Genomic DNA, 284,915 nt, shown 5'->3' on the forward strand with positions numbered 1-284,915 from the left:
CTTCTCAGTCATGCTGACACTTTTGGGTTTGGAAGGAATGTTTTATACCAAACTTTCATAACACCTAGGCACAAACCAAAACGAGCATCAACAGCCAGTCTGAAATCTCAAATGAATCTCAAATAATAACTCTATGCCTTCTCTTATCGGGTGATACCGATCAATGCCCTGGACCTCAGTTTATCACCAACACCATCAAATGGCCTATGCAGCCATGTTCCTCCTGCGAACATTAGATTAAGAGTTAAAGCAAAGGTCTGGTATGTTTGGAATACGTGCAGTGGATTCAACTAAAATGCAGTGAACCTGGCTTTGGGCAAGGGGTTAATGAAACGTATCTTTGCTGTCTGTGTGCTGTACCAGCTGGGTATGTGAGAATTGAAGGTGGAGTGTTACCAGAGGACTTACCTGGGGGGGGGGGGGGGGGGGAGTGCAGCGGGAGGATGGTAGTGCAGTAGGAGGCGAGTTACAAGTGAATCAGGAATTCAGTCAGGCCTTTGGGAAGAAAGGTTTACATTTTGTGCACTTCAACGTCCGAAGCCTACAGTCGTGACCAGAAGTTTTGAGAATGACACAAATATTAATTTCCACAAAGTTTGTTGCTTCAGCGTCTTTAGATATTTTTGTCAAATGTTACTATGGAATACTGAAGTATAATTACAAGCATTTCATAAGTGTCAAAGGCTTTTAATTACATGAAGTTGATGCAAAGAGTCAATATTTTCAGTGTTAACCCTTCTTTTTCAAGACCTCTGTAATCCGCCCTGGCATGCTATGCTGTCAATTAACTTCTGGGCCACATCCTGACTGATGTCAGCCCATTCTTGCATGGGTTTTTCTTTGTCCACCTGCCTCTTGAGGATTGACCACAAGTTCTCAATGAGATTATGGTCTGGGGAGTTTCCTGCCATGGACCCAAAATATTGATGTTTTGTTCCCCGAGCCACTTGGTTATCACTTTTGCCTTATGGCAAGGTGCTCCATCATGCTGGAAAAGACATTGTTCGTCACCAAACTGTTCCTGGATGGTTGGGAGAAGTTGCTCTCGGAGGATGTGTTGGTACCATTCTTTATTCATGGCTGTGTTCTTAGGCAAAAGTGTGAGCGAGCCCACTCCCTTGGCTGAGAAGCAACCCCACATATGAATGGTCTCAGGGTGCTTTACTGTTGGCATGACACAGGACTGATGGTAGCTCTCACCTTGTCTTCTCCGGACAAGCTTTTTTCCGGATGCCCCAAACAATCGGAGAGGGGATTCATCAGAAAAAATACTTTACCCCAGTCCTCAGCAGAGCCCTGTACCTTTTGCAGAATATCAGTCTGTCCCTGATGTTTTTCCTGGAGAGAAGTGGCTTCTTTGCTGCCCTTCTTGACCTCAGGCCATCCTCCAAAAGTCTTCGCCTCACTCTGCATGCAGATGCACTCATACCTGCCTGCTGCCATTCCTGAGTAAGCTCTGTACTGGTGGTGCCCCGATCCCGCAGCTGAATCAACTTTAGGAGACGGTCCTGACGCTTGCTGGACTTTCTTGGGAACCTTGAAGTCTATCCTTTTTGTGCAAAGCAATGATGACGGCACTTGTTTCCATGCAGGTAACCATGATTGACAGAGGAAGAACAATGATTCCAAGCACCACCCTCCTTTTGAAGCTTCCAGTCTGTTATTCAAACTCAATCAGCATGACAGAGTGATCTCCAGACTTGTCAACACTCACACCTGTGTTAACGAGAGAATCACTGACATGATGTCAGCTGGTCCTTTTGTGGCAGGGCTGAAATTCTGTTAATTTGCATGGCAAAGAGGGACTTTGCAATTCATCTGATCACTCTTCATAACATTCTGGAGTATATGCAAATTGCCATCATACAAACTGAGGCAGCAGACCTTGTGAACATTTATATTTGTGTCATTCTCAAAACTTTTGACCACGACTGTACTATCGAATTTCAATGAGATACGCCTGTTGGCTCGCAAATCAGAGGTGGGTGTCTTGTGTTTTACAAAGACATGGTTGCATTCATCAGTTTGAGACTCAAAAATGGAGACAGTAAGGATCAGAATCAGAAAGGTGGAGGGGATATGTGCATTTGTAAGATCGGACATAGCTTATAACGTCAGATCAGATTTACGCGTTGATCTGGAGATTGTCTGGCCACTCAATCAGAATGCATTATATGAAGGTCTTAAACTTGTGTTGTCAAACTGTAATGATTCTCTGCTGAAGGAAAAAAAATGATTAGGGGATTTCAATACTGATGTCTGCATAAAGGACTGAACATCAGGGGGAGATGGAATATAAAAAAGCAGAGGATGCCAATGAATTCAACTATTTTTTTAAACTTATTTTGCCAGCAAGCTGCCTGCCACCTGTTCTGGTTTGTATGGAAACGACCAAGTCAAGAACTATTATGCAGAGTAAGGGGTCCAGCCAAACTCTTTTTCTTTTGCAAAGGTAGCAACAGCCAAAATAGCCAGTATGCTAGCAGAGCTTAAATGCTCCAAAGCCAAAGGCCTGGATAATATTCCTGCAAGGTTTCTTAAAGATTCTGCTGAGCACATTGCCCCTTGTATTACGCATATTGTTAATCTCTCGCTTGAACAAGGCATCTTTCCCAGGGACATGAAACACACTAAAGTTATACCTCTGTATAAGAAGGCGATACAGTCTGACCCTGGTAATTATAGGCCTGTATCTATCCTCAGTATAACATCAAAGATACTGGAGAGAGTTGTACATGAGCAAATGTATAAATATGTCAACAAAGTCTAATGTATGATTTTCAGTCAGGTTTTAGAAAAATTCATATATACTCTACTGACTTCACCAGATTGATGAGGGAAATCTCTGTGGAATTGTACTGCTTGACCTACAGAAGGACTTTGATACAGTTAACCACTGTATCCTAATCTCCAAACTGGAGGCACTGGGGTTAAGCCATATTCCTCTAGGCTGGGTAAAGTCCTATTTATCAGGTAGGGAGTAAGTAGTAGAGGTTAATGGTTCACTGTCTCAGACAAATCCAATGAGTTGTGGCGCTCCGCAGGGGAGCATGCTTGGGCCTCTACTGTTTTTACTTTATATTAATAATATTTTTATTTCTTTATTTTACCTAGGCAAGTCAGTTAAGAACAAATTCTTATTTTCAATGACGGCCTAGGAACAGTGGGTTAGCTGCCTGTTCAGAGGCAAAACGAAAGATTTGTACCTTGTCAGCTCGGGGGTTTGAACTTGCAACCTTCCAGTTACTAGTCCAACGCTCTAACCACTAGGCTACCCTGCCACCCCATATGAAAGATGCTTGTTCTTGCCGTCTTCCTTTATGCGGATAACTCTACACTTCTGGTGTCTCACAAAAGTAAAACTATGTTGGAGAGTATATTTAGCACAGAGCTTACTAACATTAGCAAGTGGCTTGGAGATAAGCTATTTGGGAAAACTGAGGCAATTATTTTGGGATCCAGACCTAAATCGAATGGGTCCTCTAAAATCAGAGTGGAGTTAGGTTTTAGTAGTCAGCACCTCACCCCCTATGTTAGCTACCTGGGATGCATCCTTGATGGAAGCTTGGGAGGTGTGAGCATGGCAACTAAAGTGCGAGGAAAGGTTAATGCTAGGACTAAGTTTTTGTCCAGAAAGCCCAAGCTGCATGATAAGGACTTGAAAGTGCTAGCTCCTTCAATGCCATCTTGACGACGCTAGTACATCCTGGTTTGGGGGCTTATCCAAGCTTATGAAGGAGAAGCTCCAGATAGCCCAGAATAAGCTGATCAGGGTAGTATTGAATGTGAGTCCACGTACTCACATATGCAGGAGCTGCTTTCAGGAACTCAGCTGGCTGCCTGTTGAGGCTAGGGTATCCCAGATTAGACGGTTTGGTTTACTGTAGTATTTATGTTTCTGTGCCCAGATATCTAACTGATTCATTTCCCTGTGTTAGGGATGCACACAATCACAGCACCAGATCAGGTGTTTCTAATGTGTGCTTATACAGGTTCAGGAGTAATGATGGGAAAGGTACTTTCTTGTATACTGGAGCCCAGAGTGGAATGAGTTGCCTCTGCCCATAAAAACAACATCCTCTCTGGGTAGCTTAAAAATAAAGTATTATGGTTCCATATGAATGGCCCCTATGATGTAACTGCAATGAGATAGATGTTCTTCTTTGTTTTATTATCGAGCTGTCATACTGTGTTCCGTGTTCGATCTTGCCTAGCCATCTTGTCTCAAGAGGACCACAATGGAAATAAGTCCAACTTTTTGTGCGTTATCCTCAATGATTTACCTCATGTGTATATGCATGTATGGCTTCTTCAAGATTTGTGTGTGCTTGTTTATAAAAATGATTCAAATGAATAAACTAAACTAGTACATCATACACATTCATACCCTTATCTTTCACTTTCAGATGTTGGACCAAAACATTACGATACGGGTTTAAGTATCAATCCATCCAGTTGTTTGGGACACGATGAGGGAGCACCTGCTCAGCTTCCTAATGGTTTGAGTTGACATGGGCGGCAGCGCCTTTCTCTTGACGCCGGAGTTCCTGTGAGCTTGTAATCACTTCCTCCTATTAAGCACTCTGCATTGTTGGCCGACCTTGGCTCAGAGGCCCAACAGTGAGGGGCATCTGATTTCTCTTCCACCTGGCCCATTATTCCTGTGCCTAAGTCCCTTAAAATGTGACCATCTCTTTATCAAAAGCTGAAACATAGGCCTGCAGGTATTGCAGCAGGTTGTGCAAGGCAGGCCATCTTCTTGTTGATATTGTGGCAAAATACCAAGTGAAGCACAAGCAAAGCCATTTAAATCTCTGGTTGTTCTCAACCATGTTGGCTGCTTCTGTTAAGACCCACACTTCATCTCCATTGTGCATCTTACCTGTGTTGCTCTGACCACTAATATCCCAGCAGACAGAGCCTCAAGACCTTTAACCAATATTAGATGTACCCCAGCGGGGCTAAGTGGGAAGTAACAGAACTCTAGCTCTGTTGTCTGATGGTCTCGAGTCAACAGTGGTGGAATTGAACAAGGTGAACAAATCCCTCCAGTGATGCTTGTCATCTCTTTTGCAGGATGGTAAGCTGAAGGGTCATCTTTTTCTCCTGCTTTTGCTGATGACATGCAGAAACAACCCCAATGGCTGATGCTGTATTTGTGCTTTAACACTTTAAACTAAGGCTTTGCCAACTTCATGTTAATTAATGACGCTTGAATTCCGCTTAAGAGCTGAGGGGTGGACAGTGTCCTCAAGGTGTACAGCCTGCTGCATTGGTACTCAGACAATTTGTGGTGTCAACATTTGAATACTATAAAACAGGAGGCTTGCGCTTTGCCTAAATGAATTTACTGGCGTATCGGGTTCTGTTGGTGGGCCCATGGCCAGTCAGCCCGGAGTGATTAGCTCTGTCCTGTACCAGTCAAATCTCAAGGTAAAACCTTCTGAGACACATTACATCTGCCAAGAGGAGAGAATGCCAGGCCAGTGCCCTCTGTGTCCTATTACAGCGGTTACTCTACTCTCTAAGCCCATACTAGACTTTAAAATAAGGTTGGTACAGTAGATGGTGAACTGACATCCTAAAATGAATTGTTTAAATTGATTGGCTTTAGCCATCAGGAAGTGGAGGATTTCCAGGAGGTGAGACACCATTATACTGGATGCCCAAAAAATGTTTTCCTCAGAAGTGGAAGGCAAAGGCCAGAAATCACATTACTGCCCGATAGTGGCACAGGATTGAAAGCTGTGCTGAGTTAAAGGCATCATTGTAGAGTAAAGGCTGAATAGTTCCCTCTCGTGCCATGACATTGGCGAAGTGGTCCATTTCGAGAAGCAATCTGTGTTTCGTAAATCAAATAAGTAGGCTGCAGATTAGTGCATTAGCACTGAAATAGTGCAAGTTTCCTGCAATAACAGAAAAGTCCCATATGGTCTGACGTGGTAAAATATGGGTTATGAGTAAAGGCCAAAAAACAAAATCCTAATTGATATACCCTATACAAGCTTGTTCTATCCCCCCCAAAAAGTGCACACTTCCAATACGCATGAATTACTTAATCCACACAGTATGTTAAGGTAACATTACATGGTGGAGCTTGTAACATTACACAGTTCAATGATTGTTTGGAAATGACCACATTAAATCTGAATGAAAAATCCAAACAAATGCAATAAAACAATTACACATAATTGCATACAAATTAGACTGTTGGCTGTCTCACAAACTGTTGTATGCTATATTGAAAGATGGCCACATTCAAATGGTTCTCCCAATTATAACCACACAAATAAGATGGTTACATAATGGTTTTCAGACAAGACTAATACTGAAAGGCTAGGGTAATTTGATTGGTAGTCCATCCAGCAGAAAGTATTCACAGGATTTGGCTCAAGATCCGAGTTTACCTGAGCTCAGAAAGGTTTCTTCACAATACGTTGCATCCAAGTTACCTCATGACACGCTGCATACATGGGACAAACAGTAAACACAGCAAGTTACCTTTAAAAAGGCTCTGTTTTATTGGATTACAGCAGACAACTGGTTTTTGAAAAGAGTAACTGGTTTTTGAAAAGAGTAAGCAGGATCTTGGTATAAGTGGAGTATTTCTTGTTATACAGTGCCTTCAGAAAGTATTCAGACCCCTTGACTTTACACATTTTGTAAAGTTACAGCCTTAATCTAAATTGGATAAGTCCAATATACCCCCAATCTACACACAATACCTCAGAATGATAATGTAAAAACAGGTACATTTTTGCTAATTAAAAAACCTGAAATATCATATTTACAGAAGTATTCAGACCCTTTACTCAGTACTTTGTTGAAAACCTTTGGCAGGGATTACAGCCTTGAGTCTTCTTGGGTATGACGCTACAAGCTTGGCACACCTGTATTTGGGGAGTTTCTCTCTTTCTTCTCTGCAGATCCTCTCAAGCTCTGCCAGGTTGAATGGGGAGTGTTGCTGCGCAGCTATTTTCAGTTCTCTGCAGAGATGTTCGATCAGGTTCAAGTCCGGGCTCTGGTGGGACCACTCAAGGACATTCAGTGACTTGTCCCGAAGACACTCTTGCATTGTCTTGGCTGTGTGCTTAGGGGCGTTGTCATGTTGGAAGTTGAACCTACACCCTAGTCGGAGGTCCTGAGCATGTTTTCATCAAGGATCTCTCGAATCTTTGCTCTTTTTATCTTTGCCTTGATCCTGACTAGTCTCCCAGTCTTTGCTACTGAAAAACATCCAAAGCATTATGCTGCCAACACCATGCATCACCGTAGGGATGGTGCCAAGTTTCCGACAGACGTGGCACTTGGCATTCAGACCAAAGTGTTGAATCTTGGTTTCATCAGTCCAGAGAATCTTGATTCTCATGGCATGAGTCTTTAGGTGCCTTTTGGCAAACTCCAAGCAGGCTGTCATGTGCCTTTTACTGAGGAGTGGCTACCGTCTGGCCCCATATAGGCCTGATTGGTGGAGTGCTGCAGAGATGAGAGAACCTTCCAGAAGGACAACCATCTCCACAGAGGAACTCTGGAGCTCTTTCAGAGTGACCATCGGGTTCTTGGTCACCTCCCTGACCAAGGCACTTCTCCCGATTGATCAGTTTGGCCAGGCAGCCAGCTCTAGAAAGAGTCTTGGTGATTCAAAACATCTTCCATTTAAGAATGGAGGCCACTGTGTTCTTGGAGATCTTCAATGCTGAAATGTTTAATACATTTGCAAACATTTCTAAAAACCTGTTTTCACTTTGCCATTATGGGGTACTGTGTGCAGATTATAGGTCGACCAATTAATTGGAATGGCCGATTAATTAGGGCCGATTTCAAGTTTTCATAATCGGAAAGCGGTATTTATTTATTTTTCAAACCTTTTAATTATTTTAACTAGGTAAATTGTGTCACTTCTCTTGCAACAGAGTCAGGGTATATGCAGCAGTTTGGGCCGCTTGGCTCGTTTGAGAATTGTGTGAAGACTATTTCTTCCTAACAAAGACAGCCAACTTCGCCAAACGGGGGATGATTTAACAAAAGCACATTTGCGGAAAAAAGCACAATTGTTGCACGACTGTACTTAACCATAAACACTAATGCCTTTCTTAAAATCAATACACAGAAGCATATATTTTTAAACCTGCATATTTAGCTAAAAGAAATCCAGGTTAGCAGGCGATATTAACTCGGTGAAATTGTGTCACTTCTCTTGCGTTCATTGCGTTCATTGCACGCAGAGTCAGGGTAACAATTTGGACTGCTTGGCTTGTTGCGAACTAATATGCCAGAATTTTACATAATTATGACATAACATTGAAGGTTGTACAATGTAACACCAATATTTAGACTTAGGGATGCCACCTGATAAAATATGGAACGGTTCCGTATTTCAATGAAATAAACGTTTTGTTTTCGAAATGATAGTTTCCTGATTCGACCATATTAATGGCCAAAGGTTCGTCTTTTGTGTGTGTTATCTTATAATTAAGTCTATGATTTGATAGAGCAGTCTGACTGAGCGGTGGTAGGCAGCAGCAGGCTCGTAAGCATTCATTCAAACAGCACTTTCATGCGTTTTGCCAGCAGCTCTTCGCTGTGCTTCAAGCATTGAGCTGTTTATGACTTCAAGCCTTATCAACTCCCGAGATTAGGCTGGTGTAACCGATGTGAAATGGCTAGCTAGTTAGCGGGGTGCGCGCTAATAGCGTTTCAAACGTCACTCGCTCTGAGACTTGGAGTAGTTGTTCCCTTTGCTCTGCAAGGGCCGTGGATTTTGTGGAGGGATGGGTAACGATACTTCGAGGGTGGCTGTTGTCAATGTGTTCCTGGCTCGAGCCCAGGCAGGGGCGAGAGAGGGACGGAAGCTATACTGTTACACTGGCAATACTAAAGTGCCTATAAGAACATGCAATAGTTAAAGGTATATGAAATACAAATTGGTATAGAGAGAAATAGTCCTATACACTATATTAACTACAACCTAAAACCTTTTACCTTGGAATATTTAAGTCTCATTTTTAAAAAAGGAACCACCAGCTTTCATATGTTCTCATGTTCTGAGCAAAGAACTTAAACGTTAGTTTTTTTTACATGGCACATATTGCACTTTTACTTTCTTCCCCAACACTTTGTTTTTGCATTATTTAAACCAAATTGAACATGTTTCATTATTTATTTGAGGCTAAATGTATTTTTATTGATGTATTATATTAAGTTAAAATAAGTTTTCATTCAGTATTGTTGTAATTGTCATTAATGTAATACATAAAATAAAATAAATAAAAATAACCGGCCGATTAACCTGTTAATCCTACCCCCTACTTTTTCGAACATTCTGTTAAAAATCGTGCAACATTTCAGCGTCCTGCTACTCATGCCAGGAATATAGTATATGCATATGATTAGTATGTGTGGATAGAAAACACTCTGACGTTTCTAAAACTGGTTAAATCACAGCTGTGACTATAACAGAGCCTGCGTTTCATCGAAAAGCGGAAGAAAAACTGATCACTGAAAACTGGAAAAAGTATCAATGCGCCACTTGCATGTATTGTTAAATGGAAACCAAATTACCTGGAGCCGAGACTCAAATTCCTACAGCTTCCACACGATGTCACCAGTCTTGTCAATTGCCTAGGCTTTGTTTCTTGGTCAAACGAACAAGAGACAGGATGTTTTGGAGTAGAAATTTCTGAACATGATTTGAAGACGTGGAGCTATTGAATATACATCACCCCGTGATCAATTTGATAGATTATTAACGTTTACTAATACCTAAAGTTGCATTACAAAAGTATTTCGAAGTGTTTTGTGAAAGTTTATCGTCGACTTTTTTAATTAAAAAAAATGACGTTGAGTTATAAAACGCTGTTTTTTTCCTTGATCACACAGTCTTCATAGATCGATATATAGGCTATATATGGACCGATTTAATCGAAAAAATACCCAATAGTGATGTTTATGGGACATCTAGGAGTGCCGACAAAGAAGATCGTCAAAGGTAATGAATGTTTTATATTTTATTTCTGCGTTTTGTGTAGCGCCGACTATGCTAATTATTTTGTTTACGTCCCCTGCGGGTCTTTTGGGGTGTTGCATGCTATCAGATAATAGCTTCTCATGCTTTCGCCGAAAAGCATTTTAAAAATCTGACTTGTCTGGATTCACAACGAGTGTAGCTTTAATTCAGTACCCTGCATGTGTGTTTTAATGAACGTTTTGAGTTTTAACGAGTGCTATTAGCATTTAGCGTAGTGCATTTCCAGATGTCTAGATGGGACGCATGCGTCCCGGGTCGACCCAAGAGGGTCGATATTGGCTTTTCTGGTCCTCCAATAATCGGTATCGGCGTTGAAAAATCATAATCGGCCGACCTCTAGTGCAGATTACTGAAATGTTTTATTTAATCAATTTTAGAATAAGGCTGTAACGTAAAAAAATGTGGAAAAAGTCAAGGGGTCTGAATACTTTCTCGAAGGCACTATGTCCTGACCATGACACTAAAGCGGTACATAAAGAGCTTGTATTGGTTTGTTTCTAATGTCGGAATGGAACTAGCACTACTTCTATTAAGTCAACATGTACGTAGGTATAAAGGCTATTACAGATGTGTATGTTCATTTGCAGGACAACAAATAAATCAAAAGAGAAAGATTAGAATATGATACAGGCAGGCAACATGATTCTGGATTTGTTTCAATGTTATTATTTCTTTCTGGTTTTGCCACTGACCGTTTTTTTCTCGAACAATGATCCACAACATCACTTGGTCAAACAAGCATGTTCCTTACCAAAGTGCAGGTTGGCTTAGAGTCCAGGGAGTACAATAGCACTTCAGAACCGTAAATAGTTTGATTTGATATAAGTCCACCTGACAGGAGGGAACTGCAACGGAAGTTCAGCATTGGAAAATGGACTGAAGTATTGCCAACGGTTGTAGTGGTTCATGGTGTTTCATTACAAAATGTAGGACAGACCACTAAGATCCGCTGGAGCGAAAAAAAGGGGCAAGTTGCTCCCATTATAAAATGTAACAAAATTCCCCCAAAATTGTACAAATCTGTAGCAACACAGAAAAAATATATTTACAAGAACCCTTTTTTTAAAAGTGTAATAACACAGCAAATCCAGCTTTGGCACTCAACGATCACCACCTGGTCAGTGCTTCAGGCACACATTCAGTGCACTGTGCCTTCTACCTCATCCTAAATCACACACAACATTACCACCATGTTTTTGAAAACGTTCTACAAAGTTAACTCAACCTTGAGGAAATGTTGGGCACAAACTGGGATGGAACAAGCAAGAAATAATTTGTTCAGAAAATACAATATTCAATAATTAAACTCTTTCCTTTTCAGCTCCTGTGTGCAACTGACAGTGGCAACGGTTCGCACCTGCAAGGAAGAATTTTTTTCCCGTTATTACATTTTATACAATTGGCATAACACTTTCACAAGAGCCCTGATAATTCCCAAAAGGGATTAAAATGCTATTCTACTGCCAACAGTCAGGGCTCTCAGTGCCTTGGTCCCATTAGTAACTAGGACACGTTGTGAAATGCAGCTACTACAGTGAGAAAAACATGTCCTATTCTAGTGGCAGCAGGTAGCCTAGCGGTTAAGAGGTTGGGCTAGTAACCAAAAGGTTGCTGGTTCAAATCTCCAAGCTGACTAGGTGATAAGTCTGTCAATGTGCCCTTGAGCAAGGCACTTAGCCTTAATTGCTCCTGTAAGTTTCTCTGGATAAATGACTAAAATGTAAATGTCTACAAAACTAACAAATTAAGTTTGATACACTTTCTTACCCTTTATCCAGTCACCCTTCCAGAAGCATCCTGTCTTTGTCCGAGACCAGCTCCTTAGCACCCATGCGTGCATCCATCCCCTTGGTTTCCTCCATCCAGCTCCCGAACCCCTCTCGAGAGCCTCCATTTTGGCCACAATTCTGGCTGATATCAGATGTGTTTTGTCTCAATTTGCTGGCAAACCATTCCTTGATCTCCTGGCTGCTAAGACTGGCATGCTCAGTTAGCCTCCCAATATCCTCCACCTTGGGTGACTTTACTTCCTGGTAGCGCTGGATTATGCTGAAAGCATTCTCTGTGCTCAGTAGCGCCCCCTCGCCATTTTGCCCACTGCTGTTCAGTTTATGGAAAAACTCCATCCACTCCAAGGTCCCACTCTTCAGTGCTGACCTACTGTCCTTGAACCAGCGGACGATTTCTGTGCGAGCCAGGCTTGTCTGGGCCTCAAGCTGATTGTATTCTTCAGGGGAAGGCCACCGAGTTTGTGCAAAAACATCCTTCAGAAGAGCCAAGGATTTGCTGTCTAGAGGCACTGAGCAAGTGGTGGTGGGGGAAATGATGGCAAAGGGAGAGCTTCTTGGATGGCCACCTTGCTTGTGCACACCATTCAGCGGTCCGTGTTGTTGCTGACGCTTATCAACGTCGAGTCTCTTTGAGCCCATGGAGTTTAGAAGAGCTTGTTCAAGGTTGTCACGCAGCGCCCGGCGCTCTAAAAACCAGCTGTCAATTTCCTCCCGCGACAGTTGGGTTGCAGTCACTAGATTGTCAACGTCATTGTATGTTGGAGAGCTGTTTCTCTGGAAGTTCTCTTCTAGAATCTTCAACTGCTCAGAAGTCTTCCCTTTCATTCTCTCCAAGAGTGGAAATTGAGTCTGAACTGATTGTTGCTGTTCTGGTTTTGATGCTAGCTCATTGTACAACTGAAGAATGCCGTTCTGTGCATGAGGCCCTTGGTCATGAACCCACTTTGCATCCCCACGAGAGACACCATTGGCTTCCCCAAGAGGGGTGAGCACTTTGTCCTCTGAGAGACGTCCTCTGACATATCTGGCCTTCATCTCTGTTATTTGCATTTTTGTTTTCTTGCTGTCTTGGTAAAGGCTAGGGAGTTGGAACGGGCCCTTGAGGGGAGTCCACACGGACTGGATTATTGTTGGCCTCCTCACTTGAGGGGCAATGAGAGGGGGTGAGATTGGTAACTTTAAGTCTGAAGCCAATAGAGAGTGGGTGATTGGAAGTTTGTCTTTGGAAACTAATGAAGGAGGAGGCAGCATGTAACTCTTGAATTGAGGGTTGACAATAGGTCTCTTCATCTTAGGGAAGATTGGAGAAGGTGCCATTGGCAGCTTGTTTTTGGGGTTCACAAGTGGAGTGGCCAAGGGCAGTTTTCCTTTAGAAACCATGAGAGGTGCTGCCAAGGACCTTTTCATCTCCGAGGCGATAATAGGAAATGCTACAGATCTCTTTAATTCTGCGGGCACTGGGGGTGGGGCCATGAGAAGTCTCTCTTTTTGTGGAACTGGAGGAGGGGCCATTAGTATCTTCTCCTTTGGGTCTTCTGCAGGGGCCGCCATGGGGCGCTTTAATTCTGGGGCGAATGAAGGAGTTGTCAGGGGTCGCTTGAGAGGTTGCACAAAACTGGCTACAGTCACTGCAACAGGAGCACAGGTCATGATTGATCCATTAGCAATACTTGTCAGTACTAGATTAGACTGCCCAAAGCTAGTCTGAATAAGGGGCTGGGTGGCTTTGGCAGGCTGAGAAATTGGGGTAGGCAGAACGGTGAAGGTCTGATGTATGGGTGGGATGGAGCCATTAAACATTTTCTTCCTGGCTTCCTCAACTTCCTCTGGTGACCAGGTGATGCCTTGCTTTAGCCGTTGGGTAGTGAACCACACCTTTATTTGCTCCTCTGGGTGCTTGGATGCAGCAGTTAGCCAGGACAGCTCAGCATGGGTTGGGTAAGGGAATTTGTTAAAAGATGTCATTAGGGTTGTGTTATTGTCCAGTGAAGGATTATATTTGGTAGAGTTCAGAGGAACAGCAATTGTTGGTACAGAACAGAAGTTGGGTGGTCTTTGAAGCAATGGCATTACATACGAAAGCCCTTGAATGATTGTTGGTTCAGGGATGATCATTGTGCCGTTTATGTTCACAGCTGTGATTTGATCTTTTGGAATAAAGTTTTGCAACCTCTTTTCCAAATCATTCCCTTGGTAGAGGGACTGTATGTTGTCCATGTTTGGCTTTCCGATATTCCCCGTAATTGGTTTGCTCGGTGGAAAAGTGACAACTCCTTTTCCGTCTACAGTATTGCAGAGAACTGAATTGGTCTTGCCTTCGATTGTCTGCTCCAAGATAGTCTGGTTATTTATTTTTACCCTCTTGAACTTGAAGTTGGTCTCTCCAGGGTGTTGGGTCTCATTGTGGTCTGTAAGAGAGTCAAACTTTTTGGTGCTGAAGTTGCACACGGCACACAGATAGAGGGGGTTGAGTATGACATTGGGATGACTGGAGTCTACGTGCTCTTTGAAGTCGTTGAGTTTCTGGGTGGAGAAAGGACAGTATTTGCACTCGTAACTTCCATGCTGCCTCAGTTGGGGCATAGGATCAGCTTCCGCCACAACTTTTGTTTCAATCTCACTTCCTAGATCTTCTATAGTGTCTTGTACTGTATGGTCTTGATTTTCCACAGACTCTGAAGACCCATTGTTGGTCACATTGGCAGTGGACACTTCCATTTCTTCAGAGTCATCCTGCTCTATTATGTCACTAACCCGGATCATGCAGGGTGTGGAGGATTTCCTGCGACTGGACATTGCTGGTGACTGATGTGGGATGTTATTTGGGTCAGGGGGAGGGTAAGTCTCCAGTGTTTGAAGAAGACCCTGCTCCTCTACTGTCCTGGGTCTGCAGTGGTGTCTCCTGCGGACGTCAGCTCCCGTGTGCGGCTTCATGAGAGTTCATCACAGATGGCATTCACCTGGAATAAAAAGGGGAAAATAGGAAATGTTAAAAGGGGCAGTTGAAAAAAAGCTGAGGAATGGGGCTGGAGAAATGTAACCACTCAAACTCAGACAGAGCTATGGATGCAAGGTTTGACCATCCATTTAAACATGTTGTTTCGAGGCTATAGTGTTTGTTAACAAACAATTGAGTAAAACAAGCTTATATTTGGGGTTCTCATGGAGTGTGACAGTTAAACTAAGTTCAAGAGGCATTTCTAAAAATTATGTACCCATTGATTCTTGAAGAATATATCATTAAAGTCCAAAAATGTATGGAGCAACTACAGATTGGCCCTTTAACTGACATCACCTTTTATTTTCACTCTTGTAAAACTATAGCTGTACCACCTAATCTGGAAAAACAGTAAGTCTATAAATTCAACATATAATTCAATATCTACACAGAGTGGGCCTAAAATGCAGTACTGAGGTGTGACTTTCAGTACAAAGTTTAACTTCAAAGAAGCCAGACTGACATTCACACAAACTCAAAAGTGGAGAAGTTTGAGTGCCAAAAGAGTCTCACATTCAGGCATTCTGAAGTGTAACATGTACGCCAATGTGAGCACAAAGCAGAAGATAAACTAGGCCATGGCCTGAGTGAGACCGTTGTGATGGGGGGAGGAAGGGAGAGAAAATCTAAGACACATGATAACAAATGTATCTAATAATGACAGTATAACAAATTAGTGTATTAGCCATTTTAAGTCTTTAAACAAAACTATCACTTTTAGCTTTGTTGTTTTAATAAATAAACTTCTAGGCTACATGCAATGGTCCTACCCAAGCTAGCCTACACTTACTACATTATTACAATAATTAGGCCTACAGTACAATTACATTTTATTACCAACAAGCTGAACTAATTGCCTCTAGTTTTTTTGTTCAGGTTAATAGACAAAAGTTTAATTATGATGCCGTGTCACTATGCTTTTATCAATTGCACACCTAAGGTCAGTCTGACAAACTTTAAATCTAGAACGAAATACTCTGAACTTACACTCATGATCCCTGGAACTTTCAACACCAGTCTGAAAGTAGCATGACTATTGTCTGTAGGAAAACTACCATATAAACTCCGCAAAAGAAACATCCCTTTTCCAGGAACCTGTCTTTCAAAGATAATTTGAAAAATCCAAATAACTTCAGATCTTCATTGAAAAGGGTTTAAACACTGTTTCCCATGCTTGTTCAATGAACAACAAACAATTAATGAACATGCACCTGTGGAATGATCGTTAAGACACTAACAGCTTACAAGATGGTAGGCAATTAAGGTCACAGTTATGAAAACTTAGGACACTAAAGAGGACTTTCTACTGACTCTGAAAAACACCAAAAGAAAGATGCCCAGGGTCCCTGCTCATCATCGTGAACGTGCCTTAGGCATGCTGCAAAGAGGCATGAGGACTGCAGATGTGGCCAGGGCAATAAATTGCAATGTCCATACTGTGAGACACCTAAGACCGCGCTACAGGGAGACAGGACGGACAGCTGATCGTCCTTGCAATGGCAGACCATGTGTAGCATCACCTGCACAGGATCGGTACAACCGAACATCACACCTGCGGGACAGTTATAGGATGGCAACAACAACTGCCCAAGTTACACCAGGAAGGCACAATCCCTCCATCAGTGCTCATACTGTCCGCAATAGGCTGAGAGAGGCTGGACTGAGGGCTTGTAGGCGTGTTGTAAGGAAGGTCCTCACTGGCAACAACGTAGTCTACGGGCACAAACCAATCGTCGCTGGACCAGACAGGACTGGCAAAAAGTGCTCTTCACTGGCGAGTCGCGGTTGTGTCTCACCAGGGGTGATGGTCGCATTCGTGTTTATCGTTGAAGGAATGAGCATTACACCGAGGCCTGTACTCTGGAGCGGGATCGATTTGGAGGTGGAGGGTCCGTCATGGACTGGGGCGGTGTGTCACAGCATCATCAGACTGAGCTTGTTGTCATTGCAGGCAATCTCAACGCTGTGCGTTACATGGAAGACATCCTCCTCCCTCATGTGGTACCCTTCCTGCAGGCTCATCTTGACATGACCCTCCAGCATGACAATGCCACCAGCCATACTGCTCGTTCTGTGCGGTATGTACTGCAAGACAGGAATGTCAGTGTTCTGACATGGCCAGCGAAGAGCCTGGATCTCAATTGAATTGAGCACGTCTGGGATCTGTTGGAACAGAGGGTGAGGGCTCGGGCCATTCCCCCAAGAAATGTCCGGGAACTTTCAGGTGCCTTGGTGGAAGACTGGGGTAACATCTCACAACAAGAACTAGCAAATCTGGTGCAGTCCATGAAGAGGAGATGCACTGCAGTACTTAATGCATCTAGATACTGTTACTTTTGATTTTGACCCCCCCTTTGTTCAGGGACACATTATTCAATTTCTGTTAGTCACAAGTCTGTGAAACTTGTTCAGTCTATATATCCCAGTTGTTGATTCTTATGTTCATACAAATATTTACACATGTTAATAAGTTGCTGAAAATTAATAAGTTGCTTAGTTTGTATTCAGTAGCACCATGAGACGCATGACAAAAAGCATTGATCAATCATTCATTATCCACACAGGGCCTGAAACAGTAATTAGGCTACATAGTGTTAATGTGCCTCAAGGTGCACGGCACACCAAGACAAGACCATATGACTGCCTTCCTCAAGTTTGCATACAGTATTTACAATTCATGTGACGCAGAAAAAAAACACACCATGTTTTTCAAACGGAACTGACAGATCTAGGCCGATATTCAGTAATCAAAAGGAATATTGTTAATTGTAAAAAGCACAGCAACAGTGTCCTCAGCTCTAGGTCTGTCAATATGCTGGGCAGCAGGAATGATGTTGTCTTGCACCTTAAGAATGCAACATGCTAGGCATCTCGTCACCTCTACCTAAACAACAATCTATGGAATGGCCACAATTTTTTTTTTTTTTTAAATAAATATGGAAGATTGTTCGATCACACACTTGCCCCACAAATATTATCCAGCCTCATCAAGGGTACACTCTATTTATTCTACCCAAACTTGAATTGTCATGCCCATATTGCCCAGAACTGAATGATGAACTAAAACATGAATAAATAATTATATCAGTCCACCCTCATAAATGAAATAGATTCAGTGGCTCCTTATTAAAAATGAAAAAAAAAAAAACATCTAAAATAATTAGACTGCCTTCATTGCCATGGTGTCACTATGGCAACAGCCAAGGCAGCGAGGTGCCTTTCTGCTACCTCACCACTGCATATTAACGATTTCTTCTCACAGGTGCTAATTAGGCGAGGAGGGCTGTGGTCGAGCAGAGTTGGGGCCAGCCACAGTGAACAGCGTGTGGCAAGGGTCCTCCGCGAACCCCGTCGGGACGATCTATTCTGGCTGATCCGTGACGCTCGCCTGGGTAGGCCTTCTCCATGGAGGCGGCAGGGCTGGGCTGATCAAACATGCATGAGCCATTCTGTCTCGTGTCCTTTGGCAACTCTCAAAGCGCCAGTCAGCCACGGGGGACATAAGCCGGCCTCCAGACTGCCTGGGATATGACTTAAACCTCATCTGTGCATACTGGCCGATTAACACACTTCATAAATGGTGGCAACACTGACTGCCTAAAATCAGGGCAAGAAAATTCCCTCTAAAGAAGTCTGACAGTGACATATGCCAGGGATGTTCAGGGACCTATACCGTGGAAAAGACTAGCGCTGAAGATTTCTAAAATGGTGCGTTGAACTCTTCCGGTACCAGTTCAGAGAACAAACGCAATGCATCATCGTAGATGATCAATGTCCTGTACATCCAGAGCAGACTGTGTAAAACCCCAGAGGCAGCCTCTAAGTCACATACACGCAGCCCTGCCTCGCAGTCAGCTCTCTCAATCACAAGAGAAAACGACAGACAGCGAGAAAGTAAGAGGGGAGAGAGAAAAACAAGAAAAAAGACAGACAGTCAATCTGAGCATGTCATGTAGGGCTCAAACAAATTTGACAAGTGGATAATGGCATTTGTGATCGACTGTAAGCTAATTAGTAACACAAAAGGAACTTCCTAGTTACTATAAAACTATGATTATCAACACCAGTAAGGATAAAGATTCATAAACGATTTAGGCTGCACTTCCTAAAAGACGAGGCATAATTTGTCCTCAAATGAACGCAGGTTCATTCAGAGACATCGATCTTAGTTGTCCTCAAAGCTCAGAGAGCATCATGCAATCCAAACAAGCAGTTCTAGAAAAGATCGTGTTTTATTTTCCTGTGTAGTCATTTCCATATCAAAAGGTGGTGACTGACTGACATACAATATCAAAGTCCTCAAATAGTGCACTGCACTGAGGAAACGTTGCATGTGTCTGATTTCAAAAGCATGTTAAGTACAAGCTCATCGGCTAAATCTTGCTCTATTTGGTTAAACATTTTAAGAACTGCTTCGCCAGTGAGAGGAGACTAAACCCAAATTACAGAGCAGCTCATTCTCAATGAGACAGAAGAGTTTGAATGAGCACAGAATTAATTTAAATCTCATCAGGCCACCCTTTAATACCTTATCAGTTCTGCATGGAGACAGAGGTAATTGCATTAGTCCCCCTTTGGTGTTTCGTAAGTCAGTGTAGCCTATTTGAAGTGGTTAGACAGTTACCTTCTAGGGGAAGAGCTCATGGAGAAGTTATGCACTGTGCTGTTGTCTCTGGCAACATAGGTCGGGTTTAATATCTTCACACAGTGTAGAACTGTACATTATATACAGACTCCCACAAATCCAAAGCACGACGAGTCAAAACAAAAAACTAATTATACAAAACAAATGCAGTCACACAATGTAGACCACACAAATAGTATAGGCTATTCCATACTATTATGGAAGGATGTAATACAAATAAAAAACAGTATTTCCCCATAGCTATATAAATGTTAGGGGAAAGTCTGTGGCAGCATCAGTGTGTAAGGACTATTCCAAACAACTCTTACAACGTTTAATCATTACGCTCAGATTGATGCCCCTGAAACTTTGATGGCAGATTTGGGTCCAGGCTACTGGGGTTTAATTCTCCTCAGACGGCCATGGGACTGGCAGGTTGCTATGGAAACTGCCAAACCGGAGATAAGAGTGATTCAATCTCCTCCAAGACCTTTTGATGGCAATTGTTTCGCTCCGTTTGAATTTAGAGATGTGAGGGTGTTGTTCATACTTTTGAAGGACATTCATATAGATTTTGGTTCGGAGTATAATGGTCAAATTTTTGGCCAATGATAATTTGGTGACTAATATTCCTATTCCTTGTCCTTAGTCTTGATTATTCACGTTTATTCTCCTGCGAACATGTCTCAAACTAATGTCTCGACTGTCTCTTAGTTCATGAAAACATCTCTAAACTTGGTCTTTGAAATAAACTACAAACTAAACCACGGAGACAAACACAAGATCAGACAAAGGATTAGAAGTATGTTTAGGCAGGATCCCGTCCCGCCCACCTGTGAATAAAAGGGACGAAACCACATGACATCCACAGGGACTGCTGTTCTCCGAGAACAGAGGACTCCATCTTGTCTGCAAACTCCACACATTAAAGACATTTATTTCAAAAACGCCAGCCAAGCAGGGAAATAGTTTGGCTGCACATCCTGTGCTGCTTGTTTAAGCTCCGATCTGGAAAACGTTTTTTTTTTTCTTCTCCCCCCATGCTTTCCTCCTTACACCCCTGCAGACAAAGAAACCATTGATCCTTACATTGTGGTAAAGCAGGGTTTGTGGTCACTCTAAACAATGGCAAAAACGCAGGAAATGGTTTTCTGCTGACCACTGAACTGCGAATGAAAGGCTAAAACGTCCAGCGACTCAAAATAAAACGTTGGAGCTCGCTTATGAAAAGTTATGAAACAATACATTAGCCCATTAAAGTGTGACGCTGTAAACTGTGGTGGTGAAACCATTCATTTGTATATGTGTAAACAGACTGAGAAAAGGGCTACGTAAAGGACAGGAGCACGAGTGTGTGTGAGAGAGAGCTGGAAGGGGTATGTGCCGAATAACTGTGGTGGCCAGCTGCTTCTCTACATGTGGGGATGTCCAGCAGGAACTGGATCCAGTAGAGCGGCAGACTCCCATGGCTTCTTTCCCAGAGAGTTTAGAGGCAAAGCAACGTTGACGAATCCGAGGGGGTGTCTGGGGGGGGGGGGAGCCGAGAAGGGGGTCTGATGAAGACAAGGGGGAAGGAGTGGGCTGAGTTTTCGGCTGTTGTTCGACAGCAAATACGTATCTTTTGCCAGACACATGGTCTAAGGAACAAAACGGTATCAGAACTCGTAGTTCAAATGGGGACAACAGAATCTTCAGGCAGGCCTAAATGTTTATCTTTTTAATCAAATTAAATGAGACTAGTCTGTTTAAAATATAATGTCCACCCAACAGCGTATGCATGTAGGATACATGTGAGATCAAGTCACAAACACTGTCCATGCACAAATGAGACAGCAGACGTAAGTAAATTATGAGAGCAGTTAAAAATATACCTAAACATTGGCAAACAAAGTATGGAGAGCGGAATTAAGCCTCCCATGTACCCAGGACAAGCACACAGGTGAGACTCAAGGAGAAGCACAACATAGATCACTTGATGCCACAGAACCAATTGGGGAAAGCATTTGGTATTAACAAGGTGTGCTTGTCATCTTGTTAAAGTGATAAGGAAAAATTCTTCACTGCAGGTATGTTAATATACACTGTGTACAAAACATTAGGAACACCTGCTCTTTCCATGACAGACTGACCATGTGAAAGCTATGATCCCTTATGGATGTCACTTCAAATAAATCAGTGTAAATGAAGGGGAGGAGAAATGTTGAAGGGATTTTAAGTCTTGATACAACTGAGACATGGATTGTGTGTGTGTGTGCACCGTTCAGAGGGTGAATGGGCAAGAGAAAATATTTGTGCCTTTGAATGGGTTATGGTAGGTGCCAGGCGCACAGGTTTGTGTCAAGAAATACAACGCAGCAGGGTTTTTCAAGCTGAACAATTTCCTGTGTATCAAGAATGATCCACCACCCAAAGGACATCTAGACAACTTGACAACTGTGGGAAGCATTGGAGTCAACATGGATCAGCATCCCTGTGGAACGCTTGACAGAGTCCATGCCCCGACGAATTGAGTCTGTTCTGAGGGCAAAATGGGGGAGGGTGCAACTCAATATTAAAAGTGGTACAAGTATGAAGAAATATATATTTATTTAACAGTTCCCTACGTGGCTTTTAAAGTTGGTATTCTTCATGTTTGTATGCATAGCCATCTATTATGGCACTTTGAGTGGGAAGGCATAAAAATGCCCACCCCCTTGATTAATTATTAAATGTGGCCTTGATCAAGGGTACACACAGTAACTCCAGTTGCAGTAGGCAGCAGTGGCTGCTTGTCAGTGAATCGAGAGTCAACTTACCTGGGGACTCAGGACTTGGATTGATTGAAAGGGAAAACGTGCTGGCATGTCAGCTGTTGAAAGACCGGAGATATGGTTCCCAAGTCTAACTATGCACCAAAAATCACTGTTTTCCTGCCAAATATGAATTATTCTATGAGCCCTGGCCGGGTAGGAGACATTACTTGGGTGAACCGCTTTAACGGCGGAGGTCAAGGAGAACTAATATTGCGAAGTGTGAGACGGATCAAAGACTGTCACTGCAGCATGATGACCCATGGTGACGCATCGTTGCACAAATAAACATTCCCCAGATGGGTCTCGCTCCAACATTCAAATAAATACCGTAAAGTGTCAGTTGTTATGCGGCCCATTAATTACAGTGGAATTTCAAGTGAGCGCCAAACATCATATTCACTTATCTGTACCAAAAACCATTACTTCTATTAGATGGAAAAACAGACTAGATTCTATATTTTGTATGCTTGTTCTTCTGAAAAAGTCTGACACATCTACAATGAATTGTGAGGTAATTACTATATACAGTATTATATTGGTAACACTGAAGTTCCCTTTGCTGCATGTTGAACCATCTGACTAACCATCACAGGGATTTTTCTGCCATCAAAATCCTTGGGTGGGTTGCCTAGGCGTTTTTTTGGGCCACCAAACAGTGTAAAAATAATAATAATAATAATTTTCAGGATGGAAAAGCGCCTTCAGCCTAAATGACTAAAACCAGATATAAAGTATGTAAAATAAAGATTATGGGACTACATATTTTGTAATAATATAATATTTGAGAACTAACAAATTCACCAAAAAAATCTTGACAGCCAGGTAGAATCAAAAATTCCAAAAACAATGAATTTGGCAGTTTTGATTTGTTATTAAGTTTGAACAAAATTACATAGCATTAGCCAAGGTAAAATGCATAGAATTGAAGGAAATTAGCTTAAAAACTGCTAACATTTTTCTCAGCTCTATGGATAAACGTTTAGAATTTCAGGAAATTGCCTTAAATTCAAGAATGTCTACACCGCCAAGATGGGGGCCTCTAAAATGTACTCAAATTCAGCTGGGCCAACCACGCCCACCACCTTAGCCCCTTTTGATCCAGATATCCAGTGGAATCCAGTCGAACGAGAGGGGGTTATTGGGTCTGTAGGTCGGTTAGGACACTTCTGCACCACATATCCCCCACAGTGTGTTTGTGGTGTGCAAATAGAATGTCTCTTGAAGCAGACAAGTAAAACAGCTCATATCTAAAACAGAAATAACATACATTTGGAGACTTGTTAATCGAGCTTTTAGGCCTAGTTTTAATTGCATTAACAGCCTGTTACTTTCTCATTGACAAAAAAAAGGAAAACATTACATAGTTAGCTAGCTAGGCAAATAGATGTTTTGAAGTGTTTAAAAAGTAAATGCAGAGAAATGTTTACCATGGGAACTACCTGTGTTAAAATGCAGATTGATAGTTTTGTATTTGAAATAATAGCCTGCCCTACTCGATGCATGACTGAGAAGATTAAAATCAGCCAACTAATGTTAACTATGCTAGCTAGGAATAGTAGCTCGTATGCAGCTTTGTGCTGTGCATTCTGTTGAGTTTGCTGAATGGAAAATTTGACTTCTAATTGTTGCATATATTATGTTCAATATGTTTTAGATGAGCAGCTGTTTGCTTTGTTTGTATTTATAGCTATCTATTGTGATATTTACTGTATGCTGAGTGGGCTTAAAGCTGCATAGTGTGAACATGGCTTTGCCCATACCACATCCAAGGATGTTCTAAGGATAATATAAATTGAAAACTTGCAAATCTGATGTCAACGAAAGGTAGCGCCGTCTAAAGGACCTATTTCAACAAGCATAGCAATTACAACAGTAGAGTAGTACTTGTTTCCCCCCCTGAGCATCCCGCCCCCACCAGAGTGTTGCCCCGTTGTGAAAGGGCACTCACTGCACTTCCGCAGTAGGGTGGGGCTTCCCTTGGGGGGGGGGGGGTTGCCTATCTTGCTCCAGCTCCGCCTCCACTCTCTCCAGCTCCTTTTTGGTCTCCGGTCCAGCGGCACTCTGGGTAGTCTCCTCTGGAATCTGAGACGAGACAAGAATGTCAGTGGCAGGGGGGGGGGGGGGGGGTAGCTCGGAGGCAGAGCCCTGCCAAGGCCCTGAAAACTGCATCGCTTTGTGTTTGCCGAAAAATTGAAGGTTGTTACCTTGGAAACGTGCCGAAAGAAAGAGCCGGACAGCTTTGGAAGGTTATTTAAATGACAAACACCACCTGGGATGTATCGTTTCATTGCGCTTGACTTATCAGAATTAATCACATTACAACTTGTCAATGAACGCCGTTGGGAATTAAGCTCATCGCCGATACAGTTAGGCTACTTTAAAAAGTGTGTGCAAGACTGGGGTAAAACCAGGACCAGTTTATAACAATCAGCCCAAAGCGAGATGGAAGCTGTGTAAAATGGATCTAGGCAGCAAGCTGCTTATTCGAAGATGTAACAAACGAACCCGAAATTAAAATACACAGTGCATGTTATAAAAAATATACCGAAAATGTGTTACAGGATATCTATGGCACACAAAAACATAACGTCTTAACACGAACACGCTTAGCCTATGCCGCTCAAATTGCTCATCCATATATTTATATATTCTTATTATATTCCTTTACTTAGATGTGTGTATTAGGTATTTGTTGTGAAATTGTTAGATATGACTTGTTAGATATTGCTGCACTGTCGGGAACTAGAAGCACAAGCATTTCACTACACTCGCAATAACATCTGCTAAACACGTGTATGTGAACAATAACATTTGATTTGACATTTACAAAATGGAGTCATCCACCTAGGGCTGGGATGATACCAATATTGCAATCAATATATATATATATATATAAAACACGAAAGACCAAATTCTTTGGTCCTTTAAAAACCTGTGAATGTAAAATATTGTGCGCTATAGCTTGGAAAATAAATGTGTAACACTGGATGACAACATAATGATGGTTTCCAACAGTTTTCCCAAAGAAGTTAAATACGCTTCTTGTTTTGTTTCCTTGCCATGATAATAACTAGTCTCACGATACTGGGATCTTCCCAGCCTATGATCCACCCCACATACAGCACTTATGACAAGAGGGGCTGTGGACCATACAGTACAACCAGAGAGCAACTGAGATGCTCCCCCTCAGGATGAGGTCATTGCTACAGACAGAACACAACAACGCAGCTTTCAAGGGAGCTTAAGCCCAAAGAAGTGACATCATCCGTCCACCTGAAACGACTGCTTAGTCACCAACAGCATAGCATCCACATGTGAACCGCAGCAAGTGGTTGCCACATAGAACTACCTCCTACTCACCACTCAATGTATTGATAAACAAGTAGGCCTATTCAAGGTAATGTAGCTGCAATGAAATTCATTTTCTTTTGGAGAATCAAAATGTACCATTATTGAATGAAAACCACTGCACTCTCTCCACAAGGCTCGGCCTGTGATAACTACCAATAAATATGATGGTCCTGACAGCCCCTCCTGTTTGCCAGAATCGACAACCCTGAATTGAAGGTTCAGCCAAGGAGTACTTTACGCCTACGCCATGTGTTTACTTTTGAGGACACTGTTGGAGGCAGAGTTGAAGAGGAGAACAGTGTAAGGCTGTGTCCAAGCTTATGTCATTTCTGACCCTCAAATGAAGTCTTAAAGCAATAGAGCTGCTTTTGGAGGCAAATGTAGTTGATTATGGTTCTCTTCTCTTACACTGAATCATAATGTGAAATACAAAATGCTTTAGATAGCCAACTGCTGTTGAGAGATGTGGCCTACATTTAAATGTTCGGAATTTCACCATTTCACTAACAATGAGTCACTGAAATAAAAAATATTTAGCATATCTTAATTGGTGCTGGCAATTAATCGACTATGGTATTCAAAGCGAGCAGACAGATATTTTTTGTGTAAACAGAGGTATCTATGCAATGAATGATGTTGGGGAAGCTGCAGTAGATGGCTCTACACTACAGCCTCCATGGCTACAGTAGTTAGGTCCCACATGCAGCTCTCTGGGAAGAAACAGACCCACTTGATTCAGTGAGACAACAATGCAAATGCATTTACTGGAGCACTAAATATATTAATCTAATGCAGCATGCAGAACATTCTACTAGCCTTAGTCATAAAGTATTTACAGGATAGGTCTACCACACCTTGCTTGTTAGTCTGCAGGGCTGCATATTGCAAAATGGAGTAGGCTATGCGTGTTAACATCCAATTAGGCAAGCCCGGCATAGTGGAGGAGAGCAAAAACAAAGCTGCAGAATTTGAGCACTGGGCTTGTGATTTCCAGCTTTGCACATGCTCAGTTGGGGGGGGGGGGGGGGGCTCATCAGAGCACATTGTATTTGCACCACATGACTTGCACAAGTGCATGCTTGCCAAGCAGCTCTCTGGAGCTCACATTAACCAATACTTGTGCAAGCAGGAAATTCAAATAAGATGCAAATGAATTAATTCCTTGAGCTTGAACCAAAAATCGAGTAGTACCAGATTGAGCAGAAAAATGTTCGCTAAGGGCTAGTCTGAAGACAAAATGGAAATATATGTTTTTCTGATAAGAATATTAGACAATACTTAAATAATTCAAAACCAACAAGTAACTAATTGATCAACATAATATACATTTTAAAACTATTAACCCCATCTATCATTGGGCTTACATTATTAAGGATACAAAAAAATAACTACAAGAACAATAGTATAGGATTACTACTAGCCACTAATCTCACCATATCTGGCCCAGGCTATAGGAGTTTTGAGTCTATTTTTAGTGAGTGCAAACTGAGAAGTCATACAAGGGACAGGGCTTACAGAGATACAACATAATGGTGTCCTGAGACATTGTAGTGCAGGGATCCCCAATTTGGCCCGCAGGTGGTTTTACTTAGCCTTCTGATTTCATTGTTGGACATAAAAATAAATGTAAAAACACCGGAAAAATAATTTTAATGTGTAAAATATGTTAAAGGATTTCCACTCATATTAGACATGATCATAAACAACTGTAAGCAAGGTTTGAAATGATTATGTTTCAGTGAAATATGATATCTGTTTGGGCTTCCTGCAGTCAATTTTCACTCAACAAATGACTTGTAATTATGCTCCGGCCCGCCAACCATCCACTCAAGGGGAGGGAAAAAAAAGAAGAAATGTGTCCCGCGGCTGAATCTATACTGAACCAAAATATAAACATGCAGCAATTAATGATTTTACTGAGTTACAGTTCACAAAGGAAATCAGTCAACTGAAATACATTTATTAGGACCTAATCTATGGATTTCACATGACTAGGCAGGGGTGCAGCTATGGGTAGGCCTATGAGGGCATAAGCAATCCACTGGGGAGCCAGGCCCAGCCAATCAGAATGAGTTTTTCCCACAAAAGGGCTTTGTTACAGAAATACACAGTTTCATCAGCTGTCCGGGTGACTGGTCTCAGACAACCCAACAGGTAAAGAAGCAGGATGTGGAGGTCCTAGGCTGGCGTGGTTACATGTGGCATGCGGTTGGTTGTGAGGCTGGTTGGACCTACTGACAAATTTTCAAAAACAACATTGGTTTATGGTAGAGAAATTAACATTAAATTCTCTGGCAACAGATTTTGTGGACATTCCTGCAGTCAGCATGCCAATTGCACGCTCCCTCAACTTGAGACATTTGTGGATTTGTATAAAAAACTGCACATTTTAGAGTGGCCTTTTATTGTCCCCCAGCATAAGGTGCACCCGTTTAATGATTATGCTGTTTATCAGCTTCTTGATATACTACCGTCAGGTGGATGGATTATCTTGGCAAAGGAGAATTGTTCACTAACAGAGATGTAAACACATTTGTGCACAAAACCTTAGAGAAATATGCTGTGTGTGCATCAAACATTTCTGGGATTTTTTATTTCAGCTCATGAAACATGGGACCAACACTTTGATGATAATGCACAGACCCATGTTGCAAGGATCTGTACACAATTTCTGGAAGCTGAAAATGTCCTTGTTCTTCCATGGCCTGCATACTCACCAGACATATCACCCATTGAGCATGTTTGGGATGCTCTGGGAAGACGTGTACAACATTGTGTTCCAGTTTCCGCCACTATCCAGCAACTTTGCACAGCCATTGAAGATGAGTGGGACAACATTCCACAGGCCACAATCAACAGCCTGATCAACTCTATGCAAAGGAAACGTGTCGCGCTGCATGTGGAAAATTGTAGTCACACCAGACACTGTCAGGTTCTGAGCCACGACCCTACTTGTTTTTTTGCATCTTTTTTTAAAGGTATGTGTGACCAACAGATACATATCTGTAGTCCCAGTCATGTAAAAGCCATAGATTAGGACCTAATGAATGCATTTCAATTGACTGATTTCCTTGTAAGAACTGTAACTCAGTAAAATCTTTGAAATTCTTCCATGATGCATTTATAATTTTTATTCAGTAAAATGTATAAAATGAACAAAATCCACTGAGCAGATAGGGCACTTTCTCATAGGAAAACAAACAGGCAGGTGCTTGAGCACTGGTTGAGCCGTATCTGTGCACATGCCTGCTCCAGTGGTATTTTTGCATTTTGTATTTGTTTTAAACATGAGCTGGTAGAAATGTTTAGGACCAGGTCTTGCCAGTCACTGGTATAGCAGCGGTTGCAAAAAGCTGTACTGTACTGCCAATGTTATGTCAGCACTACTGCCCGTGTCTAAAGGCAGATGCACACTACAAGATTTTGGCCACGATCTAGCTTCCCAGACTACTTTTTGAGATCGGAGATAAAATACCCATGTCGTTGCCTACTTGGGGCGTCTGTCACCGACGCTCGCTTAATGTGAGTGGGTCAAAGATGCAATCTGAGGGCTACCAAACTCATCTTTGAGAAGTTCCGAACATCAATATATTTTCAAACATGTTTGAATGCTCTTGTAGAGTGAGATGTGCAATGACACGTTTTGAGAATGGTGATCAGCAACAGCCAATGAGAGTTTGCCAGAGGAAGCCAGTGAGATATTTCGCATCACCCAGAATGTGTAGACTCTCGAGCAGGAGCGATGACTACTACTAGTATGCGTTTGTACTTGCCTTTATTAACCAAAGTGTCAAATTGTTACAGCTCTGATGATCACAAGCTATGTTATTCAATTCAAAATGTTGGCTAGATATTTGAACTCTGTATGGCAAGCATGAATGTCTGACAAAGTTCACGCATGTTTTCGAGAATCCTCATGACCAAGTGAAGAATCTTGTAGTGTGTGACCATCTCTGTGCCACATCGTTTAGTGTGTGCACCACTACGTTGGCAACACACACACACAACTACTGGAAAGACAGTCATTTAATGTGTGAGGCTGAGCAATAGGAGGATTTAGAAAGTTGTGTAGTGTTCCCCCGGTTGAAGCTGGACGCAGTGATATAGGCTGGTGTGGATAAAATGCCAGGGCCGAATTCTTGTCCCAGTCCGCCACTGCTGGTGCAATTTACCACACTGCTGTCACCGGGCAGCATAGCCCGCGCTGCCAGTGTGCCACCACCAATCCATACCGCGGAAGGCGTCACCACATTTAACCCATCTGCCTGCCTGGCTGGCTAACTGCTGTAGCCAGGCTGCTAGCAAGCTAGTTTCAACCAGCTACGAGACAAATAAAACCAGAGCTATATAACAGTAGCAAGTAAAATGTACAATAACTAATTAGCGATAAGTAACGTTAGCTAGTTACCTAATCCAAATTGTGCCTCTTGTTACACAATACATATAACTAACGAATGCACGGTGACAATTAAGGAATAAAAAAATATTCACATAGTTAGGTACTGTACGTTTCGCTGGTGACAATAGGAAGGCTGTCTAATATGTAGGATGATTCACATTACTGTCCTATAGCTAGCTACTATAGTATAAACCCAGAACTTGTCCACACGCTTGACAAACGGAGGTCGAATCTTAAAATAATGATGGCACTATTTAACGAGTTAGCTAACTATGTAAACATAGACATTATAAAGCTAACCAGTTCAGAAGTAGTGTTGAAGCACGAATCTTTGTTTAGCACGTTTTCAAACTTCAGAAGTGAGTTGCTGGGTCGCTAGCTAGCTAGGTGACAAGGCAAGCTAAATGTCTAGCGTCAATACATTAAAAGGTGCCCACTTCAAATGGGCACAAAAAGTTAAAAACGTCAAAGTAAAAACATTTACTTAATTCTAAATGGTTACATATTTACCTAAACGAAAAGTAAATGTATGTATTGAAAGGGTAAACTATATACTTTTAAGGTTTTATTGGCATGATTTGATGGCAAGGTGATTCTAATTCAAGTGTGACAGCGCGCGAGTAGTGATGAAAGGGATGTCGCTAGCATAACCACACGAGCCGGGCAAACCAGGCTGCTATAGTCTAGCTTGCTACCAAACCGTTTATAACTTCATTTGAGGAATTTATTTGGCCAATATTCTTCACCGTTGTTGAAAAACTGTTTAATATAGTATTCTTACCTGCCTAGAGCCTTTTGTTGCTGGGACGATAAACTAGCAGTAAAATTCCCAATTGTAAGTAGTCGGTGGTAACGCGCATATTCCGCTGGTAATTCTAAAGATTCTGGCATATCCTAAAGACAACAGTAAAAAAAAAAAAGTAGTCGTTCATGATCTACGACAAAAACCACATGATGTTTTACGTCAGCATATATTTGCATACGACGCCAAAAATATGTTTCAGTCAAGTGCCATGAAAATGTATTTAAAAGTTAGATATGGCAATATACATTTGGAAATTGAAGACAATTGAACAAAATGTCTGAATTCCTCTGGTGAGTGGATTATATTCGAACGCATGTTCAAACATTGACCATACTACATATCAAATAACTTCCTGTGTATACCATAACCTACATAAGAAATAAAGTGTCACATCTACGCTGAAATGCACAATATAAATTCAAGTCATTTTCACATTTTCTCCATTGATTGGTTATATCCAATAAATCTTCATGAATCATGTTTTACTCAGTGGATTCTATGGGCATAGACTGCCAAAACTGTTAATTCATAATGTAGACTACCATGCATTGAGATAAGATATAGCAAAAATAAATATAAGGCAGACGAGACTATTTAGGCATAATATGAATAATATAAACCTAGCATTAACAATATTATGGGACATGAATCACATTAGAGATATGCTATATTAAATATATAGACCTAATATGGAAAATTGATTGTCAGGTATGGTCATCAGTGCAATTTACTTTGATGGGAGAAAGGCATCAGCCTAAAGTTCAGTGTTATAGCAATATAATTTTGCAATTTATATTGTCTGTGAACTTAATGTACATGACCAAATTCAACATAATAATGCAACATCAATGTGTCCACTGTCAAGCTCTTAGTGAAAACGTGACTGATAGCGACATCTTCTGTCCATACGGAGAATAGCAAGCAAGATGTATATACATTTATACAGTACACACAGCCAAGTCTAGGGATACCACCGTATCATACAATTTTAACTCTTAAAATGTCTATTTTGATATAAACAAATTGAAGAGGAGTATGTGGCTGACTGTCCTTGATGATTAGGCATTGATACTACAATAGGAATGTGACAAAAACCCTACAGTCAGTCTTAGGCTACTCCTCCGGATTCAGTGACCTTAAGACCGGGGGTGACATTGAATAAGCAGAGAGGTGGATGGCTACACTTTTGATGAAGCACATGGAGTTGGCCTCTAACTCTTTCTGTTATGATCTGATGAATTACAGAGGGGGGAAATAGGTGTGATAAATTGGGAGAAGAAGTTCTTTGCACTCCACTGCAGCACGGGTTGGCTCTCCTCATGCATAATTCATGAGGCCAAACTGGATCGCCATGGTGTCTGGGCACATTTACATACAAATGAGCTTTGAATTCATTATTTATACACCCCTCTGCTGCTGTCTTCGGCCGGCGTCTTCTTCCTCAGCTCCACTGATGTAGTGGATGCCAATTATAAATGTCACTACACAATACAGTATCAGTGTTATTGTAAGGCGAAGGAGTATGTTCTCTGCTAGTGTGTTTGAGCACTTAATCAAGTTTGTTGAAGTGATCATTTGCCTTCTTGTTTACAGTAACATTGTCAATTTATTGGTGCGTGGAGCAGGTTGACTGCACTATGTATTTTCTGCACGGTTGCGTCATCAGTCTTTTGATATTGTGTATATTCATATTCATGCAAGGATCCACATGGACTGCATAATAAGGCCTCTCTCACCGGGCATACCCCCTTGGCATTTTTCCTATTTTGTTGCATTACAACCTGTAATTTAGATGGATTTTTATTTGGATTTCATGCATTGGACATACAGAAAATAGTCCAAATTGGTGAAATTAAATGAAAAAAATAACTTGTTTCAAAACAATTTAAACCAGAAAAGTGGTGCGTGCCAATGTATTCACCTCCTTTGCTATGAAGCCCCTAAATAAGATCTGGTGCAACCCATTACCTTCAGAAGTCACATAATTGCTAAATAAAGTCCACCTGTGTGCAATCTAAGTGTCACATGATCTATCACATGATCTCAGTATATATACACCTGTTTTCTTAAAGGCCCCAGAATCTGCAACACCACTAAGCAAGGTGTGCCACCAAGCAAGCGTCACCATGAAGACCAAGGAGCTCGCCAAACAGGTCAGGGACAAAGTTGTGGAGAAGTACAGATCAGGTTTGGGTTATAAAAAAATATCAGAAACTTTGAACATCCCATGGAGCACCATTGAATCCATTATTCAAAAATGAAAAGAATATGTCACCACAACAAACCTGCCAAGAGGGGGCTGCCCACCAAACCTCACGGACCAGACAAGGAGGGCATTAATCAGAGAGGCATCAAAGAGACCAAAGATAACCCTGAAGGAGCTGTAAAGCTCCACAGCGGAGATTGGAGTATCTGTCCACTTTAATCTGTACACTTCACAGAGCTGGGCTTTACGGAAGAGTGGCCAGAAAAAATCCATTGCTTTTGGTGTTAGCCAAGAGGCATGTGGGAGACTTCCCAAACATATGGGAAAAGGTACTCTGGTCAGATGAGACTAAAATTGATCTTTTTGGCCATCAAGGAAAATGCTATGTCTGGCGCAAACCCAACACTTCTCATAACCCCGAGAACACCATTCCCACAATGAAGCATAGTGGTGGCAGCATCATGCTATGGAGATGTTTTTCATCGGCAGGGACTGGGAAATTGGTCAAAATTTAAGGAATGATGGATGGAGCTAAATGCAGGGAATATCTTGAGGGAAATCTGTTTCAGTCTTCCAGAGATTTGAAACTGGGACGGAGGTTCACCTTCCAGCAGGACATTGACCCTAAGCATACTGCTAAAGCAACACTCAAGTGGTTTAAGGGGAAACATTTAAATGTCTTGGAATGGCCTAGTCAAAGCCTAGACCTCAATCCAATTGAGAATCTGTGATATGACTTAAAGATTGCAGAACCCGTCCAACTTGAAGGAGCTGGAGCAGTTTTGACTTGAAGAATGGGCAAAAATCTCAGTGGCTAGATGTGCCAAGCTTATAGAGACATACCCCAAGAGACTTGCAGCTGTAATTGCTGCAAAAGGTGGCTCTACAAAGTATTGACTTTGGGGGGGGTGAATAGTTATGCACGCTCAAGTTTTTCTGTTTTTTTTGTCTTATTACTTGTTTGTGTCACTATAAAAAATATTGTGCATCTTCAAAGTGACACCAGGCCAAAGAAAATGTTTTGCAATTTTTTTGTATGTCCATTGTTACATCAATATTTTCTCTCCTTTTTGGAATATCTGAGAATATATTATTTATCTTGCTGTCTCCATCACAACGTTCCTTGACTAACCTGTACCCCTGCACATTGACTCGGTACCGGTACCGGTACCCCCGTATATATAGCCTCGTTATTGTTATTTTGTGTTACTTTAGTAAATCTTTTCTTAACTATTATTTGTATTGAAACTCTATTGTTGGTTAATGTAAGTAAGCATTTCAGTTAGGTCTACATCTATTGTATTTGACACGTGACATTATGTTTTGTATTTCATGTATGCTTTAAAGTCCGACATCTAAACGAAAATGATTGAAATCTCACTTTTTCTTCAGACAATCCACATCTATTTGTATTATCTATGGTCAACAGTCAGGGACTTCAGTAACATCCTTTGTTGGACCCAGTAATACCGTAAACAGGCACAACATCAGATTACCCCAAATCATGTGCCTTTTTATAAATTGTCTAAAGGGAGGCTAATTTAATTGAATGTGATTATGAAAATGTACTCTAATTACCCATGCTCTGATATATTAGAATCCAAATGACTACCCTATTGAAAATATTAGATTGTTTTCCAGGTTCAGTTTGGCCCTTCTAATGTCTTGTTCAAAACTGAAGAATGACTGTGGTAATCACATTCACCAGACCTATAGTCATGTAATCATCTGAGATAATGAAGTCCTTCAAATGTATGTATCCCATATATATATATATATATGCAGTATGTACGTATAGTACAGACATGTCTTTCCCGATCATGAATTATCTGAAAATCCACACTAGGTGGGGCACTAGGTCCAAACTTTACAATCTCAAGCTTATTTTCAGACTTGCCGATGTAAGTTTCTCACATTCTCTGACAGTTAAAGTAGAAGTAACAATAACATGTACATTTACAAAATGCTTCTGTACAACCGGACAACCCAAGCATTTGAGCAAATACCGTTCACTGGGAAAAACAGGTCTAAAACATGGTGATTGTGGCATCTTTATGTAGCGCCATGCCTCAATATGTCCTCGGAATGTACCTGTAAATTGCCTGGTTGTTAGTGTTGACAGCTCACACAGTAGAGAGCGAAACATCTGCCACTGTATCCTTCCCCAGGATGAGACTTCTCTTTCTTCACTTGACCTAAATACTTGGTAACCTAGTAGTGATCGTGACATGACTTGTCTGAAATCAGATAAAGAAAATCCTTATAGGGTGTATGTTTTTTGTGTGTTTGGGTTTGTGATAAGAGGGAGAGGGGGAGGGAGGGAGAGAGAGCAGGATACATTTATTTAAAAAACCTTTGACCATAGTGTATATATACAGTACCAGTCAAAAGTTTGGACACACCTACTCATTCCAGGGTTTTCTTTATTTTTACTATTTTCTACATTGTAGAATAATAGTGAAGAAACCAAAACTATGAAATAACACATATGGAATCATGTAGTAACTAAAAAAGTGTTAAACAAATCAAAATATATGTTATATTTGAGATTCTTCAAAGTATCCACCCTTTGCCTTGATGACAGCTTTGCACACCCTTGGTCTTCATGGTCAGCTCGTCATTCATTCGCCCCCACTTGGAGCGAAAAGGCAGACTTATGTACAGGGGCACCTGTCTGGTCTGGTCTGTCTGTCTGTCTGTGTCTGTCACCAGAGCCCACTTAGCAGCGTGACCCCAGGGGATCTAACACCTGGCCTGGAGACTTCCTGGGTGCAGATCATGTAATTATACCTCCCCTCAGGACGTGGCAGAAATAATAGCGAGGCAGACACTACTCTCACTCAGCAATTAGACAGAGGAAGAAAGTTTCTGGCTTCACAATGTTTCGGTGTGTGTCAGTTCCATTTGGTTGTAAGTAGGGCTGTGGCAGTCACTACATTTCTTCAGCCTGTGATTGTCAAGCAAATAACTGTCAGTGTCACGGTAATTGACAGTTAATTAACATAAACACATTTAGCACCTCCTGGCTTCCACAAGCCACTGATGCAGACCTTTGGAACATTTACATCATAAAAAGTCTAATAAATCCATGTAATATAGCCTACACATTCACAATAAATCCATTATTTATTTTAGACAGGTCTAAAGAAGCATGATATGAATAAAAAGTTGTCTATTTCAGAAGAACAGAATAGCATACTCTGAGTTGTCCTTATGTTAGGTCCTGATCTGGCTATGCCAAATGGCTGTGGGCTACACTAGTTAATTTAGCAGACAAGACTTGCTTGGAATTCCGTGACATTATTTTATATTAATGAAGAACACAATTGAATAAAGCTGAATAAAATAGAAAGGATATTTTCTCCAAACGATTTGAGGGAGTGCGCACATTCGGCTATTCTGTGTTGAGTGGTTGAGTGGTTAACAAAAAATAATTATTCCTACATGCTTAATTTAGAGTTATTAATGTAACTTACGTTGGGCTATATGTTTTAATTTTTAATACATTGTAAGGCTGCATGATGCGACTCTAATGATGATTTGAAGAAAGTCGCTTGAAAGGAACGAGCTCTGCTTTGTTTTTTTTGCACAGGCTGTACACACTACATCTGTCACTCAACAAGCAGGCGGTATCCCTTTTGTGTGGCCGTAATGCACCCTCATAAGCGCAAATGTTCTATTAGAACAGCATTCTCAAAAGCGACCGCAAATGCAATTATGCATATAATTCTGCATTTTTATAGTGAAAATGATCTTCCCCAAACTTGAAACTCACCCGCTGCTTATGTGTATACCTATCTATTTAGGCGCCTTTTACATTAGCTTTAAGTGTCTACACCCCTTGTAAAGTGGATTAATGAGCTACATTAAGAAGTTATTTGGCCACTTTAGTTGTGAAACAAACCATATCAAAACATTTAGGCCTATGGTCTAGGCTACATGAGGTATGCAGACTATGAAAAAAACCAACATTTTTTCTTATGCTGGACATAACTCAGAAGTTATAATATATCATTCACAAGTGATAGGCTGATATTGTTACCCATCACACTATTCTTGATTTAAGCTTGTCTTTACCTATACTAAATAGTTTGTGTGTGAAATTTGTTTTGATTTAGAATGGACCATTATCATGGAAACGAATGGAGGAAGCTTTTATTTAGTGGTTCATTTTCCTGCCAGCCAGTTTGGTTATATTTACAACAGGAGTATAGCCTATGTGCTTAATATTAGGAAAGTTGAGAAATAAATATACTAGGCCTAGCTGATGGGATCCTCCTCTTTTTAATAGAGGCCATCACACTGTTTTCTGGCGCAATTGCGTTGCCTATAGAAATGTTGAGCAACATGAGCTCATGGGCTCTTTGGAAGTGTTTGATTAGATTTTCGATTACATTTGCATTGATGTCAGAGTGATTAGAGGGACAATAGTATGCTGAGTACCAGGCAGTTAGCATGTTTTGTAGGCTACTAATGACCAGCAGCATCAGAGCTTGGAGAAGCCTAACTACTGTGACAGTCACATGGAATTTGATTGCCTTCATGACTCGTGACCGCAGGTGATGCAGTAATACGGTCACCGCAAAAGCCCTAGTTGTAAGTCCTGTGCGGTTCACGGATTAAAAAATAATTAAGTATTGCACACCGCTTGCTTACAAAGTTTCAGTGTGTGTGAGTGCATCCCTTTTCAAGTCCCGATAGCTGAGAGAACCACAACAAGGATTAAGGATGTCATCTAGAAGACTCTCAGCTATAGCAAGTACACATTGCTTTGGGGTTGCCATCTGTGTGTGTATACATTGCTTTGGGGTTGCCATCTGTGTGGGTCCTTTAGTAATGAAACATCTTATAACTGATCATGTAATTGAAGTTCTGCCATTGGTCCAATTGAAGTGCATTTTATTACTTGTTGGAGAAATCAAACACATCCATATGAACAAAGAAGCAGTGTTGAGAGTACCCACCGCAAATAATGGTTGTACTTCAATTTTATTGTTTGAAAAACCAATACCAAGTAAAAAATAAATTACTTCCTTGATTGAAACGTGTTCTGATGAGAGACACTAGAGTGGCCTGTTCCTCATAGTTAGTCTCTGGAGCTCTGCAAGGTGAATAGACCACAGGCCTAACAACTCATCACAATACTGTAGGCTGAACGTTCCTGTTCTGGAGACCATATTCCGAGACACTTGCAATAACAATAAACATACATTAAAAAAAGAAATATATTTTTCACATATTTAACTCATAATCTTGTTATATTACATGTTTAGCACCTTCTCAAACACCCTTTATTAAAGACATACATGTATAGTAAAAATACAAAGAGCAAAATGTTTGTACTGTAACACTGCAATGGGGGTATTAGTTGGGCTATATGGCTGGTAGCTTGAATGACCCTATCAAGATAAGAAAGCATATATTTTTATGTTGATATGTTGTTTCCCATGGGTGGGTAAAAATAGCATTATAAATTGATATGGAATAATTATATGTGAAACAAACACACATGCAAATATGACATTATGGGACATTTCATCAAAATAAATAATAATAGTCAAGTTTTGAACAGCTGGAGAATAACTGGTCATATTGAGTCTATTTATAATGTTAGTTGGATAGTTATCAATATAGGTAGTTGTATTCACTACAAATATCACCAAGTAGTATATCGTTAATATTATATTATATTTTCAAAATGTTCAAATAGTACTTGCTATCCACTCTTGCGTAATATCCTAGCAATAAAAGCTACAATTGAACAAAAATATTACTACTAAACTATACTATATTATACTATAATATACACTAGACTATAATATACTACACTACACTATAGGCCTATGTTCTTCCAGTATTTACTAAGCTCATAAACAAGCACTTGAAGTAAACCGTGACCAGGAAATTAATCTTTGCATGAAATTAGATGAATGCAGCACAGAGGTGGTAGGCTGAAAATGAAAAGAAAATAACAATACAATTGTATCTCTTGAAGTAACCGATTAACACACACAAAAATCTGACCACGCTACAACCAACAGTACAGATACCATATCTACACCACCAACCACAACACTTCCAGAAAGAAGAGGAGAAGATGGTCCCTCCCACTCTCTCCTCCAACCTCCTCCACCCTTCCTCTCCCTTATGTCCCTTTGACATTGACATCAGGCACTTAATGATAGTCCTTAGAACCCCCTTTGGATATTTATCCCTTTAACTGAACAGTCCCAACTCCTCAGTCGTGTGTCCCCGACCTCCTCAAGGCTCTCCTTAGCCTGCTCTCTCTCATGGGACCAACCATTTTCCTCTCCTCCGGCCCCTCTTCCTCTTTCTTCTTCTCCTTCTCCTCCTCCTCTTCAGCCAGGCTCCTGGAGGAGCGGTGGATCCCGGGGGACCTCAGCACCTCGTCGCCCTGAGTCAGGGCTGGGTTCTCGGGCTCGACTGGTCGGGGCGCTGGGTAGTTGGGCTGATAGTACTCGGAGGGGTAGCCCCCTGCGTCGTACCTATAGGGGTCCTCCTCCCCCGCCTCGTCATAGTTCTGGTAGACGTTGGGGGGCAATTGGACTAAGGGAAGATTGTGGTGGTCAGATGGGTCACCACCGTTGCCACCCTCTTTAGCCACCGCGGCCACCCCCAAAGCGTGCATTTGTTTGTTTGTTTTTGATTGGGTTAGCGGGACAGGAAGGAGGAAGAGACACACACGAGGAACAGTGTTAGCGACGACATCAAAGCGGCCAGAAGAGCTAAAGAGGGGTATGGATGAGCTACACTGACAGGGACAGGAGGTCTAAAGTGAATCTGTAATTAAATGTATGTGACAGCTTAACTGAGTAATGCATCAAATGACAATCAGTATTCAACTATTGGCTCCTTATAGAATATAAAAACTGTACACATTCGCTGCAGAAGCATAGAGAAGCCTTGGATAAAATAGTTTATATACACTTAGGTTGGTGTAATTACCACTCGTTTTTCAACCTCTCCACAAATGTATTGTTAACAAACTATAGTTTTGGCAAGTCGGTTTACTTTGTGCATGACACAAGTCATTTTTCCAACAATTGTTTACAGACAGATTATTTCACTGTATCACAATTCCAGTAGGTCAGAAGTTTACATACACTAAGTTGAATGTTCCTTTAAACAGCTTGGAAAATTCCAGAAAATGATTTAATGGCTTTAGAAGCTTCTGATAGGCTAATTGACATAATTTGAGTCAATTGGAGGTGTACCTGTGGATGTATTTCAAGGCCTACCTTCAAACTCAGTGCAATTTTCAAAAGCCTGAAGGTACCATGTTCATCTATACAAACAATAGTACGCAAGTATAAACACCATGGGACCACGCAACTGTCATACCATACTCTCTGCAGATGACTTCGTCAACCATTTTGAAAAGAAGGTCGACGACATCCGATCCTCGTTTGCTAAGTCAAACGACACCGCTGGTTCTGCTCACACTGCCCTACCCTGTGCTCTGACCTCTTTCTCCCCTCTCTCTCCAGATGAAATCTCACGTCTTGTGACGGCCGGCCGCCCAACAACCTGCCCGCTCGACCCTATCCCCTCCTCTCTTCTCCAGACCATTTCCGGAGACCTTCTCCCTTACCTCACCTCGCTCATCAACTTATCCCTGACCGCTGGCTACGTCCCTTCCGTCTTCAAGAGAGCGAGAGTTGCACCCCTTCTGAAAAAACCTACACTCGATCCCTCCGATGTCAACAACTACAGACCAGTATCCCTTCTTTCTTTTCTCTCCAAAACTCTTGAACGTGCCGTCCTTGGTCAGCTCTCCCGCTATCTCTCTCAGAATGACCTTCTTGATCCAAATCAGTCAGGTTTCAAGACTAGTCATTCAACTGAGACTGCTCTTCTCTGTATCACGGAGGCGCTCCGCACCGCTAAAGCTAACTCTCTCTCCTCTGCTCTCATCCTTCTAGACCTATCGGCTGCCTTCGATACTGTGAACCATCAGATCCTCCTCTCCACCCTCTCCGAGTTGGGCATCTCCGGCGCGGCCCACGCTTGGATTGCGTCCTACCTGACAGGTCGCTCCTACCAGGTGGCGTGGCGAGAATCTGTCTCCTCACCACGCGCTCTCACCACTGGTGTCCCCCAGGGCTCTGTTCTAGGCCCTCTCCTATTCTCGCTATACACCAAGTCACTTGGCTCTGTCATAACCTCACATGGTCTCTCCTATCATTGCTATGCTGACGACACACAATTAATCTTCTCCTTTCCCCCTTCTGATGACCAGGTGGCGAATCGCATCTCTGCATGTCTGGCAGACATATCAGTGTGGATGACGGATCACCACCTCAAGCTGAACTTCGGCAAGACGGAGCTGCTCTTCCTCCCGGGGAGGACTGCCCGTTCCATGATCTCGCCATCACGGTTGACAACTCCATTGTGTCCTCCTCCCAGAGCGCTAAGAACCTTGGCGTGATCCTGGACAACACCCTGTCGTTCTCAACTAACATCAAGGCGGTGGCCCGTTCCTGTAGGTTCATGCTCTACAACATCCGCAGAGTACGACCCTGCCTCACACAGGAAGCGGCGCAGGTCCTAATCCAGGCACTTATCATCTCCCGTCTGGATTACTGCAACTCGCTGTTGGCTGGGCTCCCTGCCTGTGCCATTAAACCCCTACAACTCATCCAGAACGCCGCAGCCCGTCTAGTGTTCAACCTTCCCAAGTTCTCTCACGTCACCCCGCTCCTCCGCTCTCTCCACTGGCTTCCAGTTGAAGCTCGCATCCGCTACAAGACCATGGTGCTTGCCTACGGAGCTGTGAGGGGAACGGCACCTCAGTACCTCCAGGCTCTGATCAGGCCCTACACCCAAATAAGGGCACTGCGTTCATCCACCTCTGGCCTGCTCGCCTCCCTACCACTGAGGAAGTACAGTTCCCGCTCAGCCCAGTCAAAACTGTTCGCTGCTCTGGCTCCCCAATGGTGGAACAAACTCCCTCACGACGCCAGGACAGTGGAGTCAATCACCACCTTCCGGAGACACCTGAAACCCCACCTCTTTAAGGAATACTTAGGATAGGATAAAGTAATCCTTCTCACCCCCCCCCCTTAAAATATTTAGATGCACTATTGTAAAGTGGCTGTTCCACTGGATGTCATAAGGTGAATGCACCAATTTTTAAGTCGCTCTGGATAAGAGCGTCTGCTAAATGACTTAAATGTAAATGTAATACCACTCCGGAAGGAGACGCGTTCTGTCTCCTAGAGATGAACGTACATTGGGGCGAAAAGTGCAAATCAATCCCAGAACAATAGCAAAGGATCTTGTGAAGATGGTGGAGGAAACAGGTACAAAAGTATCTATATCCACAGTAAAATGAGTCCTATATCAAATAGATGGCATCATGAGGAGGGAAAATTATGTGGATATATTGAAGCAACATCTCAAGTGTAACGATCGTCATATGAAGGAGTGGACCAAAACGCAGTGTGATAAGTATTCATGATAAATGTAATACTCAAAACACTCAAACAAAATAACAAAGAAGGAAAACGGAAACAGTCCTGTCAGGTGCAGACACTAAACAGAAAACAACTACCCACAAAACCCAAACGAAAAAGGACAACTTATATACAGTATGATCCCCAATCAGATACAACGATAGACAGCTAACTCTGATTGGGAACCACACCAACATAGAAATAAAGAAACTAGAATGCCCACTCTAGTCACACCCTGGCCTAACCAAAATAGAGAATAAAAACCTATCTATGCCCAGGGCGTGACATCAAGTCATCAGTCAGGAAGTTAAAGCTTGGTCGCAAATGAGTCTTCCAAATGGACAATGACCCCAAGTTGTGGCAAAATGGCTTAAGGACAACAAAGTCAAGGTATTGGAGTGGCCATCACAAAGCCCTGACCTCAATGCTATAGAACATTTGTGGGCAGAACTGAAAAGGCGAGTGCGAGCAAGGAGGCCTACAAACCTGACTCAGTTACACCAGCTCTGTCAGGAGGAATGGGCCAAAATTCACCCAACTTATTGTGGGAAGCTTGTCTACCCGAAATGTTTGACCCAAGTTAAACAATTTAAAAGGCAATACTACCAAATACTAATTGAGTGTATGTGAACTTCTGTCCCACTGGAAGGTGATGAAAAAAAAAACTGAAATAAATAATTCTCTATGGTATTATTCTGACATTTCACATTCTTAAAATAAAGTGGTGATCCTAACTGACCTAAGCCAGGGAATTGTTACTAGGATTAAATTTCAGGAATGGTGAAAAACTGAATTTAAATTTATTTGGCTAAGGTGTATATAAACTTCCAACTTCAACTGTATATATTAGTTTATATGGGGTGAGCTAAAAAAACATGCATTTATGGCTAAATTAGTTTTTGTGTCAGGCAGAATGTGTTTCTACAAATAGAGGGACAGCCTTATAGGAAACAAGGCAGTAGTCATTGCTGACAGTGATATAGCGAGGGAGTAGGGCCAAGGGACAAGCCTATCTACCCTAACATCTCCACTACAACCCTTTTGAATGCTGCTCACTACCCATACTGTTGGACTTGAGTAGGAGAAAGTAGCGAGAGAGAGAGGGATGACAGAAGCAGAGAGAGAGGGAGACACACACACATACCACAGGTCAGACAGATGAGACAAAATCATAAAGTCACCATGCTGGTATTACTCACACTGTGGAGTGCATGGAGAACACCGCAGGCCTTTTGAGCCATACAGTGTGCTCACCGTAATGCCTTTTCCTCAGAGAAAATGGCCCGATAGAGAAAGACATCATTGATGGGTGTCCATGCACACATGCATTTACAGTTCGGGCGCTATAGATTGTATCCACACTCACAATAACCATGTGTATTAGATGACAAACTATTGTTGAATAAATCATGATCACATGACTGTAAAGATGCAGAATTGTCTTTTTGAAACAATGTAGCCAAACTTGATGCAATAGTGTGGTCTGTTCATGCAAATACTGAAACATGACTTATCGTGATAAGACTTTGAGAGTTGATAGATACTTTGTTGGAATAACTATATCGCACATGTCACAAGCATTCACAGATATCTGTAGGGTCTATAGACGTTTAAACAAGCAGGCTTGTTTAAATTCAATTCCACAAGCTAAGATACTGGGATACTGAGATGGCAACATTTAAAAAAATATTCTCAGGTACCATTATATGAATTTAGCACATTGTAAGTCATTGTTTCCAAGCTGAATTCTGCATCTTGGTTACATTTTGTATTTCAAGGCTTAAATGGCAACAGGAACTAATGGATTCATAAATAAGCCATATGCTCACGGCCATTTTACTGTAAACCATCAGATAATAGAATGGGCTCATTATTTTCCTGAGCTGTCGTAAACAGAGAATAAAGAGCTCCCACTCATTTATTTTAATGAGTTTTGGTCCTGGGGTTAATCAAGTGGGTCTCAATACATTAGAATTCAAAGTCTATTGTGCATAAAGTAAATCAGAAAACAAATGCCAATTGCTTAAATATATCTCAGTATGGGCAACCACACTAAACTTGGTTAACTGGTAAGTTAGTCATACTATAGTGTAGGCAATTCTGAGAACTTCCTTTTCAAGATAAGTCAGATAGGTCATGTTGTCTTAGCTTCACCTTGAAATACAGTGTGGATAAGGGTGTGATTCGGGTCAACCCCATGGCGGATTTAACCCAATGAGACCTCTTTGCTCAGGTCTCCCTTTCAAAGAGCTTTAATTGGATTAAATGAGTTGATGATTGATTGACAGGGTATGATACAATAGGTCAGATACACAGACATGGAAACCCATTCTCAGAGAGTGCGTTCTCAGGTAAAGGTTATCTACACAACAAGCTGATGGCAACGCCAATGGAGTTCACTATGGCTAAACAATTAGATCTAATATATTGGACATTGATATTATAAAAATATCATGCTGCCTTGTGGTGTTTTGGTGTGTTTACAGTGGTAGGGGAGGATGAGGGTCATAATTACCTCCTACGTTGTAGCCCACGCAAGAGTTCTGGTCACAGTATCCAGGAGGTCCAGCCGACCCCACTGGTCCAGGGATACCCGGCCGCCCAGGAGTTCCAGGGTTCCCCGGCCGACCAGACGGACCCTGGCTACCTGTCCGCCCCTGACCCGTTGGTCCTGGAGGAGAATGGAAAAGGAGTGATGAGAGGGCGGAGAAATGTGGGGAGTGTGTTTTGATACAACAAATACATTTTCAATGAACAATTAAGGTTTTAACATTGAGCTAAATTCCGAAGTTAAATCATTATATGAAACGTTATGGCAAACCAATAAAACATGATGGCAATATTATTGTCTTCATTGTGACTAAGAACACTATATATTGAGGTAGAATTCATGAAGTTAAAGGGATTGTTCACCCAAATTACAAAATTACACATTGGTTTCCTTACCCTGTAAACAGTCTATGAAGAAGTTATGACAGCAATCCATGCTTTGGTTTAGTTTCCCTGGCACTGGTTCCACATGCTAACGTTTTAGCATTTGTGGCGCAAATCCCATTATTGTAAAGCTCAACAATCACTTATAGATGTTTTGAACATAATGTGTGAAAAATGCTACTATTCAATTCATGGGACCAATGTATTGAATTCAATTTATGCCCAAAAACGATAAAACATTACCATGTGGAAACAGTGCCAAGGAAACTAAATCAAAGCATGAATTGCTGTCATACCTTATCCATAGACTTCTTACAGGGTAAGGAAACGAATACGTCAACTTGTAATTTGGGTGAACTATCTAAATCTAGTGTGCTTTGAAATAGAAAACTAGCTAGAGTCCATAATTAAGCCACTGATTGGCCAAACATCTCTCCACAAAAGGAAGAGAATCAGCATATTTATCATTACCCAGCAGTCAGTATAAGCTTTTGTGCCTTTTCATCAGACCCAAAATGCTATTATCACTGAGCTGTCTCCATCAGGAAATGCAAAGGCTATGAATGTCCTTTTTCAAATATCCTTGGAGGCACTGATCTCGCGCATGCCAGACACCTACATGTTCTCCCAGTAGCGCTCCAAGTTCTCTCATGTAGACCAACCTGGCAACCACTCCAGGAGTTCAATCAACACACTGCGTCAGCTAGACTACAATCAATAAAGGAGTCAAATGCTATGCCCCCTAATCATGTTTAATTAAACCAGTAGGGGCAGCTTAATGAAAAACAACAAAACAACAAACAAACGTAAATTAAATCCAACTTGGGCTATCCTCTTCGTGTCATATTCTCCCCTTGAATCAAGAGGGAGACGCTTAATCAAAAAACAGATCGGATGACTTCCCATTTTCTAATCCACCCCCATAACAGATGTTGATTTCCTCTGCAGATGTTCAGTGGCAAAGGAAGTCCCTGGAGAAAAATTGAAGTTGGAAATGTGCATTTTTTCGTTTTTGGGGTGTTTTTCACCAGGCATTGTTTTGGTTACCTGGGGGTCCTACGGGGCCTCTGGGACCCTGGACTCCTACACCTGGGCTTCCCTTGTCACCCTTCTCTCCTGACAAACCTGGACAAACAGAGACAGAGGGTACACACACTTTGACAGAATTCAGAGAAGTGGGCATGCTTGTCTCCTTTCCATATTATATCACCTTCAGCACTACACGTGTCATGTCCAATAATGTAGATCTAGCCTAATATGTAATCATCTTTCTGATTCTATTAGTGATGTTTTCTTACATTACCTGCCGGTATCATTTACTGTAATATCTTCTCTCACAAGCTTATGGCACAGGCTACATGACTATATCTTTGCTCGATAGCTTGAGTTAAATCTGAGTCTCCTCTATTCAGTACCTCTGCCTCCTGGTTGTCCATTCTCTCCGTTGGACCCGGGGAACCCTGGTCTGCCCGCGGGCCCCTGCTCTCCCTGTGGTCCTTGGCCGCCCTGCCGCCCGGGCTCTCCTGGGGGTCCAGGAATGGTGCGGACCGAAACGGGTGCACTGGGGATGTGGTTGAGGATGGAGCTGTAGCGAGCCATGTGACCTGTGGGACAGACGTCAGACTGAGGTCAGTGGCGCATGAATGGATGCCAATGGCAAAATACATTTACACCATCACAGACAACACTCCTTTTTTTCAAACCGTACACCCCTTCTATAGAATACAATTACACAAGACCTGTGCAAACTCACATCAATACACACAAACCCGCACAGGAAGAGGGTCAGCTGAAGGATAAAAAAATACTCACTCTGTATCAGCTGCTCACAGACCTGCCGGGCGATTGCTTGGACCGATGCCTGGGATTGCAGGTCACCCTGGAGGCAAAAACACATGGTGACACCAAGACCATGGCTACAGATAACACTGTGTGTTTGATGTGTACAACCTGTTTCATCGATCCCACAGGTGACATTTCCTCCACCATTACTTGGGTAGAAAGCCTGCCAGTCGTGATTTTGGCATCAACTCTTTCGATTGGAAAACATGGCTGTTGTTGACAGGCATAGATGTTGCTTTTTGAGCCTTATATAAAAACCTTATTACCCATTCGCTGTTCGCTGTTATGGGCGAAACCAATCCATAAAGTACTTAACACTAGAACGATAGCTCTTTAAAAATATAACTGCTGTAAAGTAGAAAATCATTTCTACAGCTGAGTAACACAGCTCTAAAGCTTTAGCTTATAAAGTATGCATGAATAGGTCTTCTACAAAATGTGTTCTGGGTGCAGTACACCGTGTGATATGGCTCTTCAGAAAACTTGTTGTAATGGTAATTGTATACTGTCAGGCTGTCAGAGAACACCTACTGTATACTGCCTAGCTGAGGAGCAGCAATTACTTGAAAGGAGGGCATTATTTATCTTGAACATTGATGTTAAGCATCGAACACATACTTCACAGAATTACACTACATGACCAAAGGTATGTGGACACCTGCTTGTTGTACATCGCATTCCAAAATCTTGGGTATTAATATGGAGTTGGTCCCCCCTTTGCTGCTATAACAGCCTCTACTCTTCTGGGAAGGCTTTCCACTAGATGTTGGAACATTGTTGCGGGGACTTGCTTCCATTCAGCCACAAGAGCATTAGTGAGGTCGGGCACTGATGTTGTGCGTTTTGGCCTGGCTCGCAGTCGGAATTCCATTTCAATCAAATGTATTTATAAAGCCCTTTTTACATCAGACGATGTCACAAAGTGATATACAGAAACCCAGCCTAAAACCCAAACAGCAAGCAATGCAGATGTAGAAGCACGGTGAACAGGAAAAACTCCCTAGAAAGGAAGGATCCTAGGAAGAAACCTAGAGAGGAACTCGGCTCTGAGGAGTGGCCAGTCCTCTTCTAGCTGTGCCGGGTTGAGATTAAAACAGTACATGGCCAAGATGTTCAAATGTTCATATATAATAATCACAGTGGACAGTGGTTGTAGAGGTGCAACAGGTCAGAACCTCAGGAGTAAATGTCAGTTCATAGCCGAGCATTCAGTTTCATCCCAAAGGTGTTCGATGGGATAGAGGTCAGGGCTCTGTGCAAGCCAGTCAAGTTCTTCCACACCGATCTCAACAAACCATTTCTATATGGAGCTCACTTTGTGCACAGGGGCATTGTCATGCTGAAACAGGAACTGTTGCCACAAAGTTGGAAGCACAGAATGTTGTCTAGAAAGCTGTAGCGTTACGATTTCCCTTCACTGGAACAAGGGGCCTAGCCTGAACCATGAAAAACAGTCCCAGACCATTATTCCTCCACCAAACTTTACAGTAGGCACTATGCATTCGGGCAGGTACCAGATTTGACTGTTGGACAGCCAGATGGTGAAGCGTGATTCATCACTCCAGAGAGCGCATTTCCACTGCTCCAGAGTCCAATGGCCACGGGCTTTACACCACTCCAGTCGACACCTGGCATTGCACATGGTGACCTTAGGCTAGCTGAATCCACTAATTTGAAGGGGTGTCCACATACATTTGTATATATAGTACACTGTATATTATATAGAACAAGATAAGTATCATAAGATATCTCAATTCAATTGAATTTAATAAATGCTCTACTGGCATGAATGGGTGGTTGCCACGGTTGCCAAAGCAATGTATATGAAGTATTACATCAATTACCAATATGTTTGTTATCTCTATGACTTACTCTTTCTCCCTTCTCTCCTTTGTTTCCGGCGGAACCCTGCAACAGAACAAGAGGTAGAATGACAATGGACAGAAAACAATGAAGTACATTTACTGTACACATTTTTTGAGTTGTCCATTTTCTTTGCCATCTTTTTCTTTTCAAGAACTTGCATCAAGAAGTAGACATTTACCCCAGAGAAGTAAAAGCAATTTGGAAAGTTTAACAGAATTACAACAGACATTGAAAGCAGGTATGACAGGTATGAACAACTCTTCTTAGGAAAAAGCACTGCACAATGAACAGACGCTACCTTCAGTAAGCTAGGAGCTACCTTAAGCAAGCTAGCGTCATTATTTGAACCCTGCCATAACCATTTATCTGCATAGGTCATATAATGACAAATAATAACTATGCAGTACCAGTAATTACATCGTAATTACATAGTAGGCAAGAGTATGTAATTACTGCTAACCTTGTCTGGCTCTCAGCCAGAGAATGTTAGCATTTTGACGTCTGGGGGCACACCAATTAAAAAGGTGTCATCCTACAAATACCTTGATCTTTGGTTGGACGATAAGCTGTCCTACAAAGTTCACGTGAGGATTGTGATTGTGAGGATGTTTAAACTCAAATTGGGTTCTTATTCTTGTAACAAGGCTTTGCTTCCCATTTGAGGCCAGAAAGAAGCTTGTTCAAGCCACTTTTCTTTCTGTAATTGATTATGGTGACATATTGTATATATATGCATGCAGCCTGTTCTGTGTTAAAGAGACTGGACTCTGTTTATCATGCATCTTTGCGTTATGTTACAAATGCCAAGTCACTCACCCACCAGTGCACCTTATATCAAATGCAGGGCTAGACCTCGCTTTACATACGCAGACAGCTACATTTGTATTTCTTCATCTACAAAGCCCTTCTGGGTAGCCTGCTCTCCTTTCCCATCACCACCAGCAGTTCCCAGACGCGGTCTACTAGATGGTTGCTGCTAAAAGTCCCCAGGGCCATTGCCGAGTTAAGCAAGACTGCCATTCCGATTGTGCACCTGAGGCATGGAAGTCTGCAAAATATGCTGCACTTAGATATACTAGTGCCCCTTAGTGGGTTTATAACTCTGGCCCAAAACTCTGTTGAGGAGTGTAAATGTTTCCTCCAGGCCGGATGAGCACCTAATTACGTGTTGTTGTGCCGTTTGTATTGGTATGTTTAAATGTTGAATTGACTGCTGCTGCTTTCTTGGCCAGGTCTCCCCTTGCAAAAGAGACAATGTGTCTCAATGGGTTTCTTCCTGGTTAAATAAAGGTGAAAAAAATTATATATATATATATATATATATAAATACGTTAGTGCCTTGCAAGCCACCAATGTAGCTTAAAATGCATATTGCATATTGTCATGACATTTTAAAGCAATATGTTAAAGGTTAACTTAAACCGCCACAAACATATTCTGTTCCATAGTCATGATAGTGTTAGGTTAACCTCCGATTTTCTAACGAAAAGAGAGGCCATTGAGTGACACAAAAGTATGTTTTTCTGGCAACAATGTTGAAATAGACAACGACAAAATAAACTTAACAGCCGAAATAAAGGAAACACCAACATAAACCGTTGGGAAACCACGAGCGGGTAGAATAAACAGGATGCATAGATTCTACATGTGTCTGGAATAGGGGTGCGGTTCAGCTGTTTGTTCACCCGCACCTGCCCGCAATTGCTAATAACCCATTCGCAAACCGCACATTGGGGCGGCAGGTAACCTAGTAGTTAGAGCGGTTGGGCCAGTAACCGAAAGGTCGCTAGATCGAATCACCGAGCTGACAAGGTAAAAATCTGTCGTTCTGCCCCTGAAGAAGGCAGTTAACCCACTGTTCCTAGACTGTCGAATTTGTTCTTAACTGACTTACCTAGTTAAATAAAGGTACAAAAAAAAGTGTGACCCACTCAACCCTAACCCAAATATAGAATATGCGCGACAGTCAATGATGACATAATGATATTGTTTTTTTTACAGTGGGTGCATTTTTTGTTGTTGTTGCCCGATTTAGATACAGTTGAAGTCGGAAGTTTACATACACCTTAGCCAAATACATTTAAACTCAATTCCTGACATTTAATGCTAGTAAAAATTCCCTGTCTTAGGTCAGTTAGGATCACCACTTTATTCTAAGAATGTGAAATATCAGAATAATAGAAGAGAGTATTATTTATTTCAGCTTTTATTTCTTTCATCACATTCCCAGTGGGTCAGAGGTTAACATACACTCAATTAGTATTTGGTAGCATTGCCTTGAAATTGTTTAACTTGGGTCAAACGTTTCGGGTAGCCTTCCACAAGCTTCCCACAATAAGTTGGGTGAATTTTGGCCCATTCCTCCTGACAGAGCTGGTGCAACTAAGTCAGATTTGCAGGCCTCATTTCTCACACACGCTTTTTCAGTTCTGCCCACAAATTGTCTATAGGATTGAGGTCAGGGCTTTGTGATGGCCACTCCAATACCTTGACTTTGTTGTCCTTAAGCCATTTTGCCACAACTTTGGAAGTATGCTTGGGGTCATTGTCCATTTGGAAGACCCATTTGCGACCAAGCTTTAACTTCCTGACTGATGTCTTGATATGTTGCTTCAATATATCCACATAATTTTCCTACCTCATGATGCCATCTATTTTGTGAGGTGCACCAGTCCGTCCTGCAGCAAAGCACCCCCACAACATGATGCTGCCACCCCCGTGCTTCATGTTTGTGATGGTGTTCTTCGGCTTGCAAGCCTCCCCCCTTTTACCTCAAAACATAACAATGGTTATTATGGCCAAACAGTTCTATTTTTGTTTCATCAGACCAGAGGACAGTTCTCCAAAAAGTACGATCTTTGTCCCCATGTGCAGTTGCAAACTATAGTCTGGCTTTTTTTATGGCAGTTTTGGAGCAGTGGCTTCTTCCTTGCTGAGCGGCCTTTCAGGTTATGTCGATATAGGACTCGTTTTACTGTGGAAATAGATACTTTTGTAACTGTTTCCTCCAGCATCTTCACACGTTCCTTTGCTGTTGTTCTGGGGTTGATTTGCACTTTTCGCACCAAAGTAAGTTCCTCTCTAGGAAACAGAACACGTCTCCTTCCTGAGCGGTATGACGGCTGCGTGGTCCCATGGTGTTTATACTCGCGTACTATTTTTTTGTACAGATGAATGTGGTACCTTCAGGCGTTTGGAAATTGCTCCCAAGGATGAACCAGACTTGTGGAGGTCTACAATTTTTTTCTGAGGTCTTGGCCGATTTCATTAGATTTTCCCATGATGTCAAGCAAAGAGGCACCGAGTTTGAAGGTATGCCTTGAAATACATCCACAGGTACACCTCCAATTGACACAAACTATGTCAATTAGCCTATCAGAAGCTTTTAAAGCCATGACATCATTTTCTAGAATTTCCCAAGTTGTTTAAAGGCTTGGGAAATTTCCCAAGCTGTTTCCCTAGAAGACTAATTAAACCCATGCTCAACAGAATAATGTAGTAGATCGATAGAATGAATGCTTCAATCTAGTTGACATAGGTAAAGTTTTCTCTGTCATCTTTCGCGGAGCAAAGACTGGGGAGAAAATACAATGATGAAAAAATAAAAAACAGGAAAGATTTTCTGTGCAAAATATGATTTTTTTTGTGCTGGCTATTTGACACATGTGCAGTTAAACCCTAAAGCTTAGGCTTGTGCACTAATACCAGATAGTATAAATTAATGAAAGAAAAACCTCAATGTAGCCTGTATAAATTGCACAATAATTCTAATTATATTCTTAAGGTATTGTTTCTCTTTATTCAACCTGCCCCCCACCCACCTGCCATTCAGCCACACAATATTTATTGACCCTAAACATGTCCGCCACGTCGATATAACCGCGGGGACTGCGGGTTATGAGTCAACATGTGCATTACTAGTCTGGAACTCTTGTGGAGATCTGGGGACTGACTCACACATACACACACACACCCACACACCAAATACATGACCCTCAGTTGAGGCTGCTGAGGGGAGAATGGCTCATAATAATGCCTGGAATGGAGCAAATGGCATCAAACACAAGGAAATCGTGTTTTTGATGGATTTGATTCCGATCCAGCCATTACCATAAGCCCGTTCTCCCCAATTAAGGTGCCACCAACCTCCTGTGATGACCCTAAGCATAATGGATGATAATTGCTTAATTAACTCATGAACCACGCCTGTTTGGAGGCACCTGCTATCAATATACTTTGTATCCCTCATTAACTCAAGTGTTTCCTTGATTTTGGCAGTTACCTGAATATACAACGTCACATCAATGTTAAAGTAACATTAAGAACACATTAACTAGCTTCAATTACAGGTAGAAAATGGCGTGGACAATGTTCTCAAAGACGTTCAGGGACAATGCTCCTGTTGTGTCCTGAGACGTCAAGACATCCACTATTTGAATCCCCTACATTTAAAACAATCTCCTGAAGACTCCTTGGCTTCCGGCATCTCTGTCTATCACATCTCTGTCCACCAGACCAGACAGACAACAGGCGTGTCGATCCCAAATAGCAACCAGGCAGACACAATCCTGTTTGCATTACAGCATCACACACAGATAGCTTTAGAATGAATTTGGTGGACTTTGAGTGTCTATTAGTTTAGCAAAGTCCTTTTTCAAGCCTGGCGAACATAAAATACAGAACATATTTGACATACCTTCTCCTTACAATGTTATATTTTCTAGATGTAGAACTAGATGTATATATAGTTCCTTAAATGATTTCTCTGTCTCCGAATATCCCCTTTGAACTGTTATCCTTTCTCCCAGGTCTTTATACATACATAGAAATACGACATATTCCTGACCATGTGACCTGCCCTAGAATAATGCCTGGTGCTTGTTATAGTTTGTACATTTTATTGGTCAAGTCAGGCAGTCAGGAACAACTCTAGGTCCTAATTATGATATATATACTGTACTGTAGGACTATGGACAATATATTCATATATGACTTTGCTGTCTCCCAAAACCTACCTCCCAAATACTACACACAACGGGCAAAACCGTTTGAAATGACATCATGCTGACGTATCTGGTTGTAATGATGTAATTTCATCATTTCTGCTTGCTGGGTATTTCCCTAGCTAGAGGGTCAGCTCCTTAAGTAGTAACATGCATGGACATAGAGAGGTCAGATGACTCACAGGAGGTCCTTGGTCTCCCAGTGACCCTTGAGGTCCACTTGACCCTGGTGAGCCGGGAGCTCCTGGAGTGCCCTGTAGGTGAAGGAAGAGAAAAACACAAACAAACAAATTGTCACCTCACTGATTAAGCAATCACTCAAAGTTCCAATTTGTAACTTTCGTTTTCCCAGTGGTAACTTGAGGTACTACAAAAACATTTGGCCAAGAAACAAAACAAAAAACTGTTACATTCGCCAAGAAGCACAAACAAGTAACCTACAGGGACAGTACTGTTGACCAGAAAGTATTGTAAGTTGCAGATCACATTTTACAATTCAAAGCTACAGGATGAATGTATTTTATAATTCAATTCAATCAAGTTCATTCATCAGTCCCTGATGCTCCATCCACACACAATCTGACTTACCATAGTCCCTGGAGGACCTGTTCGCCCCTGGGGTCCATCTTTACCAGGCAGTCCCTGTGGAAAGGGGTTACATGTACAAATACATACCTATGAGACTGTGCTGTTACGCCAGCTCCTATACCATGACTTTATATTCACATAAAATCTATTCCTTTGGATTAAACAGACAAACAAGACCTTACCCGTGTTCCTGTTTGTCCCTCTCGACCTGGTGACCCAGGAGACCCAGGAATGCCCTGCAACCGTAGAGAGAGAGAGCATGTGAAAACAGAAAGGCCTGTTAAGGGTGTCAGCATGAATACATTTGTATTGACGGACTCAGTTGGTTGGACCATTATCCTAACTCATTACAGATAATTAATGTTGTGAGGCCTGAGCTGTTTGTAATACACAGTCTCTTGCATGACCTTCACAGCTGTCAAAGCCAAATTCCCTCACTCAGACACAACGGGTACTGAATGCCAATGGCATGACTCAAAGCCTATTACAAACAAAAACACACATCTCCCAACCTCTACAGTTATTGACAGGATCCAACTTAATTGGCTGAGTTCAGAGATTGATTATAATGAAAGTTCATGGCATCTTAGACATGAATCATTACAACAGAGGGGAAATAGCGATTGTTATTCTGTAAAAATGTCTTGTTACGGTCCAGGCAGGCGCTGCCCATAACCACAGATCTAGGATCAGATTGCCCTATCCGCTAATGCTCAGATTTACCATCAATTGGATGGGAAGACAGCTGACCCGTTATTATTGGTTAAGACCAACTTCTACCTTCTCCTTTTGCTACCTGTGCAAATCCGACATAACATAAACCAAAGGGGAGCAGTAGCCCTTCACACAAAACTCTCTCACCAGAACTCAGAATGACTTGTTCCTATTAACAGCTACATTACAGAGATAGAAATTAAATATGACATTCAAAGATCTCCCTTTGGTGCAATGGTGTCACTTGAATGTCATTTGAAGACTGAATGCCATTTTGTGATGATGGAAAGTGTGTCTGAAAGGGCAGGAAGTGAATGGTGGTCTTTACCTGTATTCCTGGAGCTCCAGCTGCACCCTTCTCACCTCTCTCTCCTGGACCACCCTGAAGTGTGAAAAAACAACAATAGACATCAACAGCAAATATCAAGCTTATTTGGAGGCTATTTCATAAGTTGGGGTCGTCACTATCTTGTCACCATCTGCGTTCGATTTACAAATGCCATTTGTTTCACAAGCTCTTACAGTAGCTGTACCTTAATAACCCTTAACTTGTTATGGCTGCAGGGGCAGTATTGAGTAGCTTGGATGAAAGGTGCCCAGAGCAAACGGCCTGCTCCTCAGACTCAGTTGCTAATATATGCATATTATTATTAGTATTGGATAGAAAACACTCTGAAGTTTCTAAAACTGTTTGAATGATGTCTGTGAGTATAACAGAACTCATATGGCAGGCAAAAACCTGTGAATAAATCCAAACAGGAAGTGAGAAATCTGAGGTTGGTATATTTTCAACCCAGGTCCTATTGAATTCACATTGGGATATGAATGAAGTTGCACTTCCTAGGGCTTCCACTAGATGTCAACCGTCTTTAGAAACTTGAATGAGGCTTCTGCTGTGTTGTGGGACTGAATAAGAGCTAAATGAGTGAGCTTATTGGCAGAGAGCCATTTCCTGGTCACGTGCATTCCACATGATATCGACTTGCGTTCTGTTGCTTCTGTAGACACAAAGGAATTCTCCGGGTTGGAACCTTATTGAAGATTTATGATAAAAACATCCTAATGATAGATTCTATACTTAGTTTGAAATGTTTCTTCGACTTATATAACTTTTGAAGTTTTTGTCTGAAGTTTTTGTCCAAACACACAAGTGTTTGGATATGTGTACCAACGCTAACAAAAGTAGATACTTGGACATAAATAACGAACATTATCGAACAAATCAAGCATTTATTGTGGAACTGCGATTCCTGGGAGTGCATTCTGATGAAGATCATCAAAGGTAAGGGAATATTTATCATGTCATTTCTGGTTTCTGTTGACTCCAACATGGCAGCTAATTTGATACATTTTCCGAGCGCCGTCTCAGATTATTGCATGGTTTGATTTTTCCGTAAAGTATTTTTGAAATCTGACACAGTGGTTGCATTAACCTCTCTAGGGTCCCACCTGGCCAACATCCAGTGAGATTGCAGAGCGCCAAATTCAAATTCAGAAAACATATTTTACATAGGTTTAAAGATGAACTTCTTGTGAATCCAACAACTGTGTCAGATATAAAAAATGCTTTACGGCGTTAGCATACCTTACGATTATTTGAGAACATAGCCTAGTAGACAAATCATTACAAACAGTAACCAGCCAAGCAGAAGAGTTACAAAACTCAGAAATAGAGATAAAATTAATCCCTTACCTTTGATGATCTTCATATGGTTGTACTCAGAAGACATTCATTTACTCAATAAATGTTCCTTTTGTTCAATAAAGTCTCTTTATAGCCAAAAACCTCAGTTTTGTTTGCATGTTTTCTTCAGTAATCCACAGGCTTAAACGCAGTCAAAACAGGCAAAAAAAAAATCTAAATTGTATCCGTAAAGTTCATAGAAACATGTCAAACGATGTTGATATTCAATCCTCAGGTTGTTTTTAGCCTAAATGATCTATAGTATTTCAACCGGACAATAACGTCGTCAATATAAAAGGTAAACAAGAAATGCACTCTCTCGGGATTGCACATGAAAAAGCTCTGTGACACGTCAGGGTCCACTCATTCAGACTAGTCTTACTCTCTCATTTATCAGAATACAAGCCTGAAACAATTTCTAAATACTGTTGACATCTAGTGGAAGGAATAGGAACTGCAATTTGAGTCCTAAGTCAATGGATACTGTAATGGCATTGAATAAAAAAATACAAAACCAACAACAACAAAAAACTTCTGGAATGGATTTTTCTCAGGTTTTTGCGTGCCAAATCAGTTCTGTTATACTCACAGACACTATTTTAACGGTTTTGGAAACTTTAGATTGTTTTCTATCCAAATCTACCAGTTATATGAATATTATATCTTCTGGGCCCGAGTAGCAGGCCATTTGATTTGGGCATGAGTTTCATCCAAAATTCCAGATGCTGCCCCCTACCCATATCCATGTGTATAACTTGTATTATCATCTACATTTATGATGAGTATTTCTGATCACTGGATGTTTTTGGAACTAGTGAACGTAACGCGCCAATGTAAACTCAGATTTTTTTTATATAAATATGAACTTTACCAAACAAAATATATATGTATTGTGTAACATGAAGTCCTATGAGTGCCATCTGATGAAGAACATCAAAGGTTAGTGATTCATTTTATCTCTATTTGTGCTTTTTGTGACTCCTCTCTTTGGCTGGAAAAATGGCTGGGTTTTTCTGTGGCTTGGTGGTGACCTTGTTTGTGGTGCTTTCGCCATAAAGCCTATTTGAAATCGGACACTGTGGTGGGATTAACAACAAAATAACCTATAAAACGGTATAAGATACATGTATGTTTGAGGAATTGTAATTATGAGATTTCTGTTGTTTTGAATTTGGCGCCCTGCACTTTCACTGGCTGTTGTCATATCCTCCCGTTAACAGGATTTCAGCCCTAAGATTAATAACCCTTAATGACCCTTACTGTCACCATAATCCTGAATTAACAACAAACAGATCATGTCATCGATATAGAATGTGTGTATGTTATACCATAGAGAAAAATGTACCATGTGTTGAAGCAAAATTTATTTATTACATTCTAATGTTTTTGTGGGTGAAAAATGGTTTTGTTACAGTCACTGGTAATCTTCCGCAGCTGACCAGTAACCTCTTCATACACCCTACAAAGGAGTGATTTGTTACTCGTTCCTTATCTCTAAAAGCCATCCAGGTTGAATTATTTGCCAGTCTGTTTTGGCTCTAAAGATCGGATCATTCCACTATCTTAGACACATCGGCTGTGAGAACCGGTTAGAACCTGGTTTTGTTTGTTTGAACGTTTAAAGGGAGTAGAGATAATGACCCTTAGCTCTTTTGTAAACTTGACTCTTTTTGAGGGTTAAGCAGCTCTTTGTGTAGGTGGAGTATATAAAGACTGAGTGACTTGTAAATAATCAAGATCCTCTCCGGGTTCATCCTGAGAGCCGATCTTCCTTGCAATTACTTGAATAAACTTCTTATTGCTGATAAAGGAGTTCTCCTGATTCCTTGAACAAGTTTTTCTCAACACACATGTTGGCTTAAACATTGCCTTAGTAAAGTTAAATCCATTAGATTACGATACATCCTTCCTCCTTTATGGCTTATGTTCAACATCAGTCCTTGAGAGAGAGAAAGAATCGACCTCTTGAGTATTACAACAGCTTTTACATGGTGGACTTTATAGCAGGCCTAGGTGAATCTGGTACTGTTTCTGTGTTATGTATGTCGGGAAACTAGACTCCTCTAATATGTGCAGTATTAGATGGTGTGTGTGAGCGTGTGTATGTGCATGCGTATGTGTGTGTGTCTTACCGGGGGGCCCATGATGGTGCGGCCGCTGGGGCCCTGGGGGCCAGGAGGCCCCTGCAGCCCAGGAGTGCCAGCGTCCCCAACTGGACCTATCGGGCCCTGTCATAGAGACAGAATAACACATTGATCAAATAGATTAGAATATAGTTAACAAAGAGATAAAGTGATCTATTTTTAATACAGATCTAGTTAAATCCCCTATTTTCTACAGCCATTACCTCTATGTAGTATGAAAGTAATAATTTTAAACAACAACAAAATACCAATTTGTGAATGTTGAACTGCTAGCTGGTAATATAGTACTATAAACATGTTTTAATGACATATAAGACCATAACACCGGAAGTGCAATCTAAGGCTTTCAAAAGTTGACGACATGAATATCAATAGTGTGCTGTGCGAGGTTTCGTGGAGGGCGAGCAATATGTTCATAAATCTTTTATTCCATACAACTGTCTTCATCCTTTATACATTATCTGACCCAGCTCTTGGCGGCTGAGGGGGCTTTAGGCTAACTCTGTGATTTAACTGCAAATCAGAGCGCCGTGAGGCAACTCTCTGTCAGTCTTGTCGTGAGCCAACCAGTCGCAGGCCATTGACTTTCATGGGGGCACGCTGCGTCTCCGACGAATATAAAATTCATGAGAGTAGGAAGACAGCATGGGCGCACTGCGAGGACGCCTGCATTACAAAGACCTTCCCATGCTGTAATAACACACCATTCAACCACCAGTGCAATTGTCTGGGACTTTCAAGACCCATGCAATCCCGAGTCGAATAGCGTGTGAGAGAATGAGATATGAATAAAAGATTAGAACTTTGCAGGGGGCATTTTCAGAGAGAGTGGGTTTTCAGCCAAGCATCGTATAAGGGATCTTTTATGGAAGAGAGGTATCCATCAATGTGGGTATGTGTCTGTCCACCCACTCAGTGCTTGTGGAATTCTAACATATCGTGGTTTCAGTTTTACAAGCTGCATTGACTTTCATTGGGTTTTTATTTACATGAGTGAGTGTGTGTGTGTGTGTGTGTACTGTACCACAGCTCCTGGTTCTCCACGGTCCCCTCTCCCTCCTCTGATCCCAGGACCTCCCTGTTGATAACACACAAACACACACCCTCTGTCACACACCATCAACATACTGTACGTATCACAGACATTAAAGACCCACTCTTTCAACACATCCTAAGCACGCTATCACACGCCGGGCCGGGTGTATGTACTGTAGCTATGTATATATCCCTCTCCATCTCCAAATGTCTGTTCATCTGGCACTGAATGCAATGAATGAGTTCCTAGCTCAACAACAGCTTTAAGTAACAAATGATGGTGATGAAGGAGAGACGAAGGGTCCTCACAGGGGGTCCAGTGGGGCCGGGGGGGCCTTTGCTGTCCTGTGTGCAGGTGCAGGCCCGGGGCATGGCAGGACAGTCCTCCTCCTTCCTCTGAGAGATGTGAGAAACACCACAATAACATGACTATGCTACTGTGCGACCAAATGACAATACATGGAACACAAGAGGACAATGAGCTAATGATTACGATAATGACCAAAGCATAATGATGGAAAAAAAGAGGATAACGACCACAAGACACAAAATGACATGATCCTACAACATGCAACTACACATTACAACAAAGGTTAGGGTCATTCCATGTCAGTCAGTAGATGAGATCAGTAGTGAGGCTTGAACTCACCAGACCAGGAAGCTCACAGCACTTGTCTCGGCTGGCCCAGGACGTGCTGCAGACGATGTCAAACGACTGCAGTTGAAACTGAGGACAAAAAGAACAACAAACACAGACATCTTTGTTTTATAGTGAACAAAAATGTAAACGCAACATGTAAAGTGTTGTAAAGCTTTGTGCACAAATTTGTTTTACATCCCTGTTAGTGAGCATTTCTCCTGTGCCAAGAAAATCCATCCACCTGACAGGTGTGGCATATCAAGAAGCTGATTAAATTCTCATGATCATTACACAGGTGCACCTTGTGCTGGGGACAATAAAAGGCCACTTGTCACACAACACAATGCCACAGATGTCTTATGTTTTGAGGGAGCGTGCAATTGGAATGCTGACTGCAGGAATGTTCACCAGAGCTGTTTCCAGATAATTTAATGTTAATTTCTCTACCATAAGCCCCCTCCAACATCATTTTAGAGAACACAATTCCATTTTATCAATGGCAATTTGAATGCACAGAGATACTGTGACAAGATCCTGAGTCCCATTGTCGTGCCATTCATCTGCCACCATCACCTCATGTTTCACAATGATAATACATGGCCCCATGTCACAAGGATCTGTACACAACTCCTGGAAGCTTAAAATGTCCCAGTTCTTCCATGGCCTGCATACTTACCAGAAATGTCACCCATTGAGCGCGTTTGGGATGCTCTGGATAGATGTGTACGACAGTGCTTTCCAGTTCCCGGCAATCTCCAGCAACTTTGCATAGCCATTGAAGATGAGTGGAACAACATTCCACTGGCCACAATCAACAGCCTGACCAACTCTATGCAAAGACACGTATGGAGCTGCATGAGGCAAATGGTGGTCACACCAGATACTGACTGGTTTCCTGATCCACACCCCTACCTTTATTTAAAGATATCTGTGAACAACAGATGCATATCTGTATTCCCAGTCATGTGAAATCCATAGTTTAGGGCCTAATGAATTGATTTAAATTGACTGATTTCCTTATATGAACTGTAACTCATGGATGTTGCGTCTAGATTATATACAGGTTGTGCTACTTTACTACTAGTCTCTTGATAAAACCAGCAGCAAGCTGCAGAACTCCTAAATAAGGCCTGAGCGAAAGTATGATAACTCTTCAGTATTACACATAGCTAATAGACTCGTTGCACAGCTCTTATTGAGGAGGAAGAATCAATAATTGGTCTCTCCAAACAGATTGCTCTGTTTTCTCCTCCTCTGCAGAACGGGGTCCATTTGAAAAAAAGGTGTGAAAAGTTTTTGTCAAAGGAAGAAAATGATCAAGCCTATCAGAGACTATCTAGCCATCTCACTGCTTTTCCTGTATGAGGATTGTCATGTTTGTCATTTATTATCATGTCTTGTCCCTGTGCTCCCCATGCTATTCGTTTCCCTCTGCTGGTCTTATTTGGTTCTTTCCCTCCTTCTATCCCTCTCTCTCCCCCTCCCTCTCTCACTCTCTCGCTCTCTCTTCTCTCTATCGTTCCGTTCCTGCTCCCAGCTGTTCCTATTCCCCTAATCATCATTTAGTCTTCCCACACCTGTTCCCGATCCTTTCCCCTGATTAGAGTCCCTATTTATTCCTTTGTGATCCGTTCCTGTCCCGTCGGTTCCTTGTTTTGTATTCACCATGCTGTGATTGTGTTTCGCCCTGTCCTGTCGTGTTTTTGCCTTCATCAGATGCTGCGTGTGAGCAGGTGGCTCTATCAACTACGGCCTGCGCCTACCCGGCGACCTGCAGTCTGTGGCCGCTTCTCTAGTTATTCCCCTCTACAGACTAGAGGATTTTTGTTATTCCCTGTTTGGATTTAAATAAACTCTGTTTCTGTTAAGTCGCTTTTGGGTCCTCTTTCACCTGCATGACAGAAGGAACCGACCAAGGAATGGACCCAGCGACTTCAGACGCTCGTTACACTGCCGTCGAGATCCAAGGAGCCATGCTCGGCAGACACGAGCAGGAATTGTCTGCTGCTCGCCATGCCGTGGAGAACCTGGCCGCTCAGGTTTCCGACCTCTCTGGACAGTTCCAGAGTCTACGTCTCGTGCCACCTGTTACTTCCTGGCCTGCCGAGCCTCCAGAACCTAGGGTTAATAACCCACCTTGCTACTCCGGGCAGCCCACTGAGTGCCGCTCCTTTCTCACGCAGTGTGAGATTGTGTTCTCTCTCCAACCCAACACATACTCTAGAGAGAGAGCTCGGGTTGCTTACGTCATTTCACTCCTTACTGGCCGGGCTCGAGAATGGGGCACAGCTATCTGGGAGGCAAGGGCTGATTGCTCTAACAAATTCCAGAACTTTAAAGAGGAGATGATTCGGGTTTTTGACCGTTCAGTTTTTGGTGGGGAGGCTTCTAGGGCCCTGGCTTCCTTATGCCAAGGTGAACGGTCCATAACGGATTATTCCATTGAGTTTCGCACTCTTGCTGCCTCTAGTGAGTGGAACGAGCCGGCGCTGCTCGCTCGTTTTCTGGAGGGACTCCACGCAGTGGTTAAGGATGAGATTCTCTCCCGGGAGGTTCCTTCAGATGTGGACTCTTTGATTGCTCTCGCCATCCGCATAGAACGACGGGTAGATCTTCGTCACCGGGCTCGTGGAAGAGAGCTCGCATCAACGGTGTTTCCCTGCTCCGCATCGCAACCATCTCCCTCCTCTGGCTTTGAGACTGAGCCCATGCAGCTGGGAGGGATTCGCATCTCGAATAAGGAGAGGGAACGGAGGATCACCAACCGCCTGTGCCTCTATTGCGGAGTTGCTGGACATTTTGTTAATTCATGTCCAGTAAAAGCCAGAGCTCATCTGTAAGCGGAGGGCTACAGGTGAGCGCAACTACTCAAGTCTCTCCATCAAGGTCCTGTACTACTTTGTCGGTCCACCTACGCTGGACCGGTTCGGTGCTACATGTAGTGCCTTGATAGACTCTGGGGCTGAGGGTTGTTTCATGGACGAAGCATGGGTTCGGAAACATGACATTCCTTTCAGAGAGTTAGATAAGCCTACGCCCATGTTCGCCTTAGATGGTAGTCATCTTCCCAGTATCAGATTTGAGACACTACCTTTAACCCTCACAGTATCTGGTAACCACAGTGAGACTATTTCTTTTTGATTTTCCGTTCACCGTTTACACCTGTTGTTTTGGGTCATCCCTGGCTAGTATGTCATAATCCTTCTATTAATTGGTCTAGTAATTCTATCCTATCCTGGAACGTTTCTTGTCATGTGAAGTGTTTAATGTCTGCCATCCCTCCCGTTTCTTCTGTCCCTACTTCTCAGGAGGAACCTGGCGATTTGACAGGAGTGCCGGAGGAATATCATGATCTGCGCACGGTCTTCAGTCGGTCCCGAGCCAACTCCCTTCCTCCTCACCGGTCGTATGATTGTAGTATTGATCTCCTTCCGGGGACCACTCCTCCTCGAGGTAGACTATACTCTCTGTCGGCTCCCGAACGTAAGGCTCTCGAGGATTATTTGTCTGTGTATCTTGACGCGGTACCATAGTGCCTTCTTCTTCTCCGGCCGGGCGGGGTTCTTTTTGTTAAGAAGAAGGACGGTACTCTGCGCCCCTGCGTGGATTATCGAGGGCTGAATGACATAACGGTTAAGAATCGTTATCCGCTTCCCTTATGTCATCAGCCTTCGAGATTCTGCAGGGAGCCAGGTGCTTTACTAAGTTGGACCTTCGTAACGCTTACCATCTCGTGCGCATCAGAGAGGGGGACGAGTGGAAAACGGCGTTTAACACTCCGTTAGGGCATTTTGAGTACCGGGTTCTGCCGTTCGGTCTCGCCAATGCGCCAGCTGTTTTTCAGGCATTAGTTAATGATGTTCTGAGAGACATGCTGAACATTTTTGTTTTTGTCTATCTTGACGATATCCTGATTTTTTCTCCGTCACTCGAGATTCATGTTCAGCACGTTCGACGTGTTCTACAGCGCCTTTTAGAGAATTGTCTCTACGTAAAGGCTGAGAAGTGCTCTTTTCATGTCTCCTCCGTTACTTTTCTCGGTTCCGTTATTTCCGCTGAAGGCATTCAGATGGATTCCGCTAAGGTCCAAGCTGTCAGTGATTGGCCCGTTCAAGGTCACGTGTCGAGTTGCAGCGCTTTTTAGGTTTCGCTAATTTCTATCGGCGTTTCATTCGTAATTTCGGTCAAGTTGCTGCCCCTCTCACAGCTCTTACTTCTGTCAAGACGTGTTTTAAGTGGTCCGGTTCCGCCCAGGGAGCTTTTGATCTTCTAAAAGAACGTTTTACGTCCGCTCCTATCCTCGTTACTCCTGACGTCACTAGACAATTCATTGTCGAGGTTGACGCTTCAGAGGTAGGCGTGGGAGCCATTCTATCCCAGCGCTTCCAGTCTGACGATAAGGTTCATCCTTGCGCTTATTTTTCTCATCGCCTGTCGCCATCTGAGCGCAACTATGATGTGGGTAACCGTGAACTGCTCGCCATCCGCTAGCCCTAGGCGAATGGCGACAGTGGTTGGAGGGGGGCGACCGTTCCTTTTGTCGTTTGGACAGACCATAAGAACCTTGAGTACATCCGTTCTGCCAAACGACTTAATGCCCGTCAAGCTCGTTGGGCGTTGTTTTTCGCTCGTTTCGAGTTTGTGATTTCTTACCGTCCGGGTAGCAAGAACACCAAGCCTGATGCCTTATCCCGTCTGTTTAGTTCTTCTGTGGCTTCTACTGATCCCGAGGGGATTCTTCCTTATGGGCGTGTTGTCGGGTTAACAGTCTGGGGAATTGAAAGACAGGTTAAGCAAGCACTCACGCACACTGCGTCGCCGCGCGCTTGTCCTAGTAACCTCCTTTTCGTTCCTGTTTCCACTCGTCTGGCTGTTCTTCAGTGGGCTCACTCTGCCAAGTTAGCTGGTCATCCCGGTGTTCGAGGCACTCTTGCGTCTATTCGCCAGCGCTTTGGTGGCCGACTCAGGAGCGTGACACGCGCCGCTTTCGTGGCTGCTTGTTCGGACTGCGCGCAGACTAAGTCGGGTAACTCTCCTCCTGCCGGTCGTCTCAGACCGCTCCCCATTCCTTCTCGACCATGGTCTCACATTGCCTTAGACTTCATTACCGGTCTGCCTTTGTCTGCGGGGAAGACTGTGATTCTGACGGTTGTCGATAGGTTCTCTAAGGCGGCACATTTCATTCCCCTCGCTAAACTTCCTTCCGCTAAGGAGACGGCACAAATCATTATTGAGAATGTATTCAGAATTCATGGCCTCCCGTTAGACGCCGTTTCAGACAGAGGCCCGCAATTCACGTCACAGTTTTGGAGGGAGTTCTGTCGTTGATTGGTGCGTCCGTCAGTCTCTCTTCCGGGTTTCATCCCCAGTCTAACGGTCAAGCAGAGAGGGCCAATCAGACGATTGGTCGCATACTACGCAGCCTTTCTTTCAGAAACCCTGCGTCTTGGGCAGAACAGCTCCCCTGGGCAGAATACGCTCACAATTCGCTTCCTTCGTCTGCTACCGGGTTATCTCCGTTTCAGAGTAGTCTGGGTTACCAGCCTCCTCTGTTCTCATCCCAGCTTGCCGAGTCCAGCGTTCCTCCGCTCAAGCGTTTGTCCAACGTTGTGAGCGCACCTGGAGGAGGGTGAGGTCTGCACTTTGCCGTTACAGGGCACAGACGGTGAGAGCCGCCAATAAACGCAGGATTAAGAGTCCAAGGTATTGTTGCGGCCAGAGAGTGTGGCTTTCCACTCGCAACCTTCCTCTTACGACAGCTTCTCGTAAGTTGACTCCGCGGTTCATTGGTCCGTTCCGTGTCTCCCAGGTCGTCAATCCTGTCGCTGTGCGACTGCTTCTTCCGCGACATCTTCGTCGCGTCCATCCTGTCTTCCATGTCTCCTGTGTTAAGCCCTTTCTTCGCACCCCCGTTCGTCTTCCCTCCCCCTCCCGTCCTTGTCGAGAGCGCACCTATTTACAAGGTACATAAGATCATGGACATGCGTTCTCGGGGACGGGGTCACCAATACCTAGTGGATTGGGAGGGTTACGGTCCTGAGGAGAGGAGTTGGGTCCCGTCTCGGGGCGTGCTGGACCGTTCACTCATCGATGATTTCCTCCGTTGCCGCCAGGATTCCTCCTCGAGTGCGCCAGGAGGCGCTCGGTGAGTGGGGGGTACTGTCATGTTTGTCATTTATTATCATGTCTTGTCCCTGTGCTCCCCATGCTATTCGTTTCCCTCTGCTGGTCTTATTTGGTTCTTTCCTCCTTCTATCCCTCTCTCTCCCCCTCCCTCTCTCACTCTCTCGCTCTCTCTTCTCTCTATCGTTCCGTTCCTGCTCCCAGCTGTTCCTATTCCCCAATCATCATTTAGTCTTCCCACACCTGTTCCCGATCCTTTCCCTGATTAGAGTCCCTATTTATTCCTTTGTGATCCGTTCCTGTCCCGTCGGTTCCTTGTTTTGTATTCACCATGCTGTGATTGTGTTTCGCCCTGTCCTGTCGTGTTTTTTGCCTTCATCAGATGCTGCGTGTGAGCAGGTGGCTCTATCAACTACGGCCTGCGCCTACCCGAAGCGACCTGCAGTCTGTGGCCGCTTCTCTAGTTATTCCCCTCTACAGACTAGAGGATTTTTGTTATTCCCTGTTTGGATTTAAATAAACTCTGTTTCTGTTAAGTCGCTTTTGGGTCCTCTTTCACCTGCATGACAAGGATATCTGGGCTATTTATGGAACTGGGCGATTGGTTATGAAAGTTCAGTTTGTAGTGTCTCTGTTTCTATGACTTGTTTATATTTAGTGGCAAATGGACCTTGAAGTGCTGATGTGATTATACTTCACTCAAACCCTCTGTCTTAATGCTGTTATAGGAATTCATAACCTAGGCCGTAGATAGTTTATCCACCAGTGTATTGGTTACTGTATGACACTAAACATCTTACTGTACTGTAAAGCACGTTAGAATTCAGCCCGGCTACACATGTAAAATAAGGTGAATCAAGAGGTTAAAAATGCATAGAAATCCAATTACGGAATGTTGACATGGATATTGAACGGGATGTCCTTAGAACTACAGTATATTCTAGTAATTCTATGTCAAAACAGCTGTGTCTGACTATAGGGCTTACCGGTGCAGAGTTGTCCTTCTTCCCCGGGAGCGCACCATTCGTCCCAGCACCTCCAGGCCATCTGTGGTAATGTTGCCCGCCGCGTTGATGGCCTTCTCCCCAACCAGCTTACAGTCGATGACAGCCTTGGCGTTGGTCTTGCTAATAGCCAGGTGCAGCTACAGGGAAGTTAAAGAACCAGACCTAGGTTAAAATCCTATTTGAAATCTTTCAAATACGTTGAGCGTTGCCAAAGCCTGCCTGGAGTGCCAGTTTGGCAGGGTTTACACTTTTGTGGCTATTCTATTGGTTCCATTGCACCAGGCAAGGTCAATCCTAAACACAGCTAAATTATCCTAAATGATTTAAAATAGTATTTGAACCCTGGTCTGTTTGGAACACAGACGCAGTGGGATTGAAACGTCTTATGTGTGAGTAATAAATCACTGGGCAGCATTAGAGTTGCGGGCGGACATACTTTTTTCCCTAATAGTCCAGAACGCAGACAGTGGTTCAAAGAGACAGAGGCTGTAAAATAAGGTCTGCTCTGAGAATTGCACCAGTCACTCGAAACGAGAGAGTCGGTTTTGAAGTCGGGTGACTTAAGACGTTTTTGTGACAAATAAAATATATATATATTTTTTACCCTTATCAAGCTTCTACTGTATGGTTCGTGGAAATGGGATGTCTCATGGGGAAATATATGGGAGAATTTCAAGACATTAGCAAAATCACATTTGGTGATTAGGCCTGGCTCGCAGTCGACATTCCAATTCATCCCAAATGTGTTCGATGAGGTTGAGGTCAGGGCTCTGTGCAGCAATATTCCCTAAAAAAATAGAGCAAATTTCAGGTCGGCTGAGCACGAACCTGAATGTTGTAAAAATTCTGTGCAACTTCCAGCGTGCATTTACTGTGAATACTGAGGCTGTACCCTCTAAGTTACAGTTTAAACAGTGGCCAAGAAGGCTACTGTGGCTATTGTATTATAGTATAGGCCTACCAGTGTCATGTTTGTCATTTATTATCATGTCTTGTCCCTGTGCTCCCCATGCTATTCGTTTCCCTCTGCTGGTCTTATTTGGTTCTTTCCCTCCTTCTATCCCTCTCTCTCCCCTCCCTCTCTCACTCTCTCGCTCTCTCTTCTCTATCGTTCCGTTCCTGCTCCCAGCTGTTCCTATTCCCCTAATCATCATTTAGTCTTCCCACACCTGTTCCCGATCCTTTCCCCTGATTAGAGTCCCTATTTATTCCTTTGTGATCCGTTCCTGTCCCGTCGGTTCCTCGTTTTGTATTCACCATGCTGTGATTGTGTTTCGCCCTGTCCTGTCGTGTTTTTGCCTTCATCAGATGCTGCGTGTGAGCAGGTGGCTCTATCAACTACGGCCTGCGCCTACCCGGCGACCTGCAGTCTGTGGCCGCTTCTCTAGTTATTCCCCTCTACAGACTAGAGGATTTTTGTTATTCCCTGTTTGGATTTAAATAAACTCTGTTTCTGTTAAGTCGCTTTTGGGTCCTCTTTCACCTGCATGACAGAAGGAACCGACCAAGGAATGGACCCAGCGACTTCAGACGCTCGTTACACTGCCGTCGAGATCCAAGGAGCCATGCTCGGCAGACACGAGCAGGAATTGTCTGCTGCTCGCCATGCCGTGGAGAACCTGGCCGCTCAGGTTTCCGACCTCTCTGGACAGTTCCAGAGTCTACGTCTCGTGCCACCTGTTACTTCCTGGCCTGCCGAGCCTCCAGAACCTAGGGTTAATAACCCACCTTGCTACTCCGGGCAGCCCACTGAGTGCCGCTCCTTTCTCACGCAGTGTGAGATTGTGTTCTCTCTCCAACCCAACACATACTCTAGAGAGAGAGCTCGGGTTGCTTACGTCATTTCACTCCTTACTGGCCGGGCTCGAGAATGGGGCACAGCTATCTGGGAGGCAAGGGCTGATTGCTCTAACAAATTCCAGAACTTTAAAGAGGAGATGATTCGGGTTTTTGACCGTTCAGTTTTTGGTGGGGAGGCTTCTAGGGCCCTGGCTTCCTTATGCCAAGGTGAACGGTCCATAACGGATTATTCCATTGAGTTTCGCACTCTTGCTGCCTCTAGTGAGTGGAACGAGCCGGCGCTGCTCGCTCGTTTTCTGGAGGGACTCCACGCAGTGGTTAAGGATGAGATTCTCTCCCGGGAGGTTCCTTCAGATGTGGACTCTTGATTGCTCTCGCCATCCGCATAGAACGACGGGTAGATCTTCGTCACCGGGCTCGTGGAAGAGAGCTCGCATCAACGGTGTTTCCCTGCTCCGCATCGCAACCATCTCCCTCCTCTGGCTTTGAGACTGAGCCCATGCAGCTGGGAGGGATTCGCATCTCGAATAAGGAGAGGGAACGGAGGATCACCAACCGCCTGTGCCTCTATTGCGGAGTTGCTGGACATTTTGTTAATTCATGTCCAGTAAAAGCCAGAGCTCATCTGTAAGCGGAGGGCTACAGGTGAGCGCAACTACTCAAGTCTCTCCATCAAGGTCCTGTACTACTTTGTCGGTCCACCTACGCTGGACCGGTTCGGGTGCTACATGTAGTGCCTTGATAGACTCTGGGGCTGAGGGTTGTTTCATGGACGAAGCATGGGTTCGGAAACATGACATTCCTTTCAGAGAGTTAGATAAGCCTACGCCCATGTTCGCCTTAGATGGTAGTCATCTTCCCAGTATCAGATTTGAGACACTACCTTTAACCCTCACAGTATCTGGTAACCACAGTGAGACTATTTCTTTTTTGATTTTCCGTTCACCGTTTACACCTGTTGTTTTGGGTCATCCCTGGCTAGTATGTCATAATCCTTCTATTAATTGGTCTAGTAATTCTATCCTATCCTGGAACGTTTCTTGTCATGTGAAGTGTTTAATGTCTGCCATCCCTCCCGTTTCTTCTGTCCCTACTTCTCAGGAGGAACCTGGCGATTTGACAGGAGTGCCGGAGGAATATCATGATCTGCGCACGGTCTTCAGTCGGTCCCGAGCCAACTCCCTTCCTCCTCACCGGTCGTATGATTGTAGTATTGATCTCCTTCCGGGGACCACTCCTCCTCGAGGTAGACTATACTCTCTGTCGGCTCCCGAACGTAAGGCTCTCGAGGATTATTTGTCTGTGTCTCTTGACGCCGGTACCATAGTGCCTTCTTCTTCTCCGGCCGGGGCGGGGTTCTTTTTGTTAAGAAGAAGGACGGTACTCTGCGCCCCTGCGTGGATTATCGAGGGCTGAATGACATAACGGTTAAGAATCGTTATCCGCTTCCCCTTATGTCATCAGCCTTCGAGATTCTGCAGGGAGCCAGGTGCTTTACTAAGTTGGACCTTCGTAACGCTTACCATCTCGTGCGCATCAGAGAGGGGGACGAGTGGAAAACGGCGTTTAACACTCCGTTAGGGCATTTTGAGTACCGGGTTCTGCCGTTCGGTCTCGCCAATGCGCCAGCTGTTTTTCAGGCATTAGTTAATGATGTTCTGAGAGACATGCTGAACATTTTTGTTTTTGTCTATCTTGACGATATCCTGATTTTTTCTCCGTCACTCGAGATTCATGTTCAGCACGTTCGACGTGTTCTACAGCGCCTTTTAGAGAATTGTCTCTACGTAAAGGCTGAGAAGTGCTCTTTTCATGTCTCCTCCGTTACTTTTCTCGGTTCCGTTATTTCCGCTGAAGGCATTCAGATGGATTCCGCTAAGGTCCAAGCTGTCAGTGATTGGCCCGTTCCAAGGTCACGTGTCGAGTTGCAGCGCTTTTTAGGTTTCGCTAATTTCTATCGGCGTTTCATTCGTAATTTCGGTCAAGTTGCTGCCCCTCTCACAGCTCTTACTTCTGTCAAGACGTGTTTTAAGTGGTCCGGTTCCGCCCAGGAGCTTTTGATCTTCTAAAAGAACGTTTTACGTCCGCTCCTATCCTCGTTACTCCTGACGTCACTAGACAATTCATTGTCGAGGTTGACGCTTCAGAGGTAGGCGTGGGAGCCATTCTATCCCAGCGCTTCCAGTCTGACGATAAGGTTCATCCTTGCGCTTATTTTTCTCATCGCCTGTCGCCATCTGAGCGCAACTATGATGTGGGTAACCGTGAACTGCTCGCCATCCGCTTAGCCCTAGGCGAATGGCGACAGTGGTTGGAGGGGGCGACCGTTCCTTTTGTCGTTTGGACAGACCATAAGAACCTTGAGTACATCCGTTCTGCCAAACGACTTAATGCCCGTCAAGCTCGTTGGGCGTTGTTTTTCGCTCGTTTCGAGTTTGTGATTTCTTACCGTCCGGGTAGCAAGAACACCAAGCCTGATGCCTTATCCCGTCTGTTTAGTTCTTCTGTGGCTTCTACTGATCCCGAGGGGATTCTTCCTTATGGGCGTGTTGTCGGGTTAACAGTCTGGGGAATTGAAAGACAGGTTAAGCAAGCACTCACGCACACTGCGTCGCCGCGCGCTTGTCCTAGTAACCTCCTTTTCGTTCCTGTTTCCACTCGTCTGGCTGTTCTTCAGTGGGCTCACTCTGCCAAGTTAGCTGGTCATCCCGGTGTTCGAGGCACTCTTGCGTCTATTCGCCAGCGCTTTTGGTGGCCGACTCAGGAGCGTGACACGCGCCGTTTCGTGGCTGCTTGTTCGGACTGCGCGCAGACTAAGTCGGGTAACTCTCCTCCTGCCGGTCGTCTCAGACCGCTCCCCATTCCTTCTCGACCATGGTCTCACATTGCCTTAGACTTCATTACCGGTCTGCCTTTGTCTGCGGGTAAGACTGTGATTCTGACGGTTGTCGATAGGTTCTCTAAGGCGGCACATTTCATTCCCCTCGCTAAACTTCCTTCCGCTAAGGAGACGGCACAAATCATTATTGAGAATGTATTCAGAATTCATGGCCTCCCGTTAGACGCCGTTTCAGACAGAGGCCCGCAATTCACGTCACAGTTTTGGAGGGAGTTCTGTCGTTTGATTGGTGCGTCCGTCAGTCTCTCTTCCGGGTTTCATCCCCAGTCTAACGGTCAAGCAGAGAGGGCCAATCAGACGATTGGTCGCATACTACGCAGCCTTCTTTCAGAAACCCTGCGTCTTGGGCAGAACAGCTCCCCTGGGCAGAATACGCTCACAATTCGCTTCCTTCGTCTGCTACCGGGTTATCTCCGTTTCAGAGTAGTCTGGGTTACCAGCCTCCTCTGTTCTCATCCCAGCTTGCCGAGTCCAGCGTTCCTCCGCTCAAGCGTTTGTCCAACGTTGTGAGCGCACCTGGAGGAGGGTGAGGTCTGCACTTTGCCGTTACAGGGCACAGACGGTGAGAGCCGCCAATAAACGCAGGATTAAGAGTCCAAGGTATTGTTGCGGCCAGAGAGTGTGGCTTTCCACTCGCAACCTTCCTCTTACGACAGCTTCTCGTAAGTTGACTCCGCGGTTCATTGGTCCGTTCCGTGTCTCCCAGGTCGTCAATCCTGTCGCTGTGCGACTGCTTCTTCCGCGACATCTTCGTCGCGTCCATCCTGTCTTCCATGTCTCCTGTGTTAAGCCCTTTCTTCGCACCCCGTTCGTCTTCCCTCCCCCTCCCGTCCTTGTCGAGAGCGCACCTATTTACAAGGTACATAAGATCATGGACATGCGTTCGGGACGGGGTCACCAATACCTAGTGGATTGGGAGGGTTACGGTCCTGAGGAGAGGAGTTGGGTTCCGTCTCGGGACGTGCTGGACCGTTCACTCATCGATGATTTCCTCCGTTGCCGCCAGGATTCCTCCTCGAGTGCGCCAGGAGGCGCCGGTGAGTGGGGGTACTGTCATGTTTGTCATTTATTATCATGTCTTGTCCCTGTGCTCCCCATGCTATTCGTTTCCCTCTGCTGGTCTTATTTGGTTCTTTCCTCCTTCTATCCCTCTCTCTCCCCCTCCCTCTCTCACTCTCTCGCTCTCTCTTCTCTCTATCGTTCCGTTCCTGCTCCCAGCTGTTCCTATTCCCCTAATCATCATTTAGTCTTCCCACACCTGTTCCCGATCCTTTCCCCTGATTAGAGTCCCTATTTATTCCTTTGTGATCCGTTCCTGTCCCGTCGGTTCCTCGTTTTGTATTCACCATGCTGTGATTGTGTTTCGCCCTGTCCTGTCGTGTTTTTGCCTTCATCAGATGCTGCGTGTGAGCAGGTGGCTCTATCAACTACGGCCTGCGCCTACCCGAAGCGACCTGCAGTCTGTGGCCGCTTCTCTAGTTATTCCCCTCTACAGACTAGAGGATTTTTGTTATTCCCTGTTTGGATTTAAATAAACTCTGTTTCTGTTAAGTCGCTTTTGGGTCCTCTTTCACCTGCATGACAACCAGATTGGCCTACTATCAAAAACAATGGAAAAAATGCATCCCATAACATTTTAACATGGAAATAGCTGTTTAATCATTCAGCCTACAGTAGCAGATAATGTGTGGTGTTCAATGTAGGCCTACATTCCATGAGACTTTTGAAAAAAGTCGGGCTTGACATTAACCTGTTTAGCCACCTGTCCTTCAGACAAGGAGGTGACTGAACATGTTGTTGTGTTGTTTGATGCAAGAAACCACTTTACAAAATAAAATCCTTTATTATTCCCATACCATTACTACAGAGAATCAGACAAATTATGCTACCCTCTGCCTATTGGCTACTTAGCTTATTCAAGCCTGTCTCAAAATACAACACTGCCCCTTTAAGACAAAAAAAGCTCTTTACCTCGCTTTTCAAAATGTACACCTTTTGTGCCCTTGTAGAAAGCAATCACTCCCCTATTGCTGACTACAAATGATCTGAAACTGGGCAATTAACTCACTAACTAGTAAAGGATATGAACAAAATGTGCACATGTGGCTACATGCAGCTCTTGCTTTGATCTCAAAACAAGCGCATGTACTCACGGATCCATATATGGCAATGGTCTACTGCAGGTCTGATTGGCTATGCCGCACTGGTCTGTGTAGAGTATGGTCTGGGTCATGCACAATAGAATCCTACTCCGATGCCTACAACAACATCTCTTGTATAGTTTGTTTTGTTTCGGTGTGTTGCATTGCAAGTGGCTTATATTGCATTGATTTGATCACAATTGCCACAGTAAAGGGAAATGTTGATAGTGTTAACTAACAGGGAAAAGTCTAGAAAGGGCTGATATTTACTCTGCGCGACCGTCTGCGGCAGTCTCGGGGGTACTGCACGCCTGCGCGCAGTTTAGAGGGAATACTGCTGTGCAGTCAAGTAATTACACACCAACCTCGAAAAACAATTTCTGTATGGACCTCGCTTTGTGCATAGGGGAATTGTCATACTAAACAGGAAAGGGCCTTCCCCAAACTGTTGCCACAAAGATGGAAGCACAGAATCAGCTAGAATGTCATTGTATGCTGTAGCACTAACATTTCTCTTCACTGGAACTAAGGGGCCTAGCCTGAACCATGAAAAGCAGACCCAGACCATCATTATTCCTCCTCCACCAAACTTTACAGTTGGCACTATGCATTCGGGCCGGTAGCATTCTCCTGGCATCCGCCAAACCTAGATTCGTCTGTCAGACTCCCAGATGGTGAAGTGTGATTCCTCACTCCAGAGAACGCGTTTCCACTGCTCCAGAGTCTAATGGCCGCGAGCTTTACACCACTCCAGCCGATGCCTGGCATTGCGCATGGTGATCATCACAATAACAGCACTTACAGTTGACCGGACAACTCTGGTAGGGCAGAAATTTGAAGAACTGACTTGTTGGAAAGGTGGCATCCTACAATGGCACCAGGTTGAAAGTCACTGAGCTCTTCAGTACGGGCCATTTTATTGTCAATGTTTGTCTATGGAGATTGCATGGCAGTGTGCTCAATTTTATACACCTGTCAGCAACAGGTGTGGATGAAATAGCCGAATCCACAAATTTGAAGGGGTGTCCACTTACTTTTGGCAATGTAGTGTATCTATTCTACCTGAATATCAAATGTAAATGTGTGTCTTTATGAAACATCACTTTCAGCTTTGTTGAAATTGGTGCATTACTATGCTAAAGCTCTGCTAATGATGGAACTGTAGCATTTCCTTTGCATTTACACCTTTGTTCCTACAAAAACAGATTCCTGATTAATCATTCGAATTAGACAACTTGAATCAGCAAAGTATCTGGCCATCAATCAGGTCTTCTTGAGAGGTAATCTAAAATGTTACCACATTATCACCAAAGTGCTGACAAGATTACACATGATAATACTTATGGATTGGCAGGGCAAAGAATTGCAGTAATCACTAGTAATAATTTGCTGAGGAAAAAGGCAACAGTGGTTAATTGAATACAGGCCATAGTCACTTTCAGTCATATCAAATCCCCCCTCCCTACATAGTTTAGTTTGTTTGGAAGAGGCTATGATTCAATTATGAGTATATTATTCTGGCAATATTGGAGTGCCAGCTTCATTCCACAAGGTTTGCATTTTAAAAAGAACAAAATGAATTTCACCAGATAGCAGGTGAAATATGAAGGGGATTCCTTGTGAATATCATAATGGCACCGTATTACCCACAGTATATGTTACTGCTACAGCCACACACTGTGAACTGGTCCAGTGTGGCTCAGTTGGTAGAGCACGGCACTTGCAACGCCAATGGTTGTGGGTTATAGTCCCACTGGGGCCACCCATACGTAAATGTATGCACGCATGGATGTAAGTCGCAATGAATAAAAGCGTCTGCTAAATGACATATAGTACTATTATTGTGCAGCAAAAAAAGTTGAAGCAATTTGAACAGTCATAACATAAGTGATTTACAAACTGCTCCAAAAAAGGTCTGTGTTTGTTTCAGGTCCTATATCTCACTCATGGATGATAAAGTTAGTTATCTGTAGACGGAGGATGATTATGACATTGGCAAGTGGGTGACCTGAATACGCTATCAGATAGCTGTGCCAGTGAAGAGATAAAGCACATCCTCATTCATTTTAGCAGCAGGCCATGGATGTGGGCAAAGGTATTGTAAGCTCCACTGACAGCCAGACAAGAGTGACTTAACATCACTCAACAAGCTGGCTTATAGCCAGGAAGCAGGACATTCTCTGAGGTGTTAGGGTGATGTTGTAGCATTTCGCGTTTGCACTGAGGAAGTAAGACAACAAGGAGTGCTTTTGAACTCTGACCTTGTGGAAACTGCCGTAGAAGAGCTTCTTGATTTCAGGTCCCTCGAAGGTCACAGTCTGAAACTGTCCTTTGTAGTCGTGGTTGAAGAAGGTGAGGGTCTTGCCACCGTCTAGAGTTGGAAAGAGAACCGTTTGACAGTATACAGTACAACTCGAATATAGTGAGGAATGTTCTCGTTTCAAATAGAGGAGGCACGGACGGTTTAGTAGACATTGTGCAATCTGAGCAACGGGATACCTTTTGAAAATGTAGCCTACATTGACAAAATGTTTGTGCTGCTCACAACTGATAAATGAGCAGAGACACCTGGGGAAATGTCCATTGCTTTGTCTATCTTATGACAGCAACCAAGTCCCAGCCCCGTCCCCCGGCATTCTACTCACTGTCCAGGATGACGCCCACCAGGGGCTCATTGTCCTTGTTGAGGATCTCCCACAATGCAAAGGGCTCTTTGGGGGTTTCAGGCAGCAGGCGGAACAGCATGGTGATGGTGTAATCGGAGGGCAAGCCCTCAGGGTGGATAAACCTGGAGTGGAAAGTTCACAGAACAATAGGCTCTAGTCTGAACGTACTGCAAGTTTTGTTGTACTGTAGCACCTTCACCGAGTTCAACTGTTGTTAAACACATTTTCAAATGCTGTTTCAACTTGCCAGTTAAATTCTTTCAATAGTGTCTTTCAATTCGAAAGAGAGGTTAGGAGCAGGAAGCTATTGTTTCTCCCTACTGTATTTGGACCACATTTGCTGCATTATAATTTGAGAATGGAACACAAAATGACTATGCTTTGTGTGATGTGGTGTGGGGATTGTTGCAGATAAAGGAGAGGAAATAGACCAGGCAAGGCCAGCTGTCTGTCATTATCACCACCTCTTCATTGTAATAACAGCATTGTTAGGCCACATGACATGAAAAGAGGATTCAATTCAGGGGAGTAGGGTTAGTTGTATGCTATAAGGTGATGTTTTTGTTATCATTGGGTAAGTGTTGCCAATACTTAAATACATTGTCATAAAGATATAATATATATGAAGTGTCATGTACTTGTGTTATGCAACCTGTATCATTGTAGTTCCTGACATTTTGTCACTTTGGACAAGAGCATCTACTAAATTCTACATGATTGATGGAAGATAATGCACTGTAATGCCTTTTAGTTAAGATGCTAGTTTCCATACTTGGTGGGCTGGGCGTGGAGGGAGTTGTTGTGCAGTCGAAAGCAGGGGAAGCTGTTGAAGGTGCCAGGCTCCATGGACACTCCTGATACACGTCCATACAGACCCTCCACCAGGCCAAACATCTCCATCATCCTGAAACCTGCAGCCACAACATAAACAACCGTGAGTCGGTGTAAAAGCAGATATATTCATACACAGTTGTCTACTGATCAGTAAAAATAATCTGTTTTATCATGACTTCTCAATACTGGGCTTCTACTTCTTATCATTAAAGATATTCTGACTTACTAGTCCACACGCGGAAACAGGCCATTTTACGCAGTGTTAATGGTACGGGTTGACACTTCAGAGTCCAGTGTTTGAAATTGTCTGCGTCAACTGTACTGTCCCTGTCCAGTTTACAGTGATGTTGTGCATAACAGTCATACTGGGGTCGGAACTAGTCAACGGGTCAGAGAGTAGAGGTGTGCCCTATATGCTAGGAGGCATGAAGAGGTTCTATAAGTAAGCATGCTCCAGTCTCTAACCTGGCAAGGTACTGCCACTCATCGCCACCGAAGGACAAGCTGAAAGACAAAACATTTATGTCACTCCATGGATAAAAATAGACGCAATAATATGCCCCTTCCCTGTTTCCAAATAACATGGATGTAGGACTCACTGGCAGTGGCAGCCTCACAAACAAAGGTGACCAGCTTTTCCTCAATTTTCTGGAAGGCGTCTAAATCGTCCACAAAGAAAACGTGTCTCTCGCTGGGCTTGCTGGCGATGCTCACCAGCTCCCCGTAGTCCGCATCCGCAAAACCAATGGCAAAGACAATGTACCCTGTGAAGAAGGCAAGCACACAGTATTGCCAATTGTGTGTAATGTGCATGCAAATCTAGAACATTTTGGTGGACTAACATATACAGATACTTTTTTTGTACCACCTTCTATTCAATTGAATTCTCGCATCATGTGCATTACCTTCCATCTGCATCTCTTTGGAGACCTTGTTGACATCGTCCTGAGAGCGCCCGTCAGTCAACACCACCACTACTTTGGGGATGCCCCTCCGGATCCCTCCCCCCACCGTGAAGATGGTGTCTTTCACATGCCGGATGGCTAGCCCTACAGTAAGAGAGAGAGAGAGAGAGAGAGAGAGAGAGAGAGAGAGAGAGAGAGAGAGAGAGAGAGAGAGAGAGAGAGAGAGAGGAGGAGGGGAAGATGAAGAGAGGAATTGCACTCAAAGTGAGATTGACAGCAGGATTTAGCCAGGTTACTTAGTAGAGGATCATGGTTTTGGGTTACCACTATCACTGTAAATGATTCAGCAAAAAATATACAATGTAGTTATTATTCCCACCCCACCTGCAATTATACACATTACACACAAATACAGCAGAATCAAAGGACAACACAATGCAACAATTATCATTACCAAGCGGACTTCTTTGTTGCACCCGTTTGGAAAAAAGAAAACATTGCTGGATGACTTGGAGAATGCATTATCGCTCCCCTTGGGGTTCCTGGGTTTGGTACTTAGAAACACTGATTAGTGACAGTGTCTCACTGTTCTCCGGAAGCCATGCTTGACAACTCTGGCCTGTCTGATTACAATGATGGATTCTTTTTTGGCAGGTTACAGCTGTCTCAATGGGATTCAGTTATCCTGTTAATTAACTGTTATGGGAGTCCCTTTAGAAATTCTAAGAAAAATCAATGGGGACTTAATGTATGCAGAGTAGTTATATGAAAACTCTTCATTGGTAGGGAGTGAATAAGGTTTGACAAAGGTTTGGCTTTGATAAAGTCTACTTGCCTGTCTTGGTGTTCCCTCCCTTGTAGGAGATGCGGTTAATGGCCTCTAGTAGCCTCTCCTTGTTGTCGTAGGAGTTGAGTTTGAACTCGGTTCTAGCATCGTCACTAAACTGGACAATGGCCACCTGGCAGGAGAAAGATACTATGAGTTTAATGAAAACTGGGGCATTGTTCATAAAAGCACAGGTGACACAAGAGTCAAATATAAATGTACCTTCATACATTTTAAGACCATTAATTACAATTTATTTGAGTATTTCACTACAGTACTGTAAATGTTAGCTTCAGGACCTCACCCATTGGTTGATCTAGGTGTCAATATTTACCTGAGTGCCATCTGGTCCAATGGTGTCAAGGGCTCCTGTGGTGCTGTACAGGAAGCGGATGATTTTCAGGAAGCTTTCATCCCCAATGCTCCAGGAGCCATCCACTAGGAACGCCAGGTCTGCCTTGGCTGCCTTGCAAACTGACATGAGAGAAGGAATGAGAGAAAGGAGCGAGAGAGGAGAGAGTGATAGAAGTAGAGAAAAGTAGGTGGAGGGAGGGAGGAGGAAGAGGGAGAGGGATGAGGAGAAATGAGGAAAGAGGGGAGAGGGATGAGGAGTGAGAAAAGGAGAGGAAAAGAGGGGAGAGAGTGGAAGAGTGAGAGAAAATAATATACAAACAGAGAAAGAGGGAGAGGGAGACTGAACAGGACATTTACATTTACAAGGCAATTAGAACATGCTCTTATCAAGAGCAATTTAAATTCAGTGCCCACAATAAGAGTTCCTACAATAGACAGCATATATAATACAAACTGACAAAGAAAGAGAACAATACACACACACACATACACACTCTAGCCTCAAAAGGCAGCAGTGGAAAAATCACAATGGAGAATAGAGAGAGCTTTCTCATTCTCCACAGGTTACGAGAGAGGAGCTGCGATGATTGGCAATTATCTCAACAACTTCCCTCTCGCATATCAGCGCCAGCCAGGGACAGATTGACCAGTAGAATACCTCATTTCCTGTTGTTTACTGTTCTGCTCTGTCATTTTCAAAGGAACCAAAAATAATAACCAAGTTGCTAGTACGTGGGAAGCAAAGTGAACTAAAAGTAGCGTTTGTTGATGTTTCCTAGGCATACAATGACAATAATAAAACAATAACAATTACAGGCTTGGAAGTTTCAACAGAGGGGACTGAGTTCTCAGTTAACTTTTACAAGACTCATCCCGGGAAAGCTGTGTAGGAAAAAAGAAAACTGCTAAGATTATCGTTCTCTAAAACAGCAAATAAAGTTAAAGTTTTACACATTTTCTACAAGTTTTTCTACAAGTATAATAATACATACATGCATGTGTTTGTTGGAGAATTGTAAATATTCTGAGATATTCTGACTTGAAACTCAAGACACAAGGTCACACAAGTTCCAGCTTATGGTATTATCTCAGACTAAAAAGCTCATATGTGATCGTTTTTGAAAGTCTGAATAGATTTGTGATTATTCTAAAAGCACATTAAACAGATTTACTATAATTTCAGATGTCTGTAGTCATGACCGTGCAATAGACACTGCATTACATGAACTTGTATTAGATTCACATGTTTGTGTCAGGAATCATTTGAGGTTTGAATGTCAGTCAGGGACCGGTTTAAAATTGACCAAGCAACCTGACAGAGTGATTTCCATGGTAACTGCCTGTTCCGAGGGCTCTTTAATTTACTCGAACCTTTCACCAAACAAAATTACAGTGCCTTCAGAAAGTATTCACGCCCCTTAAGTTTTTCCACATTTCCTTGTGTTACAGCGTGAATTTAAAATGGATTCAATTAAGATTGTTTTGTCACTGGCCTACACACAATCACACAATACCCCATGTTTAAGTGTAATTTCTTTGTTGTTGTTGACATTTTTTACAAATGAATTACACATGAATAGAGGAAAGGTCTTGAGTCAATAAGTATTCAACCCCTTTGTTACGGCAAGCCTAAATATGTTCAAGAGTAAACATCTGCTTAACAAGTCACGTTACAAGTTCCATGGACTCACTCGGTGTGCAATATTAGTGTTCAACATGATTTTTGAATGACTACCTCATCTCTGTACCCCACACATGCAATTATCTGTAAGGTTCCTCAGTCGAGCAGTGAATTTCAAACACAGATTCAACCACAAAGACCAGGGAGGTTTTCCAATGCATCTATTGGTAGATGGGTAAAAAAAAAGAAAAAAAGAAGCAGACATGAAATATCCATTTGAGCATGTTGAAGTTATTAATTACACTTTGGATGGTGTATCAATACACCCAGTCAAAGATACATGCGTCCTTCCTAACTCAGCTGCTAAGAGAGCAAGGAAATCGCTCAGGGATTTCAACATGAAGCATGCTGACTTTAAAACAGTTCCAGAGTTAAAGGCTGTGATAGGAGAAAACTGTGGATGAATCAACAACATTGTAGTTACTCCACAATGCTAACCTAATTGAGTGAAAAGAAGGAAGCCTGTACAGAATAAACATATTCCAAAACATGCATTCTGTTTGCAACAAGGCGTTAAAGTAATAATGCAAAAAGTCTGTCAAAGCAGATTTGGAAAATCTGTCAAAGCAAACTTTTTGTCCTGAATACAAAGTGTTAGGTTTGTGGCAAATCTAATACAACACATTACTGAGAACCACTCTCCATATTTTAAAGCATAGTGGTGGCTGCATCATGTTATGGGTATGCTTGTAATCATTAAGGACTGGGGAGTTTTCAGGATAAAAAAGAAACGGAATGGCGCTAAGCACAGGCAAAATCCTAGAGGTTCAGTCTGCTTTCCACCAGACACTGGGAGATGAATTCACCTTTCAGCTGGACATTAACCTCAAACAACAGGCCATATCTACACTGGAGCTACTTACCAAGAAGACAGTGAACGTTCCTGAGACCGCTGCGCCACTCGGGAGACCGATCAACAACCAATTTGACAGAGTTTTAAGTATTTTGAAAATAATAATGGGCAAATGTTGCACAATCCAGGTGTGGAAAGCTTTTAGAGACTTACCCAGAAAGACTCACAGCTGTAATCACTGCCAAAGGTGATTATAACATGTCTTGACTCTGGGGGTTGAATACTTATGTAATCAAGATATATTAGCGTTTATTTTTCAATCGTTTTTTTCAATGTTAGAAATGTTCTTCCACTTTGACATTACAGAGTATTTTGTGTAGATTGTTGACAAAACATTACAATTAATTCCATTTTAATCCCACTTTGTAACACAACAAAATGTGAAAAAAAGTCAAGGGATGTGAATACTTTCTGTAGACCCTGTATGTTAATTAAGGTTCATGCCACTCTAAGTGAGTTGAACAAAAATACATAGATAATCTACCATAGGGGATATCTCTACACTATCTATTTGCCGATGGGTGGGGACTTGTGAGCATTTGAGTGCAAAATTGCTGCGCTACATCACCCAGGTAGATGTTCACAATGGACAGTATTAGTACCCCTTACCCCATAAAGGAACACGAAGGGCTTTGAGGCAAAGCCAAAAGCACTATAGCTTACTAAACGCAATACAGACCTAAAGTTTTTCTCTCCAGCAGCCCAACCAAGCATCAGTGTTAACTAGGGGAAACACTGATGACATCGGTACTGGTCTACCAGATAGGAATGGAATGGACCACACTCGGACCAACAGGTAAGTGTTTACAACAGGCTTTTTGTCTTACCTTCCTTGGTTGAGGGTATGGTGGGAAGAGGGGTGGTAGTGGGCGGCCTGGTGGGTGCCGGGGTGGGAACAGGGACTGCATGAAAGCAATGACATAAGACACACACAAATCATTATGACATCCTCATTAGTTGTCTATGTCACCTCACCTAACCACATGCTTGGTGAGGCTTTCATTTACAGTAAAAATAAAAATGGCTACAGACAGAAGATACCACATTGATAATAGCATCAAACATAATATATATAATCAGTCACATGATAGAAGAATCAGAAGGAATTCAGAGAATAAATCCGAGATGGTAGCTTATGCTTAGCAGCATGCCGAGTTGATGATTAAGTTACCCATATACAGTAATTTGCTAGCTTGATCACTACCAACAGCGGCAGTCAAATTGAAATGAATTTAAACATTTTTTTCTAGCTCTGGAACCCTGCTGAAACTCGCATATACTTTACCGCCGTAGTTATTCAGCTACATGAAACTGGGAATTACTTTTGATAGCAGCCTGCAAGGCCGCCTGGGGAAACGCAGGGTAATTTAAAAAAGGCCTTTAGCTCTAATCTGCATCAAAACAAAGCTATAAATCAGTGTCTACACTTAAGAGTAAAGCAATTCAATGCAAACAAATGCCTGGTGGGTTAGAGAGAGTGCCTTGATTACTGTTGTGGTTGGCCACAGACCGAATCATGATTCATTCATGGGAGAGGCATTCAAGTGCCTCCCAGGAGGCTAATAATGTCTTGAAAATATTGTATATGTTGTGACTGTCTGTAAGACATGTTGATGTACTGTATGTTTGGTGTGGATAATGTTGTAACGACGTTGCTACAGTCTAGAGGGAATACTTTTTTTGTTTATGTTTTAACTAAAAACTTTGGGGCGCCAAAATAAATAACTTCGGGGCTGGTTTTGGCCGGCGTGCTGCCGGTTGCCGACCCTTGAGCTAGACTGTTGAGGTGATGTTGGAACTTATGTCGTCACAACATTGTAAGAATCCTTCCTGAGAATAGTAGCAAGACGGTTGTAGGGCTGTTGTAGAGTGTATACTAAGCAGCAGTTGATGGGGACACCTACAGGTTCTCTCTGTGGTGGTGACTGCAGGCCCCTCTGTGTCCTGGAGTTGGGCGTACACACTGATTTTGTACTGCGTGTTAGCCGTCAGGTCATTGAAGCAGTGCCGGGTGGCTCCTCCTCCCAGCCTTGCCTCCTGTTTATGTCCATCTAAAATGATGACAGAATAACCATCACAATATGCACTGAGTGTACGAAACAGGAAACTGTTGAGCATGAAAAACCCAGCAGCATTGCAGTTCTTCACACAAACCATGTATTAAGACCGGTGCCTCTTACACAAACTGTTCGGGGTTATTCAAATATCTGGCAACCCGAGCAGTGGCCTTTCCATGAGTAGAATCTCATTATGAGGTCTCCTGTGGAAGTGGAGGGTTCATTTCTCACCCCAGAATTTTAATTTCGGAACCTTCCCCTTAAGGCCTCAATTTAAGCCAATTTCACTCATACACCAAGGTGGTATTTTCTTTGGGTAATTATATATTTATCTAGCCATCATAAATCCTAATTTGGGCTTAATACCGGCTGATAGATCTAATATTTCAGGAGCTCCCAACGGTAATGCTGCAAAATTGCAATGTGCGAAACGCTACACGATAATAATGATGTTTGGGTCTCAGTGTTAAACTTGATGAATTGCTCGCATTATTTTCCTATTTGGCAGATGATACTCATATTGGGATCAACACAGCATTGATAAGACATTGACATTTTAAATGTTTCATTGCTGAAATATTCCATGCCATCTGTTGCATAAATCCCACTATATGCTAACTGTATATTAGGATAAATTGATCATTGAATGTCATAAATTGTCTAGAATTAGATTAATGCCAGGCTCTTTCATTAATTCAGGATGTATTTTGTTTTATCATATGGACTGGAATACTAAACTCAGCAAAAAAAGAAACGTCCTCTCACTGTCAACTGCATTTATTTTCAGCAAACTTAACATGTGTATATATTTGTATGAACATAACAAGATTCCACAACTGAGACATAAACTGAACAAGTTCCAGACATGTGACTAACAGAAATTGAATAATGTATCCCTGAACAAAGGGGGGGTCAAAATCAAAAGTAACAGTTAGTATCTGGTGTGGCCACCAGCTGCAATCAGTACTGCAGTGCATCTCCTCCTCATGGACTGCACCAGATTTGCCAGTTCAGTGCACCTGCACACTGACAGTTGGTTGGAAGTCTCACGTCTGTGAGGTGATAATTATGACTTAGAAGATAAAAGGCCCTTACAATATTTTCCTGAATATAATTTTTTGCCTCATAATGTTATGCTTTGTGGCAAATACCGTATCTAGTTAACTACAAGCTGAAACAGAAGTATCTGGAACTTCCCCTGTCAGAGTACATTGAACCAGAAACCCAATTGTTAATTTTTTTCCAAAAGTTGCAATGAGGTGCAATTACGGTCATCTGCATAACAAGTATATCTTGGCTAGCCAACGTTCACTTATTTAACCATAGGATATGTAAACGTCAACTAAGCTCGCCTGTTAAAAAGCCATGTAGGCCTAATGTATATTATTCGAAACTGAAACCCAAAATATAGCCCCCAGAGTCTGTCCTATTGATGTTATATCTTATGTTTTATACTGTATATAATATAGCATAATATAACATGGTATATCATAGCATTTTAATATTGTTCAAATGCTATGATATACAAATGACAATCCCCCAGTTCCTTATACAGTTCTGCTGGGGAAGTGTGAAATCCCTGTCGGTATTACAAGTGAATCTTCCTCCCTGCAGGTTTCCGTGTCCCAACCGAGATTCCCTGCCAGGAGCATAATTCCTGACCGGGATCACATGTGGATTCTAGGGAGGAGCTGACAGCCTTATCCACATGGAGACGTGTGGCCGCATGGTAATCACCTCCTTCCACTAGAGTGGCTGTGTCAGTCAGTGTGTGGGGAATACCAATGTGGATTTGGTTGCATATAGTGTACTGTACAGTGTACGCCTACACACAGAAGTAAGGGCATACTGTCAAGGAGAGGGTGTGGATATTGTGCTGCCATGACAAAAGACTTGCTTATATTAAGCTCAATACTGTAAAAAAAAAGGTTATTGGTTCAAATGGAACAGGGCAAATTTATGTGTGTATGTGTGTATGTGGTTGTGTGGTGCTGGGCACTCACTGAGCAGTGACTCGATGACCACACGGTACAGAGTGGCGTGGCGGTGGGAACTCCACTGGGCACACATGCTGTTCATCCTCACCTGGTAGGTGTTCAGATTGGTCACTCCCAGGTATACTGTGACAGAGAGACAGACAAAGAAAAAAAAATAGTGTGAGCAGACCAATCATACTGGAAGCCATTTCACAACAGGCCTAAGACTGAAAAGAATGTCTATGGATCAGTATTCAGTAGATTGTTGTGCTATACTGCAACATAGTGGAATGTAATCTTGTCATCGTGACTTGACTTTAACCAGAGCAGTGATGGTAAATACACCAGTGATACCTGCAGAAGTGACTAAATGATAAAGCCCTGCAATATAAACATATCCTTAACGATAATGAGCAGACATCTATCGTCAGGCAGTGCATCTATCGCCACACAGCATATGTCTCCATTTGGGTTGGACTCTAAACATACGGCGCAAAAGTTATTTGGGGAGTTGAAATATGGTGCCGGTATCTTACTCCTAATGTTCAGCAGTACAAATCCATTTATGCAAATGTTGCATGCATTTCTTAATCTCATTCTTGCATGCTGCTATCAATTTGAATATTTCAGTGGGACATACATTTGCAGTTACATTCCAAAATACAACATTATTTTTTAAAGAAATTATGAAACATATTGATGTGTTTTTTTCACTATCTATTCAAGGGTTTTTCAATGACAGACATGTATTTGTTTAACATCTGTCACTTGATGGTTTCATTTCAGAGAGACAAATAATCATGTTTTTTTGCAAAATATTTGCCTCAATCTCAGAGAAATAAGTAGACTGTTACATAATTCTTAACATACAATACAACAATTCATTGACTTTCACAAAGTAACTATACACATAAATGACTGTAAAACAAGGAGATCTTGAACATGACATTGAGCTATCCCCATGGTTTCTTACTGTAGTGCAGGGTTCATTAACATGCTCACTCTGTGTCAGTCAGGCATCAAACTCCACCCAAGAGACACCCCTATCCTGATTGCTATATCTCTAGCTATGCCCTTCAAATCACGCACTACCCAAGCGTGCTTTACTTAATTATCATGCACAAGGTGAGATCGTAGTTATGTGCAAACGAATGCGAGTCTCTAGTTTCCACTCCCCCTTCCAATCTGATTATCTGGGAGCTGCCAGCCCTAATAAGACAATGATCTCCGTTACAGTGCTGGGTTGCTGACACTGGTACTACATTAGGCACGCCTGCCTGGCCACTTGATATCATTGTGGTGGCTGCAGTCTCCGATGGAGTGAAGCTGTGATACTCAATAATTCGCACTGATTCAATCTCAGACAGCACCAGTTGACCTAGATGTAATCCAAACGATGCTTGCTGGGAAAGTTGGGGATTCAAATTAGAGACGGAGGCAGGTAGCCTAGTGGTTAACAGCGTTGGGGCAGCAACGCAAGGAAAGTTGTTAGTTTGAATCCCCGAGCCGACTAGATGAAAAATCTGTTGATGTTCCCTTGAGCAAGGCACTGAACTCCTAAGTAAGTCGCTATGGATAAGAGCGTCTGGAAAATGTAGAGGGGCCAACCTGGAAAGAGGATGATGAATAACGGAAGTGTATTTGACAAACATTGTGCCCCAATCACCTTGACAGTGATCAATGTGACCAGAAAGTGTTTCATAAATTAATTAAGTTTGTTATGCACAAAGGGGATAAGTAAGTAATTATGCAGTCACAGTATACACAGTATCCATTCTGGAGTCCTGCTCTACTTGGAGGTGTTGTGTTGAATCATCGATTAATTAACATATATCCATTCTCGAGTCCCATTCTACCTGGGGCTGCTGATAGTCTACTCACGTGTCCTGGCCTTGCCAGTGAGGGCCTCGCTGGAGCCGGTGGTGTAGGAGGCGATGACCCTGACGCCGTACTCTGTACCGCTCATCAGGTTCAGGATTAGCATGGTGTTCACGTCCTCGCCCACAAAGGTCTCCAGAGCAGGTCCCGGAGCTGTGAAAAAGAGAGGGTTTGGTGTGTGTGTGTGTGTGTGTGTGTGTGTGTGTGTGTGTGTGTGTGTGTGTGTGTGTGTGTGTGTGTGTGTGTGTGTGTGTGTGTGTGTGTGTGTGTGTGTGTGTGTGTGTGTGTGTGTGTGTGTGTGTGTGTGTGTGTGTGTGTGTGTGTGTGTGAGAAAGAGCTCACATTCACCACCACACATACTACAGCACACTGCTTGCAGATTTCAAAGGCTACTCTCGCCTAAGGAGCATTTAAGACGTTATTGATTTTTTGCAGCTGACTGTGATTGCTAGAATTTCATGAATACCACATTGTATTAAGTGTGAATTGGAGTTTGAGTAGTGGGTTGTCAGTCAGAAAACAGCTTTAGACATCATTGTGTGGAATGTTTTAACCATGTTTTGTGTCAAGGCGATTTTTCCATCTAGCAGATATATAAATAGGGTGGTAGGAATTTCTCTTTTACTAAACATTTCGTGCTTAGAAGGTGATGAACTGACCAGATCACATATGAGTGGGATCACAAGCGTAGGAGGTGGCCCAGAATATCATCCTTTGTAGTTAACACAATATATTGAATGAGGGTTCATGCACTTTCACAACATGTGTTTGTGTGTAGTAGTAGTAGTATTAGTAGTATTGGCATTAGTAGTAGTAGTGGGAGTAGTAGTAGTATTAGTATCAACAATAGTAATGGTTGTATTAGTATTAGTAGCAGTACTAGTAGTAATTGTAATTCATTGTAATTTGTAGTAGTAGTAGTAGTAGCAGTAGTAGCTGTAAGAGTAGTAGTTGTAGTAGTAGTTGTAAGAGTAGTAGTAGTAGTTGTAAGAGTAGTAGTAGTAGTTGTAAGAGTAGTAGTAGTAGTTGTAAGAGTAGTAGTAGTAGTAGTAGTAGTAGTATGATATATCTGTTTTATATGCAGCATTGATGTGTGTTGTAGGGTTTTTGTGGGTTAGGTGGGCTATCTTTTGAAATAAGCAGTACTGTGTGTGTGTGTGTGTGAGTGTGTGTGTGTGTACCAGAGATGGGTTTGTAGACGACCCTGTAGCCCATAGTTGGGGATGGGGGTGTGTCCCAGGTGATACGGAAGCGGTTGTACCATTCCTCCGACACTCTCAGGTTCCTAGGAGCAGACAGTGGCACTGCAGGATGAATGAAAGAGCAAGGGAAAGAGAGAATGAAATTAGAGATGGATAGAGGGGGGGAAAGTATGGAGACATGAGACAGACAGATATAGAGAAGGAATTCGAGGGAAAAAAAAGAGAGACAGACAGAGGGATAGAGAGAGATAAAGGCATAGTGCGAGTGAGCGATGGACAGAAAGAGAGAACAGAACACACTCAGAGAAAAGGTACATTTTCATCAAGTACAGTAATGAATTGTAGATGAGAAACTCTGTGTACATATGAGTCACTCAGTCTCCTGTCCTAAAAAGAGAAGCACGTTGGCAGTTCTAAACCCGATACACATCTGATGGGCTTTTAGATGACTAACTTTGAGTCACAGCCTCACAGCGTTGGACTGAATTACAACTGGATTCAGTAGTGTTAGCAGAACTTGTCCAGACCTGTTCCATACAATACAAATCATACACACACACACACACACAACCAATGTGACACGTCGTTTGAGGGATTAGTCTAATTTTTCATTCTTAAAGGGGACTGTCATTTTCAGAGCAGGGAAAATAAAAAGCAACTACTCATGTTTGCATTTGAGGAAGAATGTAAATGTGAAATCCATAAAAATGATTTCGCTAAGCTTCTGAAAACCTCCACAGGAGGAATTACCATCTCCTGTCAAATCAACAGTTTATTTAAGCCTAGGAGAGCTCCCTGATGTAGAGGTGAAGAGCTTCCATTGGATTATTCAGTATGTGTCAATGATATACAGAGCATGGCTATCTCACCTACGGTGAGGGTTCATGAACTACCTAACTAACTCATTCCCCATGTGCAACACTGGTTGTTTTACCTGCTGGGTCTTTAAAGTTCCATATTCCACATGAAAGAAGAATACAGAAGCACAGAGGCTTCCATTGTGCCGAAGAGAACAGAACACATATCTCAGAGTCCGAGCCTGTCACTAAAATGTCACCACGGAGAGAAGGTCATGCAGACAGACTTACAGGTGCGTCCCATGCGGCTGACACCGGGGCCATCTCCGTCGGTGTAGACCGGGGTGACCGTCACCTTGTACTCCGTGTCAGACAGCAGTGGCTGCAGCAGCAGGCTGTTCTGACCACCGGGGACCATTTTCTAGAACACAGATACACACACAACTGAAAATCACGATACTAGGATGAGGTTCTGGTATTGTCTGGAGTGGAGGCCGGTTAAGGGACATGCTGGGTCGATGTGACTGGTGATTAAATGTACTGGAGTTGTATCAGAGGAACAGATGAAGCTAGTAGGTAGCCTTGCACCAGACATGTGTGCTGTCTTTCCAACTCCCAAACTATGGTCATTGTTTGGCATGACATGTAGAGGTGAAGTCTGGGACCAGGCGAGCTAATAGGAGCTCTGTGATGGCTTTGTTTTTAGTGATAACAGAAAGATCAACTGATCTGATTTCTGTTTTCGCATCTTCATGTCCTTACGTCATGTGCAATAACGTGTGATAGTGAGTGAATGAACATGCTGTATTGGAGAAAACCATTCAGCAAATGACTGATTGAATTGAATTATTAAGGCCATGAAACAAAATTGAGCAGACACGAGATTAAGTTAATACTGTATCTAGGAGAAACTCTAGTCTAGGACTTTTAGGCAATCAGTGAATGACAAGAAAGAATACCTCCCCCAAATAGTTAAGAACATGTCAGGTCTACACTTGAGCAGAAAACTAGAATTTGAATCATACTGGCTCTGGTTGCGTATGAATCTTGGTATGTACATAATAAACATGAATTAAACTATTATTAATTCATATCCACATCTAATAGCTGACAGGAATATAGATTTAAACAGCAATTCATTGCAAAGTCATATAGGGGGTACTAACAGACAGAAATGTACATGAAGTTAGAAATCACAAATAATGCTACGCTTGCCTTCCTACAAAAGAAAACAAGTATGTTTTTTGGGGTACTTTGCCCCCAATTTATGTACAATTTTAATAATAAATAGACATCGAATTTGAAATGAAGGTATAGACTACCTAGACACTGATATCAGTAAATTTAATTGGGAAATAGTTTTTAAAATATACTTTTAAACTTTCAGGAGTTAGGCTATAGAAGTTAATTGAGTATTGCACAGTGCATAACTCGACATGTGAACACTGTGAATTCGTAATGCAGGCTGTCTAATTTCAGAATCACCTAGAATGTTTGTCATTTCTGGACTAAAGCCACTCCTCCTCTTCCCTCTCTCTCTCTCTCTCTCTCTCTCTCTCTCTCTCTCTCTCTCTCTCTCTCTCTCTCTCTCTCCCAGGCATCTTCTTTTTCTCTGTCTCTCTCTCATCCAATCTCCATTCCTCCTCTCATTCCTGTTTATCTTCGTCTCTCTCTCTCTCTCTCTCTCTGTCTCTCTCTCTCTCTCTCTCTCTCTCTCTCTCTCTCTCTCTCTCTCTCTCTCTCTCTCTCTCTCTCTCTCTCTCTCTCTCTCTCTCATCCACTCCCCATTCCTCCTTTCATTCCTGTTTGCATTCCGAGCGTGTGCGGTCTAGCCTTGCCTCCGTCCCAAAAAGTTTCACAGCCATGACAAGCGGCGAGCGGCGAGCTTGACAAATCAATTTCAGGCAAACGTGATGAAAATAGTAGTTAGCTTTTTCGAAGGGGGGGACCGCAGGACGGAGTGCGACCCGAATGGCCGAGTCCCAATGCCACCGCAGTTGCCAAATTAGATTATTTTTATTATGCGGGCGCTCCCTCATAAACTATTTATAATTTGGGCGGTTCAATCTAGTTTGGAATGAAGTATCTGTGAAGAATGCAAACTATCAATCGCATTGACTTTGCTACAGAGTAGAGCTGTGGGTTCCACTCTACTGCTTCTATTGCTGGGCTGGCCTTTAGTGAACTGTGATTGGATAGGAGTTGTTCAGGCTATGTGGTGCTGGAAGTTGCCGGTGATTTGAGAAACCAAATGCAAGGCTTCAGCGACTTTTCAGAGTTTTCCTGTACTATAGCATTGGACTAGGAATTAATTGTTGTTTTGTCATTGAAATCCTATTTGAAGACACGATTTCATTGTATTGTTTTCCATTATTATCTTTCAATGAGGCTGTAACATTGGCTTGGGACACCGCATCACAAAATCAGCAAGGTTCATCCAACAGATAAGTAATACTTATCGACTACATTCTCACCGGACTTCAACATTCTGATATCAATAGATAAGGAATCTGATTAAACACTATATCACTAGGCATCTGGCATAAACGCTTAAAGACTACCATACAACCCCAATCTCTAGGAAGTGTTTATGGAAGTGTTTGTGCGTGTGTGTGTGGGGTGGGGGGGTACTAACAGACAACAAAGTATCCTCTGTCTGCATCTTACCGTCTCCTCGGCACGATCGCCCCTGGCGGTGACATAGGCGACGCGGTACAGACGCACATTGCGGTCCTGCAGCTCCCAGGACACCTCCATGCTGAAGGTGGTGTGATCACTAAGCAGGAGGTTCCTCGCACCCAGATGCACAACTGGGAGAGGGAGGGAGAGAGGGAGATGGATAGAGGGAAGGCGGCATGGAGGAAAGGAGGGAGCGGGGGTACAGGAGGTTGGAGGAAGGTAGAAAAAGAGGGTAGTGAGGGTGGAGGGAGGGGGAAAAAGGGAAGCGAGGATGAGTTGAGAAATGGAGGTGGAAAATGGAGATAGGATAGAGACACCAGGTGGCTTTACTATGCAGACTGTGTGGTTGCATGCATACATTTGAATAAACACAATATTAATAGACTAATGATGCAACAGTGCAGAAAGAGAGGCCACACAAACACAGGGATCCTGATGAGATCATAGCTACATACAGGATGAAGAGTTTCAATCCAAAACTCTACATATCCATTTTCACAAATGTTGGTAAAGTTGCTTTTATTGATTAAATAAATTATTGGTGTATTTTTAAAGAGATTGGTGTATTTTTTCCCTATCTAATCATGGCATGGGGTTGTTCAATGACAGATGTGTTTAAAATCTATTACTTCATGGTTTAATTTCAGATACAAATAATCATGTTTTTTAAATGCTATATTTCCGCCTCACTCTCAGAGAAATAATTAGCACTGCTAGGTTTTACACAGTCAAATAACTACATTTGTCATAAAAAACTGTACAAATGATACATTCGTGACACCAACATATATATGTTCAGTAATATAAGATCTGTATGTAAAACATTTACATTTGACATTTTAGTCAGTTATCAGATGCTTTTATCCAGTGTGACTTACAGTAAGTGCATGTGTCTTAAGATAGCTAGCTGAGACAACCACATATCACAGTCAAATATACAGGATCCATACGTTCCATACCAGCCTATCAATGGATGTACAGCGTCTTGCAAAAAACACTTTCTCAAATCTATGAATAAAAAAATCGGAGAAAATGTATATTTTACCGACACATGAAGGTACCCATAAGCAATCGTTTCTGATGAAAAAACACAAATGAAGATTTTTGCGTTTTGGAAGTAAACTCTTTCCATTGATGAGGTGAATTGCAATTTCAAACCAAGTGAAAAGCACTATATAAATGCAATCCATTATCACTATTATACATTACTATCACTATTATAAACAACAGGACAAGCTGAGGAAATTACTATTAAAAGCTCTCACAAAATTACCTTTATAAAAATCGATACAGTATATGACCGAAAAAATACCTAGTTTACCTGCTGTGGTGGTAGCTCGTGTGGTAGTTGTGGTTGTAGTAGCTTTTGTGGTAGTCGTTGTTCTTGCCACTGAAAAACAGATACATTGGTCGGGTCAATCGATAAATCAATCAATTAATGAATACATTTTGATTTGTATAGTGAGCATTTCAGAAGAAGAATTAGAGGAGATATACACTATATATACAAAAGTATGTGAACACCCCTTCATATGAGTGGATTTGGCTATTTCATCCACATCTGTTGCTGACAGGTGTATAAAATTACACAGCCGTACAATATCCATAGACAAACATTGGCAGTAGAATAGCCTTACTAAAGAGCTCAATGACTTTCAACGTGGCACCGTCATAGGATGCTACCTTTCCAACAAGTCAGTTCTTCAAATTGTTGCCCTGCTAGAGCTGCCCCAGTCAACTGTAAGTGCTGTTATTGTGAAGTGGAAACATCTAGAAGCAACAACTGTGAAGTGGTAGGCCACACAAGCTCACAGAAGTGCATTGCAAAAATTGTCTGTCCTCGGTTGCAACACTCACTACCGAGTTCCAAACTGCCTCTGGAAGCAACGTCAGCACAAGAAGTCTTCGTTGGGAGCTTCGTGAAATGGGTTTCAATGACCTTCTTGACGATTCTGTACCTAAAACTTTGTGGCAATAGTTTGGGGAAGGCCCTTTCCTGTTTCAGCATGACAATGCTCCCCGAACTTGACTGGCCTGCACAGAGCCCTGACCTCAACCACATCGAACACCTTTGGGATGAATTGGAACGCTGAGTGCGAGCCAGGCCTAATCGCCTAACATCAGTGCCCGACCTCACTAATGCTCTTGTCGCTGAATGGAAGCAAGTCCCCGCAGCAATGTTCCAACATCTAGTGGAAAGCCTTCCCAGAAGAGTTGAGGCTGTTATAGCAGCAAGGGGGGGGGGGACCTACTCCATATTAATGCCCATGATATTGGAATGAGATGTTCGACGAGCAGGTGTCCATATACTTTTGGTCATGTAGTGTAGTTTTGACTTTAATGTCAATGTTAAAGCACAAAGGTGTTTCTCAAGAACAGTCTCAATGAACAATGCCCTGTAGCAAACATACAACACATGGGTAAAAAAGCTGTGTTGTGGACAAGCACGATTTTAACAAAGAGTAAGCAGTAGCACAGTGGCAACATTAAATCAATACAATAAACAATATAATCCCCAATGTTTAATTAACCCTGATTGGAGTGGAGTTTCCCTTAATTACCTGTTGACTCTGTGAGGGTCACGGCGTCGCTTTCCTCCTCGTTTCTAAAGACGGCAATCAGAGAGACTTCGTACTCAGTGATGGGCCTCAGTCCAGTCAGCAGGTGGCTGTTCCTGTTACCATTCACTAGCATCTAGAGAGGGGGAGGGATGGAGGGAAGGGGGGGATGTAGTGAGAAGTTGCGTCAAAAATGTCAGATATTTCTGCTGCTACCGAATGGGCTGGAATTCTACAGTCATCAAAAGGGCTTGAAAATAGCACTGTAGCCCATTCCTGCAGTCAATGACCAAAAGCGCCATCTGTGGCCACATGGGTGGAATGTTATTAATCGTTTTCATAATTTCAAAGTTAATAAAGATTATTTTTTTATAATCTATATCTGACATGGTGGAGGTATCTTCTTTTTGTAAGCCCATAACCATGTGTGTGAGGTGTTTAAACGCTCAGGGGTGTGATAGAAAGTATGCCGAGCAGGTTCCCAATAAGAAGCAGCTGTCTATCGTTTTCTCTGATTTGGAACCATACTTAGGTAGCCTGTTCCCACCTGTGTTGTGGGTAGTTGTTTTCTGTTTAGTGTGTTTTGCACCTGACGGAGCTGTTTCGGTTGTTCTCGTTTGTTACTTTGTATTCAGTTCTATTTAATAAATATGAACACGTACCACGCTGCATCTTGGTCCTCACCTTCTTCCACCAACGGCCGTTACACAGATAGACAGAAACACAGACAGAGAACTATCCATCCATTCAACTAAGCAACAGCCATCAGACACAGACCTCTTTAGTGTCTCCTCCTCTGGTTGGGGTCCAGGTGAGTCTGTAGAGGACCACGTCTTGGGCTGAGTGATCCCAGGTGACCCTGAAGCTCTCTGTGGAGACTTCACTGGTCTTTAGGTTCAGAGGCTCTGGGACTGTCTCTGGATTACACACAAAGGGTAAAGATGCCTCAAAATAATGGAAGGAGAGCTCCACTTCACTTTGCATATGAGTGGTCATATTCACAGTCTGAACTCACTTTTAGATACACTTTATCACATGTAAGAAACTGTTACATCAGTGTTTCATTTTCAAATACAGCTGGATAATTTGTTAGCACTTTCCATAGAAATAGAATGCCCACCCATCACGAAACGTTGAATTGAATGGGAATGTCCGTTCCCAATAATTATATTTCTATGGCACTTTCTACAAGCCACAGCATTTAAAGCCTTTTTTTGTGTATTATAAAGGCTGTTGTTGAAAGCCAAGAGCTGCCAATAGCATTGCTGATATGGGTAGAGACAGTCTTACTAGTGGTGAAGCTGTCAGTAAGGGGCTCTGCCTGGCCCTCGTCATAGATAGCAAAGATGGCCACCGTGTACTCTGTCAATGACGTCAGGTTCCTTAGCAACAGGGTGGTGATGCGGCCAACATCCATCTATAGCCACGGAAGAGAGAGGTCAGGGTTAACGGTCAGTGTGAGTCCCTCTATGTGACAATAAAACAGTATATATATTTTATTGAACTTATCTTAGAAATTTGGTATCCATTCCAGTGATGCCTACTTTTCTATAAATCAGTCAGCACCAGATTATATATCACAGTCTATCAGGTTTACATGTTTGCAAGAAAAGTTATTTCTTTAGGGGGAAAGTCCGCAACATTAATATTAACACGATCTATTCATGGGTTTAAAGTCATGCTACGTTATTGGCCAAGTGCCGTGAGCTCTCACCTCATTGGTCTGCACTCCGTTTGTCTTGACGTACATGATGCGGTAGCCGTTGGCCTTCTTGGACGTCGCCTCCCAGGTGAGCCTGGCCGAGCTGTGGTCGACGTCGGAGAAGCGCAGGTTCCGCGCCGGGGTCAGGGGTACTGGGAGATGAGGAGGGGTAGAGAACAGGAACACGGGTCAACCCTAATATAGTTGTAATTAAACACAATAACCTGAGTCACCCTCCCGCAGGTGCATGACGCGAGTGACTCTTTTTGATTGAGAGTTCCTCTCCGAGGAAAATAAAAGGGCAGAAGAATGGCCTTTTGCGGACAAAGTACATTCTCTGGCAGAGTTAGAATTTAACAAGGACCTTTAGGTAGAGCTAGAAGTCCTGCTTAAAATTACTCCTGTTCTTTCTTGCTGCGGATCATTCTCTTCAATTTAAATGAGGGTCAGCGTTTAGCTTTAGACGCAGGCAGCATGAAAAGGATGCAGTGAAGGTGGACTGGGTTCATGAGGGAATTGTACATTTTAAAAAGTTGGAGAGGAGGGTATTAAAGTTTGGCAAGGATCTATTCCTACTATACTTCAATGCTGTCATTTATTAAATGTTATTAAATGTGATAGATCACTCCAAAACATCAGTTTGTCAAATGTTTACAGATGTCCTAAGTGGTCTAATGTTGAGATGAGTTGAGAACACACAATCTGTTATTTAGATCATGTTACATACCTCCATTCCAAATGAACTGGACATACTAGCAGCATTTGTAGACAGTGTTTATCTTTCCCATTCTTTTGGGGTGGAGATAAATAGGCTGGATCTACACCACATCCCAAAAAGTTTAATTCAGGAGTGAACTGTTCCTTTTTTTGAAGGCACTGTCCTGTTCCCTTAAAACAGACAGAATGTCTAAGGAACTACTTTCTGAAATGTTTTCAAGCCTCTGTATATCTACAACACATGTCGTGACACCACCCTTAGAAGCGCTCAAAGAAGGACAATAACACATTAACTAGCAAGGTGGTGACTGACAGTTGGTCAACGTCAACACTAAATTGATGCAACCGTAATAGCTCTGAAACACAAAATTAGCACAAACACCGTTTTGTCAGCCTGTTTGTTACGTCTTGCTCTAAAGCTTGACAGGGCTTGACATCAAGATGCAGGCAGAAGTATGCAAATTCACTAGGCCTGATGGCTAACAAAACATCTAAATACCTACAGTAAGTAAAAAATAAAATAAAAATATGGACACACTTTCTCATTCCAGGGTTTTAAAGTATTTAAAAAAGATATACATTGTAGAATAGTGAAAACATCAAATCTATGAAATAACACACATGGAATTGTGTAGTAACCAAAAAAGTGTTATAATTGAGATTCTTCAAAGTAGCCACCCTTTGCCTTGATGACAGTTTTGCACACTCTTGGCATTCTCTCAACCAGCTTCATCTGGAATGCTTTTCCAACAGTCTTGAAGTAGTTGCCACATACACGAGTACTTTTTTGGCTGCTTTTCCTTCACTCTGCGGTCCAACTCATCCCAAACCATCTCAATTGGGTTGAGGTTGGGTGATTGTGGAGGACAGGTCATCTCATGCAGCACTCCATCACTCTCCTTCTTGGTCAAATAGCCCTTACACAGCCTGGAGGTGTGTTGGGTCATTGTCCTGTTGAAAAACAAATGACAGTCCCACTAAAAGCAAACTAGATGGGATGGCATATGGCTGCAGAAAGCTGTGGTAGACATGTTGGTTAAGTGTGCCTTGAATTCTAAATAAATCACCAACAGGGTCACCAGCAAAGCACCCCCACACCATCACACGTCCTCCTGCATGCTTCACGGTGGGAACTACACAAGCAGAGATCATCCATTCACCTACTTTCAAACTTGGACTCATCAGACCAAAGGACAGATTTCCACCAGTCTAATGTCCATTGCTCGTGTTTCTTGGCCCAAGCAAGTCTCTTCTTCTTATTGGTGTCCTTTAGTAATGGTTTCTTTGCAGAAATTCGACCTGAAGGCCTGATTCACACAGTCTACTCTGAACAATCGATGTTGAGATATGTCTGTTACTTGAACTCTGTGAAGCATTTATTTGGACTGCAATTTCTTATCCACTGCAGCAGAGGTAAGTCTTGTGTCTTCCATTCCTGTGGCTGTCCTCATGAGAGCCAGTTTCATCATAGCGCTTGATGGTTTTTGCAACTGCAGTTGAAGAAACTTTCAAAGTTCTTGAAATGTTCCGGATTGACTGACCTTCATGTCTTAAAGTAATGATGGACTGTCTTTTCTCTTTGCTTATTTGAGCTGTTCTTCCCATAATATGGACCACATAGGGCTATCTTCTGTATACCACCCCTACCTTGTCAAAACACAACTGATTGGCTTAAACGCATTAAGGAAAGAAAGTTCACATATTCATTTTTAATACATTCCAGGTGACTACCTCATGAAGCTTATTGAGAGAATGCCAAGAGTGTGCAAAGCTGTCATCAAGCCAAAGGGTGGCTATTTGAAGAATCTCAAATATAAAATATATTTTGATTTGTTTAACACTTTTTTGGTTACTATGTGATTCCATATGTGTTATTTCATAGTTGTGATGTCTTCACTACTAGCCTACAATGTAAAAATGAAAAAAAAAAAAATGAAAATAGTACAAATAAAGAAAACCCCTGGAATGAGTACGTGTGTCCAAACTTTTGCCTGGTACTGTATATGTGTGTCTGCTTATTCATAATGTATATGAATCTGTGTGTACACGTGCATGCGTATGAGTGTATGAGGTGGTTACTCACGCGTGGTCTCCTGACTGGTCATAGGGTCACTGGCCTCCTCTCCGTACATGGCGTACACGGTCACTGTGTACTCTGTGTCTGGAGTCAGGTTCTCCAGTTCCACTTCGTTCACAGTCTCAGCCACTTTCACCTGCACAAACAGTCATCAGAGACCTTAGACAGGGTGACAGACAGGTATGCAGAGAGGTTGGCAAGGAGCAAGATATATACAGGGGGTTGATAGAGACAGAATATCAACCATCAAACAGACAAGGGCAAGGCAGTCACACCGCCAGATAAAGTGGCAGACAGCCAGACGTGATACACGAGGGTGTGAAAAAAAGTGCCTTTTCCTGCATTTTACAGAATGAACCATATTACCCCAAGATTGCATTTGTTTTAGGCTATTCTATATAGAGGCTGCAGATTGTAACTAAACAACCCAGATATGCACGTCAAACCTGTCTGGATCAATCGACAACAGTCGATGTAACATTTAGCACAAAAACTTCAAGCATCACTTTGAGAAAAAGAGAAAAAAGCCCTGGAAGCCATGTTGTGCCCCAACAGGCTGAGCAAGTGAAACTGTGAACCTGAACTGATTACTGTGCCTGGAGGGAGTGTTCTTTTTTAATGAGCACTAACAGGATGGGTGGAATTTGAGCGGTAGAGGACTTTGCCCTCATTTTCTTCCCCCCCCCTTTCACTGTACTAGTTACAATGTATTCTAAACATTTCCTTGCTTTGAGTCTAAATTCCCTCCCTTGCTCCCTTGCTTCTTTATTTTCCTCTGTATTTAAATTTAGCCACTCCATTTCTTAAATCCTCTTCTCTCTCTTTCCCTCTCCATCTGTGCTTTGGATTATACTTCTTCTTTCCTTTTCTTTCTGACAGTCTTTTCCCCTTCTCTATTTTCCTCTTCTTTATTTTACCATCTCATTCCTCTTCTCTCTCATTCCTCTCATCCTCCTTTCTCTATCCTCTCCGTCCTCCCTTTGCTCTCTTTTTTCTCTCACCTCTTTCTCGTCGGCGGCGTCTCCCTCGGTCAGTGGAGCATAGAGGATCATGTAGCCAGAAGCCCCCTCTGCGACCCTCCAGCGGGCTCTCATGCTATTGTGGGTGATGTCAAACAGCTCCAGGTTGTTCACCATGGGTAGGGCCACTGTGACACACAAGGGTTATACAGGGGTCACGCCATAGAATTACTACAACAGCCAACAACATTCAAGTCAACATTCAGGATTACAATTCTATAGTAGTCATATTGAGTGTACCAATGAGGGTGCAGTCAAATTAGTCAGAGGGGCTTTGTCCGTTCTAGTCATTTTATTTATTTGGGTCACACACAGCTCACACAGGGTTGAGACAAGGTCCTGACTTAGACCAGTAGACCAGGTTTAGCAAAACCCTCCTTATGGAGAGCTAAAATCAAATAAAATGTTATGTCACATGCTTTGTAAAAAACAGGTGCAGACTAAGAGTGAAATGATTACCTACTGCATTGCAGGTTTTTGCTCCAGCCCTGCTCTGTCTAAGACAGCTGATTGTACTCTAATTAAGGTCCTGGTGTGCAGCTGATCAGGGGTTAGCAGTAGGAAGTGGGTTAGGACACAGTTACACTATCAGTCCATTTCACTAGCAGTCCATTATTCATATCCCAGCAGCAGCAGGGCCAGGTGCTCAGAGTGCCAGTAGGGAGTGATTGCTCACAGGTGGGATAGATTACCTAGCTGAGAAGCTGATTGGAAGTAGCCTCCTGACCCGGCAGGGTTTTCACATTTGTGTCTGAATCCTTTTTCCTTAGGTTGGCATGCCTTTTTGTTTTTCCTTTTGTAGACTATTATCTTTGTCCCCATTTGAACCTAATAACTTGCTTGTGCTGGCTGACTACGGAGTCCCAACTGAGCTCTCCCTGGACCTTGGTGAGTAGGCTATACTGTCTCCACTAGGGACAAAGACATACAACACAATGCTCGCTTACCTCAAGGTTACAGACTCGTTAGCATGTCCTAGCTTCCCTTGATTGAGTTTATATACATTCTTAGAAAAAAAGGTGCTATCTAGAACCTAAAGTGGTTCATTAGCAATCCCCATAGGAGAACCATTTGAAAAATATTTTTTGGGGTTCCACGAAGAACCCTTTTCAGTTTCGTAACATACTAAGAGGAAAAGCAAAGATAAAATTGTAAACAATTTGGCATAATTCACAATTCACACAGCAAAGAAATCTCCATTTCTGTTAATCTGTTTGACCAAGAGTGGCCATAGCCCCTCCCTTAACCTGTCTAGAGAAATACATAAATGGTGGGCCTAAACGCAATACGGGCTACTTAAGCGCCAAAAAGTGAGAGCCTTTACAGATTTACTGGATGTCGTAAATTGTCTTACTTCCTCCTCCATCTGTATGTCAGTCTTGACAGCGGTAGGTTACTCACCATCCCCATTAACTTTGAGACAAGGTCAATTGTGTACTTAGTATTCACAGATATCCATGGGGGGATTTCATTGCCATTCATCAACTTCTAGTCACCACTAAATTAGATGAGATTCAGTTTTGTAACTAGACTTACATGTGGTAGTGCTGCCTCGGAGGGCCTCGCTAGCTGAGCTGGCATAGATGGCGAACACAGCCACCTGGTACTCAGTCAGGGAGAGGAGGTAGTTGAGCACTACCGTGTCCACTGTGCCCTGCACCACCTTCTCCTCGGGCTGGCCCCCGCTGGCAGGGTAGAACACCACCCGGTACTTCTCCACCGTGCCAGGGGCGTGGGTCCACGACACCCGGAAACTCCTGGCCGTCACTTCCGAGGTCACCAGGTCTCTGGGAGCGGCCATGGTGACTTCTGGGCCTGTGTCGCCTGAGAGATTGTAGAGTGAGAGAAGAATGAGAGAAAGGAAGGGAGGATGTAGAATGGCAGAGGAAATAGAAAGGGTTAGAAGATGTAGGGTGGCAGAGGAAATAGAAAGGGTTAGAAGATGTAGGATGGCAGAGGAAATAGAAAGGGTTAGAAGATGTAGGGCGGCAGAGGAAATAGAAAGGGTTAGAAGATGTAGGATGGCAGAGGAAATAGAAAGGGTTAGAAGATGTAGGATGGCAGAGGAAATAGAAAGGGTTAGAAGATGTAGGATGGCAGAGGATATAGAAAAGGTTAGAAGATGTAGGATGACAGAGGACATCGAAAGGGTTAGAAGATGTAGGGCGGCAGAGGACATAGAAAGGATGGGAGGATGAGGGGATGGATGTGTTTGCTTTCCGGTGGATCTGTCCAAAATCAATGAAGTGTCACTATTTAAACAATGTCTGCTTGTACAAAGGTATACAATGTGACTAAATGTCTATATAATCCCAGGTATTGGAAGCTATTTGTTTTTTTACAAGTAACCATTCAAATACTAAAATAAAAATATTGTACTTGTTTTGGGCTGTGTAGTTGAAAATACAAAAATACACAGAAAACAATTTTAAATACCAGATACTCAAATACACATGTATTTGAACCTAGGTCTGGATGTGACATTCTCAATTCTCTTTTCTGAATCTACTACTCTACTTTGAATCTGGCTCACCTTTGATGGCCTTGTCAAGCTGTTCGACCCGGTCACAGACGGTCCTGGTCAGACCCTCCACGATGGAGCTCATGACGCTGAAGTCAGCCACGTTGTAGACGTGCGTCTCCTCTGGAGGAGAGCCAATGGCCTTCAGCTCTTTCTCATCGGCGTTCTTCACACCTTTATAGAGGGGGAGAGAGAGTGAGAGAGGGAGAGAAAGAGAGATGTTTCCCATGCCAATAAAGCCCTTTGAATTGAGAGAGAGAGATGAGTAGATTGAGACATCTCTAGATTACATATCACTACACTGGGCAGGTGTCAGAACAGGTGGCTTCACATTCAAACCAGATTTCCCAAATACTGTATAAATGTGAAAGGTGAAAGAATGCTCTCCATCCGTCAAGAAAAGTGCATCTGCATTCAATCTGTTTAACTACAGTAGTATATGAGCATGTAGAGAGAACTAAGATGAGGCTTTGTCTCATACCAATGGCAAACAGCTCTATTCCCGCCTCTCTCAGACTCCGTGCCGGGGGTTGGACATCGTCTTGAGACTTCCCATCTGTGATCAGGATTCCAATTTTGGGAACGCCGGCCCTGGATCCGGACTCGGGTTTGTAACTGTTCTCAAGGATGTACGTCAATGCAAGACCTACAGTAGAGAAGATCAGCATACTGTCTAACTCTTGCATACACAGGGGTTCTTGAGGACTGTCACATACAGTATTAGCGTCTTTGTTGGGTTAATGGGTTCCTGGCTAAATCTCTAAGATATCGTCAAAATGTAATGGAAAATGGATTGTCAATCAGGTTATCTGGACATGTAATAAAATGTGGTAGAATAACATCATGAGCGTAATTTGCTGCCGGGTGGGTAATGTGTATTATGTGGAGTTCAGTAGTATTACAGAGTACAGAGGAAGAAAGGATTCCTTTCCAGTACCCGTCAGTGTGTTCCCTCCTTTGTAAGGAAGGTTCTTCACAGCGTCGATGACTGCTTCTTTGGTGGTGAAAGTGTTCAGGTGCCACTCAATCCTGGGATCACCACTATACTGGGCCAGACCTGTGCAAAGGGAATCAACACTCAGGGTAGCTTCTCTCAACGCACAAACACACGCTGTTACTGTACTGACGAGCATCTAATCATTTATTACCCAGATGAAATGCAGCAGCACAACGACACAGAAACTACAGTACCCGTGACTTGAGTGGGTGGGATAGAAAGGCTAATCATCTAATCATGAGCTCTTTAGCAACGCTGCTTTCTCATGCTTATAATTATAATGATGATGACAATGATAGGGAAACAACGTCACCAATGATGATGATAAAGAAACCAGTAAAATGACTCGCCTATCCGTGTCTTGTCAAACTCCACATGGAAGGCGCTAACCAGATTCTCCAGGAACATGCGGACCAGACGGAAGTTTATCCGTCCGATACTCCATGATCCGTCCACCAGGATCACAATATCCGCTATGGCCGGGGTCTTACACATGAACTGCTCTGTAAGGGAAAGATACACAGACGAGATTATGTTTAAACCAACATACTAATGACAAAGCATTCAAACAATAGCCTAGATAAAACACAAGAATATAAAACATACCACTACTGAGCGTAAAGGGGAAAGTAAGGTCACTGAAGAGAGTAACTTATCAAATAATGGTAAACTGAATCAAACAATAAATAATAAATAACTGAATCAAACAACAAAAAAGCATTTGTAATTCTTTGAAGTGCAGCTTAGGTCCAAAGCATTTGTTTATTCAGTTTAATACATCCTCCCACGAAATTCCCTGAAGGGCAATTTAGTGTATAATTCATGCAAAAATAATGCTAGTGCTCATGAATACACCCAGTCAATGAAGAGAAAATAGGCCTTGATTAGGTGCCATTTTATTTAGACACTCTATGCTACATAGCGTTTCACATAATAACATATCTCATTATGCCTCCTCTCACAATCTGTGCCGATCTATTAAAGTAGAGAGGCCTGTCATTAGACCATAAACAGACATGATGACAGGAATGTGCTGGATATTATCCTGATCCGACACACTCAGAGTGAGTGAAAGCCATTGAGCCAGAACTCTCTCTGTGTGGATTCAGAATGTTTCTGCAGGATATGCACAAATCTGCATTGAATACTGTATGTATCTTAAGTTCAGGAAAAAAATCAGGAAAGAAACTCTGACTTTCACAGTTCAGAAAACTGTCAGACTTTCAGAGTCTTATAGGAAATAATATACCCAGAATCAAGATTTTTTTTGTTGACAGTATATTTCTCCTATGCCAATTGTTGTGTGTGAGAATTGTGAAATTGGGTGACCAGCAAAGACACAGACAACTAGAATAGGGCAGCAGTTTATTGTTTAAAAGCAAAATACTGTAAAAGTAATCCAGCATTCCATCAGTCTTTATAGTGGATTACAATGATTGATTTCAGATTGTAAATTAGCTGTAGGTGGTATGTGCCACTTTTCCCATCGAGCGTTCAATGCACACAGCTGCAGTGGCACACAACTTCCGTCTGAGCTGAGAGGACCGATATCTTCTGGATGTTTTGCTCTACCTCTGGGGAGAGAGGATATACAGTATATAACATCAATGTAGAGAGCATCACTTAAACAATATTTCAATCAAGAATGTGTGGTTGGGTTCAAATCCATGCAAAAGATAAACATACTGTACATTACTCTGTTGGTTGGAAAAGATAGAATATATCATTCAATAACCATCTTATCCCCCAGATGTCGAACAAATACTTATCAGGCTGGAACATTTTATGCAATCTAGGGCAGAACTGCATTTTTTTAAGAGTTGTTTAATTTGCCATTGACAGAAACAGAGTGGTCTATCACTTCCTACAAGTCTATACCTTCTTGGAATTTCTGTTTCCAAACCAATCAATATCTCAGCATAATAGACCTTAGTAAAGGAAGTCAAACAAAAAGTGTTTTATGTGTGTCAACCTCATAAAAAAAACTCCTGTTTCCTGAACATTTAATTGAAGGGCAGGGCACCATTTTGGAGTGAATGAAAGAGCATTGTCTGAGTGCCTTTAATAGCAGGGCAGCAAACATAGCCAGGTGGATAGACGGTGGGAAGATGGGGAGTGAGAGTAGAACAAGACATCTCTAGATGACATATCACTACACTGAGTAGGTGTCACAACAGGTGGCTTCACATTCAAACCAGTTTTCCTGAATACACTATATATAAGAAATAAAATTGAGCACTCAGCCATGCGATTTTATTTTATTTCACCTTTATTTAACCAGGTAGGCTAGTTGAGAACAAGTTCTCATTCGATCTCCATAGACAGACAGTAGAATGGCCTTACTGAAGAGCTCAGTGACTTTCAACGTGGCACCATCATAGGATGCCACTTTTCCAAGAGAGGTATAGGAGGACAGAGGGTGGAGAGAGTGGTAGACACTATACAGACAGGCGGATAGGAGAAGGACACTGAAAGGCAGAGGGGATAGTAAGAATGGAGAAAGGGAGAGGGTTGAAAGAGGGACAGAGAGAGGGAGAGATTCCTTTAGAACATAGCTATTAGTGGAGGACCTCAGGCGCTTGTGGATCTGATGGGTCAACAGTCAAGGCCAAGCCGGGGTCAGGGTTAAGGCGACTGCGGTAATGCCTAGAGGGAGAGGGAGCCAAGAGTTCCCATTCCTCCATGTCAAAGCAGATCCATGCACCGCTCTCTCATCCGCATCCAGATTTATAATGTGTGCAATTTACAAACACAGAGGAGAGAAGTCACCATCGCCTCAAGATAAGGGCCTAACATTCCTCTCCAAAAACATGAAAGGGCAAAGTAGCTGTGTGCATCGGCTAGTAGCAGATTCCAAACATGTATGTCCACTAGGCAGATAACCTCAAAGGTCAGCTCATGAATCTACAGTATGAACATGGCAGGGTTAAAGTGATCGATTAGTGAAAGCTATTACGTGACAAAAGTGACACGTATGCACAGTACCAGTCAAAAGTTTGGACACACTTACTCATTCCAGAAATTTTTGTAGAATAATAGTGAAGACATCAAAACTATGAAATCACACATATGGAATCATGTAGTTAACAAAAAAGTAGCTACCCTTTGCCTAGATGACAGTAGTCACCTGGAATGCATTTCAAGTAACAGGTGTGACTTGTTAAAAAGTGAATTTGTGGAATTTATTTTCTTCTTAATGCGTTTGAGCCAATCAGTTGTGTTGTGACAAGATAGGGGTGGTATACAGAAGATAGCCCTATTTGGTAAAAGACCAAGTCCATATTATGGCAAGAACAGCTCAAATAAGCAAAGAGAAATTACAGTCCATCATTACTTTAAGACATGAAGGTCAGTCAATCTGGAAAATTTCGAGAACTTTGGAAGTTTCTTCTTCAAGTACAGTCACAAAAACCATCAAGTGCTATGATGAAACTGGCTCTCATGTAGCCCAAATAAATGCTTCACAGATGCTTCACAAATAAATGCTTCACAAGTAACAGACACATCTCAACATCAACTGTTCAGAAGAGACTGCGTGAATCAGGCCTTCATGGTCGAATTGCTGCAAAGAAACCCCTACTAAAGGACACCAATAAGAAGAAGAGACTTGCTTGGGCCAAGAAACATGAGCAATGGACATTAGACTGGTAGAAATATGTCCTTATGTCTGAGACTAAATTAGCTATTTTTGGTTCCAATCTCTGTGTCTTTGTGAGACGCAGAGTAGGTGAACGGATGATCTCTGCATGTGTGGTTCCCACCGTGAAGCATGGAGGAGGAGGTGTGATGGTGTGGGGTGCTTTGCTGGTGACACTGTCTGTCATTTATTTAGAATTCAAGGCACACTTAACCAATATGGCTACCACAGCATTCTGAAGCGATACGCCATCACATCTGGTTTGCGCTTAGTGGGACTGTCATTTGTTTTTCAACAGGACAATGACCCAACACACCTCCAGCCTGTGTAAGGGCTATTTGACCAAGAAGGAGAGTGATGGCGTGCCGCATCAGATGACCTGACCTCCACAATCAACAGACCTCCTCCCAATTGAGATGGGTTGGGATGAGTTGTTACGCAGAGTGAAGAAAAAGCAGCCAACAAGTGCTCAGCATTCGTGGGAACTTCTTCAAGACTGTTGAAAAAGCATCCCTCGTGAAGCTGCTTGAGAGAATGCCAAGAGTGTGCAAAGCTGTCATCAAGACAAAGGGTGGCAACTTTGAAGAATCTCAAATATAAAATATATTCTGGATTTGTTTAACACCTTTTTTTGGTTACTATACGATTCCATATGTGCTATTTCATAGTTTTGATGTTTTCACTATTATTCTACTATGTTGAAAATAGGGAGTCCCATAGGGCAGCGCACAATTGGCCCAGCTTCGTCCGCGTTTGGCAGGGGTAGGCCTTGCCTAGTTAAATAAAGGTTCAATAAAAAAATGAGTAGGTGTGTCCAAACTTTTGACTGGTACTGTATATACACACACATACTCACTTATTCATAAACACAGTGTACAAACCATTAGGAACACCTGACCTTTCCATGACATAGCTTTCAACTGGATTCAAATGGTCAATCTATGACACCTTCTTAATTCCACTTAAATCAGAGTAGATGATGGGGAGGAGATAGGTTAAAGAAGGACTTTTAAGCCTTAATACAATTGAATGGGTGAATGCAAGACAAAAGATTGAAGTGCCTTTGAACGGGGTATGGTATAGGTGCCAGACACACCTATTTGATTGTGCCAAGAACTGCAACGCTGCTGTCGACAGTTTCCCGTGTGTATAAAAGATGGTCCACCACCCAAAGGACATCCAGCCAACTTGACACAACTGTGGGAAGCATTGAAGTCAACATGGGCCAGCTGTCACGATGTTGAAGGTAAGTCAGGTGCAGGAGAGCAGAGATGGGTGATAACATGCGCACTTTATTCATGCCCAAGGAAAACAGCGATAACGCCCAAAGTACACAAACAGTACAATAAACAAAACACACGAGTCAAACACATACCCGGCGCAAACCAGCCTGATGCGAACCACATGTAACAAACAATTCCACACACAGACATGGGGGGAACAGAGGGTAAAATACATTTAATCAGATGAGGGAATGTGAACCAGGTGTGTGGAAAACCAAGACAAAACAAATGGAAAATAAAACGTGGAGCGGCGATGGCTAGAAGACCGGTGACGTCGACCGCCGCCTGAACAAGGAGAGGGGCCGACTATCAGTGGAAGTTGTGACACCAGAGTCCATGCAGAGTCCATGCCCCAATGAATTGAGGCTGTTCTAAGGGCAGAAGTGGGTGCAACTAGATATTAGGAAGGTATTCTTAATGTTCTGGACACTCAGTGTAAATAAGCAGGTAAGAAGAATATAAAATCTGGTCACATATACCATGAATTTATGCAACTGCTCCAAACAAACTAGCTCCCTCTGACAATAATAAATGTGATCAGCCAGTGGTCCCTCTGACAATAATACATGTGATCAGCCAGTGGTCCCTCTGACAATAAAAAATGTGATCAGCCAGTGGTCCCTCTGACAATAATACATGTGATCAGCCAGTGGTCCCTCTGACAATAATACATGTGATTAGCCAGTGGAGCTCCACACCAGCCCTCCTACCCGAGTGGCAAATCGAAGCCTAATAATCTCATAGGGTTGACATTATTCACAGGAGCTGTCTCCGAGGAGCTCTACCATACAGTGGAATAATGAAATAATGCAGAATAAACTACACTAAACAAAAATATAAATGCAACGTTTAAAATGTAGGTCCCATGTTTCATGAGCTGAAGCAAAAGATCCCAGACATTTTCCAAAACGCACAAGAAGCTTATTTCTCTCAAATTTTGTACACAAATTTGTTTACATTCCTGTTCGTGAGCATTTCTCCATTGCCAAGATAATCTATCAACGTGACAGGTGTGGAATAGCAAGAAGCTGATTAAACAGGATGATCATTATACATGTGCACCTTGTGCTGGGGACAATAAAAGGCCACTCTAAAACGTGCAGTTTTACATCTCAAATTTTGAGGGAGCGTTCAATTGGCATGCTGACTGCAGGAATGTCCACCAAAGCTGTTGCCAGAGAATCAAATGTTTATTTCTCTACCATAAGCTGCGTCCAACGTCTTGTGTGGGTGAGCGGTTTGCCGACGTCAACGTTGTGAACAGAGTACCTCATGGTGGCAGTAGGGTTATGGTATGGGCAGGCATAAACTATGGACATCGACCACGAATTGCATTTTATTGATGGCAATTTCAATGCACAGAGATACCATGACAAGATCCTGAGTCCCATTGTCGTGCCATTCATCCACCGCCATCACCTCATGTTTCAGCATGATAATGCACGGCCCCATGTCACAAGGATTTGTACACAATTCCTGGAAGCTGAAAATGTCCCAGTTATTTCAGTTCTTGGCCTGCATATTCACCAGACACGTCACCCACTGAGCATGTGTGGGATGCTCTGGAGCGACGTGTATAACAGCGTGTTCCAGTTCCCGCCAATATCCATCAACTTTGCACAGTCATTGAAGAGGAGAAGGACAACATTCTACAAGCCACAATCAACAGGCTGATCAACTCTATGTTAAGGAGATGTGTTGCGCTGCATGAGGCAAATGGTGGTCACACTAGATACTGACTGGTTTTCTGATCCACGTCCCTACCTTTCTTTTAAAGGAAAGGTATCTGTGACCAACAGATGCTTATCTGTATTCCCAGTCATGTGAAATCCATAGATTAGGGCCTAATTAATTGATTTTAATTGACTGATTTCCTTATATGAACTGTAACTCTGTACAATCTTTGAAATTGTTGCATGTTGCATTTATATTTTTGTTCAGTACATAAGGAGGAATCTCCATGCTTTCCTCCCACAGGCATCTCACAGACTACAGTAGAACCAATAATACAAGCCTCAATATAGCAATGCTAGTTTTCTCTTAATGTTATTGTAGTATATGGAATATGTGGCTGAAATATGTAAGGGATTAGATATGAGCAGTGCCTTATTAATAGTGATCGAATGGTGTATGGTTCATCTGTACGGTTCTTACTGGTTCATTGATATCAGATTATGATTGGTCTCTGGCATTCATAATTCTCTAGGGGATCCAGGTGGATTTTTCCTCATGCATTTATCTGAAAACAACGCAGGTATAGGCTAATGTTTTTCGATGGGTAACTTGAAAAGAATCGACTTAAAATCCTCGGCCTTATGAAGGATGTTATGACAGAAGAATCTCCCTTTTCTCCAATAAAATCCTAAATGTGTCTACAGAATGTATGGCCCTCTGTCTGCATATTTTCCACCGTACTTTCTCATACCATAAGCTTATGAATCTTATGAAGATGTTTAAGCTAAGAGGCCACACGGCCCCACTCCCAGTGAGTGATGGGACTACAGCGACTGGGGCAGAGTGGAACAGGTAAAGCCTCACCTCTGGGCATTGGCTTTGTGACTGTGAGGCGATGCAGCATACGAAGAAAGGGCCGTGCTGTCAACCAAGCGAGGATGTTACTCGTTTATCTGTCAGCCCCATACGGTAGAGAACCGAACAATGAGCAGACAATGTGACAACGTTCAGACGTTGTCGTGGGAACCCGGGGGAAATTACTGTAAGTCAAACTTGTCCTGCGAATATTCAAATGCACTTCTGTCGCTAGAAACAATTAACCACAGACTGGAGGAGTTGGGTGATGTGACAGCCACACTGACTCACACAACATCCTGGCAGGTGTTTGTGTGACATCTCAGAAAGTGTACACTCCCTCACTCACCCAAAACCAAAACCAATAACAACAAAGGAAACATCAACATTTTGACATAAGAAAACTGTCATCAAAAGTTCAAGCCTCAGAGGCTAAACACGTCCACTTAATGAATGATGCTGGTCAACAGAGGCCCATTCCCTCGGGCAATATGGACGTGATCAAGTGGCATCTTTTCTCTGGATGGGGTTGACTAGGTGACTTTAAAACGTGTGCCCGCCTAACTGCCTGAGAGCATCCGTCACCTGTCACATTCCTAACCCTTCTATTTCTACTTGGGACTCCAAATGACTCTGTCTGAATGTCAAGTTCCATTAATGAAGCTTTTTCTCCACGCTTCATAACTCAGTAAAGCCTGCACTTGCATTAATGGAATGCCAGACTCTCTCTCAGTTTAGGCCACAGCATTACTTTGCTCACTATCAATTTGCCTTTATCAACAGTGGATCCGTCTGCGATGAGGCACGCTCTGTTGATTCATCGTTCATCGTGATTTGTAGCATGGGGAAATGACATTGCGTTGAGTTGTTTGTTGATTGCTCATTTTGTACATAATGTATCCGGTAAGTTCGCTGTGGTCTGTATATGCATCAGCTAAAGCAGGGATGGGCAACTGATGGACCGCGGACCACTTTTTTGTAGGCCTGCAGATCAATGGTAGAATACACAAGGTGCAATTTCGAAATTTGGTTGTGCATCAGCAGTTTCTCTTGTTATGTCCGTCAATGACAGTCACTCAATTAGCCCATGTCAGCTAACATTATTTTTATTGGAATGTTAGTCTAGCGACCAGCTATCTAAATCATGGTCGAATTATCGACCTGAGGGCCACCATTGATCATCAGATATCATGTTAAAAAATGGAAACATTTGTCTCTACCCTTTGGCAAAAAGTGAAGAATTGCAGGAAATTAGCTGTAAAATTGCGAATTTATCTCTCCACCTCTTGGCAAAATGAGTAGAATTGCATGAAATTAGTTAACACGGGCCCCCAAAAGGCTAGGGCCGACTCTGACTGCATGTGTTGGTATGGATGTGGGTACGCAGCCCCTAATGATGAGTCCGATTTGCTGTGGCCTCCACCCCCATCAAAGTTGTCCATCCCTGAGCCATGTATAGTAAATGGGTTCCTTTCACCACAAGCTGACAGACCGAGCCAGCCAGGTGAATTTCTTTTGCAATGAAACTGTTATAAAACCTGTTATAATACCAACAAATGAATGACATAATACCTGTCACTCAATAGGAAGCTGTATCCCAAGAGTCCAGCATAAAAGTTGCAATGCTCCATTTGTCCATCAAATTATTTCCATTTCATAAGTGTTTCCTACGTGTCTTACGTGAACAGCACTACGGCTGAAGATCAAAAGTACTATACAGTCTGTTACCAAACTAATTAATTACAGGGAATTGTGTGTCTTTGACACTGAACAGAGAATTCCAACAGTTACATGACTTCAGCCTTAAAAAAACATGCCTGTGTCCATGGTTACAGAAATACAGTGAGGGAAAAAAGTATTTGATCCCCTGCTGATTTTGTACGTTTGCCCACTGACAACGAAATAATCAGTCTATAATTTTAATGGTAGGTTTATTTCAACAGTGAGAGACAGAATAACAACAAAATAATCCAGAAAAACTCTGCAAAACATGACTTAGTACTTGGTAAATACCCTTGTTGGCAATCACAGAGGTCAGACGTTTCTTGTAGTTGGCCACCAGGTTTGCACACATCTCAGGAGGGATTTTGTCCCACTCCCTCTTTGCAGATCTTCTCCAAGTCATTAAGGTTTCGAGGCTGACGTTTGGCAACTCAAACCTTCAGCTCCCTCCACAGATGTTCTATGGGATTAAAGGACCTTAATGTGCTTCTTCTTGAGCAACTCCTTTGTTGCCTTGGTCGTGTGTTTTGGGTCATTGTCATGCTGGAATACCCATCCACGACCCATTTTCAATGCCCTGGCTGAGGGAAGGAGGTTCTCACCCAAGATTTGACGGTACATGGCCCCGTCCATCGTCCCTTTGATGTGGTGATGATGTCCTGTTCCCTTACAGCCCCAAAGCAAAATGTTTGAAGGTGGGGATGGTGTTCTTGGGGTCATAGGCAGCATTCCTCCTCCTCCAAACACGGCGAGTTGAGTTGATGCCAAAGAGCTCCATTTTGGTCTCATCTGACCACAACACTTTCACCCAGTTGTCCTCTGAATCATTCAGATGTTCATTGGCAAACTTCAGACGGGCATGTATATGTGCTTTCTTGAGCAGGGGGACCTTGCGGGCGCTGCAGGATTTCAGTCCTTCACGGCGTAGTGTGTTACCGATTGTTTTCTTGGTGACTGGTCCCAGCTGCCTTGCGATCATTGACAAGATCCTCCCATGTAGTTCTGGGCTGATTCCTCACCGTTCTCATGATCATTGCAACTCCACGAGGTGAAATCTTGCATGGAACCCCAGGCAGGGGAAGATTGACAGTTCTTTTGTGTTTCTTCCATTTGTGAATAATCGCACCAACTGTTGTTACCTTCTCACCCAGCTGCTTGGCGATGGTCTTGTAGCCCATTCTAGTCTTGTGTAGGTCTACAATCTTGTCCCTGACATCCTTGGAGAATTCTTTGCCTTGTAAGTCGCTCTGGATAAGAGTGTCTGCTAAATGACTTAAATGTAAATGTAAATGAGAGTTTGGAATCTTCTGTGGACAGGTGTCTTTTATACAGGTAACAAACTGAGATTAAGAGCACTCCCTTTAAGAGTGTGCTCCTAATCTCAGCTCGTTACCTGTATAAAAGACACCTAGGAGCCAGAAATCTTTCTGATTGAGAGGGGGTCAAATACTTATTTCCCTCATTAAAATGCAAATCAATTTATAACATTATAGCATTTGACATGCGTTTTTCTGGATTTTTTTGTTGTTATTCTGTCTCTCACTGTTCAAATAAACCCACCATTAAAATTATAGATGGATCATTTCTTTGTCAGTGGGCAAACATACAAAATCAGCAGGGGATCAAATACTCTTTTCCCTCACTGTACCTCAGGTTGCTCTTATGTCTTGTGAAAATACTGTGTTTTCCAGACATCCAAGAGGATTAGGAAAGTTAGCCATGCTTCAAAACACTAGTTTGCACCTGTTATTGCTGAATTTGTGCTGTTTTACAAGGAATTTTTATTCACGACTGCACAGATATTTAATCTCATCTTAATCAACAAAAAAGCTAAATAACAACCTCCTCCTTCACTAAACAACCTCAAGACACCACTACCATAACATCTTCTGTCCCCATCTCTTAGCTGTTATTCATGAGCCTAGAGAGAACCTCTCTGTCCTCTAAGCAGCCCTGCCCGTAGGCTACTACAGACCACTAAATGTCTTCTATGCTTAAAATATAACCTGTGGTTCCTGGGGGCGACACTACAGCGCGTTAGGGTCCTCTGAAGAGTGGGGGGAATCAGGAGCAAGCTGTGATTTCATTATCTCGCCGGCCTCTCCGGATACAGTCCAATTACCTCCGTGTGAACAAATGACCGTGTAATTAAAGTTAAACAAATGGGTCATGTCATCGCAGCGTAATACTGTCTGGCAGCACAACCTCCCCCCAACCACCTATCCTCCTTGACCCCCAAGCGACAGGGCGGATGATAAGCTAATGCTATCTGCGCTAACTTGAGCAGGTGGCAGTGTAGCCAGCGGGAACTGAAAGCAGTCTAGCTGAAAGGTAAAGGATACGGTCTGGTACTGGTTGTGGTTATTGGTTCAGATGTACTGGTAACTGCGTATGCCGCTGCATATAGAATATACCTAAAAGCTGGAAGGGCAAACATAAACTGGAAAGAAATGAAAAGACGTTAAGTAATGCCTATGATAATGTTATGGCAGTGTAATATACCACATGGCACATACCCATATACTCATCTAGAGCCAAAAGGGGCTAAAAATCAACGTGTCATACATAAACTATGCCATTTTATCCCTTCACCGACTGACACCAATTACTTTTCGCTCAAAAATGTGTCAATCAACCCTGAGCCTCGGATCCCAAACCCCGGCCACTGCACAACATAAACGCTGCCATGGCGATGCATGAGTCATCCAGTCTTAATTACCTATATGTGTCCCTTATGACACCACCACCACCTCCGGAAGCGGCAACTCTGCCGAGCACGGCCCCAGAAACTTCAATTAGGGCATAAATATAGGGGCCTAATATCCTTCCTGGGCCCAGTTCAGAGAGGGTAGGCGTGGAGGTAAGTGCTAGGTTGTGTGGGACTGAGGCATCTGCCAGGCCTTGGGCACACCTTTATGCCCTATGGTATATCTGCACACCCAGGCAGGCAGGGAACTACAGGGGGTTTACTTAGCAAGCCTGGAGCCGTCCAAGAATGGGCCCCGTGATAACATAGCAAAGGTATTCTACAAGTGTGGGCAAGGAGATAGCTGTCTGTGTCAACTGTCTACATGCAATGGAGAGTGGAGAGCGAGAGGGCGAGAGAGAAGGAGGAAGGGGAAAGGGAGAGAAACAGTGAGGAGGAAGAAATTAGAGCTTGACAGGGAAAGAAAGAGTTTGGTGAAAGAAAGAAGATAGAGAGTGAAGGAGAAAGAAAAGCTGCATCATTATATCCATGTTATTTTCCCCTTCTGTCTTTTACTCATAGGCAATTTGAGCATTTTAAGAGACGGCAGGTGATCCATCGCAGACCTCAAAGCACCACAGGGATCCTTACACCACACTCCTTAACTGCAAAACACTTTTTGACACCTCAGCCAAATCATAGCTCTTTATGCCAGAAGCACAGACGATCCAAGTCACCATGAAACACAGACTCCACAGGAGTTTCATGAAAACTGTTACTATCTTTGTCTGAAAACAAACTCCTAAATCTACCACTAATAGCCTGTTTCAGCCCACCAACAGCTTTTACTATCACAGCTTTTTTGTTTTTTTAATTTAAAAAATATTGACACTGGTTACAGACAGGGAGCAATACTGTGGCAGACACTTTGAGATCAATCCTTTGTAAATAATCAATATTTAGTCCCCAGGTCTCTTTTATCTGTTTGAACTCAACTGGAAGGGTGTGTTAAAATACCTCTGCAACTATTGCATACATAACCTTTACCCTGACAGATGTTATTTCAGTTGGGGCTGAATCCTCCTATACAGTATTAGCCCTGAGACATAACTGTAGACTCTTGTAACATTACAGCTTTGTATCAGTGTCATGATGACTGGTTTTAAACTTTGTCATTCCAGATTTTAGATCCTAGCCGATCATTTACCATAACAGATTTATAACAACTTCATGCTCATTTTAAAAGGAAAACAGTTTCAGGCTTACCTTGGTTTTACGGAACACAGCAATCACAAGTAGATCATTGCTCCAAAATGCTTCAATATCCAGTGCTTTTGGTTTAATCAGATCCTCTCCGGCTCTGTCTGTTTCAGGACCACAAGACAGTGTCTGTGGTACCTCTGGTGTCTTGGAGTCCGATTACAAGTTTTGTTTACTGGGATCCAATGCAGACTTACTTTGTGGCAATTTCCAGCCCTGGAATTTCCTTCAAAGTCCACTTGAAATGAAGCCCATTGCAGTTGTTGCTCTAATGAGTGAGTGGGAATGAGGATCCTATTCAAGGCCTTTCTTCTTCAGAAAAGTTTGAACAAAAACATCACACGGGCAATGTTTTCTAATTGTCTCATCCACTCCCAATGAAAAATGTACAGCTGTCCACTCCACCACCAGGTATAGCCTCAGCACCAACCAAGAGCCCTTTGGAGCTTCAACTTACCTGTGTGTCTTCAAGCTAATCTTCTCCATGTTGATTTCTTGGTTGATTTGAAGACTGAGCCATGGCAATTTCCAGATTTCAGGTTGGTCACTCATACATCCCATACTTACCTTCAGATATCTCATTGTTCTCCTCTGTGACACTGGTGTCTTTCTGGTGTTTGGGGCGTACATTCTGGGGCTGTACGTTCTTAACGTCAGGCTCTGAAAGTTGGGCTGAAACAAACCAAACACAGTTCCATTGACACATACCTTAGAATACATTTTGTCAAATGTGTTGGAACAATGGCAATCACACAGACCAGCTATTACCTTTTGATTGAACAAGTTCATGAAATCATAGAATAGGTTGTGAAAGGTCGAAGGCTCTTCTCACCCTCAAATGTTCCTAGAAGTGGCTTGCTCTCCTGAGCACCTTTCACAGCAGTGACCTTGACTGTGTATAACTGTCTGGGGTCAAAGTCTATGATCACTTTGGCTTCCTTCTTTGTCACCTCTAGTTCAGTCTCCTCTGCATCTGGAATTGGGAGAAAGTAACAAACAAGACCAATCTTTGTAAATATTAATGAAATTGTTTTCACTTGTGTTCTGATTGTTTGTTTATTAAATACATTCTATTGAAAATTAGTTTACCATAATAAAAATATACTTTTTGGGATATTTTGACTATTTTGAAATCTCCTTTTCAGGTGGAATGTCAGGAATGACATTTGATGTTGCAATGAAGGATACCACTGGATACGGCAGTAAATGAACTAGGCAGCGGCTCAGCGGCTGCTGCAGGAGAAGTAAAGTGAGGCCTGTTCCAACACACCTGAATTACTTCAAGAAGCAGTATGCACAGTACACGGAGATACTCATTTGGACTCACTCCACTGTCTCTCTCTTCAAAAACAACTTAACAGGGCTGTGTGAAAACAGGAGAGAACGCACTCCCCGTGTAGCCTACTGATTCTAAATCAATTAATATAAATCGAGCCTGGCAGACCATTGAAGCACTTAAGGGAATGTGGCTAAAATGTACTATTTATGCATTGACCTTAGGTTTCATCCTTCATGTTTTGCATATCAGAACAGAACTACGGAATTACAATTATCCTGACATTTAACACTCGTCTTTAACTGCGTTCACTGTCACGTACAGTTCCTCCTTTGTTACTATTTTGATATAGCTGCTAAGCATGGCCCGAAGGCAACATGTTGCAAATGGAGGTGTGTAGGCATGTTGTAGAAATGGGGGTGTCAAGTCCTGTCAGGTCTTGCTTAAAGATGATGCGCCAATCATAGGTCATTCACAGGTATTATGGAGGCCTCATCTGACACAATTGGACCTTAGGACGCACCCCTATGAATGACTCAAACAATCTTGACCAATATTTCCGAATGTACCGGAGAATAATTGAAAAGCACTGATATTGTCTTTTTCAGCAAAATGTCTGTGTTGATACAGCACACTCAGTATATATTTATATTTGAGTCATTTTGCAGATGCTCTTATCCAGAGCGACTTACAGTTAGTGCATTTATCTTAAGATTGCTAGGTGGGACAACCACATATCACAGGCATAAAAATGTAAATTTTCCTCAATAACGTAGCTATCAGTAGAGTCAGAGCTAGTGGGGGTTGGGGGGGGGGGCGTGGGTGAAGGCTGTTTTTATGTCCTGCCCAATGCATTCTCGAAATAGTCAAATAGAAGGCGAGGAGGAATATTTAAGATACTGTTTGAAGAGGTAGGGTTTCAGAAGTTTTTGGAAGATGGGAAGGGAATCTGCTGTCCTAACTTCAGGGGGAAGCTGGTTCTACCATTGGGGTGCCAGGACAGAGAAGAGCTTGGACTGTGCTGAGCGGGAGCTGCCCTCCCGTATGGGTGGGAGGGCCAAGAGACATGATGTGGCAGAACGGAATGCTCGGGTTGGGATGTTGGGTTTGAGCATAGCCTGAAGGTAGGGAGGGGCAGTTCCTTTTGCTGTTCCGTAGGTAAACACCATGGTCTTGTGGTGGATGCGAGCTTCAACTGGAAGCCAGTGGAGTGTGCGGAGGAGCGGGGTGACATGAGAGAACTTGGGAAGGTTGAAAACCAGGCGGGCTGCTGCGTTCTGGATAAGTTGCAGGGGTTTTATGGCACCGCAGGGAGCCCAGCCAACAGCGAGTTGCAGGAGCCCAGATGGGAGAGGACACGCTTCCTGTGTGAGGTAGGGTCGTACTCTACGGATGTTGTAGAACATGAACCTGCAGGACCAGGTCACTGCTTTGATGTTTCCAGAGAATGACAGGGTGTTGTCCAGGGTCATACCAAAGTTCTTTGCACATTGGGAGGGGGGAGATGGTGGAGTGGTCAACCGTGATGGAGAGGAAGAGCAGTTCCATCTTGTTGAGTTTGAGCTTGAGGTGGTGGACCGACATCCAAGTTGATATATCTGCCAGGCACACAGAGATGCGTGTCGCCACCTTGGTGTCAGAAGGGGGGAAGGAGAAAAGTCGTTGAGTGTCATCGGCATAGCAATGATAGGAGAGACCATGTGAGGATATGACGGAGCCGAGTGACTTGGTATATAAAGAGAAGAGGAGAGGGCTTAGAACCGAGCCCTGGGGGACACCAGTAGGGAGAGTACGTGGTGCAGACCCAGATCCTCTCCACATCCCCTGGTAGGAGCGGCTGCCAGGTAGGATGTAATCCAAGAGTGTGCATTGCCTGAAACGCCCAGTCCTGAGAGGGTGGAGAGGAGGATCTGATGGTTCACGGTAACAAAGGAAGTGGATAGATCTAGGAGGATGAGAACAGAGGAGAGACAGTCAGCTTTGGCAGTGCGGAGAGCCTTCGTGACACAGAGAAGAACAGTCTCATTTGAATGACACGTCTTGAGGCCTGACTGGCTGGGGTCAAGAAGATCATTCTGAGAGAGATAACGAGAAAGTTGATCAGAGACAGCACGATCAAGTGTTTTGGAAAGAAAATAAAGAAGGGATACAGGTCTATAGTTTTTGATGTCAGATGAGTCGAGTGTTGTTTTCATGAGGAGGGGAACAAACCCGAGCCATTTTGAAGTCAGAGGGAACGAATCTAAGAAGATCTCCAGAGATGGTCTGGAGAAGGGATGGGGTTGAGCGGGCAGGTTGTCGGGCGGCCAGACCTCACTACTTGTAGGATTTAATCTGGAGAAAGAGGTCAAGGCGTAGGGTAGTTCTGTGTGAGTGAGATCAGTGGACTCAATAGGCTGAGTGAATGAGTAGTCGATGTCGTCAAACTTTTTCTCAAAGTGGATGACAAAGTTGTCCGCAGAGAGGGTTGGGGGGTGTAGGATTAAGGGGAAGGTGGAAGAGTTTCCTAGGGTTATAGGCAGAAGCTATAGGCAGAGATTTAGAATGGTAGAAAGTGGCTTTAGCAGCAGATACAGATAAAGAGAAGGTAGAGAGGAGGAAGTGAAAGGATGATAGGTCCTCCGAAGTTTAGCCCTGTTCTGTAAGCTCGCAATGAGTCACTCAGCCGCGGAGCAGGAGGGGAGGGCCGAGCCGGCCAGGAGAAATGGGGACAGTGTGAGTCATAGGATGTGGAAAGGGAGGCGAGTTGGGTTGAAGAGGCAGAATCCGGAGACAGGAGGGAGAAGGATTTAGCAGAAGGGAGAGATGATAGGATAGAAGATGAGAGTAGTTGGAGAGAGAGTGAAAAATTGCATGACCACCTGGGTAGGGGCTGAGTGGTTAGGGTTGGAGGAAAGGGAGACAGAAAAGGAAAATCAGAGACCTGGAGGGGGGGGGGTCCAGTGAGATTAGTAGGCGAGCAGCCTCTAGTAAAGATGAGGTTAAGCGTATTGCCTGTCTGGTGATTTGGAGGGGATTGGGAAAGGGTGAGGTCAAAAGAGGCAAGGAGGAGAAAGAGAGAGTTGGAAAGAAATACATTGAAGACAGATGTCGGGAGGTTGAAGTTGCCAAGTACGAAGAGCAGTGAGCCATCGTCAGGAAATGAGCTTATCAAGGTGTCAAGCTTATTGAGGAATTCTCCAAGGGCACCTGGTGGGTGATAAGATTACAATAATGTTAAGCTTGAGTGGACAAGTGACAGTGACAGCATGGAATTCAAATGAGATGGACAGGTGAGAGTGAGAAAAGAGAAAATCTCCACATGAGTAGACCTGTGCCACCACCGCGACAACCAGATGCTCTTGGACTATGAGAGAAAACATAGTCAGATGAAGAAAGAGCAGTTGAAGTAGCAGTGTTCTCTGGGGTAATCCTTGTCCCCGTCAGGGCCAAAAGGCCATAGGACTGAAGTGCAGCATAGGCTGAGATGAACTCTGGTTCTTGACTGCAGATTAATTTTACAGATTTTACAGATTAATTCTGCATCGTTACAGGGTTAAAACAACAACAACGTAAAGGGTTATTAAGTTTAGGTATTCATTTAAAGTGGTTAAGGTTACGGCTATGGTTTGGGGAAGGCTTAAAACAAAGTACTCATCAAGTACTCTCCCTGCTTGCTAGAGAATTGTGAACTGCCGAGGGGCAGTGATATAAGCAGCATGCTCTGGCTCTGAGCCTTGTGAGTTTGAGCCCAGTGCTATGCTATTTTTTTTGCCCCTAAACAAGCCGTCAGTAGGCTATCCTTACCCTAGTCCAACTATAACGAAAGCTGTTTCAACAGCAATGCTTTGGGTGTATTTCATGCATTAGCCAAGGAGCCTATCCATAAAAGATTTCTAAAATAATTGTCTACTTGTGAGGCTTTTGCATTATTCACAACTCACATAGGCCTACCTGCAGTGCAAACTCCTTTCGGCTTGTATCCGTCCCCATTTCCAAAACGCGCCTCTTGTCTGGTTACCAAAGACTCACTCCACCAAACATATTCAAATGATTCAGTCCTATAATGTGCTTATTGAGAACGTGCCTCACACATACAATACAATTTATGGTAGTCTAGTATTACTTTTTTTGGAGGAGAAGTGCGACGCTTAAATTCAAATCAAATGTATTTGTCACATACACATGGATAGCAGATGTTAATGCGAGTGTAGCGAAATGCTTGTGCTTCTAGTTCCAACAATGCAGTAATAACCAACGAGTAATCTAACCTAACAATTCCAAAACTACTACCTTATACACACAAGTGTAAAGGGATAAAGAATATGTACATAAAGATATATGAATTAGTGATGGTACAGAACGGCATAGGCAAGATGCAGTAGATGGTATTGAGTACAGTATATACATATCAGATGAGTAATGTAGGGTATGTAAACAAAGTGGCATAGTTTAAAGTGGCTAGTGATACATGTATTACATAAATATGCAGTAGATGATATAGAGTACAGTATATACATATACATATGAGATGAGTAATGTAGGGTATGTAAACATTATATTAAGTAGCATTGTTTAAAGTGGCTAGTGATATATTTTATATCAATTCCCATTATTAAAGAGGCTGGAGTTGAGTCAGTGTGTTGGCAGCAGCCACTCAATGTTAGTGGTGGCTGTTTAACAGTCTGATGGCCTTGAGATAGAAGCTGTTTTTCAGTCTCTCGGTCCCAGCTTTGATGCACCTGTACTGACCTCGTCTTCTGGATGATATCGGGGTGAACAGGCAGTGGCTCGGGTGGTTGTTGTCCTTGATGATCTTTATGGCCTTCCTGTGACATCGGGTGGTGTAGGTGTCCTGGAAGGCAGGTAGTTTGCCCCCCCCCGGTGATGCGTTGTGCAGACCTCACTACCCTCTGGAGAGCCTTACGGTTGTGGGCGGAGCAGTTGCCGTACCAGGAGGTGATACAGCCCGACAGGATGCTCTCGATTGTGCATCTGTAGAAGTTTGTGACAGGCCAAATTTCTTCAGCCTCCTGAGGTTGGAGAGGCGCTGCTGCGCTTTCTTCACAACGCTGTCTGTGTGGGTGGACCAATTCAGTTTGTCTGTGATGTGTACGCCGAGGAACTTAAAACTTACTACCCTCTCCACTACTGTCCCATCGATGTGGATAGGGGGGTGCTCCCTCTGCTGTTTCCTGAAGTTCACAATCATCTCCTTAATTTTGTTGACGTTGAGTGTGAGGTTATTTTCCTGACACCACACTCCGAGGGCCCTCACCTCCTCCCTGTAGGACGTCTCGTCATTGTTGGTAATCAAGCCTACCACTGTAGTGTCGTCCGCAAACTTGATGATTGAGTTGGAGGCGTGCATGGCCATGCAGTTGTGGGTGAACAGGGAGTACAGGAGAGGGCTCAGAATGCACCCTTGTGGGGCCCCAGTGTTGAGGATCTGCGGGGTGGAGATGTTGTTACCTACCCTCACCACCTGGGGCGGCCCGTCAGGAAGTCCAGTACCCAGTTGCACAGGGCGGGGTCGAGACCCAGGGTCTCGAGCTTGATGACGAGTTTGGAGGGTACTATGGTGTTAAATGCTGAGCTGTAGTCGATGAACAGCATTCTCACATAGGTCTTCCTCTTGTCCAGATGGGTTAGGGCAGTGTGCAGTGTGGTTGAGATTGCATCGTCTGTGGACCTATTTGGGCGGTAAGCAAATTGGAGTGGGTCTAAGGTGTCAGGTAGGGTGGAGGTGATATGGTCCTTGACTAGTCTCTCAAAGCACTTCATGATGACGGAAGTGAGTGCTACGGGGCAGTTGTTTAGCTCAGTTACCTTAGCTTTCTTGGGAACAGGGACAATGGTGGCCCTCTTGAAGCATGTGGGAACAGCAGACTGGGATAAGGATTGATTGAATATGTCCGTAAACACACCAGCCAGCTAGTCTGCGCATGCTCTGAGGACGCGGCTGGGGATGCCGTCTGGGCCTGCAGCCTTGCGAGGGTTAACACGTTTAAATGTTTTACTCACGTCGGCTGCAGTGAAGGAGAGTCCGCATGTTTTGGTTGCGGCCGTGTCAGTGCCACTGTATTGTCCTCAAAGCGGACAAAAAAGTTATTTAGTCTGCCTGGGAGCAAGACATCCTGGTCCGTGACGGGGCTGGTTTTCTTTTTGTAATCCATGATTGACTGTAGACCCTGCCACATACCTCTTGTGTCTGACCATTGAATTGCGACTCTACTTTGTCTCTATCCTGACACTTAGCTTGTTTGATTGCCTTGCGGAGGGAATAGCTACACTGTTTGTATTCGGTCATGTTTCCGGTCACCTTGCCCTGGTTAAAAGCAGTGGTTCGCGCTTTCAGTTTCACGCGAATGCTGCCATCAATCCACGGTTTCAGGTTTGGGAATGTTTTAATTGTTGTTATGGGAACGACATCTTCATAGCACTTTCTAATTAACTCCCTCCCCTGAATCAACGTATTCGTCAATGTTGTTGTTTGACGCAGTGCGGAACATATCCCAATCCACGTGACGGAAGCAGTCTTGGAGCGTGGAATCAGATTGGTCGGACCAGCGTTGAACAGACCTGAGCGCGGGAGCTTCTTGTTTTAGCTTCTGTCTGTAGACAGGGAGCAACAAAATGGAGTCGTGGTCAGCTTTTCCGAAAGGAAAAGGAGGCCTGTACTCGTTGAAGCCAATTTGAACAATGTTGACTGTCAACACTGTTACTATAGCCTATCCTATTTAATAAACTGTAGTATCAACCCACAATGGACTACGATGAAAATATTCCGTGCCCCCAGCAGCATTGGCGTTGACGACAATGCGAAGACTGTCAATAACCTACAGAACTTGGCACAACGGCATGCAATATTAATCCATGAAACGCGTTGATTGGCCAGTGAATGGCTAAGCCCTCGTCACACCTCAAATGTGTTAATTTGTCAAATCCCAGCCCTTTATTGCCACCGCCAGCTACTGCGCCTATAATTCTGGTTGTGAATATTTCTGACACACCCCTGAACCTATAATCCTACTGCCAGTGTTACTACCCACAATCTAGCGCGGCATTCAATTCCACCCCAATCATAATGGTTTATGTATGTCTGCGGGTGTTGCCCTGTGTCAAAGCAACTCTTCTTCAATGAACAAAGGCTCACTGACTAGCTTCTCTCAGGAGCTCCCATTTCAACCCACACAGAATGACAATTCTTACTGAGAAAGAGAGAGGAGTGAAATAGCATTATTTATTTGTTTTAATACTTTTAAAATACTTTTTAATGCGCTCGATTGAGCTTGCCTGGTGCAAAGAAACCAATGTAATAGTCACAAACCTTACCAATATGGTACTACAGGCAGACTCGATCAAAAGCGCATAGCATTTAAAAAGAGAAAACAAATATTATTTGAACACAGGTCTGGATGAAACGATTGAAATATCCTCTATTTTGCAGCTGGCATAAGGAGAAGTTCACCAGAGAAAGCTGGCTTGGTGGGGAGATGTGCTCCTTTAGCAGGGTGCCAGAGCTGGGATAAGATTGTGCCCCCACCCTGGCCTGCCTCAGGCAGTTTAGATACAGCTGCTTGTGCTCTGCTCACTGGCGCTTACTCCATCATCTTTATCAACACCAGATCAAGGCCAGGCAAGCCACTGGAGCTGCAGCTTTCCCCCTAGCTGCGGGTAAGGTACTGTAAGGACTCAAAGTAAAAGCCATGGTGGAATGTCATGGAGTCGATCTATACATTGGCAATTTATAAATATCTTACCTTAAGAACAACTTGAGAAGTGAAATGGTAGGCTGTACTACACATTGAGTCAAATTCGCCTAATACAGTGTTTCTCAAGTTGATACACGTCGTTGGCTTACTACGGGTATCAATCACAGTAATTAACATAGATTACAAAATGGATGTTTGGAATTCATTTCCAAACGTGATTATAAAATGGAGGGAAATCACATACTCTGAAGTACTCCTATTCCTTTACTGCAAGTGTGTGCCAAAGACATTGGCTATCTCACTCTCCTCATTTCTTCATGATCATTACCGATCAGTCTGTGTCTTCTTCAACTCCTACTCCAATTACCATTAATGAACTATAGTCAAACCTCCAGAAGCCATTCACGTCATAGGAGACGGGCTATAACCAGATGGCATCATCATCTGACATGTAATTGATATATAATTCCGTTTTTCTACACTGCAAGTATGAAGCCATTTGTGAAACACGGAATATAAGTTAGAAAGCGTAGTCCTTCAGGGCCAAATCGTAACTTGATTGTAACATTGCTGGACCTTACCTGATTGTGTGCTATAAATAAATCTGTAGCTTTCAAAGTCTCCTTTAGGCTCTTTCCACGACACATGCAGCTGGGTTGCGCTCAGGACCTTGAAACGAAGTCTTCGTGGAGTGGCAACTAGACAAAAAAAGACACAAAACACAATTTTTAACAATAATTGACTAACTCAAGAAACGTTTGTATATAATATTCAATAGTAATATTGAATGCATGGTTAATATGACACCAAGACAGTGGTTGGGGTTCAATCAAGTGTAAAAAACAATGTTCTTTGAAGAAACTGTCCGAATTCAGTAACTAGTAGAGTGCGACAGGTTTGGTGATTTATATTTTGCCAATGAAAATGCATGAAACTTGAGATTCCCGAGTTAAAAGTGATTATGAAACAGTTAGCAGCTAGATTGAACTCCAGCCAGAGTTTGGCGAGGTAACAGGCACTCCCATCTGTGTTTCAAGTCCTAAAAGATTGTATCTTGGCCAAATAACAAAGATACAGATTCAAAGAGTACCACAGATGTCACAAAAAAGCAGTCACATTCTCTCACTTTGCCATTGATAGCTCTCATGTCTCTTTTGGAGGGGGGGGTCTTTTGTGCAGCACTTATCTCAGCATCAAAGAACCATCCCTGATCTCATCATGATTGCATTTGGCCAGAGCAGTCGAATTGAGGGTGTATTACAAAGTGTGTGCTCTTTACTTTGAGGCCTTTTCAGAGGAGAATGTGACTTTTTTTCAATTGTAGCAGCGACAAAGGGAAAGGCACTGGAATAGCATCTATTCCTGTCTTCAAGAAGATATCTATCTGCAAGTAGAGCAATATACCACTTCACCACTTCCTCTTGGGTCAACATCCCACAGCTCCGCACAGAAGTTAATACTAGGCATGACCAAATCCCAGAGTAAAATAAAATACAAATAAACATTCCCATCTAATTTGGTAATAATGGAAAGTTCCGCAAACAGTCCCACAAACTTGTCTTGTTTGTGTCCTCATTAGGAGCAGGCAAGCTATCTGGTGCCAATGTATTCTTTAAATACCTTCACTATGACTGACATAAATGAGAGCGAAGCTCTACAGTTGAAACATACAGAATAATGATGTGTGTATGAGATTATATTTGGAGACATTGATGTAGGTATGGAAAGAATACATCCAAACACATAGAATGGAGTAACTCATCGGAAGGTAAAGAGCCCGGAGATGGTACATGGTGCAAACAGGCGAATAATAATACTGTACTGAGCTCACCAACCTGAAAATGGGGGGTGGGTATTCAGCAGGGCTTAACTCTCTCTGAAAAAAAGATCTTCTCTGAAGAATGTTGTTTCCCCGAATGAGAGAATTAGCATGTGTGTTGTTTGTGGGTTGTTGTTTTTTTTTAAACCTTCAGAGACTTGATGCATCACCATGTACAGTGAGCCAGGAAATTTCCCGAACAGACGTCTCAGACTAGTTGTACGCTCGGTAAACAACATCTCCGAGACAAAGGACTTGCCTGTGTGGAGATGGGCTTAAGTTCTCATATATTTTTCATAGCCATCTTGTGCAAGCAGCCAGCAGGCTGCGGAGGGTTTAAGAGGCCTCAAGTATCCATGGGGAGTTTGGAAGTCAGATACAGTACAGAAAGTTTAATGCATTTTAATTCATATGTAAGAATTAGTTATAAGAAGGGCCATTTTGGGTGAGATGCTGACACTGTAGGGATGGGCACGTGGCCACATGCCATTGGGTGACAGTGGCCTGTGTTCCCAGACATCCCTCCCTTGTCTATCGACCTCAAGGGCCGGATGCTTTCAGTTAAACCTCTTTAGTGCACTTTGAAGGAAACATCTATTGAAGCCCACTGACCGTACACTTTGAACTCTGACCTGTAAAAAGGACAGGTTGTTTACTTTAAACAAAGAGGCCAGCCCTTTTGAGCAGAAGGCTTCTGCCGACACCCAATGGATACTGTCCAAGGTGTAATGCTACAATACAACACAAAGCGGCACAATGCTGTAGCCCAGGTTAGCACAGTACAGGGTGGACTCTTAGCACAGGAATGCTGTGGTTCGTTTCACTTGAGGACTGGGCAACGGTGTCAAGACAAGCCCAGGTAAACAAACTGCAGCTGTTTGAGGGTGCAGTTCTTGTTTGTCTTCACATCAACAAGGATAAGGCCAAAGTCAGATATTGTTTGCAACATTGTATATATAGGCAAAGACCATAAGGGTAGGTAGTTCATGTAAAAGCATAATCTTGAAACACTTTAGTTGACTGCAAATGGAAAGTTAATGATGTGATTTTACACACAAAAATTTACTTATATTACCAGAAAATAGTGACTTTTCCCTTTGAAGTAAAATAATCACAAAGTGAAAGTGACACAAAGACAAAATGCTTTCGACAAAAGCGGCACATCAAATGAAATGTTAATGATGTGATTTTACACGCAAATATTTACTTATATTACCAGAAAATAGTGACTTTTCCCCTTTGAAGTAAAATAATCACAGTGACAGTGACACAGAGACAGACGCTTTGACAAAAGCAGCACATCAAAAAGACACACACGGGGCGACAGAGGATAAGAAGCAGCCTATATGATCGTGTTTACCTTGACCCTGAGCTGGAGCTGGTGCAGGTGAGAGAGAGATAAGAGCCAGACAGAGTAGAGGATTCCATACCCACGTCTTCAGTCCTGTAGCCGGCATCCTTCACACTGGTATAGGAGAGGAGCTCAGAAAACCTGACGAGACATCAAACGGAATGACAATGCCTGATGCCATTGAAAATAAATAGATAAGCTCCATTATTAAAGGAAGTCTAGAGGAACAGCTTGACTGGAAGTCGTGTAGTCTTCCAGTCATTGCTCTAACGCTAGTTATTGTTATCTATGCACTGTTGAAAATGGTGTTTTACCGGAATTTCAACCCCCAAAAATCTATGTAATGACGTATCAACGTGAAAAACTGATTTGGATTTGCCGAAAGTAATCAACGTAATGGCATTTTGTCTTTCTTTCACCCAACTTTTAATCCAATGACATGGTGATTCTTTTTTTTCTTAAAAAAAACATTTTATGTTGAATTCACGTTAGTTGAAAACTTAACCAAATATAAATCAAAACTAGACATTGAACTGAGGTATGTGCCCAGGTCATACCTGCTGAACAAGGGCTTACTACAATCTATTTTATTGTGATTGTTCAGGTTCACCATCAGCAATAGTTCTGGTAATTTTGCTTTAAACAGTATGTGTATATAGTCATTTTTAGATATACAGGGTAAAGTTGATGATTTCATTATGAGGACAGAAAGGAGCACTGCATGGCCAAAGCAAGAGGAAAAGAGAAGATCCCACCATAAAAACATCCAAATTGTCAAAATCATTCAATTTTGAGATGGGGGTGAAATCCAGAATTGTGCTATATATTCATTGGCTATGTCATAGCTGATTTGTAAACAATAAATATTGATATATTACTAGCTCAAACACTTAATCTGGTGGGGTGCTAGGCTACATTGCCGCCCTAATCTGATAGTGGTAGTGGGATGATATATACCTAGTCTCACTTATAACTCAGCTCAGGTGCCTACATAGTACATACAGTACGCCATAGATATACATAATTTACACACACACACACACACACACACACACACACACACACACACACACACACACACACACACACACACACACACACACACACACACACACACACACACACACACACACACACACACACACACACACACACACACAGAGAGAGTGAGTGAGTGAAGTCAGCTCAGACTGATTCAGCTCGGAGAGGCCCAGCTCATGAGCTTCATCAACAGCAGATTTTAGTTTATAATGGAAAATGAATGTCTTTATGCAACAAATGTTAGTGCATCGAATCGTATCACATCGAACTGAATCGCATCGATTTGTTCTCTAATCAAACTGAATTGTATGAATTGTTTCAAACTAAAACATGTCGTTCCTGTATCATATCGGAGCCCATGTATCTAGATAAGTATCGAAGTATCTTGAAATGGGAAATATGCACATCCCTAGAAGTTATAGAGCAATTTTATGAATATCATTGATAAACTTCAACTGTAGGTTGATAAAACAGTCCCATTTACATTTCAAATAGTTTGGAAAATAAGCTCAACAAAGCATCTAAACTTTGGCATAACCACAATGACACCCATAAATCATTCATAATGATATTTGAAACGTGGCATGTTCCTGCTGAGTACTGTGGCAGTAGTATCTTCTCAAACAAATGGAGGATGTAAAAAATAGATGAGCATGATGTCACACCTTTCTCTCAAACTCATGCAAACACTTCAGTAAGAATACTTCGTCATTAGGCTAGCTGGTATTTCAAAGCAGCACTTCAATTCGCCGTGCCTAATCTTTCTCCTCATCTACTCAATGTACCTAAATAGCCTTCTAATCTTGCCATTATGACAAATTGCAGGTGTACATGTAGGCTAACCTACAGGTAAACCGCAGTAGTAGTCCACAGTCCTCGGTGATGGTTCGTGGAGGCCTATAGATTTAGGGGAAAATGGAAAACGACTGTACATTATATTTTAATAATAAATGTGATAAACAAACAGTATCGACGAAGTACAAAAACAGATATAATAAATTGACTAAACCAAATGTGCATATATTGCCAAACGCGCCCCCACGACCACCACTGACAGGTGAGGTTCCGTGTTCTCGACCACTTCTACTTTTAAACGTGTTGTTATTAAAAACGGACTTCATCCCAAAACGAAAGAAAATATCTCATACCTTTTCAAAACATATGTTTACAGGTAATATTGCTCCCAAAGGACCCTTCCCGTGTGTCTTGCTTCGCGGGCTGTTGGCAAACTATCTTCAGCTCCTTCAGTTTCAGACTTGCTATGGTGGGTGTATCCCGTGCTGGTATTCATTCACCCATCCCTTGAGCGATTCATTCCTTCACCTCGTTTAATCTTGACTGAGGCAGAAAAATGTGTTTCGGCGGCAGCCAATATAAAAGAGGTGATAAGCTATGAAATGTGAATTCTGTTCTGACCGCCCCCAGGGCAGGCTACATGCGTTCACTCCTCGTCCGCGAGCTTTTTTTCAGGTATGTCTTTTTTCCCCCTAGCGCTTTCTGGTCCGCACGAGCGCTACCTGCTTGCAAATGTTCATTCCTCCTTTCAGGGGAGAATTTACTGATGTGGCTGAAATATTTGAGATAGCTTAATCAGCCAGCCATTTGGTAACTTGGCATATATTATTATTTAATGTTATTATTATTATTATTATATTACGCACACACAGACATAGATGAGTGTTGTTATGTAGGTTCACGATTATTTTAGTATTCTCAAGACCTGAAAATGCAACAATTTCAGGTTTCAAGGTTTTAATTGATAATACATCCTCATCTCTGCTCTGTTATCTGTTTGCATTCCATGTATCTGGCCATCACCATCACCAGGGTGCAGCAAGTTGTTCTTGTCTCAACATGCAATGGGACATGTATGAAAGTGTTGTATCAATACAGTACCAGTCAAAAGTTTGGACACACCTACTCATTCAAAGGGTTTTTCTTTATTTTCACTATTTTCTATATTGTAGAATAATAGTGAAGAAATCAAAACTACGAAATAACATATTATGTAGTAACCAAAAAAGTGTTTAACAAATCAAAATATATGTTATATTTGAGATTCTTCAAAGTTGCCACCCTTTGCCTTGATGACAGCCTTTGCACACTCTTGGCATTCTCTCAACCAATTGGGTTGAGGTCAGGTGACTGTGGAGGACAGGTCATCTGATGCAGCACTCCATCATTCTCCCTCTTTGTCAAATAGCCCTTACACAGCCTGGAGGTGTGTTGTGTCATTGTCCTGTCGAAAAACAAATGGTAGTCCAACTAAGCACAAACCAGATGTGATGGCGTATTGCTGAGGGATGCTGTGCAGAAAAAGCACCCCCACACCATCACACCTCCTCCTCCATGCTTCACAGTGGGAACCACACATGCGGAGATCATCCGTTCACCTACTCTGGGTCTCACAAAGACACGGCGGTTAGAACCAAAAATGCATAATTTGTACTCATCAGACCAAAGGACAGATTTCCACCGGTCTAATGTCTATTGCTCATTGCTAATTTTTCTTGGCTCATGCAAGTCTCTTATTATTATTGGTGTCCTTTAGTAGTGGTTTCTTTGCAGCAATTCGACCATGAAGGCCTGATTCACATAGTCTCCTCTGAACAGTTGATGTTGAGATGTGTCTGTTACTTGAACTCTGTGAAGCATTTATTTGGGCTGCAATCTGAGGTGCAGATAATTCTAATAAACTTGTCCTCTGCAGCAGAGGTAACTCTGGGTCTTCCTTTCCTGTGGTGGTCCTCATGAGAGACAGTTTCATCATAGCGCTTGATGGTTTTTGCGACTGCACTTGAAGAAACTGTCAAAGTTCTTAAAATTGTGACTGACCTTTATGTCTTTAAGAAATTGTGGACTGTCGTTTCTCTTTGCTTATTTGAGATGTTCTTGCCGTAATAATGGAATTTGTCTTTTACCAAATAGGGCTATCTTCTGTATACCCACCTTGTTACAACACAACTGATTGGCTCAAAGGCATTAAGGAAAGAAATTCTACAAATGAACTTTTAACAAGGCACACCTGTTAATTGAAATGCAGTGACTACCTCATGAAGCTGCTTGAGAGAATGCAGAGACTGTGCCAAGCTGTCATCGAGGTAAAGGGTGGCTACTTTGAAGAATCTCAAACTTAAAATATATTTAGATTTGTTTAACCATTGTTTTAGTTACTACATAATTCCATGTGTTATTTCATAGTTTTGATGTCTGCACTATTATTCTACAATGTAGAAAATTGTAAAAAATAAAGAAAAACCCTTGAATGAATAGGTGTGTCCAAACTTGTGTATGTACCATCAGTCTATAATGTATTTGATTGGTTGGGTAAGAAATAAAATAATTTCTGGAAAGTGACTTTGTTCAAATGAAATAACTACCTATCTTGACCACATTAAATGTGTTAATGCCTTTCATGATAGGCCCCTATCTGTGTCAAGTTAAGAGGTCAGTGCAATCCGGTATCTTTGGGACGTCCCTACCCTAAACCCTAACCCTAACCTTAACCCCTACCCTAACCTTAACCATAACCCTTACCTAGCCCTAACCTTAACCCTTAGCGTAACCATTTAAAATGTCAACTTCAATGGGGTAGTGACGTCCCAAGGATCCCGGATAGCACAGACACAAGTTAAGATTACAGTAAGTACCACTCACTTTGATCATGTTGCAGCAACCTTAATGCAACCTAGCATCTACTTCAAGAGGCCCGTCAGGTTACCCCCGAATTTGCCACTTTGGTGTTATGAGTGGAACAGCCTACTTTTCTTTTTTGAATGAATATCCAATGAAGTTTAATGTTTCACTCAATAAATATAGTATTTTTTTATTGAAATGGTTCCAAACACACAGGCTCTACTCTTGCTGTTGAAAAAGATAGTAGTTTTGACTTATCTGAGTAACTTCTAGATACTGTAGCTGTTTTTATTAGACCATCTCACAGCAAACTAGTGCCCACTCATCAATGGGCAGTTAACACATCATTGACTAAAGGCAGACTGTGACTGAATACAGTATGTTAGCATGGTTAGCCCTATGAAGTTATAGGGTCTACAAGAGCCCCTTGGGCTACACACCTTTCCCAGTTGACCCAATGTCGAATGTGTTTCTACAAGCACAGAGGGGTAGTTAGGTACGCTGTGTTTTATGCATCGCTATGACAGCAAGGTCACGGTCATGACAGAAGTGATAAAGAATCGTCTTTTTTTAAATCAATTACCTGTGGAATCCCTCTTCAACTCTTTTTATTGGAGGCCCCTTATGGGGTTAACATTCCTGCAGTTAGAGAATTCACAGTTGTTACTGTAGTTACTGTAGTTACAGTAGGATATGGTTACACTATATCACTTCCTCTTTTTGCTTTTGAATATCTTTGTGCGTTCATAATGCTGAGCTCATCACTAGATGGAGTTTGAAGAAGCTCCCAATGTCTGCCCTTGACACAAGCCCTGACCCATCTTAAGAGCATTCCATGCTACTGCACTTAAACCCGTGGCCCCTGAACTCTGATGAGGGCAGCAGAGGGGTTATCTTAACATAATTTTCCTACACTAACAGGCACCAATCTGGATATTTTAGTCATCTGTAGTGATAGCGACCCTACTAATATTGCAGGAAAAATATCATGCAGCTTGTGGTTTGTTATTGTAATATTATTGTGGCAAAAGTGACATCAAACAAACATGACAAACAAAACAACTTCTCAAAGTACTGGAAAGGTATTTCCAGTAAAAAGCCTGTAAAAGAGATTTGGATATTCAATGAGATCCAGTTGGGAAATATCAGTTGTATATATGGTACATACTGCCACCTGGTGGTCAGAGCCATATAGTCTGTTTACGTGATTGAATGTTGTTATAGTTCACATGCCATCTACAGATTTTATTGCACAATGCACATTCCTTGACCAGATATTATAACCACTTAATCTAGGAATGCCAATATGATCCTGTTGATCTTGATCTTCAAGGTTATTTGAACTTTTATTGCAGTTGAAAGTTCCCGTCAGGGTTCAATAAATGCTCTTACTTTATTGCTATTCGATTGAAGAGGTTACATTTCTATCCATAATATTGATTTTCTGGTGATGTTGCTAAAATAATTTGCTTCCGTTGACGTGAGCCCTGATTTTTAACAATAATAAGATTGATTATTTGCAAGTGATGAATCATGTTATTGCTTTAATATCATAAACATTTATTCAAATACACATTTGCTAACATTTTCCATTAAATTACTTTATTTTTATTAATTCATTGGCTAATTGAAATATTTTCACACTGATCAGACGCCAACACAAATTCAGATACTCTTTGCTGGCCTGGTCTGCACTAATACCCTTTAAAGATCAGTTGACCATAACAAATGTATAGGGTCGGGCTATATGGCTATATGAAAGTACAACTCCTTTAGTGCTTTGGGTCCTTTATACCTTGTGTTAGACTATGTGATCATGCATTACCCTTGACATATTTGACAAAATGCACAATATCACTGCCATAACCTATCTATGTGCATTAACATAACACACGGATTTGTTGTTTCAAAATAAAACATTTAAAAAAGGATTAACATGTTGATAGGCTACGACTGTTTGATTATTTGAACTTTTATCAGTATTGTGGGTTTCCAAGAAATATTGCAGTGGAATCAGAAACCAAGATGACATCCAAGCCTTTTTATGCAGTCGGAAAATATGTGATCTGCAGTTTGACAGTATTGTGCTATTTTCAGTCCAATATTTTTTTATTTCACCTTTATATGAATACAAGGTTTAAGTTACTCCCGCTACCAAACTTTAGCATTCAATGCCAAACATATTCCAAGCTAAATGCAAAGCTAAATCATCGAAAGAAATTCTACTGCTCTCAAAAACACCTCTGCCACGTCACAAAGTGCGGTGTTGTTGACAATATGTGCCACCTCACTTAATCAACAACACCCTAAGTACTTGTCTTTCTAGGAAGGAACCCTCCATTGGAGCAAACGAGGGAGTGGGTGGAAAAGCAAACAGCAGGCGCACAGGTCAAAAGTCTAAACTGCTGTGGGAGAGCAAAAAAAAAACACTAGCAGTATCCATGTTAACCACAGAACACTGGCCAGAGTCTCAGACTGATGATGTATGCACACACGGCTTCGCAGTGGGGCTCGTCAGTTTTCTGTTGCTGTGACCCCGCGTCTCAAGTCCATCATGTAGCTAAGTCCATTTGGCTCCATATCAAGGTCATAATGTATCTAGGGTTTTATTTCGGCCAATACAGTCCACATTCTTACTCTTAAGCTTTCGACCACCAAGAGCCAATGGGTTACTGAGGCCTTAAGTTGACTGTAACCGAATACAATACAACCTCATCCTCAGCAATCAGACTCCTCCATAACCTCCATGACCACGGTCCGCGATCCAGTGAGGATGAGGTTGCTGACCGTCTTGTAGTCCAGAGACAGGACGTCCAGACCATTGACAGAGACCACAAACTGGCGCACCTGGAAAACGGACTTTGGTCAAATACTGTACGTAACGAAGATCATTTATGAGAGCTGCACATAGCAGAGGAAGACTTAGTATTGTCTCCCAGTATAACAAATATATTGATTTGACAAAGCTATCAACCTGTAAGCCCTGGAGATGCTCTTTGCACTAAATGTCCCACAATGCCATGGTACTCACTTTCACTCCTACTGCTGCTGCAGGGCCGCTGGGGTCCACTGCCTGGATATGACATGGTCTACTCCCCCTGACCACGAAGCCCCAGCCCACCGCATCACCCACAATCTGGAGATAGATTGATCACATGACTTACAAAGGAATAGAATCGTGAAAAAAGGTTATGGATATCTTTGATATTTGGTTGTGTTTCATTGTTTTTGCATGAATAAGAGGGAACACTGTGGTAACGTACTGTAAACGTCCTCTTTATGTATGACCCTCCTGGTCTCCGAAGCTCCTCTGGACTTACATGTCTCTTTAGCACTGTCAATGGAGCAAAGACGCTGTTATCAAATGCTCAGTGTCATCACGAACAGTGGTGTTTAAATTGAATCTGTACAGCAGAGAGGACATGATACAGCTTTAGGTGAAGACCAGAGAGATTCTAACCTGATTTGGGGTTTGACAGCACAGGTGAGGTAGGACTAAGCATGGGACCTCTGTTACAATACCCGCTGTTGTCACTACTAAAACCGTTATCTTGCCCCCCGGACACCATCTTTCTTTCCTTAGATGGAGTGACTGAGAGAAAGAGAAGAAGAACATACAGAGTTGTCGCACAGAGAGCATAGACATGTTTTATGATTGAGAGTGATTGGCAAAGTGTACTGAGAGGAAAAAGCACGAATAACAAAAGGAGGCCACCATGTTATTCCTTCGGAAATGTCTCACACACACAGTCACACACTCCAGTTTCAGAACTGTTAGCTGTGCTGTAGTTCACAGTAGAACACATCAAACGCACACCACATACCCCACTGCCTCCCATTTCATATCTGAGTGTTATGAAAGAACAAAGTGTCTGCTGCTAATCAAACATAGCCACATAATGTGTTGTATGAACACTCCCTGAGTTGATTGATATCACGGTAACACTTCCTGACAAGCTTATATTTATACCAGCCTATACCAGCTATGGTTACTGTACTTGGTTACATAACAATCACCAACATGCTATTATGATGACATATAGAATAAAAGGTCAAATTCACCCCCAGTCAAACTCAATGTAATAATCCTTTCATCTGTGCTGGGTATCTCTTCTAAGTTGTAGTTGCATATAATTGGACTAATCTATAATTTTTCATCAATAAAATGGTTCTCAGTCTCACAAAAAAAGGAATAAACATGATCATTTAAAAATACTTAAGAGCACAAGTAGGAGTAAAAAGAGATCCTCATCCACTTGTGATACCATTGTATTCGTAGCACTCATATAGGTGAACTCAACACCAATGCTTATGACTTAACAAGAGACACAATATTACATTAGCCATAGCAAGTAAACCCTTTACAAGTTCAGTAAACCTACAATCTCCACCTTTCACGTATTTGCCTCGCGCAATAAAAGTTGCCCTTACCAGCTGTCCGAGGTCCCATCGTACAATTCTTCAAAGGTTTGCCAGCCAAAGTGCCAAGTAACTTGGGAAGGTTGCTGTCCACAATCGCTGATGATGTAGTCAGCTGTGGTGCTCCGGTATAAATGTTAAATGTTAACCCCCAGAGAGAGTAAACAGTCTAGGCTGGCCGGGAGGGAGTGGGAGGGGTTGAGGGATGACTTGTTGCCAGGCTATCCCAGGGTAGGCGATAAGAGATGAGAAAGGCATCTTGGGATCACTAATGCTCTAATGGAGGTAGGGAAAGAAACAGTGGAGTTTTCCACTGGTCACTGTGGTCAGGCAAGGTGGAGTGGAAGGACAGGACATTCTCTATTACACACACACGCACACAAACTGTAACGATTTTCGATGGTGGAAGGAGAGGAGGACCAAAGTGCAGCATGGTACGCATCCATAATAGCTTTTAATCACGAATGAACACACAAACAAAACCGATACACAAACAGTTCTGACAGGTGCAACAAACACTAACCAGAAAATAACTAGCCCCAAATCATAGTGGGAAAACAGGCTACCTAAGTATGGTTCTCAATCAGAGACAACGATCGACAGCTGTCTCTGATTGGGAACCATACCAGGCCAAACACAGAAATACAAAACCTAGAACAAAAACATAGAATGCCCACCACAACTCACGCCCTGACCAAACTAAAACAGAGACATAAAAAAGGAACTTAGGTCAGGGTGTGACACAAACACACACGCACACACACATTCTCTGTCATGGTACATGGATGAGAGACATGGTCAGTGGGAAGGTTCAACAACATCCATATCAACAATGACTACATCCACAATGACATATCGACAAACAAACTGATGATAATGGCCTTCTGTGAGATAAATCAAGAACATTCCTAGCTGTTGACAGCATGAGGTATTTGCCTCTACAAATATAATATTCAATATATTTACCCAATTACAGTTGAAGTCAGAAGTTTACATACACTTAGATTGGAGTCATTAAAACTTGTTTTTCAAATCACTCCACAAATATCTCTGTCTCCTAGAGATGAATGTACCTTGGTGCTAAAAGTGCAAATCAATCCCAGAACAACAGCAAAGGAACTTGTGAAGATGCTGGAGGAAACAGGTACAAAAGTATCTATTTCCACAGTAAAACGAGTTTTATATCGACATAACCTGAATGGCCGCTCAGCAAGGAAGAAGCCACTGCTCCAAAACCACCATAAAAAAGCCAGAATACAGTTTGCAACTGCACATGGGGACAAATATCATACTTTTTGGAGCAATGTCCTCTGGTCTGATGAAACAAAAATAGAACTCTTTGGCCATAATGACCATCATTATGTTTGGAGGAAAAAGGGGAGGCTTGCAAGCCGAAGAACACCATCCCAACCGTGAAGCATGTTGTGGGGGTGCTTTGGTGCAGGAGAGACTGGTGCTCTTCACAAAATAGATGGCTTCATGAGCTAGGAAAATTATGTGGATATATTGAAGCAACATCTCAAGACATCAGTTAAAGATTGGTCGCAAATGGGTCTTCCAAATGGACAATGACTCCAAGCATACTTCCAAAGTTGTGGCAAAATGGCTTAAGGACAGCTAAGTCAAGGTATTAGAGTGGCCATCACAAAGCCCTGACCTCAATCCTATAGAACATTTGTGGGCAGAACTGAAAAGGCATGTGCCAGCGAGGAGGCCTACCAACCTGACTCAGTTACAACAGCTCTGTCAGGAGGAATGGGCCAAAATTCACCCAACTTATTGTGGGAAGCTTGTGGAAGGCTACCTGAAGCATTTGACCCAAGTTAATTAACAATTTCAAGGCAATGCTACCAAATACTAATTGAGTGTATGTAAACTTCTGACCCACTGGAAATGTGATGAAAGAAAGAAATAAAATAAAGTGTATTGTATCATTTCAATGACAAACCAAGATGATCATCAAACCAAGATATTCATTGACCACACACCAACACTAAGTGCATCATGATCAGTTGTATAACATGATGACCTCTATTCTGTGGCTCCTTTGCCTGGTTGCCCAGCCAGAGAGCAATATCCAATAGCAATATCTCTCTCCTCTTTCATTGCTAAAATGTAGAGACATAATTCATAATGTATAGAGAGAGGTGAGTCGTGATCAATAGGCTTATAAATTCTGATATGGATGTCACACTGCCTGAGGTATTTAGAGAACATATAGCTCAATAACTTTACATAGGCCTTTTCTTACATGCAGATGTAGGATGATCACTCTTTTGTTGCTGAGAATCATCCAGGAAATGCAAACTCGTTGTGTATTCAAGGTTTAAAAAAGCTTCTAAAGTTTGTCATTTTAACTTTAAAATGTCAAACTTGATTTGCCTTAAAGAAAAATGCACCAGCCCCTATAAGAAAATGTCCATCGTTATAATCCACATAATAATTCACATTTTCTGTTGCTGCAGGATTATTTTCCTGCTGTAGCAAATTGGCTCAAATTAAGATCCTATGTCTGTAGACTTAGAGCTCCATTCAATAAATCCCAAATGTAGCGCTAAGCTCTTTCCCCATATGTCCCCAAATAAAACAACAGAATGTTCCTGGATATTATACTACTATTAGTAACAGTTAGGCTCTGCACAAAGGTAGATGCCTCCGGATTTCCGAAAACGTAGTGTGTGTGTGTAACTGTGCCCTAGAAGACGGTGTTTGGAGGGTATATATATACTGTATCCTCCAAACACTGGCTTCGAGGGGATTATCACTTTATTTTGATGAATTTATTCATACTATTTCATCCTTCCACAAGATATAGTCCTGACACAAGTCTTGGGTTGCTTCCCAAGCCGGTCGGTCGTTCATTCTATCGATTCAGTTGATTCTATCTTTCTGTTCTGTATCTATGGACGCGACACAGTTGTTAATTCTAAATGTTCCATTGCCATACTGGCAGGCAACGTTCTTATCATTTGCTTACTAGCTAGCCAGCTACGGCTAATTTACAGTCACTTCAAACAGTATAGCTGGAAAGGCCGCAAACTAGCTGCACTTCGTTTGTTTGACCTTTTTTCAATTGACATTTCTTTGTATATAACCATAAAAAGTATGCCAGCTGATTCATGACTGGCTGAGACACGACTGGCTGAGAAACGCTGCCTGTCCGTCTGTCTCGTCCTGACTCCCGGCACGTTCATTATTACGGGACATATTGAAACAATGTTGCAAATGTCAGAGAGATAGATAGCAAGGTTTATACAAATCTCTGCTGTTGAACACTAAATGTTAGTCTAAAAGAAGCGTGAGATAATGTCTAGATGCATTTTATAGTGGAGTTCAAGTTTATAAATTGTCTGGCTGGGCTGATGAGACAGTGGATTGCGCAGTCAGATGGAACAGAGTAAATTGGCATTTTAACGTTGTAGATTTAGACGGCGGTAACTTTTGGAATAGACACCGGCTGGAATATGCTTTGAACTAATCAGCATTCAGGATTAGAACCACCCGTTGTATAATAGTAAATACACTTGCTATGGCAGGTTTGACGGAATTCACACTGTACAGTACGTACCATACTGTGTGTCCCAACTCTCTTCATGTCCTATACTGTATGTGTCCCAACTTCCTTCAAGACATGTCTCTGTCTGTCCCCAGGTCAAGATGACCATAAAAGCCTGCACTGAACAGTGACAAAAACATAGAAGATAAGCTCAGTTTACAGAGCTGCAAGATGACCATACAGACAACATGACAGTATTACAACATCTGTACACCACATCTGTCATTGGCTTCATCAATAAGTGAATCGATGACGTTGCCCCCACAGTGACCGTACGTACATACCCCACCCAGAAATCATGGATTACAGGCAGCATCCGCACTGAGCTAAAGGCTAGAGCTGCCGCTTTAAAAGAGCGGGACTCTAACCCGGAAGCTTATAAGAAATCCCGCTATGCCCTCCGATGAACCATCAAACAGGCAAAGCGTCAATACAGGACTAAGATCAAGTCTTACAACACCGGCTCTGATGCTCTTCGGATGTGGCCGGGCCTGCAAACCATTACAGACTGCAAAGGGAAGCACAGCCGAGAGCTGCCCAGTGACACAAGCCTACCGGATGAGTTAAACTACTTCTATGCTCGCTTTGAGGCAAATAACACTGAAACACGCATGGGAGCACCAGCTGTACAGGAAGACTGTGTGATCACTCTCTCTGCAGCCGATGTAAGTAAGACCTTTAGACAGGTCAACATTCACAAGGCCGCAGGACCAGACGGATTATCAGGACGTATGCTGTGAGCATGCGCTGACCAACTAGCAAGTGTCTTCACTGACATTTTCAACCTCTCCCTGTACGAGTCTGAAATACCAACATTTTTTAAGCTGACCACCATAGTGCCTGAGCCCAAGAACACTAAGGTAACCTGCCTAAATGACTACCGACCTGTAGCACTCACTTCTGTAGCCATGAAGTGCTTTGAAAGGCCAGTCATGGCTCACATCAACACCATCATCCCAGAAACCCTAGACCCACTCCAATTTGCATACCGCCTCAACATATCCACAGATGATGCAGTCTCTTTTGCACTCCACACTGCCCTTTCCCACCTGGACAAAAGGAACACCTATGTGAGAATGCTATTCATTGACTACAGCTCAGCATTCAACACCATAGTGCCCTCAAAGCTCATCAATAAGCTAAGGTCCCTGGGACAAAACACCTCCCTCTGCAACTGGATCCTGGACTTCCTGACGGACCGCCCCCAGGTGGTAAGGGTAGGTAACAACACATCCGCCACGCTGTTCTTCATCACAGGGGCCCCTCAGGAGTGCGTGCTCAGCCCCCTCCTGTACTCCCTGTTCACTCATGACTGCACGACTGCAACACCATCATTAAATGCTGATGACACAACAGTGGTAGGCCTGATTACCGACAACAACGAGACAGCCTATAGGGAGGAGGTCAGAGACCTGGCCGTGTGGTGCCAGGACAACAACCTCTCCCTCAACGTGATCAAGACAAAGGAGATGATTGTGGACTACAGGAAAAAGAGGACCGAGCACGTCCCCATTCTCATCGACGGGGCTGCAATGGAGCAGGTTGAGCACTTCAAGTTCCTTGGTGTCCACATCACCAACAAACTAACATGGTCCATGCACACCATGACAATCGTGAAGCGGACACGACAAAACCTATTCCCCCTCAGAAAAGATTTGGCACGGGTCCTCAGATCCTCAAAACGTTCTACAGCTGCATCATTGAGAGCATCCTGACTGGTTGCATCACTGCCTGGTATAGCAACTGCTCGGCCTCCAACCGCAAAGCAGTACAGAGGGTAAGAGAGTAGATCACTGGGGCCAAGCTTCCTGCCATCCAGGACCTCTACACCAGGCAGTGTCAGAGAAAGGCCCTGAAAGTTGCCAAAGACTCCAGTCACCCTAGTCATAGACTGTTCTCTCTGCTACCACACGGCAAGCGGTACCAGAGCGCCAAGTCTAGGTCCAAAAGGCTTCTTAACAGCTTCTACCCCCAAGCCATAAGACTCCTGAACATCTAATCAAATGGCTACCCAGACTATTCGCATTGTCCCCCCCCCTTTAAGTATTTGTTACTTGTATCTCTTATTAGGGACTCGTAAGTAAGCATTTCGGCGCATGTGACTAATACAATTTGATTTAATTTAATTTGACAACATGACTTACTGTTTATCAGCACGTGTCCTACATTGGAACCACAAATTCAGTTTGGATTTGTCCTTGCTTTGTATCATGTGTAACAGAGTCCATCCCTGCTATAGGCCTACATGATAGCAATGGCAGGCGCACAGTGTCATTTCACAGTAATTTATACAGTGGGGCTTGTTTCAACAGTCAACACGTGCCACTTCTGTTTGTCTTATACATGGTTAATCATTTGCCATTTAAGGTCAGTTGGCAGACAGTTGAAGGAATGACAATTGTCAGGAGACAATGGTTGGTCAGTTGGATGTGTGATGGATGTGTGGTTGCATAATCAGTGGAGGCTGGTTGGGGGAGCTACAGGAGGACGGGCTCATTGTAATGTCTGTAATGGGATAAATGGAACAGTATCAAACATATGAAATCACATGTTTGACTCTGTTCCATTTATGTCATTCCAGCCTTTACAATGAGCCTTTCCTCTCATAGCCGTTACACCAGCCTCCCCTGATCATAATAAAGTGCTAATAATGCGATCATAGTTTGTAATTCTCTGCTAGAAACTTTTCAGTTTGATACCACTCTTTGAAGTTCAATATATTCTTTAGGCTCTTTATTGTCCTCTACTTTCGCAGACAGTCTCCATCCAAGATCTTTATACTAGTTCGGTGGGAATTATCGAGGACATCTACATTTTATTTATTTTATTTCACCTTTATTTAACCAGGTAGGCTAGTTGAGAACAAGTTCTCATTTACAACTGCGACCTGGCCAAGATAAAGCATAGCAGTGTGAACAGACAACACAGTTACACATGGAGTAAACAATAAACAAGTCAATAAATAACACAGTAGAAAAAAAGAGTCTATATACATTGTGTGCAAAAGGCATGAGGAGGTAGGCGAATAATTACAATTTTGCAGATTAACACTGGAGTGATAAATGATCAGATGGTCATGTGCAGGTAGAGATACTGGTGTGCAAAAGAGCAGAAAAGTAAATGAATTAAACAGTATGGGGATGAGGTAGGTAAATTGGGTGGGATATTTTACCGATGGACTATGTACAGCTGCAGCGATCGGTTAGCTGCTCAGATAGCAGATGTTTAAAGTTGGTGAGGGACAACAATGGAAGAAGTTAACTGACAAGTTTGATACCACCACCATACAAAAGTTAACTGACAAGCAGTCACGATCCAGCCAGGTTTATATTTGTAGTTGTACAGTAACAGTGCTTTTTAACAAAGACTCCTATGACCGTAGTTTACTCAGAAGTAGAAATGATGTTACCACTATTCACAATCAGTACCACTATTCACCAGCAGAGAGAATACGTTTCAAAATGAAGAGTTCAAGGGTCCCAGCGCAGATGGTAGAACATATGTTTCTGTACATTTATACCAGTGTCGGATTTAGACTTGTGAAATTGAGGACGATGGATGAAAATTATTTGGAAAAATACCTATTTTTAATCTAGCTGCCGACACTACAGCACCACGGTGCAACTTTGTTTAAAGCGGCAATCTGCAATTGCCACATCCATTTTTTGGACTTGTTAATGAAGGATATGTTCCAATTGATTCATGAAGAATTCAACTTATAACTGCCTCATGAGTTTAGTTCAACTGTTTAGTTCAACTGCATCAGAACCCAAAATATAAGCTTGTTTAATGTTTGTAAAGAAAGTAAATGTAAACAGACACTGCATAGCCTCAAACCATAGTTAACATGGTACTTTTGATATCATGGATGGTCAGTCCTTGCATCCATAGCTAAGTCTATACATTTGAGAGTGGTTACATTTCTCTAGCCCCATCTCTCAGCCTTTTACTGAAACTGAGGCAGGGTATTTCACTAGATGCTATTACAGTTTTTCTCAATTGCTAAAACACTATAACCCATTGGCTGAACAAAGTTCTCAGTTGCCTGGACTCAATTAGCTAATTATGCAGTCGGTTGTCAATACCTTAAACCATTTCACATGGTAAAACACAATTTGCAGATCTCACTTAGACTTTTCAGCAAAACTCTAAACACATTCTGCACTCTAATGCACATGTCATCCATACTGGTAAACACAAGTACAAATACAAATAGAGAACATATGTCATTGATTGAACACAACCACTCAAAATTGATTTAACCTGTTCCAAATGATGCGACACAACCAATATAAGCCAGTTCAGAGAGCAAACAGGTTGTTGAAGGAGAAAGTCTGAGAATGGAGACTGTAGTACAGTGCATTGTAGGCTGTATACTGTACAATGGACAAATTGTATGGCCCTGAACATTGTGCTCTCCATTTATTAACAGTACTGACTGCTCAATAGATTTTGACTGGTTGCAGGTTCATATCAAAAAAGAACAAGAATTACAGTATCACAGAGACAAAGGACAAGTTTGTGAGATGCAGGGTACAGTACTGTAAAAAAGAGGGGTACAAGGAGGAGGAAGAACAAAAAACAAAATTGCAAAGAGCAAAGCAGAGTAGTAATTTCTGATCAATTTTGAGCTACTATGATAGAACATGTTTTCGTTCATCAAAAGACAATGATGGAAAAATATGTTTTATTTTTAAATTAAAAATGTACTTCTCCCTGAGAATTGTATGTTTTGAACAATGTGTTTTCTATTTTTCGGTGTATTGTTTACTGACTGCTTGAGAGTGTATATCATTTTGATCACTTTGTTTATGATTTGAGAGCAGTGTTTGATTTTGAACACAGGTAAAACTGTTTTGAGGCGAATGTTTCATTCAGAGGTTATGTAACTAGTGCTTGAAGATGAGGTTTTGTGTTTAATTTTTTCAGGAAATGGAGCAAGGTTTCAGAAATTGTGTTTTGGCAATTGAGAAAAACTGTAAAAATGACTCTCTGCCCCAAATATCTTCTCCCAAATATTATTTTAAATTCTGAATCGCACATGTCAGTTCATTCAATCATTTGATTGGATGGGAAACATGTGGAATGCTACTGCAAGAGATCTGATTGGCTATCTGTTCATTCTTCCCTGGATAATGTAAAACATCCAAAAGACAAGTTACCTATCAAAACAGCAATGGTGGGAAGGTAGACCAGAAACTTGCAAAATGTCCCACCGATACGTTTAATAACTATAGAAAAATGGACAGATGAAGACACATGGGTGCTGAATGCAGTAGAACAGAAGGTAACATTCACGACATATGTATCAGATTGTGTCTGCTTATTGCATTGCTGCAACCGCGTCATCAGCTGTTTATATTAACAGTTTAAACCAGTTAGGTTTCAAACTCTTTGGCTAAACAAACTAATTGGGATTTAAGGAATGTGTCAATTATAAAGCAATGGACCGTTTTTAAATACTGAATGGGAACCTGGAGGAGGACAGAAAAATGACACCCTCACCTATAGGGTGTGCTGTCGAGACAACTGTAGACCATTGAAAAACAGTGTTTTCATCCATATTTTGTATTTAGTATCTGGACATTATTATATTTATTCAGTACAGATTCATCTAAAATGATTTTTTTGTCTCATATTTTTTTTCTTAAATTCAAATAGAGGAATGGTCCTCCACTTCCTCCAATGACTTTAAAGTTCCCAACAACTGATACACCTTCAGATATTTAGTACCACTAGATAGTCCATCGTTGACAAATTCACCAAATGTTTTGCTAGTCATCGATCACGTTTTCAAGATATGTAACTGTCAAAGGACAGAAATCCTCCCCGTTTGAGGCACTTTGCATCATATGATGCTGCGTTTTGCACTAATTCCATGTCTTTTGAAGCTGCTGATGTGTAAGATTTGCAAAGCATAGAGACATACTGCCTAAAACCTGCAAGCCTTTCAAGCAGAAAGCTGTCAACTCTCACAATGCTCAAACTTGTGAATACTGGCTTGGCCTTAAAAATACTAGAAAGAAATGATATCCCCTGAACCAGCCTCAGTGTGCGGGACAAGTTCAAATATGTTTTTTTAGTTACATTGTATTGTTTGCACTAGGTCAGTGGTCCTACGTCAGTGGACTGTGTGGGTGAAATTGAGGTCAACTCAATTTAAAACAATAAAATGTTGCATCTGTCCGTAGGCTGTGGGATATGAGTATTATGAGGAATAATTCTATTGGTGTTCTGGATTTTGCATCACTGTTAACTTGGACGAATCATGCATGAGTGCACCTACACCTGTCTGGCATCTTTAGAATTTTCAAAATGGAGGGATTCATTTGGGCAATAGACTGACATTTTAAGAGGTGAGGGTGTGTTGACTTGTCTGCTACCAGATAGGTAGTGTGTGTAGTATGTAGTGTGCGTGGTGGGGCAAATATTTACAAACTTTGTCCAAAGTGCTGTAGTGTGCTCTTTCACTTTGCTCTCAACAAATGTCAGCATAAGCTTATTTGAGTATACTCTTGACCTCACTTCCCACAACTATATTACTGTCCATTTTATTCCTGGACAATTCTCAATATGTTCAATTAATCTAGAGCGACAACAATGTTTCCTTTTAAGGTCTATCATAGTGGTTGACACATTTGACTGCACAAAGACCGAGGCAGGGTGGGTCCTGAGCAATGGTTACTGCATGAGGAGCAGTGACAAACTCACAAACTCTTCTTTGTCTAAGGTATTTTCTTTAACCATTTCAACTTGTGGTGTGCATCTGGAGTTTGATAAAACATACAGGATTCTCTGGTCGAAATTCACAGGGTAACATAGTTAGAAACCATATCAAATAAGTGTCCCTATAGTAAAGTTTGTCAACCAGAGCCTGAGGGGGAGAGGGACCGTGTCCAATCCAAGACAGGCTGTAATTTTAGTCCGTATCAGAAGTTGCCCTTTTTCACACACACACACACACACACACACACACACACACACACACACACACACACACACACACACACACACACACACACACACACACACACACACACACACACACACACACACACACACACACACACACACACACACACACACACACACACACACACACACACACACACACACACACACACAGAGAGAGATTTTTTTTTATGAATCTGGTCCCCAGGTGACATGGAAGTTGAAACCCTATCCGATCCAACTTCCTGTAGGATCAGGGAGGTAAGCATAGCCCCAGGTAACAGAGGTTCATTGCCCAATCAAATTGCTCAATGGCCATGCCAGGTAATCCACTCCAAAGGCCGAATAGCCGAATGAGACAGGACAAGCTTTTAGTCTTAATGCTGTGTCATTCAACAGCTACCCATAACTACCTAAGCCTCTAACGACTGAACAAAACACAATTGTTTGATAAATATTTCATAACATCGGAGTACATTTTAGGAAGTGGATGCCCTCAAGCAAAGTTTGTCCTGATTAGTTTCAAAACAGTAACGCAGTGACAGAGAGCCTCCCTCCTGTAAAGGGTTTGACTACCAGAAAAAAAAATAGATTTCTGAGAATTGATACCATTGGTGCCTTTATAATGCTGTGGAATAGAGCCCCTGCTACATGAGTGGAATATGACATTGTGTACTGTAATGTATATCAGCATGCACTGAAGGATGCCCCTGTGGGCTGTTTGAACCCTCTATACTTCTAGCCTTGAGAGGAGCATTGAGTAACTGTTCCCTTTGCATTGTGACATCCCCTTTGACTCAATAAACAGAACAGAATGATTGGTAAACAAGACAAAATGGGGTGTATTTGTTGTAGTAAATTAAATTGAGGACTCTTACCTCAAATATGCATTGCCCCATTCAGTATCAAAATACTTTCATCTTTGCTTTTGGGCTTGATGAATTAAGAGCATAATCACACAGGAAATGACAAATGGCAAAAGGAGTGCTTTCCATGCATTTCCAAAACATATTTCAATAAAGGGTCAATTTCAAGTCAAACCTCTAGCACCACAAGTAGAGGTCAACAAGGGTACACATGCCATATCTGACCTACAGTACAGGCCTATGATAAACATGGAATCACCCTGTGCACTCACCCTTCCATGCAAGGGTGTAGATATTGGGAAGGGCGAACAGTAGACTGGGGGTCCTCCTCCAGAATATTTGTTTACATTTTAAAATGCATTTCCTGCAATTCTATACAGTTTTCCCTGTGGCTGACATACATTTTTGCAGTTTTAAAGTAACTGTCCTGTGAAAATCTAACTTTTAAAAGTTAATATTATGTTAACGCATACCCAAATAATGTTGTTGACTCATCCTATACTCGTATTTGTGGCTACAGCATGAATTGTAGAGAAGAAAAAAAAACACCTCAAAATGCTTGGTATTTAAAAAAATGCTGAGGAGGATAAACTGGCCAATCAGTGTTTAACTCGCATGAATATTTATAATGACAGGTATTCGCTCACACAATTCCAACACAGAAAAGCTGCTTTTTAACATACTTAATTACAATATTTTGGAAGGAAAACTATTTAACTTATATTGTAATTAATTATAGGAATTTTCGCTATGGTCCCAAGGCCAAAAGTTATTTTTGTGTGTGTTTTCTAGAATTATTTTCACAGCTGTTATTTCAACATAAACTGTAGTTGAGAAAGTGTTATAAAAACCCACCCCTTCTCTCTCTGAGCGTCTCTCTCTCTCCCTCGGTCATTGCGCGGGTCGTGCGTAGGAGTGAACCCGCAGTTTAGTGCTGACTGTGGTTAACAGATCATCTGCCAGCAGCACCATTGTACCAGAGCGCAGCTGTCACCATTACTTAATCCGCATTGGTTTGCAGCAAAAAAACAAATTGAGCAAGACAACTGAACAGCGCTGAACCCCAGCGCCCTGTCCATCGATTCAGAACGGTCAGGGTGGACTTTGCCCACCATTTTTTTTGCCACTTTTGAAGAATGCACTAAGAGGATACGCTATTTGGAACATGTTACTGGGAAAATTGGTACGGTAAGATTGTTTCATAATTGTTGTATTCTGAAATGTAGTCATGAAATTCTTGGATATCTTTTGGGCAACCTGACAAAATGCTAAATGCGTCCTTGCAACAGGCGTCCAGATCTTGCAAGCGAGCTATAATAAAACGTATGTAATGATTCATCCTGTGCATAATGCATTAACTACGAAAAATAAACAATAGCCAAATTGTCGGTAGGCTACATACAGTCCGTAAATAGTGGCACACGCACTTGTTTACCCGGGCAAGTAAACATGCTAAATTGGCTTGTGATTAATATTTTGTATAGTCATGTAAGGCTCGGTTATGTTCTGCAACACATTATTTTACATTTTCTTAATTGATGCCAGCATTTATTTCAGAATAAATGTTTCAACTGAAACTAAATAGGACTGACTATGTGTCAGATGTATCGTTTTAAGTGCAGCAGTTCAGATGAACTTGAATCAATAGCGATGCAATCAATGAGTGACAGGAATCGTCTGCTCAGACTGATTAGCTTACATAATGAATCACATTCATTTAAGTTTTCTCTTCGCTGACACAAATATCAGTATCTGCTAAGATTTTTGTTTTGGACAATTTCACATAGACCTGAGCATTAAAAAAAATACACAGGGTGGTCTAATCAGGGATCAAATTACAAAGATTGTGAACATAAAGGGCTTGTTTGAACTATTTTAAACCATTGTCAATAACTTTCAAAAAGACAATAAACAGGGGGATCGTTTTCAAATAGCGATATTTGTGTATGAAATATTTTGCCGTGATAATCAAGTTACACATAAATTCAGCTTGTCTATCCTCCAATTGAAAAACAAACCTCTCTTCAAACTTCAAACCGTGGGCTGCTTATGGAATAACAAAAGGCAATCACTAGTTGTGATAGTTGTAAAGGAGTACTTCAAGGGTAACAATATTATGTTCCTCTCTTCAATGATACTCTGGTTTGTTTGATCATATTTCAAGCTCAACACACACTAGTAACAACAGAATATTTGTCAATAGGATGGTGCTATCATCAGACCTGAGTCAAAAATAGGCTATAGGTCAAATGCTTTCAACTACCCTATTTAAGGGCACTTGATTTTTTTGGGGGACTATTCCATTGGTTCAATTGTACAGTGTAGGCTAAATCATGCTCAGCTTGAGTATTTGAATGTAGTTGACATCAACCAGTGTACACATATCTAAGTTGTCACAGTATATAACTGGTATTTTTGTACCCGTAAAAAAGGATTTGGGGATTTGTTTGAATTCATCAGGTGGATTACCTAATGTTCTAGGCTTGACTCCTTGATTCTGTGAACAGCTTCAGGGTGACGTCTATCTCTTATTCTCAGGCAGTTGTTCTCTTCGCACTCCTTGCGGGATCCAGTGTTAGTGTGGCATATGTCTTTCAAGCAAGTGGACCTGGAGAAGATGCGGGATCTCCGCCCCAAACCAAAAGTGAGACGTGGATCGATGTGTTGACGTTTGGCCTTTCCTGCTCTGACACAGTTGACTAATAATGGTTTTATTACAGTATAATAAAATAGAGAGTAATGGAACTGTTTTGTCCGTTCAAGGATGGAAACTGTTCATTGGCATCACCACTGTACCTTTTCTTTCATATTGCACCTTTTTTCTGGAACAGTAGGCTAATAGACTTACAGTGGTAACCCCAATATTTAAGATTGACGTAACATTTCCTGCAGCCTGGTTGCCTTTAGCCGTGGTCATTTGTGTCGTCACGATGCCATAGCCTATTATGTGTAGCACACACAAACTGTGTTTACCAGGCTACGTCTTCAGCACGCTGAAGTCTTTGCTAGCGAGTATGGTGTCCATATTAAGGACACATCCATGGACGCTGTGTCAATCACTTGTTGGTGTGTCGGTGTGTCTCGTTAGCGCTGTTGCTAATTGTGTTCTATTGTCCCAGCTCTCTCAGACTCCCTGTGGGTTAGCTCCGCAGGATCATGTAAGGGCAGATGTTTTGAATTGGAGGAAGCTTTACCGCCAGGTTGCAGATGTGACAACTTGTGCAAAACCTACTACAGCTGCTGCTCAGATTTCGACGAGCACTGTTTAAAAACAGGTTTGTATACCCGCAACACAGAGTGCCTGGATTCAGCCCTTAGCCGTGATACGTATATTGGCAAAATGACCACAAACCCCTGAGGTGCCTTATTGCTAATATACACTTGTTACCAATGTAATTAGAGCAGTATAAATAAATGTTTTTCCATATACGGTCTGATTAACCACAGCTTTCAGCCAATCAGCATTCAGGGCTCGAACCACCCAGTTATATTCCCCAGTATGCACAGAGTATAACCATCCACTACTGTTAAAAATAATGTACACCAAATTAAACAATGGCTGATATGGAATTTGCTATCTGATTTTGTGTGTGTGCATGAGTCATGACTATGGTTTTGTAGTAGCTAGTTGTTGATGGTGAATACAGACTCTTATGTCCCTTCCCTGGTGCAGCGGGGAGCTTTGAGTGCAGTGAAGATCGCTGTGGGGAGACGAGAAACGATGACCACGCTTGCCACTGCTCAGAAGACTGTCTGGCCAGAGGAGACTGCTGCACCAACTACAAAGCCCTCTGCAAAGGTACACACTCGAACTTGGGATGTATGAAAGGCTTTTGAAGAAAGTGAATTTAGGTCAGTTCATTCCGTATTGGAACCAAATGAGAAGGCAGTTAGAAGGAAAAGTAGAATGTGGGATTTGGGTTCTTGTTGTGCATTTTCCCTTTGGACTGCAGAAGTGCATTAGTTTCACTGTTGTTTACACTACAATGAACCTATAAAAAGTTATGAGTCTCTTATATACATAGTAACTTTCACATTCTACATCAGGGGTATTCAACTCTTACACTCGTGGTCCAGAGTCTGCTGGTTTTCTGTTTCTACCTAATAATTAATTGCACCCACCTGGTGTCCCAGGTCTAAATCAGTCCCTGATTAAAAAAGACACAGTGAAACTGTCTTCGAGGTCCCGAGTTGAGTTTGAGTGTTCTACATTGCATGCATGTTTTCTATTCTTCTCACACTCTGACAAGCTTTGATCATCCGAATACTTTCAAAATGAAGAAGTGAAACTTTGCAACAAGCAGTGGGAGGGAAATTCTTCTTCTGAATCAAATTCCAATGCACCGGCAACAGACTTTTGCAGACTTGCGCTAGACTTTAACTTTTCAAGTTCTCCTATTTGCAGGAGACACTAAATGGGTGGACGATGAGTGTGAGGAGATCAGAGGCCCTGAATGTCCTGCAGGGTAAGTCAAAAACTCAATAAACGTTAATGATTTTATCCTCAGAAACAGTGACAGTGGCTTTATGGTCTGGGGGAAAGGGGCAGCAGCACAGCAGTCGCCTCCAACTTGGACTGGAACCAGTAGCCCGGTGGACACCTTTTGACCTAACACTACAAGGCCATATGGTTCTGATATCATTTGTGTTAACTAAACAAGTGACATCCCATCAACAGCTAATTTTCCATGACAGCTTTTGAGTATTTGGTCCTTATTCCCAGTTTTATCCGTCCTCCTCTGATCATGCTGTCGGTGGATGGGTTCCGGGACTCCTACATGAAGAAGGGCAAAGCGGTGATCCCCAACATGGAGAAACTGAGTAAGTCACTCCCACTCACACCCTGACACTAGATAGGCCATAGTGTAGCTATACTGTTGTTGAAGGCAGACAAAGTCAGGAACCCAAGCGACTTAGTTACATATAAATCAAATGTATTTTATACATTTCTTTTTTACATCAGCAGTTGTCACAGACTGCCTTACAGATACCCAGCCTAAAACCCCCGAAGAGCAAGCAATGCAGAGGCAGAAGTCTCTAGGAATAAAACAACATTCTACTCTCCTCTACGCTACTATTAGATTTTAGAACCAGAATGGATGAGTTGAAGTGAGGTGCTTTCACTGTAGATTTCATGCAGTGTGATGAATGATTCTAGGCTACTGATAATATATTGACCATTTGCTCATTTCTTTCCATATAGGAACATGTGGCACTCATGCACCCTACATGCGACCAGTGTACCCCTCCAAAACTTTCCCCAATTTGTATACTCTTGCCACGGTATGGTTACTTATTCCGATGCATGTCCATATGAATATACCACTGTTTTATTGAAACTTGAAATAAAATGTGTTTTCAATTAGATGGATCCCAATTCATATACATTGTAACAACATGTTACATTATGCATTATAATAACATTGTAACAACTTTTATACAGATCTTCGTCAATTATGTTTCGCTGGTATATCTATGAGTTGTGATGTTTTCAAGGGGCTATATCCCGAGTCTCATGGAATAGTGGGCAACTCCATGCATGACCCCGTGTTTGACGCCAACTTCAGCCTGAGGGGGAGGGAGAAACTGAACCACCGCTGGTGGGGTGGCCAACCCGTAAGTGCACAGACACTGTCCATTTCTTCCCGCTTACACAGTTTTTAAACTTAGGGAAATAGACTAAAGGTTTGCAGAATCACAATGACATGTCTAATGTAAGATGGTAACTTGGAGCAGCATCAAGTGGTTAGGAAAGGATAAGATAATAAATGAATGTTTTTTGTTGTTGTTGCATACTGTATGCCTCGTGTTTTATATCTGTGCTTGGAACAATACCTGTTTCCATGTATCTGTAGATCTGGATCACTGCAGAGAAGCAAGGGGTGAAGGCAGGAACCTTCTTCTGGCCGTGGTGAGTTAACGTGGCCTCTTTGTCAATGGCTATTTTGACCGTCAACGACGGTGGCCTGTTAGAGCAAAATGACACAACAAATAATTGATCAGTTGATTAAAAAACCAAGACCATTCATTATTTATACAACATTAATACTGAGTGGTGAAACTTAATATAAAGATGATAATAAGGGATAATAAATGCAAATAAGTTGTGATTTGACTGAAATAGTGCAAATCATTTGCACATCTATTAACTAATAATGACGAGGGGGCTGGTCCTTCCTGTGGCACATCCATACAAACAATGCCCCCCCCACGCAATCAGACACATTGGCCATTGAGCTTCCAGAGCATGGTAGCCTAGAGTCCAGTTTGTTTTGCTAGCGAGTTGCACTAATTAGCATAAACACATGTTAGACTGCCAGGCAAACACTTTGGTTGATATTTCTTTTAGCAAAATAATGTACCCTCATAACATGTAGTTATTCTAGAACTAAGTCATGAGATACTTGCAAGTATACTTGACTGACATGTCTGTCATTGCAGGGTGATTCCACTGGAGAGGAGAATCCTGACCATCCTGCGTTGGCTTAGTCTTCCTGACGATGAGAGGTTAGATATTCTTCCCCAATGCTCATTAAATATGAACATCAATTTGCACCAACCTCACTTCCACCAATTTCCCCAAAAGACTCAGAGTGGGACTAAGCTACTCAGCCTTATAAGAGTGTTAATAGATAGGAGAATCAAGCTGCTGTACTGTACTGAATAGGTCAGGGGTTGAGCTGTGTGTCTGTGTGATATTTCTAGGCCCTATGTATACGCTGTCCACTCAGAGCAGCCCGACACATTTGGACACAGACTGGGACCCTTCAGCAACGAGGTGAGCTCCTTTGATTGGGACAGACATAACCTCGTCCCCAGTCCCCAGTCCCGAATTGGTTCGACAGAGAGAGAGCCGGCTGGTGGATGAGATTAGGCCAGTGATAGTTGATGGTTGCTATGGGGCGGGGTGGGTGTTGTGGGGGAGGGGTTCACGTAAGGGCAACTCATCTTAAGGGGATAAAGAGCTAAATCATGTTGCGGTCTCTAACTTTGGTGATATTTACGCATTTTTACACATTAATACTGTAAATACAGGTCAAATGTTGTCATGAACCACACATGACAAATTCCAGAGATTGTTGTTGAGGTATGGCTTACTGTAGTAACCTTTGTGTGTTTTGTGTGTTATAGTTGGACAACCCCCTGAGGGAGATTGATAATGTCATTGGTCAGCTGATGAACGGCCTGAAGCAGATGAACCTACACCGCTGCGTTAACGTCATCGTCGTTGGAGACCATGGTATGGAACAACGGGACACAAGGAGCCTATGTCTACTCTGGTTAACTGTCCGAATAACACAAAAACAGATTTCCCTGATGTCTTGATAACAGTGTGATACATATTTACCTAGTTGTAATCTTGTTATTTGATGTCTGCAACCAGAAAAACATTTTTGAACCATTAAAGGAGGTTATTGTGAAGTCCCATGTCGACTTTTGTTCCATGGGAAATGTTTACTAACCTTAGCTTATGCGTAAGGCCGTCATTGTAAATATATTCATTTTTGATTTAATAAATTACATAAAAATAACTTGTCTCTTTCTGCCCCTAGGAATGGAGGAGGCCCACTGTGAAAGGACTGAGTTCCTCAGTACCTATCCTGTGAACGTGGACGAGATCAATCTGATCCCTGGATCTCTTGGGAGAATCCGGGCCCGGGATCCCAAGTCAACCACCTGTGAGTTACACAGTACTGTAAGAGAATGGACATAGCTGGATAGATGTGTGAACTAGAATGTGTTCACGCATCTTTCTTTCTTTCTAGTACATATTTTCCTATATAGCTGTTTTACTTTTTTATGTTTACAATTTTTCAGACGACCCAAAAGTAGTTGTGGCAAATCTTACAGTAAGTACACATGAAACATTTACGAAACAAAACAATTATTATGTTTTTGTTAGTTATTTTTCTGGCTGTGTAGAACTTCCTGTAAGTCATCTACATAAGCGATCACGGACTCCATGTAATGACCTTGTTTTACAGTGTAAAATGCCAACCCAGCACTTTAAGCCTTACTTGAAACAACACCTCCCAAAACGGCTTCACTACGCCAACAACCGCAGAATTGAGGATGTCCACTTACTCATGGAGAGAAAGTGGCACATTGCCAAGTATTGTATTTTTCTACACTACTAGTACTATCAAGTCAACTAAACTCAGCAAAAAAAGAAACATCCACTCACTGTCAACTGCGTTTATTTTCAGCAAACTTAACATGTGTAAATATTTGTATGAACATAACAAGTTTCCACAACTGAGACAAACTGAATAATGTGTCCATGAACAAAGGGGGGTCAAAATCAAAAGTAACAGTCAGTATCTGGTGTGGCCACCAGCTGCAACAAGTACTGCAGTGCATCTCCTCCTCATGGACTGCACCAGATTTGCCAGTTCTTGCTGTGAGATGTTACCCCACTCTTCCACCAAGGCACCTGCAAGTTCCCAGACATGTCTGGGGGGAATGCCCTAGCCCTCACCCTCTGATCCAACAGGTCCCAGACGTGCTCAATGGGATTGAGATCCGGGTTCTTCGCTGGTCATGGCAGAACACTGACATTCCTGTCTTGCAGGAAATCACGCACAGAATGAGCAGTATGAATGGTGGCATTGTCATGCTGGAGGGTCATGTCAGGATGAGCCTGCAGGAAGGGTACCACATAATGGAGTAGGATGTCTTCCCTTTAACGCACAGCGTTGAGATTCCCTGCAACGACAACAAGCTCAGTCCGATGATGCTGTGACACACCGCCCCAGACCATGACGGACCCTCCACCTCCAAATTGATCCCGCTCCAGAGTACAGGCCTCGGTGTAACGCTCATTCCTTTGACGATAAACGCGAATCCGACCATCACCCCTGGTGAGACAAAACTGCGACTCGTTATTAAAGAGCACTTTTTTGCCAGTCCTGTCTGGTCCAGCGATGGTGGGTTTGTGCCCATAGGCGAAGTTGTTGCCGGTGATATCTGGTGAGGACCTGCCTTACAACAGGCCTTCAAGCCCTCAGTCCAGCCTCTCTCAGCCTATTGCGGACAGTCTGAGCACTGATGGAGGGATTGTGCATTCCTGGGGTAACTTGGGCAGTTGTTGTTGCCATCCTGTACCTGTCCCGCAAGTGTGATGTTCAGATGTGCCAGTCCTGTGCAAGTGTTTTTACACGTGGTCTGCCACTGCGAGGACGATCAGCTGTCCGTCTTGTCTCCCTGTAGCGCTGTCTTCTGCGCCTCACAGTATGGACATTGCAATTTATTGCCCTGGCCATATCTGCAGTCCACATGCCTCCTTGCAGCATGCCTAAGGCACGTTCATGTAGATGAGCAGGGACCCTGGGCATCTTTCTTTTGGTGTTTTTCAGAGTCAGTAGAAAGGCATCTTTAGTGTCCTAAGTTTTTTATAACTGTGACCTTAATTGCCTACTGTCTGTAAGCTGTTAGTGTCTTAAAGACCGTTCCACAAGTGCATGTTCATTAATTATTTATGGTTCATTGAACAAGCATGGGAAGCAGTGTTTAAACCCTTTACAATGAAGATATTTGTCATTTGGATTTTTACGAATTATCTTTGAAAGACAGGGTCCTGAAAAAGGAACATTTCTTTTTTGCTGAGTTTAGATTAAGTTAAAAAGTGGAATTTGGGGACAAATTGGCATTTGTCCAATGCTTTTTATTTTGTATATTCTATGTGATGCAGGAAAGTGCCTGAAAACAGGAGGAATCCTGGGAGATGTGGTTTCTTTGGTGACCACGGATTTGACAATAAGATCACCAGTATGCGGGTAAACCACTTAAATCAAAATGGTATAATTGTAACATTTTCCAGATATCATATTCTTAGCTGCTTGTGTTTACATTGTTTCCAATGTTTGTTCCCTGTATAGACAATCTTTTTGGGCTACGGACCAAGCTTTATGTTCCAGACAAAAGTCGCAGAATTTGAAAGTATTGAGTTGTACAATGTCATGTGCGGTACGATTTCTTTCTTTCCTTAGGTGCTATTAAGAGCTTATTCCTTGGCACCAGATATTTACAATAAATATTTCATAACTAGGAAATTAAACGTTTCAGTAGAAACTTTGTTCCATACTAAATCAATCTCATATGCCCTTCTTTCTCAGACCTCCTGGGCTTGACCCCTGCCCCTAACAATGGAACCCATGGCAGTCTGAATGACATGCTGAAAGCCCCTCCTTTCACACCCACCATGCCAGAGGAAGTGACCCCTCCCACCAGCTCTGACACATCCTCTGCCACAACCTACAACCTCGGATGTAGCTGTGACAATGAGGTCAGTGGGGAGGTCATGAGTGGGAACCAACTCAAAGAGTTTTATTGAGTAACAGGATCAGGTCCATTCCTTTTAAACCCCTAAGGTTTATGTCCGATGAATGCAAGTATATATGGAGACTGTTTAGCGTCACTTAACCCTAATTGCCGCTGTAAGTTGCTCTGGATAAGAGTGTCTGCTAAATGTAAATATAGGACAGACACTTCAGAACAAACTTTTTTGATTTTTGTAGGGGGGACGATCTGCTGTTCCATGTAGGGAATCTGTTATTCAATGTGTTTGTATTGGTCCCATAATTCATGAGCTGAAATAAAATATCTCAGAAATGTTCCATACGCACAAAAAAGTATTTATAAAAAATAAAATAAAAATCACACATTTGTTTACATCCAACTGTGAGCATTTCACCTTTGCCAAGATAATCCATCCACCTCACAGGTATGGCATATGAAGAAAGCTGATTAACTTCTTACGGCTAAAATCCCGTTAATGTGATCGATTTGACAACAGCCAGTGAAAGTGCAGGGCGCCAAATTCAAACAACAGAAATCTCATAATTACAATTCCTCAAACATACAAGTATTACACACCATTTTAAAGATAAACTTGTTGTTAATCACACCACAGTGTCCGATTCCAAAAAGGCTTTACGACGAAAGCACACCATGCGATTATGTTAGGTCAGCACCTAGTCACAGAAAAACACAGCCATTTTTCCAGCCAAAGAGAGGAGTCACAAAAAGCAGAAATAGAGATAAAATGTATCACTAACCTTTGATGATCTTTGTCAGATGACACTCATAGGACTTCATGTTACACAATACATGTATGTTTTGTTTGCTAAAGTTCATATTTATATCCAAAAATCTCAGTTTACATTGGCGCGTTATGTTCAGTAATGTTTTGCTTCCAAAACATCCGGTGATTTTGCAGAGAGCCACGTCAATTTACAGAAATACTCATCATGTAACGGCTCTCGTCAGAATGAGTATCAGACCAAAGCGCAGCTTGGTAAGTGTTCATGATTTTTATTTATCAAAACAGTCAAACAAAATAACAAAGTGAAAGACGAACAGTTCTGTAAAGCAAATAAACTATACAGAAAACTACCCACAAAACCCAAACGAAAAAGGACAACTTATATATGATCCACAATCAGAGACAACAATAGACAGCTGCCTCTGATTGGGAACCACACCAACATAGAAATAAAGAAACTAGAATGCCCACCCTAGTTACACCCTGGCCTAACCAAAATAGAGAATAAAAACCTCTCCATGGCCAGGGCGTGACACATCATAAATGTTGATGAAAATATAAGTGTTATACATGGAATTAAAGATATACTTCTCCTTAATGCAACCGCTGTGTCAGATTTCAAAAAAGGTTTACGGAAAAAGCACACCATGCAATAAACTGAGTACAGCGCTCAGGGACCAAAACAAGCCATACAGATACACGCCATGTTGTGGAGTCAACAGAAGTTAGAAATAGAATTATAAATATTCACTTACCTTTGATGATCTTCATCGGAATGCACTCCCAGGAATCCCAGTTCCACAATAAATGTTTGTTTTGTTCGATAAAGTCCATCATTTATGTCCAAATACCTCCTTTTTGTTTGTGCCTATAGTTCACAAATCCAAATTCACGAGGTGCAGGCACTTAGTCCAGACGAAAAGTCAAAAAAGTTATTTTACAGTTCGTAGAAACATGTCAAACGATGTATAGAATCAATCTTTAGGATCTTTTTAACATAAATCTTCAATAATGTTTCAACCGGACAATTACTTTCTCTTTAGAAATGAAAAGGAACACAGCTCGCTCTCATGGCCACACGCATGACTTTGCTCATGGCACTCTGCCAGACCCCTTAGTCAAACAACTCTTATTTGCTCCCCCTTCACAGTTGAAGCCTGAAACAAGGTTCTAAAGACTGTTGACATCTAGTGAAAGCCTTAGGAAGTGCAATCGGGCCACATTTACACTGTATCTTGGATAGGCAAAGAATTGAAAACCTACAATCGTCCCACTTCCTGGTTGGATTTTTTCTCAGGTTTTTGCCTGCCATATGAGGTCTATTATACTCACAGACATCATTCAAACCGTTTTAGAAACTTCAGAGTGTTTTCTACCCGAACCTACTAATACCATGCATGCCTTAGCTTCTGGGCCTGAGCAGCAGGTAGTTTACTCTGGGCACCTTATTCATCCAAGCTACTCAATACTGCCCCCCAGCCATAAGAAGTTAAACAACCTGATCATTACACAGACAATGCCACAGATGTCTCAAGTTGAGGGAGCATGCAAATAGATTGCTGACTGCAGGAATGTCCACCAGAGCTGTTGCCAGAGAATTTAATGTTAATTTCTCTACCAACTGTAACGATGTACTCTGAGAGTCGAGAAGCAAGTTCAGGGAGTGAAGGCATTTAATAAATAAACTGGACAGCTGATGAACCTGTGGGTTTGCACAACTGAAAAATGTCTGCACAAACGGTCAGAAACCGTCTCCGGGAAGCTCATCTGTGTCAAATGCTCTCCTTCGATGGCCACTGGCACACTGAATAAATCCCGGTTTCAACTGTACCGGGCAGATGGTGTTGTGTGGGCGAGCGGATTGCTGATGTCAACGACATCATTTTCCAGTTCCCACCAATATCCAGCAACTTCACACAGCCATTGAAGAGGAGTGGGACAACATTCCAGAGGCCACATTCAACAGCCTGATCCACTCTATGCGAAAGAGATGTGTTGTGCCGCTTGAGGCAAACGGTGGATTTCTAATCCACGCCTCTACCTTTTTTAAGGTGTCTGTGACCAACAGATGCATATCTGTATTCCTAGTCATGTGAAACCCACAGATTTCATGAATTTATTTCAATTGACTGATTTCCTTATATGAACTGTAACTCAGTAAAATCTTTGAAATTGTTGCAGGTTGCATTTTTATTTTTGTTCAAAGTATATAACACACAGGGAAATCACACTTTTGACTGCACTGGGACTTTAATGTCTCTGTTCCTCTGTTACAGAACAAAGTGGAGGAGAACAATCAGAGATTCAGCCCAGACGTAGATGGTAAGTGTCAATCTTTTTTTTTCTTTTTTTTTCGGTTACAGTTTATTTAAAGTATTTTTTTGGTGTGTACTTATTTTCCACTTACCTAGGGTGTTATGAAGTAATCCAAATAATGTAAATGTTTGTTTGCTGGTTATTTACCAACTTCCAGAATCTCCAGGCTAACAGTTTTTGAAAATGTGAAAGATTGTATCAGTTAGCGGTACATTCAAAAGTATTACAACTGGCCTAGTCTCTCGTGACAAGGTATGACTTAAAACGCCAAAAATGCTAATATCGGTATTATTGATCAGTGTTTTTTTAACACTAATGACCAGGTAAACCAAACAAAAGCATTGTTTGCTGTCTTACCTTGTCCATATACTGCTCACGGGGAAACTGTAATTTTGTAAATTTTTAACTCTTTTTAAACTCACACCCTGACTTTCCCAATTACTGAGTGACTAGGAGACTAGCAACCATCTGACGTGTAACCTGTGGCACTGTGTGGCTTAGCAGCTTTGCTTCCTCGCTCACACGCCTGCTACTGGGATTGTTCTTGTGTCCTCTGTATCCCAAACACTCTCGTATCCCCATAGCCAGCTGCGCCACCATAATTCAAGCAATTCCATGCTGCTGGTGGTGGTATTTCAAGCTGAGTGAACTTTACCAACTCAACTCTTGGTTACACTCGCCCCTCTCAGTCCACAGCCACCCCAGCCTTTGAAATTAACGGACTGCAGATCAAGGGCACGGAGCCACTGAAACAGGCGGCATGCTACTTGCTTAAGAGCTTTGCTTCCTCGCTAACAAGTCAACTACTGAAGGGGATTGATCTTGCGTACTTTGTCTCGCAAATACACGTGCCCTCTTGAAACACCTTAGCCAGCTGAGCCACCGAAAAGCAATTCAATGGCACAGGTGGTGGTATTTCAAGCTGAAGAGTGAGCTTTACCAACTCGGTTGCACCATGACAACGTGAATGTGGTTGGTCGAGAACCCGTAGTGCCGAGCGTTACACATTGTACACACTCCAGTTACTCCAGCCAGCTCCAACGCCTTATCCCCATGCTTTTGAATACACTAACTTATGCTAATGCTAATCCTAATGCTAATGCCTTAACTGATACAATTAGTTTCCACTAGCATTGCTACATCCCCCAAAAACACTAGCCAGGGGATTCTGGACCTTCTATTGAACCAGCTAAAGAACTTAGAACTTTGAATGAAACAACACTCAGGTAAGTCAAAAGATTAAAAATAAAAATAAACTATCCAGTTTGCAATATTTAGACAATATTAAAATACTATATAGTCACATAGCCTGCTGTAGAATTCAAAAACAAAATGACTGATTTTGAAGCAAGGTTAACTACTGCCCTACACGCTTGATTAACTGGTATTTTCACAGACGCCACACACCTACCCTTCGGTCGACCAGCAGTTCTTTTCCAAACGACGTATAGCCTCCTCCTCCACAGTGACTTCATCAGTGGGTACAGCCAGGAGCTCTCCATGCCCCTATGGACGTCATTCACAGTGCCCAAACAAGTAGGCTATTCATCACATGGAACACAACAAACTAGTAGTAGTAATTTAATGAGTCGATCCATATGATTTGAGAGCTTGTCCTCAGGCCTGGGTCATGCTGAGTCGTTCATCAGTGGTTGCCGAACGGTTTTTGAATTGTGACCCACATAAGGCTTTTCTAGTTTTCTTCTTACCCACAGAATAGACACACATAAAAAGATCATAGTCACAGCCCAGGCTTTGGTCAGGGACTGGCTATGACCTACCAGTCGGCCCAGAGCCACCATTTGGGAAGCATTAGGTCATGTCTTTCCAAAGCTCTTTTGAAATGTCTTGAGTGGTTTCAAGGTGTAGCATGTGTGAAAACAATTAGTACTCCTGTTTGGAGATCGTAAATGTTATTTTGGTCTTTGACTCAACTGGTTAATTGCATTTTGTATTAAAATGAGCCTGGTTTTGTTTTATTGGGGGGAGAGAATCTGGATAGGTACTTGCGTAACACTAACCTAACAGAACCCTACACAGACCCAGACACTATACAGCACACAAATACCAACTAATGACATGGCCCCAATCACATACAGCAACACTGTATTGGCTGTTTGTTAACACTGGCTGTTTGTGTACCGGTTCTCTCTCGTTTGGCGATGGGATTTCACTATGTGTTTACCAATGACAACATATTCCCTTCCAGGAAGAAGTCATGCCCCTCCCTGAGCCTGAGCCAGTGATTGAGTGTGTGAGAGCAGACATGCGGGTCGCTCTAGAACACAGCCAGGCCTGCACCACCTACAGCCAGGACACTGATGGCTCCTATGGCTTCCTCTATCCACCAGGTGGGTTGCACACTTGCCCACTCTTGGTCATGTTCATTAAGACACACTGAAGCAAAACAAGAATTTCTTATTGGAGTTCAGATAGTACCTCCTTTTTCAATCCGTTTTGTGCTTAATGAAGACGACCCTGGTTTTGTGGCGCTACATGGTGTGCAGGCTTTTGTTCCAGGCCTAAATGGGAGGTAAATGAAAGTCTATATTTGTATTTTCCATACTAGAGCTGGCCATGTCTTCTGAATCAAAATATGATGCATCACTGATCACGAACACTGTTCCCATGTACCCTGCGTTCAAAAGTGAGTATTCACTGATATCTACTTATATCAATTGTAATAAATCTGTCACTGCGTTTTGTTAAGGTTGTTGTTATGCTGTAGGTTCTCAAATGAGATCCTTGTTGCTCACTTTCTGTTTTCCTCTGGTAGATGCTTCCTTTCAAAGCTTTTATGGTTACCAATCACATCATATATAGTACATGTGGGCCTCTGGACTCTTGTGCTGCGTTTTTGCTTGGACTGCCCATTCTAATGTGTGGAGGGAGAGGTGGGAGGAGGAGTGAGGCGGGAGGCTAGTCGGAAGAACTCAGGTCTGGGAGAGAATGGACAGGCTGACACCCCATTATCCCCCCCCCCCCACACACACACATGCAAAGAGAGCCTCAGTCTAGGCCAGTGAAGCCTGGTGTGGTGAAAGACTAGTAAAGGATGTGAAGGTCAGTTCCCTTGTCTGGGAACTTTTAGTGTGGGGCATGACTTTTACTTCCTCTTGAAGGAATTAGCATCAAGATCAGACCAGTAGCCTTTGGCTTTTGAAGTGCCCTTTCATGATTCAAATGGCGCAATAACACATTAATTACATGTATTCACAAAATGCTATACACAAATGCAGTATAGAGAGCATTTTCCAAGGTTGGCTATAAGCATTCATTTCAGTTCATGACCTAAATGCATTCAGGCAACAAGTCATTTACACATAATGTTGCAGAACATTTGATTTGGTTCTCCAATTGTTGATTGTCTTATTCCCTTGTTCTCTTTTCCCTTCAACTCTGCAGAAGTATGGAGGTACCTCCAGGGGACTCTTCTCAAGCGCTACGCAGAGGAGAATAACGGCATAAACGTGGTCACCGGTCCCATCTTTGACAACAACTACGATGGCCACCGGGACACCACAGTGAAAATCAAAGAGTAAGGACTCAGACACAACAATAGCGTTTACTGGCCGAGAGTACCTAGCACATCTGAAAGTAATTTGCGGGCCGAGTGCGTTACCGATTTTACGTCTACAGCGGGTAGTCCCTAAAACACAGCATGTTGAACGATCGGCAGATGACCGCTATATCCACATTTGGTGCGATGTGGGCAAGCTATAAGGGTGACAGGTAGTGAACATTTGTAATGGTGTTACATTGGATAAAAGTGGAGACTCAGAGCTAGAAATTGTATATTGTACCCTGCAGTTTTTTATTTAACCTTTATTTAACTAGGCAAGTCAGTTAAAAACATTCTTATTTACAATGACGGCCTACCAGGGAACAGTGGGTTAACTGCCTTGTTCAGGGGCAGAACAACATATTTTTACCTTGTCAGCTTGGGGATTCGATCCAGCAACCTTTCGGTTAGGATACCTGCGGCAGTTGAGGAACAATGGGAAAGTATTTGAAACTTGATAAACTTGTAACGCCACTTTTGAGAAAATGACACTTGAAAGTTTTGCTACACCTAATGGAGAGCTCTTCTTGGTCTACACCCATTCAGCATCGTTCACACCCTCTTAAGCCTTAGCCCCACCCATCTCTTTAAGGATTCACATGTGTGGCCATGTGCTAAACTAAGTGAGTAGTTTAGTAAACAACCAAATATTTCTAGATTAAAGTGGTAAAAGTAGTAGCCTACAATAAGGAAAAACTCCAGGTAAAATCACACTTTATCTAGCCCTTACCTATATCCCAATCTGGCTTTGGTGCAGGTCATGTTGTTCTTCAATTGTCACGATCGTTTAGAGATGGATTGAACCAAGGTGCAGCGTGGTAGGCGAACATCTTACTTTATTAAAATGAACAACGAAAAACAACAAAATACAAAACGAACGTAAAGTTCTGCAGGCTACACAGCAACTATACAAAATCAAGATCTCACAAACTAAAGGTGGAAAAAAGGCTGCCTAAGTATGATCCCCAATCTGAGACAACGATAGACAGCTGCCTAAAACAGAGAAACTAGACTGCCCACCCAAATCACACCCCGAACTAACCAAATAGAGAAATAAAAAGGCTCTCTAAGGTCAGGGCGTGACATCAATGGTAAACACACACTATATCAAATCAAATCAAACGTTTATTTGTCACATGCACAGGATACAGAAGGTGTAAATAGTACAGTGAAATGGTTACTTACATATTTGCAATATCAAAAACAGGAAGTATCCAGATTAAATGTTTTATAAATTTTGTATAATTACTAGACGATGCTCACCCGACACACTTGTCTAAATTGATGGGTCATATCAAGGAAATGCTATAACCACCCCCCGGCCACATCTAGCTAAGTGGAGGGGTCACTATTGTCTAGATATGTACACATGTTGATTAAATACAATAGATGGCCTTAATCACCCCTAGACACACCTGGCTAATTTGATGGATCATGTAATCATCTGGCAAAGTGGAGCCTTTTGTTTAGACATGGTGCTAGCTAGCTACCCAAACAATGAATTGGCATAATCCCAATTCGTACTACTACCAATACAAACATTGTCATAGCTGTAGTATAAATCTGCAGGTAGCTAAAGCTAACATTAGGCTATAACTAGTAATGCAAATGGATTTCTGATTAGAATAATATTACTACACAGATGATACACGTAATGTTGGCTAGCGAGCCAGCAAGCTAACATTCGCTAGCTAACGAACAGTACACTTCAACATTCAAAGAAAATAACTATCTGACAAAATTTGAAACTTATAATATCTGAAAATGTAGCTAGACTCTTACCCATATAGATGGGTGAATGCTTCACAGCAGACCTGACCCATTTGAACTATGTTTTTGTTTGTAGCTACATCTTGTTTGGCCAGAGTTGTGTCAAATCACTCCGGTTCATACTGACAGTGGCGTGTGTCAATAGCACCTGCTAAAGTCAGTGCATCAATGTTGTTGAGAAAAGTAGCAAAACTTTTGTAGTTCTCGATGGCTAACGTTATATATTTCAAAATGACACTGTGGAGAGGACTATCAACACATACTGAACAGCTCACGTTATAGACAGAAGCATGCTATATGGCAGACCAATCCAAACTCATCTCCCGGCATGTGCAGCCCAAACATTATCTCTGCCAATCATGGCTAGCGGGAAGGTTCCTGTCTTTTTCTGTGGCTAGACCAAATAGGCTCATAATTTAACACTTTTATTCGTATTTACGTATAGAATACACGTTTGTTATTAAAGCACATGAAAGTATACATGTTCCAGGCATTTCTGACCAAAAACGCATTTTGATTAAAAAAATACATGTTTCCATTCAAATGCCTCTCCTGTGAAGTAGTGAAGTGCGACATATGCCTAGTTTCCTGAAGCAAGTCTCATATCGCAGTATTATTTTGGGACGATATTATATCGATATTTGATTCCAAGTGTCGATTTTGCTACTGTAGGTAGCGATAGGTAGAGCTAGCTGGCACTAGTCGGCTGTGCCTGCGCCAAAACTCCAGTATTTTTCCTCCTATAGTTTGTTCTCCGTCTTCTTTTTAAATAGTGAGCCCACATGTTTTCAGCCCTTTTAATTTCCTGCCTGATCAAAACTTGTTTTCTCATGCTCTGTCTTTTCTCTCTAAAGCAGACATGGTGTTCAATATGTTCATAACATCAAATCGCAATAAAATCGCAGTATCAAATATAGTATCTTGAGAATCGCAAAACATATTTTATTGGCACCTAAGTGTCGTGATAATATAGCATCGTGAGGTCCCTAGCAATTCCCAGCCCTAGTGACAGGTCAAGATGATACCCGTTGTAAGATGTTACCAACAAAAGGGATCATGTTTTGTGTTATTCTATTTTTATGCTCAAATAGTTATGGCTGTTCAATTGGAGTGATCTGGATTCATTTGGATGTATTTCGTTTTTTTACTGGCTGGTACATTTAGCTATGATATCTCCTTTTACATAGTAGCGATGTGTGGGTAAAATCAATGTTATTTTTTACAACCTGTGTTGTAATAATTGTGTTGTTTTCACTATAACCTGTTAGAAATGCATTTGTACAGCACCGTGATAGCCAATATAAGGCTGATAAACCATAGCCTACATCGTTTCACGGACAGTTCCAAAAGACAAGTGTCACACAGTGGCGTAATAAATTCAACCACATACATTTGTGTTTCATCACAGTTAAAACCCGGAGAGCAACTTCTGTCCTGTTTAAGTCCACAAAGCTAATATTGCATGTAACAAACAGTTACATGACCTACACAGCATGGTGAAATGAAAGTTAAAGTTAGCTGTAAAAGTTCATTTGACCATCGGTTTGCTCGAGTTATAATTACATCCTTACTAAAATGTTTCCGAAGCAGCGAGATTATAATAGCCTAATGGGAAATACAACTGCAATGCACTTCAACTTTGACATGTTGTAGGCTAACTTTAGGGAGAAGCCCCCCGGAATACTGATGTTAACTTGTGGTAACCCCAAGATGTGCATTAAAACAGACTCTGAGCAGTCTAAATATTGATTCAGGACCACGGAGAGTTATCAGCACCTCAAGTTGGACAGTGCCTTTCTGGCGGAGGCAGCATCTTAACGAGCACATTCACATTCACACTCATCACAATAATATTTGCGAGTTAGAATAAACCTGTGTAGAATATATTCCCACTTTGATTAATGTGCACTGTTCCTGTAAAAAAAACAAAAAAACAACAACAAAAAAGTCCAGACTAGATAAATAGTTAAGTATTACCATCTCGCGGCAAACATGAATTAAACCGAGCTAAAATAACGATTAACATGGTACAGAAATTGTAAGCATATAGACATTGATCCTCTTACAGCAAAGATGAAAACACAAACCATTTAAAAAACAACATTTCAACAACATCAAGTATATGCCTCGTCTAATACAATGGCAATTTAAAAACACTGTAAACTATATAGTCCAATCAATCCATGTGTGTGTGTGTGTGTGTGCAAAGAGAAAAACATTTTGACTCACCCTACTTGTTGACTCACCTTCCTCTCTTTCATGCTGGCAAAATGGTCAAGTACTCCGCTGGACTTAAGTTCATGCAACACACGTTTCCATTGACATTTTTGCAAAATGTGTGAGTCTCTCTTGTCCACAGCTATTGTTTAGGCAGGTTTGAATCATTTTCAGATAGGAAAATGGCCTTTCAAATGGCCTTTCAGCTGTACTTGTAACAAGGGATGGTGATCATCAGTTTCAGGAGCTTGCATACCTCGGGGAAAGTGTTGGTCACGTCATTTTTCACGAGTGATTGCAGCAGCTCACCTGGTGGTTTGTGGAAGGCGGCATCAGCATAGACTACCTGCAGCAAATGTTTCAAACTCTGGTTGTCAAAGAAAGGGTACGTCTTGAACAGCTGTGTGAATACTCTTGTCAGGAAACCCCTCTTGCTTGGAGTCCTCGGGAAATAACCCATGATCAATAACACAGAAGAAGTCGAGGCTCTTCTTGTTAGCAAACCTCTGGGTCATGTGTAGTATCATTCCATAGAGTATTTCAAAGTACAGTCGTTTGGTATCTGTCCAGGAAGCCTGGGTCATTGTCAGCATTGTCCTGGTGGTTGAGTCCCTGTTCATAGTCATCCCAGCCACGGCTGCTTCTTTTGCGTCTTTCATCTTCCATTCAACAGTCTGATCAGTGTTGTCATATATATCCTTTGAAACTTTGCATCACTTCTAATGTCTTTCAATGCATTCAGTGTACTATCAACCCGTACACAAGAATGTCTTACATCAAGAGATTTGCTCTACAGGGCCTGCAACAGCGGTTCTGTGAGTCCAAAAATTATGACAGCTTTGCACACTCTTGGCATTCTCTCAACCAGCTTCACCTGGAATGCTTTTCCAGCAGTCTTGAAGGAGTTCCCACATATGCTGAGCACTTGTTGGCTGCTTTTCCTTCTCTCTGCAGTCCAACTCATCCCAAACCATCTCAAGTGGGTTGAGGTCAGGTGATTTTGGAGGCCAGGTCATCTGATGCAGCACTCCATCACTCTCCTTCTTGGACAAATAGCCCTTACACAGCCTGGAGGTGTGTTGGGTCATTGCCCTGTTTAAAAACAAATTATAGTCCCACTAAGTGCAAACCAGATGGAATAGTGTATTGCTGCAGAATGCTGTGGTATCCATGCTGGTTAAGTGTGCCTTGAATTCTAAATACATCACTGACAGTGTCATCAGCACACCTCCTCCTCCATGCTTCACGGTGGGAACCACACAGGCAGAGATCATCCTTCACCTACTCAAAGTCTCACAGAGACAAAGCGGTTGAACCAAAAATCTCACATTTGCATTCATCAGACCAAAGGACAGATTTCCACCGTCCTTCTTCTTATTGGTGTCTTTTAGTTGTGGTTTCTTTGCAGCAATTTGACCATGAAGGCCTGATTCACATAGTCTCCTCTGAACAGTTGATGTTGAGATGTCTGTTACTTGAACTCTGTGAAGCATTTATTTGGGCTGCAATCTGAGGTGCAGATAATTCTAATAAACGTATCCTCTGCAGCATCCTCTGAGTCTTCCTTTCCTGCAGCAGTCCACATGAGAGCCAGTTTCATCATAGTGCTTGATGGTTTTTGCGACTGCACTTGAAGAAACTTTAAAAACTTTAAAAGTTACTGATTGACTGACCTTCATGTCTTAACGTAATAATGGGCTGTTGTTTCTCTTTAATTATTTGAGCTGTTCTTGCCATAATATGGGCTTGGTCTTTTCCCAAATAGTGCTATCTTCTACATACCAACCCCACCTTGTAACAACAAGGCACAACTTTTAATTCAAATGCATTCCAGGTGACTATCTCATAATGTTGGTTGTGAAAATGCCAAGAGTGTGCAAGGCTGTCATCAAGGCTACTTTGAAGAATCTCAAATATAATATATATTATGAGTTGTTTTATAATTTTTTGTTACAACTTGATTCCATATGTGTTCTTTCATAGTTCTGATGTCTTCAATATTATTCTACAATGTAGAAAATAGTTAAAAAAATATGAGCAGTTGTCCATGAGCAGTTGTCTAAACTTTTGACTGGTACTGTACCTGTAAATATGTTGCTTGTCCCACAGTGTTCAGTCATGGCAGTATCGAACTTGACAAGTTCCACAAAATGACCTTTGTTAAGGTTTGTTGCTGACTCGTCATGCCTCCTGAAGGCTTGCTCCTGCGGTCCCAGGTATATTACTGCGATTAACAGTTTCTTCAGAATGTCTCTGTTTTATTCACCTGTTCGATGTGCCTCTGGACACTGATCACTGCGGCCTGGTTGAGAGCCTTTTTGATCCGGACTCGACCAAAGAGCTTTAGTTTCAGGCTCGACATAATGTGTTTTTTAGATTTTCCATATCGGTCAAGGGACCTGCCCAGATTTACAAGATCAGAAAAACCCGTGGTGGCCCAAGGGTTGTTTTTAAACTTAGCACTCCCAGTTAGCCAGTCGTATTGTAATTCTCAGTGTTGAAATATCAGGTCCTACCCCTTGCTCCTCTCCCCTGCGCAATATCCAATTTTGGAGTCGGCCTCCCATTCAACTTGATTTTCAGTTGCTGCTCAAATTACAATTTTACAAAATCGTTTTGAACTATAAATTCTAGATCCCTATCTCCATCCATAGCTAGCTACTGCGGGACACATTCCAGAAGCTGACTGACATTTTGCTTTGTTGTGATTTGATTGGAATGAAGCCGAATCCAAACTAGCATCCCTTGACACTTTGTTTTGCTGCACCAAGACCATTCAGAGTTGAGCTCGCTTATTATTATATGATTTTTTTTTATCAAGGGAAGCCAAACGCTAGCTGGCTTCCCTTGCTATTGAATACAATCTTACAGAAGGCAACATCATGTTATACTCTTTTTGACCAGACATCATCAAATACATGGGCTACACAAAGGCTACTAAGACAGAGGGCGCTGTTTCCTCGCTTTGATGATTTCTCCATTGTGAGATATAGTTTCAGCCTTGCCACTTGCGAATTTAATGAAAATGATAAAACACAGAGAGACTTAAGTAATTATATGTATACTGTATATATATATACATATATATATTTATTATTGTTTTTATGGGGAAGCTTGGCTTCCCTTGACGTCCATGAATACATGCCACTGCTTTTACCTAAGTAATGAGTGTCACAAGCATAACCACCAGTATAAATGTATGGGCTTGTCCTCCCAACTAGTGGAGGAATAGGTTGCTGAATATGGTACTGATGCCCATCCTTTTTATTAGCGATTGAAGTTCAGATAAATGGGGAAGTACTGTAATATAAATATGCATACACACATTTGGGGGTGATATTTCATAGATTATAGCATCTGAATTTTGGAATTGTTCAGAGGCAATTTTTCTGATTATAACCGGACCAGGTCCGGTTCCTCTGGTCATGATTTTTTGGTTTTGTGTCTGCAGCTGTGCATGTTTCTGCGTGTGTGTGTGTGTGTGCCAAATCAAATTGTATTTGTCACATGCTTCGTAAACAACAGGTGTGAACAACAAGGCAGAGAGAAAAAAATAGAAATAATATTAAAATATTAACACGAGGAATAAATACACAATGAGTAACGATAACCTGGATATATACATGGGGTAGATGCAGTAGATGGTATAGAGTACAGTATATACATATGAGATGAGTAATGTAGGGTATGTAAACATTATATTAAGTGGCTAGTGATACATTTTTTACATCAATTTCCCATTATTAATGTGGCTGGAGTTGAGTCAGTATGTTGGCATCAGCCACTCAATGTTAGTGGTGGCTGTTTAACAGTCTGATGGCCTTGAGATAGAAGCTGTTTTTCAGTCTCTTGGTCCCAGCTTTGATGCATCTGTACTGACCTCACCTTCTGGATGATACCGGGGTGAACAGGCAGAAGCTCAGGTGGTTGTTGTCCTTGATGATCTTTATGGCCTTCCTGTGACATCGGGTGGTGTAGGTGTCCTGGAGAGCAGGTAGTTTGCCCCCGGTGATGCGTTGTGCAGACCTCACTACCCTCTGGAGAGCCTTACGGTTGTGGGCGGAGCAGTTGCCGTACCAGGCGGTGATACAGCCCGACAGGATGCCCTCGAATGTGCATCTGTAAAAGTTTGTGAGTGCTTTTGGTGACAAGACAAATTTCTTCAGCCTCCTGAGGTTGAAGAGGCGCTGCTGCGCCTTCTTCACCACACTGTGTGGGTGGACTAATTCAGTTTGTCTGTGATGTGTACCCCGAGGAACTTTAAACTTACTACCCTCTCCACTACTGTCCCGTCGATGTGGGTAGGGGGGTGCTCCCTCTGCTGTTTCCAGAAGTCCACGAATATCTCCTTTGTTTTGTTGACGTTGAGTGTGAGGTTATTTTCCTGACACCAGACTCCGAGAGCCCTCACCTCCTCCCTGTAGGCCGTCTCGTTGTTGTTTGTAATCAAGCCTACCTCTGTAGTGTTGTCCGCAAACTTGTGGGTGAACAGGGAGTACCGGAGAGGGCTCAGAACGCACCCTTGTGGGGCCCCAGTGTTGAGAATCAGCGGGGTGGAGATATTGTTACCTACCCTCACCACCTGGGGGCGGCCTGTCAGGAAGTCCAGTACCCAGTTGCACAGGGCGGGGTCGAGACCCAGAGTCTTGAGCTTGATGACGAGTTTGGAGGGTACTATGGTGTTAAATGCTGAGCTGTAGTCGATGAACAGCATTCTCACATAGGTCTTCCTCTTGTACAGATGGGTTAGGGCAGTGTGCAGTGTGGTTGCGATTGCGTCGTCTGTGGACCTATTGGTACGGTAAGAAAATTGGAGTGGGTCTAGGGTGTCAGGTAGGCTGGAGGTGATATGGTCCTTGACTAGTCTCTCAAAGCAATTCATGATGACGGAAGTCGTTTAGCTCGGTTACCTTAGCTTTCTTGGGAACAGGAACAATTGAAGCATGTGGGGACAGCAGACTGGGATAAGGATTGATTGATTATGTCCGTAAACACACCAGCAAGCTGGTCTGCGAATGCTCTGAGGACGCGGCTGGGGATGCCGTCTGGGCCTGCAGCCTTGCGAGGGTTAACACGTTTTAAAATGTTTTACTCACGTCGGCTGCAGTGAAGGAGAGACGCAGTTTTTTTTTGGGGGGTTGTTTGTGTATGTGTGCGTGTCTGTATATTCATTAAAGTGACCAACTAATGACTGTCACCCCCAGGTACGCCGGAGTCTCGGCTCCGGTCCCAACCCACTACTACGTAGTGATCACCAACTGTCAGGATGTCAACCAGACGGCCGAGGCATGTGATGGCCCCCTCAATGTCTTCTCCTTCCTCTTACCCCACCGCTCAGATAATGATGAGAGCTGCAAGGTAATTCTCTCACCACATGGGGGCACAATGTCTATGACTAGATCTCTGCTTGAAGAAGACGACATCAGAAATGGTCATTCACCGCAGATTCAAGGATCAGGTTATCCTACTGCCAGCCCTTACCGTAAACATTAGATGGATGAAATAGTATCTGACCCTGTATGAGTGGTTATGTGTATCTTGGCTCCACCATTCTTCCCCATGGCTGGGACTCTCTATATTCAACCACAGTTGCTTTAATCACAGGATTCTATACAAATAGAATCCAACCTCCGAGTGCGTATTTATTTCACAGAACAATACCACATCATTGAAAAGCTATTTACTTAGAAATTACATGGCAACGGTTGGAATTTATGTGAACTAATTCAACTGACGTTATTCCCTTGACAAACTCTTGGCACCACATGATACGTTCATGCTGATGAATTCTTAAGAATCTTCGGGAAAGGTCTAGCATGACATTCTAGGATAATTTCAAGGGAACAGTTAAATGGTGTAGGGGAAGTACTTTGTTGTTTCCACTGCACAGTCCTTGAGTCAACTCTGCATCTAATAACCTTTTCCACAGTTTCTTATGTTCAGACTTCTATTCATGGGACATCCCTTGCCCTACTGAATTATTGGAGTGACATTTAGAATGAATACAGATGACCATCTCTGTAGGCTACCTGTCACTCTTCTCACTAACCGTTTGCCACACAAACTCATAAAAGGCCTGATTCAGGGCCGAGATATTCACACACAACTCTGACCTTCCCGTTAATGACTTAAAAACAATGTGCAGATTACACATTCAGTTTTAAACTGAATTTCTTTGAAGTTTGATTAGGATGTATTAAGCTTTGCGTTGTCAGCAGAAGATGGCATTTATTGCAGCCTTCTGTGTCAGTTCAAATTTCACAATACAGTGCCTTCAAAAAGTATTAAGATCCCTTGAATTTTTCCTAATTTTTTTATGTTACAGCCTTATTATCAAATAGATGTTTTTTAAGTGTCCTCAGCAATGTACACACGATACCCCATAATGACAAATCAAAAACAGGTTTTTAGAAATGTAATAAACAGAAATGCCTTATTTACATAATTATTCAGACCCTTTGCTATGAGACTCGAAATTGAGCCCAGGTGCATTCTGTTGAGATGTTTCTTTGATCCTTGAGATGTTTCTACAACTTGGTTGGAGTCCACCTGTGGTAAATTAAATTGGAAAGGCACACACCTGTCTATATAAGGTCCCACAGTTGACAGTGCATGTCAGAGCAAAAAAACGAGCCATGAGAACAGCTCAAAAAAGAAAAGAGAAAAGACAGTCCATTACTTTAAGACATGAAGGTCAGTCAATCTGGAAAATGTCAAGAACTTTGGAAGTTTCTTCAAGTGCAGTTGCAAAAACCATCAAGCGCTATGATGAAACTGTCTTTCATGAGGACCACCACAGGAAAGGAAGACCCAGAGTTACCTCCGCTGCAGAGGAGAAGTTCATTAGAGTTACCACCCTCAGAAATTGCAGCCCAAATAAATGCTTCACAGAGTTCAAGTAACAGACACATCTGAACATCAACTGTTCAGAGGAGACTATGTGAATCAGGCCTTCATGGTCAAATTGCTGCAAAGAAACCACTACTAAAGGACACCAATAAGAAGATGATACTTGCTTGGGCCATGAAACATGAGCAATGGACATTAGACCGGTGGAGATCTGTCCAAATTTGAGATTTTGGGTTCCAACCGCCATGTCTTTGTGAGACGCAGTGTGGGTGAACGGATGATCTCCGCATGTGTGGTTCCCACCATGAAGCATGGAGGAGGAGGTATGATGTTGTGGGAGAGCTTTGCTGGTGACACTGTCAGTGATTTATTTAGAATTCAAGGCACACTTAAACAGCATGGATACCACAACATTCTGCAGCGATACACCATTCCATCTGGTTTGCGCTTAGTGGGACTATCATTTGTTTTTCAACAGGACAAGGACCCAACACACCTTCAGGCTGTGTAAGGGCTATTTGACCAAGAAGGAGAGTGATGGAGTGCTGCATCAGAGGACCTGGCTTCCACAATCATTCGACCTCAACCTAATTGAGAATGTTTGGGATGAGTTGGACCGCAGAGTGAAGGAAAAACAGCTAACAAGTGTTCAGCATATGTGGGAACTCATTCAAGACTGTTAGAAAATCATTCCAGATGAAGCTGGTTGAGAGAATGCCAAGAGTGTGCAAATCTGTCAAGGTATAGGGGGGCTACTTTGAAGAATCTGAAATGTAAAATATATTTTGATTTGTTGAACACCTTTTTTGGTTACTACACGATTCCATGTATCTTATTTCATAGTTTTGATGTCTTCACTATTATTCTACAATGTAGAAAATAGTCAAAATAAATAGAAACCCTTGAGTACATAAACATTTCATCTTGACTTGTGGTGGTCCTGCAGAGCTCAGACGACGAGTCGCAGTGGGTGGAGGAGCTGCTGATGTTGCACACAGCGCGGGTCAGAGATGTGGAGATCCTCACAGGGCTGGACATGTACCGCTCCACCACCATGAACTACACCCAGACCCTCTCCCTCAAGACCTTCCTGCACACCTTTGAGAGTGACACCTAAAACAGACACACACAGACTCACTCTTACTGTATCTCTGTATTGTTTTCACTCTCTTCTCAATCTTGTTACTGTGTTTCACTTCCCCTCTCTGTCTCTCCCCTCTCTGTCCTACTGGGCACAGACACCAATTCAACGTCTACTCCACATTGGTGCAACGTCATTTCATTGAAATTATGTGGAAACAACGTTGATTCAACCAGCGTGTGCCCAGTGGGGTCTCTCTCTCTCCCCAGTACATCTCTGATCTTTAGGTGTATATTTGTATACAATTTGTCATATTTATTAGGTAGAAGATATTAATGCTACCACTTAGTCACACTAATTCAGAGAGCTCTTGTGTAGAAGTGGAATTAAACTTTTGCTGTGTGTGGTTCGAGAGAAAGTGTTGTGTCGTGAACGGAGTGTTTGTTTGGGGAAGTGGAGTAATGGGTTGGATTAGGTAATGGGCCCTTTGGTTGCAGGAAGATGATTTCATATCTCTTAATGCCGCACAGTGATGATGTACTATAGCCTGAAGTATCTGTGTAATTCGTGTGAAGACTTTACTGCCACCTCCTACACCTACATAAGGATGACAGAGCAAATGTTATACAGTCGAGGCATCAACGGCAACTTGCTGTAATACTTTATTGGTGACACAAAGCGCTGTTCAGGTTAGCTAACAGGCTAGTGCATTGGTGTTATAAGTGCTAAGTCAGTTGTTATAAGATCTTATAACTGTGTTATAACATAACTTTAACAACTGGTATATGATGTTTATGACAGTGTTACGTTGGCCTTATGACAGTGGAGTCAAGTGCAATGATTGGCTGTTTGGCATTGAGCGTACTGTATTAAATCTATTACTGATGACGGCCCTGCTGGCAGCACACTTAACTCAGTCAAAGTCATAGAGATTCATCACAATTAACAATCATTTTCATTTCACTTAGTACAAGCTCCATTGACGGCCTCGAATAGTTGATATGTATGTTGATGGTATCTGGATATGTTTTCCCCTTCTAAATTGTGTATTATTAGCATGTGGCAAGGTTCTGATCAGAATCAATTCTTATAATATTGCAGATGACCATTTGAGTCATTTTTGCCACCGTAACCATTCAATCAGTATGTATGTTATGTATAGAGAAATTTGAGAGCACCATCTTGTCAATCATTTAACCTTGGCTGTAGTATTTGGAGTAAGACCAAAACGCTAAGATTAAAAGGTGTGTTTTCTAATGCTATACTTTTACTGTTTTTTTGCTGTTTATCCATGAGGAATAATTGTGGAAGCTACGCACTAAAATCTGGGTGGTTGTTATTTCGTGATTTAAATGACAGTGGCTCTGCAAAGTGCTTTTCCAGATAATTTACAAAGGTTAATTCCCTCCTTTAGTGGAATCATTGCTGGATTTGGCTACTGTTTAGATTATGCTTTGAAGTAGAAAAAAAAATGATTCAGTCTTTACACTGATCTTACATAAAGAGACTCAAAAGTTTTCTTAAAGTTCCAAAGTCAGTGGTTATGAACGATTTACTGACTTTTACATTTTTATTTGTATTTTTGTAATTTAGCCGGCATTCTTATTCAGAACGACGTAGTTAGCGCATTGATCTTAAAATAGCTAGGTGGGACAAGCACATATCACAGGCATAGTATTACACTTTTCCTCAATAGAGTAGTTATCAGCAAAGTCAGAGCTAGGAAAGGTCAAGTGCAAGTGTTGGTTCAGGATTTTGTTTTGGGGGGGGGGGTCTAGGTGAGGAGGGGGATTATTTAAGATACTCTTTAAAGAGGAAAGGGGTTCAGGTGCATTCGGAAGATGGGAAGGGACTCTGCTGTCCTAACTTCAGGGGGAAGCTGGTTCTACCATTGGGGTGCCAGGACAGAGAAGAGCTTGGACTGTGCTGAGCGGGAGCTGCCCTCCCGTATGGGTGGGAGGGCCAAGAGACCTGATGTGGCAGAACGGAATGCTCGGGTTGGGGTGTTGGGTTTGAGCATAGCCTGAAGGTAGGGAGGGGCAGTTCCTCCAGAGCAACATACAGTTAGTGCTCTTTTTTTCAACAATTGCACCATCAACAATTGTTCACCAATTCCTAATACTACCAGGACAATACTTGCCCTATTAATGAATAAAGTCTCCTACTCTCAGAAAATATTGATTTTAAGATTAAGATCACTTTATTGGTCAATTGCACACTGGGTCCAACCGAAATCTGACTTTCACTTTCAACCCAACCACTCTGAAAGACACATATATACACAGGCTTTTGGAGAGGTGCGGGGAGCTATTGTGGGGGGTTAAGTGTTTTGCTCAAGGGCACAACAGCAGGCAATGGCATCTAGGATTTGATACCAGCAACCCTCTGCCTGCCATCTCACTTCCCAACAGATTTTCTTGTTGGACCCCGGATTTGAGCTCGAAATGCTCCGGTTGCTGGCTCGCCTCTCTAACCTTTTAGCCCTCTGCAATCAGATCTGAACATTGCAAAAATCAGAGTTGCAAAACCTCTTCCCTGTAAATCATTAGCGTTTCCTGTAAAGCTTAATATCAGGTGAGTTCTGGACAGGTTCCCAAAGCTTTCAATTGGTCTCTTGCCTTTTACAGTTGCAGAAACACGAAGTTCCCTCTTCTGACAATAAATGACTTTCCCACACTCATGGAGTTCCAGAGTTCACTGTTGTGGTGAAGTAGCACCTCGTGTTGGCTGTGTTTAGAGCTGGACAGCTCTCAAGTATGGGGATAAGCAAGGAGTTGCAGGGAAAGAAGACTCTTGTCGTAAGTGCATCCAACATCCAGCTTCTTTTGAATGCTTCACTAATGGAAGTGGTATACAATGAGATATGGGTAACACTAAACTGAAAGCCTACAGGTAATATTTATCATGATGCAGTCATAATGTATTGTAAGACTTTTGTCTCATAATAATTTCATCGCAATCCTAAGTAAATACCAGCCAGTTGAAATGTTGATACGTAGACATTATTATTATTATAATCGTTATTATAAAACCTTACAAAGGCTCATAAATGCTTAATGTAAGTTATAAAACATACCGGCAGGCTTTAAGTAGTTTTAAGTGTTAATTCGAGATAGGATATGCATAAGATTGATTGGATTTATAGGAAAGGGTGCAATTATACTTTATAATGCATACAAATAAACTACTCTTCGAATAATACTTACACTACTCATGAAATGCACTACAAAAAAAATGCTCATGACAATCAAAAGGATACCCCTAAGGCATATGAAGGGTCATGTTTGGGAAAGTGTTTCAGTGGGACTGGTAGCTTTACCATCACAGATGTGTGCTTATTGTGTATTGCCCACTCCAATGTATTTGTGTCCTTTGCAAAATATTTTACCATATGTTCTCCACAGTGACTCAGCAACCCTACATTTTTTTCCGGGAACACTTTACCATAAGGTTCCATTTGGGAAGGGGTAATACATGGGATAGAACGGTTATTTCATCATTTGTAAATGAGTTATAACCCATTAATAAACAGTTATATCACATTGGCCTAAATAGTGTAATAACTGGTCAGTGTTAAGTCAATTAGTAAGCCAATATTTACCTTCTGTTATTAACCATTTATAAATGCACTTGGAAATGTTTATACGATGAACCTTTATGTCATCTTGCAACCAAATACATTTTCAATGGTTGCACAGTTAAACTATAGTCATTTAACTTTTGGGTGTGATGCATTGTTGCTCTGTCCCAGGAACAGAGGATGGTTTTTATGATGTGTCTTGACTGACCTTTGAAAACCTGATGCCCTGGTATTTTACATCCAGGACATTATTCAATTATAATAATAATAATAATATATGCCATTTAGCAGACGCTTTTATCCAAAGCGACTTACAGTCATGTGTGCATACATTCTACGTATGGGTGGTCCCGGGGATCGAACCCACTACCCTGGCGTTACAAGCGCCATGCTCTACCAACTGAGCTACAGAAGGACCATTATTACCCCTTGACAGATTACCAGATTATAATAAACTCCTCCAATTATCAACAAACATCACTTCTCTGTGATAGTCTAAGTACGGTGAACGCTCTGGTCTGAAATGGTAACCGTAATACCTTTGATTGGTAAAACATTGGGAGGAGGTATCCTCTCACAACGTTGATTGCTTTGGTCTTCATGCCCACCATTCATTGACGGAACATGTTTAACAAAGTGTTGAATCTCTCTCATGTATGTAGTGATGAGTACCCAATACTGCCTATAAGTATGTCTAACTTCTGACTGAACTCTCAAATCATCTATAAATGATTTACCCACTTGTATAACTGCTAAAAGTATACCTTATTTTAAAGGTGACAGACCTATAAACATTTATAAATGAGTTATCGACATTTATAACTGCTAAAAGTATCATGTTTCTTAAACAGGCCTGTGAACATGTTTAACTAAGTTGTCAAAAAATACTTTTAAAGTTGCAATATCGCTCCACCATTTCCTGGTTGCTAAAATTCTAATAGTTAGACTAATTTCAGTTTATGTAACAAAACGAGCAGTCGTTGTGTAGAGAATCATTGTACCATCTAAACCGCTGTGAAATATATTTTCCATAACCAAAGAGATTGTCACGTTCGTCATATTGATGAGACCAAGGAGCAGCGTGATATGAATACATCTTTCTTTATTAAAAGAAGTACCACTAAACAAACGTGACGATACATAAACCAAGTGCTGACAGGCAACAACACATAGATAATAACCCACAAAACCAAAATGGAAAATGGCAACCAAAATTAGATCCCCAATCAGAGACAACAATAAACAGCTGCCTCTGATTGGGAGCCAATTCAGGCCACCATAGACCTACATTACCTAGACATACAAAAACCCCATAGAATTACAAAAACCCTAGACAGGGTAAAACACACATACCCACCCACGTCACACACTGACCTGACCAAAATAATACATAAACCATAGATAACTAAGGTCAGGGCGTGACAGATATTGTATTTTCAGCTGTTTGAAGCTGGTGTACAAAACTGAAAGTAAAAGATGGAAAAATTAAACGTAAGAACAGGAAGCATTGAAATAGCACACATACAAACAGATCTATCACTTCTTAGACTTGCTTTCAATGAGAATGATAGATCTATAAACTTTAAAGAAAGTGGAAACATACTGACCATTCATTAATGAGTTAGGACTACCAGTATTTATAACTTCAAAAAACAAAATACCTTAAAAGAAAGTGGAAAACTTCTGGCCATTAATTCATGTTGTTACAAACATTTCTAACAGTATATACAGTAATCTCCTCAAATATGCAATACATTGTGAGAAATAAAATAGAATTGAATAGAAGGATACATTGGGAAAACAATTTTAATTGCAGTGACTCAAATCTGTAGCCTATCATTGGAATAGTGAGTAGCCTATCTAATTCAGTCTTTTTCTCCCCTTTTTAACATTACAAATCAGAAGAGAAATTGACAGATTAATTAAAAAATGACAAATGGGATTGCGGGAGTATTTCCAAAATATATTTTTAATTATTAATATTATAAAATCATCTTTGTCTCCCTAAATCACTGTAATATGGTTAACCTTACAAATCTAAATGTGTAAGGACCGACGCTGGAGACGAGAAGCAAGTGCAGGGAGTGAACATTTAATGGAAGACGGCCATCAAACAAAAGAAGAACAGCGTCTGGACGGGGGGAACAAAACAACATGATGAAAGTAATGCTGACATGGATCACAAAACTGAGCAACAAACAGATATAGGGGGCAATCAGCAATGTGAAGGAGTCCAGGTGAGTCCAATGATCGTTGATGTGCATAAAGATGGTGAAAGATGCGAGTAATGAAGGGCAGCCTGGCACCCTCGAGTGGCAGAGAGGGGAAGTGGGAACAGGCGTGACAGTATCCCCCCTCTAGGGGCGCCACCCGGCACCCCACATGGGTGAGCTTGACGGGCCGGCCAAGGCATGGGCGCCGGACTGACCGGTTGAGGCATGGGATCCTGACGATCCGGTTGAGGCAGGACCCGACATCACCTGTCACACCCTGGTCGAAGTATTTTGTGTTTATCTTCATGTATTGGGTCAGGCCAGGGTGTGGCATGGGGTTTTTGCATTGTGGTGTGTTTTGTCTTGGGGTTTTGGTGTGTATGTATTGGGATTGTAGCTAGTGGGGTGATCTAACAAAGTCAATGGCTGTCTGGAGTGGTTCTCAATCAGAGGCAGGTGTTTATCGTTGTCTCTGATTGGGAACCATATTTAGGCAGCCATATTCTTTGAGTTTGTCGTGAGTGATTGTCCTTAGTGTCCATGTTCCTGTCTGTGTTAGTTTTCACTAGTATAGGCTGTTTCGGTTTTCGTTTTGTAGTGTTTGTGTTTTAGATTCGCGTTACGTTTTTTTGTTCATTAAACATGGATCGCAATCTACACGCTGCAGTTTGGTCCGACTCTCCTTCACCACACCTAGAAAACCGCTACAGAATCACCCACCGTAAACGGACCAAGCAGCGTGTCAACAGGCAGGAGCAGCCCAAAGAGGAGATGCGAAATAAGGATTTCTGGACATGGGAGGAAATCCTCGATGGGAGAGGACCCTGGGCTAAACCAGGGGAGTGTAGCCGCCCAAAGGTGGAACAGGTGGAGGCAGCGAGGAGAGCAGAGTCAGCCGGAGAGAGGAGCCGGCGATATGAGGGAACACGGTTGGCAAGGAAGCCTGAGAGTCAGCCCCAAAAATTTCTTGGGGGGGGGGTTCAGGGAGAGTGTGGCAGAGTCAGGTGTCAGACCTGAGCCAACTCTCCCTGTTTATCGTGAGGAGCCAAGGAGGAGACCAGAACCAGAGCCGGTGTTGGAGGTGAGCGAAGCAGAAACCGTGAAGGAGTTAATGGGGAAATTGGAGGAGAGAGAAATGAGGGAGTTGCTGTGTTGGTGCTTTTTGCATGGAATTCGCCCGACGGAACGTGTCGGGGATTTGATGGCACCTGGGTCAGCGCTCCATACTCGTCCTGAGGTGCGTGTTAGTCGGCTGGTGAAGTTGGTGCCAGCCTCACGCATCAGGCCTCCTGTGCACATCCCTAGCCTTGCACGTCCTGTGCCAACACTGCTCTCAAGATCTCCAGTACGCCTTCACGATCTAGCCCATCCTGTGCCACCTCCACACACCAGCCCTCCGGTAGCAGCTCCCCGCACCAGGCTTCCTGTGCGTGTCTTCGGCCCAGTACCACCAGTGCCAGCACCATGCATCAGGCCTACAGTGCGCCTCGCCTCTCCTGCGCTGCCGGAGCCTCCCGCCTGTTCAGCACTATCAGAGCCTTTCTCCTCTCCTGCGCTACCGGAGTCTCCCGCCTGTTCAGCGCAGCTAGAGCCTTCTTCCTCTACAGCGCTGCTGGAGTCTTCTGTCTGCATGAAGCAGCCAGAGCTGTCAGTCTGCAAGGAGCTGCCAGTCTGCAAGGAGCTGTCAGTCTGCATGGATCAGCCAGAGATGTCAGTCTGCATGGAGCAGCCAGAGATGTCAGTCTGCATGAAGCAGCCAGAGCTGTCAGTCTGCATGAAGCAGCCATAGGGTCAGTCTGCAAGGAGCTGTCAGTCTGCAAGGAGCTGTCAGTCTGCAAGGAGCTGTCAGTCTGCAAGGAGCTGCCAGTCTGCAAGAATCCGCCAGAGCTGTCAGCCCACATGGAGCAGCCAGAGATGTCAGTCTGCATGGATCAGCCAGAGATGTCAGTCTGCATGGAGCAGCCAGAGATGTCAGTCTGCATGAAGCAGCCAGAGGTATCAGTCTGCATGGATCAGCCAGAGATGTCAGTCTGCATGGAGCAGCCCGAGCTGTCAGTCTGCATGAAGCAGCCAGAGATGTAAGTCTGCATGAAGCAGCCAGAGCTGTCAGTCTGCATGAAGCAGCCAGAGATGCCAGTATGCCCAGCGCCGCCAGTCTGCCCAGCGCCACCAGTCTTCCCAGCGCTGCCCGCGCCGCTGGTCTGCCCTGCGCCGCCAGCGCCGCCAGTCTGCCCTGCGCCGCCAGTCTGCCCAGCGCCGCCAGTGCCCCCAGTCTGCCCAGCACCGCCATAGCCCCCAGTCTGCCCAGCGCTGCCAGTCTGCCCAGCGCCGCCAGTGCCCCCGTCTGCCCAACGCCGCCAGTGCCCCCAGTCTGCCCAGCGCCGCCAGTCTGCCCAGCGCCGCCAGTACCGCCAGTCTGCCCAGCGCCGCCAGAACTGCCAGTCAGCGTGGAGCAGTCAGAGCCGACAGTCAGCCAGATCTTTCAGTCTGCCCAGCGCCACCAGTGCCACCAGTCTGCCCAGCGCCGCCAGTCTGCCCGGCACCGCCAGTCTGCCCAGCGCCGCCAGTATGCCCAGCGCCGCCAGTCTGTCCAGCGCCACCAGTGCCGCCAGTCTACCCAGCGCCGCTAGTCTGCCCAGCGCCGCCCGCGCCGCCAGTCTGCCCTGCGCCGCCAGTCTGCCCAGCACCGCCAGTGCCCCCAGTCTGCCCAGCACCGCCAGTGCCCCCCGTCTGCCCAGCGCCGCCAGTGCCCCCCGTCTGCCCAGCGCCGCCAGTGCCCCCAGTCTGCCCAGCGCCGCCAGTCTGCCCAGCACAGCCAGTGCCCCCAGTCTGCCCAGCGTCGCCAGTGCCGCCAGTCTGCCCAGCGCCGCCAGTACCGCCAGTCTGCCCAGCGCCGCCAGAACTGCCAGTCGGCCAGGATCTTCCAGATCTGCCATAACTGCCAGTCGGCCAGGATCTGCCAGTCGGCCAGGATCCGCCAGTCAGCCAGAATCCGCCAGATCCGCCAGTCAGCCAGGATCTGCAGGACAACACCTATTCCCCCTCAGGAGACTGAAAAGATTTGGCATGGGTCCTCAAAGATCCTCAAAACGTTCTACAGCCGCACCATCGAGACCTTCCTAACTGGTTGCATGACTGCCTGCACTCCTGAGCTGTCTCTCACTCCTGAGCTTTGTCTCACTCCCGAGCTTTCTCTCAGTCCCGAGCTGCCTCAGTCCCGAGCTGTCCTTCAGTCCAGACCCTCCCTATTGTTTTGAGGTGCGTTCGGGAGTCCGCACCTTAGGGGGGGGGGGGTTTCTGTCACGCCCTGGTCGAAGTATTTTGTGTTTATCTTCATGTATTGGGTCAGGCCAGGTTTTTGTATTGTGGTGTGTTTTGTCTTGGGGTTTTGGTGTGTATGTATTGGGATTGTAGCTAGTGGGGTGATCTAGCAAAGTCTATGGCTGTCTGGAGTGGTTCTCAATCAGAGGCAGGTGTTTATCGTTGTCTCTGATTGGGAACCATATTTAGGCAGCCATATTCTTTGAGTTTGTCGTGGGTGATTGTCCTTAGTGTCCTTGTTCCTGTCTGTATTAGTTTTCACTAGTATAGGCCGTTTCGGTTTTCGTTACGTTCTTTGTTTTGTAGTGTTTGTTTTAGATTCGTGTTACGTTTTTTTGTTCATTAAACATGGATCGCAATCTACACGCTGCAGTTTGGTCCGACTCTCCTTCACCACACCTAGAAAACCGCTACATCAACACTAAAAACAAAAAGTCCCTGATGCTTCAAATAGTGGTGGCAGCATTCTGTAAGGACCGACGTTGGAGACGAGAAGCAAGTACAGGGAGTGAACATTTAATGGAAGACGGACATCAAACAAAAGAAAAACAGCTTCTGGACGGGGGGAACAAAACGACATGATGAAAATAATGATGACACGGGGCACAAAACTGAGCAACAAACAGATATAGGGGGCAATCAACAATGTGAAGGAGTCCAGGTGAGTCCAATGATCGTTGATGTGCATAAAGATGGTGACAGGTGTGGGCAACCTGGCGCCCTCGAGCGCCAGAGAGGGGAAGTGGGAGCAGGCATGACAAAATGATAATTAATTTAATGTAACAGTAAAAATTCAACCAGAGAGAGTCCTTAGATCGTGGGAAAAGGCCGCACTTGACCCTTGCACTTGAGTCATACCCACAGTGACTGGCTAAACCCGCTACGCTATGAAACCACACACTATTGCAGAGACTTTGATATTACCGGCTGCAATTGATATGGTGAAAACAATGTGTGGGGAGGCAGAGGCACAGAAACTCTCATCAATACCTTTGCCAGATAACCCTGTGAAACTAAGAATGTATACTATAGCTAGCAATTAGGAGGAAACTGACTGAACAACTCAAACTCTCCAGCTTATGCTCTCCAAATGGACGTTAGCTGTGAGGGCCGAGATGCCCATGCAATCAATGACTTTTGTTCGCTACATGTCGGGGATGCTACTCACGAAGACATATTGTTCTGTCACAATTGGTAGGAAGCTTGGCCCCAGTGATGTACTGGGCCGTACGCACTACCCCCTGTAGTGCCTTGCAGTCGGGAGGCCGAGCAGTTGCCATACCAGGCAGTCATGCAACCAGTTAGGAAGGTCTCGATGGTGCGGCTGTAGAACGTTTTGAGGATCTTTGAGGACCCATGCCAAATCTTTTCAGTCTCCTGAGGGGGAATAGGTGTTGTCCTGCCCTCTTCACGATTGTCTTGATATGTTTGGACCATGATAGTTTGTTGGTGTTGTGGACACCAAGGAACTTGAAGCTATCTACCTGCTCGACTACAGCCCTGATGATGAGAATGGTGGTGTGCTCGTCCCTCATTTTCTTGAAGTCCACAATCATATCCTTTGTCTTGATCACGTTGAGGGAGAGGTTGTTGTCCTGGCACCACACTGCCAGGTCTCTGAGCTCCTCCCTATAGGCTGTCTCATTGTTGTCGGTGATCAGGCCTACCTCCGTTGTGTCGTCAGCCAACTTAATGATGGTCTTGGATATCGTCATCATGATTCCCACCATTTAGCCGTAGCTAGTTATGTTATCCACTGCTAGCTAAAACTAATAATAGCCCGTGTTTAACATGTGTTGTTGTATGTGTCGAACTGCTTTGCTTTATCTTGGCCAGGGCGCAGTTGCAAATGAGAACTTGTTCTCAACTAGCCTACCTGGTTAAAAAAGGTAAAAATAAAACTTGCTAACTAGCTATCACAGATGAAAGGGGTTAGCTAGTTATCACGATTTCTGCTAATACACTAGCTAGTTAGTGTGCTGAAAAAGAATGCTAGCTAATTAACTTTACCAGCTAACAGCTAGTTAGATAACTACTATAGCTAGCTAGCATGCTAAACCACAAAAGCTAGCTAAATTTAGCTAACTGAGCAGTGTGCTAAATCATCCAGCAGAATTTCTGTATTCAAAAGTGAAACAAATTACATAGAGAATTTACCCTCTCTCTATATCAACATTTTGATCCTGTGAACAATGATTATTTCATGCAATCTCTTCTGTCTGGACTTTGCAAACTTCTCATAGCCACGTCCATCATGATTCTTCATTACGCACTGTCACATAATGTCAGTGTCAACACAACATTCTGGACACGTTCCAGGTCATCTTTATTTCAAACATGTTTCACAGATGGACAGATCTCACAAAGTAGGGGACATTTTTCAGAAACCAGCGAACCACACCAGTAATATGGCTTGATCTTCAGATGAGGTCTCTTCAGGTGAGGCCTTAGATATGTGTACCAATGCATCATCAGTGTTTCAAACGTGGGGGAAAGACACATCATGGGAGTTGACCGTTGGTCTGAAAACCAACCTCTTCTGTTCCTGGGACAGAGCAACAATGCATCACACCCAAAAGTGAGAAAATGACTATAGTTTAACTGCGCAACCATTGAAAATAAGTTTGCATGATGACACATCAATATTATAAGCATTTGGAAGTGCATTTATAAATGGTTAATAGCTGGAGGTAAATAGTGGCTCACTATTTGGCAAGCACTATTTTGACTAATTTGTTATAACCCATTTATTAATGGTTAATAATGCATTTAAAAATGATTAAATAAGTGTTAGTATCGTAATTACAAACCCTTTATAAACCCTTTACAAATGGAACCTTATTGTAAAGTGTTACCGTCTTGGTATACCACAGTAAATGGGATGCCCTTTTTTCAAAAACATTTTATATTAAAAAATAGTACAACTAGTGTCTTTGTGGTTGATACTTGTACTGATACTGTGTGTGTATGTTTGTGTGCGCTTACATGCATGTATGTGTTTGTGTGTGTCTATATGTGTAGATAGGTGCTTTGGCGATCTCCATGGTCACCATAATCCTAGGGCTCGGACTGGGGCTTGGTTTACAACTAGAGGACTGTCGAAACAAAGGTACACTATTTCTTATTGGAGCAGATTCTGTAAAAAAAAACACGTACACAACCACAATATGTAAAACTACAATTATATGTGATATTTGATATCACACTTCAACAATAAATGAAGACTACCTTGGTGTGCCAAATCAAATTGGCTCGTGGGCCGGATTTGGCCCGCGAGCCATCAGTTGGTGCCCCCCTGTTCTACTGTATAAGAAGCATCTGTGAAATCCACTGGAAGTGCTCAGTGTACCTTTATGTGTTCCAGTGGTTCCCACTACCTCCTGCAAGAACAGATGCTACGAGCCCTTCGATGATGAGACACCAGGCTGTCGCTGTGATACTCAGTGTGTCATCAACAATAACTGTTGCTATGACTTTCAGGACATCTGTTTCCAACCAAGTGAGCCATGTTTACTGTAAATGGGGGGGGGGGGTGTAGTAGAATGCACAATTTCTAAATTACAATTTGGGGTGCGGGATGTTACCCAATGCTGGAACAGGGACCCTGAGTGAAAAAGTTTGGGAACCCCTGCCCTATATCACCCACTGAATGTCCTCACAAATTGAACTGATACATTGGCATACTGATATGAATACCTTTGAAAAGTATGGTGTTACATTGAACTGGGTGAATGGAATATGAATGACAGTCATCCAATATGCTGTAATAGAAATAAGGTCATGCTCATGAAAAAGAAACGTCCTCCCTCATCATTAACGTCACCGACCGCCACTGGGTGTTGTCATGTTGTATAATTTTTTATGATAGCATATTATGACCAATAGGGTTCAAGTCTACCACATTATTCAACTAAGTAAACACTGAACTTTGATGACAGAATTGTTTCCTTGTTCACATGCTAGCTTATTATGGTTTAGCTAGCTTCACCACTTCTAATGGTTTAATTCAACAGCTCAACAATGGGAGTGCACCAAACTGCGCTGTGGAGAAACGAGGTTGGCGGAGAGCAGGTGCCACTGCTCTGACGACTGCCTGGGTGCTGGTGACTGTTGTACCAACTTCAAACATGTCTGTCAAGGTGAGAAGAACTTTATGAAATGTACACGTCAATGTACACATTAGCTCAAATGTTTGCATTGAGACAGATTTGGAGGAACACTTGAAATTATTTTTTCTTCAATTTTCTCACTTGTACTTGTTTTCCCATAAATGAAGGAGAGACAGAATGGGTGGCAGATGACTGTGTGGATTTGGCGAGCCCTAAATGTCCAGCGAAGTATGTTTTTGCGTATAAAGGAATGCACAAGGAATGAAAAAAAAACAAGAATGCCAAGATGATTAGAAAAGGCTTCAATATCTACCTGAATTACTAAACTAAATATAACATTTAAAATTCTACATATTTTCTAAATGTTTCTAAAAAATCTATATTTTTACCCTTAGCTTTAAACTGCAGCCGCTGCTCCTCATCTCACTGGACGGCTTGAGAGCAGAGTATCAACAAACATGGAGTTCCCTCATCCCCGTCCTAGACAAACTGAGTGAGTCCCATCATCCCTTTGTCAGATGGGATCAGCTTGTGCCATCACCCTGTTCAACCTGCCTTAACCATACCAATGGACTTGCACATAAGGGCTAATCTTTTTCCTTATCCCTCTAACAGGAACCTGTGGCACCTCTGCACCTTACATGCAGCCTGTGTTCCCCAGCATTACCTTCCCGAATCACTACACCATTGTGACGGTTAGCCTCATACTGTATATATCCTCACACACAAACCCATTGTTATGCACTATGACAGGTATGACTTTTTAAAATACCCACAGAATTGTATATCAGCGAACAAGGGGATATCAAATATACAGTTGAAGTCGGGAAGTTTACATACACTTAGGTTGGAGTCATTAAAACTTATCAACCACTACACACATTTCTTGTTAACAAACTATAATTTTGGCAAGTCAGTTAGGACATCTACTTTGTGCATGCCACAAGTAATTTTTCCAACAGTTGTTTACAGACCGATTATTTCACTTATAATTCACAGTATCACAATTCCAGTGAGTCAGAAGTTTACATACGCGAAGTTGACTGTGCCTTTAAACAGCTTCTGATAGGCTAATTGACATCATTTGAGGCAATTGGAGGTGTGCCTGTGGATGTATTTCAAGGCCTACCTTCAAACTCAGTGCCTCTTTACTTGACATTATGGAAAAATCTAAAGAAATCAGCCAAGACCTCAGAAAAATATTTGTAGACCTCCACAAGTTTGTTTCATGCTTTGGAGCAATTTCCAAATGCCTGAAGGTACCACGTTCATCTGTACAAACAATAGTACGCAAGTATAAACACCATGGGACCACGCAGCTGTCATACCGCTCAGGAAGGAGACTCGTTCTGTCTCCTAGAGATGAACGTACTTTGGTGCGAAAAGTGCAAATCAATCCCAGAACAGCAGCAAAGGACCTTATGAAGATGCTGGAGAAAACAGGTACGAAAGTATCTATATCCACAGTAAAACGAGTCCTACATAACCTGAAAGGCCGCTCAGAAAGGAAGAAGCCACTGCTCAAAAACCGCCATAAAAAAGCCAGACTACGGTTTGCAACTGCACATGGGGACAAAGATTTGTCTTTTTGGAGAAATAGCCTCTGGTCTGATGAAAAAAAATAGAACTGTTTGGCCATAATGACCATCGTTATGTTTGGAGGAAAAAGGGGGATGCTTGTAAGTCGAAGAACACCATCCCATACCATGAAGGACGGGGGTGGCAGCATCATGTTGTGGGGATGCTTTGCTACAGGAGGAACTGGTGCACTTCACAAAATAGATGGCATCATGAGGGAGGAAATTATGTGAATATATTGAAGCAACCTCTCAAGATATCAGTCAGGAAGTTAAAGCTTGGTTGCAAATGGGTCTTCCAAATGGTTAATGACCCCAAGCATACTTCCAAAGTTATGGCAAAAGGACAACAAAGTCAAGGTATTTGGAGTGGCCATCACAAAGCCCTGACCTAAATGCTATAGAACATTTGTGGGCAGAACTGAAAAAGCATGTGCGAGCAAGGAGGCCTACAAACCTGACTCAGTTACACCAGCTCTGTCAGGAGGAATGGGCCAAAATTCACCCAACTTATTGTGGGAAGCTTATGGAAGGCTACCTGAAACTTTAGACCCAAGTTAAATAATTTAAAGGCAATGCTACCAAATACTAATTGAGTGTATGTAAACTTTTGACCCAATGGGAATGTGATGAAAGAAATTAAAGCTGAAATAAATCGTTCTCTCTACTATTATTCTGACATTTCACATTATTTAAATAAAGTGGTGATCCTAACTGACCTAAGACAGGGAATTTTTACTAGGATTAAATGTCGGGAATTGTGAAACTGATCTGCATGTATTTGGCTAAGGTGTATGTAAACTTCCGAATTTCAACTGTATAAGAAATAAAAATATGCAGCAGTTTGTCATTGCCAAAACTGTGTCATTTAATTTTGTATTCTTCTTCACAAAATGTCCACTGTGTCATCTTTAGGGCATGTACTCCGAGTCCCACGGACTGGTTGACAACAGGATGTATGACCCTGTGTTTGACGCTTCCTTCAGTCTGTCAAACGACGAGAAGTCCAACCCCAGATGGTACTTTGGTCAGCCTGTGAGTACACCCCCCTGCTTTGTGCTCTGCCATTCACATTGAAACCTTTAGTTAGATAAGCAAGATAAGAATACTTTTATTTGGTTTCCCACAGTCAGACACTACTGCCTACTGCCATCTTTTGACCATAGCGTTGAAAGTCAGCCTGACGTCAGTATTTTTTTTTGTCATTGTATGTTGTGCATTTCTGTGTGTTGCTGTAGTTCACAAAAGAACACAACTCTCTGCTCAAACGAATACTTCGATCAGTACTGAGGAGTGATTCGAAAATAGTCTCGTTCATAACCTTGTCATTGCAGATTTGGCACACTGCCAGTTACCAAGGACTGAGAGCAGGAACGTATTTCTGGCCTGGCTCAGATGTCAAAATCAATGGCAGTTTCCCAGACATCAACTTAGACTACAACGGGTAATATAATCAGGAATAAATTATCTTCTTTCTCATATATGAATAGACCGATAGCTTTATTACCCTTGGATGATAAGAACTGTCATTTTCTATTGTCATGTCTTTCATTTCAGAAAAATACCTTTTGAGGAGAGAGTCTTCACACTCCTGAAGTGGCTACAGTTGCCAGATAATGAGAGGTAAATCCCACATTTAAGTTAGAGGCATCCCAGCTACTAGCAAGTCTTTATCAGAGACATTCAAGCCTAAAGTGCATTGTGTATAATGTCGTGGTGTATAACAATTGTTGTTCCTGCAGGCCAGATTTCTTCACGTTGTACCTCGAGGAGCCGGACAAGTCGGGGCACAACTTTGGTCCTGTCAGTGGAGGGGTAAGGTCAATAAGGAAAACAACCAGGATGCATCTCATTAGTCTGAAGTTATTTCATATGCAATTAACTGAAATACCTTGAGAGGCGAAGGGCAAACAACAGGTTTGTTCTCAGATCATTGCATATCAAGGGAAGGAGAAGAGGTGAGGAAGCAAATGCAGACTATTGAAATACCTCTGGTGCAACAACCTTACAACAACCTTCAGGTCAAAGCAGGTTCTGGATTGTTAAACATATACTATATCTACCATTTGAGAGCTTGGGACAATAAAGCTATATCTGCATTGGAAAAAAAAATGTAATTGACATAGGCTCGTTCTGTTCAATGTTCTCTACCTATTAAAGTACTCTAAATGCAACAATTCATGTTAAGTTCAAAAAATAATACAAGATAAAAATTGCTGACACCATTCAAACCAATGAGAGTTTGGAGCATTAAAGCCAATTATCTCAGAATAATATTTTTTTCTGATAGAACTTCTGATAGTCCAAAGCTCGCGCATTAATAAGATACACTTTAGACGCTCTGAAGTACTTTGATGAAATGGTCCATAAATCTTTATTAATAAAATAACCAAAATGACAAAATAACTAATATTAGAATTAACACTACTGCAGAGTTCCTGCACCTAAATATAAACAGTACCAGCACACAAAATGAGCACTGGCACCTATTTCAGTCAAGCATTAAGGCTGCCGCCTCAAAGGTGTTGTTCGATTCCTGCCAAGGACAAAACAGCAAAAGGTCATGATGTACTGCTTTGTTACGTAATGTAATCCAAAAAGGCTCACTTCTTGTGTTTAGGTCAGGCATGTGTCGAAACTACCCTTTGTTTTTGTTTCGTAACTGCTTTAAACATGCTTTTATAGCACCATAATCAACCCCTGACAACTCTCTTTTACACAAAATTTAACCAACTGGCAAGTGTCTTCACTGACATTTTCAACCTTTCCCTGACTGAGTCTGTAATACCAACATGTTTCAAGCAGACCACCATAGTCCCTGTGCCCAAGAACACAAAGGTAACCTGCCAAAATGACTACAGACCCGTAGCACTCACATCTGTAGCCATGAAGTGCTTTGATAGGCTGGTCATGGCTCACATCAACACCATTATCCCAAAACAACTAGACCCACTCCAATTTGCATACTGCTACAACAGATCAACAGACAATGCAATATAGATTGCATTCCACACTGCCCTTTCCCATCTGGACAAAAGGAACACCTATGTGAGAATGCTACTCATTGACTACAGCTCAGCATCCAACACCATAGTGGTGCACTCATATCTCATCACTAAGGACCCTGGGACTACACACCTCCCTCTGCAACTGGATCCTGGACTTCCTGATGGGCCATCCCCAGGTGGTAAGGGTAGGTAACAACACATCCACCACGCTGATCCTCAACATGGGGGTCCCTCAGGGGTGCATGCTCAGTCCCCTCCTGTACTCCCTGTTCACTCATGACTGCATGGCCAGGCACAATTCCAACACCATCATTCATTTTGCCGACGACACAACAGTGGTAGGCCTGATCACCGACAATGATGAGACAGCCTATAGGGAGGAGGTCAGAGACCTAGCCGTGTGGTGCCAGGATAACAACCTCTCCCTCAACATGATCAAGACAAAGGAGATGATTGTGGACTACAGGAAAAGGAGAACTGAACACGCCCCCTTTCTCATCGATGGGGCTGTAGTGGAGCAGGTAGAGAGCTTCAAGTTCCTTGGTGTTCACATCACCAACAAACTAGAATGGTCCAAACACACCAAGACAGTCGCGAAGAGGCACGACATAGCCTATTCCCAATCAGGAGACTGAAAAGATTTGGCATGGATCCTCAGATCCTCAAAAAGTTCTACAGCTGCCCCATCGAGAGCATCCTGACTGGTTGCATCACCAACTGGTATGGCAACTGCTCAGCCTCCGACCGCAAGGCACTACAGAGGGTAGTGCGCACGGCCCAGTACATCACTGGGGCCAAGCTTCCTGCCATCCAGGACCTCAATACCAGGTGGTGCCAGAGGAAGGCCCTAAACTGTCAAAGACTCCAGCCACCCAAGTCATAGACTGTTATCTCTGCTACCACACGTAAACCGGTACCAGAGTGCCAAGTCTAGGTCCAAAAGGCTTCTTAACAGCTTCTACCCCCAATCAGTAAGACTCCTGAACAGCTAATCATTTACATTTACAAATTGGTGCATTCACCTTATGACATCCAGTGGAACAACCACTTTACAATAGTGCATCTAAATATTTTAAGGGGTGAGAAGGATTACTTTATCCTATCCTAGGTATTCCTTAAAGAGGTGGGGTTTCAGGTGTCTCCGGAAGGTGGTGATTGACTCCGCTGTCCTGGCGTCATGAGGGAGTTTGTTCCACCATTGGGGAGCCAGAGCAGCGAACAGTTTTGACTGAGCTGAGCGGGAACTGTACTTCCTTAGTGGTAGGGAGGCGAGCAGGCCAGAGGTGGATGAACGCAGTGCCCTTATTTGGGTGTAGGGCCTGATCAGAGCCTGGAGGTACTGAGGTGCCGTTCCCCTCACAATAATCAAATGGCTACCCAGACTATTTGCATTCCCCCCCTCTTTTACGCTGCTGCTACTCTCTGTTTATTATCTATGCATGGTCACTTTAACTGTATCTACATGTACATATTACCTCATTTACCTCGACTAACCTGTGCCCCCAAACATTGACTCTGTACCGGTTCCCCCTGTATATATCCTTGCTACTGTTATTCTACTGCTGCTCTTTAATTATTTGTCATTTTTATTTTTTTACTGATTTATTTTCTACTTAACACTTGTTTTTCTTAACTGCATTGTTGGTTTTGGGCTCCCGAGTGGCATAGCGGTCTAAGGCACTGCATCTCAGTTCAAGATGGGACATTACAGCCCCTTGTTCAAATCTAGGCTGATTGGGAGTCCCATAGGATGGCGCACAATTGGCCCAGCATCGTCCGGGTTTGGCCGGGGTAGACCTTCATTCTAAATAAGAATTTGTTCTTAACTGATTTGCCTAGTTAAATGAAGGTTAAATTAAATACAAATCAATGGGTAATGGCTTGCAAGTAAGCATTTCACTGTAAGGTACCTGTTATGTTCAGTGCAGGTGACAAAAAACATTTGATTTGATAGACAGAGCAACCCACTGAATGATTTTGATCCATGACCGCTGTTTTCAAAACACATGGCTTAGATTCAATGCTGAACGCCAAATTAAAGTGCTCACCAAAAGGTGGAAGTGCAATGTCTTGCTCACATGTGAACAAATGGTGCCATTGACAATTGTTGGGTATAGTTTTTCTCCATTGAAAAGGCCCCTTCAAATCAGTTGTCTTATAAATGCAAACATATTGTTAAATCATCATGATGAAAAGTTACGATCTAATGACATTTACGTATTGTAGTAACCCCAAGAGAAAATGACATAGCTTTTTAAAAATATATATAGAACTCCACATTTGTTTTCATATAATCATGCATAAATCACAAGTAAACACATGTCAAAGTCTGTTTCCCTTTTGTAAATAGACTGGTACTTAACAATAATCAAGGTTTGATTATGTTGAGGGTGCCATTAGCCTTGGTCAATGAAGTCATTGAAGACTACCCACACAGATATATAACAGTCTCACAAGTTTCTCACTATATTTCAGTTGATCGGGGCTCTCACTGGAGTGGACAAGGTCATTGGTCAACTGATGAACGGACTCAAACAGCTGAACCTGCATCAGTGTCTCAACATCATCATCGTAGCTGACCACGGTAGGAGGCTAATAAATCAAAGGAATCAAATGTATTCGCCCTTTCCCTCCACAAATCTGACATCTGGACAGCAAATGGACCTCTTTCCCATAGACCAAGTATGTCTAAAAATGTAATGTATTTAGAATAATATGGAATTAGTCTACAAACATGAAAAAAATAGTAAGTATTGTTGTATTTGTGTTGTGGCTTAATAGTTCAACAAAAAATGTATTGGGCTACACCAATAGGTATGGAGGACACAAGTTGTGACAGGAAGGAAGTCCTCCAGGATCTACTCCAGGTGGAAAATGTTCGTGATCTATATGTCTACGAGGGACCTTTTGGGAGAATTAGATCCAATGACAAAAACCAACCCTGTGAGTGTTAGACCAAACATGTAGAAAATGTACCCTTTATTTGTATCACAATAAAAGTGACACATTCCTGTTGTTTCCTTTGACAGTGGACTCGTCCCGACTTGTAGCCAACATGACGGTGAGTTAGAAGCTACAATAAATCATTCACCCTGATTTGAAACTAGCCGTTACTGCCATATTGACTGGAAATGCTCCAATTGAGGAATAATCAAATGTTTAGGCAAAGCTTTGGTCATATGTTGTTTGTATTCAGTCCCATAATGTTTTGTCCCTAATACCGTATCTGTTATAGAAACCTAGTGATTGATCAAAAATATTATGTTGTTTTCTTGGGATTCCAGTGCAAGAAGAACAGTCAGAAGGTCAAGCCTTACCTGAAAAACCATCTGCCCAAGCGGTTCCACTATGCAAACAGTAGACGCATTGAGGACGTCAGCGTGATAGTCAACCCAGGATGGCTTTTCGAGAGGTACCGATTTAAGAAACTCCACCCTGCTTTATGAACATATCCCTGGTGTGGATTTTAGTAGGGCATGATGTAGCAAAATGTTGGCTTCTTACATATTTCTGTGTTCTGTTATAGATACCCAGGGTCTTTGACCTTCTGTGCAGGTGGAGCTCATGGGTATGACAATGATGAGGCCAGTATGCATGTGAGTAGAAAGGAGATCCATTTACTCATTTAAATCAGTTAGTTAATGAGTACAAACTTAATTTGATTGGTTTAAAAAATATACTGAACAAAAATATAAACGCAACATGCAACAATTTCAACGATTTTACTGAGTTACAGTTAATATAAGGAAATCAGTCAATTGAAATACATTCATTAGACCCTAATCTATGGATATCACATTACTAGTCAGGGGCACAGCCATGGGTGGGCCTGGGAGGGGATAGGCCCACCCACTTGGGAGCCAGTCTCACCCACTGGGGAGCCAGGCTCAGACAATCAGAATGAGTTTTTTTCCCCATAAAAGGGCTTTATCACAGACAGAAATACTCTTCAGTTTCATGGCTGGTCTTGAACAATCCCGTAGGGGAAGAAGCCAGATGTGGAGGTCCTGGGCTGGCGTGGTCGGCGGTTGTGAGGCTGGTTGGACGTACTGACAAATTCTCTAAAACAACGTTGGAGGCGGCTTATGGTAGAGAAAGTAACATGTAATCCTCTGGCAACAGCTCTGGTGGACATTCCTGCAGTCGGCATGCCAATTGCACGCTCCCTCAGAACTTGAGACATCTGTGGCATTGTGTTTTAGAGTGGCCTTTTATTGTCCCCAGCACAAGGTGCTCCTGTGTAATGATCATGCTGTTTAAACCAGCTTCTTGATATGCCACACCAATCAGGTGGATGGATTATTTTGGCAAAGGGGAAATGCTCACTAACGGGGATGGAAAAACAATTTGTGCAAAACAATTTAGAGAAATAAGCTTTTTGTGCTCATGGAACATTTCTGGGATCTGTTATTTCAGCTCATGAAACATGGGACCAACACTTTACATGTTGTGTTTATATTTTTGTTATTTATGTATGTATACACACACACACATCTTTGCACTGAGTGCACAAAACATTAGGAACATGCTCATTCCATGACATAGACTGACCAGGTGAAAGCTATGATCTCTTATTGACATCCCTTGTTAAATCCACTTCAATCAGTGTAGCAGAAGGGGAAGAGACAGGTTAAAGAAGGATTTTTAAGCATCGAGACAATTGAGACATGTAAAAGTACGGGATATGGTAGTAGGTACCAGGCACACCGGTTTGTGTCAACCACAATGCTGCACAGTATCCTCTGTGTATCAATAATGGTCCACCACCCAAAGGACATCCAGTCAACTTGACACAACTGTGGGAAGCATTGCAGTCAACACGGGCCAGCATCTCTATGGAACGCTTTCCACAACTTGTAGATACCATGCCACGAGGAGGCTGTCCTGAGGGCAAACAGGCTGCAACTCAATATTAGGAGGGTGCTCCTAATGTTTTTTACACTCAGTGTATATTGATATTGTTGTATTTAAGAGATGGGAAAATGATAACTTAACCCTATGATGAAGACCCTCTTTATTCCCCTCAGGCTATGTTCTTAAGCTATGGACCCAAGTTTCATTATAAAACCGAAATAGAACCATTCTCCAATATTGAGCTCTACAATCTCATGTGTGGTGAGTAGCAGTAAATACCGCAGTAAGGGTCGGTTGTCTGTGTTAACAATAAATTGTTTCTGTCACTCCATCAGAATTTGTTGTGAAAGGGCTGGGTTTTGATTACTAAGTAAGTTGAACGCGGGGCGAGGGCTTGACCATCCACTGGCCAATCAACGTGTTCCATGGCTTAATATTGCACGAGGTAGTCTGGTTATTGACGGTCTTTCGATGTCATCAACTCCAATTCGGCTGGAGGGGCACGGAATATTCTCGTCCTAATCAATGTATTAAATAGCATAGGCTACAGTAATTAATAATAGCAACAACAATATACATCCAGTTTTTGATAAATATGTTTGGAGTGTTTGCAGTCAACATTGTAATCGCTTCACCTATAGGCCTATACATGTCTTTACGCATCCGCATTTCTCCTGGAAAAAAAAACACTAGGCTCCCCTTAAAATGTATTGTAGGCTATATGTGAGGCTAGTTCGCAATATCAAGATGTACTGTAGGTCTACCCACCGTTGATATTGCATTATAGGACTGAATATTTCGAATAGATTTGGAGGAGCGCATCTTTGGTAACCCCCAATAACCGTACAATAGGCGCTCTTTGTAAAATGGGGATGGATACAAGTGAAATGGAGTATGCAGGTAGGTCTATGTTAATTGTGAATTATGCAAAAGCATGACAGCAAAAGCCTCACTAGAAGACCACTTAGAAACATTTTATGGATAAAAGGTTCCAAAATAATAACAGGAGCTGGCTAAAATAATGTACAATACATAGATACAAAAGGGGATGTCGGCTTACTGTTTTACTGCTCCCTTGATCTTTTTAATGAAGCTTTGGTGATAAAGATTTATTTCAAAACGGTCTAGTGAGCCAAACCGTTTATTGATAGTCTTGGCTGCTTAATGAATGCATTGAGCAGGGGGGAAGAAAAACAAATCTGAATGAGGATGTTTCGGGTTTTTAATCCAATTAAACAAAATTATTTAAAAAAACGTTTTTTAGGTTTCTAAATATAGATTCACCGCACACAAAAAAGCACATCTCTCTTGTTCCATGGGCATTTGGGCACTATGCATCAAGTCTGAATAGGCTGTGCTTCTGCTGTCAAAATCCATGCCGTAATCAACCTTGTTACTTATAAGAATAGCTTTTGTTGAGACTTAAATCTCCCTATTTGTGCTAAATGAAATTGTCACTGCTGTGCTAGTTTTTAAGGACTCACTTCACATATTACCAACCCTCCCACAGCACAAGTGAGCTGATGTAAGACAGGTAAATAGCTGCACCTGGCGCAAGGTGTGGAAATGCCAGAGCGCCAGTTTTTACATGACGAAGTTTGACTATAGCGCTGCTTTAGCGCTAGCCAAAAAATATAACTCCTGGTATTTGAACACTGCATTGTTGAGGAAGAGATTTTAAATAAGCATTTTGCTGGACTGTTTTACACCTGTTGTATCCTGTACAAACGACAAATATGATTTCATTTCATTTGATCTCAAACATGAATTGTAACATTGTCCATGTGAAACCCTTTCAGATGTGTTGGGGATCTCCCCATCCCAGAACAATGGAAGCCACGGCAGTATGAACCATCTCCTGAGGACTCCCTGGCACACTCCCATACAACCTGCAGAGCAAACAACCCCTAGGCAGTGCCCTCTGGTGATCCTTGAACCCACAGATACCCTGGACTGCACATGCACCTCCCTGGTAGTACCCCTTGCTTACATTGAGTACACCAAACATTACGAACACCTTCCAAATATTGAGTTGCACCCCCTTTTGCCCTCCAAACAGCCTCAATTCCTCAGGGCATGTTCATCTCAAATGTAATCTATATAATCCCCAAGAGTAATTATGTATCATTAGAGGACCACAAACAATATCTAGTAATGCTGCATATGCCAAGAAAGGTTCAAATCTCACCTTTCTGGAATTGTTTTTTAAAATAAATTGCTGAGGTGTAGTAGTCACTTTTGAGGACACAAGTGCAAGTAGACAGTACAAATATGATACAAATATAAAATATGTTATATGACCTATGTTTGTTGAAAATGATTTTTAGTTTAAAATGATGGTCCTCCCATGCCTACACCTCTGCTTTGAAGTTACAGTATACACCACTTAATACTATAGTCATAAGAAGCTGGTATTATACAGTACGGTATATTAAGCACATATGAATTACCCTAACCATGGAACGTCTCAGTCTCCAATGTTGTTGATATTCATGAAAGAATCAATGAATTAAAGGATCAATATTGTCAGAATCTTATCTATAACAACATCCTTGTTTCTTTCCAGGGTGTAACTAATCCAAATAGTCGTCTGAATCTGACAGCTGCTGAAGGTAAATATTGTGCGAGAGACAGTATGGACAGATTATTGTCATGATTAACAATCAATTATGATACCAGATGGTACATTGAGTTTAGCAATAATACTTCATTATACCTGGATGGTTTGAGCCCTGAATGCTGATTGTCTGAAAGCCGTGATATACCACGGGTCTGACCCCAAAATTATTTTACTGTTTTAATTACGTTGGTAACCAGTTTATAATAGCAATAAGGCACCTCGGGAAGGGGGGGGGTGTTGTGGTATACCGTAAAACGTCATTTAAACACAGTCCCTTTTAATAGCCGGACAAGAGCACACATTTCAGCAAATAAATGCCTGTTTCAAATAAACGCCCTGTCTAAATGAAATGTTTACGAGGTTACTATGAATTACCATGAATTGTTTACAAGATTTAATTTGAAATCAATTATTTAAATAATTCAATAATGGTTTTTACTGCCAGTAAGAAACTGCTAGCCATTGGCTGCTAACAGCTGAACACTGCTAGCTAAAAGTATAACACATTAGTGAAGGAAATGAAGAAATTGATTTAAATTCTGGAAGTGCAAATGAGCACCACCGATTTCTGTATGCTAGCTATGCTAACCAGCTTATACGAACAAAAGTTAGCATTTAGCAGTCACTTCTTAACCTGAAAAGTGACAACTTCTACATGGTATGCAGCCAAATATATGCTAATCGGATTTAAGTAACCACATTGTGGGCCTGTTACAATACAGAAATCAGGACAGATTTGAACAATAGCCACATTGTTAGAACAGATTTGTTGAATGTGCACCAGTCTGGTCAATGCGTCTGCATCCCATTGACTCCTTTACCAAATCTATGGCATTGTTGAATACCTGTTTCTGATTGCCTTGAAGGGCATTCTAGACCGTGCATTATTTAAGTGATAATTCCTGAGATGCCGGTGTTTGGAGGATATATTGGCATGGGTGTTAGAAAACCATGCCAATATATCCTCCAAACACTGGATTCAAGGGCATTATCACTTTTATACAACGGGTTACCAACATATTCAAATGAAGATTGTCATATTTAAAAAAACAACATTATTTTTATTAATTTATTCATACTATTTCATCCTTCCACAAGATAGTCCCAACACAAATCTAGAGTTGCTACCCAAGCCGGCTGCTCGTTCGTTCTATCGGTTCAGTTGCCAGAGACAAGACCCAGTTGTTGAGGTTTTTTTTATGTTATGGACACGACCCAGTCGCCGGTTCCGTTGCCAGCCTTTTCTTATGCCATGCTTTCTAGCTAGCCAACTACGCCTAACTTACAGTCAAGTCAAAAAGTGCAGCCAGGATAACAGCAATGTAGCTGCTTTTGTATTCGTTTAAGCTGTTTTCTAGTAACATTTATTTGGATAAATCCATAACAATGAGCTAATGAGTCGTGATTTTGACTGGCATAAAAAAACGTGCTCACTCGTCGGGACACTGTTGTTCAGATGAGCTAGCCAACAACACAGCTAACACAATCACTTCCAACTCTCAGGTGTCAAGGTAAGACCCAAGTGCAGACTGTGTGAAGTAACAATGTTTATTGTAACAGGGGCAGGCAAACGACAGGTCAAGGCAGGCAGGGCTCGCTAATCCAGAGTAGGAGCAAAGGTACAGGCTCAGAGTAAAAACCAGGAGGACGAGAAAAAGAGGCTGGGAAAAGACCGGAGCTGACAGGACAAACTTGGAAACAGAAGACAAAGGGATGTTGAGACATGGCTTTAATTCTAAACACAGGAAAGGTAGGAGGTATACAGAAGGTACCGGGCAACAGAGGACGAACAGCAGAGGAGCTAATGATCTTGGAGCAGGGGGGGGGCGGGGGTGTAGCCGCAGCGCTATAGTGGCGTGCCAGCGCATCTGGCTTGACCTTCTTGGATACCGGTCGGTGCTGCAGAAGTGAAGTGGCCCAGGGCTTACTGAACCCCTCCCGGGGTCCTGGTACTCAGTGGGGCTGGCGGAGAGGTCCGGGGCAATTTCCAAGCCCACAGGAAGACGTCCCGGGACAGGCAGAGCTGACTTCAGGCAGCAATTGTGGCAGGACGGGCTCCAGCCCACGATGGCACCAGTAGCCCAGTCAATGGAGGGATTGTGTTTCTGGAGCCCAGTGAATCCCAATACCACAGGAACCTGCGGAGACTCAACTAGTAGGAATTGGATCGTCTCGCTGTGATTCCCAGACACTCGTAAGTTTGTCTGGTGGGTGTCCCAGCCTATAGAGTGCCCATCCAGCTCTCTAACACCCATGGGAATGGAGAGGGCTTGAGTGGGGATGCCCAGTTGGACGCCAGGGTAACGTCCATGAGACTCACATCGGCCCCCGAGTCAATGAGTACCTGGAGAGACTTGGACTGGTCGCCCCACAGCAGGGTGGCATGGAGAGGGGGGTCAGTAAGGGGAGAAGAACAATTATCTTTAAGACCCATTAGTGTACTCACTCCAACGAATGAGCTAGGTCACTTGAAGGGACAGGTAGACACAAAACGACTGGCAGGACTGCAATACAGACAGCTGTATTGGGTGTCAAGTCTGCATACACATTCGGCTCTAGACAGCCCTGCCGAGCTGCATCAGATCATTTTAACGTCATAGCTGCATCAGCTCATTTTAACATCATAGATTTAGCCGCTGGTAAACTGTGGAATAGATATCCGTGGTATACAGCTATCAGCCAATCAGCATTCAGGGCTCGAACCACCCAGTCTATAATTCCCTATATTAGCACTGGTAGAATTCAATGGCTATAGTTCAATCTTGCATGTTCAATGTTTGAGCTGCTTTTGAAATCAAAAGTCGAATTGTAAACATTATTGGCATGGCTGAATTTGGACTGAACGTTTGGCACCGAGGTAAAGTTTGTTTTATATTCACACATTCGGACATTCAACAGACATTCACCAGACATTCAACAGATGTTCGCCAAAAATCATTTAAAAATGTAAAAATCAATAACTATTTTACTGTTTGTCACAAACATAAAACTAGGTATTATTTATTCTATAAATGCCTAGCATATTTTTACATCCTTTGTTTTGACGGAAAGATTTCAGTTTTGATTTTATAGAAATAAAATATATAAAATGCCATGGACATGCACTGCACATGTGATGGAAGAATGCACTGTGCATGTATAGGGTTGCAATTCAATTGAATTGTGGATAGTTTAACCAAAATATGCCACAAGACCTATAATTGCCTTGTGTGTCCCACGAAAAAGGTTCACTGCTATAAGTTTACTTTTTTGATAAATTTAAGCAAAATTCCCAAAATTCCCGGGCTCAACTTCCCATGGAAAATTTCTGGAAGAATTCCGTCCCTTTGCAACCCGAGTTAATGCTCTAATGTTCCATTATCATTACTCTATTTTATTATTCTACTTTGTGAGATACTAGATACATACCTATGACAGAAATTCACTATAATAAGTACACACATTGAATCTGGCACAAGTGATGATTAAACTGATTTGGATTTCAAAGACTGACATTATTGTAATGTTTGATATTACAACATTGTGTGATACCTTTTTTATAAACGCATATGTTTTTTGAAAATGTATGCCTTTATTACTATATGATTTATATTTTCTGAATACTCAACGATGATTAACACCTCAGTTATGGGTTATTCTGTCAGGGTTGTTCTGTCAGGGTTATTTGAGATTTTATGTATTTCTATCATATCAAAACTGGAATTTCTACTCAAAGCAAAGGTTGTAAAAGTATAGACATTTATAGAATACATCATACCTAATTTGATGATTCTATCATAATCAGTGAAAACATTTTAGATTTTATATAGTTTTAAACAGAATTTTATAGATTGTTTTGTATTTCTAACAAATGTGGACTTTCTTCAAAACAAAGGTTGTAAAAGTATGGATATAGAATAAATCATACATAGTTTGATGTTTCTGTGACAAACAGTGACTTAGTTATTGATTTATACCGCTTTAAATGGTATTTTATAGATTTTATGTATTTCTATGAAATCAAACCTGGAATTTCTACTAAAAAACTGTTGTGAAAGTATGTTAGACATTTATAGAATAAATCCTACCCAGTTTGTTTGTCTAATGGTGAATTAGTTATTGATTTATACCGCCTGAAATGGTATTTTATAGATTTTATGTATTTCTATCAAGTCAAAACTGGAATTTCTACTAAAAACTGTTGTGAAAGTATGTTAGACATTTATAGAATAAATCCTCTAGTTTGATGATTATGTGACAAACTGTGAACTAGCTATGGATTTTTAAATGGCTTTTGGCGATTGTCTGTTAAATTTTGAAAACATTAAAGCTGCAATATGTAACTTTTGGGCCAACTCGACCTACTTCACATAGAATTTTGAGTTATAGTCCTGTCCTTCTCATTGAAAGCAAATCTAAGAAGCGTTCTATGTAAACTATTTCTAATCTTTGCATGCTTCTTGGCGTACCCATCCCGTTAGCGGGATCATTTTCGTCAACATCCGCTGAATTGCAGAGCGCCAAATTCAATTCCTAAAAATATTTAATTTTCATGAAATCACAAGTGCAATATAGCAAAAAAACACAGCTTAGCTTGTATTTAATCCACCTGGCGTGTCAGATTTCAAAAAAGCTTTAAAGATAAAGCTAACCAAGCGTTTATGTAAGGACAGCTCTCTCAGCAGAAAAAAACATTACAAATAGTTAGCAGCAAAGTAGATTGGTCACGAAAGTCAGAAAAGCAATAAAATGAATCGCTTACCTTTGATCTTCGGATGTTTGCACTCACAAGACTCCCAGTTACACAATAAATGTTCCTTTTGTGCCATAAAGACTATTTTGATATCCAAAATACCTCCACTTGGTCGGCGCATTTTGTTCAGAAATCCACAGGCTCGAGTGATCACGACAGGGCAGACAAATTCCAAATAGTATCCGTAAAGTTCGTAGAAACATGTCAAACGTTTTTTATAATTAATCCTCAGGTTGTTTTTACAATAAATAATCGGTAATATTTCAACCGGACCATAGCTTTTTCAATAGGAGAGAGAGAGAGAAAATGTCTGCTCCAAGCTGTTGTGCATGCAAAGCTCTGCTGGCACCCAGCCATCCACTGACGCAATGCTAATTTTTCAGAATAAAAGGCTGAAACTATGTCTAAAGACTGTTCACACCAGGTGGAAGCAATAGGGAAAGGAATCTGGTTGATATCACTTTAAATGGAGGGAAGGCATGCAATGGAACAGGGAGCTTTCAAAATAAGAGCCACTTCCTAGTTGGATTTTCCTCAGGTTTTCACCTGCAGTATAAGTTCTGTTATACTCACAGACAATATTTTTGACAGTTTTGGAAACATTAGAGTGCCCCGGCACTTTAGAGTGCCGGGGCGGCAGGGTGGCCTAGTGTTTAGAGTGTTGGACTAGTAACTGGAAGGTTGCAAGTTCAAAACCCAGAGCTGACAAGGTACAAATCTTTCGTTCTGCCCCTGAACAGGCAGTTAAATAAAGGTAAAATAAATTTTAAAAATGATATCCTAATCTGACAATTATATGCATATTTTAGCTTCTGGGCCTGAGAAATAGGCAGTTTAATTTGGGTATGTTTTTCATCCAAACATCAAAATACTGCCCCCTACACTCAACAGGTTAAATTTAGTTTTTGTGTCTTTTATTTTCGGTTTTGTACACCAGCTTCAAACATACAGTAATATTATGGTTATAGGAAATGCACAGGTGGTTATATTGTACAATGATTGCCTAATTTCAGTTTATGTAACAAAACAAACTATTCAAATTTTTACAACCAGGAAATGGCAGAGTGATTTCTGCATAGTACATCTTTATCTGACATCTGTTTGTCTACTCACTTTCAGTGAAAGCTGTTGAGCAGAAGCACATGTTGTTTGGAAGACCAATAATGCTGGAACCCAGCAATGACTACTGCTTACTGTATCATCAGGGCTTTGTCAACGCCTATAGCAAAAAATCCCTCATGCCAGTGTGGAACTCATATACTTTGGACAAACCTGTAAGAGTCATTTCATCTAAAGGCCATCATTTTTACAAATCAGTAACTGATCAAGTGTAATTTGTTAGACACATTAATTTGAACTTTTGGTTAATTCTTACTTTGATATGTGAATGATATGTGAATGTCCACAAGTCTTCAAATTATCTATTCTTTCGTCAAACATGAGCTATGATGAGTTTAAACATTGCCTCTCAGAGATCATCCACTTTGATTAAATGATATCTAAAGGAAGGTTGGAATGTAAATTGACATACAAAGTACAGGGGTCATCCTTGTCAAAATGCATTGGAGAAGATCCAAGGTTGCTTTTTTTGCTATTGTCTTCTCCAATGTTGTCCTTGCTTCCCTTGGATGTTTTCAAAAGGATGTGGAGAGTGGATGTGAGTAATGCAGGAAGGACCTTTGTAATTTCCTCCTCTTTGTCACCCTCTTTAGGAAAACATGGACCCTTTGCCAGCAGTCACACCTGACTGTCTGAGGGCTGATGTCCGCATCCCGGCGGATAAAAGTCCCAGATGTGACCAGTATGCTTCAGCCAGGAACATTACCCACGGTTTCCTCTACCCTCCCAGTATGCGGGATGATTTTACATCTATACTGTCAAATACACTAATCTTAAGCAAACAGAATACATCTGAAACAACAAAGAAGTCTGACTCCCAACCCCTTAACTTTGTTTTTGTTTTTCTATGACATTTAGTTAGCAGACACTCATAGCCAGAGAGATTTGCTGTAAGTGATGTAATAGTAGAATGTATGTCAAAAAGAAACTATTGCTCATCTGGTCTCCCCCTCCCCCTGGTCTCCCCTAAAATAATATTATACTTCTCCGCCCAGGCATCCAGCTGTCAAAATAACGAGGTTACTTCAATAAGACTATCTTGTTGTTTGTGTTATTTCTTGTGACGCCCAGATCTCAACAAGACAGCAGAGGAGGAGTATGATGGCCTGTTGATGAGCAATGTTGTACCCATGTATCCTGAGTTTAAGAGTACGTACACTCTTCAGTCTGAGACAGCTCCCTCTTGCTTCCTTCAAACTCATTTTTTCCTCTCTTGTTCACTCACCTTTACTCTAATTCAGCGTGTCTCTCTAATTCTCTCCCTTACTCACGTCTCCTACATGTTATATAATTAAACATTCATTTATTTTCATTTATTATTATTTACATGTACTTTTTGTGTGATTGAATTTGTATTTAGTATTCACACAACATAAAAGAACGTCAACAAACAAAACAGACGCAGCAAACAGTCAACACCACACGTCATACAAGTAGCTTCAGCTCATGATAAAAATAGATGCATATTTCTTTATTTTATAGAGATCTGGGATTACTTCCACACTTCATTGCTGAAAAAATATGCCAGTCAATATAATGGCATTAATGTGGTGACAGGCCCGGCATTTGACTACAACTACGACGGACAGTTTGATTCTCAAGACCAGATAGAACAGTATGTGAGCTTTTCTTTATCATACAAAATTGTGTGTTATAACATGGAGCAGAGAGGAAGCAAAGTTTCTAAATCTCACAAAAGGCAATCATGAAACACGTAGTGTTGCAGAGCGTTATCAATGGGGCACAGAGGATTGCAGCGATGCCAGACACTTCACTCTTAACCAGTGTTTTATTTCTTGTTTTCATTAAGGTTTGTAACAGGTACACAGATTCCAATCCCAACCCATTACTTTGCAGTTCTCACCAGCTGTAAGGACTCGCAACCAGTGAGCAGCTGTAACAATGAGCTACAGACCGTTTCCTTCTTGATACCACACAAAGCGGACAACTCAGAGAACTGTAATGTAAGGCAACCATATCACCTCAAAGCACTGCACACTTTCTTTGTAACCCCCCCCCAAAAAAAACAAGAAACTGGACAGGTCTAAGTACTTGAATTGCAAGTACAGAGTGTTTTAGAATTATGTACATTCTGTACTCTCTCCTACTACTGACAAACACGTAGTGAAATGCAAAAACAATTGTGTGGTAAAGTTGAGAAAAGACCTATACTTTCATCTATTTTGAAAACAGAGTAACCAAGCTTGACCCTTTCCCAACACCTGGCAACTATCATGATGTTTTGGTGGGAAACCCCTAGTTTGCACCTTGATGTGGATTGTGTTTAACGTGGATTGTGTACGTAAGCTAGCTAGCCTGCCTCTCTAGCATTATCAAATGATAATGTTACATAACCAGTAGTATCTAGACAATACACTTGTATGAGCTATGACCTAACCAATTTGTAATGAGGTAGCTAGCTAGCTAGGTAAGCTAACATTAGCTAAAAAGTTAGCTAGCATGCCTTGCTAGTTAACGTTAGCTAGCCTGCCTTGGAGATTGGCAAAAGGGGGCATGGTTTGTTGACATAATTGTAATCCAAACCCAACCTTCATTTACTCAATGTGACGCACTGAAGTTCCAAACTCCATTTTAGATGAGACTGACTTTATGACCAAAATTATCCTATTTTCTCTTTCTCCTACCACTGACAAACACATAGGGAAGTTTTATAAAGTTGAGAAAACACCCAAACTTTCATCTGTTTTGAAGACAGTCAACTTTTGCATGCCCCTTTCCCAACACCTGGCAACTATCATGATGTTTTGGTGGAAAACCTCTGGTTCGCAACTTGATCTCGTTGTTTTTGTCTGTACCTCTGTCTTGTTGTGTCAACATCTAAGTAGTGATAATTAGGGTATGTGTCACTGATCCGCTTGTTTTTATACTTCCACAGAATGGTGACACGGCATCTCTATGGGTTGAAGACCACCTGTGGTTCCACCAATCACGTGTCAGAGATGTAGAGTGGCTCACAGGATTGGATTTCTATCAAGGCAGCACCAGGCCTATCCCGGAACTTCTAAAAGTAAAGACTCGCCCAACTGCTGCCATTCACAGAAGACCTTGAAATGAATGACCTTTTGAAATATACATGTATTGGTAGAGGTATTTGATAATTATAAAAACCTACATTTTATTTAGTTTGTCTAGTGTGGGTATTTATCCACTTGTTAATAAATATTTCATGATTCAAATCAATGCAGGGAGGAATGCAAATGTCATGAAACATGTACAATTCTTCTGTAGGCCACAATCACCACACAAGTATTTTCCACCTTTAAATTCCTGTGCAGAGATTATCGCTTAATCTTCTGATTTCCACAGAAAGACCTGTTTAACAATTACAGGAAAACAGATCAGCTAAATGACTTCGGAAAGTGCCTTCGGAATGTGTTCAGACCCCTTTACTTTTTCCACATTTTGTTATGTTACAGCCTTATTCTAAAATGGATTCAATAAAAAAAATCCTCAATCTACACACAATACCCCATAATGACAAAGCGAAAACACATTTTAGAAATTTTAGCAAATGTATTAAAAGCAAAAAACAGATACCTTATTTACATAATTCAGATCCTTTGCTATGAGACTCGCATCCTGTTTCCATTGATCATCCTTGATGTTTCTACAACTGGATTGGAGTCCACCTGTGGTAAATTAAATTGATTATACATGGTTTAGAAAGGCACACACATGTCTAAATAATGTCACACAGAATGTCAGCTCAAAAACCAAGCCGTGAAATTGAAATAATTGTCCGTAGAGTTCCTAGACAGGATTGTGTCGAGGCACAGATCTGGGGAAGGGTAGCAAAACATTTCTGCAGCATTGTGGGTCCCCAAGAACAGTGTCCTCCATCATTCTTAAATGGAACCACCAAGACTCTTCCTAGAGCTGGCCATCCGGCCACAATGAGCAGGGAGGAAGGGCCTTGGTCAGGGAGGTGACCAAGAACCCGATGGTCACTCTGAAAGAGCTCTAGAGTTCCTCTATGGAGATGGGAGAACCTTCCAGAGGGACAACCATCTCTGCAGCACTCCACCAATCAGGCCTTTATGGTAGAGTGGCCAGATGGAAGCCACTCCTCAGTAAAAGGCACATGACAGCCTGCTTGGAGTTCGCCAAAAGGCACCTAAAGACTCTCAGACCATGAGAAACAAGATTCTCTGGCCTGATGAAACCAAGATTGAACTCTTTGGCCTGAGTGCTAAATGTCATGTCTGGAGGAAACCTGGCACCATCCCTACGGTGAAGCATGGTGGTGGCAGCATCATGCTGTGGGGATGTTTTTCAGAGGCAGGGACTGGGAGACTAGTCAGGATTGAGGCAAAGATGAACAGTGCAAAGTACAGAGAAATCCTTGATGAAAACCTGCTCCAGAGGGCCTCATTTTGACAGCTGGATGCCTGTGCGGAGAAGTATAATATTATTTTAGTGAGGGGGAGACCAGATGAGCAACAGTTTCTTTTTGACATACATTCTACTATTACACCACTTACAGCAAATCTCTCTGGGTATGAGTGTCTGCTAACTGAATTACATAGAAAAACAAAAACAAAGTTAAGGGGTTGGGAGTTAGACTTTTTTGTTGTTTCAGGACCTCAGAATGGGGACCTCACACCTTCCAACAGGACAACGACCATAAGCAAACAGCCAAGACAATGCAGAAGTGGCTTAGTGACAAGTCTCTGAATGTCCTTGAGTGACCCAGCCAGAGTCTGGACTTGAACCCGATCAAACATCTCTGGAGATACCCCAAAATAGCTGTGCAGCAACTCTCCCCATCCAACCTGACAGAGCTTGAGAGAATCTGCAGAGAATAATGGGAGAATCTCCCCAAATACAGGTGTGCCAAGCTTGTAGTGTCATACCCAAGAAGACCCAAGGCTGTAATCACTGCCAAAGGTGCTTCAACAAATAAAGGGTCTGAATACTTTTGTAAATGTGATATTTAAGTTTTTGAGTATTGTGTGTAGATTGATGAGGGGAAAACTATGTAATCAATTTTAGAATAAGGCTGTAACCTAACAAAAAGGGGTCTGAATACTTTCCGAAGGCACTATATAATGTGGTATTTCCATCAGCCAAACCCTTACATGGGATTACTGTTATCTGCTGGCCTAGATACAGCAATTCTGTGGAAGACCTTTTGACTTATTTTTTTATTTTTATTTGCTGAACATGTTAATACAGCTCGTGCACGAAATCTAATAGTAAGGAAGTCTCAAGGTTTTGTTCACCTGAGGTAGAGTATCTCAAGATAAGCTGTAAACCACACTATTTACCAAGAGAGTTTTCATCTATATTCTTCGTATCTGTCTATTTACCACCACAAACCGATGCTGGTGCCTGACCAGTACTGTGCTGCCTCTGGTAAGCACGAGGAGTGGGCTCAGGTCTCCGCCACAATCCCCGTGTGCCTCCCCCCCCCAAAGAAATTGGGGGGCTGCCTCTCGTGCCTGTCGCGCTGCCGTGCTACCTCCTCATATCGCCGCCGCTCAGCTCTCGCTGCCTCCAGTTCATCTTTGGGGTGGCGATATTCCCCAGCCTGTGCCCAGGGTCCCTTACCGTCTAACATCTCCTCCCATGTCCATGAGTCCAGAGAATGCTGCTGCTCGATGCCACGCTGCTTGGTCCTTGGTTAGTGGGTGTTTCTCTATTGGCTGTTGGAAGGAGAGGACCAAGGTGCAGCGTGGTATGTGTCCATATTTATTTAATGAACACTGAAATCACAAAAATAACAACGAAGAGAAAACTAAACAGTTCTGCCAGGTGAACAGACACTAAACAGAAAATAAACACCCACAACCGAAATGGGGAAAACAGGCTACCTGTAGAAAAGGCCCATGGAGTTGGTGGAATACTCCTTTAATTCATTGCCATTTACTCAGCTGGGCCAGGGGCGCTTTAATTAGGTCAGGTGGAAATGTCCTACAGATCTCAACTCCATAAAAGGAGGAAATTGCCATCGCCTGATCTCGCTGCTTTCTCTTCCCTAACTCCATCTGATCCAGAAGTTCTGTGCGTCCATGAATCCACGTAAGTCCACCGACTCTTACCTTTCATCTGAATGATCTGCGGTGATCAGGAGAGTGGGCCATTCAGTTATTGTTTATAGTTATCACCGCGGCTTGGAGCGCACGCTTCAAACATATTGTGTAATGTGAATTGTCAATGATCACGGCCCTACGGATCCTCATAGGCCAATTATGCAATCGATATGGTTCATGTGTATTGAAATTAATTATATGTACACATAAAGACAATTGAAAGCGTGAAATGAGAAACGTCATTGTTTGCTAACTGATTGACTTTGATCATGGGGATTATAGATTTTATAACCATTCACTGTTTGTATTCTTTCATGATTTATGATGAATAGTTATGAGCCTAAATGACTCACGGATGATTACTATTGACTTCTTAATGAACTGGACTGTTGAATTCCTTAACTTATGTTAATAATGACTGCTATGATTTGATCTTTGATTATGAATTTGATTGTATACATGTTATTTGTTTCCTTTGTGATGCAGCACAGACTACTCAGTAAATATACCACTTTATGGTTAAAGGAATTCCTGCCTCAGTCTCATACATTCCTCTGTCACCTGACACGTGACCACCTGTTCACCTTCACTGTCAGTCATCCTACCTGTCCAGAAACCCACACAGATTCCACTAATCTTTCACTACCTAAGTATGATTCTCAATCGGAGACAACGAACGACACCTGCCTCTGATTGAGAACCATACTAGTCCAAACACATAGAAATACAACAACATAGAAAAAAGAACAGACGACCCACCCCAACTCACGCCCTGACCAACCTAACACAAAGACAAGTTACTAAGGTCAGACTGACAGGTGGTTTGACACAATTTGCTTGAAGAGGGTTTTTTCAAAGTCACTGACATTTTTTTAAACGTTTTCTTTTAGCTTCGTCCATTGTTTCATTTAGGTGACTTGGTCTAATTCCACACAAGTCTTATGTATTGGTGTCCCATCCCTGTTTTTTAAAGCATGCTCAGGTTAGCACTAAGAGCACCGTATTAATCTAATTAGGCTTCAGAAAGATTAACGGGTAGGTCCTTACTTCCCTTAGTCTGGGACTCCCTAGTCTAGAATTAATTCATCTGAAGCTAAGCAACGGTTCAGAAATCATTTTTAAAAATCTGGATTCATGTAAAGTGGATTTAGCCTAGTCTTGATTTAAATTAAACTCTGTCCGGGAATCCGTCCCTTAATCTTCCAATTTCAATTTTGAGATGATTTATTTGGATGTGATTCATAGACCATTGTCAAGGTAGAGGATGTTGAAATAGTGAGTGAGTATGGAGTTTGTGGAACCATAGCTTAATCTGGGGAAGAGGATGTTGAACTAAAAGGTCTGTGACATCAATACATTAGACATCAATAGAAATGTGTGAAGATCAATTCCAAATCAACCTAACCCAACATAAGCAGGATCATTTGAAAAGCTTATAGGCTACATTTTCATCATACATATTAGAATCCATCGCTGCTCTGCAGGTGTTGTTACCCAGCTGGTGTTCTATTGTGCACCTGATGCAACAAGTTGGGCAAAGATCATTTTAGTTCAGTTCAGAAGAAACAGACGATGATACATCTGAAAGTCAGTCATTTATTCGGAAAATGCTTGAGGGAGAAAATGACTTCCAACACATGTCTTTATCGTTTAGATGACAATTACCAGAGTGATATTCATTCATCTTGATAATTATACTGAACAAATATATAAACTCAACGTGTTAAGTGTTTGTCCCAGAAATTTTCCATACGCACAAAAAGTGTATTTTTCTCAAATGATTACATTGCTGTCAGTGAGCATCTCTCATTAGCCAAAATAATCCAGCCACCTGACAAATGTGGCATATCAAGAAGCTTATTAAACCGCATGATCATTAAACAGGTGCACCTTGTGCTGGGGACAATAAAAGGCCACTCTAAAATGTGCAGTTGTGTCACATAACACAATGCCACAGATGTCTCAAGTTTTGAGGGAGCATTGCCCGATAATTTTATGTTAATTTCTCTACCATTAGCCGCCTCCAACGTCATTTTAGAGAATTTGGCAGTACGTCCAACCGCAGACCGTGTATGGTGTGGACGAGCTGTTTGTTGATATCAATGTTGTGAACAGAGTGTCCCATGGTATGTGCAGGCATAAACGAAAGACACCCAGCACAATTACATTTTATTAATGGATATTTGAATGCACAGAAATACCGTGACGAGATTCTGAGGCCCATTTCTTTTAAAGGTATCTATGACCAACAGAGATCTAAATGTATACAGTGGGGAGAACAAGTATTTGATACACTGCCAATTTAGCAGGTTTTCCTACTTACAAAGCATGTAGAGGTCTGTAATTTCTATCATAGGTACACTTCAACTGTGAGAGACTGAATCTAAAAGAAAAATCCAGAAAATCACATTGTATGATTTTTAAGTAATTCATTTGCATTTTATTGCATGACATAAGTATTTGATCACCTACCAACCAGTAAGAATTCCGGCTCTCACAGACCTGTTTTTATTTAAGAATCCCTCCAGTTCTCCACTCATTACCTGTATTAACTGCACCTGTTTGAACTCGTTACCTGTATAAAAGACACATGCCCACACACTCAATCAAACAGACTCCAACCTCTCCACAATGGATGTGGATGGGTCCACAATGGGATAAAATTGTAGACCTGTACAAGGCTGAGATGGGCTACAGGAGAATAGGCAAGCAGCTTGGTGAGAAGGCAACAACTGTTGGCGTAATTATTAGAAAATGGAAGAAGTTCAAGTTGACGGTCAATCACCCTCGGTCTGGGGCTCCATGCAAGATCTCACCTGTGGGGCATCAATGATCATGAGGAAGGTGAGGGATCATCCCAGAACTACCATTGCAGGACCTGGTCAATGACCTGAAGAGAGCTGAGACCACAGTCTCAAAGAAAACCATTAGTAACACACTACGCCGTCATGGATTAAAATCCTGCAGCGCACACAAGGTCCCCCTGCTCAAGCCAGCGCATGTCCAGGCCCATCTGAAGTTTGCCAATGACCATCTGCATGATCCAGAGGAGGAATGGGAGAAGGTAATGTGGTCTGATTAGACAAAAATAGAGCTTTTTGGTCTAAACTCCACTCGTCATGTTTGGAGGAAGAAGAAGGATGAGTACAACCCCAAGAACACCATCCCAACCGTGAAGCATGGAGGTGGAAACATCATTCTTTGGGGATGGTTTGATGCAAAGGGGACAGGACGACTGTACCGTATTGAGGGGAGGATGGATGGGGCCATGTATTGCGAGATCTTGGCCAACAACCTCCTTCCCTCAGTAAGAACATTGAAGATGGGTCGTGGCTGGGTCTTCCAGCATGACAACGACCCGAAATACTCAGCTAGGGCAACTAAGGAGTGGCTCCATAAGCAGCATCACAAGTTCCTGGAGTGGCCTAGCCAGTCTCCAGACCTTGAACCCAATAGAACATCTTTGGAACGAGTTAAAAGTCCATATTGGCCAGCGACAGCCCCGAAACCTGAAGGATCTGGAGAAGGTCTTTATGGAGGAGTGGGCCAAAATCCCTGCTGCAGTGTGTGCAAACCTGGTCAAGAACTACAGGAAACATATGATCTCTGTAATTGCAAACAAAGGTTTCTGTATCAAATATTAAGTTCTGCTTTTCTGATGTATCAAATACTTGTCATGCAATAAAATGTAAATTAATTACTTAAAAATCATACAATGTGATTTTTGGGATGTTTGTTTTAGATTCCGTCTCTCACAGTTGAAGTGTGTCTATGATAAAAATTACAGACCTCTACATGCTTTGTAAGTAGGAAACACTGCCGACATTGCAGGTTATCAAATACTTGTTCTCCCCACTGTGTATCTGTATTCTCAATCATGTGACATCAATAGATTAGGGCCTAATAGATTTATTTCAATTGACTGATTTCTTTATATGAACTATAAATTGATGCATGTTGTGTTTAAATTTTTGTTCAGTATACTTTGAATAAATACAGGGCTGGCTTTCTTCGGAATAGATATTTGCTTCTTTCTCTTACAAGGAAATGAGGGCTTCACATTTGTTCAGAAACAAAACAAATGCTGTATGGGGAATGCAACCAACATTCCCGCAGGGTGAAAACTCAATCACATAGAACAGAGGTTACATGAGAAACCCAGATATTTTGGTGAAATTGTATTCTCACGGAAGGAGATTGAGTCAATTGCTTGAGTGATTACGGTCTTCATTATTTGGGTTTAAAGTTCCATTGTTTGGGTTTAAAGTTCCGTTATGTTCCAAGAATTCCTTGATGTCTTACTGGCTCTCTGATTCACATCTGTTGCACCTAAGATCTGGGAAACTCCCCAGGGCCGGGACACGATTAGCAAAGTGTGTGTGTGTGTCTCTCAGTGGGCCATTGAATTATCTGCACCAGATGGTCACAGAGCAACAAGGCTCTTCTGAGATGATTGAGCACAAGACCGCTTCTTCAAATTGACCTCTTTGTTTTTCATAACTGAAGGGGACACTAGAAGAGAAGGCCCACATTCGTCATGATGTAAAATATTAGGGTGATAAGGAACATATTTATAATATGCATGAAGTATTTTATGTAATTGAGCTGTAAAATGTGTACGTAAACTGTGAGTCAATGTATGTTGGTGGCATCTCAAGGCAAATACTGTAAATCATTATCAAGCAGGGTCCCTTCTACCAAACAACATGACCTTGGTTTTAGTGGTGTTTAGTATGTCCTTAGTGTTTGTGCTCCGTGACTTATTTGCCCGGTAAGAGAAAATAAAATAAGATATCAATGTTAATAATGCTAAACTTTTCACACAAACAAAAAAAATACATGATCTGTTAGGGCTAGTATCTGGACGGCTCTGGTGCTTGGCTTTGATTTCAGTTGCTCATGTACGATTATTTTATGATCATTTAGATTTTGTTGTACCGAGGTCAGTTATTTTCTATGGAACTTGTGCACATTTTATAAAATGTATGGAATTCATTATATCTGGTAATGAATCATCTGCTTCCTGATTGGCTAATGCGTAAAGATGTATTGAAACAGGAAGTGACAGACAGTTCTCAAGTTGTAGCTGATGGTGCTCAATGTGGTCTGACCATTTAAACTGCTAAATAGTTATCCATCACCATCCAGTCCTTGCTCCTTACGTAACGTTGTCATTTCACTTGTAGTCTCAGTTGCATAAGCAGCGGTGCTATTGTTAGTGGATTTGTGTGTTTTGGTGAGTTTTATTCCTGGGAAGTGTGGATTGTAACGATTTTCTGTATGGCAAAGAGAGTCGGACCAAAATGCGGCATGGCTATTGAGATTCATGTTTAATAAAAACAAAGTAAACACGAATCAATACAAAAAACAATAAACGTAATGAAAACCGAAACAGCCTAAACTGGTGCAAACTAACACTAGACAGTTACAAGGACACTAAGGACAATCACCCACAACACAACCAAAGAATATGGCTGCCTAAATATGGTTCCCAATCAGAGACAACGATAAACACCTGCCTCTGATTGAGAACCACTTCAGACAGCCATAGACTTACCTAGAACACCCCACTAAGCTACAATCCCAATACATACACACCACATATAAAAACCCATGTCACACCCTGGCCTGACCAAATAAATGAAGATAAACACAAAATACTTTGACCAGGGCGTGACAGAACCCCCCCCCCCCCCCTAAGGTGCGGACTCGCGAACGCACCTCAAAACAATAGGGAGGGTCCGGGTGGGCGTATCTCCATGGTGGCGGCTCCGGCGCGGGACGTGGACTCCACTCAAACACTGTCTTAGTCCCTTCTCCTCGCGTCCTTGGATAGTCCACCCTCGCCGCCGACCATGGCCTAGTAGTCCTCACCCAGAACCCCACTGGACTGAGGGGCAGCTCGGGACTGAGGGGCAGCTCGGGACTGAGGGGCAGCTCGGGACTGAGGGGCAGCTCGGGACTGAGGGGCAGCTCGGGACTGAGGGGCAGCTCAGGCAGGTTGATGGATCTACCAGATCCTGGCCGACTGGCGGATCCTGGCCCGACTGGCGGATCCTGGCCCGACTGGCGGATCCTGGCCCGACTGGCGGATCCTGGCCCGACTGGCGGATCCTGGCCCGACTGGCGGATCCTGGCCCGACTGGCGGATCCTGGCCGACTGGCATTTCTGGCAGATCCCGGCTGACTGGCGGATCTGGAAGAGTCTGGCTGACTGGCGGATCTGGAAGAGTCTGGCTGACTGGCGGATCTGGAAGAGTCTGGCTGACTGGCGGATCTGGAAGAGTCTGGCTGACTGGCGGATCTGGAAGAGTCTGGCTGACTGGCGGATCTGGAAGAGTCTGGCTGACTGGCGGATCTGGAAGAGTCTGGCTGACTGGCGGATCTGGAAGAGTCTGGCTGACTGGCGGATCTGGAAGAGTCTGGCTGACTGGCGGATCTGGAAGAGTCTGGCTGACTGGCGGATCTGGAAGAGTCTGGCTGACTGGCGGATCTGGAAGAGTCTGGCTGACTGGCGGATCTGGCTGCTCCACGCTGACTGGCTGCTCTGGCTGCTCCATGCAGGCTGGCAGCTCCTTGCAGACTGGCAGCTCCTTGCAGACTGGTAGCTCCTTGCAGACTGGCTGCTTCATGCAGACTGGCTGCTTCATGCAGACTGGCTGCTTCATGCAGACTGACAGCTCTGGCTGCTCCATGCAGACTGGCTGCTCCATGCAGACTGGCTGCTTCATGCAGACTGGCTGCTTCATGCAGACTGACAGCTCTGGCTGCTCCATGCAGACTGACAGCTCTGGCTGCTCCATGCAGACTGACAGCTCTGACTGCTCCATGTAGACTGCCAGCTCTGGCTGCTCCATGCAGGCTGGCAGCTCCTTGCAGACTGGCAGCTCCTTGCAGACTGGCAGCTCCTTACACACTGGCAGCTCTGGCTGCTCCATGCAGGGTGACAGCTCTGGCTGCTCCATGCAGGCTGACAGCTCTGGCTGCGCTGAACAGACAGGAGACTCCAGCAGCGCTGTAGAGGAAGAAGGCTCTAGCTGCGCTGAACAGGCGGGAGACTCCGGTAGCGCAGGAGAGGAGAAAGGCTCTGGCTGCGCTGAACAGGCAGGAGACTCCGGCAGCGCTGGAGAGGCGAGGCGCACTGTAGGCCTGATGCGTGGTGCTGGCACTGGTGGAACTGAACCGAGGACACGCACCGGAAGCCTGGTGCGGGGAGCTGCTACCGGAGGGCTGGGGTGTGGAGGTGGCACAGGATGGGCTAGACCGTGAAGGCGTACTGGAGATCTTGAGAGCAGTGCTGGCACAGGATGTGCATGGCTAGGGATGTGCACAGGAGGCTGGCACCAACATCAAAAATCCCTGTATAATTTAATGGAAACATAGCTTGTGACAATCTCTGAGGAAAACAACATGCACCTTTAGCACCCTTAAGGCAAGTGTTTCCCTACTCCGGTTCCCGAGTACCCCCAAAAGCACACATTTTTGTTGTAGCCCCGAACATAAAAATTATTAGTTGACTAGTTGAATCAGGTGTGCTTGTCTGGGGCTACAATAAAAAGGTGTGCTGTTGGGGGTAGTTGAGGACTGGAGTTGGGAAACACTGCTCTTAGCTACTTGATAGTTAGCTCTCAAAAAAAACTTATACAGCTCCACAGTGGAGGTGTCATAATACCCATAAAACCTAGCGTTCAAAACAGGGAAATGCTTCCAATCGTTTTTCCACCATTAATTTTTCCTGTAGCAGATCTTAGAAACACTTAAAATAAGGGCTGTGCCTCGTGTAATCTTACGTGACATTTTGATAACCATGTAAATCTTGTGGCCTCCCTGGTGGCGCAGTGATTAAGGGCGCTGTACTGCAGTGCCAGCTGTGCCATCAGAGTCCCTGGGTTCGCTCCCAGGCTCTGTCGTGGAGGGCTTGGTCGGTAGGGATGTCCTTGTCTCATCGCGCACCAGTGACTCCTGTGGCGGGCCGGGCGCAGTGCGCGCTAACCAAGGTTGCCAGGTGAACGGTGTAGGATGTGTGCTGTGTTAAGAAGCAGTACGGCTGGTTGGGTTGTGTATCGGAGGACGCATGACATTCAACCTTCGTCTCTCCCGAGCCCGTACGGGAGTTGTAGCGATGAGACAAGATAGTAGCTACTACAACAATTGGATACCATGAAAATTGGGGAGAAAAAGGGGTAAAATTACATTTAAAAAAAACATGTAAATCTCTCTTGGGCAAGGTGACTTTTATCACTATATTTCGGCTGTATTTATTCTCATATTCAAAAATGCTAATTAACATCAAAGTTGACATGCAAGACTACAAATCCCTGCAAGCTCCTGCACGTAATCGCTAACTGACACCTTTTTGCTAAACATGTATTGTGTCAATTTATAACTTGCACATAACAGTTCACAGAATTGTCAATTTAAAGAAATGTAGCCAATTCATTACTAAATTTAGCAAACATTAAATAGTTAACCCAGAGAGTCTAGTCCAGATCACCATGGTATTTGTAGTTCTTTATGACAGCCATTAATTATTGCAGGTAAATACAGGCAAATATATTGATAAAAGTCACCTTGGCCTAGAGAGATTTACATGGTTATCAAAATGTCACGCCAGTCTAAGCTTACACGAGGCACAGCCCTTATTTTAAGTGTTTCTAAAATCCCCTATGGGAAAATGAATGGTGGAAAAACGATTGCAAACATTTCCCCGTTTGACTGCTTGGTTTTAAGGGTAATTTTTTATTTTACCTTTATTTAACCTGGTTAGCTAGTTGAGAACAAGTTCTCATTTACAACTACAACCTGGCCAAGATAAAGCAAAACAGTGCGACAGAAACAACAACACAGTTACATGGAATAAACAAGCGTACAATCAACACAATAGAAAAAAAGAGTCTATATTCAGTGTGTGCAAATGGCATGAGGTGGTAAGGCAATAAACTAAACTAAACTAATGGTGTTTTCAAATGCAAGAAATAGACCTCTGAACCTTTCACATATTACTACCTGTCAGGGCAAGGAGATTGAGGTTGTAGCCTCATATAAATTTCTTTAGAATTTTAATTGATGACGGCCTCTCTTTTAAATTGCATATTCCACAACTTACAAAAAGATTGAAGCTGAAATTGGGATTTTATTTTAGGAATAAGGCCTGTTTCAGCTACATTTATGCCTTTACTAGACTATGGGGATATTTTATATATGAATGCTTCCGCTCAGTGTTTGAGATCAATTGACACTCTTTACCATGGCACTTTGAGATTTATTTTAAACTGCAAAACCCTTACGCACAACTGCACTTTGTATACTAGGGTTGGCTGGCCTTCTCTAGACACTCGTAGGCTCAGTTACTGGTATACTTTACAAAGCCATTTTGAGTTTACTACCTCTTTATTTGGGCATTTTTATTGTAATGACTTGGTGCTGCCTATCTTGGCCAGGGCGCTCTTGAAAAATAGATTTTAATCTCAATTAGCCCTTCCTGGTTAAATAAAGGTTAAAAAAATATATAAATACGTTAAAAAATATATATAAATAATATATAAGTAATTACAATTTAGCAGATTAACACTGGAGTGATATATGAGCAGATGATGGTGTGTAAGTAGTGATACTGGTGTGCAAAAGAGCAGCAAAGTACATAAAAACAATATGGCGAGGAGGTAGGTAGATTGTGTGGGCTATTTACAGATGGACTATGTACAGCTGCAGCGATCGGTTAGCTGCTCAGATAGCTGATGTTTAAAGTTAGTGAGGGAAATGTAAGTCTCCAGCTTCAGCGATTTTTGCAATTCGTTCCAGTTACTGGCAGCAGAGAACTGGAAGGAATGGTGGCCAAATTAGGTGTGGGCTTTGGGGATGACCAGTGAGATATACCTGCTGGAGTGTGTGCTACGGGTGGGTGTTGTTATCGTGACCAGTGAGCTGAGAATATGACTCATACTGTGCTACTCTATTATCTGTAGTGTTTTCAGGAGTTAGCTTTGGCCCGAATGGCTGCATGTGAACTACAATTCCGACATGTGCGAATAATCACTTTTCACTGCTTGTAGCCTAGTGGTTAGAGAGTTGGGCGAGTAACTGGAAGGTTGCTGAATCAATCCCTGAGCTGACAAGGTAAACATCTGTTCTGCCCCTGAGCAAGGCAGTTAACTCACTGTTCCCCTGAATCGAAGACGTGGATGTCGATTAAGGCAGCCCCCCGCACATCTCTTGATTCAGAGGGGTTGGGTTAAACGCAAAAGACACATTTCAGTTGAATACATTCAGTTGGACAACTGACTTTTCCTCTTATTTTCTCTTTGTTCAGTTTCTCCTATCTCGTCTCAAAGCGAACCAGTGAGATGCTTGTATAAAATACACTGGAGGCGAAACGACCAGAAGAATAACATCTGATGTAATAACAAAGTGGCTTAGTTAGTATGTAGACAATAAGGTAATGTTGACTTGATCTTTTAACCATGAGAAATCACTGATTCACTGAAAGCATAATAAACAGCAGATGACTGTTGGTAGTGTGGAAGTATCTGTGAGACTGTTTCTGGTGGGTAGTTTACTTTACCATGTGGCAGATGGTTATATACTCAAAAAACACAACTTGTTTGACATTTGTAGGGTGAGGAATTCCTTTCCAACAAACTCTCTAGGAATATAAAGAGATTGTGTGTGTTTATGCGCTCTCTTGGAAAGAATATACAAATGGTCTCGCAGGATTGTCAGCCTGCAAACAAAAATATAAATGCAACAATTTCAAAGACTTTACTGAGTTACAGTTCAAATAAGGAAATGAGTCAATTGAAATAAATTCACTAGGCCCTAGATTTCACATGACTGGAAATATAGAAATGCATCTGTTGGTGACAGTTGTGCATGGCGAACATTCCTCCACAGTGACAGTTGTTAAGTGAGAGTAAGGGGGCATTTACTTTTTCACACAGGGGCATTGGGTGTTGCATAACTTTGTTTATGAAATAACTGTCATTGATGTGTTCACTCAGATTCCCTTTATCTAATATTTGGTTTTGATTGAACATCTGACATTCAGTATTCAACACTCAGTATGCAAAATATGAGACGATAGAGACAATTAGAAAGGGAGATAATACTTTTTCACAGCAATGTTTGGGGTGAGTTGGACCACAGAGTGAAGGGAAAAACAGCAAACAAGTGCTCAGCATATGTGGGAACTCCTTCAAGACTGTTGGAAAAGCATTCCAGGTGAAGCTGTTTGAGAGAATGCCAAGAGTGTGCAAAGCTGTCATCAAGGCAAAGGGTGGCTACTTTGAAGAATCTAAAATATACTCTTTTGGTTACTACATGATTCTATATGTGTTATTTCATAAAACCCTTGAATGAGTAGGTATGTCCATGTCACGACTTCTGCCGAAGTCGTTGCCTCTCCTTGTCCGGGCGGTGCTCGGCGTTCGACGTCACCGGTCTTCTAGCCATCATTGATCCTTTTTTTCATTTTCCATTGGTTTTGTCTTGTCTTCCCACACACCTGTTTTCAATCCCATTCATTACCTGTTGTGTATTTAACCCTCTGTTTCCCCTCATGTCTTTGTCAGAGATTGATTTGTTGTCAGTGTAGTATGATTGTTTGTATAGGTGCGCGTCGGGTCTTCGTACCCATGTTTTGTTTGTACATTTATTGTTATAGAGCATACTCGTGGAACTTTATTAAAAAGACTCCATATTTAAACTCCATTTGACTCTCCTGCGCCTGACTTCCCTGCCACCTATTACACCTATGCGTGACAGAATCTCTGACCAATATATATGAAGTCAGCAGGAGAAGACACTATACCCATGGACCTGGAGGAACGCGTTCAGGAACAAGCGAGGGAGCTTGACTGTATCTCCATTTGACTCTCCTGCGCCTGACTTCCCTGCCACCTATTACACCTATGCGTGACAGTCCAAACTGTTGACTGGTACTGTTTACGTCCATGAAGTACAAAACACTCCTGAGGAGCAACAGTTATGGTTAGTACAAAATAATTAGCTGGGATTGTGTGTGTTACGGTAATGAGTGAAGAGGTGTGGAGTCAGGCGCAGAGAGCAAAAGATGTGGGGAAAAAAACACGCTTTAATGTCCCGGAAACATAACATGTACAAAAGTGAAAACACAAATGAACAGTAATATAAACGGACAGCGTGAAACCCAAATGCTAACAAAATACACTCAAACAACAAAACAGACGAACAAGCCCGCACGAAACAGAAGCGGGCTAAACAGACTATATATAACCCTATCCTAACAACCAAACTAAACGAACACAGAACAACGGATCTGAGATAGCTAGTAGACCGGCGACGACGACCGCCGAGCGCCACCCGAACAAGAAGGGGAGTCACCTTCGGTAATATTCGTGACAGTACCCCCCTCCTGACGCGCAGCTCCCGCAGCGCGCCGATGCCGGCCTCGGGGACGACCCGGAGGCCGAGGCGCTGGGCGATCCGGACGGAGGCGATGGAATTCACTCAACATGGATGGGTCTAGAATATCCCTCGCCGGAACCCAGCACCTCTCCTCCGGACCGTACCCCTCCCAGTCGATGAGGTACTGCAAACCTCTCACCCGGCGTCTCGAGTCCAGAATAGCTCATATATTGTATGCCGGGGACCCCTCGATGTCCAGAGGGGGCGGAGGAACCTCCGGTACCTCATTTTCCTGCATGGGACCAGCTACCTCCGGCCTGAGAAGAGACACACGAAATGAGGGGTTAATACGATAATACGAAGGAAGTAATAATCGATAACAAACCTCATTTATTCTCCTCAGGACTTTAAATGGCCCTATACACTGCGGACCCAGCTTCCGGCAGGGCAAGCGGAGAGGCAGGTTTCGGGTCGAGAGCCAGACCCTGTCCCCAGGTGCAAACACGGGGGCCTCACTGCGGTGACGGTCAGCGCTCTTCTTCTGCCTTATACTCGCTTGGCGTAATGACTCTTGGACTGCCCTCCAGGTCTCCTTAGAGCGCTGTACCCACTCCTCCACCGCAGGAGCCTCAGTCTGGCTCTGATGCCACGGTGCCAGGACCGGCTGGTACCCCAACACGCACTCAAATGGTGACATGTTGGTAGAAGAGTGGCTTAGTGAATTCTGGGCTATTTCTGCCCAGGGAATATATCTCGCCCACTCGCCTGGCCGGTCCTGGCAATACGACCGCAGAAACCTACCCACCTCCTGGTTAACTCTCTCCACCTGACCATTACTCTCCGGGTGATACCCTGAGATAAGGCTGACCGAGACCCCCAGACGTTCCATAAATGCCCTCCAAACACGGGAGATAAATTGGGGGCCCCGATCAGAAACTATATCCTCGGGCACCCCGTAGTGCCGGAAGACATGGGTGAAAAGAGCTTCTGCAGTCTGTAGGGCCGTAGGGAGACCGGGCAATGGGATAAGACGGCAGGACTTAGAGAACCGATCTACAACGACCAGGATAGTAGTGTTACCCTGAGAGGGGGGGAGGTCAGTAAGAAAATCCACCAAAAGATGGGTCCACGGCCGTTGTGGAACGGGAAGAGGTTGTAATTTACCTCTTGGCAGGTGTCTAGGAGCCTTACTCTGGGCGCACACCGAACAGGAGGAAACATAGAATCGCACATCCCTCCTCAAAGTGGGCCACCAGTACTTCCTCTCAAGACCTCTCACTGTCCTATAAATACCTGGGTGACCCGACGAGGGTAGACAATGAGCCCATCGAATCAATTGATCACGAACAGCCAGCGGCACGTACCTACGACCCTCCGGACACTGTGGAGGCGTAGGTTCCCCCCTTAGCGCCCGCTCGATGTCCGCGTAAACATCCCATACTACCGGTGCCACCAGCTTAGCTGCCGGAATGATGGGAGTAGGATCGATGGACCTGTCCTCAGTGTCATAGAGTCTTGACAGCGCGTCAGCCTTAGTGTTGAGGGAACCTGGTCTATATGAGACAGTGAAACGAAATCTGGCGAAAAACATGGCCCACCTTGCCTGACGAGGATTCAGTCTCCTAGCTGATCGGATATACTCCAGGTTACGATGGTCAGTCCAGATAAGGAAAGGGTGCTTAGCCCCCTCAAGCCAGTGTCTCCACACCTTCAGGGCCTTAACCATAGCCAACAACTCCCTATCCCCCACATCATAATTCCGCTCCGCTGGCCCGAGTTTCTTAGAAAAAAAGGCACAGGGGCGGAGCTTCGGTGGCACACCCGAACGCTGTGAGAGCACCGCTCCAACCCCAGCCTTGGATGCGTCCACCTCTACTATAAACGCCAAAGAAGGGTCCGGATGTGCCAACACCGGCGCCTTAGTAAACATCGCCTTCAACTTATGAAAAGCTCCGTTCGCCTCTGCTGACCACTGTAAACGCACCGGCCCCCCCCTTCAGCAGTGAGGTAATGGGGGCAGCTACCTGACCAAAACCCCGGATACACCTCCGGTAGTAATTGGCAAATCCCAAGAACCGCTGCACCTCCTTTACCGTGGTCGGAGTCGGCCAATTACGCACGGCCTTAACGCGGTCACCCTCCATTACCAAACCAGAGCTGGAAATGCGATAACCCAGGAAGGAAACTGATTGTTTGGAAAACTCACATTTCTCCGCCTTCACATACAGGTCATGCTCCAGCAGTCGTCTACGAACCTTGCGCACAAGAGATGCATGCGCAGAGCGTGTAGCGGAGTAGATCAAAATATCGTCAATATAAACCACTACACCCTGTCCGTGCAGGTCTCTGAGTATTTCATCCACGAAGGATTGAAATATAGCTGGAGCATTCTTTAAACCGTATGGCATGACAAGGTACTCATAATGGCCCGACGTAGTGCTAAATGCAGTTCTCCACTCATCTCCCTCCCGAATACGCACCAAATTATAAGCACTCCTGAGATCCAGTTTAGTGAAGAACTGCGCTCCGTGAAATGATTCCACTACCGTAGCAATGAGAGGTAGTGGGTAACTAAAACTCACTGTGATGGAATTTAGACCTCTATAATCAATACACGGACGCAAACCACCATCTTTTTTTCTTCACAAAAAAGATACTCGAAGAGACAGGTGACATGGAGGGCTGAATGTACCCCTGTCCCAGAGCCTCGGTGATATAATTTTCCATAGCCACCTTCTCCTCCTGTGACAAAGGATACACATGACTCCTGGGGAGTGCAGCGTTAACCTGGAGATTTATCACGCAATCCCCCATGGGGTGGTAATTGGGTCGCTTTCTTTTTACTGAAAACGATAGCCAAATCGTCATACTCAGCTGGAATGCGCACCGTGGAAACCTGGTCTGGACTCTCAACCGTTGTAGCACCGATGGAAACCCCTACACACCTGCCTGAACACTCATCAGACCACCCCTGTAGAGTTCCCTGTTTCCACAAAATCGTAGGATTATGAATAGCCAGCCAGGGAATCCCCAAAACAACTGGAAACGCAGGTGAATCGATAAGGAACAAACTAATTTGCTCCTTGTGATTCCCCTGCGTAATCATCTCCAACGAAATTGTGGCTTTCTTCACCAGCCCTAACCCTAATGGTCGCACTATCTAAAGAGTGCATGGGAAACGGGGGGTTTACTTTTACTAACGGAATCCTCAACCTCTGAGCGAGTCCGCGATCTATAAAGTTTCCAGCTGCGCCTGAATCTACCAGTGCCTTATGCTGGAGAGAAGGAGAATAATTTAGGAAACAAATTAATAGGAACATGTGACCAACAGGAACCAGGAACCAACAGGACCAACTGCTTACTCACCTGGGGTGACCGATGAGTGTTCTGCCTGCCCTCATGATTCCCAGATGAATTCCTCCAGCACCGACCAGATGTGTGCCCTCTCCGGCCACAACTGGTACAGGAGGAGCTTCCTCCTCCGATCTCCCTTGACGCGGTACCTCCTAGCTCCATCGGAATAGGGGCAGGAGGATCAGGAGGTAGAACTGACAGAACCCTTTCAGAATGTCCACGAGCAGCTAGCAGATGGTCCAACCGGATCGACAGGTCTATCAGTCCATCCAGGCCAAGTGTAGTATCCCGACAGGCCAGCTCCCTACGGACGTCCTCTCTCAGGCTACACCTGTAATGGTCTATCAGGGCCCTGTCGTTCCACCCTGCTCCCGCAGCCAAGGTCCGGAACTCCAGCGCGAAGTCCTGCGCGCTCCTTGTCCCCTGTCTCAGATGGAACAATCTCTCACCCGCCGCACGACCCTCTGGAGGGTGATCGAACACGGCCCTGAAACGGCGGATGAACTCCGGGTAGTTGTCTTTCGCCGAGTCGGGCCCGTTCCAGACCGCATTAGCCCACTCCAGGGCTCTACCAGTCAGGCAGGTGATGAGGACCCCTACTCTCTCCTCCTCCGAGGGGGCCGGTCGATCGGTGGCCAGGTAGAGGTCTAATTGCAGCAGGAATCCCTAGCACCCTGTCGCTGCTCCATCGTAATTCCTCGGAGGCGTCATGTGCAGAGCACTGGAACCGGATCCAGATGGGGGAGATGGTAGAGTTGCTGGTGGGAGGGTCGGTGGAGTAGTAGGGAAACCATTCCTCTCCCAATGATCCATCCTCTCCATCATCTGATCCATTGCTGATCCTAGGTGATGGAGGATGGATGTGTGATGATGGACTCTCTCCTCCATAGTGGGAAGAGGAGTGGTCGCTGCTCCTGCTGACTCCATATCGAGGTGCGGGCTTCTGTTACGGTAATGAGTGAAGAGGTGTGGAGTCAGGCGCGGAAAGCAAAAGATGTGGGAAAAACAACACGCTTTAATGTCCCGGAAACATAACATGTACAAAAGTGAAAACACAAATGAACAGAAATATAAACGGACAGCGTGAAACCCAAATGCTAACAAAATACACTCAAACAACAAAACAGACTAACAAGCCCGCACGAAACAGAAGCGGGCTAAACAGACTATATATAAGCCTATCCTAACAACCAAACTAGAAACAGGTGCTACCAATTAGACAAAACTAAACGAACACAGAACAACGGATCGGCGATAGCTAGTAGACCGGCGACGACGACCGCCGAGCGCCACCTGAACAAGAAGGGGAGTCACCTTCGGTAATATTCGTGACTGTGTGTGTGTGTGTGTGTGTGTGTGTGTGTGTGTGTGTGTGTGTGTGTGTGTGTGGAAACTCAGCAAAAAAAGAAACAGCCCTTTTTCAGGACCCTGTCTTTCAAAGATAAAAAAATCCAAATAACTTCACAGATCTTCATTGTAAAGGGATTAAAACACTTGTCCCATGCTTGTTCAATGAAACTTAGGACACTAAAGAGGCCTTTCTATTCACTCTGAAAAACACCAAAAGATAGATGCCCAGTGTCCCTGCTCATCTGCGTGAACGTGCCTTAGGCATGCTGCAAGGAGGCATGAGGACTGTAGCTGTGGCCAGGGCAATAAATTGCAATGTTCGTACTGTGAGACGTGTAAGACAACGCTACAGGGAGACATGACGTACAGCTGATCGACCTCGCAGTGGCAAACCACGTGTAACAACACCTGCACAGGATCGGTACATCCGAACATCACACTACCGGACAGGTACAGGATGGCAACAACAACTGCCCGAGTTACACCAGGAACGCAGAATCCGTCCATCAGTGCTCAGACTGTTCACAATAGGCTGAGAGAGGCTGGACTGAGGGCTTGTAGGCCTGTTGTAAGGCAGGTTCTCACCGGCAACCACGTTTCCTATGGGTACAAACCCACTGTCGCTGGGCCAGACAGGATTGGCAAAAAGTGCTCTTCACTAACGAGTCTCAGTTTTGTCATAGCAGAGGTGATGGTCGGATTCGCGTTTATCGTCGAAGGAATGAGCGTTACACCGAGGCCTGTACTCTGGAGCGGGATCGATTTGGAGGTGGAAGGTCCATCATGGTCTGGGGCGGTGTGTCAAGGCATCATCGGACTGAGCTTGTTGTCATTGAAGGCAAACTCAATGCTGTGCGTTACAGCGAAGACATCCTCCTCCCTCGTGGTACCCTTCCTGCAGGCTCATCCTGACCTGATTGACACAATTTTGGAAGTATGCTGGGGTAATTGTCCAATTGGAAGACCCATTTGCGACAAAGCTTTAACTTCCTGAGAGATGTCTTGAGATGTTGCTTCAGGCAACTCACCCAAGAAAGAGATGTGAAAAACGTTACCCTCCTCGGTTGTTTTCTCTTCATTGTCTCTCAACATCCAGGAAAGTGAGTGTGCGTTTGCAGGGCCCTCTGATTTTCAGTATTCAACCTCATAGGCGTATGCCATCAGGATCAGTGCCCACCACTGCATCCTCAATGCTGCTAAGGTAGGGATAGCTGACCCAGGATTGCCAAAAGCGGTTTGTGGTCTGTAGTGAGAATGAACTTTCGTCCATACAGGTATTTGTGGAATTTCTTTACTCCAAATATCAAAGCCAGCGCTTCTTTCTGAGAATACTTGTACGCAACGCAAACACTATTGGCTTATCCTCTGTGTCATAGTGTACAACTGCTGTCTCTTTGCATTGTTGAACGCTGCTTTGCACTCCGGTTTGCACTCCGGTGTTCATTTACAGGTAACCTCCTTTCTTAGCAGGGTTGTAGTTGGACTGAAGTAAATCTTATCTGTATACCCATCTGTTTAATCCTGTCATGGGTGTGTAGTACATCATAAAGCAGGTCTTGTCTGCTACGTGAGGTACAGTAAAGGACTGGAGACTCATCAACACTGCCAATGAATCAGGGCAAATAACTACTCTGTATGGCTTGACTTCCTTCACCCACTGCAAGGCCAACAGTATGGCCATCTGTAAATGGCCCCAAAATCGTGATACACAGTATCCAGACGTCTATTAAACAAATCAGATGAGATCAACACCTTCCCTATCTTTCTGTAATCTCTCAAACACTTCTAAATCAACTACTGGAGGCGAGTGTAGCCATGGTGGATTCACCGGAATCGCTACTGTTGAACTAATCTCCTTAGCCTGGGTATTACCCACCCGCCCAAAGCACCCAAAGCTCGTCCTTGCTTATGTTCCCAGCATGCCTATAAAATCCCTTTCACAGGATGAGACACCCCATGTCCCAGTAGGTTGGCCCAATAATTAATTGCCAGTTGCTGTCTCCTAATCTGCAATGACATATTCCCCATCTCCACCTGTAGTGCAGCCACTGGGGAGGTCCGAATCACCCTACTAGAGTCCTTGCCCCTGTACGACATCTAGCCTTTCCAATGAGGTCCGGGCTGACGAACCATACGCTATACTGCCATAGTCTATTACAGATCAGATCAATGCAACATACATGGTCCTCAATGAGGAACACCCAGCCACCCACTCCTTCCCTGTCAGACAGCGCATCACATTTAGCACCTTATACTTTCCCACCACTCTCTCAATGTGTTCTGCCCAGATCAGTCTAGTGCCAAAGTATATCCCAAAGAACCAGAAGGCCCCCAACCTCTCTAAGTTTCTCCCATATACAGTGGGGCAAAAAAGTATTTAGTCAGCCACCAGTTGGGCAAGTTCTCCCACTTAATAAGATGAGAGAGGCCTGTAGGTACATCATAGGTACACTTCAACTATGACAGACAAAATGAGAAGAAAAATCCAGAAAATCACATTGTAGGATTTTTTATGAATTTATTTGCAAATTATGGTGGAAAATAAGTATTTTCAGTTTGTCTGTGATGTGTACGCTGAGGAACTTAAAACTTACTACCCTCTCCACTACTGTTCCATCGATGTACATAGGGGGGTGTTCCCTCTGCTGTTTCCTGAAGTCCAAGCCTACCACTGTTGTGTCGTCCGCAAACTTGATGATTGAGTTGGAGGCGTGCGTGGCCACGCAGTCGCGGGTGAACAGGGAGTACAGGAGAGGGCTCAGAACGCACCCTTGTGGGGCCCCAGTGTTGAGGATCAGCGGGGTGGAGATGTTGTTACCTACCCTCACCACCTGGGGGCGGCCCGTCAGGAAGTCCAGTACCCAGTTGCACAGGGTGGAGTCGAGACCCAGGGTCTCGAGCTTGATGACGAGTTTGGAGGGTACTATGGTGTTAAATACTGAGCTGTAGTCGTTGAACAGCATTCTCACATAGGTATTCCTCTTATCCAGATGGGTTAGGGCAGTGTGCAGTGTGGTTGAGATTGCATCGTCTGTGGACCTATTTGGGCGGTAAGCAAATTGGAGTGGGTCTAGGGTGTCAGGTAGGGTGGAGGTTATATGGTCCTTGACTAGTCTCTCAAAGCACTTCATGATGACGGAGGTGAGTGCTACGGGGCGGTAGTCGTTTAGCTCAGTTACCTTAGCTTTCTTGGGAACAGGAACAATGGTGGCCCTCTTGAAGCATGTGGGAACAGCAGACTGGGATAGGGATCGATTGAATATGTCCGTAAACACACCAGCCAGCTGGTCTGCGTATGCTCTGAGGGCGCGGCTGGGGATGCCGTCTGGGCCTGCAGCCTTGCGAGGGTTAACATGTTTAAATGTTTTAAATGTTTTACTCACCTCGGCTGCAGTGAAGGAGAGTCCGCATGTTTTGGTTGCGGGCCGTGTCAGTGGCACTGTATTGTCCTCAAAGCGGGCAAAAAAGTTATTTAGTCTGCCTGGGAGCAAGGCATCCCAGGTCCGTGACTGGGCTTGGTTTTCTTTTTGTAATCCGTGATTGACTGTAGACCCTGCCTTGCTGTCTGAGATTCAACTTTGTCTCTATACTGACGCTTAGCTTGTTTGATTGCCTTGCGGAGGGAATAACTACACTGTTTGTATTCGGTCATGTTTCCGGTCACCTTGCTGTGATTAAAAGCAGTGGTTCGCGCTTTCAGTTTCACGCGAATGCTGCCATCAATCCACGGTTTCTGGTTTGGGAATGTTTTAATCGTTGCTATGGGAACGACATCTTCAACGCATGTTCTAATGAACTCGCTCACCGAATCAGCGTACTCGTCAATGTTGTTGTCTGACGCAATACAAAACATATCCCAGTCCACGTGATGGAAGCAGTCTTGGATCGTGGAATCAGATTGGTCGGACCAGCGTTGAACAGACCTCAGCGTGGGAGCTTCATGTTTTAGCTTCTGTCTGTAGGCAGGGAGCAACAAAATGGAGTCGTGGTCAGCTTTTCCGAAAGGAGGGCGGGGGAGGGCCTTATATGCATTGCGGAAGTTAGAATAGCAATCATCCAAGGTTTTACCAGCCCTGGTTGTGCAATTGATATGCTGATACAATTTAGGGACTCTTATTTTCAGATTAGCCTTGTTAAAATCCCCAGCTACAATGAATGCAGCCTCAGGATATATGGATTCCAGCTTGCAAAGAGTCAAATAAAGTTCGTTCAGAGCCATCGATGCGTCTGCTTGGGGGGGAATATATACGGCTGTGATTATAATTGAAGAGAATTCCCTTGGTAGATAATGCGATCGACATTTGATTGTGAGGAATTCTAAATCAGGTGTACAGAAGGACTTGAGTTCCTGTAAGTTGTTGTTACCACACCACGTCTCGTTAACCATAAAGCATACGCCCCCGCGCCTCTTCTTACCAGAAAGATGTTTGTTTCTGTCGTCGCAATGCGTGGAGAGACCAGCTGGCTGCACCGACTCCGATAGCGTCTCTCGAGTGAGCCATGTTTCCGTGAAGCAAAGAACGTTACAGTCCCTGATGTCCCTCTGGAATACTACCCTTGCTCGTATTTCATCAACCTTGTTGTTAAGAGACCGGACATTGGCGAGTAGTATGCTAGGGAGTGGCGTGCGATGTGCCCGTCTCCGGAGCCTGACCAGAAGACCGCTTCGTTTGCCTCTTTTACGACATCGTTGTTTTGGGTCGCTGGCTGGGATCCATTCCGTTGTCCTGGGTGAAAGGCAGAACACAGGATCCGCTCCGGGAGAGTAATATTCTTGGTCATACTGATGGTGAGTTGACGCTGCTCTTATATTCAGTAGTTCTTCTCAACTGTATGTAATGAAACCGAAGATGACCTGGGGTACCAATGTAAGAAATAACACGTTAAAAAAAAAAAAAATGCATAGTTTCCTAGGAACGCGAAGCGAGGCGGCCATCTCTGTCGGCGCCGGAAGTAAATCAATTTATTACAATATTTAGTTGAGGTCTAGGATTCAGTGAATGATTTGTCCCAAATACAATGCTTTAAGTTTTAGAAATGTTTAGGGCGTATTCCTTGCCACCCACTGAAACTAACTGCAACTCTTTGTTAAGTGTTGAAGTCATTTCAGTCGCTGTAGTAGCTGACGTGTATAGTGTTGAGTCATCCGCATACGTACTGTAGACACTCTGGCTTTACTGAAAGTCAGTGGCATGTCGTTAGTAAAGATTGAAAAAAGCAAGGGACCTAAAAAGCTACCCTGGGGTATTCCTGATTCTACCTGGATTATGTTTGAGAGGCTTTCATTAAAGAACACACTCTGTGTACTGTTAGACAAGTAACTCTTTATCCACATTATAACAGGGGATGTAAAGCCCTAACACATATGTTTTCCATCAGCAGACTATGATCGATAATGTCAAAAGCTGCACTGAAGTCTAAAAAGACAGACCCCACAATCATTTTATCATACATTTCTCTCAGCCAATCATCAGTCTCACACATACATTCATTAACGATTGATACAGGAGCTCCGATCAACCCACATCCCAACAACCTGCTCGGTTGACCCTGTGAGCTCGTTCACGGAGTAAAAGCTCAAATGGACAACTAGAAAAAGCTCAAGCCAAGTTTATTCACCCACTTGGTCATACAGCTGCAAAGACAAGGCATAATTACACAAGCACATACATTTATAACCTTCTAATAGGCGCGGTCAACTTCTTACACATCTAGACAACCAATAGATTTCTATTTCTAGGCAGGAATATAATTGGTTCATCTCACTGGTTTCGTCACAGCCCTGCCTGTTACTAAAACCTTCATGGGCGTGGAATGTATGTGTGCGGTAGTACTGCAGCAGGAGAGGCATTGTGGTGGGCCTCTCTGGCCCCACTCTCAAAGGTTTCTTCTCACTTTGTCACATCTGCTCCCCCTCTTTGGCGCTCGAGGCCGCCAGGCTGCTTCATCATTACACACACCCGTCACCATCGTTACGCACACCAGCGCGTCATTGGACTCACCCGGACTCCATCACGTTATTAATTACCTCCCCTATATCTGTCACTTCCTCAGTTTCTTTACAGAGTCAGCGTTAATGTCGTTATGTGTCCTTTGTCCAGGCGACGCTGTTCGTGTTTTGTTTTCCGTCTGTTTATTCATTAAATATTCACTCCCTGCACTTGCTTCTCGTCTCCCAGCGTTTGTCCTTACACACTTCATCTGTTGACTTGACCTCGAGACGCATTCCTCACTCCTCCCCAGCCATCCTGCCTTATCAGAGACTAACAATTACCTTTCACCTCTCCTCTCAGAAACATGGAACAGAATATGAAGCTATTACGATCAATAACTTTCCATTTTCCTAGTCCCGTCTACCCTTCATTGAACCCAACATATACATTCCTTATACATGTAATGTAATGAATGTGTTCACTAGTATAGTAACATGAATCAGTACATTTCAAGCTAGTCTAAAAACGCTTACCAATGTCCCTTACCAATTCAGTGCACTGCAGATAAGGAATCAAATGACACTATACGGTGGTACCACAGGGTGGGGTCAATTAACCTTATAATATGCCAATCTATTACATGGGCACTTTGTTCACATCAGCAAATCTGCCGGTACAGTTGAATCAGGGATTCATCCGTGAAGAGCACACTTCTCCAGCGTGCCAGTGGCCATCGAAGGAGAGCATTTGCTCACTGAACTGCAGTCAGGTCAAGACCTGGTGAGGACGACGAGCATGCAGATGAGCTTCCTTGAGACGGTTTCTGACAGTTTATGCAGAAATGATTCGGTTGTACAAACCCCCAGTTTCATCAGCTGTCTGGGTAGCTTATCTCAGATGATCCAGCAGATGTGGAGGTCCTGGGCTGTAGTGGTTACACGTGGTCTGTGTTTGTGAGGCTGGTTGGACATACTGCCAAATTCTCTAAAACAACGTTGGCTTGTGTTAGAGAAATTAACATTCTGTTGGACATTCCTGCAGTCAGCATGCCAATTGCACACTCCCTTAAAACTTGAGACATCTGTGACATTGTGTTGTGTGACAAAAGAGTGGCCTTTTATTGTCCCCAGCACAAGGTTCACCTGTCAGGTGGATGGATTATCTTGGCAAAACATAAATGCTCCCTAACAGGGATGTAAACAAATTTGTGCACAACATTTTTGAGAAAAAAGCTTTTTGTGCATACTGTATGGACAATTTCTGGGATCCTTAATTTCCGCTCATGAAACATGGGACCAACACTTTACGTGTGTTTATATTTTTGTTTTGTTCCTTATTAAGTAATATGTTCCGAGGAGGTGTGGTGTATGGCCAATATACCACAGCTAAGGGCTGTTTCCTGCACGACGCAACGCGGAGTGTCTTGATACAGGAATTAGCCGTGGTATACTGGCCATATACTCCAAACCCCCGAGGTGCCTTATTGCTATTATAAACTGGCTACAAACGTAATTAGAAAATAAAACTTGAAAATAAAAGAGAGCTGCACACTCTAGGTCTAGGAGCTCAGATGCAAAAATGTAATTACCAACGTTTCGACAGCCAAGCTGTCTTCATCAGGGTATAATCACAAACACTGCGGGATGACTTGTTTATATAGTGTCAAAAGACACAGGTGTCTGTAATGTCTGACCATGGTGCTTGCCTACGGAGCTGTGAGGGGAACGGCACCTCAGTACCTCCAGGCTCTGATCAGGCCCTACACCCAAACAAGGGCACTGCGTTCATCCACCTCTGGCCTGCTCGCCTCCCTACCATTGAGGAAGTACAGTTCCCGCTCAGCCCAGTCAAAACTGTTCGCTGCTCTGGCCCCCCAATGGTGGAACAAACTCCCTCACGACGCCAGGACAGCGGAGTCAATCACCACCTACCGGAGACACCTGAAACCCCACCTCTTTAAGGAATACCTAGGATAGGATAAGTAATCCTTCTCACCCCCCCCCCTTTAAGATTTAGATGCACTATTGTAAAGTGACTGTTCTACTGGATGTCATAAGGTGAATGCACCAATTTGTAAGTCGCTCTGGATAAGAGCGTCTGCTAAACGACTTAAATGTAAATGTAATGTAATCATGGCCAAGAGGGGCCTAATATCATTGGTTAATAATCAAATATTAAAATGTCATACAAAGAACAACACACAAATAACAAATGGATAGCATACGATCATAGATTAATTTGACTATACAAGCTTACAAACAATTACAATGGCAAAGTCACAATAATCACAAGAATGGCTTCAGATCAAAGTCTACGTTGAGACCGAAGGGCGCAATGGTCTTTAAATTAAAGATCCAGGCAGCCTCTCGTTTTAACAATACATTATCAAGGTCACCCCCTCTTCTAGGGAGGGTGACATGTTCGATGCCAATATAACGCAGAGACTAAATCGAGTTTTTACACCTAATGGTGCTACGATGCTCTGAGATACGTACTTTTAATTCGCGCTTTGTTTTACCTATATAATTTTTACCACAAGGACAAGTTATAAAATAAATAACTGCCTTGGTGGAGCACGTAATAACACCTTTTATTGGGATCGATTTCCCTGTCTGTGGGTGTTTGAAGGATCTACATTTATAAGTGCTATTGCATTGAGCACAGCCATTACATTTGTAATTTCCATCCAGTAGGGGAGCAAATAGACAGGAATGTTCAGGAATATCTTGGGGTGTTAAATCAGAGTTTACCAATTGGTCTTTGAGATTTCCTCCCCGCGAGAATATGACCAAGGGAAGGTCCGAAAACACATTACCGAGACTATCATCGAATTTTAGGATGTGCCAATGTTTGTGAACAATTCCCTTAATCTGTTCAGAGCTATTTGAATAGCGGGTAGTTAGAACGCAAGAATGCGAGACTGACATTGAAAAAGGTCGTTTTATTTTGAATTTTCTCAATGGCAATATTAATCTGATCATTCTTGTAGCCCCTCTCCTTGAACTTTCTTTGCGTCTCAGCTATATTTCTGTCGAATTGTTTGTTGCAAATTCTTTTGATTCGACAGAATTGGCTGTAGGGCAAACTATTTTTCAAGGGAAGTGGGTGACAACTATCAGCCCTCATACAAACTGTTACGATCAGTAGACTTCCTTTAAAGATCAGTGTATAGAACATTATCTTCACACAAGATCAGAAGATCAAGAAAACTGATTTGACGTGTATCAGATTGCATAGTAAATCTCAGCTGCTCAGAACAGGAGTTAAGAAAAGCATGGAATGCCTGGAGCTGTTTTGCATCACCCCTCCACAGAACAAAATTATCATCAATATACCTTTTCCAAATAATGATGTGAGGCAAGAAAATATACTGTTTCTCCATGTAACCCACATACAAATTAGCATAGTTAGGAGCCATGGGGGATCCCATAGCAGTACATTTCATCTGAATAAAGAAATAATTTAGAAACATGAAACGTAATTAGAACAGTACCAGCCAACCAGCATTCTGGGCTCAAACCACCCAGTAAATAAACAGTAACATTGTTTAGAGAAAAGACAAAAACCTCTGAAACCTATGTGCCTGCATGCATTCATACACTGATTACACAATGTTTGTGTCATGTTACTTTTGACCCTGACCTTTGTACATACAAATGTAATGGTGTGACTTCACTCTCTTCGCCCCCTGCCTCACAGCTTCTAATTGTCTCACTCAACTGTGTGTCACCAGTTCTTATGATTGTTTCTTTATATTCTTGAGAACTTTGCAAAATATTTATTGGGAGTTTCTCAGTTAATATCTCGAGGATGAGTGACGGCCAAAATCCCAAATTCAGTCAATTGATTATGCAGTAGGTAAACCCATAAATTAGGTGTCTTGAAAGCATGCAATCATTCTGCAAAAGATTGCATAATGTATCATTTCTGAATGTATAATTTCTCAAAGTCCTTCAGTCATCCTCCATCATTCTAAAGTGTACAAGTGGGGACAAGTGGGGATCTAATTTGTTCAGGGACAGAAGCAAACGGTCTTACATGTAGATGGATACAACCAGCAGATGGAGATAGAATTGTATTCTGTAAATTGAAAGTCAGGAGTGAATATACCTGTGGTGGAGGAGGTGCAGTTAATACAAAACGTTTGACTGTGCTCTCTTTACAAAACAAGAAACAAAAATCAGAATACCCAATTTCCAGGCAAATATGCCATGCATATATGCCACACAGTTCTGTACCATTTCTTACATACAGGGACATCGCTAAGTGACTGTGGGAAGAGGGTACAGAGGGATATTTCTGCAGTGTTGCTTCGGCATTCCAAAAGACTGCCCCCTGCCTCATCTATGGTGCCAGACAGATAAATACTGTGCGTACCAACATTATTCATAGGTCAAGTCATAGTCATATAAATCAATTTGTTTATTCATGTGTAATCATGTATACTTTTGGTCAATTAAGTTAGTCAGGGCATCATCATGTGTTCCCTCTGAGTCTATCATTGTGTGTGTTATACACACACACACACACACACACACACACACACACACACACACACACACACACACACACACTAAAATAACTAAAGTGAATGTTATTAAAATCACACAGAGAAAGGAAGAAGGCCTACCACAATCATGCCAATCTCTTCAAGGTATTTATGATATTGCAGTGAATATGCTGTCAAAGTGACACATCTTTGTGTCAATGGCTGTGAACAAGACCATTACAACATCGGTAAAATGACTAGAGTGAAAGTGAACGAATTGAGAAAATATGTTGTGAGGAGGTGACGCAGCCTCTTCTTAAAATCCAATGTTCAAATACTGTGGTATTATGCTTACCTAAAATGGGGGAGTTACAGTGGTGGAAAAAGTCCCCAATTTTCCTACTTGAGTAAAAAGGTACCTTAATAGAAAATGACTCAAGTAAAAGTGTAAGAACCACTTGAATAAAACTCAAAGTATTTGGTTTTCAATATACGTAAGTATCAAAAGTAAATATAGTTGCTCAAATATACTTAAGTAGTACATTAAAGTATTTTTACTTAAGTAAAAAATTGTCACACCAAGTTGTCACACCAAACATTCCTCTATCCTCTTTCTGACTTTAGTCTTGGACTATGTTAGTCATATTTTGAGGTTAAAAGGACAGTCAAAGAGTAGGTTGATCCGTTTGATCAACCTAGGGACATCACATAGTAGGTAACGTACATTCTTCCTGTGTAATGCAAAATATATTGACTATGTGATGTCCCTAAGTTGATCAAACTGATCAACCTACTCTTTGACTGTCCTTTTAACCTCAAAATATGATTAATTCTAATTGTATTGTAATCGATTTATCCTTTTGATTTTGAGTGGACATTGGAAGGTCCTTTTTTCACCGTCATTCAAATGTTGTAACCATTGATGTATGCAATACCTCAATTTATATCCTGAGGATTAACGTGGATGACATTTGATATTTCACTTTAAAAATGGAAATGACGCTGATCGAAGCTGATCGTAATGACGGAGCAGATGGAAATGATGGAGGTGGAGATTAAGGTGTAAATAAATGGCTAAATGTTTTCCAATAGAAAACAAAAAAAAATGTTCTATTTTACAGTAAGTATGGCTACTTTTTGTCAAATGTTTTTTCTCAACTGAACATGAACAACTGAACAACAGCAAAATATTGTTTAAAAGTGTCTCATGGAAAATGCCAATAAAGGCACTTACTGTGTGGAACTTCAAATGGCGAGGCATTGCCATGGAATTGATATTTTTTTTGGCACAATCAAACACCCAATAAAACAATTTGTATACTTGTGTTGTTGATGGATTTGTGTGATCTATCGTTTTTAACTGTTGCATGTCTGGCCCACTGTGAGTTTAGCAGCCTGGGCAACATCAGTTACTTGACCCAGATGGACCAAAGAGCTGTGAAAGTCTTCCTGTCAAGGGACAGCTGAAGAAGACACCACATGGAACCTTCAAAAAGGTAGAAGTTTTGCATTTAGGTGAATACTTTATTTTCAAATGTACAGTACCAGTCAAAAGTTTGGACACACCTACTCATTCAAGGGTTTTTCTTTATTTTGACTATTTCCTACATTGTAGAATAATAGTGAAGACATTTTTTTTAAACTGTGAAATAACATATATGGAATCATGTAGTAACCAAAAAAAGTTAATTTTACAAAGGGTAGCCACCCTTTGCCTTGATGACAGCGTTGCACACTCATGGCATTCCCTCAACCAGCTTCACGAGGAATGCTTTTCCAAAAGTCTTGAAGGAGTTCCCACATATGCTGAACACTTGTTGGCTGCTTTTTCTTCCTCTGCGGGTCCAACTTCCTCTGCGGGTCCAACTTCCTCTGCGGGTCCAACTCATCCCAAACCATCTCAATTTGGTTGAGGTCAGGTGATTGTGGAGGCCAGGTCATCTGATGCAGCACTCCATCACTCTCCTTGGTCAGATAGCCCTTACACAGCCTGGAGGTGTGTTGGGTCATTGTCCTGTTGAAAAACTAATGATAGTCCATCTAAGCACAGACCAGATGGGACGGCGTATCGCTGCAGAATGCTGTGGTAGCCATGCTGGTTAAGTGTGCCTTGAATTATATATAAATCAGACAGTCTCACCAGCAAAGCAACCCCACACCATCACACCTCCTCCTCCATGCTTCGCGGTGGAACCACACATGCGGAGATCATCCGTATGTGCGGAGATCATCCGTTCACCTACTCTGCATCTCACAAAGACACAGCGGTTGGAACCAAACATCTACAATTTGGACTCATCAGACAAAAGGACAGATTTCCACCAGTCTAATGTCCATTGCTTGTGTTTCTTGGCCCAAGCAAGTATGTTCTTCTTATTGGTGTCCTTTAGTAGTGGTTTCTTTGCAGCAATTCAACCACGCATGCCTGATTCACGCAGTCTCCTCTGAACTGTTGATGTTGAGATGTCTGTTACTTGAACTCTGTGAAGCATTCATTTGGACTGCAATCTGAGGTGCAGTTAACACTAACAAACTTATCCTCTGCAGCAGAGGTAACTCTGGGTCTTCCTTTCCTGTGGCGGTCCTCATGAGAGCCAGTTTCATCTTTCATCTTCATTCTGTAAACCACCCCTACCTTGTCACAACACAACTGATTGGCTCAAACGCATTAATAAGGAAAGAAATTCCACAAATTAAATGCATTCCCGGTGAATACCTCATGAAGCTGGTTGAGAGAATGCCAAGAGTGTGCAAAGCTAATATCAAGGCAAAGGGTGCCTACTTCGAAGAATCTCAAATATAACATGTATTTTGATTTCTTTAACACTTTTTTGATTACTACATGATTCCATATGTGCTATTTCATATTTGCATATAATGTCTTCATTATTGTTCTACAATGTAGAAAATAGTAAAAATAAAGAAACCCCCAAAATGAGTAGGTGTGTCCAAACTTTTGACTGGTACTGTATGTCTTTCAGGTTTGGTAAGTACAAAAAATTACAACAAAACTAATTTTAAAAACAAACTGTAATCAGTTACATTACCAGCTAAAATATTGCAATCAGATTAAAGATACTTTTTAAAAAACTAGAGTAATCACAGGGTGTTACTGAGTCTGGGTAATCCAAAAGTTACTTTACTGATTACAGTTTTGGACAGGTAAGTAGTAACTAACATATTACATGTAGAAAGTAACCTCACCAAACCCAGTTTCTAGGCTAATAGCAAATATGCATCAGGAAGCAGGAATATGTTCTTTCGAATTTCCTTTCCTATGGGTTCCTGGTATCTTATAGTGAGATTTCCTCCAATGAATAGACTAACGAGAACCAGAAACAGTCTTTCCTATCAGTGCAATTATTGCATGATACCATGAATAGCCTACCTACCATCTCGTATGGTTCCTGCTTTAGGATACACGCTGGGTGTGTCATCTCAATTGGAAATGACCTTTACATTTTTACATTTCGCTTCAGCGTTACAGATTGAACAGAACCCAAAAATAGCTTACTCATACCCACGTCAACACGTTTAATTGTTAAGTAAAATAGGCTCGGTTAAAATCAACCGCAGTGACGCCCACGCTCAATGCGCTTGAGGGCGCGCGCTTAAATAGCCGGACTCGTTTCTGGACCAAAGAAAGAAAGCATCCTTTTGAATCCAAGGAGAACTGCATTAGCCTACACAATGATGGTATGTGGAAACATATGTTTAGCCTGTATTGAAAACGGTGTTTTTAGTTCATTGCAATTATCTGAATATGAAATTGTGAACCGAATGCTTTATAAACAAACTGAATGACAACCTGCCTGTTCTTTCTTCACAGCTCCTTTTTACGGTGATTCTAGTCAGTGCTGATGCCAGTATGGCACTTCACGCCCAAACTTTCAAAAAAGATGATCCGTACTCCGGTCGTTCGTTAGTGTGTGATCGCTGTCCACCTGGAACGTACCTCCGTGCGCCCTGCAGTGCCACCCGAAAGAGCGACTGTGCGAAATGTCCCAAAGGGGCATACACAGAATTTTGGAACCACATCTCCATGTGCCTGCGCTGCAGCATGTGCGCTGAGAACCAAGTCGTCAAGCAGGAGTGTTCTCCATCCAACAACTGCAAGTGCGAGTGCAAGGAGGGTTACTACTTCAACAAGAGATACGAAGCATGCATCAAACATAAAGAATGCCCCCCTGGGTATGGAGCGAATGCTACAGGTATGACTAAAATTGAGCAAGTTATACGCACGGAAAAAAATAATAGGCTTACGAGAAATGACTGTTTACACTTAAGTCTGTGATGATAACAAAGTGTTTTAATCATAATAGTTTACAGTCGATAGTTCCATATGCATACATTGAATGTGCATATGTCTCAGTATATGCTGACTGTGTTTGTTTGGATTGTAAAAAGGGACAAATGTCATTTGATATCAATACCAAATTTGCAAATTAATGCGAATTTAAGGAATAGTTCAATTATTTTACAGTGCATTCGGGAAGTATTCAGACCCCTTGACTTTTTACATATTTTGTTAAGTTACAGCATTATTCTAAAATTGATTATAGTTTTTTTCTTCTTCTCATCAATCGACACACAATACCCCATAATGACAAAGCAGAAACAGGTTTAGACATTTAAAAAAAAATGGAAAAACATATCACATTTACATAAGTGTTCTGACCCTTTAATCAGTACTTTGTTGAAACACCTTTGGCAGCTATTACAGCCTTGAGTCTTCTTGGGTAAGACGCTACAAGCTTGGCACACCTGTATTTGGAATTTCTCCCATTCTTCTCTGCAGATCCTCTCAAGCTCTGTCAGGTTGGATGGGGAGCGTTGCTGCACAACTATTTACAGGTCTCTCCAGAGATATTTGATCAGGTTCAAGTCTTGTCCCGAAGCCACTCCTGCATTGTCTTGGCTATGTGCTTAGGGTCGTTGGAAGGTGAACCTTCGCCTCAATCTGAGGTCCTGAGCAGGTTTTCATCAAGGATCTCTCTGTACATTGCTCCATTCAGCTTTCCCTCGATCCTGAGTAGTGACCCGGTCTCTGCTGCTGAAAAACATCACCCCAGCATGATGCTGCCCCCACCATGCTTCACTGTAGGGATGGTGCCAGGTTTCCTCCAGACATGACACTTGGCATTCAGGTCAGAGTTCAATTTTGGTTTCATCAGATCAGAGAATCTGGTTTCTCATGGTCTGAGTGTCCTTTAGGTGCCTTGTGTCAAACTCCAAGCGGACTGTCATGTGTCTTTCACCGAAGAGTGGCTTCCGTCTGGCCATTATACCATAAAGGCCTGATTGGTGGAGTGCTGCAGAGATGGTTGTCCTTATAGAAGGTTCTCCCATCTCCACAGAGGAACTCTAGAGCTCTGTCAGAATGGCCATCGGGTTCTTGGTCACCTCCCCGACCAAGGCCCTTCTCCCCCGATTGCTCACTTAGGCCTGTCGGCCAGCTCGAGGAAGAGTGCTGGTGGTTCCAAACTTATTCCATTTAAGAATTATGGTGGCCACTGTGTTCTTGGGGACCTTCAATGCTGCAGAAATGTTTTGGTACCCTTCCCCAGATCTGTGCCTCGACACAATCCTGTCTCAGAGCTCTACGGACAATTCCTTCGGCCCCATGGCTTGGTTTTTGCTCTGACATTCACTGTCAACTCTGGGACCTTATATAGACAGGTGTTTTCCTTTCCAAATCATGTCCAATCAATGGAATTTACCACAGGTGGATTCCAATCAAGTTGTAGAAATATCTCAAGGATAATTAATAGAAACAGGATGCTCCTGAGTTCAATTTCAGGTGTCATAGCAAAGGGTCTGAATACTTATGTAAATAAGGCTTTTAAAAAAAAATACATTTGCAAACATTTAAAAAAACCTGTTTTCACTTTGTCATCATGGGGTAGGTATAGTGGGGCAAAAAAGTATTTAGTCAGCCACCAATTGTGCAAGTTCTCCCACTTAAAAAGATGAGAGTCCTGTAATTTTCATCATAGGTACACTTCAATTATGACACATTGTAGGATTTTTATGAATTTATTTGCAAATTATGGTGGAAAATAAGTATTTGGTCACCTACAAACAAGCAAGATTTCTGCCCCTCACAGACCTGTAACTTCTTCTTTAAGAGGCTCCGCTGTCCTCCACTCGTTACCTGTATTAATGGAACCTGTTTGAACTTGTTATCAGTATAAAAGACACCTGTCCACAACCTCAAACAGTCACACGCCAAACTCCACTATGGCCAAGACCAAAGAGCTGTCAAAGGACACCAGAAACAAAATTGTAGACCTGCACCAGGCTGGGAAGACTGAAATCTGCAATAGGTAAGCAGCTTGGTTTGAATAAATCAACTGTGGGAGCAATTTTTAGGAAATGGACGACATACAAGACTACTAATCATCTCCCTCGACCTGGGGCTCCACGCAAGATCTCCCCCCGTGGGATCAAAATGATCAAAAGAACAGTGAGCAAAAATCCCAGAACCACACGGGGGGACCTAGTGAATGACCTGCAGAAAGCTGGGACCAAAGTAACAAAGCCTACCATCAGTAACATACTACGCCGCCAGGGACTCAAATCCTGCAGTGCCAGACGTGTCCCCCTGCTTAAGCCAGTACATGTCCAGGCCCGTCTGAAGTTTGCTGGAGAGTATTTGGATTATCCAGAAGAAGATTGGGAGAATGTCATATGGTCAGATGAAACCGAAATATAACTTTTTGGTAAAAACTCAACTCGTCATTTTTGGAGGACAAAGAATGCTGAGTTGCATCCAAAGAACACCATACCTACTGTGAAGCATGGGGGTGGACACATCATGCTTTGGGGCTGTTTTTCTGCAAAGGGACCAGGACGACTGATCCATGTAAAGGAAAGAATGAATGGGGCCATGTATCGTGAGATTTTGAGTGAAAACCTCCTTCCATCAGCAAGGGCATTGATGATGAAACGTGGCTGGGTCTTTCAGCATGACAATGATCCCAAACACACTGCCCGGGCAACGAAGGAGTGACTTCGTAAGAAGCATTTCAAGGTCCTGGAGTGGCCTAGACAGTCTCCAGATCTCAACCCCATAGAAAATCTTTGGAGGGAGTTGAAAGTCCATGTTAACCAGCAACAGCCCCAAAACATCACTGCTCTAGAGGAGATCTGCATGGAGGAATGGGACAAAATACCAGCAACAGTGTGTGAAAACCTTGTGAAGACTTACAGAAAACGTTTGACCTCTGTCATTGCCAACAAAGGGTATATAACAAAGTATTGAGATAAACTTTTATTATTGACCAAATACTTATTTTCCACCATAATTTGCAAATAAATTCATTAAAAATCCTACAATGTGATCTTCTGGATTTTCTGGATTTTTTTTTCTTCTGGATTTTCAAGTGTACCTATGATGAAAATTACAGGCCTCTCATCTTTTTAAGTGGGAGAACTTGCACAATTGGTGGCTGACTAAATACATTTTTGCCCCACTTTATGTGTGTAGATTGATGAGAAAAATGTTTTATTTAATCAATTTTAGAATAAGGTTGTAACGTAACAAAATGTGGAAAAAGTCAAGGGGTCTGAATTCTTCCCAAATGCACTGTATGTACATATGTTGCATTAGCAGTATAGCAGTCTATGGACAAGTAGTGAGTGCAAAACACACTTTGGGTTTATTAAACTAGCCACGGCAAACAATTAGCAAATATTAGCAATGTTTTATCAATTCTCCATGCAAATCAATCCCCCCCCCCGTTTAGCATGTATCAAATGCCATAACCAAATCAAATTTTAAATGGATTGTGTTCCTCAATGAATTGCTTTAAAATAATGTTGAGATAAATATTGTGGCATACACATCAAAACATTTCCTCAGGTACACCCCAACAAGATACAGAATGTGTGCAGTGTCAACCCAGATTCTACTCTAACGTTTCCTCGGCAAAAGCAATCTGTGTTGCCCACTCAAACTGCGAAGCTGGTGGACTGCGCGTGGTGCTGAAGGGCAGGGGCTGGCACGATACACTGTGTGCATCATGTGAGGACCTCAAAACTCGTGGTAAAACACTTTATGAATAACATTGTTTATCATGAAAGACTCATCATTTGTGGCCTCAATTGAGTTTAAGTTTCTCAACCATGTTTTTTTTTTCTTCAGATGGAGCTGAATATCTACAGGAAATCCTTCCTGCGTTCTTCATTCAACTTCACCAGAAGATGGGCATTCAGAGAATACGTCGGTTAGCGATGAGGCTGCCGCAAGAAGGAGGCAAGAAACCACTCCGAGGAACAGTCATGAAACTTTCTAGGAGGGGTCTTAACGACTTTATGAAAAGCTGGGACCAAGGTGCAGGCAAAGACCAAGTTAGGAAACTTCCGGAGATGTTGAGGAAGACAGGGGCCCGCAATGCAGCAGACAAACTAGAGCTTAAACTGAAATATATAGACCAACAATTCAAACTCTGTGAAGGGTTAGTTGAAGTAGCCTAAAATGGGTTAAAGTAGCCTCTCATCCCCATCTTCTTAATAACATATCTTGACAGCAAAAAGTAATTCAGTTCAACAGTTGTCCATTTTAGGTTCATATAGGGTACGTGGGCTATGCAGTCTAGCCCAGGGTTCCCCAATATGTGGCAGTGATTTTATTTGGCCTCCCAAGTCTTCTGAGCAAAAAAAGTAATAAATAAAAGTAAAAATATTTGAAAAATTATGATAATTATCATAAATCTATATATGTACACTACCGTTCAAAAACGTTTGGGTTTACTTAGAAATGTCCTTGTTTTGGAAAGAAAAGCACATTTTTCATCCATTAAAATAACATAAAATTGATCAGAAATACAGTGTAGACATTATTAATGACTATTGTAACTGGAAACGGCAGATTTTTTTATTGAATATATACATAGGCGTACAGAGGCCCATTATCAGCAACCATCCGTGCTGTGTTCCAATGGCATGTTGTGTTAGTTAATCCAAGTTTAATTTTAAAAGGCTAATTGAGCATTAGAGAATTTCAAAAGGGTTATGTTAGCACAACGGAAAACGGTTGTTCTGATTAATTAAATAAGTAATAAAACTGGCCTTCTTTAGAGTAGTTGAGTTTCTGGAGCATCAGCATTTGTGAGTTTGATTACAGGCTCAAAATGGCCAGAAACAAATAACTTTCTTCAGAAACTCATCAGTCTATTCTTGTTCTGAGAAATTAAGGCTATTCCTTGTGAGAAATTGCCATGAAACCTAAGATCTTGTGCAATGCTGTGTACTACTCCCTTCACAGAACAGCGCAAACTGGCTCTAACCAGAATAGAAAGAGGAGTGGGAGGCCCCGGTCTACAACTGAGCAAGAGGACAAGTACATTAGCGTGTCTAGTTTGAGAAACAGACGCCTCACAGATCCTCAACTGGCAGCTTCATAAAATAGTACCCGCAAAACACCAGTCTCAACGTCAACAGTGAAGAGAAGACTCTGGGATACTGGCCTTCTAGGCAGAGATGCAAAGAAAAAGCCATATCTCAGACTGGCCAATAAAAATAAAATATTAAGTTGGGCAAAAGAACATAGACACTGGACAGAGGAATTCTGCCTAGAAGGCCAGCATCCCAGAGTCGCCTCTTCACTCTTCCCAGAAGAGTGGAGACTGTCATAGCAGCAAAAGGGGGACCAACTCCATATTAATGCCCATGATTTTGGAATTAGATGTTCAACAAGAAGGTGTCAACATACACTACATGACCAAAAGTATGTTCCCAAGTATTCATATGCATAAATAGAGGCCTGTGAGATCATATCCCAATGTAATCAAGGTTTGAAAGTATTCTGTTTTTGTCAAATACTATATCTGTTTGGGTTTCTTGTGGTCAATTTGCAGTTTACAAATGATTTCTAACATTCCTTACCCCAGCATACTGGGGACTATCCGGCAGATTAACAAACAAAAAAAGGAGCACTCTGTTTCTGCGTAAATCTGATAGATTTATTGATGGAAAAAAACAGCCTTTTCGTTTAAACTGGGCTGAAGCGCATTTGGGTATACCTTTATTTCATTATTTATATCTAACTGGGGACTCCTGATCTAGACCTATTGTTCATTGATTGTTTTACTTAAAAGTAGAATGTTTCTACTGACCTCTGTGGTAGCCAATGGTTAGACATTCAAACACACACATGGCGTTATGCACACGTTTGGTGCATGTTTTGTGATTTTGTTGCATTTTCAGAAAGATTTAAAAAAGGCACACTTTATAGATATAGAAAATTCAATTGTTGCAGAATAAAAATGTGTATTTAACTTCTAATATATGGATTGTTACATAATATTTAAATGAAATATACTACATTCTAATAGTATAGCATGAAGTCCTGAAATGCTTTTTGCAATAAAGGTTATTCTTGCTTAAACGTCCTTTTCATGTAATTGTTCATGTGAGACCCAAGCACTTTTGTCTACTCTTACATAAACATCTCTCTACACTTCAAAGTAGCTCATTTATTTTTATACATTACATAGATACACTTTACAGTACAAGTTTCTGATCTGCTAGTGTCATTTCTCATGGAGTCTTTCTCTTGGAATGTGTAGTCAATTCAACATACTCAAATGGATTGTGAAGAGTTGAAATGATTATTTCAGCTGAAGGTTTTTAATTTAATAACTCTGGCATTGACATGAGCGCAGTGCTTTCTCCACTCAAATAACAAACTCTCCATTTACGCAAACAATCCGCAATCAAATAATCCAGTCAATTACCCAAACCGTTAATACAGTATTATCTAGGTTATCACTTCTTCCTAGGCTACAGACAATTACATCGAGCTATAGGCTTTTAGAGGTTAGCTTCTTCTGAATGTTCCTGTTTTAAAGAACTGCTCCTCCATGTTCTTCACCGAGTGCACAGTGACCACCTAGCAAATAAATACTCAACACAGTGTTGTAGTATTTGCTTAGTCATCACCTGTTCATCAGGTACCTTTCCGTTGTATCAGGCTTCATCACAACCACTTTTTGTGTGATAGACCACATACAGTACATGCCAATCCTTTTAAGATAGTACGCCACATGTTCACCAGTCATGACCACCATCATCACTGACAGTACACAATGTTATCCATGCTACAGACTTATATTTGGCCATATCAGTGTTGCTGACTGATAGTGCTTGACAACATTCTTTTCTTATGAGTGTTTAGGGAGTGTGCATCACGCAGGTACTGTATCACAACACCGGCCTTTATTTAAGGTAGTAGGCCTGCACATGCCGTCTCATGCACATGTACACACAGAGCAAAACAATGAGGCCCTTTTATGGGTAGAAGGAAAAAGGAAATAGTGAAGCTCCTATTTCCTTTTTCCTTCTACCCATAAAAAGGCCTCATTGCTTTGCTCTGTGTGTACACGTGCATGAGACGGCATGTGCAGGCCTACTACCTTAAATAAAGGCCGGTGAACAGTGAAACTGGATTATCCACTGCTGAGAAGTGGCAAAGAGGCTAAAGTGTTCATTAAATATAATAAAACAAGAGCATCTGTGGACCTGGAACAGGAACTCAAATATTATTTGAGAAGCTCCGGTCACGCACATTTCCTAGATGGGTAAGTTCCGGATGGATATTGTCATTTATCGGCGTAGTAACAAACCTCCATCTCATAACCCATGCGACGCCAAACTGTTCCCAACCCTCTTGTTCGCTTGTTTTAAAGCTAATTCACTGCAATTCTACACATTTTACCATGGGGAAGAGAAAACATTGTAGTTGTATAGCTAATTTGCTGCAATTCTACACATTTTGCCATGTCTTATGTGTGTTCATATGATAGTTGAGTGACCTAACAAAATCAAATGTGGGCCCCCTGGGATTGAGGACCCTGGCCATGATAACTACAAGATTTAAATAGCTGGTTAGCCTAACTAACATGGCCTAGTGATCAACTGGAAATGTCTGACCGGTTATAAATAGCTCTCTATAAATACACTGCTCAAAAAAATGAAAGGGAACACTTAAACAACACAATGTAACTCCAAGTCAATCACACTTCTGTGAAATCAAACTGTCCACTTAGGAAGCAACACTGATTGACAATACATTTCACATGCTGTTGTGCAAATGGAATAGACAACAGGTGGAAATTATAGGCAATTAGCAAGACACCCCCAATAAAGGAGTGGTTTTGCAGGTGGGGACCACAGATCACTTCTCAGTTCCTATGCTTCCTGGCTGATGTTTTGGTCACATTTGAATGCTGGTGGTGCTTTCAATCTAGTGGTAGCATGAGACGGAGTCTACAACCCACACAAGTGGCTCAGGTAGTGCTTCTCATCCTGGATGGCACATCAATGCGAGCTGTGGCAAGAAGGTTTGCTGTGTCTGTCAGCGTAGTGTCCAGAGCATGAAGACGCTACCAGGAGACAGGCCAGTACATCAGGAGACGTGGAGGAGGCCGTAGAAGGGCAATAACCCAGCAGCAGGACCGCTACCTCCGCCTTTGTGCAAGGAGGAGCAGGAGGAGCACTGCCAGAGCCCTGCAAAATGACCTCCAGCAGGCCACAAATGTGCATGTGTCTGCTCAAACGGTCAGAAACAGACTCCATGAGGGTGGTATGAGGGCCCGACGTCCACGGGTGGGGGTTGTGCTTACAGCCCAACACCGTGCAGGACGTTTTCCATTTGCCAGAGAACACCAAGATTGGCAAATTCGCCACTGGCGCCCTGTGCTCTTCACAGATGAAAGCAGGTTCACACTGAGCACGTGACAGACGTGACAGTCTGGAGACGCCATGGAGAACGTTCAGCTGCCTGCAACATCCTCCAGCATGACCGGTTTGGCAGTGGGTCAGTCAAGGTGTGGGGTGGTATTTCTTTGGGGGGCCGCACAGCCACTCCATGTGCTCGCCAGAGGTAGCCTGACTGCCATTAGGTACCGAGATGAGATCCTCAGACCCCTTGTGAGACCATATGCTGGTGCGGTTGGCCATGGGTTCCTCCTAATGCAAGACAATGCTAGACCTCATGTGGCTGGAGTGTCAGCAGTTCCTGCAAGAGGAAAGCATTGATGCTATGGACTGGCCCGCCCGTTCCCCAGACCTCAATCCAATTGAGCACATCTGGGACATCATGTCTCGCTCCATGCTTTAGTCCAGGTCTGGGAGGAGATCCCTCAGGAGACCATCCGCCACCTCATCAGGAGCATGCCCAGGCGTTGTAGGGAGGTCATACAGGCACGTGGAGGCCACACACACTACTGAGCCTCATTTTGACTTGTTTTAAGGACATTACATCAAAGTTGGATCAGCCTGTAGTGTGGTTTTCCACTTTAATTTTGAGTGTGACTCCAAATCCAGACCTCCATGGGTTGATACATTTGATTTCCATTGATCATTTTTGTGTGATTTTGTTGTCGGCACATTCAACTATGTAAAGAAAAAAGTATTTAATAAGAATATTTCATTCATTCAGATCTAGGATGTGTTATTTTAGTGTTCCCTTTATTTCTTTGAGCAGTGTATATTTCTCAAGTCTCTCCTCTCCCAGAGGACTGAGCCCTAGGACCTTGCCTCAGGACTATCTGCCCTGATGACTCCTGGCTGTCCACAGTCCACCTGGTCGTGCTGCTGATCCAGTTTCTGCTGTTTTGCCTGCGGCTATAGAACCCTGACCTGCTACCTTGTCCAGGACCTGCTGTTCGACCCTCTCTCTCCCTCTCTCCCGTCTCTCTCTCTACCGCACCTGCTGTCTTCACCTCCGAATGCTCAGTTATGAAAAGTCAAGTGACATTTACTCCTGAGGTGCAGACCTGTTGCACCACTGTGATTATTATTTGACCCTGCTGGTCATCTATGAATCTTTGAACATCTTAAAAGAACGATCTGGCCTCAACAGCCATGTACTCATATAATCTCCACCTGGCAAAGCCAGAAGAGGACTGGGCTCCCCTCAGAGCCTGGTTCCTCTCTAGGTTTCTTCCTAGGTTCCCTGTTCGGAGTCCAGAGCCGATCAATGGTCCGCCTGTTGAGTATGACTGACATGGAGATTAGAGAGGCGGATCAGTAGCCAGAAGGTTCAAGCCCAGGGCCGGTTGATAAAAGTGAGAACTGAAGTGGTAATTGGAGGGCTTCTGGTCTCTGCTCCCAAATACCATTCAATGCCATTCACCTAAGTTCTTATAACGTCTCAAATACCCTCTAGGCCATTTTCATAGCTCTGGAGGGCCGATGACACTCATTCTATAGTCAAAACGTCCATGAAGTCCCTTAACCAAATGTCCATGCTGAAGCACTACGGTTTACACACTTTCCAGTATTGTCAATTTGACTGGAAGAATACTTTCCGAATGCACTGTAAGTGTAGTGTATCATGCAAAGTGTTCTATTTTGCATTTCGTTAACATAGCTATTACATAGCCTAGCGCAGTTCTGTTTTATCAATTCTGTGCTGTTCTATTTCTGAAAACAGACACCGCATGAAGCCAACCATGCATTTGTTTAGTAAATATGATGATGCAGATGCTTTTACTATACGTACAGAGACAGTACAGTACAACATGAATGCTGCTGACACAAAAGCTTTTTACCTGAATGGGGTTGTCTGGTTTCTCAACCTGATCTCATGAGACCAGGCTGGGTTTTCCCAGAGCATACCCGACAGGCCATTCAGTCTATGCAAATTACTTCGCAAAAGTGAATTTGACTAGAGGTGCATGCTGACTAGATGTAACTTCAAAAATAGAAACCACCCTAATAAACAAAACATTTTACCAATGTACACCAGAAATGTGATCTAAATATATTAACTCACCTGCTGCCCATAAAAAGCACAAACCATACTCTTCTACACAAATAGAAGGTTTTGCCTGGCTTTGATTACTTAGAAATTATCATTCTATGAAACCATAGAAAAAACTATGCTTGTATCTTCTTTTTCTAATGAGTTTCTCAATTTATTTTTATAAGAAACATTAATGTGTTGAAAAACCCAAAATGGTTTGAATAGGCAACTTACACACAGCTCTGACACACACTTACCCCACCAGACATTCCACCAGGGGTCTTATCACAGTCCCCAAATCCAGAACAAATTCAAGAAAGCGTACAGTATTATATTTTTTATTTGACCTTTATTTAACCATGTAGGCCATTTACAAACTGCGACCTGGCCAAGATAAAGCAAAGCAGTGCGACACAAACAACAACACAGAGTTACACATGGAATAGACAAACATACAGTCAATAATACAATAGAGAAAGTATATACAGTGTGTGCAAATGAGGTAGGATAAGGGGGGTGAGGCAATAAATAGGCCATAGTGGCGAAATTATTACAGTATGGCAAATTAAACACTGGGGTGATAGATGTGCGGAAGATGAGTGTGCAAGTAGCAGTGTGCAAGTAGCGGTACTGGGGTGCAACGGAGCAAAATAAATAATATGGTGATGAGGTAGTTGGATGGGCTATTTACAGATTGGCTATGTACAGGTGCAATGATCTGTGAGCTGGTGCTTAAAACTAGTGAGGGAGATATGAGTCTCCAGCTTCCGTGATTTTTGCAGTTCTTTCCAGTTATTGGCAACAGAGAACTGGAAGGAAAGGCAGCCGAAGGAGGAATTGGCTTTGGGGGTGACCAGTGAAATATTCCTGCTGGTGCACGTGCTGCGGGTGGGTGCTGCTATGGTGACCAGTGAGCTGAGATGATGTGGGGCTTTACCTAGCAAAGACTTATAGATGACCGGGAGCCAGTGGGTTTGGCGATGGATATGAAGCGAGGGCCAGCAAACGAGAGCATACAGGTCGCAGTGGTGGGTAGTATATGGGACTTTGGTGACAAAATGGATGACAATGTGATAGACTGCATCCAATTAGTTGAGTACAGTGTTGGAGGCTATTTTTTAAATGACATCGCCAAAGTCAAGGATCGGTAGGATGGTCAGTTTTACTGCATGAGAGAAGTATGTTTGGCAGCATGAGTGAAGGATGCTTTGTTGCGAAATGGGAAGCCGATTCTAGATTTAATTTTGGATTGTAGATGCTTATGTGCGTCTGGAAGGAGAGTTTACAGTCTTACCAGACACCTAGGTATTTGTAGTTGTCCACATATTCTAAGTCAGAACTGTCCTGAGTTGTCATGCCGGACGGGTGGGTAGGTGTGTGCATCGATCGGTTGAAGAGCATGCATTTAGTTTTGCTTGCATTTAAGGCCATGGAAGGAGAGTTGTATGGCATTGAAGCTCATCTGGAAGTTAGTTAACACAGTGTACAAAGAAGGGCCAGAGGTATACAGAATGGTGTCGTCTGCGTAGAGGTGGATCAGAGAATCACCAGCAGCAAGAGCAACATCATTGATGTATACAGAGAATTTAATCTTCGGACTGCCAGAGATCCGGACAACAGGCCCTCCGATTTGAAGTAGTTGGTGTGCCAGGCGAGGCAATCATTTGAGAAACCAAGGCTGTTGAGTCTGCCGATAAGAATGTGGTGATTGACAGTCGAAAGCCTTAGCCAGGTCGATGAATATGGCTGCACAGTATTGTCTCTTATCGATGGCAGTTATGACATTATTTAGGACCTTGAGCATGGCTGAGGTGCACCCTTGACCAGCTCGGAAACCCGATTGCATTGTGGAGAAGATACGGTGGGATTCAAAATGGTCAGTGATCTGTTTGTTAACATGGCTTTGGAAGACCTTAGAAAGCCAGGGTAGGATAGATATGTCTGTAGCAATTTGGTTCTAGAGTGTCTCCCCCTTTTAAGAGGGGGATGACCGCGGCAGCTTTCCAATCTTTGGGGATCTCAGACGATACGAAAGAGAGGTTGTTCAAGCTAGTAATAGGGGTTGCAACAATTTTGGCAGATCATTTTAGGAAGAGAGGGTCCAGATTGTCTGCTGATTTGCAAGGGTCCAGATTTTGCAGCTCTTTCAGAACATCAGCTATCTGGATTTGGGTGAAGGAGAAATGGGGAGGCTTGGGCAAGTTGCAGTAAGGAGTGCAGGGCTTGACTGGGGTAGGGGTAGCCAGGTGGAAAGCAAGGCCAGCCGTAGAAAAATGCTTATTGAAATTCACAATTATAGTGGATTTAATCGGTGGTGACAGTGTTTCCTAGCCTCAGTGCAGTGGGCAGCTGGGAGGAGGTGCTCTTATTCTCCATGGACTTCAGTGTCCCAGAACGTTTTGGAGTTAGTGCTAAAGGATGCGAATTTCTGTTTGAAAAAGCTAGCCTTTGCTTCCCTAACTGTCTGTGTATATTGGTACCCAACTTCCCTGAAAGGTTGCATATCGCGGGGGCTATTCGATGCTAATGCAGTACGCCACAGGATGTTTTTGTGCTGGTCAAGGGCAGTAAGGTCTGGAGTGAACCAAGGGCTATATCTGTTCCTGGTTCTACATTTTTTGAATGGGGCTTGCTTATTTAAGATGGTGAGGAAAGCACTTTGAAAGAATAACCAGGCATCCCCTACTGACGGAATGAGGTCAATGTCCTTCCAGGATACACAGGCCAGGTCGATTAGAAAGACCTGCACGCTGAAGTGTTTTAGGGAGCGTTTGACAATGATGAGGGGTGGTCGGTTGACCGCAGACCCATTACGGACGCAGGCAATGAGGCAGTGATCGCAGAGATCCTGGTTGAAGACAGCAGAGGTGTATTTGGAGGGCAGGTTGGTTAGGATGATATCTATGGAGGTGCCTGTGTTTACGGATTTGGGGTTGTACTGGGTGGGTTCATTGATCATTTGTGTGAGATTGAGAGCATCAAGCTTAGATTGTAGGATGGCCGGGGTGTTAAGCATGTCCCAGTTTAGGTTACCTAACAGCACAAGCTCTGAAGATAGATGGGGGGAAATCAATTTGCATATGGTGTCCAGGGCACAGCTGGGGGCAGAAGGTGGTCTATATCAAGCGCAACGGTAAGACACTTGTTTCTGGAGAGGTGGATTTTTAAAAGTAGAAGCTCAAATTGTTTGGGCACAGACCTGGATAGTAAGACAGAACTCTGCAGGCTATCCCTGCAGTAGATTGCAACTCCGCCCCCTTTGGTAGTTCTATCTAGTCTGAAAATGTTATAGTTAGGGATGGAAATTTCAGGGGTTTTGGTGGTCTTCCTAAGCCAGGGTTCAGACACGGCTAGGACATCCGGATTGGCAGAGTGTGCTAGGGCAGTGAATAAAACAAACGTAAGGAGGAGGCTTCTAATGTAACATGCATGAAACCAAGGCTTTTACGGTTACAGAAGTCAACAAATGAGGGCGCCTGGGGAATGGGAGTGGAGCTCGGCTTTGCAGGGCCTGGATTAACCTCCACATCACCAGAGGAACAGAGGCGGAGTAGGATAAGGGTATGGCTAAAGGCTAAAATACCTGGCCGTCTAGTACGTTCAGAACAGAGAGTAAAAGGAGCAGATATCTGGGCACGGTAGAATAGATTCAAGGCATAATGTACAGACAAAACGTATGGTAGGATGTGAATACAGTGGGGGTAAACCTGTGCATAGAGCGACGATGAAAGAGATATTGTCTCTAGAAATATAATTTAAACCAGGTGATGTGTGGAAGGTGGAACTAAAGGATTAGCTAAGGCGTACTGAGCAGGGCTAGAGGCTCTACAGTGAAATAAGGCAATAATTACTAACCAAAACAGCAATGGACAAGGCATATTGACGTTAGGGAGAGGCATGCGTAGCCGATTGATCATAGGAGTCCAGTGAGTGGCATCAGGCAGCTAGCGGGCCAGGGCTAGCAAGCTAGCAGAAGGGCCTTTGATGGACGTTGCGACGGAAGAAAGTCTGTTGTAGCCCCCTCGTGCTGTTACATCGGCAGACGGATCAGCAGGGCTCCGTGTGGTAAACCAGACTAATTGGCAAAATAGGTATAGTGGCCAAAGAATTTGTCCTATGGGCCTCTTAAGCTAACAGTCCGATGTGCTCTAGACAGCTAGCTGGCCGTGGCTATCAGGCTAGCAGGTGGGCATTCAGGGGACGTCGCGATGGAGGAGCCAGTTGGGGGAAACAAACTCTTGGGCGGAATTATGTCGGTAGTCCAGCCGTGATGGGTTGGCTGGGGTCCAGGCAATTGACAAAATAGGTATTGTAGCCCAAGGAGTGGCTGATGGGCCTAGCAGATGGGCCTAGCAATGGCTAACTGACTACTTTTGATGGGGGTTCCGGTTCTTAAGTATAAAAATAGAAGATCCGTACCACATTGGGTGAGGCGGGTTGCAGGAGAGTATTTTCAGTCCGTAGATGGAAAGTGATATTGAAATATATACAGGGAAAAAACAAGGAAAAACGATATTTACACGGGACAGGACAAGACAAAACACACGTCCGACTGCTACCCCATCTTGGTTATATAGAGCCATTATTGTATGGAACTCCATTCCATCTAATTTTGTTCAAATAAACAGCAAACCTGGTTTCAAAAAACAGATAAACATAACGCCTCTCCCCTATTTGACCAAGATAGTGTGTGTGTGTATGCATTGATATGTAGGCTACGTGTGCCTTTTAAAAAGAATGTATGTAGTTCTGTCCTTGAGCAGTTCTTTTATATTAATGTTCTGTATTATGTCATGTTTCATGTTTTGTGTGGACCCCAGGAAGAGTAGCTGCTACTTTTACAACAGCTAATGGGGATCCTAATAAAATACCAAATTTGAAGCTATTGTACCGAACAGAATAATATTGAAACAAAGTTTTATTCTGCATGTGAAGTGATTGTCACATCAACATCTGATACTGCAATCTGGTCTTCAATGACCTTTGAGAAATTCAAGACCACCTAGCAGGAAATTGAGTAACTCAGTCGTGTCTAGTACTTCAGTCTTGTGTATTGTGCCAATTTGAATAAAAAAATTATGTGGGCAAAAATTACCCCACCTGATTTGACTGTTGCGTATGCTTATGTTAATGCAATTCACCCAACCAAAGCCCTAGAGATATATGGCTCTGGATCCATAAACTATTACATCACATTACAAACATATTGTACATCAAGGAGAGGTGGACTCATATTCATACATAATAATGTATTTTCCAGTGAAACGTTTGAACACACCTACTCATTCAAGTGCTTTCTTTATTTTTACTATTTCCTACATTGCAGAATAATAGTGAATACTTAAACTATGAAATAACACATGAAATAACACATATGGAATCATGTAGTAATCAAACAAGTATTAAACAAATCAAAATATATTTTATATTTGAGATTCTTCAAAGTAGCCACCCTTTGACTTAATGACAGTTTTGAACACTCTTGGCATTCTCTCAACCAGCTTCATGAGGAATGCTTTTCCAACAGCCTTGATGGAGTTCCCACATATGCTGAGCACTTGTTGGTTGCTTTTCCTTCACTCTGCGGTCCAACTCATCCCAAACCATCTCAAATGGGTTGAGGTTGGGTGATTATGAAGGCCAGGTCATCTGATTCAGTACTGCATCACTCTCCTTCTTGGTCAAATAGCCCTTACACAGCCTGAAGGTGTGTTGGGTCATTGTCCTGTTCAAAAACAAATGATAGTGGGACTAAGGGCAAACCAGATGGAATGGCGTATCGCTGCAAAATGCTGTGGTAGACATACTGGTTAAGCACCCCCCACACCATCACATGCAGAGATCATCCGTTCACCTACTTGGCGTCTCACAAAGACACGGCGGTTGGAACCAAAAATATCAATATTATCAGACCAAAAGACAGATTTCCACCGGTCAAATGATCATTGCTCGTGTTTCTTGGGCCAAGCAAAATCAAATCAAATCAAATTGTATTTATATACAGCTGATATCTCAAAGTGCTGTACAGAAACCCAGCCTAAAACCCCAAACAGCAAGCAATGCAGGTGTAGAAGCACGGTGGCTAGGAAAAACTCCCTAGAAAGGCCAAAACCTAGGAAGAAACCTAGAGAGGAACCAGGCTATGTGGGGTGGCCAGTCCTCTTCTGGCTGTGCCGGGTGGAGATTATAACAGAACATGGCCAAGATGTTCAAATGTTCATAAATGACCTGCATGGTCGAATAATAATAAGGCTGAACAGTTGAAACTGGAGCAGCAGCACAGTCAGGTGGACTGGGGACAGCAAGGAGTCATCATGTCAGGTAGTCCTGGGGCACGGTCCTAGGGCTCAGGTCCTCCGAGAGAGAGAAAGAAAGAGAGAATTAGAGAGAGCATATGTGGGGTGGCCAGTCCTCTTCTGGCTGTGCCGGGTGGAGATTATAACAGAACATGGCCAAGATGTTCAAATGTTCATAAATGACCAGCACGGTCGAATAATAGTAAGGCAGAACAGTTGAAACTGGAGCAGCAGCATGGCCAGGTGGACTGGGGACAGCAAGGAGTCATCATGTCAGGTAGTCCTGGGGCATGGTCCTAGGGCTCAGGTCCTCCGAGAGAGAGAAAGAAAGAAAGAGAGATGGGGGTTCCGGTTCTTAAGTATAGATTCACACAGGACACCGAATAGGACAGGAGAAGTACTCCAGATATAACAAACTGACCCTAGCCCCCCAACACATAAACTACTGCAGCATAAATACTGGAGGCTGAGACAGGAGGGGTCAGGAGACACTGTGGCCCCATCCGAGGACACCCCCGGACAGGGCCAAACAGGGAGGATATATCACCGCGTGGTATGGCAACTGCACAACCCACAACGGTAAGGCTCTCCAGAGGGTAGTGGGGGCATCACAGGGGGCAAACTACCTGCCCTCCAGGACACCTACACCACCCAATGCCACCCAATGCCTGTTCACCCCGCTATCATCCAGAAGGCGAGGTCAGTACAGGTGCATCAAAGCTGGGGCCGAGAGACTGAAAAACAGCCATCACTAACAGAGTGGTTGCTGCCAACATAGACTCGAATCTCTTGCCACTTTAATAAATGGATTTAATAAAAAGGTATCACTAGTCACTTTAAATAACTCCACCTTAATAATGTCTCCATATCCTACATTCTCATCTGTATACACTGTATTCTATACCATCTACTGCATTATATTATATTATATTATTATCTTGCCTATTTTATTTTTATTTCACCTTTATTTAACCAGGTAGGCTAGTTGAGAACAAGTTCTCATTTGCAACTGCGGCCTGGCCAACACAGAGTTACACATGGAATAAACAAACAAACAATCATACAGTAGAAAATAAAAAGTCTATATACAGCATGTGCAAGTGAGGAAGGATAATGTCATGTTTTGTCATTTATTATCATGTCTTGTCCCTGTGCTCCCCATTCTATTCGTTTCCCTCTGCTGGTCTTATTAGGTTCTTTCCCTCTTTCTATCCCTCTCTCTCCCCCTCCCTCTCTCACTCTCTCGCTCTCTCTTCTCTCTATCGTTCCGTTCCTGCTCCCAGCTGTTCCTATTCCCCTAATCATCATTTAGCCTTCCCACACCTGTTCCCGATCCTTTTCCCTGATTAGAGTCCCTATTTCTATCCTTGTTTTTCGTTTCTGCCCTGTCGGTTCCTTGTCTAGAATTCACAGTGCTGTGTTTGTGTATCGCCCTGTCGTGTCGTGTTTTCCTTCAGATGTGGACTCTTTGATTGCTCTCGCCATCCGCATAGAACGACGGGTAGATCTTCGTCACCGGGCTCGTGGAAGAGAGCTCGCATCAACGGTGTTTCCCTGCTCCGCATCGCAACCATCTCCCTCCTCTGGCTCAGAGACTGAGCCCATGCAGCTGGGAGGGATTCGCATCTCGACTAAGGAGAGGGAACGGAGGATCACCAACCGCCTGTGCCTCTATTGCGGAGTTGCTGGACATTTTGTTAATTCATGTCCAGTAAAGCCAGAGCTCATCTGTAAGCGGGGGCTACAGGTGAGCGCAACTACTCAAGTCTCTCCATCAAAATCCTGTACTACTTTGTCGGTCCATCTACGCTGGACCGGTTCGGGTGCTACATGTAGTGCCTTGATAGACTCTGGGGCTGAGGGTTGTTTCATGGACGAAGCATGGGTTCGAAACATGACATTCCTTTCAGAGAGTTAGAGAAGCCTACGCCCATGTTCGCCTTAGATGGTAGTCATCTTCCCAGTATCAGATTTGAGACACTACCTTTAACCCTCACAGTATCTGGTAACCACAGTGAGACTATTTCTTTTTGATTTTCCGTTCACCGTTTACACCTGTTGTTTTGGGTCATCCCTGGCTAGTATGTCATAATCCTTCTATTAATTGGTCTAGTAATTCTATCCTATCCTGGAACGTTTCTTGTCATGTGAAGTGTTTAATGTCTGCCATCCCCCCCGTTTCTTCTGTCCCTACTTCTCAGGAGGAACCTGGCGATTTGACAGGAGTGCCGGAGGAATATCATGATCTGCGCACGGTCTTCAGTCGGTCCCGAGCCAACTCCCTTCCTCCTCACCGGTCGTATGATTGTAGTATTGATCTCCTTCCGGGGACCACTCCTCCTCGGGTAGACTATACTCTCTGTCGGCTCCCGAACGTAAGGCTCTCGAGGATTATTTGTCTGTGTCTCTTGACGCCGGTACCATAGTGCCTTCTTCCTCTCCGGCCGGGGCGGGGTTCTTTTTTGTTAAGAAGAAGGACGGTACTCTGCGCCCCTGCGTGGATTATCGAGGGCTGAATGACATAACGGTTAAGAATCGTTATCCGCTTCCCTTATGTCATCAGCCTTCGAGATTCTGCAGGGAGCCAGGTGCTTTACTAAGTTGGACCTTCGTAACGCTTACCATCTCGTGCGCATCAGAGAGGGGGACGAGTGGAAAACGGCGTTTAACACTCCGTTAGGGCATTTTGAGTACCGGGTTCTGCCGTTCGGTCTCGCCAATGCGCCAGCTGTTTTTCAGGCATTAGTTAATGATGTTCTGAGAGACATGCTGAACATCTTTGTTTTTGTCTATCTTGACGATATCCTGATTTTTTCTCCGTCACTCGAGATTCATGTTCAGCACGTTCGACGTGTTCTACAGCGCCTTTTAGAGAATTGTCTCTACGTAAAGGCTGAGAAGTGCTCTTTCATGTCTCCTCCGTTACTTTTCTCGGTTCCGTTATTTCCGCTGAAGGCATTCAGATGGATTCCGCTAAGGTCCAAGCTGTCAGTGATTGGCCCGTTCCAAGGTCACGTGTCGAGTTGCAGCGCTTTTTAGGTTTCGCTAATTTCTATCGGCGTTTCATTCGTAATTTCGGTCAAGTTGCTGCCCTCTCACAGCTCTTACTTCTGTCAAGACGTGTTTTAAGTGGTCCGGTTCCGCCCAGGGAGCTTTTGATCTTCTAAAAGAACGTTTTACGTCCGCTCCTATCCTCGTTACTCCTGACGTCACTAGACAATTCATTGTCGAGGTTGACGCTTCAGAGGTAGGCGTGGGAGCCATTCTATCCCAGCGCTTCCAGTCTGACGATAAGGTTCATCCTTGCGCTTATTTTTCTCATCGCCTGTCGCCATCTGAGCGCAACTATGATGTGGGTAACCGTGAACTGCTCGCCATCCGCTTAGCCCTAGGCGAATGGCGACAGTGGTTGGAGGGGGCGACCGTTCCTTTTGTCGTTTGGACAGACCATAAGAACCTTGAGTACATCCGTTCTGCCAAACGACTTAATGCCCGTCAAGCTCGTTGGGCGTTGTTTTTCGCTCGTTTCGAGTTTGTGATTTCTTACCGTCCGGGTAGCAAGAACACCAAGCCTGATGCCTTATCCCGTCTGTTTAGTTCTTCTGTGGCTTCTACTGATCCCGAGGGATTCTTCCTTATGGGCGTGTTGTCGGGTTAACAGTCTGGGGAATTGAAAGACAGGTTAAGCAAGCACTCACGCACACTGCGTCGCCGCGCGCTTGTCCTAGTAACCTCCTTTTCGTTCCTGTTTCCACTCGTCTGGCTGTTCTTCAGTGGGCTCACTCTGCCAAGTTAGCTGGTCATCCCGGTGTTCGAGGCACTCTTGCGTCTATTCGCCAGCGCTTTTGGTGGCCGACTCAGGAGCGTGACACGCGCCGTTTCGTGGCTGCTTGTTCGGACTGCGCGCAGACTAAGTCGGGTAACTCTCCTCCTGCCGGTCGTCTCAGACCGCTCCCCATTCCTTCTCGACCATGGTCTCACATCGCCCTAGACTTCATTACCGGTCTGCCTTTGTCTGCGGGGAAGACTGTGATTCTTACGGTTGTCGATAGGTTCTCTAAGGCGGCACATTTCATTCCCCTCGCTAAACTTCCTTCCGCTAAGGAGACGGCACAAATCATTATCGAGAATGTATTCAGAATTCATGGCCTCCCGTTAGACGCCGTTTCAGACAGAGGCCCGCAATTCACGTCACAGTTTTGGAGGGAGTTCTGTCGTTTGATTGGTGCGTCCGTCAGTCTCTCTTCCGGGTTTCATCCCCAGTCTAACGGTCAAGCAGAGAGGGCCAATCAGACGATTGGTCGCATACTACGCAGCCTTTCTTTCAGAAACCCTGCGTCTTGGGCAGAACAGCTCCCCTGGGCAGAATACGCCCACAATTCGCTTCCTTCGTCTGCTACCGGGTTATCTCCGTTTCAGAGTAGTCTGGGTTACCAGCCTCCTCTGTTCTCATCCCAGCTTGCCGAGTCCAGCGTTCCCTCCGCTCAAGCGTTTGTCCAACGTTGTGAGCGCACCTGGAGGAGGGTGAGGTCTGCACTTTGCCGTTACAGGGCACAGACTGTGAGAGCCGCCAATAAACGCAGGATTAAGAGTCCAAGGTATTGTTGCGGCCAGAGAGTGTGGCTTTCCACTCGCAACCTTCCTCTTACGACAGCTTCTCGTAAGTTGACTCCGCGGTTCATTGGTCCGTTCCGTGTCTCCCAGGTCGTCAATCCTGTCGCTGTGCGACTGCTTCTTCCGCGACATCTTCGTCGCGTCCATCCTGTCTTCCATGTCTCCTGTGTCAAGCCCTTTCTTCACACCCCGTTCGTCTTCCCTCCCCCCTCCCGTCCTTGTCGAGAGCGCACCTATTTACAAGGTACATAAGATCATGGACATGCGTTCTCGGACGGGGTCACCAATACTTAGTGGATTGGGAGGGTTACGGTCCTGAGGAGAGGAGTTGGGTTCCGTCTCGGGACGTGCTGGACCGTTCACTCATTGATGATTTCCTCCGTTGCCGCCAGGATTCCTCCTCGAGTGCGCCAGGAGGCGCTCGGTGAGTGGGGGGTACTGTCATGTTTTGTCATTTATTATCATGTCTTGTCCCTGTGCTCCCCATTCTATTCGTTTCCCTCTGCTGGTCTTATTAGGTTCTTTCCCTCTTTCTATCCCTCTCTCTCCCCCCTCCTCTCTCACTCTCTCGCTCTCTCTTCTCTCTATCGTTCCGTTCCTGCTCCCAGCTGTTCCTATTCCCCTAATCATCATTTAGCCTTCCCACACCTGTTCCCGATCCTTTTCCCTGATTAGAGTCCCTATTTCTCTCCTTGTTTTTCGTTTCTGCCCTGTCGGTTCCTTGTCTAGAATTCACCGTGCTGTGTTTGTGTATCGCCCTGTCGTGTCGTGTTTTCCTCAGATGCTGCGTGGTGAGCAGGTGTCTGAGTCTGTCTGGTTCAAGTGCCTTCCCGAGGCAACCTGCTGTTCACCTGCTGTTCAAGATCGAGTCTCCAGTTTGTCCTCGTCATTTCGAGTGAAAGTTGTGTTTTTTGATTGTATTTACTTTACTGGATTAAAGACTCTGTTTTCGCCAAGTCGCTTTTGGGTCCTCTTTCACCAGCATGACAGATAAGGGAGGTGAGGCAATAAATAGGCCATGGTGGCGAAGTAATTACAATATAGCAATTAAACACTGGAATGGTAGATGTGCAGAAGATGAATGTGCAAGTAGAGATACTGGGGTGCAAAAGAGCAAGATAAATAAATAAATACAGTATGGGGATGAGGTAGTTGGATGGGCTATTTACAGATGGGCTATGTACAGGTGCAGTGATCTGTGAGCTGCTCTGACAGCTGGTGCTTAAAGCTAGTGAAGAATATGTTAGTCTCCAGCTTCAGTGATTTTTGCAGTTCGTTCCAGTCATTGGCAGCAGAGAACTGGAAGGAGAGGCGGCCAAAGGAAGAATTGGCTTTGGGGGTGACCAGTGAGATATACCTGCTGGAGCGCGTGCTACAGGTGGGTGCTGCTATGGTGAGCAGTGAGCTGAGACAAGGCGGAGCTTTAGCTAGCAGAGACTTGTAGCAGCACCACCTCCTTCCAGTTCTCTGCTGCCAATGACTGGAACATCTCCAATCCTGGAGCCAGTGGGTTTGGCGACGAGTATGAAGCGAGGGCCAACCAACGAGAGCGTACAGGTCGCAGTGGTGGGTAGTATATGGGGCTTTGGTGACAAAATGGATGGCACTGTGTTAGACTGCATCCAATTCGTTGAGTACAGTGTTGGAGGCTATTTTGTAAATGACATCGCCAAAGTCAAGGATCGGTAGGATGGTCAGTTTTACGAGGGTATGTTTGGAAGCATGAGTGAAGGATGCTTTGTTGTGAAATAGGAAGCTGATTCTAGATTTAATTTTGGATTGGAGATGTTTAATGTGAGTCTGGAAGGAGAGTTTACAGTCTAACCAGACAGCTAGGAATTTGTAGTTGTCCACATATTCTAAGTCAGAACCATCCAGAGTAGTGATGCTGGACGGGCGGGCGGGTGCAGGCAACAATCGGTTGAAGAGCATGCATTTAGTTTTACTTGCATTTAAGGCCATGGAAGGAGAGTTGTATGGCATTGAAGCTCGTCTGGAGGTTAGTTAACACAGTGTCCACAGGAGGGCCAGAGGTATACAGAATGGTGCTGTCTGTGTAGAGGTGGATCAAAGAATCACCAGCAGCAAGAGGAACATCATTGATGTATACAGAGAAGAGAGTCAGCCCGAGAATTGAACCCTGTGGCACCCCCATAGTTGGTGAATCAGGCGAAGCAATCATTTGAGAAACCAAGGCTGTTGAGTCTGCCGATAACAATGTTGTGATTGACAGATTCGAAAGCCTTAGCCAGGTCGATAAATACGGCTGCACAGTATTGTCTCTTATCAATGGAGGTTATGATATTGTTTAGGACCTTGAGCGTTGCTGAGGTGCACCTGACCAGCTCGGAAACCAGATTGCATAGCGGAGAAGGTACGGTGAGATTCAAAATGGTTGGTAATCTGTTTGTTAACTTGGCTTTCGAAGACCTTAGAAAGGCAGAGTAGGACAGATATAGGTCTGTAGCAGTTTGGGTCTCGAGTGTCTCTCCCTTTGAAGATGGGGATGACTGCAGCAGCTTTCTATGGGAATCTCAGACGATACGAAAGAGAAGTTAACAAGGCTAGTAATAAGGATTGCAACAATTTCGGCAGATCATTTTAGAAAGAGAGGGTCCAGATTGTCTAGCCCGGCTGATTTGTAGGGGTTCGGATTTTGCACCTCTTTCAGAACATCAGCTATCTGGATTTGGGTGAAGGAGAAATGGGGGAGGCTTGAGCGAGATGCTGTGGGGGGGTAGAGGGCTGTTGATCGGGGTAGGGGTATCCAGGTGGAAAGTATGGCCAGCCGTAGAAAAATGCTTATTGAAATGATCCATTATAGTGGATTTATCGGTGGTGACAGTGTTTCCTAGCCTCAGTGCAGTGGGCAGCTGGGAAGAGGTGCTCTTATTCTCCATGATCAAGGTCTGAATACTTTCCGAATGCACTGTATGTCATCATGGACCTGAGCAATGTACTTGGGTCAAGGGCTAGGCCAACTTGGTCACTTTAGTTCAACACAAACTTACCCATTGAAAAAGTTATAGAACATTGTATCTTAACCAGCAACTTATGCCAGATGAAATACCATTGTAATGACTGTTGATTTTGGTGGCCTGCAAAGCACATTTTTGGGAAAAAAGCCCTGGATTCACTTCTACGCAGCTGAATCCAACCACTATCTGCTCCAGAGTTTCTCATTAAGTTCTCATTAAATCCAAAGACCAGGAAAAGTAATGAGGCCAATGATCTTAATAATATCCTGCCTGTTTGGCCCTGTCCGGGGGTAACATCGGATGGGGCCACAATGTCTCCTCACCCCTCCTGTCTCAGCCTCCAGTATTTATGCTGTAGTAGTTTATGGGTCGGGGGCTAGGCTCAGTCTGTTATATCTGGAGTATTTATCCTGTCTTACCCGGGGTCCTGTGTGAATGTAAGCATGCTCTCTCTAATTCTCCCTTTCTTTCTTTCTCTCTCTTGGAGGACCTGAGCCCTAGGACCATGCCTCAGGACTACCTGGCATGATGACTCCTTGCTGTCCCCAGTCCACCTGGCCATGCTGCTGCATCAATGCCATCCCAGACTGCTGTTTTCAACTCTCTAGAGACAGCAGGAGTGGTAGAGATACTCTCAATGATCGGCTATGAAAAGCCAACTGACATTTACTCCTGAGGTGCTGACTTATTGCACCCTCAACAACTACTGTGATTATTATTATTTGACCATGCTGGTCATTTATGAACATTTGAACATCTTGGCCATGTTCTGTTATAATCTCCACCCGGCACAGCCATAAGAGGACTGGCCACCCCTCATAGCCTGGTTCCTCTCTAGGTTTCTTCCTAGGTTTTGGCCTTTCTAGGGAGTTTTTCCTAGCCACCGTGCTTCTACACCTGCATTGCTTGCTGTTTGGGGTTTGAGGCTGGGTTCCTGTACAGCACGTTGATATATCAGCTGATGTAAGAAGGGCTATATAAATACATTTGATTTGATAATAATGAAGAGACTACAAAGACAATTGCAGATTTACTGTAATTTGAACCACATAGGCCTTCTGTCATCAATTTCATCACGGCTGTAGATCATTGCACCAGAAAGTAGCCAGAATGGGACCCACTGTGTCATATCCCTAAATTACTTTAAGGGATGACCAGGAAATGGACTTCCGTGCAATTTGATCATCTTCAAACCTATAAGGATACATTGCTTGATTGTGGCAACAAAATGAACAACAACCAAATGACCTGTTTGAGTGTGTTAATGTAAGACGGTCACAACAAGGGGTGAAAATAGTCAAAAGTGATTCATAGGGAGGAAGAGCTTGAGTGTCCCAACAAAGGTTGGGTTTTGTTCCAGAACAATTGCTTCCTCTATCCCTTCTGACCTTGTTCACTCTCCTTTAGTAGGTCGATGTCAAACTACAGTATGTTGAATTTCCAAGACAGAAATGGATGGAATTATTTTTATTTTATGAATAAAAGAATGACCGTGTACTAAACTATATATTTTTGGTATATCAGATTCTTCTGGCAATTCTCACATAGTAACTTCATTTGAAATGACTTTTACATTTGTATGACAAACCATTTAATATTCATTTATTTAACCTAAAAAATATTCATATTAATATCTCAAATGTACCCTTTTAGATTTGTCTTATTTTTAGACTTTGTTTGGAACAATATACTCTCCAAACACATCGCATTTCTAGAGTGGGCACTCTGGTACTTTTAACGATATTGTCAGGATTTGGCCAGGGTTGTTCCGATTTTTGGTCACTAGATGCCCCCATTGTGCCTTTTGACCTTTTCTTTTCCCTTGATCCCCATTATTATTTGCACCTGTGCCTCGTTTCCCCTGATTGTATTTAAACCCTTTGTTTTACTCAGTTCTTTGCTCTGTGTTTGTATGTTAGCACCCAGCCCTAGTACTCTGTGAACTCTTGTTGATCCCGGTGGACTCTCTTGTGGAATTCTGTTTTTTTTGTTCTTGTTTGTTTTTAAGTATCTTTTGAGGCTTTTTTGTGCTATACCTTCCACCTTGTGGATTTACCTTTTTGTCTTGGAGGATTACCTTTGTTCTTGTGGAATTCCTTTTGAGGTTGTGGAGTTACATGTTTTCCTGAAGAACTTCACTTTTTACTTCATTAAATACACTGTCTCAAGTACTGCTGTGTCTGCCTCATCTTCTGGGTTCTGCTGACTATTCGTGGCTCAGTTGGCTAGTTGGAGACCTGGGTTCGTAACCGGGTCCTGACAGATATGAGCCATTTTCAGGTATAGGTAGATTACTTTCTAAATGTAATCCATTAGTTACTAGTTGCCTGTTCAAAATTGTAATATTCCGGGCCCCGGGTTGGAGCGAGCGGTCGCATCGACACTTCGCTCTGCAGGTAGTATAACTTTTTCATTACATTTCATTATAGCACAACGGTTTGATTTGTCAATTTGTCAATTTCTTCTTAGCTAGCTACATAGCCGTCTTTGTATCAAAGATAATTGCGTAATTATCGTATTTCGCCGTCCTAACGTAGTCTTCACTAGCCAGCTAGCTAGTGTCCACTGATTAGCTGCACTGGAAAAACTATTACACTCAACTGAACGACTTGATTAGTGTAGTGTTAGCTAGCTACATAGCTGTCTTTGCTGTCTTCGTATAAGATAACTGTCTTTGATTATCTTAAGTACTTCATTAAACAGAAATTAGCCAGGCCTATTATAAACCAGCGCCTTGAAATACATTTCCTGTTATTTTGACAGAACTCCCAAAGAACATCTGTGTTTGAGGAAGTCTCTGATGGGATGTAATTTCCCATCTGTCCAGAGCCTGCATGGAGTGTTTTAACATGTACATGTAAATTGATGCTCTGTTTCATGGCCCACATCATTTAGAAAATAAAGTCAAGATAATTTTTTACTGTAGTTTAGAGTGTGTAGTCTTAGAGCTTAATTTACTGAGGTTAGCTAGCCAGCTATTTGAACTCCCAAAGAACATCTGAGGAAGAGGAGAGGACTGAACACACAACACACACACTCGTCCTTAACGTAGGAGACTCTGCTAGCTAGCCAACAGCTAGCCGACAGCTAGCCAACAGCTAGCCAACGTCTTCTGAATAGACTCAACAACCCGGTCGCATTCACAGGTAGTATCACATTTTCATTTTATTTCATTACAGTATAACGGTTTGATTTGTTTGCTCGTAGCTAGCTACATAGCTAGCTACATAGCCGTCTTTGTATCAAAGATAATTGTGTAGTCTAGAGCGATTTTTCTAGGTTAGCTAGCCAGCTATTGTCGTTCTTTTAACGCAACGTAACGTAAACAACACTACTAGCTAGCCAGCTAGCCCCTTTGTATCAAAGATAATTGTGTAGTCTAGAGCGAATAGCAGCACTGTCGAAACTATTACACTCAACGGAACGACTTGATTAGTGTAGTGTCAACAACGCACCCACTGCCAGCTAGCCTACTTCAGCAGTACTGTATCATTTTAATCATTTTAGTCAATAAGATTCTTGCTACGTAAACTTAACTTTCTGAACATTCGAGATGTGTAGTCCACTTGTCATTCCAATCTCCTTTGCATTAGCGTAGCCTCTTCTGTAGCCTGTCAACTATGTGTCTGTCTATCCCTGTTCTCTCCTCTCTGCACAGACCATACAAACGCTCCACACCGTGTGGCCGCGGCCACCCTAATCTGGTGGTCCCAGCGCGCACGACCCACGTGGAGTTCCAGGTCTCCGGTAGCCTCTGGAACTGCCGATCTGCGGCCAACAAGGCAGAGTTCATCTCAGCCTATGCCTCCCTCCAGTCCCTCGACTTCTTGGCACTGACGGAAACATGGATCACCACAGACAACACTGCTACTCCTACTGCTCTCTCTTCGTCCGCCCACGTGTTCTCGCACACCCCGAGAGCTTCTGGTCAGCGGGGTGGTGGCACCGGGATCCTCATCTCTCCCAAGTGGTCATTCTCTCTTTCTCCCCTTACCCATCTGTCTATCGCCTCCTTTGAATTCCATGCTGTCACAGTTACCAGCCCTTTCAAGCTTAACATCCTTATCATTTATCGCCCTCCAGGTTCCCTCAGAGAGTTCATCAATGAGCTTGATGCCTTGATAAGCTCCTTTCCTGAGGATGGCTCACCTCTCACAGTTCTGGGCGACTTTAACCTCCCCACGTCTACCTTTGACTCATTCCTCTCTGCCTCCTTCTTTCCACTCCTCTCCTCTTTTGACCTCACCCTCTCACCTTCCCCCCCTACTCACAAGGCAGGCAATACGCTCGACCTCATCTTTACTAGATGCTGTTCTTCCACTAACCTCATTGCAACTCCCCTCCAAGTCTCCAACCACTACCTTGTATCCTTTTCCCTCTCGCTCTCATCCAACACCTCCCACACTGCCCCTACTCGGATGGTATCGCGCCGTCCCAACCTTCGCTCTCTCTCCCCCGCTACTCTCTCCTCTTCCATCCTATCATCTCTTCCCTCTGCTCAAACCTTCTCCAACCTATCTCCTGATTCTGCCTCCTCAACCCTCCTCTCCTCCCTCTCTGCATCCTTTGACTCTCTATGTCCCCTATCCTCCAGGCCGGCTCGGTCCTCCCCTCCCGCTCCGTGGCTCGATGACTCATTGCGAGCTCACAGAACAGGGCTCCGGGCAGCCGAGCGGAAATGGAGGAAAACTCGCCTCCCTGCGGACCTGGCATCCTTTCACTCCCTCCTCTCTACATTTTCCTCCTGTATCTGTTGCTAAAGCCACTTTCTACCACTCTAAATTCCAAGCATCTGTCTCTAACCCTAGGAAGCTCTTTGCCACCTTCTCCTCCCTCCTGAATCCTCCCCCCCCCCTCCTCCCTCTCTGCAGATGACTTCGTCAACCATTTCGAAAAGAAGGTCGACGACATCCGATCCTCATTTGCTAAGTCAAACGACACCGCTGGTTCTGCTCACACTGCCCTACCCTGTGCTCTGACCTCTTTCTCCCCTCTCTCTCCAGATGAAATCTCGCGTTTTGTTACGGCCGGCCGCCCAACAACCTGCCCGCTTGACCCTATCCCCTCCTCTCTTCTCCAGACCATTTCCGGAGACCTTCTCCCTTACCTCACCTCGCTCATCAACTCATCCCTGACCGCTGGCTACGTCCCTTCCGTCTTCAAGAGAGCGAGAGTTGCACCCCTTCTGAATAAACCTACACTCGATCCCTCAGATGTCAACAATTACAGACCAGTATCCCTTTCTTTTCTCTCCAAAACTCTTGAACGTGCCGTCCTTGGCCAGCTCTCCCGCTATCTCTCTCTGAATGACCTTCTTGATCCAAATCAGTCAGGTTTCAAGACTAGTCACTCAACTGAGACTGCTCTCCTCTGTATCACGGAGGCGCTCCGCACTGCTAAAGCTAACTCTCTCTCCTCTGCTCTCATCCTTCTAGATCTATCGGCTGCCTTCGATACTGTGAACCATCAGATCCTCCTCTCCACCCTCTCCGAGTTGGGCATCTCCGGCGCGGCCCACGCTTGGATTGCGTCCTACCTGACAGGTCGCTCCTACCAGGTGGCGTGGCGAGAATCTGTCTCCTCACCACGCGCTCTCACCACTGGTGTCCCCCAGGGCTCTGTTCTAGGCCCTCTCCTATTCTCGCTATACACCAAGTCACTTGGCTCTGTCATAACCTCACATGGTCTCTCCTATCATTGCTATGCAGACGACACACAATGAATCTTCTCCTTTCCCCCTTCTGATGACCAGGTGGCGAATCGCATCTCTGCATGTCTGGCAGACATATCAGTGTGGATGACGGATCACCACCTCAAGCTGAACCTCGGCAAGACGGAGCTGCTCTTCCTCCCGGGGAAGGACTGCCCGTTCCATGATCTCGCCATCACGGTTGACAACTCCATTGTGTCCTCCTCCCAGAGCGCTAAGAACCTTGGCGTGATCCTGGACAACACCCTTTCGTTCTCAACCAACATCAAGGTGGTGGCCCGTTCCTGTAGGTTCATGCTCTACAACATCCGCAGAGTACGACCCTGCCTCACACAGGAAGCGGCGCAGGTCCTAATCCAGGCACTTGTCATCTCCCGTCTGGATTACTGCAACTCGCTGTTGGCTGGGATCCCTGCCTGTGCCATTAAACCCCTTCAACTCACCCAGAACGCCGCAGCCCGTCTGGTGTTCAACCTTCCCAAGTTCTCTCACGTCACCCCGCTCCTCCGTTCTCTCCACTGGCTTCCAGTTGAAGCTCGCATCCGCTACAAGACCATGGTGCTTGCCTACGGAGCTGTGAGGGGAACGGCACCTCAGTACCTCCAGGCTCTGATCAGGCCCTACACCCAAACAAGGGCACTGCGTTCATCCACCTCTGGCCTGCTCGCCTCCCTACCACTGAGGAAGTACAGCTCCCGCTCAGCCCAGTCAAAACTGTTCGCTGCTCTGGCCCCCCAATGGTGGAACAAACTCCCTCACGACGCCAGGACAGCGGAGTCAATCACCACCTTCCGGAGACACCTGAAACCCCACCTCTTTAAGGAATACCTAGGATAGGATAAGTAATCCCTCTCACCCCCCCTTTAAGATTTAGATGCACTATTGTAAAGTGACTGTTCCACTGGATGTCATAAGGTGAATGCACCAATTTGTAAGTCGCTCTGGATAAGAGCGTCTGCTAAATGACTTAAATGTAAAATGTAAATGTAATCAGTAACATAATCTGATTACATTCAATTACTTCCCCCTTAAGAGGCATTAGAAGAAGACAAAACTTTGTCAAAGTTTACATAGCTAGCCATATATGGATATTAAATGTTATATTATTAGTTATGTAGGCTTCTTCTAAGCCATCACTTTCTACTACATTATATCTTTACATTATACATTAAAAACCAGTCTATCAGAATTACAGTCAATCCAGTAAATGTTATACCCCTTGATCTTCAAGAATAGGACTTGTAAATATGGAAGTATAGACTTGCCAAATTGTTTTACCTGCTCATAACCACAAAATAAAGGACTTATTAGCCAGCCCTACTCTGTTGTTTATGATTTTGTTGTCATGTTGTCAAATGCTGCGCTCATGGAATGGCATGCTTTGAGCACTACTGAAAAGTGCTCTTTACATGTGAAAAATGAATTCCATATGCCGCATTTACTATAGGCCTATTGTTTAAATTTAGTTGGTGACACTTTGATATTTTGAGGGCTGTTTGAAGTGTAAATCCACAGATGAAACAATAACAAAATGGTTTCCCTGCTGCTGTTTTGGTAAAAAGCTGAGGGATGGGTGGGGAGAAATGTAACCACTCTCAGATTAATAGGCATAACTATGGCTGCAAGGACTGACCATCCCAAATGATTGTTTTAACCATGTTGAGGCTATACTGAGTTTGTTTACATGTACAATGTTTACAAACATTGGACAAAAACAAGCTTATATTTTGGGTTCTCATGGAGTGTGACAGTTGAACTAAGCTCATCAGGCATTTATTTACACACACACACACACACACACACACACACACACACACACACACACACACACACACACCACACACACACACGTGAAGTCAGAAGTTTGCATACACCTTAGCCAAATACATTTAATCTCAGTTTTTCACAATCTCTGACATTTAATCCGAGTAAAAATACACTGTGTTAGGTCAGTTAGGATCACCACTTTATTTAAAGAATGTGAAATGTCAGAATAATAGTAGAGAGAATGATTTATTTTAGCTTTTATTTCTTTCAACACATTCCCAGTGGGTCAGAAGTTTACATACACTCAATTAGTATTTGGTAGCATTGCCTTTAAATTGTTTAACTTGGGTCAAACGTTTCGGGTAGCCTTCCACAACCTTCCCACAATAAGTTGGGTGCATTTTGGCCCATTCCTCTTGACAGAGATGGTGTAACTGAGTGAGGTTGTAGGCCTCCTTGCTCACACACGCCTTTTCAGTTCTGCCCACACATTTTCGATAGGTCAGGGCTTTGTGATGGCCACTCCAATACCTTGCCTTTGTTGTCCTTAAGCCATTTTGCCACAACTTTGGAAGTATGCTTGGGGTCATTGTCCATTTGGAAGACCCATTTGCAACCAAGCTCTAACTTCCTGACTGATATCTTGAGAGGTTGCTTCAATATATCCATATAATTTTCCTCCCTCATGATGCCATCTATTTTGTGAAGGGCACCAGTCACTCCTGCAGCATAGCACCCCCCACAACATGATGCTGCCACCCCCGTGCTTCACGGTTGGGATGGTGTTCTTTGGCTTGCAAGCCTCCCCATTTTTCCTCCAAACATAACGATGGTCGTTATGGCCAAGCAGTTCTAATTTTGTTTCATCAGACCAGTGGACATTGCTCCAAAAAGTACGAACTTTGTCCCCATGTGCAGTTGCAAATCGTAGTCTGGCTTTTTTATGGCAGTTTTGGATCAGTGGCTTCTTCCTCTTCTTGGGTATGACGCCAAGCGGCCTTTCAGGTTATGTTGACATAGGACTCGTTTTACTGTGGATATAGACACTTAAGTATCCGTTTCCTCCAGCATCTTCACAGGGTCCTTTGCGGTTGTTCTCTCGCACCAATGTACGTTCATCTTTAGGAGACAGAACGCGTCTCCTTCCTGAGCGGTATGATGGCTGCGTGGTCCCATGGTGTTTATACTTGCGTACTATTGTTTGTATAGATAAACATGGTTCCTTCAGGCGTTTGGAAATTGCTCCAAAAGATGAACCAGACTCGTGTAGGTCGACAATTTAAAAAAAATACATCCACAGGTACACCTCCAATTGACTCAAATGATGTCAATTAGCCTATCAGAAGCTTCTAAAGCCATGACATAATTTTCTGGGATTTTCCAAACTGTTTAAAAGGCATAGTCAACTTAGTATGTAAACCTCTGACCCACTGGAATTGTGATACAGTGAGTTATAAGTAAAATGATCTGTCTGTAAACAATTGTTGGAAAGATGACTTGTGTCATGCACAAAGTAGATTTCCTAACCAACTTGCCAAAACTATAGTTTGTTAACAAGAAATTTGTGGAGTGGTTGTAAAACAAGTTTTAATGACTCCAACCTATGTGTATGTAAACCTCCGACTTCAACTGTACATACATATACACATATATATCATTTACAAGTACAAAAATGGATGTAGCAACTACAGATTGCCCCATTAAGTCTATCAAAAGTGTGTGAGTTTGAGCATGTGTCAATTAGGCCTATGGATTAATTTATTTTCTCAGCATGAATTAGATTGAGCAATAAAAGCCCCACTTTTATTAATTAAGCTCACTACGCAGCTGTTGCCAGAGCAATGATTGATAGCCATTTTAAAGTTCTTGAATTCAACCATTATTGGATTCAAATACACATTTAGATTTGTGAACAGTCATCCACAACAACCACAGTCTGTAAGGCGCAAATAGCAAAATGAGAGAGCAACAGTGTGATTCACATCAATGCCCTATGACTATATCAATAATACGTGATATCTGTTTTGCTGTAGACTACACCGCTGCTGTCATCCTTATCTCCAAGAGTTTATTCAAGTTGGATAATATTTGGCTGCCGACAGCAGTCGCCCCATTGGAAGACATAGCTTGGACTGTAGCCTACAAAAGCCTATTCCTGCTCTTTTCCCGCGATTGATCGAACACATTTGGTGTGTCATCATAGTGGTCTCTGACTTATGGTCAGACTCGCTCAGGTGTAACAAACTTAAACGTGCACCTTTTTTTCAATGCTGATTTGAATGTCATTGATAAAACATAGACGTGTCAGAGATTATTTTTCGCAAACCTACTTTCTGAATTTAAAAGTAATCAAGTTTTTCAAAAGTATTTGTAATCTGATTACAATATTTTTGCTGGTAACGTAACGGGTTACAGTTACCGGTTTTTATTATCCCTTACATGTAACGTATTACATGTAATCCATTACTCCCCAACCCTGGTCATTGTATTCACAGCCCTCCTTTAGGATTGCACATTCAGCAAATGACCAGCAGAGGTAGTTCCCTTTGAATCCATTTTCAGATTTACTGTGTTGGTGGTGCCCCTAAAACAAATCATACCTTCAGAATTAGCAGAGAGCCCACTCTGGAAATGTGATGTACTTGTAGAGTATATTGGTCCAAACAATATGTCTTAAAATTAACACAATCAAAAAGGGTAATTTTGAGATATTCATATTTTTTGTGAATATGAAGAATGTTATTTCAGAATCAAGACATACTCCATATTTTAGAGCACAATGTGACTAGAAGGAGTAAAATGACATCAAGATGTCTGTATCACGTATGGTTAACAGATTATAGGGTTTTACAGGAAGCATGTATAGGTCTATCCCCCCCCCCCAAAAAAAAAGTGTTATTCGTCACACGCTTTGTAAACAACAGTTGTAGACTAACAGTTAAATGTTTACTTATGGGCCCTTCCCAACAATGTAGAGAGAAAAATAATATACAAAAATACAGAATGAGAAACGATAACTTGGCTATATACACAGGGTACCAGTACCAAGTTGATGTGCAGGGGTATGAGGTAATTGAGGTAGATGCTGTATGTACATATACTGTAGGTAGGGGTAAAGTGACTAGGCAACAGGATAGATAATAAACAGAATCAGCAGCGTATGTGATAAGTCAAGAGTTGTGCAAAAATGGTCATTGCAGATAGCCTGGGTAGCTAGTTGGTTAACTGTTTAACTAACTATTTAACAGTCTTATAGCTTGGGGGTAGAAGCTGTTCAGTGTCCTATTGGTTCCAGACTTGGTGCATCGTTACCGCTTGCCGTGCCATAGCAAAGAGAACAGTCTATGACTTAGGTGGCTGGAGCCTTCCTTTGACACTGCCTGGTATAGAGATCCTGGATAGCAGGGAGCTTGGCCCCAGTGATGCACTGGGCCGTACGCACTGCCCTCTGTAGGGCCTTGCGGTCAGATGCTAAGCAGTTACCATACCAAGCGCTGATGCAGCCAGTCAAGATGCTCTCAATGGTGCAGCTCTAGAACGTTGAGGATCTGAGGGCCCATGACAAATCATTTCAGCCTCCTGAGGAGAAAGACACATTGTCGTGCCTTCTTCCCGACTGTGTTGGTGTGTGTGGAGTGGACCATGTTAATACCTTAGTGATGTGGACACCGAGGAACTTGAAACTCTCGACCCGCTCCCCTTACAGCCCCGTCGATGTTGTTGGGTGCGTCCTCAGCCCTCTGTTTCTTGCAGTCCACAATCAACTCCTTTGTCTTGCTGACGTTGAGGGAGTGGTTGTTGTCCTAGCACAACACTGCCAGGACATTGACCTCCTCCCTATAGTCTGTATCATCGCTGTCTGTGATCGTCAGCAAACGTAATGATGGTGTTGGAGTCGTGCGCGGCCACACAGTCGTGGGTGAACAAGGAGTACAGGAGGGGACTAAGCATGCAGCCCTGAGAGGCCCCTGTGTTGAGGGTCAGCGTTCATCATGATTTCCATTTTAAGAAATTGTGATACAAATGTAAAAAGCATGTCAAACTTCCTTCCTCCAAATTAAGTTTCTATGTGAGAATTGCCAGAACAATCTGAGATTTCAAACATATTTTCCGGCTACCGTGGCATGGAATCCCCCAAGGACTATGGAAGTGTAGTTACTAATTGTTTATGTAAAGATGCCGCTTGAATGTTTGTTGTATGGTAAAATATAATATTCACAATTTTAAAAAATCTAATAAAAACAAACAAATCCATAGGTAACAATATTGGGGCAGCAGGGTAGCCTAGTGGTTATAGCGTTGGACTAGTAACCGGAAGGTAGCAAGTTCAAATCCCTGAGCTGACAAGGTACA

General features: G+C 43.0%; 6 protein-coding genes across 8 annotated transcripts; 3 read left to right on the top strand and 3 right to left on the bottom strand.

Moving 5' to 3' along the window:
* Positions 1 to 10,149: 10,149 nt before the first annotated feature.
* Positions 10,150 to 30,905, bottom strand: LOC124011993 (zinc fingers and homeoboxes protein 2). 2 transcript variants are annotated; one of them, XM_046325316.1, is made up of 4 exons: positions 30,763 to 30,905; positions 24,180 to 24,313; positions 11,795 to 14,777; positions 10,150 to 11,384 (listed from the first exon to the last, which is right to left on the bottom strand). In XM_046325316.1, exon 3 carries the CDS (start codon positions 14,749 to 14,751, stop codon positions 11,806 to 11,808), a length of 2,946 nt encoding a protein of 981 aa, XP_046181272.1. In that variant the 5' UTR covers positions 14,752 to 14,777; positions 24,180 to 24,313; positions 30,763 to 30,905; the 3' UTR covers positions 10,150 to 11,384; positions 11,795 to 11,805. The 2 variants fall into 2 exon arrangements, with proteins under 2 accessions (XP_046181272.1, XP_046181273.1); XM_046325317.1 differs by lacking the exon at positions 24,180 to 24,313 and having other exon boundaries at positions 30,763 to 30,904.
* Positions 30,906 to 37,937: 7,032 nt separating this feature from the next.
* Positions 37,938 to 132,971, bottom strand: LOC124011991 (collagen alpha-1(XIV) chain). The gene is given in 48 exon segments (XM_046325311.1): positions 37,938 to 39,559; positions 44,984 to 45,139; positions 46,450 to 46,527; positions 46,818 to 47,006; positions 47,215 to 47,281; positions 49,117 to 49,152; positions 54,296 to 54,367; positions 54,702 to 54,755; positions 54,884 to 54,937; positions 55,744 to 55,797; positions 59,232 to 59,327; positions 60,268 to 60,321; positions 60,588 to 60,674; positions 60,928 to 61,005; positions 68,028 to 68,047; positions 68,050 to 68,185; positions 77,150 to 77,259; positions 77,534 to 77,676; positions 78,327 to 78,465; positions 78,854 to 78,892; positions 78,988 to 79,152; positions 79,294 to 79,437; positions 80,129 to 80,252; positions 80,454 to 80,593; positions 83,835 to 83,909; positions 84,912 to 85,058; positions 87,068 to 87,184; positions 88,922 to 89,071; positions 90,100 to 90,222; positions 91,209 to 91,338; positions 93,585 to 93,727; positions 94,918 to 94,986; positions 96,158 to 96,290; positions 96,932 to 97,071; positions 97,445 to 97,571; positions 97,869 to 98,008; positions 100,657 to 100,786; positions 101,652 to 101,797; positions 103,206 to 103,493; positions 104,203 to 104,364; positions 104,672 to 104,836; positions 105,128 to 105,247; positions 105,538 to 105,690; positions 118,872 to 118,976; positions 119,137 to 119,277; positions 127,856 to 127,972; positions 130,454 to 130,585; positions 132,634 to 132,971. Coding segments are annotated over 47 exon segments (5,682 nt in total). The 5' UTR covers positions 130,551 to 130,585; positions 132,634 to 132,971; the 3' UTR covers positions 37,938 to 39,230.
* A 3,674-nt stretch (positions 132,972 to 136,645) lies between these two features.
* On the bottom strand, positions 136,646 to 151,918 carry LOC124012164 (DEP domain-containing mTOR-interacting protein-like). Of its 2 annotated transcripts, none has more exons than XM_046325638.1 (5): positions 151,769 to 151,918; positions 138,582 to 138,713; positions 138,385 to 138,455; positions 138,153 to 138,257; positions 136,646 to 137,968 (listed from the first exon to the last, which is right to left on the bottom strand). In XM_046325638.1, the coding sequence occupies exons 1-5, from the start codon at positions 151,806 to 151,808 to the stop codon at positions 137,840 to 137,842; spliced, it is 477 nt and encodes a 158-aa protein (XP_046181594.1). In that variant the 5' UTR covers positions 151,809 to 151,918; the 3' UTR covers positions 136,646 to 137,839. The 2 variants fall into 2 exon arrangements, with proteins under 2 accessions (XP_046181594.1, XP_046181596.1); XM_046325640.1 differs by lacking the exon at positions 151,769 to 151,918 and adding an exon at positions 139,553 to 139,867.
* LOC124012163 (ectonucleotide pyrophosphatase/phosphodiesterase family member 2) lies at positions 151,799 to 181,014 on the top strand. The gene is made up of 25 exons (XM_046325637.1): positions 151,799 to 152,096; positions 153,452 to 153,557; positions 154,033 to 154,188; positions 154,587 to 154,712; positions 155,319 to 155,379; positions 155,637 to 155,734; positions 156,117 to 156,196; positions 156,410 to 156,529; positions 156,769 to 156,824; positions 157,355 to 157,420; positions 157,619 to 157,691; positions 158,045 to 158,153; positions 158,467 to 158,592; positions 158,732 to 158,763; positions 158,899 to 159,026; positions 160,605 to 160,689; positions 160,792 to 160,879; positions 161,029 to 161,198; positions 164,234 to 164,279; positions 165,670 to 165,809; positions 166,483 to 166,624; positions 166,843 to 166,920; positions 167,679 to 167,811; positions 177,027 to 177,180; positions 179,618 to 181,014. The coding sequence occupies exons 1-25, from the start codon at positions 152,079 to 152,081 to the stop codon at positions 179,786 to 179,788; spliced, it is 2,562 nt and encodes an 853-aa protein (XP_046181593.1). The 5' UTR covers positions 151,799 to 152,078; the 3' UTR covers positions 179,789 to 181,014.
* Positions 181,015 to 182,384: 1,370 nt separating this feature from the next.
* On the top strand, positions 182,385 to 214,086 carry LOC124012803 (venom phosphodiesterase 1). Its single transcript, XM_046326769.1, has 25 exons — positions 182,385 to 182,550; positions 191,888 to 191,975; positions 192,231 to 192,365; positions 192,880 to 193,005; positions 193,143 to 193,203; positions 193,371 to 193,468; positions 193,591 to 193,670; positions 195,468 to 195,587; positions 195,887 to 195,996; positions 196,110 to 196,175; positions 196,295 to 196,367; positions 200,036 to 200,144; positions 200,375 to 200,503; positions 200,590 to 200,621; positions 200,845 to 200,972; positions 201,087 to 201,156; positions 202,588 to 202,675; positions 204,214 to 204,386; positions 204,981 to 205,026; positions 210,886 to 211,040; positions 211,479 to 211,614; positions 211,957 to 212,034; positions 212,368 to 212,500; positions 212,696 to 212,849; positions 213,782 to 214,086. Exons 1-25 carry the CDS (start codon positions 182,509 to 182,511, stop codon positions 213,953 to 213,955), a joined length of 2,604 nt encoding a protein of 867 aa, XP_046182725.1. The 5' UTR covers positions 182,385 to 182,508; the 3' UTR covers positions 213,956 to 214,086.
* A 33,914-nt stretch (positions 214,087 to 248,000) lies between these two features.
* LOC124013119 (tumor necrosis factor receptor superfamily member 11B-like) lies at positions 248,001 to 253,285 on the top strand. The gene is made up of 4 exons (XM_046327292.1): positions 248,001 to 248,141; positions 248,275 to 248,656; positions 252,310 to 252,492; positions 252,592 to 253,285. Exons 1-4 carry the CDS (start codon positions 248,136 to 248,138, stop codon positions 252,921 to 252,923), a joined length of 903 nt encoding a protein of 300 aa, XP_046183248.1. The 5' UTR covers positions 248,001 to 248,135; the 3' UTR covers positions 252,924 to 253,285.
* The last annotated feature ends 31,630 nt before the right edge of the window (positions 253,286 to 284,915 follow it).

The sequence above is a fragment of the Oncorhynchus gorbuscha genome, linkage group LG24 (assembly GCF_021184085.1).
Source record: "Oncorhynchus gorbuscha isolate QuinsamMale2020 ecotype Even-year linkage group LG24, OgorEven_v1.0, whole genome shotgun sequence".
NCBI classification, from domain to species: domain Eukaryota; kingdom Metazoa; phylum Chordata; class Actinopteri; order Salmoniformes; family Salmonidae; genus Oncorhynchus; species Oncorhynchus gorbuscha.

What these genes read in the sequence shown, in the direction of transcription:
- LOC124011993 (XM_046325316.1), bottom strand. Translation starts at nt 14,751, where the DNA reads ATGAAGCCGCACACGGGAGCTGACGTCCGCAGGAGACACCACTGCAGA.
- LOC124012164 (XM_046325638.1), bottom strand. Translation starts at nt 151,808, where the DNA reads ATGACCGAGGGAGAGAGAGAGACGCTCAGAGAGAGAAGGG. An exon ending in GACGCTCAGAGAGAGAAGGG is followed by an intron (nt 138,714 to 151,768) that starts GTGGGTTTTTAT and finishes TCTTTCTCTCAG; the next exon opens with TCACTCCATCTAAGGAAAGA. An exon ending in CAGCAGCAGTAGGAGTGAAA is followed by an intron (nt 137,969 to 138,152) that starts GTGAGTACCATG and finishes TCCGTTTTCCAG; the next exon opens with GTGCGCCAGTTTGTGGTCTC.
- LOC124012163 (XM_046325637.1), top strand. An exon ending in AGTCTTCCTGACGATGAGAG is followed by an intron (nt 157,421 to 157,618) that starts GTTAGATATTCT and finishes TGATATTTCTAG; the next exon opens with GCCCTATGTATACGCTGTCC. An exon ending in TAGTTGTGGCAAATCTTACA is followed by an intron (nt 158,764 to 158,898) that starts GTAAGTACACAT and finishes CTTGTTTTACAG; the next exon opens with TGTAAAATGCCAACCCAGCA.
- LOC124012803 (XM_046326769.1), top strand. Translation starts at nt 182,509, where the DNA reads ATGGGGATAAGCAAGGAGTTGCAGGGAAAGAAGACTCTTGTC. An exon ending in CATCATCGTAGCTGACCACG is followed by an intron (nt 200,145 to 200,374) that starts GTAGGAGGCTAA and finishes CTACACCAATAG; the next exon opens with GTATGGAGGACACAAGTTGT. An exon ending in ACAACTCAGAGAACTGTAAT is followed by an intron (nt 212,850 to 213,781) that starts GTAAGGCAACCA and finishes ATACTTCCACAG; the next exon opens with AATGGTGACACGGCATCTCT.
- LOC124013119 (XM_046327292.1), top strand. An exon ending in GTATGGAGCGAATGCTACAG is followed by an intron (nt 248,657 to 252,309) that starts GTATGACTAAAA and finishes ACATTTCCTCAG; the next exon opens with GTACACCCCAACAAGATACA. An exon ending in TGAGGACCTCAAAACTCGTG is followed by an intron (nt 252,493 to 252,591) that starts GTAAAACACTTT and finishes TTTTTTCTTCAG; the next exon opens with ATGGAGCTGAATATCTACAG.